This window comes from Erpetoichthys calabaricus, chromosome 3 (assembly GCF_900747795.2).
Source record: "Erpetoichthys calabaricus chromosome 3, fErpCal1.3, whole genome shotgun sequence".
Classification (NCBI taxonomy): Eukaryota; Metazoa; Chordata; class Cladistia; order Polypteriformes; family Polypteridae; genus Erpetoichthys; species Erpetoichthys calabaricus.
Genome location: NC_041396.2, coordinates 94351004 through 94639361, shown reverse-complemented (window position 1 = coordinate 94639361; position 288358 = coordinate 94351004). Strand labels below are relative to the sequence as shown.

At 38.8% G+C, this 288358-nt stretch overlaps 2 protein-coding genes and 1 pseudogene across 8 annotated transcripts in view; 1 reads left to right on the top strand and 2 right to left on the bottom strand.

Moving 5' to 3' along the window:
- Positions 1–20696: 20696 nt before the first annotated feature.
- On the bottom strand, positions 20697–20815 carry LOC114649765 (uncharacterized; annotated as a pseudogene).
- Positions 20816–74829: 54014 nt separating this feature from the next.
- On the top strand, positions 74830–269819 carry LOC114648243 (transcription factor SOX-13-like). Of its 7 annotated transcripts, none has more exons than XM_051924603.1 (15): positions 74830–75158; positions 214507–214678; positions 214887–214949; positions 216018–216123; positions 217582–217668; positions 219574–219746; positions 219864–219932; positions 220462–220573; positions 226540–226616; positions 228057–228198; positions 237903–238009; positions 247919–248009; positions 248237–248407; positions 249133–249349; positions 267432–269819. In XM_051924603.1, the coding sequence occupies exons 2-15, from the start codon at positions 214508–214510 to the stop codon at positions 267715–267717; spliced, it is 1872 nt and encodes a 623-aa protein (XP_051780563.1). In that variant the 5' UTR covers positions 74830–75158; position 214507; the 3' UTR covers positions 267718–269819. The 7 variants fall into 7 exon arrangements, with proteins under 7 accessions (XP_051780563.1, XP_051780565.1, XP_051780564.1 ...); XM_051924605.1 differs by having other exon boundaries at positions 220459–220573; positions 226543–226616; XM_051924604.1 differs by having other exon boundaries at positions 74831–75158; positions 220459–220573; positions 248240–248407.
- A 15121-nt stretch (positions 269820–284940) lies between these two features.
- The window catches only part of etnk2 (ethanolamine kinase 2), a 60049-nt gene continuing 56631 nt past the window's right edge, over positions 284941–288358 (bottom strand). The window contains exon 8 of the mRNA XM_028797162.2: positions 284941–286898. Within this exon, the coding sequence (XP_028652995.1) occupies positions 286826–286898 (73 nt within the window). The 3' untranslated portion in view covers positions 284941–286825. The remainder of the gene's footprint in view (positions 286899–288358) is intronic.

Here is a 288358-nt window from a genome sequence, read left to right as displayed (position 1 = left end):
TTTTTTTTTTTTTTGCAGAATGTATTAAAAAAAAGAAAATTACTTTGTTAAAGTACCTTTGGCAGCGATTCCTGCCTGGAGTGAAGCTTTGCACAATTGGATTTGGTGTTTTTCTGCTATTGTTCTGGGCAGATTCTCTCATGCTGTTAGCTTGGATGGAGACTGTATTTTCAGTTTTCTCCAGGATTGTTTGATTGGGTTCAAGTTCATGTGCACAGAACATTCACAGAGTTGTCTTTGCCTTGTGCTTAGGGTCCTTGTCCTTTTGCAAGGTGAATCTTTGACCCGTTGTGAGGTCCAGAGCATTCTGGAGCAGTGTTTCATTAAGGATATCTCTGCACTTTGTACTGTTCAGCTTTCTTTCAACCCTGTCTAATCTCCATTGCTGAGAAATAACACTACAGCATGATTTCACCACCGTGTTTCACCGTGGGAATGAAATTACATAGATGATGAGTGGAGCCTGGTTTCCTTCAGACCTAACAATCTTTGAGTTGAGGCCGAACAGTTCAATCTTGGTTTCATCAGACTAGATAATCTTTTTTCTCATAGTCTGAGATTCCTTTAAGTGCGTTTGTTGCAAACTCAAAGTGGGCTTTCATGTGTCATCTGGCCATTCTGCCGTAAAGTTCAGGGTAGCGGAGTGTTTCAGTTGTTGTCCTTCTGGAAATTTCTCCAAACTCTACACAGGTTCTCTGGAGTTCAGACAGAGTGACCATTAGGTTCTTGGTTACCTCTCTTACCCTTGCCCTTTACTCTCTTAATTGCTCAGTTTGGCCAGGCAGTTGGCTCTAGGAAGAGTTGTGATTGTTTCAAACTTCATCCATTTCAGAATTATGGAAGTCACTGTGCTCTTGGGAGCCTTCAATGCTGCAAAACCTTTTTATAGGTTTTACCTGATCTGTGCCTCAACACGATCCTGTCTGTAAGCTTGGCAGGAAATTTCTTCAACCTCATGGCTGGGTTTGTGGACTAATTAATAGATAGATAGATGGATAAAAGGCACTATATAATAGATAGATACTTTATTAATTTCAAGGGGAAATTCACATACTTCAGCAGCAGCATACTAATAAAAAACAATATTACATTAAATAGTGATAACAATGCAGGTATACAGACAGACATTAATTAATTAATACACATTGTCAGCTGTGGAACCTTCTATAGATCAATTTCTTTTTTTCCTTTATCGTGTCCAGTCAATTGAACTGACCACAGGTGAACCCTAAACATGGTGCAGAAATATCTCAGCCAAGAATAATGAAACGGGATGCACTTCAGACACATTTCAAGTGTCATAGCAAAGATAGCAAAGGGTCTGAATACTTATGAAAATGTGGTTTTTTTAAATTTTTTTAAACTTTGCCCCCTGTTCGGTTTGCTTGCCAACCCCGTGCCTGCGCTACACACTAGCCTCTTTGCGATTCTGTCACTAGCGTATGGGGATCCGGTTGTACAGTTTAAAAAGATTTTTATTTTCATGGGAATTGTAACATATGCATAATAGAACTATTTTACATTACAGTGAGTAATTAACCATATTAAAAAAGAGTAAAACATAATAATTTGAAAGTAAATTATGTTTCATGTTGCGTTAGAGTTATTTGTTGTGTAATACGATTTTGTTCTGCTTGGCTTTGAAATTAACATGGAAATACTTTTTAAACTTACACTTTTACTGTAAAACTTCAGTAAAAACAATTTTTTGAATTAAATATTTGTCAATATCGCATTGAATTTTGACTCTGTGTTTGGACTTTCATCGTGAAAACTCAACGTATAACTGCCCGTGATTGAATTTCGTTTCTTTCCCTCTATTAAATCTTCTTCTTTTGGCTGCTCCCGTAAGGGGATGCCACAGCGGATCATCTTCTTCCATATCTTTCTGTCCTCTGCATCTTGTACTGTTACACCCATCACCTGCATGTCCTCTCTCACCACATCCATAAACCTTTGCTTAGGCTTTCCTGTTTTCCTCTTCCTTGGCAGCCCTATCCTTAGCATCCTTCTCCCAATATACCCAACATCTCTCCTCTGCACATGTCCAAACCAACGCAATCTCGCCTCTCTGACTTTGTCTCCCAACCGTCCAACTTGAGCCGACCCTCTAATGTACTCATTTCTAATCCTATCCATCCTTGTCACACCCAGTGGAAATCTTAGAGCTGGAGGTAGCAGAGTTAAAGATGCTATCTCCTGCTTTCTGGTCAGTGCCACCGTCTCCAACCCATATAACATACAGTGGTGTGAAAAACTATTTGCCCCCTTCCTGATTTCTTATTCTTTTGCATGTTTGTCACACAAAATGTTTCTGATCATCAAACACATTTAACCATTAGTCAAATATAACACAAGTAAACACAAAATGCAGTTTGTAAATGATGGTTTTTATTATTTAGGGAGAAAAAAAATCCAAACCTACATGGCCCTGTGTGAAAAAGTAATTGCCCCCTTGTTAAAAAATAACCTAACTGTGGTGTATCACACCTGAGTTCAATTTCCGTAGCCACACCTGTTTCAATCAAGAAATCACTTAAATAGGAGCTGCCTGACACAGAGAAGTAGACCAAAGGCACCTCAAAAGCTAGACATCATGCCAAGATCCAAAGAAATTCAGGAACAAATGAGAACAAAAGTAATTGAGATCTATCAGTATGGTAAAGGTTATAAAGCCATTTCTAAAGCTTTGGGACTCCAGCGAACCACAGTGAGAGCCATTATCCACAAATGGCAAAAACATGGAACAGTGGTGAACCTTCCCAGGAGTGGCCGGCTGACCAAAATTACCCCAAGAGCGCAGAGACGACTCATCCGAGAGGTCACAAAAGACCCCAGGACAACGTCTAAAGAACTGCAGGCCTCACTTGCCTCAATTAAGGTCAGTGTTCACGACTCCACCATAAGAAAGAGACTGGGCAAAAACGGCCTGCATGGCAGATTTCCAAGACGCAAACCACTGTTAAGCAAAAAGAACATTAGGGCTCGTCTCAATTTTGCTAAGAAACATCTCAATGATTGCCAAGACTTTTGGGAAAATACCTTGTGGACTGATGAGACAAAAGTTGAACTTTTTGGAAGGCAAATGTCCCGTTACATCTGGCGTAAAAGGAACACAGCATTTCAGAAAAAGAACATCATACCAACAGTAAAATATGGTGGTGGTAGTGTGATGGTCTGGGGTTGTTTTGCTGCTTCAGGACCTGGAAGGCTTACTGTGATAGATGGAACCATGAATTCTACTGTCTACCAAAAAATCCTGAAGGAGAATGTCCGGCCATCTGTTCGTCAACTCAAGCTGAAGCGATCTTGGGTGCTGCAACAGGACAATGACCCAAAACACACCAGCAAATCCACCTCTGAATGGCTGAAGAAAAACAAAATGAAGACTTTGGAGTGGCCTAGTCAAAGTCCTGACCTGAATCCAATTGAGATGCTATGGCATGACCTTAAAAAGGCGGTTCATGCTAGAAAACCCTCAAATAAAGCTGAATTACAATAATTTTGCAAAGATGAGTGGGCCAAAATTCCTCCAGAGCGCTGTAAAAGACTCATTGCAAGTTATCGCAAACGCTTGATTGCAGTTATTGCTGCTAAGGGTGGCCCAACCAGTTATTAGGTTCAGGGGGCAATTACTTTTTCACACAGGGCCATGTAGGTTTGGATTTTTTTTTCTCCCTAAATAATAAAAACCACCATTTACAAACTGCATTTTGTGTTTACTTGTGTTATATTTGACTAATGGTTAAATGTGTTTGATGATCAGAAACATTTTGTGTGACAAACATGCAAAAGAATAAGAAATCAGGAAGGGGGCAAATAGTTTTTCACACCACTGTAGCTGGTCTCACTACAGTCCTGTAGACCTTCCCTTTCACTCTTGCTGATACCCGTCTGTCACAAATTACTCCTCACACTCTTCTCCACCCATTCCACCCTGCATGCACTTTTTTCACCTCTCTTCCACAATCCCCATTACTCTGTTCTGTTCATCCCAAGTATTTAAACTCATCCACCTTCGCCAACTCTACTCCCTGCATCCTCACCATTCCACTGACCTCCCTCTCATTTACAGACATGTATTCTGTCTTGTTCATACTGACCTTCATTCCTCTCCTCTCTAGAGCATATCTCCATCTCTGCAGGGTCTCTTCAACCTGCTCCCTAATATCACTACAGATCACAATGTCATCAGCAAACATCATAGTCCACGGGGACTCCTGTCTAATCTCGTCTGTCAACCTGTCCATCACCATTGCAAATAAAAAAGGGCTCAGAGCCGATCCCTGATGTAATCCCACCTCCAACTTGAATGCATCCGTCACTCCTACCGCAGACCTCACCACTGTCACGCTTCCCTCGTACATATCCTGTACAACTCTTACGTACTTCTCTGCCACTCCCGACTTCTTCATACAATACCACAGCTCCTCTCGAGGCACCCTGTCATATGCTTTCTCCAGGTCCACAAAGACACAATGCAACTCCTTCTGGCCTTCTCTAAACTTCTCCATCAACCTCCTCAGAGCAAACATTGCATCTGTGGTGCTTTTTCTTGGCATGAAACCATACTGCTGCTCACTAATCATCACCTCACTTCTTAACCTAGCTTTCACTACGCTTCCCATAACTTCATGCTGTGGCTCATCAATTTTATTCCCCTATAGTTACTGCAGCCCTGCACATCCCCCTTATTCTTAAATATCGGCACCAGTACACTTCACTCCTCAGGCATCCTCTCACTTTCCAAGATTCCATTAAACAATCTGGTTAAAAACTCCACAGCCATCTCTCCTAAACACCTCCATGCTTCCATAGGTATGTCATCTGGACCAATGGCCTTTCCATTTTTCATCCTCTTCATAGCTGTCCTTGCTTCCTCCTTGCTAATCCGTTGTACTTCCTGAGTCACTACCTCCACATCAACAAACCTCTTCTCTCTCTCGTTCTCTTCATTCTTAAGTCTCTCAAAGTACTCTTTCCATCTGCTCAACACACTCTCCTCGCTTGTGAGTATGTTTCCATCTTTATCCTTTATCACCCTAACCTGCTGCACATCTTTCCCAGCTCGGTCCCTCTGTCTAGCCAATCGGTACAGGTCCTTTTCTCCCTCCTTAGTGTCCAACCTCTCATACAACTCATCATACACCTTTTCTTTAGCCTTCGCCACCCATCTCTTCACCTTGCGCCTTATCTCCTTGTACTCTTGTCTACTTTCTCCATCTCTCTGACTATCCCACTTCTTCTTTGCCATCCTCTTCCTCTGTATATTCTCCTGTATTTCCTCATTCCACCACCAGGTTTTCTTTTCCTCCTTCCTCTTTCCAGATGTCACACCAAGCACCCTTCTTGCTGTCACCCTTACTACATCTGCTGTAGTTTCCCAGCTGTCTTGTAACTCTTCACTGCCACCCAGTGCCTGTCTCACCTCCTCCCTAAACTCAACCTTGCAGTCTTCCTTTTTCAACTTGCACCATTTGATCCTTGGCTCTGCCCTCACTCTCTTCCTCTTCTTGATCTCCATTGTCATCCTACAGACCACCAACCTATGCTGCTTAACTACACTTTTCCCTGCCACCACTTTGCAGCCTTCAATCTCCTTCAGATCAACTCTTCTACATAGGATGTAATCTACCTGTGTGCATCTTCCTCCACTCTTGTACGTAACCCTATGTTCCTCCCTCTTCTTAAAATACATATTCACCACAGCCATGTCCATCCTTTTGGCAAAATCCACTATCCTCTGACCTTCTTCATTCCTCTCCTTGACACCATACCTACCCATCACCTCCTCGTCTGCTCTGTTCCCTTCACCAACATGTCCATTGAAATCCGCTCCAATCACCACTTTCTGTCCCTTGGGTACGCTGTTCATCACTTCATCCAACTCAATCCTAAAATCTTCTTTCTCACACATTGCACACCCAACTTGTGGTGCATATGCACTAACAACATTCATCATCACACCTCCAATTTCCAGCTTCATAATCATTACTCTGCCTGACACTCATCTCACCTCCAAAACACTCTTGACATACTGTTCCTTCAGAATAACTCCTACCCCATTTCTCCTCCCATCCACAATATAATAGAACAATTTGAATCCACCTCCAATCCACCTGGCCTTACTCCCCTTCCATTTAGTCTCTTGCATGCACAATATATCAACCCTCCTTCTCTCCATCATATCTGCTAACTCTCTCCCCTTACCAGTCATACTGCTAACATTCAAAGTTCATACCCTCAGTTCCACTCTCTTTACTTTCCTCCTCTCCTCCTGCCTCCGGACACGTCTCCCCCCCTCTTCTTCTTCAGCCAACAGTAGCCCAATTTCCGCCAGCACCCTGTTGGCTAACAGTACTGGTGGTGGTCGTTGTTAACCCGGGGCTCGACCGATCCGGTATGGATATTTGTATTGTTGTCCGCATACTGATTTGGCAAAATTGTACACCGGATGCCCTTCCTGACGTAACCCTCCTCATTTATCCGGGCTTGGGACCGGCGCAAAGAAACACACTGGTTTGTGCATCCACTGTGGCTGGGTTCTTTTTCTCTATTAAATAAAATGACTATTTCGAATGTTTGGCTCTGAGATTTGTTAATTGTCTTTGCAAAAGCTATTCTAACAGGAAACTGTTAACGTTTTAATACAAATGGCATTTCAAGATCTCCTTTGTTGTGTAATGTTATCCACGGAAGATGTACTACAGTACCTTTATTGGATACATCCTTCTTTCTGCAGTAATTCGTGCGAATGAAGACCGGATGGTGTTAATGGTTGTAGTTATTCTTCGGGATATTGTAAGTTGATGTTTTCATCTTCCGCATGATCAGCACCAATTGTTTCAGCATAGTCTATTGATACGCATTTAACCAATTTGCTGTGTAATCGATCGTCATTTTTGGTGTTAATTCATTTGACTTCATTGTTTCTCAGTGCTAGGATTGCCTGTGCACTCATTTTGTCTGTTGATAGCCCTTTGTGATGAAATTCTTCAATAAAATTTAGACATAATACGTGTTCTTTAATTGGGAACTTAAAGTGAGGAAAACGTTAAAATTTATAAGAGCTGAGAGAGCAAAAACTGTACCAGTCAAAAGCATTCACACGAATGACAGGTGCGATTACCATATGCATAGTTGAAAATGTTTGAGAGGAAGGCATGACTTGAAAAAATCTCTTGGCCAAGGTCTCAACTTGCGCGACTTGAAAAAATCTTCCTAAAAGTCTTGTCTCGAAATCTTCCAAAAAGTCTTATTATTTTATTGTTATGGAGAGATTAATTTGCAAGAATTTTTCGTATCTTGTTTTTGCTTTTTCATTCTGGGATATTGAAGGATGTGATATTAGTACAAGAGTAGAACACAGCAAAATGTGAAAAAGTGAAGGAGTCTAAATTCTTTCTGAATCTATTGTGTGTGTGTGTGTGTGTGTGTGTGTGTGTGTATATATATATATATATATATACACACACACAGAGAGTGAATATAGAAAAGAATCACCACCTTTGAAATATTCCCTTTTTTTTTGCTTTACAGCCTAAAATGAAATCACACACAAAAAATATTTCTTCCCAGCTTTACTTACTCAATGCAGTCTATAACATCCAAGTGAAAGATATCACAGCTACAGTTCAGAAAAATTATAAAAAAATGAATAAAGGATCATCCCCACCAATGTCAATATTTTGTTGAAGCTCCTTTTGCTTTAATGACAGCCTTGAGTTTGTTGGGATACTTCTCTATCAGCTTTGCACATCTAGATTGAGCAGTATTTGCCCACTCTTCTTTACAGAACTGTTCAAGTTCGGTCAAATTGGATGGTGAGTGTTGTTGGACTGCTATCTTCAAATCTTTCCACATATTTTCAATGGGATTTAGGTCTGGGCTCTGACTGGGCCACACAAGGACATTCACTTTTTTCTTCTTCAGCCACTGTGTGGTCAATTTTGCTGTGTGCTTTGGGTTGTTGTCGTGTTGAAATGTGAACATTCTGCCCATCTTCAACTTTCTGGCAGAGGGTAGCAGGTTTTCCTCAAGAATTTGATGGTAATTTGCCGCATCCATTTTTCCTTCTACCCTAACGAGAGCCCCAGGTCCAGCGGCAGAGAACAAACCCCACAGCAGGATGCTGTCACCTCCATGCTTTACTGTAGGTATGGTGTGTTGTGGATGGTGAGCTGCATTACATTTTCACCACTTGTACCTTTTGATATTGAGACCACATAGTTCGATTTTGGTCTCATCTGACCATAAGACCTTTTTCCACTTGGCATCAGAATCTTCAAGGTGCGTTCTGGCAAAGCTCAAACGAGCCTTAATGTGGCCTTTCTTGAGAAGTGGCTTTTTCCTTGTGACCCTCCTGAACAAGCCACAATTGTGGAGCGCTTGTGATATTGTTGTCACATGCACACAATGACCACTCTTTGCCATAAGAACTTGTAACTCCTTCAAAGTGGCCATTGGCCTCTTGGTAGCCTCTCTTACCAGTTTCCTCCTTGCTCTTCCATCCAGTTTGGAGGGATGGCCGGATCCAGGGAGGGTCCTAGTAGTACCAAACACTTGCCACTTCTTTATTATGGACTTTACTGTGCTCCTTGGGATTGATAAAGCCTTTGAGATTTTTTTGTATCCATCTCTTTCCTTATGTCTGTCCACAACTCTATGCCTGAGATCTTTTGAAAGTGGCTTGCCACCCATAGTCAGTTGTTTGCTCTCAGTTGCACTACCAAGCAAGGGAATGCTCCAGGAACAGCTGTTTTTATGACATTACATTTTACACTGATTACAATTGATCACAGGTGGAAGCCCGTAACCATAGCCTGCAATGGAAATGGTGGTTACTTACATCTGATTGAGTTTACAAATACTGTATTGTTCAGGAGGGGGGGTGATCCTTTATTAATCTCAGTATTTCTTGTTTTTTATTTTTTAAAAGTCTTCTGAATTGTAGCTGTGATATCTTTCACTTGGATGTTATAGGTTGCATTGGAGGCTGTAAAGCAAATAAAATGGGGATATTTTGATGGGGGTGATTCTTTTCTATACCCACTATATAAAATATGGAGAGACAAATTATATAAATATGTAAAGACATGTGAAGCACAGAATACAGTGAGTTGTTATTCTCTGCTGCACAATTGTGAGGTGTAGTCGACAATGAGGTAAGCTGTGCATAACAACACTACTGAGACAATGCACTTGGTTGCAGGATGTTGGTAGACAAGGTAACACTTATTTATCAGCTGGGTTTGTGTATATAAAGTAATTTCCAAAATTAGGATGATTAATGAGCATAGGTTTTGGCTGTTTTTGTAAACGATGCAACAACCAACTTTTCTGTGCTGACATTTCTATGAAAACGTTGCTCCAGGTAAATGAATATCAGGGATCTTCCACAGCCTTCTTACCTTGTATTTTCATGACAATGCAAGCAGTGAAGATTATTGAAAGTTCTATGACGGTGATGACTTGTATAGCAGGCCACTCTAAGACTTTGATAGAGTCCGTTTTTGGTGCAGACATTAATTTGCTTGTTGTCTATATAAAGTACTGCAGTTTACAGTGCTTCTCAGACAAAAAAAACTTTATTATGAAAGTCAACAAGCTGTGTTGGCACCTTAATGATAATATAAGAAGGGAATAAAAAAAAAACTTTTTAAAAGTTCTTAGCTGTACATTCATGCATGACTTCTTCTCAGTATTTTCAGGCAGGGATGAAGAAAGTATTCATCCAATGGGACTTAAGAGTCTCTCTGGATCAAATGCAAAGTACCATGGGACAGACATTGCTGGTGTAGCTCATTCTCAACATGAAGCAGTGAGGACCTCAACTCTGAATGGAATAAACAGTGAATTACGCTAAAATGTGTTTAGGTTCTTGGTTTATTTTGCAAATAAGCAAACAGTAGACCCAGAATAAGATTGTGATGCCTAAGTTCAGACTCCAGAAAAAAGTTGAAAAGGATATGCCTCCATATCTACGTGGTAGCACACAGGTTAGTGCTATTGTCTCGGTGTTACATGAGAGCGCGTTCAGATCCTGTCCCAGTTATCATCTCTGTGAAGTTTGCACTCATTTATTATTTCCGTGGGGGTTTCTCTCTCTCCTATCGCGGAAGTTATGTTCCAGACCCATCAGCGATAGGTGAAAATCCACGATAGAAAGACCATATAAATAAATATTTTTTTTATAGTTTAACTTTAAAATATCCCTCTCACATGCTTTAAACACATGTAAACTTATTAAAACACACTTTGTAAACACATATGATATGTGGATGTCGGGCTAAGGATATGAGTAACATCTCTATTATAAAACATTTTAATGATAGATAGATAGATAGATAGATAGATAGATAGATACTTTATTAACCCCAAGGGGACATTCACATACTCCAACAGCAGCAAACTGATACAAAAACAATATTAAATTAAAGAATAATAAAAATGCAGGTAAAAACAGACAATAACTTTGAATAATGTTAACGTTTACCCCACCGGGTGGAATTGAAGAGTCGCATAGTTTGGGGGAGGAACGATCTCCTCAGTCTGTCAGTGGAGCAGGACAGTGACAGCAGTCTGTCTCTGAAGCTGCTCTTCTGTCTGGAGATGACACTGTTTAGTGGATGCAGTGGATTCTCCATAATTGATAGGAGCCGTTGCTCTGCCACAGATGTCAAACTGTCCAGCTCCGTGCCTACCATAGAGCCTGCCTTCCTCACCAGTTTGTCCAGGCGTGAGGCGTCTTCTTTCTTAATGCTGCCTCCCCAGCACACCACGGCATAGAAGAGGGCACTCGCCACAACCGTCTGATAGAACATCTGCAGCATCTTATTGCAGATGTTGAAGGACGCCAGCCTGCTAAGGAAGTATAGTCGGCTCTGTCCTCTCTTGCACAGAGCATCAGGCAATTCATGTAATGTCAGGCAAGACAAGGCAGTGAGACGGAACAGTGAGAACAGCTGCTGTACAGGCTTTTAAATGATTGACTGGAAGAGCGACAAGCATCTTGGCAGAAGCAGCACAAAGTCAGCTTCTCCTTAGCGTGCATTCAGCCCTCCCCAAGCCCTCCATCACAACGCGAAGTGGCAGAAGCCTAGCGCGCCTCCGGGGAGTGTGGGGGGCGGGTTTGAGCGAAGCGATCGAGACCAGATCATCTCGGACAGACACTTTGACGACACGCCCTACTTACAAACAATGTAAAACAAGTTCACTGACATCTAACCTAGCAGTTGTTGGAATGCTTTTGGCAGACAAACGTCAGATGCTCCCAGTTCTTAAAACAATGACAAGCAGAACACGCAGCTTGCCAGCAGTAGCTGCAGAAACCCAGCAGATGATCCGAGCACCTCTCTTTAGCGTACGTTCAGCCCTCACCCCCCCCTCCCCCCCCTTCAGAACGCACAGAGCGACAAGCAGAACAAGCATCTTGGCAGAAGCAGCACAAAGTCCACTTCTGCTTAGCATGCATTCAGCTTCCCCCCCTTCACAAAGCGAGCAGCAGAGATGCGAAGTGGCAAAAGGACAGCTGCTGTACAGGCTTTTAAGTGAAAATGAAAATAATGCATATGTAACAATTCCCATGAAAATAACAATCTCTTTAAATTGTTTATCCGGTAAACTAAACCCGGGGGTGGGCGAGAGAAGCGAGCAGGTGGCAGAGGCCCTAGTATTAATAATAGTATTAATAAATCTGCGATGTATCGGGGGCGTGATAGCTGAACCGCGATATAGCAGGGCTGTATCCTGGTTTTCTTCATTTCTGTCTCCTAGAGCTATGAGGCATCATCCCAGCCACTCTACTACCACAGTAAATCAACATTTTCTTATTTACAGTACAAGCCTTTTTGTGACATTTTGCTGAACTTTGCAGCACTGTAACATTTAATCAGGTGGGTTGGTACCCTGCTGCTCTTGAACTTACAGTCAGTATGAGCATTACTTTGTCGTGACCGGGAGCTGCTTGTCTATCAGTTTGCACTGAAGATGAATAAAGACGTATTGTGTGACTTTTGTGGTCAGAAGGTGTTAAAGGAGCTGAATTTCACACATTTATATACGGAGGAAATGCTTTACCTTGTGAAGTGTGTACTAGTAGACATTGATGTTCAAAACCTAGGATGGTTACAAGGCACCTGAGAAGATCATCAACCAACCATGAGAAACGGGCCAGTAACCATCATTCTTACTGTCAGTAGAGTCATAAAAGAAGAAATCACATTGCAGGTGATGGTGAAGTGATGAAGCTTTGCATAACTAGCTTGGAACTAAAAATACTTTTTCTCTAAGGCAGGGGTCTCCAATCTTTTTTCCCCTGAGAGCTACTTTTATAAAATGAAAATGGCCGAGAGCTACTCATGTTTTCTAACGTTTCTTCTCATAGCTTATTTCAACCCAAACTGAGTAAGCTTGTTTTGCCTGAACATTTACAAAATGTTGGTGTCCACAACTCACATTTTGCATTAAAACATCACAAAATTTTTTTTAGTTCACCTGCAAGTGCATTTTGTATGTCTATGCATTTTCTAGTGTATCTCACACTATTGAATTAAAACATGAACGCTGTCAAAACAAAACAATGCAATTCCAAATACACAGATATGACTTGTTCATTTGTCATTTTGTTCCATGTCACTGTTTCACGTCACAAGAGTATTCACATGTCCAGTTGCATGTGTGATGTGTTTTTTAGTTAGTGAGATGACTGGCACTACATGGAGTCAACAAGACAGACAGGTGTAGGGTGGAGTGGAGCCACTTGTAGGTTCACTCTTATGGAGTCATTTAAATGTTCAGCTGTCAGTCTTGTTCTGAACTTTGATTTCATGACATTCATGTCAGAAAAGGCAGACTCAGAGATACGTAGAGCCAAACAAAGCAGACATTTTCAGAGCTGCTTGGTGAAGATGCTTATAGTTATCTGGCTCTACTAAGCTCCAGAATTGCTGAGAATGCTGTTGAGACTTTCACTGCACATTGTTTTGAAGGTTTAATAATATATAAAATCCAATGTCTCTCTGTATGTGTGTCTGCTTTTCACGAGAGAACTACTTAACGGATTTAGATCAGGTTTTTTTCTATAATTTGCTTGAACATTCTGGTTGACTTTGTGACTTCTCTCATTTCGCTATGTATCATAGTTCGCTTGTGGTACCGATTTATTTGCTCAAATCCAAGAAACACACAGCGGGCTGAGGGGAAGGGGCCTTCCTCACTCACTCGCCATCTTCAGGGCGTGTTCCTTAACTCCGCTTAGCTAACGAACGAGAGAACAATTGAATTCAACTTTGTTTGATATTTAAAATAAAGTGTTACTTAGGTCTTGATGAGTTTGAGTCCAGATATTCTCTTAAGTGTATGTCACATTGACAAGATAGATTGCAATTCAGATTGTGGATCGTGATTTTGTGTTAAAAGGATTGTGATATGATTTTTTGTAAAGATCGCCCACCCCTAATTTGACTAATCAGGTTATCAAATTTATGTAGGATTCATTAACCCTTTGGCAAGCTACTTGGAAAGGGGTTGTGAACTACCGGTAGCTTGCGAGTGACGTGTTGGAGACCCCTGCTCTAAAGGCTTTCAGAAGCTTCTAGGCTATTGATATAGGTGCGTTAATATGCAGGGAAACTCCACTGAATTCAAAATGCCTCTAAAATAACAAAATTTAAAAAAAATGGAGAAATAGTTTGACGATCCTTCAGGTCTTGTTTGTTCATGACAATCACTTGATTTGCTTGTTACTCTGCATCTCCATCCTTGCCCTACAGTCAGAAGCTCTACCCAAACGATACAAATTTTGGCTGCAAAAATTCTGTGTAAGGTTGCTCGACTCACGTTTTGTGATAGGGTGAGACATCTCAGAGGAGATCTAGTGATTCTCTTGATTGAGTGCATCTAGTTGAAGAGGTCCAGTCATGTAGTTATGATGCCTTCTGGAGGAGGGGTGTCTTAGGCATGGCCCACTAGAAGAAATCTCAAAGGCTGACCAGGTCAATGTTGGAGGTAGGTTGCAAATGAGGCGAGAATGGCCTGGTTTACCTTGCTTGGTATGTTGTCATTGTGAAAAAGTGAAGTAAAAGCACTTGTAAAGGTGAAGGGATAAGTGCTTAGGTATTTAGGAAAAAACAAGAACAGTTTAGTGCAAGGTAATTCTAATTGAGAAGACAGGGTGGGCAATATCAGCCCTGTTGAACTAGAGAAGGGAGCAGGCCCGATGGCTGGTGCAGAGGCTCCGTGGTGTGGCTATGCTGGAGTCTGCTGATTTGTAGCGAGTGAAGCGAGCAGCCCCCTAGTAATAAATAAATAAATATAAACACACACACTTTAGTGTGAACACACACCAGAATGCCAAGAAAGAAAGAAAGAAAGAAAGAAAGAAAGAAAAGTTCTGACTTGGCAGTCCCAGTGAGGCATTATGCAGGCGTATTGTGGGTATTATGCATATTATTAGGCATATTATGTGTATTATTAGGAGTATTATGAATATTATTAGGCATATTATGCATATCATTAGGCATATAATGAATAGTATGCATATTATTAGGCGTATTATGCATATTATGTGTATTATTAGGGTATTATGCATATTATGCATATTTTTGGGTGTATTGTGCGTATTATTAGGTGAATTATGCATATTATTAGGCGTATTATGCATAGTATGTGTATTATTAGGGTATTCTGCATATTATGCATATTTTTGGGTGTATTGTGCGTATTATTAGGTGAATTATGCATATTATTAGGCGTATTATGCATAGTATGTGCATTATTAGGTGTATTATGCATATTATTAGGCATATTATGCATATTATTAGGCATATTATGCGTATTATTAGGTGTATTATGTGTATTATTAGGAGTATTATGAATATTATTAGGCATATTATGCATATCATTAGGCGTATAATGAATAGTATGCATATTATTAGGCGTATTATGTGTATTATTAGGCGTTTATGCATATTATGTGTATTATTAGGGTATTATGCATATTTTAGGCGTATTGTGCATATTATTAAGTGTATTGTGCATAGTATGCATATTTTTAGGCGTATTATTAGGTGTATTAGGCGTATTATGCATATTATTAATATGCATATTATTAGGCATATTATGCATATTATGCATATTATTAGGTGTATTATGAATAGTATGCATATTATTAGGCGTAGTATGCGTATTATTAGGCGTATTATGCATATTATGTGTGTTATTAGGTTATTTTGCATATTATTAGGCGTATTATGCATATTATTAGTCATATTATGCATAGTATGTGTATTATTAGGTGTATTATGAATATCTCTCTATTATAAAAAGAAATCCTGTCCCCTGTCCTGATAGTCTACGATACGTGATTTTTCTCGGAAGATAATTTAAAGACCTGCGAGATGAAAGAGACCTGCCACGGTGCGTCTCACAGGAATATAGAACGAGAGTCTTGCAAGACACACCCTACTTACAAGCAATATCAAAAAAAACAAATCAGTAGTGTAAAGGCAGTCATGCAGCACACACAGCTATAGGGCTCTCAGTGCATATAAAGTGTATAAGGTCAATACGGTAGAAATGAAATGAATAGGGTAGAAATGAAACATCGACGATTAAACGAAGAAGAAAGAAAAGCACTGAAAAAAGAGACTCAAATGCGCTGGACAGAAAAAAGAGCAAAAAAGAATAATCGAGGTGCAAATTCAGAAAATAAGGAAAGTAATTATCAGCCCGGAACAAGTGGAATTGAAAAAAAAGCATGTCCAATCCGGCTCTTAAATAAATGACAGTGAGTAAAATGACAAAGTAGAACTTCATAGAGATGTTTACACACGTTGGCGCTAAACACATGCAGAGCAGGTTAGAGACTATGAAACCAGGGAAATTAGAAAGGCTCAAAAAAAAAACAAAAAAAAAAAAACGTTGGCGCTCTACACATGTGGAGAAAGTTAAAGGATATGAAAGTAGGAAAATTAGAAAATATAAAAAAGTAAAGATCGCAGTAGCGCAAACAAACAAACTGCCTCATTTAACTATGCACCAGTCTAACTTTGGTTTTGCACAATAATTACTACACTATTGCACCTTAACACTTAATTCTACTTTATTCATATAATTTTACTTATTTATTATGTTCTTCTATACTGTTATCTTTCGATCTATGACTTTTTGTTAATCTAACTGATATTCTTCTAACTTTGCACAGTTTTTGATAAGCGGATCAGGATGCATTTCACTGCGTGTTGTCCTGTATAACTATGCATGTGACAAATAAAGAATCTTGAGAATTTCAAAAACGGAGTTTACCGCACATGCATTTATTGGTTACTTTGTTAATATATATATATTTATCTGTCTGCTTATTTAAAAACCTAAATTTACCCCAGGAGTCAAAAACGTTCTGTCTAGCCCTTGAACAAAAACCTAGACAAAAGCTGGGGTATCACCTTGGTAACCCCATGTATTTTTGGAACTGTGAGAGGAAAATAGCACGACTTTACAGACAGGAGTCCAATGCAGAACTCTACTTACTTTGTTACTTTGTAAAAAAAAATTATTAAATGCTGATGATGTAGATCGTTTTGTCTATGCTGAAATTCCAAACAAAGAAACCTATCCTGACCTCATTAAAAAGATTCAGCATATTGGGACTCGCAAGATTACAAATATTGTTTTTACAGAAATTCTGAAATAAAAGTGAAACTAATGAAATAGCAGCAATTCAAAGAAAAAACAATCTTAAAAGTGTGTATCCGGAAAACCAAATACGGGGGTTGGCGAGCGAAGCGAGCAGGGGGCAAAGCCCCCTAGTTATGCATATTATTAGGCATATTATGCATATTATGTGTGTTATTAGGCATATGATGAATATTATGTGTATTTTTCGGCATATTATGCATAGTATGTGTATTATTAGGCATATTATGAATATTATGCATATTATTAGGTGTATTACAAATATTATATATATTTTTCTGCGTTTTATGCATATTATGTGTATTATTAGGGGTATTATGCAGGTGTATTGCTGTTGGTATAACTATTACTATTACTATTACTATTACTAGGGCTTTAGCCCCCGATGGACTTCAATAAAAAGGTGAAAAATGTCACATTTCTATTACAATTGGGAATACTTGATCACTTAAACATTTAAAATGAAGCACACATGTTAATATTTTAAATATATGACACAGCTTTTTCTTGTTTATTATTTACCAGTAATGGCGCACTGCATGATAACGTGCAGTGAATATACTTGACTTGAGCATTCCTAGTGTTCATCCTCTTTCTCTGTACATTTACCATTTGTTTGCTCAGAGGTTGATGCATTTGCTGCTTTGTCAGAAGCTCTTCTTTTCTGCACCCTAGTGGGCCGCTTATTCTCTTCTTTCGCATAACTGATTAAATCAGTGTTCATTTTTCACTTAAGCTGGCATTTAAGTCTTCAATCTGCCTTAAGAATGATTTAAGATATGAAGAGGTAGGGGAAGTGACGGCGAAGGTGGTAGGGAATGAGAACGGCGTCCACCACACGGCCACCTTGCTGGCCGCTGCTGAGAGTTGATTCTACAATAAAATAAAATAAAAATAAAAAAGAGGAATAACCTTGGAGGTCAATCCTCACCCTGAAAGTGGATATCAGACGTCACGTAGTATATGTGTACCAAATTTCAGGTCAATAGGGCAAACGGTTTGCGAGCTACAGGTGATTTAAAATCCTGGACAGACAAACGGACAGCCACGGTAGCGTATTATATATAAAGATTTGTACTTCATGAAGTGAACCATTACATTTCTGATGAACACCCCGAATTAAGATGACTTATGCTAATTCAGACATTTTGTTTTTGGTTTGTAGAAGTAAACAACAAAAGGAGAGTATTAATCAGGTATTAAGTTGCTTGAAATTCAATGCTATTGCACAATGTTATGTCTGGCTAAGTTTTTTTTTTTTTTTTCATTTTATATAAAGAGAATAAAAGTCCATTTTATATCACCCTTGAACAAATTTGGGTAACAAAGATATCTCTGAATCATCCCGTTGTTAGCATACTTGTGAATTTTCCCTCTGGGTGGCTTGTATTGTTATATTTGTAACAGTAAATGAGGGAGCGGGCTAACAGGCTGTTACTGATTTGTGGTGTACACAGGGCTGGCGCCACCATTAAGGTGAATTAGTCATTCGCTTAGAGCGCAGAACATGAGGGGGAGAAAATGACTGGTTAGCTACTGAAGAGTCGATTGGCGGACTAATAAGCTTGGCCTAGGGAGCACCAGCACTGGGTGTACAGTATGTAGGTGGAAAAACAGTACAGCAGCAGCGCTGGTGGGAGTTCATTTGGAGACTTAGAAAAGTTTCCCTCAATCTTTTTCCTTTTCATTAGGATTTGTGAAGCCACACACTACCAATCGACTAATCAACCAAGCCACAACGTCTTTAAACTATCAGCGTAAGCTGCGACCTCACTCAATTATGAAGGAAATTGAAAACTTGAACCTGAATCCTGTGTTCTGTAAGATGGTAATGCTGTTAGTGGGCTTCTGTGCCACCTTCCACTAAAGTAGCCAGGATTCACGGGGCCACAAAATGCAAAGCTTCAGAGACTCTGAGCACACACGTCTCAATTTTACTACTTAAATATGACTCTTTTTCTATATATCTGCATAAAAAAAAATATATGCATATAAAAAAAACGTTTACATGTGTGGGGCCTTTTGCTTCTTCTGCAAATAAAACCAAAAAAAAGTCTTCTTGCCTTGGCAGTGGGGCTAGGCTTTGAGCTGAGGAAGTGTGATAAGCATCTCCAGTGGTATGGAGGGATAGGACTTGATGAACCCAAGGATGGGAGACTTTAGGTTAGGTTGGGGGGGGAGAGGAAGAGTTCTGTGGCAGGAACTTTCTTTATCAGAGAGGAAGCTGAACCGGAGAGACCTTCATAGAAGAAGAAAGAGATTCCTAATCTGCTGCCGCAAACGTAGGGTGTGGAAGAGAAGCTGCTTGTGGCTTTTAAAACTGCTTTTGGGTTTCTTGCAATGCAGGCTCCTGGATATTGCACCGCTTTTGCAGTTGTGCTGGGGGCTGCACTTTCTAATAGATTCTCTCTGCTTGAGCCAGGTGGCTGTCTCTTTCAATAAAGCCAGATATTTGGTTCTTTCAGATTACACCCCAGAAAAGTTAACTAAAAGAATGGTAGGCAATGCTTCAGATGAACTTTACAGCACTAGCCTGGTTGTTCTTTGTCTTGTAACACTATGATGGGGCAGTGGCAAAGGAAGGTTGGAATCTGCTGTATCCCAGTAATGGCTTGTCACTCTGCCTTGATACCCAAAAATTAGGTAAATGTTAGGGGGAGAAGGTGGCAGTACTAGTTCTCGCCATGTCAACATGTTATTTGTAGTGTACTTGTAGTAGTTAGTGCTGCTGTCCAGCTTCAGTCCAGCCAAGATTGCTGTTTGAGGCTTTGTGGTTCTACACTGCGGTTCACACTGCTGCTATACACACCCAAAGACCCCTGTTTAGTTCCATGGTCAGTCATTGTCTGTTTGAAGGTTGCGCTTTCCTCTCACATTCTAGACTTTATTGTGCCTCACAGGGCGGTTTAGGTGACACGGTGCTTGGCACTGCTGCCTTACTTCTCCAAAGACCTCCATATGGTCCCAGTCAGGGTCACTTTAAAGACGCTGTCAATGTTCCTCTCCTTTATTGCATTTCACAATGGCAGCACCACTGGATTTGTTTACAGCCTGAGTGGTGGGTTTGCACACCTTTGCCTGGGGAAGCTTTCTCTGGATGTTCTGAGGTCTCCCTCTCATCCCAAACACATGCAGATTAGAGTTGATTGAATAAGCAAGAATCTGTGGTCGAGTATTGGATTATTTCTAGTTTGCATTCTATAATATAAATAAACAAATGACATGAACAACATAAAATAAGGTTCTCAAACTCTCCTAATTTATCCCAGATGCACAGATTTCAAGGCATTAACTGGCACTGGATGGAGTTCCTGTCTATTACAGAATACATACATGATCTTCTCTGTATAAAATTCAGGATTCTGGAGGAGCTGCAGCTTATTCCAAAAAACAATGAATGGAGCCAGACCATTGATGGGACCACCCAAACACATAAAAACCTACACTCACACTCTCCCAGGGCCAGTTAGGAATGGCCAGTCACCCTAACCATCAAGACACTGGGAGAACATGTAAATGCCACACATACAACGATCAGATGAGAATTTCAAACCTAGGAATTTGGATCTGTGTGGCAACACACTCTGCCACCCTTTGAAGAACACAAAAATGTTTTATTCCATCTATAATCCAAACCTGCCTATCCAGGGCAGGGTCGTGGGACAGTTGGAGTCTATCCCAGCAGTTATTGGGCGCAAGAAAAGAACAACACCTGGCCAGGGTGCCAGGTCATTGCAGGGCAAACACACACACACACACATACACATATCAGGGGCCAATTTAACATTTCCAGTCTACCTAACTAGCATGTCTTTGGACTGTGGGAGGAAAGTGAAGCACCCAGAGGAGAGCCACATAGACATGACGAGAACATTGAAACTCCAAGGAACATCCGAGAGTGCTACCACTGCCCCATCATGCTAGATAGATAGATAGATAGATAGAAATATAGAAATATAGATAGATAGATACTTTATTCATTCCCTCAGTGAAATTCAGGAAGCTTACAGCACTCAGTATTTCCAGGCGGTCTCCCATCCAAGTACTAACTGAGCCCAAGCTTGCTTAGCTTCTGAGATCAGACAAGGTCAGGAACATTCAGGGTGGTATGGCTGTCCTATAATGTCTTATTATAATTCTATATTTGTGCAAAGCAACTTACATGCTCAAGATATGTCACAAATATTTACAGTCTGGAGTACAGACAGGGAAAATAACATGTCCACGGTCAAAGAAAGATCTACAAGCAGATATTGAACCAACAGCTTTGAGGTTTAAGGTCAAAGCCCTTTGCTGCTATACCACCCTCTGCGTATAAAGGTTAAATACTCTCACGGCCATTAAAATTGCACAACTGGGAAAAACATGACTTAATGGTATGAAACTTCCAGGATGGAGAGGTCACGGTAAAGCATGAAAATGATCACAAGCGCAGCACATATGCCACTGATGTGTGCGAGTCTCACCTGCTAGACTCTCCCTCAATAGGTATAAAAGAGAACCTCACTGAGAAACTGCTAGCAGTTAGTGTGATCTTATTTGATCGAGGAAGGGAGAATTGTGTGAAAATGAGAAGGTGGATTTTCCTTCTGGAACACTGACGCTTTTTTTTGATGGAATGTGAACACAGTGACAAGAGAGTCGGATCCACCATTGTGCTTTCAGATGATTTGAGGTTCAGTTTACTATACCATATCTGACAGATCCATGTATGGGGGGCACCACAATTCCTTGAGGCATGCATTTTGCACTACTGGATGGGCCTATTACCAGGTGTAATTCCACTCCCATTCTTGCTTCATATGCATTGTTGGTACCTTGACCAGCCATCGATACCTGGCAGAGGTGTTGATGGCTGAGATGAAACCCTTTCTGCAGAGGTTCCCTGGTGTCATTTTCCAACAGGATAATGCTCGACCACATTGGCCTGAAATATCCTACAATTTCTGGATGACCACTGTGTGTCAGTTCTTTCCTGGCCTGCATGTTTACTGGATTTGTCCCCCATTCAGCACATTTGGAGTCATGTTCTCATACAAATATTTACAAGGTGATTGTGATTTATGTATACTGTAAACTAAGTTGCGTAAAAATGTGTGTACACCAGGTTTTATAAATTTGTTTTTTGTGAGTATGCATATTTGTATTTCTGCAAATACTTTCACAGTCAAGTCAACCCAACCTGTCTGCTTATGAGTGGAGTGTTGCAGTGATGGTTCTTCTTCTGGTACTTTCTCCCATCTTCACTCAGATTCTCTGGTTGTTCGTCCCCTCTCTTATCATGGTCCTTACTCAGTTTGACTCGATGGCCAGCTCTAAGAGGAATCATGGTTGCTCCAAATTTCTTCCATTCAAGAATTATGAAGGTAACTGTGATGTTGGGAACCTCCAGTGCTGCAGAAATTTTTTGTAACCTTCCCCAGATCTGTGCATTGACACAATCCTGTCTCTAAGCTCTGAAAGCAATTACTTTGACCTCATGCCTTGGTTTTTGTTCTGATACACATTGTCAGCTGAGGGACCTTCTATAGACAGGTGTGTGACTTTCCTAATCATGTCCAGCCAATTGAGCTGACCACAGGTGGACTCCAAAAAGAAGTAGAAACATCTCAATGATGATCAATAAAATGTAGCTGATTCAAGTGTCATTACAAATGCTCTGAAGATTTGTGTCAATGTGATATTTCGGATTTTTATTCCTAATAAATTTGCAAAAATTTTTAAATTCTTATTTTTACTTCTGCTTACTGTGGGGGATATTAATTTAAATTATTTTTGCGCACTCTGCACCATAGCAAAGTGTAAAAAAGTAAAGGGGTCTTCATTCTTTGAGTCCATTGTATACATCCATCCATCCATCCATTTTCCAACCCGCTGAATCCGAACACAGGGTCACGGGGGTCTGCTGGAGCCAATCCCAGCCAACACAGGGCACAAGGCAGGAAACAATCCTGGGCAAGGTGCCAACCCACTGCAGGACACACACAAACACACCCACACACCACGCACACACTAGGGCCAATTTAGAATCGCCAATCCACCTAACCTGCATGTCTTTGGACTGTGGGAGGAAACCGGAGCGCCCGGAGGAAACCCACGCAGACACGGGGAGAACATGCAAACTCCACGCAGGGAGGACCCGGGAATCGAACCCAGGTCCCCAGACCATTGTATACAATGCCTTGAAAATATTTTCCGTCCTTAAAATTATTTTCAGTTTTTATTGCCTCAGACTATAAACTTATATTAAACTAAGAATTTCTCCAGCTGTTATGCAAAACAAGTACATTATGCAAAATTAAAAGAAACTTTTGTTGGCTTGCACATTACTGCACATCATCCAGGTAACATCATTACCCCTGTAAAATGTAGTGCTGGTGGGAGCGTCATTTCATGGTGGTGCTTTTCCACAGCTGAGAGTGATTGTCAAGTTAGGACTGACAAGAAGATGAAGGTCACACAATACGGACAGATCCTGGAAGATAACCTGTTCCCCTCTGCTAGAAACCTTGCACTAGGAAGGAAATTTGTATTTTGATGGTCAATGACCCAAAGCACACTGCCACAACAACAATGGAGTGGTTTAAAAAGAAGAAAATGAATGCCCTGGAGTGTCCCAGTCAAAGTCCTGACTTTAACTCCATCAGATATCTGTGGTGAAACCTAAAAATTCTTGTCCACCACCGTTCCAGTCTGAACATTTTTACAAGGAGGAATCGACAAATCTTACTCACATCACATTATGCAAAATGAACAGAGCTGTAACCAGTGCTGCAATAGCTGCAAGAAGGGGTTCAACCAGCTGTGGAATAGGGTGGGTAAAAACTTACAAAATGTTGACATTTCAATTTTTTAAATTTCATTTTTTAATGGTTTATACTTTTTTTTTTTTCAGGCAGGACTGTGAAAAAAACAGTTAAATTTACAAATGAAAATTCTCAGTCAAATTGATCGAAATTCACGTGAATCCAAGATGAATTCCAACAAACCACTTCATAACTATAAAATGTTATTTACTAAAAGGCTTATTAGGTATTCAGGACTTTTTTGATTTGTTTTTCAGACTTTTGATGCTCATCTAGTGTTTCGGAGTTTGCTTTTCCATTAATTTTTTTTTTGTTTTGAACTCTACTCATTTTATTAGCCACTGTTTTTACACGTCTCTACTGCTTCAATTTCCAGTCCTTATCTGTAATTTTTGTGATCCTCAGCATGGCAATGCTGCTCACAACAAAACGGATGCCTAGCTACTACTTTACACGATAGTTGTTCTGGGTAGGTAAGTAAATCTGTCCAGCACCACATATACCAGTTGTGGTCTCTAGAGAGTGCTATTGAGCCAAATGGAAATATTGACTGTCAAGGAAAAACAAGTAAAAAGTAAAAATCTGTTCCTCTATGAGAGAGAGATTTACTGGGTCAGTAATCAAGTACGTGTGGTGCCTCCATACCAACAGATACCACATACATTGTACATACTGGCTTACTACTGCTTGGTGTGTATTATTCATATTGCATCTTGCATCACACCTCAGCATACAGTAAATATTCATATAAAGCAAGCTCTGTACATGCAAATGCATTATAAATGTGCACTGAAATGAATGTCAACTTCAGGTCCACATCCCCTGCCCTGTATAATTATTTGGAATTAGCTGTTACCTCTGCAATATATGACTATAGAATCAGCCAGCATTATGTGTACTCTGGGCTTGGCTAGTGTGTATATTTATATTGTATTAGCTGTAGTGAAACAGAACAAACTTTAAAAATCAATTTAAAAAATATGTAATCATTTGTATTGAGAAGAATTTATATTGATAGCTTTCGTATCCAAGGGCCTCTTGATATACAATAGTTTGGTTTTGCTATAAGGGGTGAGAATATAGCTGTGATCTCTTTGCCAAAAATGTAAAAAGTTGGCAAGGTATCTCCGGCCAAGTAGAAGGTAGGTACGCTCTAATGTCAAACGTTGCCACTGTATCTAATTGTGTTCAGCTCTGATGGGAGAGCATCCACCACGTGGGGAGAAGAGCACGTGGCTGTGATATCTCTGGCAATCAGCAGGTACTCTCTAAAACACACGTAGCTCTGATCCCTCTCTCAAAAACGTCAAATGTTATTCTTTAGAAATCTCTAGATGATAATGTCTGAACAAACAGATATCACGAGATAAGTGGAGGCAAGTTATGCTCCAACACGTGGCAAGAGGTAGAATGACTTGAACAGAGGCTGGCGCGTGAATGAGGAGGACCCCATCCGACTCCCTACTCCCAAGGTCCTGCCTCCCCCTCCCCTCGGCTCACAGCCTGTCTCTCGGATTTGTGCAAATCAATTGGTGCTAAAACTGAAATATGATACTTAGCGCAATGAGAGAAGTCATAAAATAAACCGGAATGTTGAAGCAAATTATAGAAAAAAAAAATTTTAATCCGTTAAGTAGTTCTCTTGTAAAAAGTGGACAGACAGACAGACAGACAGACATTGGATTTTATATATATACAAATATGTGTATATATATATATAATATATATATGTGTGTGTGTATATATATATATATATATATATATATATATATATATATATATATATATATACAGTATATATGAGATGCACAGGTTTGTGAGGGTGTTACATGTTTTTGGGTCTGCCTAAAATGTTTACAGGGAAGACTTGATGTGACACACAGATTAATGCAATTCCCATTTCCTTAGAATGGAGGAGGTCTCACCAAAAGACAACTGATGTCACTTCCTGTTTCTCATCATCTATCCCTCCTCTTCCACCTTCATCTGCTATAGACAACGTCAGTCTTGACCAGAACTCCTTCTAGAGTGGAGCTTTCTAAGATGGAACCTACAAAACTTTGTGTTGCACCATGTCACTAGTGACAATTACTACAGGGCATTTTTCCTACTTAATTTTTTTTCCATCCAAAAATATACAGGATTACATGTAGTAACCCCACCCTTTATCTACTCTTTGTGTTTGCTTTTACTACATATATATCCACTCATGTGAAAGGGATACCTTCTAGACTTACCGAAGGTATGTGGTACCACAATGAGATGAGAAAGGACGCTGTCTCTAACAATCTTATCTCCTTTATCCCTCACAGCTCTGAGAAGCCACACCTAGAGGCCAATGGAGCCAGAGAAGCCCCGCCCTTCTAGTCTGACAGATGTTAAAAGGAGACATCAACTGAAAGTGGTGTCTCATTTGGACCTGAGAGTCAGACTGACAGTGATGACTCCAGACCTGAAAATAACAGAGAACGCCTCTAGATGGCAATAAAATGCCATTGCCTGCTTTGTCATGATAGCACCATCATGTGCCTGTTAACTTCATTTTTTTTAATTAAATGGTGTTAAAAAACATGACTGTTAGAAAGATTTGGGGTACCATGGACACAAACCCATTATATTTGGTGGCCAAAAGAAAAATAAAATAAGGAAAAGGTATTGCAGGTCTTTTCAGATGGTAGTCAAGAGTCGGCTGTGCTGCCCTTTAAGAGGACGGCAGACCAGAAGGGGCAAGGCCAGGAGACAACTCAGAAGTGGCGTCACATGGACTGGTGGTCATCTACTCTGTAGAAACAGAAGCGAAGCATTAGGCAACAGTGCCAACCCTCTGCATGGGATGAAATTACAACTAGATGCATCCTCAATATATATATATATACATTCTCTCTCTCTCAAACCCTGTTGAGCATATTCAGAATTAATGTTTCAATTGTGCTGTTGTGCCATCCATTAGAATGTTTTTGCAATACATATAATAAGAATAGGTGTTCCATTTTTGACAATCTGATACCAAATGCAGTACAATCTGACACTGTTAACTAAATAAAGGAAAACTGAAACAGAAATAATATAGGAAATAAAAAAATGAAAGAGGGAATACTAATCTTAAATGAATTCATTAAACATTCTAGTCATCTGCCCTCATTAATGCTGCAAAACTGGAGCAGGAATAAATCTTGTAAATAAATAACCAATTCTATTAACAGTTATAAAGAGGTCATGCTGGCCTCCCGGGACCCAAGTCTGAGACCCCTGTGGTAATACCTGGGTTACTTTCCTCTGTGTGACAGTCAGTGGGCTACAATGGCATTAGTAGTTCCTCTTTCAGTCTAGATTATTTCCCTACCATTTTTTTCTATGTAAAATTTCCTTCATTAGTCAATAGTGTTGGATGTATAGGCCTACACCTTCTGTTGCAATGAAAAATGCAATGTATTTTATTAGCGCATGAAACAAACACCTTAGAATGGAAGTGTTGAAAATGACGCCCCTGGATAGGTGTGTTGGAAATGATGTCATAGGTATTGTGCACTGCAGTTAGACACATATGAATTTACTTCAATTACATGACATTTCTGCACTCAAATGTAAGTGCAAGGTCAACTGTTCACCATTAATTGTGGACTGGGCCAACTAGTATATAAGGAAAAAGAAATTGTATGTAGCACCTTTCTATAGTAAATGCCCAAGGATCTTCCCTTTAAATATCAGCACCCAAGACTGATTCCTGTCTTACACCCAATGAAAGGAACAAAGCAACTTTCAAAATGGATGAACACGTTAATTTTAATACATCTCCACCAATGCTGCTCCCGAGATTGTGCTGATGAGCTTAGCACTGCACGTTCAGCTCATCAACATAAATGTAGCAATTTCTGAAATGCTGAGACAGATTATTTCAGCCAGGAGAAGGACAGATTTGATCGCCCAAACACTAGCCTTAGGAAATTTATCTTTGCAGAAGCTTCCACCAACTTCTACCTGTGACTGCTGGATAAGTGTGTGAAGCAAAGACTGGTCACATAGAGTTGTTTTGAAAAGTTTACCTGCAATGAATGGAGGGAAAATTTCAGGATGTCATGAGCTAATGGCGCGTTGCCACACCCACCTGGATTGGGGACCAAGTGCAGCAGGTGACATCTCAGCACCACACTGGAACAGCGTGAGGTTTTTTTTACGGTGGTTGGAGTGACAATCCTGCCACCATTTTAAGTTTTTCCTTGCAAGTTGGAGGACCTGCTTGCAGGGCTGGATGCAGATTAATGTCATACCCAGAATGAAGCATTTGTAGGTTAAGGGCCTTGCTCAAGAACCAGCAACCTATCCGATTGCTGGCGCAGATCCCTAGCCGAGTGATGTGATGAGCCATGTGCACAACTCTGCAGCTTAACAGAGACATTTGCAGACCATAAAATCCTTCAGTGTTGACCATGGTTAAAGGCGATTCATCACCATGGTAAATATTGACTACTGAAGAAATCTACATGTTTTAATCAGGTTTCTCAGAGAACAAGATCCTGGTTTACATGGCATTTTTGAAAGCTGGTATCTGTGAATAACTGGGTTATTAAAGCACATGTAAAGGCATTCACTGCTTGCTGTTTGTCAATATGAAGTCGATTTATTCAGATGTTGATCCTTCTTCTACATTCCCTTATGTAAAATTACCCACACATCTGTATTACATTGTCATATTTATTGTCTAAGTTTTGCACTGTTGTCCTGGGATGCGTAATTTCATACTACTGGATAATATACCATGGTATGTATATAGATGGTATGACAATGAAGCCCGCTTGACTTGACCTTACATGTGAGATCATGTCCTTAATCCACATAAATGGCTTATTTTTTGTAGATGTCTACAAAGTGTTCTTTTTTTGCTTTCTACTCGCTTATTTTTGCTTAACTTGAATGGACTCTCCCGAACAAGTTTACGTCCTTTGCTGTTTACATTCATTGGGAAACACCAGCATTCAGTAGAGTGGCTGGCAAGAATGATCAAAACTCCCTCATAGAACAACCTCCTTGTTTAGCAACAAGTCAAACAAGTCTTGCTAACCCACTGAGAGCTGTAAATGGGGAATTCATTGGGCAAAATGTTGTTGAAATGTAGCCGTCTGGCCTCTGTGGGGAGCCCTAGCCTCTTTGCCAGCAACAGCCCTCCCTACCAGTCGTCACCAAAGCCACCCTCGCTTACATTTCTCGGCCTGAAGCATCTTTCCTAAATGGCACAGCAGAGTTTCTGTGTGTAATAATACAGAGAATGAAAGGCTGCCTCAGACAAAGGCCTCAAGCACAAATACACACACATCGCCTGTAAGAGGAACAAAGGCAGCGAGGGAGGGGGGAAAAAAAGCAAAAGAAAAACAGAACAAAAGCCCAGTAATGAAATTATAACAATACGGAGAGAGCAGGGGAGGACAATGGCAAAGAACAATTGCATGGAGCCAATGGAAGGCACAGACAATAGACTTAGTGACAGTGGTACAATAGCCTCAGTGTATTCAATTAGACATTATCTCATAGACACTCTGGCAGGTTTGATTGTGAGCGGGTTATTTTCGGCTCTCACTTTGTTAGGGACACTACTGCTGTTTCTTTTTCTACTGCAGAGGAGTAGCCTTTTCATTTTTGCTGTACAGAGCTTGCATGGCCTTGGCAGACAGACGCAGAGAATGAGAAACAAACACTGGCTCTCCTTAAACCCACCGAGCAGGAAACAATACTCAGGACACAGGTGTCTATGCGCCATCTGCTACACAACGTGTACTTGCCTTGGCGCCTACCCTATATGGGGAAATAGAATAAGTAATATTTCAGTTCCTGTCCAACCAAAAACCTAGGCTTAATTAAAGAGAAGACGTCGTGGATTTTAAATATCCCGTGGACCTTAAAAAATTGTGGTTAATGTCTCAGTTACAACACCCATACACCTGGGAATCTCAGTTTTTACATTTAGAACGACCAACGAGTGGTTCAAAGGATCAGTGAAACAGGAATCATCACAACAAAAACAGGAAGACATTCTTCCACGCCAGAGAGATTGCAGATGGAAACAGGAGTGAAAATGGAACTAACTGCCATCTGCTTGTATGGAGGTTGGCTTCTACATTCTCGATACTTAAAAGTCAAATTATGTTCAGTCCAGTCACATTATCTTGACAGTTCTCATGTTCATAGTTTTGTGGTTCTCCTTCTAAAACTATACCGCCAAATAGTAGTAGTAGTAATAGTAGTATTTTACAGAGTATAGCAACATTTTATCTTGCTCTCTGACTCCATGATAAACAAGGATGTACTAAAATAGAAAACATCATTTTAATGAATTTTTCTCCAGCTGTCTGGAGTGTTTTTTTGTTTTTTCTGTCCCCCCTGGCCATCTGACTTTACTCTTTTTCTATGTTAACTAATGTTGTCTTATTTTAATTTCTTATTTTGTCTTTTATTTTTCTTTTCTTCATTATGTAAAGCACTTTGAGCTACTTTTTTGTATGAAAATGTGCTATATAAATAAATGTTGTTGTTGTTGTTGAACAGAAATCCATTCAACTTACCCCATGTATGTCTCGCTCCTGTTTCTCGTATGCTTCCATTCCAGTGCGATTTACAAGGCAACGGTTGCTGCTTTCAAAGATTTCCATCAGAGTGAGAGAACATTTTCACAGTGTAGGGTGGAATCTTTTCTGAGATGCTGGAGTGGTGAAAGGACTAAACGATAATAACGTGAACCAGATTTGTAGACAATGCCTGGCAAGGTCAAAACTGGGAGATCAAAAATATATGGAGAAACCGAAGCACTGCGGCAATCCAAAATCAAAGTCAATGGCAGAGAATAGATCGAAACTGAAACGAATGTAGCACTTAGAAATGAAAGTAACTAACACTAAAGTTTATTTTTCTTAGAGCACGGCCAAGCTAAGGTTATGAAAATGAAGGCTACAACTGAAAAATCATTGAAAAGATGCAGAATGTCTCATGGCCTTAAAAGAGAGAGGAATGTGTGCTGAGATACCTACTGCTCTTTGTCTATTCCCCTATGGTTTTCCCTGTGCTCCCTGCTCCTACCTCATATGCTGGTGAGGTGAACTCTGACAACTGTCCAAACTCCTCCCCCTTTAATCACATGGCAGGAAGTTGGACGGGAAAAAGAAATACAATATAGAGTGTATCTAGAGATCTTTGCTACATCACTTTGCTTTTTAAAGGCATTTGTTCTGGCTTCTTTGATTTAAAGCTTTAGTTTTTTACCTGCTATTTTATTTGACATGCAGATATTTGGCTTTGTGTTGTTTGGTAAACCCTTCCCAGTGCTCTTTATGACCTTTGCCTGCTTTTTTATTGAAAATAATTATTAATAAAATGTATTGTATTTTACATGCTCCCCTGCTTCCTTCTGCTCATGGAGATCTGTAGTCACAAAATGGTGCATTCTGAAGCTGGTGACTGTTCCTAGTTTTTTGGGCCATAAGTGGTATAACTAGCCTGGGTCCAGTACTACTCTCCTTTAAGTGGAGTCAGTGCCTCCAGTGACAAAGGGGCCCTAAGTGGTTGCTTAGCTTGGTTATTCCATAAAAAGTCCATGCTGTTCAGCTTAGCATTTGGGGTAGTCATTGACTTCTTCATTTGTCAACATGCTGAGGTTTTTCCAGAAGCGCAGTTGTCTGGGTGAGTTTCCATTGGGTGCTCTGATTTCCTCCCAAAGTCCAAAGACATGCAGGTTAAGTGACCTGGCATTGCTAATTTGACCATAGTATGTGCTCATCCTATGATGGGCTGGAGACCAATCCAGGGACTGTTTCTGTCCTGTACCCAGTGTTTACTGGGATAGGCTCTAGCTTCCCTGTGATCCTGCCTAGGAGCAGTTATGGACATGGATAAAATACATATTTTACATAGTTTAAAAAATTGGCCAAATAAGCTTTTGTTCGACGCAATAGCATTTCTTACACAAAAGATTGATATGATGTTAGTTTTGGAAGGTCTAAATCTAATTGTAGTTGATGTATGAAAGAAGTATCCAACAGATAGTCAAATTCTATGTCAGAAATGTCTCCCATGTAGAGAGATTTTTGAAAAATAAACACCAATGGTTTATTCATGCGCCACCTAACTTCTCTGGGCACTCTGTGATAAATGCTATCTGGCCCCAGTGGTTTATTAGATTTCACCCTTTTTCATTTTTTCAGTAGATGACACAATTTCCAAATCTCTAAGTACTTCTTATATAGTCCCTGTAACAGTAACTAACTTTTTCATATAAGTAAACTTCAGGAAGAATAGATACCCTTCTATCCTACACCAAAATCTGATCTGTGCACAAAACCTTCTAATTTCTTGAGTTTTACCCGGACCGGCACATGCCATAGCAAGAACTTCAGAGGAGACCACATTGTCAGATTTGGACTTCAGTTTTATACTTAATTGTGTAAGTTTGGATTGCAGATCTTTCAGATCGCCTTTGCATATGTCATTTGTTCCAATATGGGCAATGACAACTGAATCCATGCATGCTCTAATCGAGAGACAGCAAACTGTGAAAGGCTTTTCGCTCCTGAATCAACCTGAGTGTCAATCTCCCTAATATATGAGTTTTCTACTATTACTTCTTCGCTCTTTCTGTGGCCTGGTTTTGAAGTGACCCATTGGGGCTACTTAACCCTTTTTATAATGTCAGGGTTTACAGACACACTGTTCAGCTCCACTAGGTCCTGAAAATGTTTGGACATCTCCAACTCGGGTATCAATGCAGTGAAAAGTCCATATATATATATATAAACTATCCCTAAGGTGGGTGATATTACAAGGGATGAAGGGTTGATTTTATGTACTAATGCCTCTCTCTCAACATCAACAGAATCAAATAAGATAAACAATAACTCACCTGCAATACTTCCGGTCACCCAAAATGGCTTCCATCCAACTCCGAAATCCAGCAATGAAGTCACTTCTGGCTCTCTCGAGATGACGTCACTTCCGGCTCCATCATATGACGCCACTTCTGGCTCCGCCATAATGATGTCACTTCCGGTTCCCAAAATAACACCACTTCCGGCCATCTATGACGACGTCATTTCTGACTCTCTGCATTTGATGTAATTTCCTGTACAAATCATTTCCTGCCATTATTTTCTATAAAAACTCAATATTCTGTCATCAATTGCACTTGTTTTTGATCAATCTGTGCTCATTTTTTGCACTTTGTCTGACGGACATTATATGGGGACATTCCCCAACTCCTTTGTGATTTCTCAAGTCTTCTATATGTATGTATACTGTGTAGACTACAAAATATTGTGTTTTTTTTCCCAAAGCCAGTTATTCTGGTCAGAGAAGTTGCTATATATTTCAGCAGCATATAGAGAAAAGTGGAAGTCTCATCTGATCTGATGATTGTTCATTCCTAAAAAATGGGGGAAAAAAATTAAAAATTATATTCTAATATGTTAAAGAGAGAGAGTTGCAGACCTTTTATTTTGTAACCCATGTGCTAAGTTGATCAGATAATATGTCAGTCTGGGCAGTGAAAGATGAGTATTCTGGGTGTGCCCATAGGCATGATTACAACTCTGATTCACTGTGCCACAAAAATGGAATCCACCTACCCCTTTCAGGGAGTGGATTTTTTGAAAGAAAAGCCAGTAATTTTCTTTACCAAGTTAGGACCATGTTGGGTGTGATCTGAAATTGGGGCTGCAATTCAAAGTACACTGTGAACCTTAGTTAAATACCAGGTGGTTATACATTTATATATAAAAATAAAACGTCTCCTGAAGACTCTCTCTAAACTTCTTGTTAATGCTGAGTCATTTAGAAGCATTGCCCAAACAAGAAGCATACTCTACTTTACAACTGCAATGAAAGAGTTTACCAAAGAGATAAAAAGAGGGGAAGGACTACCTGTTTGTCTTCTTCAAAAATATTCTCACAATACATGTGAAAGTGGTGAGTTGGTTCTGTATAAGTGAAAGAATAATTAGGAAAATTTGCCATAAAAGATATGAACCTCTAACACTAAAGCTGCTATAAGTTTCATTCACAAGATCCTTTCACACTAGGAATTTATTAGTAAATTGTTGGATTGAAGACATGTAGAAACATAAATAAGTTAAAAGTATAAGAACACTAGCAAAATACCCGCGATTCTCAGTGGAGAAGTAGTGTGTTAAAGAAGTTATGAAAAAGAAAAGGAAACATTTTAAAAATAACGTAACATGATTGTCAATGTAATTGTCGTAGGCTTATTTTAGCATTGAGAGTGAATTTGACGATTGTGAAAAGTTTAATTTATGTTTGTAAATGTTGTGTATGAGAAATGCACATTTTTAGGATGTAAGGATGTCTTTTTAAATGACATTTGCAGTTCTGCCCTCGGGCTGTAAAATGACCAAGCTGTCTGCTGAGCTTACTGTTGAGCATGCAACGTACAGTTGGCCATGTGAGAAGCAATCTTGTGTCAAGTCAATGGTGACCTTTTTTAGAATCTGGCCCTCTGACTTATTTATTGTCATAGCGAAGCAGACCCTTACTGGAAATTGGAGGTGTTTGAATTGAAATGGGAGGTCAGAGGGTATGAAAGGGATGCGAGGAATAAATACAGTCTCCCCTGAGCCAGTTCCAGTGAAGACAGTTGCCTCAATGACGTTCTTGTGCAGAGATTTGATTTGAAGCCTGGTGCCGTTACAAAGTTTTAGTGGTTGTAAGTGTCGTAGTAACATAATTGGTGCGCCGACCTTCAAAAGTAAAGTATGCAGAGGCATCCCCAGAAGATTAAGAGTGTGAAAAAACTAAATGAAAAGGCAGGAGTCACCAGCAGGAAGACGTGAAGCAAGGAGAACAATAACAGGCTTGAAGTGGTGGAGTAAAGAAGTAGGGAGCAGTGAGCACAACGAACAGCTGAGGAAAGTAAGGAAGCGAGTGAGGAGGCACATGAGCGCGGGATATCGTTAATGTTTATAGGCAAGGAGTCAACCATGTGATAGGTGCACAGATAGAGGCCGTGCAGAAAAAGGAAGGGGGACCGGGGGCGGCCCTTGTGCGTCTCTGCCGTGAAATAAATCATCTGTTAATGGAAATAAGGAATAAAACCGCCAAATGAGAGGTCAGTTCCGAAAATTCCTTACGGCATAATGGTGAGAACCACAAAGAAGAAGACGTTATTTTTGAAAGTTCGTTATGGGGCACGGAGTGAAATGAAACATACTTAACATTTGTAACAACCAGACGGACACTGGCAGTTCTTAAAACACACACGTTTATTTAAACCCAAGTCCCTCAAGACACAAGTACTGCACCCACACAGTACTTCCATCACCACAATACCCTTACTCGGGCCTTTCCTCTCCTCACTGGAGCTTCGTCCTCCTCCAGCACCCGACTCCATCTCCCCGACTGTAGGAAGGTGGCCCTTTTTATATTCACCCAGATGTGCTCCAGGTGCTTGTTGATGACCTTCCGGCGGCAGTTCCTGGTGTGGCGGAAGTGCCGCACAAGCACTCGGAAGCACTCCGGGTGTCTCTGGAAGGTTCTTCCTCCACCTGCCCAGCTGTGGCGGAAGTGCAGATTTCCCGGGCTCCACGATACTCGGGGTGCCCCCTGGTGGTGGCCACGGGCCCCAAAAGGTTTGAGCCTCCTGGCTCTGTCCCCGTCGTCCCCTCATTATCTAGGGCGGTTTCCCCCCTCGTGGCCCGGGGGATGTATAAACTGCCTCCCGGTCCTTCCAGGCGTCCCGGCTGGGTCTGTCCCCCAGCCTCCTGCCACAATGTATAAATGAGAAGTCTGACAAACAAATAGAAATCATCGCATTGTCCAAGAAATCTGAGAAACAGGTTGGTAACTCAGTAAAGACTTTTGCTGCAAATATGGGGAATGGGAGGTATAAGTCTCCCCTTTGGAAATTTCAACTGAATACCTTTCCAAATGGAATTAATTAACAATTAGGGACCTTCAAAACTCAAGTTGATATTATTTTGGAAAAATGAGGTGAACGGGATTCGTAAGCTTTGTTGAGCCAAATGGCCTTTTCTTGCTAAAATTGTCCTAATGTTCATGTGCACCCCTTCCACACACACACACATATATCCACGCTGTATATGTATATGTATTTCTATGGATAAGAATGCAAGAATTGTACACTTTCTAAAATAACACTGAGAATGCTTTGCCTTTCTCTGAACTTTTGGTTCAGACTGTCCATCCATCCCACAATGCTGTTGATGAGTCAGAGGTATTTTTGGTCGCACTTTAAAAGCAATGGGGGAATCTGAGAATCACTTTTTGGGGCTGCTATCTGTTCATTTAAGAAGCTCTGCCACTAATGCCATACAGAGACAAATTTTGAAGAGCACCAAATGCCCCAATATCAGTTTCACCATTTCGCCACTGTGGTTTTGATGTTGAGCTAATCAGCTTTTGGTCTCTTTGCTTGAAAGAAATGTTCAGTGAGTACATGAGTGTGTGATGAGGTTTGGGAAATGAAGGAGTTGGTGGGGGAAGCTGGTTTTTCAAAAATGCACACAAAAGCAAAATTTCCTAACAAAATAAACTGACATTTGCCTCTTGCTTGAAATAATCTCTGGGTTCTTAACTTTTCAGCACTTTTTAAGATCTGTGGTTTAACTTGGATGGTGTTGATTATTTTAAACTTTCTTTTTTTTTTGAACAGGACACCATCTATTTTTATTTACCACTTCATCAAGAAAGGAGTAAAATGCTGACAAGTTTAAAATTAGTGCATTTATTCATTTCCTTTTGTTTCTTAAGTTTAAGAAATTCTTTGTGTGAGTGAATTTGTATTAAAAGCAAAACAATAAAGCAAAGACAGAACAACTTTGACAAATTTCTTAATTACTTCAAGCCATCATGAAGACTTGGAGCTACACCAAACAAAGTATCACCATCTCCTCTAGGGCAAATGTACACTATGTGATTTTATCCCAAGTTGCAAGCGCCAGAGTAGTTTTTTTCAATTTGCCACAAAAGCAGAAGAAGGTTGATAAGGGTCGTAATGGCGTTGACCTGATCCAACCTGATGGTTTTCCAACATGTCAAAAAAATTTCATTACGGGACTCAAGTCTATAGTCATGCAAGCTGATCCTGTGCTCCAGTTCCCAATGATCCAACAAGAAATGAATACAAGCTGATACATTTGCAAACATCACTGAGAAACGTATGTGGAAGTGTGAGATGGAGGCAATTTGGTCAGGCTGTCACAAGAGAACCATCCACTGTATGATAATTCTTCAGAGAAATATTACAATTTGGATCTTCATAGATGCAATACTGAGGGACATTGAACTGGGGCTACAAGTTCTTGGTATTAATGCAAATTTAAACTTTTAAAAGATTAGCATAAGTAACATAGTCTGCTTCTCATAAGATACAAGCTAATCAGCAAATACTGATCACAAGTTTCTCTACATATAGCAATATAGCATACTGTCAAACCAGAGCTACACTGTAGTATCACATCATTCTTCACAGTATCAAACTGCAGAAGAAGCCATGAATCTCACCAAGCCATCATCCGTGGGATTGTTCAAAAGGTCTTCAATCATTTTGTGAGCTTGTAAAGTCACATAGTAAAATCCTACCTCCAATTGACTCTCAGTACAAATGAGCCATTGAGCGGGAAGGGCATCCAAACTCTCAAGTCGTAACATGTGGAGAAAATGGTCCAGTTTATGGACACTCTTACAGGAGACTATGAGGATTACTGAGAGTTCCAAATGCTCTCAAACATTTCCTTAAACTCATCATGTCATTGTTAAGAATAGGCTGTGAGACCTCCGTAGGCCCATTAGCAACCAAATCTTCTTACAATTATATTGCTATACTTCAGCGATGCGTCAATAGATCTCAGGGAATTCTTGTCAAATCCTTCAGAAGGGTGTATGAGACATTAGTAGGTCATTCATCTCCTTGTCAAATCTTATCTTCTTGTACTTTGGAAGAGTCTATGAGTTGCCAAGGGGGTGGGTGTCCATATGCAACACCAAGCATACATGTGGTTCAAAAGAAACCATGAGACGTGACATAAAGCAAATCTCCCCTTTTTCCTGTGCTTCAGAAGTCACAGTGAGGTATCAGGAGTTCAGTATGTGACCATGACTAAATTATATTTTTTATTCGTGCTTTAGATGAGACTCTTAAGACGTTAGCAAGTCCATATGTAGTATCATACATTTCATTTGTCTCTTTTAGCAGACGATGAAGTGTCTATGTGACACCAGTAGACTGTGAGACAAGTTCGATCCTGTCGGATACTATAAGGGTTACCCAAAAATTTTTGCAACACTTGCTTCAGTCAATATTAACAGGAAACGCCTGCAACTTATTCTGTGGTTACTTTGAAATGCTATCTGTTTCCTAGCACATGCACAGCTGTCCCTCAAAATAGCATCATGCAGTAATGTGTGTTTTAAACAAAGGGCTGTTACTGAATTTGTTGGATATGGAGAAATAATTGGTAATGAACTTTCACAGAGAATTTGAAAATGTAATTCCACTACTTTGGGGCATTCAGAGATGCCATCTGAAGGAAAAGCCCTCAAAAATGGAGTGTCTATTAAAAGGTTTGGAAATGATGGAGAAGTTATTGTAGAAGTGAAGAAGCAACAGTGAATGTATGATTTAGATCAGTTCAAGCTCCTGTTTCTCACTTGCATAATACTATTAAAGCTGATGGAAATTCTGGGGAAAAGTAAGGATTGTTACATCTAAGTATCCTATGAGTATGTTAAAATAATTCTGTAATAAGGTACAAATAGTAAAAAATATGGTACAAAGCTTTATGAGCAACACTTGTACATGTGTCACGGTAATGTAGGCATAATCAAATTATTAAATCACCTTACAAATTCCAACTGCAGAGATATATCTGCAGATGTCTCTTCTGCGTTCGACATGGTCAAACGTCCGGACCTTCCTTGTCATCCTCTCTGACCTTGGCATCACAAAGACTGCCCTCAGGTGCTTTGTGTCTTGACTCTTGAGCAGAACCTACAATGTGTCCTGAGAAGAAGAGATGACAAAGGTGCACCAGGTAAGCATGGGGGTGTCCCAAAGATCACTGCTGGATTCTTTTCTCTTTGCACCTCCTCACTAGACCCCATCCTCCAATCCCATGGTTTATCTTGTCAGTTTTATGCCGATGATACATCGCTGTACTTACTGTTATTGAACTCCAGTCCCGGAAGGCCACGGAGGCTGCAGGTTTTTATTCTAACCATCTTCTTCATTAGTGACCAGTTTTTGCTGCTAATAAGCTTCTTTTGCCTTAGTTTTAATTAACTTAACTCAGGCCCCTTAGTTGTCTATTTTTCCTTAATTAGCAGCCAAACAATAATGAGACACAAAACAAGCTGCCACATGACCAACTCACCTCTGCCCATCACACAATATCTGTAAATAAAGAAGGGTGAAGGTCTCAGTAAGGTTGATCTCTCATGTCACCAAAACATTTTGATAGTGTTCTTAGAAAAAACAGAAAATCAACAGTTTTGGAAATGTCTGCTGTGGTAAAATGAGAGTAGCGATAAGCCATGGAATTAAATAATAAGTTTAATTAACAGCAAGAATTGGCTTCTCATTAAGAGATTGGTTAGAGTGAAATTGGTTGGAGTTTGAAATCCCAGTTTAGCTGGTCATCTGTTGGCTAGTCTCACATCTCATTTCTGTGTGGCTGTCATTTAATGAAGAAACAAATCAATTCAGAGGACTGAATCCTTAAAAACAGGGCTAGTAAAATGGAAAAGAAGTTAATTAGCAGTGAAAACTGGTCACTGATTAGGAAAAGGGTTAGAATGAAAACCTGCAGCCACTGCGGCCCTCCAAGCCCAGAGTTTAACACCCCTGCTCCAAAGGATCACATATTATTAGCTAGAATCTCTGCTTGTCTCACTGATATTGCAACCTGGGTGAAGGATCACCATCTCCAGCTCAATCGGGAAAAGACAAAATTTCCTGTTATCCCAGCTTATCCATCTATTCAGCACATCATCTCTGTTCAGTAGAGATCACTATCAGGTGGGGACTGGATGACCAGCTATCTTTTACTGACCATGTTTCAACTGTCCATCTGGCATGCAGATTTACTCTGTACAACATCCACAAGATCAGACTATACCTGACGGAGTATGCAGCACAACTCCTGGTCCAGGTGTTGTCACATCCGGACTACCGCAGCTCTCTGCTGCCTGGAGTACCGGCATTTGCCACTATACCACAGCAAATGATTCAAAATGCAGGAGCACATCAAGTGTTCAAACAGCTAAGGTGGGCACATGTCACTACTCTTTTTAGGTCACCACATTGGTTCCCTGTTGCATCATACATTAATTTCAAATCGTTGATGCATGCCTACAAAGTAGTCAACAGGTCATCACCTATATATATGGAGTCATCTGTGAGATCTTATGCTCCTTCTCGTCCACTCAGGTCTTCTGATGAACAGCATCTGGTGATGCCACCTCTGTGTTGCATCAAATTTCAATCCTGACTTGGTGGAATGAGCTGCGAATCATCATTCGAAATACTGACTCCCTCACTGTGTTTAAGAAACATTTGAATGCCTTCTTGTTTGATGAATTTCTGTGTAACTAATAATGGCTTTGTTAGGTTTTGTAATGAAGTAAGTGTAACTAGCTGTATTTTATTCAGAGCTCTTCACTTGTGATGATCAATTTTGTAACGTGCCCTGTAACACTTGTTCCCAAACAATACCACAGACTAATGTTTTCTCAGTTATTTTGACCTCTTTTATAAGTCACTTTAGATAATACAATCTGTTAAGCAAATACATGTAAATAAATAAAACAAAAAAGTGGTACTAAAAATATACACTTAGCTTTTTTTTAGGGTCTGGTTCAAGGTCACTTAAAAACAGCTGAAAAGACACCCATGAAACTACTCAGCGTCTAAGTGGGTAATCTGATGATTGGAACAGAAGGCAGAAACAGGCAACAGTGGGATGTCTTCTGTCTGTCTGTAGTTGAAATTCAAGTTCAATAGACCTTTCTCAGATATTATACTTTTCAATGACAATCTTTAGTTTCAGAAGTAACAAATCAAAATACTTGATACTTAACTCCTTCACTTGAGGCAGTAACTCATCTCCCACTCAGAGAGGGCAGCACAGTGAAAACAAAGTAATTGAATCATCACAAAAAAATTAAGGTGCTGTCAAATTCCCCTTTCTCTTGTTTTTATATAAGAAGTATCTTCTGGTCCTCCTTAATCCTCCTCAAACCTTAATAATAGTATACACACAATAATATACAAGTATTCTTGCATTTTTAAAGGGATTTTGCATGTTTAGAATTTATTTCTTGTTTTATGTTTTCAATTGAAATGAAGTAATTCATTTTTATTATCTTGATTTCATTATTTATATGACACAGTGGTACTGTCGCACTTGTGAAGTCATGCAAAGCTACAAAAAATATGGCAGTCATCACACATTCAAGTGGATGCAAAAACAATTTCTTTATTAGTGGTAGCTTCAAAATAAGTAGGGCAGAGAGTCTTGTTTTAATGTTCTGGTTTTGTATTCTTCAACACTCCATCTTTGTCTTGCCCCTTTGGTTTTGGTTGTATTGGTTTAGTTTTGCTTTATGGCATTTTGGCCTTTGCCTTCCATTTTTGACTATGATTATTGTCTCATGTCATCTCTGTCTTTTTGCTCACAATTATCCTCAACATTTTGCTTTTCGTAACATCAATGATCAGGCTGCTATAAAATATGGAATGCTGGCAAATTTCAGGTCTCCTACTTTCTGATTAAAAGTCCAGGTTTTTTTAACACAGTCCTATTTCTGTAGTAAGATACTTTGCTAAAATATCATATTATGGCACTCCCCAGCCTAATTTTCCTCTGTTTACGTTTTCTTTTGTCATGTTGATTCCACTTCCTTCATTATGTTTTTATTTTCAGTATAGGGAATCTTTCATATCTTACTGCAATACTATGTTGTTTACTTTGGGGGACACTAATTCTGTGCATGAGATTACGGATTCTGGATGAATTTTTTCCCACTATTGACTCTTGCTCATCATCTGACTCTGAGATTAGTGCATTGGTTATTGCAACGTTTTTGTAAACATTAAATTCCTTTTGTAAAGTACTTTGGCCCTGACTACATTTCATCTCTGTTATGATATCCAATTTTAATTCTTTTTTGTATAAAATAGCAATTTCTTTTAATCTGTGAAAAGGGATTATATGGTTTTAAGACAAAAGCAATTCAAATATTGTGTTTGATTTTGTGTAGAACTTATTTTGAGAACGTTTATTATTTAATAACATTTTGTTGCTGTATTTTGTCATTTAGGAGCCTCTGTGTTAAGTTTCAGTTTCTGCTGTCTCCATGTAGATCTTGCCCAGAATTCCCCAAAATGTGTTCATTTGTGACGTCAGTCTGATAATGATTCAAAGGTCACCCAGGCATTTCTAGGGTATCCAAACTTAATAGATAAGCCTTATTCACTGCGATAAAAGATCTTTATTTAGTCTTTCTGGTTTTTCAAATCTCTGCTATTGTTTTTGACTCCAACTTTTCCGATTGTGCTCTGACTTTGATGAAAGATCTTCTTGACTTTCGGTTTTGACCTATAGTCCATTTTTTGACTTAAAATTCTTCTGTTCCTTTTCGTTTTCATTCTACTGTCTCTTCCTACTTCAGAACAAAATCAATTCTAGTTCAGAGTCATGGAGTAATGGGTACAAGATGGAAACCAGCCTGTGTGAGAAAGTCAGTCCATTGCAGGTTCGACCACAATTACACACACACACAAATATCATATCTTATACTTTTTGTTTCACTGTAAGTTAATTAAAAACGGTATATATTGTGATAAGAAGAGACATGAGACATGGCAAAGGTTTGGGGCAGCCACCCTTATAATCTGTATCCTGGCTACAAAAAGTAAAAGTTTGAGTGTAAGTCAAGTTTACAAGACAGAGTCCAAAACAGAACTGAATTCCAGAGGAAGGGAGTGAGGCTTTATAGGAAGTCTGGGGGAAGTGATGTCATCCTTGGGGCCGGGGCCGGAAGTGATGTCGTCCTCAGGCCTGGGGCTGGAAGTGATGTCATCCTCGGGGCGGGGACCGGAAGTGGTGTGTCCCGAGTTGAGGCAGTGGCACCTGGTGGGATTTCCCGGGAAAGGTCAGCAGGGAACTTAGAAAGAACATTAGTGCACCCCACCACCCTGGGCAGATGTGTTACCATTATTCTCCAAGCCCTTCAGCTGCCTCCTATTCATACGTGTGTGACAGTATGTTTGTGCATTTGGGCTGATCATACATGTGTATAAAGCAATTATTGTAGACTCACAAACCACTGATATAATGCCTGTTGACCACTTATGGCTACACATATGGAGATCTTTTTGTGGAGACCCTTATGTGACCCTACGTTAAATTTTTTCATGCATGTAAAAGCCTGACTCCAGAGGTTCCATGATTGGTCCAACACATGTCTTGTCATCACTTTGTGTTTCAGTAAAGTCTGTGAGACATGGTGAGGTTCCTGTTGTTCTGACTCTGACTGAATGAGATGGATGCATTTTTTTAATAATGAAAGGCAGGGAGATGATATGTAGAATTTATAACCAGTGACTCTATACCAAACACTTTTTGGTACACATATCAAGCAAGCTTCTGAACACTTTTAGTTAACAAGGGAAAGGATCGCCAACCAACCCCAAAATGATCAAATAGCAAATGTTCAAGAAATGCATGTATCAACCTTTATACTTTAAATTAAAAATATAATATCCCAGATCTCAGCATCACAGTACAAACCAAAAACAAGCTTAGCAGACCCTGCCTCATATTGTATTCAGCACGTTAGTAATTTTAACCCTGTAACTGAGCAAGAAGTCTTAACTTTAATTTCTAAAATGAAGCCCACTACTTGTTCCCCAGATCCAGTGCCAACAAAACTAGTAAAAAGTGCAATGGATGTTCTTGCAGCGCCTATCCTAAACATTATCAGTAGTTATTATTGCATGGCACAGAATCTGATGCACTAAAAGTGTCAGTCATTAAACCATTACTTAAAAAGTCAGACCTAGACCCACACATACTAAATAATCATAGGCCTATTTCAAATCTACCGTTTCTCTCTAAAATACTAGAAAAAGTAGTTGCCAGTCAGCTTCAGTCACACCTTACGCATTATAATTTATTTGAGAAATTCCAGTCTGGCTTCCGCACTGGTCATAGTACTGAAACGGCACTAACAAGGGTTGTAAATGACATTCTGATATCTTCTGATGAAGGAAACTCCACTGTAATTAAGTTGTTGGACTTAAGTGCAGCATTTGACACCACTGACCATTCTATTTTACTGCACAGGCTAGAAAATGATGTTGAGTTTACAGGCACTGTGCTCGCTTGGTTTAGTTCTTATTTAGCAAATCGATTCCAATATGTACAGAAATGTGCTGACAGTACTCCATCATTATACACAGAAGTGAGATATGGTGTCCCGCAGGGCTCAGTACTGGGACCTTTACTGTTTTCACTTTACATGCTTCAACTGGGATCTATCATTAGGAAACATAATGTTAATTTTCACTCATATGCAGGTGACACCCAGTTATACCTTTCATTTAGATCAAATGAAGTTTCTCCAATGTTGTCTTTAATTAGTTGTGTTAGTGAATTAAAGGAGTGGATGAATGAGAACTACTTGTCTTTAAACACAGATAAAACAGAGATGTTAATTGTTGGAGGGAATGACGCTGATCATAACAATAATTTGTCATCATTTAACTCAGTTGGAATCCCCATTAATTTTACTGAATCAGCCCACAATCTAGGAGTTATCTTTGACTCTAGCATGTCATTTAAAGCGCATATTACAAAGTTGTCCAAATCATGTTTCTTCCATCTTAAAAATGTTGGGAAATTAAGGCGCTTTCTAAATAAACAGGATTCTGAGCAATTAATTCATGCATTTATTTCTAGTAGAATTGACAACTGCAATGCGGTGTTCACTGGATGTTCAAACTGTTCTTTATACAGCCTCCAGTTAATCCAAAATGCTGCTGCAAGAATTATTACAAGAACAAGAAAATACGAACATATAACTCCAGTTCTTAAATCCTTACACTGGTCTCCCGGTTAAGTTTAGGGCAGATTTCAAAATCCTCCTTTTAACATATAAAGCATTAAATGGCCAAGGTCCAGCTAACTTGTCTGAACTTATCATGACTTACAAACCAGAGCGCACTTTAAGATCTCAAGAAGCCGGTCTGCTTATGATTCCAAGAATTAATAAAATAATGGTGGGAGGTCGAGCTTTTAGTTACAGGGCACCTAAACTCTGTGAAATGGCCTGTCTGCTGCTATAAGAGATGCCCCTTTGGTCTCAGCTTTTAAATCCCGGCTGAAGACTCACTACTTCAGTTTAGCATATCCTGACTAGAGCTGCTGATTAACTGTACAGACTGCATCTCTGATGTTAGTCATTAACACTAAAACATAAGTAACATGATAGTTATAATTTGATACTAACACTCACCTATTCTGTTTCTCTTCTCGGTACTCAAATGTGGCACTTGGTGCCACAGCCCACCTGCCAAGTTGTTTTGCCTGCCTAAGGTAAAGTCATCCCTGATGGAGGATCACAGGAATCATGGGGTAGAGGGGTCCATTCATCAGATTAGCGCTATTTCAGCTGTGGAATGGCCAAATGGAGGAGGCAGCTTGATGAATGAGGTCTCCAGGACTCTAAACAAATCCAAATCATATTATGTGATATCATCTACTGTTAAATTCTACTCCGTACTTCTAAAATTTTTATTTTTATACTATATAGAGGATTTGTTCTGTTCTGTGTATTGTACTGTATTGTATTGACCCCCTTCTTTTGACACCCACTGCACACCCAACCTACCTGGAAAGGGGTCTCTCTTTGAACTGCCTTTCCCAAGGTTTGTTCCATTTTTTCCCTATAAGGGTTTTTTTTGGGAGTTTTTTCTTGTCTTCTTAGAGAATCAAGGCATTGAGTCTCTGGCATTAAAAAATTAAAGAAACTCTCAGCCATAACACCAAAGCGATCTTGAGCAACACCGCTTATTTACTGGAGCTTCCTTTGAAACTCTATGATATCAGGAATTGAACACAAAAAAGTTGTTCTGTTAGAGGCGGGTCGATAGCATTTTAAAAGGATTAGGAGCAGAAGAAGAGACGCAAACAGAAAATGTAAACTAAGGTCATAACCATCCATCCATCCATCCATCCATCCATCCATCCATCCATCCATTATCCAACCCGCTATATCCTAACTACAGGGTCACAGGGTCTGCTGGAGCCAATCCCAACCAACACAGGGCACAAGGCAGGAAACAAACCCTGGGCAGGGCGCCAGCCCACCGCAGGGCAAGGTCATAACCAGGAGGATCAAAATATAGTCACCAAAACCAGAACATGTAACAAGAACTGCAGTGAAAATTTCACAGGAATAGGATCATTAACCAGGAAAACAATTAAGAAGTGTGGAACAGAGCAACAGGACCCACAAAATGGTGCTGTCCAAAAACAAAACAAAATGGCTTTGAAATAGAGCAAAATACATTTTGCAGCTTTAATTACTTATTAAACTTGAAAACTAATTTCCTATTTGGATTCCTTGCACTAGACAAACCTACATATTGTGAAGTTTAGGGGTGCCAGTGAGCCCCAAACCCTAAACATGAACACCCAAGACAGTCCTGGGTTCAAATAAAGGGTGTTTATTACACAAAGTACCTTGTACAAAGCCAATAACAAGTTGTCTCTCCTCCTATTTCTCCTCTTCTCCTCTCTCTACCACACTGCTCTCCTCCAGTCGAGTATTACCTTCCTTACTCGCAGCTCTGGCTCACCTGAACAAGGCAGTGCAGTCCCTTTTATTGAGGACCTGGCTGTACTTCTGGTGCCAGGGCCTTTGCCTATTGGAAGCACTTCTGGGTCATAGGGAAGGCATGTGCAGGGCTGTGCTTCTGGACTACAATTCCTGACCTTTCCAGGTGGTTTCCAACCGGATACCAATATGCAGGGCCGCTGCCATCTGGCATCATGGGAAACAAACATCCCTTGCCTTCACTTTTGGCTGGGATGTCCATCCATTCACCTGTGGAATCCTGTTTGGGTAAGGCACCTTCTTCTCTCTCGGCCGGGATGTCTGTCAGTCCATTTGGGGCTTCCTGTTCAGGAAAGGAACATTCTCCTGTCTTTGTCAAATGCCCGTCCATCCAGTGTGACACTTGCAATATATAGAAAAAAAATCCATACAAAACATGCCAAAAATCCTTGCAGAAATTAATAACGAATTATATCATAATGTAAAGTTCCTTATTTTCTTGTTTCTCAAAGGTAGATTTTTGTTATTTGGTAAGTATTCACTAAGGTCATTGTGAATTTCATCTTGTTAATTGATTAGAATTATTCAGATTATGTTTATTTAAATGCTATTTTGGTGATGACCTCATGTTGCCTTTTGAGATTCTGTTTTTATCTGGTGTCACACACGTGCGTTTAGGAGACAGCTAAAGTGCTTGAGCAAGTGTAATACTACACCAGACCAGGGGGTGGCAGAGTGTGCTGACTGTCTCTCTCAGTTTCTTGCACACCATTCCCGGGAAATCTCCCCAGGTTCCGGCACCTCTGATGATGTCATTTCCAGCTCCGGCACCTCTGATGATGTCACTTCCAGCTCCGGTGCCTCTGATAATGTCACTTCCGGCTCTGGGGCCTCTGATGACGTCACTTCCAGTTCCGGACTAGATGACATCATTTCCTTCCCCAGCCCTTAAAACCCCCATTTTACCTCCAAATATTCAGTTCTGTTTTGGACTCTGTCTTGTGAACATCTCTAATCAAATATTACAAAACTTTTGCAGCTGGGAAATAATATACGGGTGGATGCCCCAAACCTTTATGATGTCTGAAGTCACATTTTTATCACACTTGTCACTGTGTTGCTGTGTGATTATTTAGCACGTGATGAACATACAATATGACCCATATGACACTTGACATTATGGCAGGAAGACGACGATGCACAGCAGGATGTGTCAGAATTTTGAAATAATATGTAAAGACTGAACTATATAAAATGTTGGTTTATTCTTCTTTTGGGCTAAGCATTTGGCTTTGGTGTTTGGGTGATTTGTTTTAAAGCATATTGATCCTAGCTACTGTATTCCTGTCTCACCCTTTAAACTTGCCAGTATGTCTGCCACTGGCTATTCACCCAATAATGAATACCGTATATACTTGCAGATAAGTCCTCCCGCGGATAAGTCAGGACTTGATTTTACCGTATAATTTCTAGTATTTTATAATGTTGGTCGTATAAGTCGAATGCGGAAAACTCACACTATTGGTCCAAGAGATTATGATATGCTAACGCCCACCTGAAAGAGTAACCGCGGAGCACACTGCGTGTTTTTTCTATGTATTGCACCTACGAGACCACACAGTAATACCCAAACTATTCCAAAGCTACGTTTGCACTGTTTTTAGTTTTTGTATCTCCCACCCTCATACACCTTTATCGTGAGAGCATCCCTTATCTACGATGGAGTGTTCGATCAGAAGAAAATATGAAGCTGGTTTTAATTTAAACATCGTTGAAGTAGTGAAAGAAATTGGTAACTGCGCTGCTGCAACAAAATTCAATGCGTCTGAGAAACTGGTGCGAGATTGGAGGATGCAAGAAGATATAAAAATAAAAATTAAAATGTCACATTTTTGAACAGGTGTATAAGTCAGGTCTGATTTTATGATTGATTTTTTGTGTTTCATGACCTGACTTATACGTGAGTATATACGGTATACCAAAATTGGGAGATGCGAATAATCCCCCACACCAGCTTTTGACTAACAGGAGAAGGTAAACCCCTTATCAGCTCCAATTGAACACCTATAGTGAGACAGTCTTCCAAGTTCCTTGTCTTCCTTTAAAATGTTAGGATCTCTCATTCATCCACTGACACACTATGTCACCCTACCTCTTTTTGTCTCCATGGTCTTCCCACTGAATACACCTCATACCATTTGGACCCCTGTAACATCCTATGCATAACACATCTAGTGCACATGAACCACAACATTATTAATCTCCACTAAACATCTGAATGACATGGATGGAAAAATATAAACATCAAGATGAAACACAGGCCCTGCCCAAACCCTCACACTTTACAGCTTAAAATGGCATAAGAACATCTCTGTTTGGCTGAACCTGGGCCTTTGAGGGAAAGCCTCTAGCACGTAATTCAAAGAATGAGCAAAATGGAGAAGTTTTTTTTTTTTCATTCCTGTGATTTGGCAGGAGTCCATTGAGGCAGACAGGTACAGATTATAGGGTTCCTGATTTGTGCGTGCACATCATTTCAAAAGCTTGGTGCAGCTGTCCCACTTATTAGAAACAAAGATAAGTTTGAAGCCAATTAACACATTGCTGGTGTTGGGGGGAGAGGCTGTGTAAACTGTGGGACGCTTGCAAACATTTTAATTGTTTCTAAATGTATCAAACAAACCTCTTGTGTTAATACACCATGACACATGCTTGCTCACTTGTCAGTATGATAGCCCAGCTGAGATGTTTTATTAGGGTCTATAAATAATGAGGTTTTAGCAGTGAGATTAATGCTGGCTTCTTTATCTTGCTACTTTTTGGTAAGAGTGCCCTAGTGTTTAAAGTGTTGGACAATGGTGTTTCCAGTTCGGATTCTTTCCTCTTTTTATGATAATTTGAGGAATGTGTATGATGTAAGAATGACTGATTGATATATCAGTTAATTAATTACAATTTTTGCCTTTGTCAATTTCAGTAATTAATGACATAATTCAGTTAGCCCCCCGCTTTCTTTACTTTACCTTTCTCCGGTCTCCAGCCGTTAGACTTGTGCCAAGGTATCTGAAGCACACTCGCATTAAGATTCAGAAAAAATGCAATTTATTGATAAACTTAGGGACTATAGAATGTAATAAATAAGACACACTGGAAAACTTCAAGAAGAGTTGGGGAATGATCCTGTATAATGTCCGTCGGACAAATGAAGCAAAATGGATCAAAAACAACAGCATTTGGCAAAATGAAATCGGTACATGGAGTTTATACAGGTATAGGAAAAATGGTTGCAGGAAATGAGTAAGACAGGAAATGACATCCAAACAGATAGACAGAAGTGATGTCATCAGGGCGGAACTGGATTGAGGTCATCACGAAGGGCCGGAAGTGATGTCATCAATGGAGGGCCAGAAGTGACGTCATCATGGAGGGCTGGAAGTCAATGTCAATGTCAATTTATTTATATAGCACATTTAAACAAACATAGTAATGCTGTGGCCAAAGTGCTTTATAAAAATAGAACAAACTAACATAAAACATAAATAGAAATAAAATATATGAACATAAAATAAAATACATAATAAATAGAAGTAATGTTATATACATAAAAAATAGAAGTAATGTAATATAATCACAAAGAGGAAGCCATCAGTATTACTGAAGGTAACTGAATGCAAGTGAGTAGAAATGAGTCTTTAGTCTTGTTTTAAACAGTTCAATTGTAGACGACTCCTTTATATGATGAGGTAAAGAGTTCCACAGGCGAGGTGCGACAGCTGCAAAAGCCCTGTCCCCCTTGGTTTTACACTTGGTACGAGGGACAACCAGAGATAGCTGACCAGAAGATCTAAGCACTCTAGATGGCTGATGTAAAACACACAGTTCAGATAAATAGGCAGGAGCAAGCCCATGTAAAGATTTAAAAACTAGCAGCAGGATTTTAAAATCAATTCGAAAACTGACAGGCAGCCAGTGTAAAGAAGCTAAAATAGGAGAGACAGAGTCATACTTTCATGGCCCCAACCAAAAAGTGAGCAGCAGCATTTTGTACCAACTGTAACCTGTGTATCAAGGATTTGTTAATCCCAGAATACAGCGAGTTGCAGTAATCGAGGCGAGAAAAAATAAACGCATGAGTAATAATAATGAGGAAGTGACCTCATTATGGCGGTGGGCGGAAGTGACGTCATTGATGGCATTCGGAGATGGGATTGTTGGGTAGTAGTCATTTTGAGGAACTGGAAGTATTGTGGGTGAGTTGTGATTTTTCTTCTTTAATTCTGTTGAAGGAGAGAGAGAGGCATTGGTACACACAATCAACCCTTTATCTCTTGTAGTATCACTCACCTTAGGACTTGCTGGCTGCCTCCTAGGTGCAAGTGTATGACAAGAAATATTATAACTGTAAATATATAGACATAGAAAGAGGACACAAGACAGATGAGACAAATATATAACACAGAATAGGCTAGTGGTTTAATGGTTAGTTAGAATTCTAATTTTGAAAAACAGTTTAACAATGCTAAGCTTTCAATGATGATGTCTGATGCTATGTTGCTCTGGATTGAAGTGCAGGTCTCTTCTTGCATGGTAGTGCATCCTTTGTCCGAAGTGTGGTGGAGTTTGCCTTCCTTAGCTCACCATTTGGCTCTTTTCTGTGTCCTCTCTAACTTCATAGGGGAACATCATAGGAACAAGAGTGTAGATGATCAAGTTCCCTTTGTAAAAGAAGAGACCAACAAAGGTAAAGACTTGGGACACCACCCTGGTTACTCTGTATAATTAAAGGTTTTGAAAAAAAAGAAAAAAATCATGCGTAATTGTGAAGATGTCTTCTTCATACATACATTTCAGAATGACCTGCACAAAAATGGCAGATCTTCCATTTATTAGTCCTTCTGGCAATAAATGGCGGGTCCAGACACCGGAATTGACGTCAGTGATGATATAGCCGTCAATCTTCAGGTCTGCAGCAGGTAGGAAGAGAAAAGGCATTAGAACACCATGCTAACTCCTAGTAATTAGCATCACCAAAGCCCACAAGCTGTCTCCTAGGCACACATGCGTGACACCTTCTTAAAGTAATGGCTTCTTCTCAGTCTTCTCAGACTGGGCTCAATCACTGGAACAGAGCTTGACTTGGATGAGTGGATCATATATATAGTTTCGGGCATCCATCTCCAAGGCTCTAGAGTAGAGGAGAGTAGCTTTTGGGTCAATAAAGGTTTGTGAGCTTTATGCTCAACAGACAGTGGGTGGCTTTTCACCCCAGATTGTTAGCTTTCACCTCATGAAGAGAATGGATTGCCAGTTTCCAGCTTCCCCAAAAGAGAGTGGATCATCAGCTTTCACGCCCAAAGATAGAGAAGAGATGAAAGCAACTAGTACTGAAGGAAGGTGTAACCTCTGGTGATTGGATCAAGGTCGCTTCCAGTTGCGGATCCAGTGTCTGCTTATAGGTGTGTTTTTTTGTCCATTACATCCTGCCACAGTTCAGCAAGCAATTACAAGCCTAAAATGAATGTTCATTGGGGTGTTTTTTTCATCTGAAGGTCTTCCAGAGGTGTCAGCTCAACTCTGATTTACACCTTTGTTATCAGATGAAATACAGAGTTGACAACCGGTTCAGCCACTCACTTTAGAGTTTAGTCCACAATGCTGGAGTTTAAATCGGCTGTCTTGTGTGCCACTAAAAGCCCAACAAATTGGGCAATGCACACAATACCAAGCAACCTTCTCTATTTTGGCAATGGCTGTTTCACTGTGTCTGTAGTATACCATCTTTACAGGAAAACATTATTTGTTTAATAGTGTAATTCAATGCCAAAACACAGACTGCAAAATATGACCCCTCCACTTTGGATTCACTGATTGCACTCTGCACTGCTCCTCAATTCGATGTTTCTTCTGCAAACACACCACAGAGGGAAGAGACCTTTTGCCTAAGGACAGCAAGAAGCTCAGCAACTGAGATAGCACTGAAAGCATAGACTCCTTATGTCAAGCCATCTTCCTCAGGGAAGAAGTTAGAAGCCTCAGGCATGGCTGAACTAGAAGTGAGGCAGAGGAGACGGAAGATTTAATCAGGGCAGAAATTAATAGCTTAGCTGGGACCATAATGCCCACCTCAGTAGAAATGGCAGGGAAAAGATGTGAACAAATGATCAGCAAATGATTAGATAACTTGTGGTCAAAAAATTGAAATGAGCTTTAGCCAAAAACTCAAGAGGCAAAGCAAACTTGTACTAGAAAAGCGTGCAAAGATTTTTAATGTAGCTAACACTGTGAAAAGGTTTGAATAATAAATTCAGAATCTCAGATATCAAAAACCCATGTTGCTGTTCTTTATATTGCAGTGGTGATGATGTCACAAGTAGTCACTTCCCGCTGTCACAAGGTGTCAAGAAGATGTTGTTACTATAAACAAGACAGTATCACTAAACAAAATGGCCACTCCTATGAAAATCAAAATGGAGGTGTAACAATAACAAAATATAATGATTAAAAATATTAACCTTTCTTAAGATGAATTCAGAAATGCAAAATGCTATAAGTGCATAAATTAACTCCGCACCTTCCAAAACCTCTAAATCAGGGGTCTCACAGTGAAGACCAAAGAGGTGAAGAATTTTGTGGAGCAAACAGAATGTATTATGACTGATGTTTTTCAGGGTGGCACAGTGGCGCAGTGGTAGCGTTGCTACCTCGCTGTAAGGAGACCAGGGTTTGCATGTTCTCCCCGTGTCGGCGTGGGTTTGCTCCGGTTTCCACCCACAGTCCAAAGACATGCAGGTTAGGTACATTGACGATCCTAAATTGTCCCTAGTGTGTGTGTCCTGTGGTGGGGTGGCACCCTGTGCCCTGGGATTGGTTCCTGCCTCGTGCCCTGTGTTGGCTGGGATTGGCTCCAGCAGACCCTTGTGACCCTGTGTTTAGATTCAGTGGATGGATGGATGGATGGATGGATGGATGGATGTTTTTCATTACATTTTTGAGTGAATGTGAATTTCCCCTTGGGATTAATAAAGTATCTATCTATCTATCTATCTATCTATCTATCTATCTATCTATCTATCTATCTATCTATCTATCTATCTATCTATCTATCTATCTATCTATCTATCTATCTATAATTCCTTAAGTGTTCTGAATAAGGTATAATACCTGTATTCTGGAGTTTTATTACTTGAGGAATTCAATCCTGGTCTTAGTTTTCTACTAGAAGGATTCCTGAAGAGGTGCAATCATTTTCTTAGCATTATTTTTAATGACATTTTGTTTAACTTCAGATGTCCTACCATTTTGTGCAGGTTTCTTGTACAGGTTGCTATGGCGTTGCTATGGGTGATATCTGGGGTTGCTGCTGTTTATGCTATTAGGGGTCAAGGCAATAAAGGTCAGTTCTATACACTTCCTGGTATCTGAGATTGGATACAACCAGTGTTGGTGTGCGGATCTTGCAACAAAAACATTTTCCTGGTTAACGTTTTGAACTTGTCCACAGTTCGATGAGACTTTTGGTAACGATTTTGGCATGAAATCTTGACAATGTTTGCTCTTGTGATTTCTTTTTATTAAAAAAAATAAGAGGTGTTATGAATTTCTTTGAAATGAATGAGAAACTCAGAAATGATTTCTTTTTTGTTTTTAACATGGGACATGGAAATTAGGGTATTAAAGGAGCTGACAGATAGAGAGTCATTTCAACAAACAGGAGTTAGAACATGGAACATCTAATATCTGGTGTGTAAATCCAAAACAAAAAGATAAGAACGCTGTTGAAGAATTGAAGCACAAGTCAAAACCTTACTAGAGTAAATGAAAAAGATCTCTATCCACACTAGCATTTTCACGTGATTTACAAAAGTATTTAAAACAATTGAATATGCATATGACACTATTGCCCACCTATACTGGGCATGTACGCAGCACAGATGTCTTTAACTGGGCATACACTGTGCAATTTTGGCTTTATTTCAAACCCGTTTTGCAATTTTTTGAGTTTTCCAGAACTTCATTGTCCACCATTTCACATGCAGTATGAAAGTGGTTGCATTGCTCAATCGCATCTTACGATTTGACTGTCGCATGATCAAAAGAATTTCTCTCATGTCAGGATTTTCACTCAGCACTCTTGTAGCCAATTATCTGATGTCACCATTTAATATCCTGAAATTCATCATGCAGCGAGTGTGCAGCATACAGATATAGTCTGAACACCTACATAATGGCACGTCAATCGACCCAACATACTTATGCAGTTTGAGCACATATACAACTGCCAACTCTATTGTGCAGTGTGAGCAGTCATTTGACTACAGTTTCTAACAATTACTCAAAATGCAGTTTAGATGCATACAGGTAATCAACACAACAAGCGCCATGGGAAGCAATTCTTATATGCACACTATCTCAGAATATGATATTCTTCCATGAAGGGTAACCAAACAGGGAATGAGATGTTATAATGAGCAGGATCCAATCAGGGAAGAGCCATGAACCATTCAGAGTGGAATAGAGTCTGCGTTTTTAGAAATCTTTCCATTTACCCATTTGCACTGAAACACCATACCGACATTTTTCAAAGTATCTAGCTCTGGAGAGCATTTTCATAAATATTCTATTTAATTGGACGAATACACCAGTGTATTATGGATGATCAGCATAAATGAAGACAAAAATCTGTGTTTTTAAAATGATAACATAGTAGTGTGGATGGGGCCTAAGATTCTTTCATCTGCCAAAATGCGAAGAACAGAGGAAGCTTATTCCAGACTTTGTATAATGAGCACACCACGCCACCATTTTTTGTAAGGCAGACTACTGACGTCATATGTAGTGACACTTTGGTCACATGTAGTGATGACGCTGTCACATGCTAGTAATGGCACTAGTACAACAAACAATAAATTTACCATCACTTCAAAAATACACATAATAGTGATTACCGTGAGACAACACATGAACACAAAATGGCTGATGACCTCATTAAAATACAGTGGAACCTTGGTTCACGACCATAATTCGTTCCAAAACCCGATCCGTAATCCGATTTGGTCGTGAACCGAAGTAATTTCCCCCATAGGATTGTATGTAAATGCAATTAATCCGTTCCAGACCAGACCAGTTTTTAAGCACAAATATAGTTAATTAAACCATAGAATGCACAGCGTAATAGTAAACTAAATGTAAAAACATTGAATAACACTGAGAAAACCTTGAACAACAGAGAAAACTTAACACTGCAAGAGTTCGCGCTATAGCTCTACAAACCGCTCGCTAAAAACACTTTTTTAATGAGTCATAGCACAGGGAAAAAAACGAATATTTGAAAAATCTGTAATTTAATAAACCACCAAGAAAAGTAACATTGCAACAATGCACGCTATGAACCGATCGCTGTAAACAGAAGTGAAAACAAAATCAAGCCCGGTGCATTCTTTAACTGCCTTCTCTGCCTTATGCGTCCAGCCCCCTTTCTCTCTCTCTCTCTCACGCGCCTGTGTGTGTGTGTGTCTCTCTTGCGCGCCTGTGTGTGTCGCACTCTCTCTCGCTCTCGCTCTTGCTCTCTCTCTCTCTTTCTTTGGCTCGCTCACTCGCTGTACAGGGAATGCACCGGGAGAGACTGAACATGTGCGGAAATCATCGAATCGAAACTGAAAAGCCGAAACTGAAAGGGAAACTGGCTTGTTTGTATACCGAGTATGTGGTCGTGAACAGATGCAAAAGTTTGGCAAACTTTTTGGTCATAAACCGATTTGTATGTGTTCCGAGATGTTCGTGAACCGAGGTTCCACTGTAACAATAAAATAAAGAAAAATTTGAAGATCAAAATCTAAATTATGATAATAATGATCAAAAATAAAACCAGATACATTCAAAATGTAGAATGGTGTTCTTATGGCTAGTATCCATTCTGTTCACTGGTGGAATGCCCATTCTAAACATATGAATTTAAGCTGCTGTTGTACATGACATGGCATGGCCATGCTATTTAAGATGGAGTTGTGCATTACCTAACATCCAAGCTTTTAAACTAATAAACAAACTTTTCCCAAATGTAGTTGTAGTTAAGGAAAGGGTATTTTTCATTTTCATATTTGGCTGATACCTTTATCCAAGGTGACTTGCAACATTTGAGATACATTTCTTTTGTTTTTCCAGTTGGAGCACAGGCAAGTGAAGTGACTTGCTCATGACCACACAGTGTAAGTAGCAGCAGTAATCTAGATTCCATCCTGGCCATGACGGTGTGGTGTAGCAGGTCCACAGCTCACGTCAAAAAGGCGTCCGTAATTGTTCCCGGGAGCTGCTAATTGCCACATCTGATCCATGTCCCCATGATAAATAGAAGCACGAGGTGGCTAGGGGAAAGAAATGAAGAAAAAGAGAAGGAACGACAAACGGAGGTTGCTCGAGAAGAAGGCAGGAAGCAGGGAGAGGATAGGCGGTGCGAGAGAGCGAGCGAGTGAGCGCAGGCTCGCAGGCAGCTGGACAGTGAGTCCTAGTGGGGTGTTTGGCTGACACCTAGGGCAGTTGGTAGTGGTCGCTCCCGCTGAGCATTGTGAGGAGTGGGAGTGACTGGAAGAAGGATGGCTCACCGCAGAAGACAGCGAGAGTCCGGAGGCTTGGGAGAATGGAGTGGAACCCGAATCATCATACACAGAAACAAACAGACATTGTTAGAGTTACAAAGGTGAGCTGAAGGATGAGCTTGGTCTAAGGTCATACAGTTTTCTCCAAAGACCAAGAAGATGAGCAGCATCATATAAAATAGCAAGACAATCGCAGAGTGTAATTGGAACATCCAAGGATCAAAAAGGTAAGGAGTCTTCCAGAACAAAGAGCATCATTGGTTGGCACTGCTTGTCACAGAAACACAAGAAGGCAAGGGGACTTTTTCCTGGTCACATATGAAATCAGTTGATGATCTGGGGCCTTTGCCCCTTATTATCACACATCATTCTCTAAAGATCAAGGAGATGGAGATGGAAGGGCATCATATATCAGAAAAAGTAAATCGAGAAGACAAGATGGGAATCTCCTGGTGGCAGATAGTCTCCTCTAGTGCATAAGAAGGTGGGGAGCACTGCCGAGTGTGATTGAGATACTCTGCTGCTTTGCTAATTGAGCCAGGGGTCTTATACGGCTCCCCTCTCCTTTTCTGAACTGCAGTCTTGGCCTTGTGTAAGCCTGTTCTTGAGTTTCAGGGCCACACCTACTTAAGTTTTCTATGGAGTTTTTGAGTTTTGTGGTGCCCAGCAATCATATCAACTATCTCCTGGAGTCTTTATAACTTCATTTGAAGGACACAAATGGAATAAAGAGACTCGTTGAGGGATTTGCTGGGGTTCAGTGACTGAGCTGGGACCATAACACTCAGTGTCACCATAGAACCCCTTGGATATTGTGGTTAATGTCCTAGCTAGGCCTGAACAAAACATTAAACTTCCTCCCTTTTAAAGTATGGAGGGGTAAGTTAGCAGAGATCTGTGTTTGTCATCAAAACATTACAACACCAAAGGCCCTTCACATCATATTTTATACTCTTTTGATATGACAACATCAACTGCATGGAAGATGTTTTTGAAAAAGCTTGTACAAAAGAAACATTAATTCAAACAGCAGGATAGTTTTTAATGCCATCTTGTTTTTCTTCTTCTTTCTTTTAGATGTTGGACTTTAAACTATGATGGTGTACGTTCAGTACCCACCACACCTTCTCTTTGTCTCCCTGAACAAACCACTTAAATGGTCTGTACATAAAAATGCACTCACCGTGCAAAATCTTAGGAACACTATACTAATACTGGGTGGAGAATCCCTTTGTTCTCAAAACAGCCTCAATTATTTGCTGCATGGATTCCAGAAGATGTTAGAAACATTCTTTTAAGATGATTGTTAACATGATGGCATCACGCAATTTAGGCAGATTTGTCAGCTGTGAATCTCCCATTCTACCACATCCCACTAATGTTCTATTGGATTTGTATCTTGTGACTGGGAAGGCTATTGAAGAACACTGAACTCATTGTCATGTTTGTGAAACCAGTTTGGTATGATTTTTATTTTGTAGCATTGTGCATTACCATGCTGGAAGTAATCATTAGAAGATGGTTAAATTGTGGCCATGAGGAGATGTACATGGTCAGCAACAATTCTCACATAGGCTGTGGCATTCAAGTGATGATTGATTGATGCTAACAGGCCCGAAGTGTGCCAAGAAAACATTCCCGACACCATCACACCACAACCTTAGCATGGACTGTTGATTCAAGGCAAGTTGGGTGTATCACTATGTGCCTGCCCGCCCACTAAGGTCCTCTGATTCTGGTAATCTTGTTGTGCCCCTCACTAATCTACACTCCATGGGTGACAGGGCCTTCAGCTGTATAGCACCCAGACTCTGGAATGACCTACCAAAATTAATCAGGTCAGCTGACTCCATGAATACTTTTAAAAAACAACTCAAAACTCATCTGTTCAGGAAGGCTATCAGCTCTACTTGACTTCATTACCTTTCTCTCAGTTTACTTCTCTGTCAAGATGCCAATGTAACCTGTATGTGTGTGCGAGACCATCAATTATGTTGTCTGTTTTTTTTTCAGAATTTACTGTCTTAATCTTCTTTATTTATTTATCTGGTTTGTACAATGCTATATACTGTATATTCTGCCGTTCTTTATTATATTCTGTAAGTGCCTTGAGCATGGGAAAGGCGCTATATAAATAAAATGTATTATTATTATTATTATTATGGATTCAAATGCTGACCATGCCATTTGTGTGCCTCAGCAGAAATCAAGATTCATCAGACCAGTCCTGGTGAGCCTGTAGTGCCCACTACATCCTCATCTTTCTGTTCTTGACTGACAGGTGTGGAACCCAACATGATCTTTTGCTGTTGTAGCCCAACTGCCTCTGGATTCAATGTGCTGTGTATTCTGAGATGCTTTTCTACTCACCACAGTTTTACATTGTGGTTATCTGAGTTACCATAGCCTTTAATTCAGCTCCAACCAGTCTGGGCAACTCTCATTAAAAAGATGATTCCATTCACAGAACTGACCTTTGCTGGATGTTTTTTGTTTTGCACACCATTCTGAGTAAACTCTAAACACCGTTATGCTTGAAAATCCCGGAGCTCATCAGTTACAGATACACTCAAACCAGCCCATGTGGCATCAACAATCATGCCACATTCGAAATCACAGAGATCTCATTTTTTCCTCATTCTGGTGTTTGATGTGAACATGAACTGAAGCTTCTCATCAGTGTCTTCATGATTATATGCATGCTGCTGCTGCCACATGATTTGCTGATTTGATAATTGCACTGATAAGCAGCTGTGCAGGTGTTCCTAATATAGCAATCTACTCAGTGAGTGGTTAAGGCTGTCAATTGCAAAGCCTGAGATTGTGGGATGAAATCCCACTACTGACACCATGGGCAAGTCACTTCACCTGCCTGTGCTCCAGTTGTAGGGAAAAAAAGAAATGTAACTAACTGTCTCTTTCAAATGTTTTACATTGCCTTAGATAGAGGTGTCAGCCAGGTAATAATATGTTTTCAATTTTATATTAAAGAATCTTTTTTCTGTTGATCAGTGTAGAAAAAAAAAATCCACTCAGATGCAGAATTGTATAACAATAAAAATGTGAAAACTTTCACGGGGTGAGCCCCAAACCCCAGACACACCACAATAAACAGTCCCAGGTGTAAAATAAAGGTTTTAATATTCAGAAAATAACTCTTCAGAGGCCACTTTAACAATTTTGGAATAAATACTTTTCCTTTTTTGTATTCTAGATGAGCTTTGCCTTCTGCCTCCCAAGTCTGACTCCCCAGAGAAGGCTTGACAACTCACTTTTATGTCAGACCAGGGAGTACTTCTGGTACTGGGGCATCACCCAATGAAAGCCTCTTGAAGCAGGGAGTCCCTCTCCCTGTAGCACCACCTGGTGGCACCCAAGGACTCCGACAAGTTACTCCATCAGAACTATGACTTCCAGAAATTGCTGTGGGTATCCTTACTGGGTCCACGTCAGCGGAGCACGGCCATCTACTGTACTGGAGGAGAAATTGCCCTGAAGGCACCACCTCTCCCACATTATCCATTAATGTATCCCTTTTTATGGGATGTTGCTTCAGTCCCATCCCAGCTGTGTTATTTCTTCTTTCATAGTGTTCTTCCATTATGGTGTCCTGGCTGGGTAAGGGCCCAACACACCACTCACAATGGAGAAGAAATTTTTCGTGGTTACTTACTACGAAAGATAACATTTTCAAATGTGCTTAAATCCAGTTCACTCCATTGCAGGGCTCACTCATGCATACCCACATGGGGACAATTCAGAATCACCAAACACCTTAACATACATGACTTTGGGATGTGGAAGAACAACTGAACAACTGAAATAACAAGAACATGTAATCAGACAGTAACCAGGCCAGGAACACAGATAAAACAGAGATGTTAATTGTTGGAGGAAATGATGCTGATCACAACAATATTTTGTCATCATTTAACTCAGTTGGAATCCCCATTAATTTTACTGAATCAGCCCACAATCTCGGAGTTATCTTTGACTCTAGCATGTCATTTAAAGCGCACATTACAAAGTTGTCTAAATCATGTTTCCTTTATCTTAAAAATCTTGGGAAATTAAGGCGCTTTCCAAATAAACAGGATTCTGAGAAATTAATTCATGCATTTATCTCTAGTAGGATTAACTACTGCAATGCGGTGTTCACTGGATGTTCAAACTGTTCTTTATACAGCCTCCAGTTAATCCAAAATGCGGCTGCAAGAATTATTACAAGAACAAGAAAATACGAACACATAACTCCAGTTCTTAAATCCTTACACTGGCTCCCGGTTAAGTTTAGGGCAGATTTCAAAATCCTTCTTTTAACATATAAAGCATTAAATGACCAAGGTCCGGCTTACTTGTCTGAACTTATCATGACTTACAAAACAGAGCGCACATTAAGATCTCAAGATGCCGGTCTGCTAATGATTCCAAGAATTAATAAAATAACAGTGGGAGGTCGAGCTTTTAGTTACAGGGCCCTTAAACTGTGTAATGGTCTGCCTGCTACTATAAGAGATGCCCCTTCAGTCTTAGCATTTAAATCCCGGCTGAAGACTCACTACTTCAGTTTAGCATATCCTGACTAGAGCTGATTAACTGTACAGACTGCATCTCTGTTGTTAGTCATTAGCACTAAAACTTAAGTAACATGATAGTTATAATTTGTTACTAACCCTCACCTATTCTGTTTCTCTTCTCGGTACTCAAATGTGGCACTTGGTGCCACGGCCCACCTGCCAAGTTGTTTTGTCCTCACAGGTGGCGCGGTGGTAGTGCTGCTGCTTTGCAGTAAGGAGACTGTGGAAGATTGTGGGTTCGCTTCCCGGTTCCTCCCTGTGTGGATAGCGCTTTGAGTACTGAGAAAAGCGCTATATAAATGTAATGAATTATTATTATTATTATTGCCTGCCTAATGTAAAGTAATCCCTGATGTAGAATTGCAGGAATCGTGGGAAAGAGGGGTCCTTTCATCGGATTGCCTGGCCCAGTGCTGTTTCAGCTGTGGAATGGCCAAATGGAGGAGGCAGCTTGATGGCTGAGGTCTCCAGGACCCTAAACAAATCCAAATCATATTATGGGATATCATCTACTGTTAAATTCTGGTCCGTACTTGTAAAATGTTTATTTTTATACTGTATTGAGTATTTGTACTGTTCTGTGTATTGTATTGTATTGTTTTGACCCCCTTCTTTTTGACACCCACTGCACACCAAACCTACCTGGAAAGGGGTCTCTTTTTTGAACTGCCTTTCCCAAGGTTTCTTCCACTTTTTTCACTACAATGGTTTTTTTGGGAGTTAGAGAGTCGAGGCTGGGGGGGCTGTCAAGAGGCAGGGCCTCTGTGATTTTGGGCTATACAAAAATAAATTGTATTGTATTGTATTGTAACTGAACTAGGGCACCAGAGTTTCAAGGCAGCGGCGGTAGCCACTGCTCCACCCTAACTATGCCAATAATGCTGAATATGAAAGCTGCTATACAAAATAAAGACTGCTTGCCTGAAGGCGTGAAGTGCAATTGACTATGATGTAGAAATGATTTTTCTGTTCTGAATGTCACAAATTCATGCCTCTGCAGGAAAAAAAAAATGAAAAGAGGAAATATGTAATGGACCAACTGACAATGTGAATTGCCTTTAGGCTAAAGGTTGGGATTTAAGGTGTGTGTGCTTGCATAGGGGAGGTGATTAGTAAAAGCTTTGTGGACTTAAGACTTCTGAAGAAAGAAAGAAAGAAAGAAAGAAAGAAAGAAAGAAAGAAAGAAAGAAAGAAAGAAAGAAAGAAAGAAAGAAAGAAAGAAAGAAAGAAAGAAAGAAAGAAAGAAAAGTCTCTATCTAATCCCACAACCCTGGCTGTCTGGCTTCTCTATGGTAACCGGGCACAAAGGCCTGTCTTTTCCTATTGATTGCTAATTGTATTCTTCACAGTTCTTTTGTTAATTGTTGTCTGCCCAGCTCACACTTCCTGCTGGATTTCGACACAAAGGCAGGAACAGAGGGGATTAGAAATGGCACAGCAACGGAGACAGCTTTAACACTCAGCCTCGCGCTGTGAGGGCAAGGAGTAAAAAAAAAAAAAAGTGTTAGAGGAAGCTGACAGAGGCGACCAAAATAACGCAAACAGTTTGGGAAACATGAGCTGCACCTGTGATCATTGTCTTCCAGGAGAGACGCTGCTGTAAGGCAGCTGTGGGCAGTTGTAGAAGAAAACCAATAGACATCCGTGTCATTTTGGGGCTTCCACATATCGCTGGAATGTGGCAGGCAGTGAAGGGACACTAGCAGGGTGTGACAAAAAAGAAATCCAAAGAGGTGCCTGTGGTGAACTGGCACAGGCTAGGCCGGGCGCTGACTGGCAGTAAGTCAAAGGATAACCTTTCTTTCTGTTGGCATGCTGCAACATGCAGCTTAACCGCAGTTTAAAAAAAGTTTTTACTATGTGAGAAAAGTCAGTATTTTTTTTCATTGAAATTTTCTTTCACACTGTGCCTATAAAAAGCACTCCCCTTACTGAAATTTTCACATTTTATTATTATGCAATATTGAATCACAGTGAATTTAATTTGGCTTTTTTGATGAACGTAAAAAGATTCTTGAATGTCAAAGTGAACAAAGATCTTTGCAAAAATGGGATAAATTAATTAAAAATAAAAAATGAAAAATAATCGATCACATAAGTCAAGTAGATGCACCTTTGCAAGCCATAACAGCTTTGTGTATATCTGCACAGGTTTCTATCAACTTTGCACATCTGGACACTGCCAAGTTTTCTCCATCATTCTTTGAAAAACTGATCAAGCTTTCTCAAATTGCATGGAGATCATGAGTGAAGAGCCTTTTCAAGTCCAGCCATAAATTTTCAATTGGATTGAGATTTGGACTCTGACTCAGCCACTCCAAGGACAATAACATTAATTTGTTTAAGCCATTCCTGTGTGGCTTTATGCTTGAGGTCACTGTCTTGATGGAAAGCAGATCTTCTCCTAAGGTGCAGATTTCTTGCAGACTGCATCAGGTTTCCCTCCTGGGTTTCCCTGTGTGTTGCTGTGTTTGTTTTATCCTCTACCCTCAGAAGCTTATCAGAGTCTGCTATAGGTTCATGCTTCACCATGGGGGTGGTGTGTTTTTGATAATATGCAGCGCATATTGCTTATTCTAATGGCCAAAAAGCTCAATTTTATTCTCATCAGACCACAGAACAAGACCTCAGAATCTTTCATATGTTGCCTAGTAGTACTAGGGTGTTGTACCGTGTTAGCCATTATGAATGTAACTAGTGACTAACTAAAAAGATTACAATATGCAAGCTTTCGAAGCAAATCAGGCCCCTTCTTTTTCCTTCTCACTATGTGCTGCCCAGAAAATACTAGCTGGGATATCATGTGCATTTCTTTTTAACAGTGGCTTTCTTTTTCCACTCTCCCATAAAGCAGTGACTGGTGAAACACCCGGGCAACAATTGTTGTCTGCACAGTCTCTTCAGTCTCATCCACTGTAGCTTGTAAATCCTTCAGAACTCTGAAAGCTGTCTTGGTGGCCTCCCACACTAGTCGTCATCTTGCATGATCGCTCAGTTTTTGTGGACAGCCTGCTCTGGGCAGATATATAGCTATGCCATACTGTTTCCATTTCTTAATGATTGATTTAACTGGACTCCAAGGGATATTCAGTGACTTGGATATTTTCTTGTCTCCTTCCCCTGACTTGTGCTTTTCAGACACCTTTTCACAGAGTTGCATGAGCATTCCTTTTGCCTTCATTGTGTAGGTTTGGCCTTGATCCTGACAAACCACAAGTTGGACTTTCAAGATAAGGTACATTTACTGTATACTATAATCAACTCAAACCAACTCTCCATTGAACTAATTCTGTGACTTCTAAAACTAAATGGCTGCACCAGTGAGCATTAGGTATGTCATATCAAAAGAGGTGAAAATTTCTTTTCTTTATTTCACCTCTTTTCACCTCTTTTTTTCAATTTCTTGTGAAAATTGTTTTGTGATTTATATTTGTAATAAATTTGACCACTTTGTAGAGATCTGTTTTCACTTTGACATTACACAATCCTTTTCTGTCAATCAGTGTAAAAAAAACCAAATTAAAACCACTGTGATCCAATTTTTTTGTCATAATAACATCTGAAAACTTCCAAGGGGGTGAATACTTTTTATAGGCACTGTATTTACACTGTGGCATTATCATAGGAATTGACGGCTCATGTAAATAAAGGTCATGTTATTTCCATTTTAATATTGATCTATTATCATCATAAATACTGTCATTAGGCACCGGCCCATTGAAGACCACACTCATGCACACACTCACACCAGGCCATTTTAGATTGTGAAACTAACCTAACATGCATGTGTTTATGGTGTGTGAGGGAAACTCGAATATCACAACCATCTAATTGGGGGAAAACATACAATCTACCCACAGTGACCCACTGGACTCTGGAGTTGTGAGGATGCACCATCATGCCATCCTTATTTTAACAATGAATTGTAAATGATGGTAAGATAATGCTAAAACATTAAGACTGTGCAGCACCATTGAAGGCCTGGCCTTCTAATGGGAAGCCTGTTCCTGGACGGTTGCTCACATTTAGAGATGTTAAGGAATGTCACTTTACAGTCTACTGGAGAGGTCAGTTGTTAGGTGATGTGCAGTCATCTTAGCATGGAAGGTACCATACTACAAAACGACCCTAGGACCCTAATTTTAGGTGTCTGACTTTTTTATTTAATTCCTTTTGAACCAGAAAGGCACATAGCGTCATAGCTCCTCACATTGACAGCTGTGTTATATAGAAGGAGATTTTTTTGCAATGATAGCATCAGTGAAACCATCCCACAGAAGCTATTTGAAGAAACGGAAGCTAAGAATTATTTCAGGTGCAGAAATAAACAACAACTTCTGACTACAATGGTTTGTTTTTAATATTTATTTGTTGCCTTCATGAACTTTCTCAGTTAATACTCCACCTCACTTGGCCTAATATCATTTATATATATATTGTGGCAAGCGGCTGGGGATGCCCGGAAGGACTGGAGGAGGGATTATGCCTCCTCCAGACCACGAAGGAGCGACCACCCTGGTGGCTTTGGGGACCACAGGAACTGAGCTTGGAAACTCAACCCTATAGGGGCCCGTGATCACCACCAGGGGGGCACCCCAATGCCTGGAGAGCCCTGGTCCTCAGCACTTCCGTCACACCCGGAAGTGCTGGGGTGAAGATGACCAGAGATACCTGGAGTGCTTCTGGGTGCGCAGCTGGTACTTCCGCCACACTGGGGAGTGCCGATGGGAGATAATCGGGAGGCACCTGGAGCACATCCGGGTGATTAGAAAAGGGGCCGCCTCCCTCCGTTCAGTGGCTGGAGTCGGGAGTGGAGAAGACAAGCTTGGAGGAGAGGAGTGGAGGCGGATCAGAAGAGAAAGGCATTGTATTGAGGGCCTGGACTTTGGGGTGATTGGTGCTGCGGCACTGGGTTGTGTCTGTGTAAATAGTGTAAATAAACGTGTTGTGGTGCTTGAATCATGTCTACCTGTCTGTGTCCGGGCTGTTCCCCACAATATATATATATATATATATATATATATATATATATATATATATATATATATATATATATATATATATATACACACACAGAGTCATAAGAAAAAGTTTGGGAACCCCCCTCAGCCTGCATAATAATTTACTTTCAACAAAAAAGATAACAGTGGTATGTCTTTCATTTCCTAGGAACATTTGAGTATTGGGGTGATTTTTAGTGAAGCAGTATTTAGTTGTATGAAATTAAATCAAATGTGAAAAACTGGCACTGCAAAAATTTGGGTCCCCTTGTAATTTTGCTGATTTGAATGCATGTAACTGCTCAATACTGATTACTTGCAACACCCAATTGGTTGGATTATTTCGTTAAGCCTTGAACTTCATAGACAGGTGTGTCCAATCATGAGAAAAGGTATGTAAGGTGGTCGATTGTAAGTTGTGCTTCCCTTTTGACTCTCCTTTGAAGAGTGACACCATGGGATCCTCAAAGCAACTCTCAAAAGATCTGAAAACAAAGATTGTTCAGTATCATGGTTTAGGGGAAGGCTACAAAAAGCTAGGGGAGGCTACAAAAAGCTATCGCAGAGGTTTAAACTGTCAGTTTCAACTGTAAGGAATGGAATCAGGAAAAGGAAGGCCACAGGCACAGTTGCTGTTAAACCCAGGTCTGGCAGGCCAAGAAAAATACAGGAGCGGCATATGCTCAGGATTATGAGAATGGTTACAGACAAACCACAGATCACCTCCAAAGACCTGCAGGAACATCTTGCTGCAGATAGTGTATCTGTACATCGTTCTACAATTCAGCGCAATTTGCACAAAGAACATCTGTATGGCAAGGTGATGAGAAAGAAGCCCTTTCTGCACTCACACCACAAACAGAGTCACTTGTTGTATGCAAATGCTCATTTAGACAAGCCAGATTCATTTTGGAACAAAGTGCTTTGGACTGATGAGACAAAAATGGAGTTATTTGGTCATAACAAAAAGCGCTTTGCATGGCAGAAGAAGAACACCGCATTCTAAGAAAAACACCTGCTACCTACTGTCAAATTTGGTGGAGGTTCCATCATGCTGTGGAGCTGTGTGGCTAGTTCAGGGACTGGGGCCGTTGTTAAAGTCGAGGGTCGGATGAATTCAACCCAATATGAACAAATTGCCCAGGATAATGTTCAAGCATCAATCACAAAGTTGAAGTTACACAGGGGTTGGATATTCCAACAAAACAATGACCCAAAACACAGTTCGAAATCTACAAAGGCATTCATGCAGAGGGAGAAATACAATGTTCTGGAATGGCCGTCACAGTCCCCTGACTTGAATATCATCGAAAATCTATGGGATGATTTGAAGCAGGCTGTCCATGCCCGGCAGCCATCAAATTTAACTGAACTGGAGAGATTTTGTATGGAAGAATGGTCAAAAATACCTCCATCCAGAATCCAGACACTCATCAAAGGCTATAGGAGGCGTCTAGAGGCTGTTATATTTGCAAAAGGAGGCTCAACTAAGTATTGATGTAATATCTCTGTTGGGGTGCCCAAATTTATGCACCTATCTAATCTTGTTATGATGCAAATTGCATATTTTCTGTTAATCCAATAAATTTAATGTCACTGTTTAAATACTACTGTTTCCATAAGGCATGTCATATATTAAAAGGAAGTTGGTACTTTGAAAGCTCAGCCAATGATAAACAAAAATCCAAAGAATTAAGAGGGGTTTCCAAACTTATTCATATGACTGTATATATATATATATATATATATATATATATATATATATATGTATATATATATAAGGTACCAACAAATTGTGTTGTTTCCCATCAAAACACTGGCTTTCCCCAGTTATATACTATTCAAATTGCACACATCCTATAAGATATAATTATGTTGATGCAGATGCCATTGTGTCACATATCTTTCAAAGCAAGCTTTCATACAGTATTTCAATTAGTGACACCAGATGTGTTTAAGTTGACATATTGAGCCAGCAGTGGGAAATAAAACTGATGGAATTAATTAAACCTGCACTGTTACCTCTAAATAAAAAGTCTTTCAACATTGTTAAAGACAAACATTTAAAGCCAGATTGATAATATATAATATAATATAATATAATATAATATAATATAATATAATATAATATAATATAATATAAGTAGGCTAAAACTTTTTAAGTGGGTTAAAAAATCGATGGATAAAAAAGGTGACACAGTTTATTGCACTACTGTCTCAAAGCCACAGAGTTATGGGTACAAATGTCTGTCTGGGTTCTCTCCATATACGTTGGTTTTCTTGCACATCACTAAGGTTTTCACAGTAGGTTAAGTGGTAGCTCTGTATTCACTCAGTATGTATTACTGTAGTGTGCCCTACAGTTCCTGCCTTACTTATAGCTGATAATAGCAGAAGAGTCTCCTTACATGGTCACTACAATCATCTATTGGAATATTTGGATATGGAAAAAGTTTGAAAATATGAAATACTTAAATTAAGTGTTACATTCTGTCTACTGGTAGTTTCTGTCTTGTTTCCAAAGCTCCTGAGGTAGGATTCAATGGGTTCCAATAATGACTAAAAGTACAATACAATATAACATATCATTGTTAAATCTGCTTAATCTAATTCAGGTACAATATGGGGCCTGACCATATCCCTGCAGCACCGCATGCAAGGAAGGAAGCAGACATGAACAAGGTACCATCTTACCATAAGGCTCACACACACACATACACTCCCAATCGCCCTGAGGCCAACTTGGAATCATCAGATATTGTAATCTGCACCTGATAATGTGGGAGAAATCTGGAATACCTGGAAGAAAGGCCACATAGACACAAGGAGAACATTCAAACACCACACAGACACTGACCAGATATGGGACTTAAAACCCAGAATGCTGTATCAATGAACTGAAGTGCTAACAAATGCTCTATCATCCCACCAGAATATTGGATAACACTTCAGTTTACGTACTGCAAAAATGCATCTATTACTCATTTACTGTTATGTAACAAGATCTTAACATGCACTTCTTTTGGTCTTCATAACACTAATACAACATCAGTAGGTAGGTCATTCATCTCTCTGTAGTGTAGCATATTGTTGACATGATGATAAAATTACTTAATAAGAAGGATTCATGGGTGTTATACTAAATATGTAATATCAACAGAGCTGCGTCTCAGTTAAGCCACCTCAGAGCACCTCAAAGTGAAGTTTTATTAGAAGGGCACATTGCAGAGATGAATAAACACTTTACTGATACTTTGTAAGTGTTATGAAGACCCAAAGAAGTATATGTTAAAGTCTTACTACATAATATTACATAATAATGGGTAATGGAGTAGTGTCATTTTTGTAGTACCTATAAACTAAAGTGTTACCAAATATCATATCATATCATATCATATCATATCATATCATATCATATCATATCATATCATATCATATCATATGTTTTGCTACCCTAAACTGGAGGATAATAGATGTATTGATAATTCCAGTACCACAAGCCCTGTAATGGTTAATACAGATTCAGAATGGAGCTCTGTGCTTGAATGGAAATATTTTTTATAAACAAGTATGAAAAGTACTATGTAAATGTAAATAATAAAAAAAAAATAATAATAATAATAATTATTATTATTATTATTTAAAATGTTATAATATTACTTGGATGAAATTGCAAATCCTGCAATTAAAAGAGTGTGTCCAGACATTGATCATTTGTTAATAAAAAACATAAGAAAATGGGTTTGTGAGAACAAACCATTCAGTTATTATTTGAAATATTATTTGTTCAATAATACTGAGTTCAACCTTAAGGCCACATGACATTACATGACTTTTCCAGTGATTTTCAGTTGCCGACTTCACTTGCATAAACTTCGCAAGTTAGGGGTAGTTGCACCGCGATACCGTGACCCTCACTTTTGTGGTTTGATATACCAAGCGATTCACCCCAAAACAGTCTGTGAGTCACCCCGACAAAAATAACACAGGTTTCATTTTGTCCTCAGGCTCTGTCACATTAGATGACTTACAGTCAGTGAGGATGTCAAACTTGATGACTGCCTTGCTGATCTCATCACCTGAGTATGTCAGATTAAAGGACTAGCACGACAAATGACCTGACTGTGTAACACGTTTCCAGCATGGTTTCACATTTTCAAAGTATTGTAAGCTCATCCCTTTTTCTGACAGCCAGTAATGTGTTACCTGACAGAGCTGGTGCAATACAAATATTTTCCAGGTACAGCAAATTCAGCCTCAATCGCTGACCTTCTCTTTTTTCCCACTCTGTTGTAAAATACTCAACGTTAGACAGATGATGATGAGTCTCTCTTGTGTTTGCCTGGTCCAAAACACCGACATTGTGACAAACAGAAGAGAGACTCATCGTTCTAATGTTATATACTACAACAGAAAGGAAAAAGGGGGTTGAGGCTACAGCTAAACCTGCCATACCTGCAAAACAATTCCCATGAAAACCAGCTCCATTCACCATGTTAGTGACTGTCAGCACAAGTGTGTTGTGCTATTTTGGAAGTTTGAAACTGAGCTGTAAAGAAATCACTCCGTCGTATACTCAGACCATCTCTGGGGATGAGATCAGCAACTCAGTCATCAAGTTTGACATCCCCTCTGGTTAGAAGTTATATAATGTGACATTGCCATCAGCTTAAGGCTTTGTCACAGTAATCGTCTTTTCCAGTGATTTTCAGTCACAGGTGTTATTTACGTAATCTTAGAGAGGTAGAGGAGCACTCACATAATAGTTGTGTAGTATGACATACTCAGTGACTCAGTCTGACCAGTCTATGATTTGCTTCACTTTGCCTAAAGTTGTAGGGTTGGGCTTTGTGTCCATGAGAGTTGACAATGAAGGAGCACTCAGCCACAAGTTCAATTCATATAATGAAGCCACGGGGAAGGAACAATGCTGTGTTGGGCCTCAGAAACAGAAGAGAGGCATGACTGTCTTATGTTGCACATTTTATATATGTTTATTTTTTATAATGGAAAAAAGGACAAGATTACCAGTGAAGTCGCCAAACCTGGAAATCAGTTTTACGGTGTCAACTTTGTCAGGCAGCACACTATTGACCGTCAGAAAAAGGGGTGACATCGTAATACTTTGGAAATGTGAAACTGTGCTGGAAATTCATCATGGAGTTGTATAATTTTTCATGCTCTTGAATTTCAGATCATGTAATCTGACATCCTCAGGTGACAAGAGCAGAAACTCCAGTCATCAAGTTTGACATACCCACTGGCTAAAAGTTGTGTAATGTGCCACTGGCTTTAGTCTAAATATCCTTAATCAAAACAGCTACAAAACTGTTAAGACCTTATCTGAAATATTGCATTTAATTGTGAATTTCCTATCAAGAGCAGAACATGATGCACATTCAGAGAACAGTTGGTGGACTCATTCACAGGCGGAGGTGTCAAGAGATAATACTAAGAAAGACACAACACACCTACTAAAAGGATAAAATGTTGTGAAGCAAAAGGCAGAAAATTCCAGTTATTATATAAGACAACAATAATCAAAATGCATATGAAGTTATAATTAGAAATTTAAAAAACAATGTTTTGTTGTTTTTTGGATGCAGTTTTGATGCTAAAGTTGTTGGAAAAATAGTGTAAAGTCAGACCATCAAGGAGTTAGATGTCACAACGCAAAGTCATGAGCTGACATCTGTTTTGTTGTTTGAACCTTAGTTTGCTTTTGCGATGATGTGCTTTAAAATCCAAGTAAAGTTCTTTGGCTGGCATCTATTATTAAAGATACTATATAAAATTACACTAAATTAATATAATATGATATCTAACATGCTAAATGGATTTTACTTTACACAGGTTTAAACAAATGACAGAATAAATTAGGGAGAATGGGATGAGGTTGAATTAATCTGAAACTGGACATCCCACTGACAGGCACCTTTCCTATTACTTATGAAAGCAAAAACACACGCGATGAATGCAATATCAGAGTAAAACAAAAAAATCCATAGTTAAGCATTCAGCCAATCAATAGTTAATTAAAAGTAAGGAAGTTAATTGTTCATGCACTGCAATTTACATTCAAAGCAGAAAAAAAAACTCATAGAAAAAAGTAATTGGTTTCTCTATTGGATATTTAAAGCCTATCTGTAATTGAACAAGGGAATATATTATTTTTCAGGTTATATTATTTAGACTCTTTAAACCTATATAAACATATTATATTGTATTATCCATCCATCCATTTTCTAAACCCACTATATCCTGAGAAAGTTCCTGAAGTAGCTGGAACCAGGACCTGGACAGTGCACCAGTATTATATTATATTATATTATATTATATTATATTATATTATATTATATTATATTATATTATATTATATTATATTATATTATATTATATTATATTATATTGATAGAATAGAATAGTCCAGGCTAATGTACAGTTTCCAGTCGTCTTAACCTGCTTACTATTAAGATGTGAAGTACCTGTAGAAACCTTCACAAAGACACAAGTAGACAAGTGGCTGTGGCAGGATCTTAACCCAGACCTCTGGTGTCATATTGCAGGAGTACTAACTCCTATATAAAATAATGTCATATTTTAGTTTATATTCCACAGTAGCTCACAGCCATTAATTGTCAAAACTCCCATTCATCACAGAGTGCACATTTACACTCATTAATGTGAGGTCAGTTTAGACTTGCTAATAAAACTTATATGTATATCCTTGGAGAGACGTTAGGTTAAACGCCAGACAAAAAATGACACAACATAAGTTCCTCTGGAGTTGTAATGCAGCACCACTATAGCCACTGTGCTATCACCTCATTCTTATATATTATATATGATCTGATATATTATCCATCCATCCATTATCCAACCTGCTATATCCTACCTACAGGGTCATGGGGGTCTGCTGGATCCAATCCCAGCCAACACAGGGCGCAAGGCAGGAAACAAACCCCAGGCAGGGCGCCAGCACCACCTCAGGCCGCACACACTCACACACCAAGCACACACTAGGGCCAATTTAGAATCGCCAGTGCACCTAACCTGCTTATCTTTGGACTATGTGGGAGGAAACCGGAGTACCTGGAGGAAACCCACGCAAACACGGGGAGAACATGCAAACTCCACGCAGGCAGGACCTGGGAAGCGAACCTGGGTCTCCTAACTGCAAGGCAGCAGAGCTACCCACTGTGCCACCGTGCCACCCCCTCATATATTATATTATCCATCCATCCATTTTCCAACCCGCTGAATCCAAACACAGGGTCACGGGGGTCTGCTGGAGCCAATCCCAGCCAACACAGGGCACAAGGCAGGAACCAATCCTGGGCAGGGTGCCAACCCACCTATATTATATTATATTATATTATATTATATTATATTATATTATATTATATTATATTATATTATGGACACAGTCGTAGTGCTACTGGCTCACAGTAAGGATACCAGGTTTCACATCCCGAGTCCTTCCAGCGTGGAGTTTGCATATTTTCCCTCTGACGCCGTGGGTTTCCTCCAGCTTCCTCCCAATATCCACAGACATGCAGTTGGCTGAATTGACAACACTAAATTGGTCCCTTTGTCTTTTTGTTGTGCACGTGTTTGTGTTCACCTGTCATGGACTGGTGCACTATAAAATGCTTGTTTCTGCCTTGTGTCCTATGCTGGCTGGGATAAGCCTGAGCCATCCCCCAGACTCTGTTCTGAATTACATTTGTTTAGAAAATGATATGACATATTATAGAGTTCTGGCATATTATGGAGTACACCTCACACTCATACTCTCACACTATTCACACTCACTAGCACTGGGCCAACATACAGTCACCAATAAACCTAACACACATGTCTTTAGGGGAAAAAAGAATACTTGGAGAAAATTCCCGGTACACACCAGGAGAACATGTAAATGCAACACAGACAGTTTACTTGGCTGAAATTTATACCCTGGGTATATTACAAATCTGTTAATCTGTGCATTTAATAAACAGATTTTTCTGTAGTAAAAGATTATGGGGATAATATAATATAATATAATATAATATAATATAATATAATATAATATAATATATTTCCGTGCCATTCAATCCTGTTCTAAGCACTCCACAATATCGTAGCAAATCAGTCTCTTAAAAACATATTACTTGCGTACAGTATTCCAGTTTCAGTTCTCGACAGTTTCCTACTTTTTAGAGACCCTTCAAACTAATGAAACCCAGAGGAGAGCGATCGCTCCGACGAGCGGGCCGCGGAGATGCCCCTTTAAGTCGCTTGTTTACATTTCTGTCGCTTGCCCCTTTAAGGGGAGGTGGACGAAGACGGTCTGGAGAGTCAGCGAGCGAGCTCAAGCTTCACGATCCCGAACGCTTGTTGTGAGTGGCGCATCGCCGGTGACCGCACGCGAAGCTTTCCTACTGGATAATTCACTTTGAACCCATGCGCTAACCAGGAAGCACGAGAAGCTCACTACTTAGAAAGTAAACAGAGGCGGGTGCCATCAACTGTCTGGAGACTCGGGGAAGAGCCGCCTATCAGTGGTTGCAGAGCTCAGGGAAAAAACAAGAGAAGAAGGGAAGGTTGCCAGCTGAAGAAGAAGCAAAGCCGACAAGAGTTGTTTTCCGAGTCGTGGTGAGTGGACAGCGTTGGTTTAAACTTAATCCAAGCGGCAGTTTAGAGTTGCGTTTTGTGCATTCCTACTTTTAATTCCGTAGAAAGTGAAGAAGTAACCAAAAACGACTTATTTCTGGCACTGCCCACGCTTTTCCTTTAGATATTTGTTTTCGTTTTTGCGACTCCACTTTAAACCGGGCGCGCTGGCATTTATTGCGATCACCGGCCCGCGATCACTGGGAACCAGTTTGGCAACGCTGACTGTGTGACTGGGTTTCCCTGGGACCGGAATGTCGCTCTTGAGACTTAAGCGGGTCGCGCGTGCGGGCACTCGCTCACACCTTTCAGTCTCTTACACTCACACACGTGTGATGCTTGTGTGAGGCGATGGTTTCTCATCTGCGCTTGGGCTTTTGCAGTAACCACGTCAGTCAGTGCCGAAACCCGCCTGCCTAGCAGTGTGAAAAGTGCACTTTATAACGACATTACCCTGAAGGTCTGGCACACCTTTTATGAAGGTGAGAGCTAATCATCTGGGATACTAAAAATAATAATATTTTAAACTTTTCATCATAAGTATTTTGTCGTGGTTCTGTATCACTATAGCGCTGAAGTTTCTTTATGTATTTCCTTCCATTGGCACTATGTAAACCATGATCAACTCCAGCTCCTTAAAGCAGCAGTAAGCGAGGCTGCCTAGTGAATTTTCCAAAGACTTTGTAACTTTGGGGTATTTATTTGCCTTTCTAATTTGTAGTCTTAAACAAATTACCACTCACACAAGTAGAAAATACCTTTTTATTGTCATCACCATGTCAAACACTTTTTATGTGAGCAGTCATGCATGATTTAAGAAACCTTTATTTATTTTGTTTTGAGAACAGGTATCGCATGTCACAGAAGTGAACCTATGATGAGATTTTATCCTTGTCATTTTTACCTCTGCTCCTTAATCACAGCCTGTATACATATACTGTGCATATATATATATATATATATATATATATATATATATATATATATATATATATACAGTATAACTTTGGCACAAATCCCTTCTGTTGAATGACCATGTCACGAAGATTGCACACATTGCTCCCCTGTTAACATTAATACTCTTTTATAGATAACCAACCTGATTGGCTTTTTTTCCCAATTTTTCATGTATTACAACAGAACATTCATGATAGGCTTTAATTTGTAATGTAAATAAAAGTGCAGGCCATTTTACTGGTGGTAGCACATCAGTCCTTTCAATGATGCTGGAGAGACCTTGATGTTAGGGGTGGATGTGATTCAGCATATGCTGTCTCTTTGATTCCTGATTAATGTGCTGTCTAGTACTTCATTCACTGGTGGTGCATTGTTCATCATATACTGTAAAAGTATTGTACATCAGATGATACACTCTTGCTCAAGCTCTGGCTTTCCATGCTTTTATATTCTAAACACTGTTTGTAGCTTTCTCATCTTTCAAAGTGCCTGCTTTTATTTTGTCTAGCTTGTCTGGCAACACAGCCAACATGTCAAATATGCTTTGGCTTTGGTGTAGATGGCAATGTCAGCATAACAATGGGCATGTTTATGCTATGGGTAACTCCGGATTGTATATTGCTGAGTAACTCCGGAATGAGTGCTGCTGGATAATCCCAAATTGAATACTGCTGGGTAACCCCGGACTGAGTGCTGCTGGGTAAATCTGGACTCAATGCTGCTGTTGAACTGTAATCTGATGTGCATCCACATCTGGTGGCTTGATTTGTACTTGTGCGTTCTGGCATAGAGCAGGGGTTGATAAAGTGAAGCGTATGCTACATCAGACTACAGCTACAGCAGACATCAGTGAGGATGGATGTTAAGCTGTTGAAGTTTATTGGGTCATTATCTTAACATGTACAGAGTACTGTGAAATTCTTACTCGTATGTAATAATCAGTATGCAACATGTCACCTCTCCCATATTTAGTGAGCATAACAAATTTAAATTGAAACTACTGTTATCTTGGCCACTTTTTCCAGCTATTATATTGAATTTATTCTATTCATTCTTTTCCTAAAGGGGACTGTTTAACATGTATTTGGTCTGTATTATCATATCTCAATTTGTAACCCTTTCTAGCTTTTGTTTTGGGTGTGTTCTGTCTCTGGGCATGTCAGAGGAATGGGACTTTGTGAAGTATGGTCTAGCCTTACTTGGGGGAGGCAAATTGGGGAGGGCTGGTAGAGGTAAAGAGAGCAAGTTACTTATTTTTTTTTTTTTTTTACCTCAACAACGTAAGCACCAACATAATGATAGGTTCCTTAGCCATAATAGCTGGCAATAATATGATACCAAGGTTAAAGCTATTGTATGAAACAATGTACTACTACCTTTATTTGAGATTACAAAATGTCATCAAAAGTTCAGAAACTGTGTTTCTCTGACCAAATGGTGAACTTTGTGAGCTGGAATGTCAAAAGTCTCAATCATGATCTAAAGAGAAAAGAAATATTTTCTCACTTAGCAGGCCTAAATGCCAAGATAGTATTTTTACAGGAAACTCACTTAATAAGTAAGGACCAGTTCTGGTTGCAAAGAGATTAGATTGGCCAAATCTTTCACTCCAGCTATATAAAGAAAAATAGAGGTGTAGGAATCTTAATACATAAAACAATCCCCTATAGTATCAGAGGTAGTATTAGATCCTGAAGGACGATATGTCATGGTGATGAGTAATTGTATTAAATCTGAAATAATTTTGATAAATATCTATGCACCTAATATGGATGATAGAGATTTCATCCAAAATGTACTTGCATCTATTCCTAATGTGAACACTCATAAAATTTATAATGGCTGGAGACTTTAATTGTGTTTTAAATCCAGACGTGAATGGGTCTTCAATTACAGTGGCGATAACATCTAATACTGCAAAAATAATCACACAATTTGTAACGGATCATAACTTATCAGACCCATGGAGATTTTTATTGGGTGGGGTGTTGAATTCTGGTTTGTTAAGTTTGACTTGATTGTATGTAATGTTATTTTTTTGTTGTTTAAATTAGACTTGATCATATGGGGGAAAAAGGAATCTCCTGCCTTCCTTACCTGAAAAATCTTGGAACATATTTGTCATTTACAGACAAACTAAATAAAAAAATGTATATTACACATATTACGTTTTACTTCTTTTTCATTTTTTGCGTAACACTTGTTCTAATCCAATTACTGTGCCTGTCTATGGTTTTTTTTTTTTTTTTTGTTTTGTTTTTTGTTTTTGTTCCTTATTTCGCCTTATGCAATTTCTTGTATTAGGAATTTGGTAGTTTTCGCATACCCCTTGGGGTCAGAGCGCAGGGTCAGCCATTGTACAGCGCCCCTGGAGCAATTACAGGTTAAGGGCCTTGCTCAAGGGCCCAGCAGAGCAGTGGCCTTTTTGGCAGTGACGGGGATTCAAACCGGCAACCTTCGGGATACCAGCGCAGATCCTTAGCCTCAGAGCCACCACTCCGCCACTGGTTTAGACCAGTGGTGAGTAACTCCAATCATAAAGGGTCATAATGGCTACAGGTTTTCATTTTAACCAGTTTCTGAATTAGTGACCAGTTTTTGCAGCTAATTGATTTGCTATTTAAGACACAGACCCTTTAGGGGTGATCATTATTGGTCACGGAGGGCCAGATTGGCTACAGGTTTTTAGTCCAAACCATTTGCTTCATGAGAAGTCATTTATTGCTGATGAAGCACTTATTGCTCAAGTGAAATTCTACTTCATTTTAGTTGTCTTGCTTGTTAAGATTATGAACCCTTAATTATTTATTTTAGCCGTAAACAGCTGTATTAGTTGTTTTTTTAATTGCTCCTCATTAGCAATAAGTTGCAAATGACAAAGAAACCATTTCTCCATTTAGCTTGTTTCCATTTTCACCTATGTGTATTGAACCATTAGGTTTAATAAAATACTTAGAAGGAAACAGAAGACAAAGTGAAGAACTGAAAATTATTCCTCTGCTTTAGGCTTTATATCATTTGGATGATAAGAGAATAATATCCGTGATTTAAGAATGACTTGCCTTTGCGGAGTTAAAATGCTGAAAAGCCATGAAATTAAAGGAGACCTGTTTATTGGCATGGATTGTTTTCTAATTAAGCAACTGGTTTGGAACAAACTTACAGCCCCTGTGGCTTTCCAGGACTGATGTTTATCACCCTTGGTGTAGACGTTTAGTGGTGGCAATCCTTTAACTTGTGGTATTACTACTGACCGCTCCTCTAAATACTTAAAATACAGTTACCATTAATGCACACCCAGCTTATCCTTAAGGTCAGTTCATTTTATGCGATACCAAACATTGCTACAACCGTACATTTGTTGCCAGTCCAGATGACCACACTCGTCAGGAGATCTGTCTGCTCAACCTCTAATTTCTATGTCTGTGTGTTCATCTTGAAAGTGACACATATAGTAAGCTCCAAACAGAAATGTCTGGCTGCTGTAGGAAATAACTGAGATCTGTGGCCAGGACCCTAAGGGCTCCCACACATATCAACTGACATGAATTACATGCAAAACAGATGGTTATCTTTTCGTACAACATTTTCGAGTCTTCTGCACACATTGTATGTACTTGTTTCTCTCGTGTTATGTGCATCCTTTATAGGAGATGTGCAGTTAAAGTGCAAAAGTTTATACGAACACTAAAATATGGTGATGTACAGATTATTGAAAATAACAACACTCTGCATGCACAAATGCATATTTGTGTACATGCAGGATATGATTTTAGGTTTATTTGATGTGAACAGTCTCTAGCATATTAGAAGAATATGGACAGGACAAATCACAGAAAGCCAGAATAATAGCATCAGTTTGAGAAGAGATGACCAATTCTGGAAATAAAATGAGGAATGGAAATACTGTAGCAACTCTATGCGCTTTCTGTGTTCTTTTGATGAATTTGTCTAGCTGTTATTAAAGATAATGCTATGGAGTTATTCATTAGAATATATACAATACTGTCTAAAATGGATAGAAGCTACCGTGCCAGACTGATTTCATGTGAAAGAACCTTTGATCTAAATAATGATTTATCCTAGCTGGATGAAAAGCTACCTCGAAGATATGATGCATATCAGAATCTGTAGTGTAAACTTAAGGCCATGTCACATTGCAAAACATTTTCAGTCACAGTCAAAACCAGCAAGGCAACATTCGGAAGTTTTGTTTTTCCATGGTAACACTTTTTTCCACATTCTTGGATGATCCAGTACGCCATTGCCACCTTTATACAGCTGCTCCAGTGATGTCATGTAAATGCTCTAAGTGGTGGTGCCTATAGCAAAATAAAGATTCATTTTGGGGGGGGAACTGCTGATCATTACAATAATATTGACATCTCCTTCAGTCTTCTCTAGTTTTTCTTTCCCACCAAACCACGTTGGCCTTGTTAAAAGTCTCTGATATCGTATTTGAGCTGTGGCCAAGTTTTTTCAATTGGTCAAAGGGACTTGGATCATCTCATCTGCAATTTAAACCTGCCCTCACCAGAGAGATATTTTCCAAAGTGTTGTCATGCCCATTCGCGGTACCTAGATTCAGTATCAGGAAGTCTTCTTGAGAAGTACATCACTTCTTTCCAGCTATGCTGGTGGCACCAGTCCACTACATCAACTAGCCTATAGTAACTCTTGCTACCTTTCCTGCTCAGAGTCTTAGGCGGTCAAGATGGATGATTTGTTATAGCTCTGGAGAGCTTTCTATGTCTCTGTCTCCCGTGACAAGATACTTGTCCATTCAGTTTTTGAGTTGAGGAGGGTACTCTGTGGTTTTCTGAGTGTTGCCAGGTTTGGCATGTTAATCATTCCCAGGACATTTTTACTTCAGCTACATTTGTAAGTTCTGAGACTTCGGCTGTTGCTCTCACCTTTTTGGAACTTTCACTTCCATGCCCAAGAGTGGCAACTAACAGTACATCGTTTCCATAAAATTGGATTACATAACTTTCACAAACCCCAACATTTCATTTCCGTTAATTCCAGAAGGTGGGTGGTCTCGGGAGCATTTATAGCAAAGCAGGAACAAACTGTGAAAAGGGAGCTAAACCATTGCATGGCCCACTCACTGAATAGCACCTTAGTATGTAATAAAAGTTGCCTGTAGTGTATTCTTGCTGCTATATGAATCAACTAGATGCTGGCTGAACAGAAAACTCTGGGGCTAAAGGTCAGTTTGGCTAAGGTTTCTTCCATAGTGGGTGGGATTAATATTTATCTTTTTAAGTTTAACCTTTTTAGATCTCATATATTTTTACACACGCGCATGTGCGCACACACACACACACATATATATTGTGGCGGGCGGCTGGGGGCTGTGCCTCGGGTGTCCCCTGGACCAAGAAAGGGCAGCCGCGCAGGTTGGTATGGGGGCCACGGGAATGGAGCATGGAAGCTCAACCCTATAGGGGCCCGTGGCCACTGCCAGAGGGTGCCCAGACAACTGAGGAGCCCTGGACTTCAGCACTTCCGCCACACCTGGAAGTGCTGGTGGAAGTATTACCAGGGACACCCGAGTGTCTTCCGGGTGCTCATGCGGCATTTCCGCCACACCAGGAAGTGCCTCAGGAAGCTCATCAGGAGGCACCTGGAGCACGTCCTGGTGGACATAAGAGGCCACCTCCCTCCAGTCATCAGCCGAAGTCGGGTGGAAGAGGACGAAGCTCGGAGGAGAGGCAAGGAGTGGAGGTGAGACGAGACAGGGCGGTGAAGACAGGATTGTTGAAAGGCCCGGACGTAAGGGTGATTGGTGGAAGGACACTGGGTTGTGTGCGGGACTGTATCACTTGTAAATGATGTGTAAATAAATGTGTGTGGTGTTTGCCAGGGCTGGTTTACCACAATATAAATAATATTTCCATTTAGTTTTATCACCTGCTCCATCAGTGTAAACCAGTTTGTGGGTTTTGTAACTTTTTCTGTTGCGCCATATTCTTTCATTCTGTATAATTCTCCTTTTGGTAAAAATAGAAAGGCTGCTTACTTTACATTCAGAGGAAATCGGAGTGTTTTATTTTCATTTAAAACAATCTTGACCACTTCAGTTTTTGCTATTCCAAGCTCTTCAGAATCTGCACAAACTTCCTTTGTTGTCAATAAGAACCTAATGCCTCCTGTCATTGCTCTTTTGAACAACTACTAACCGTAAGGCTGATTACTACATTTATAGGAAATCAGTAGTCACTCTCTTTGTACTGTTTTTTCACCTTAAAGAGAAGCTCACAATTTAATTGGCCTCTAGACTGTTTAACAATTAACCCATTTTCTCTACACTTGAGTGCGATAAAACATTTCTCAGTCATTACAGTAGTGTCAGCACCAGTGTCTTTTTACTCCATTGTTTTGGTAACCACACTGTGCTAGTTTGTCATGTCATGAATGACTTTAGCATGGCAAATCTATTCCCTACAGCCATTCTTTCTGCAGTGCAAGGCACCTACCAGATCTTCCACACTGGCTGCCAAGTAAATCTTTATCTTTCTATGAATCACTCAGCTGCCCCCTTTGCTCCTCTTGCCTGTCTGGCTTCTTTCACTGTGCTGTGCTTGGATCACTTGAGTTACCTGCTACACACTGTAGACTGCCTCCTCCTGCTGAGTGATCTGCTGTGTGAAGCTCATGTCTTGTTGCACCATCTGCGCTGCCTCTTGTTAGGTAAAGTCTGTTATCACATGCGCTCTTTTTAGGCAGCTCTTTATCCCTAATTATCACAACAAATACTTTCGGAATGTGTTCATTCCTCTACATTCTGAAGGTGCGCTTTTCTGACATTTGGAAGAATGTTCCAATGTATGTTTAGGCCTGCTTATTAGGTGTTTGGATGAACATGTTTAGTCAGATATGATGATAGCAAAAATATATTTTGGATGATAATACTAAAAGTTGAACTTGTTCAACCTTTTATCCTAATTTTGAAACAAACGGGTACCTCTCAAAACATTGATGGAATGTCAAAAGTTTAAGGAGACTTTACTAGGTGAATGTATTTATATCAGAGATATGTATACCAATATGCAAAATGACAAAAGTATATCAATTAAATCAATAAACAAGGGAATGTATAGTGAAATACATTTTATAATGTCAGAATTAGAATGGTGAAGAAATCCAGTTTAATGTTGGTGGTATTAACATGGCATGGTCTAGTTGTGGCCTGAGCATTTACATACACATCAGATTATGTGGAAGATGTGTTATTGCACATGTGTTGATTCTCATATTTTTTTTTTGCTGATGCTCTTCAGTTTTCTATTTTAGATGCAGAGCTAAATTTCTAAATGTGCATTAGGGCTAAGGCATTATATGTTTTCTGCCGTGGCTTTCATTCAAAGGACAATTTGGAAACGCAACGGGAGCCAAGAGTGGTGGGACTGCATTGTTAGCTGCTTTGATGACTCCTGGTGGGTGAACGACTTTTGAATGAAACAAACAGCATTCAAATATCTGTGCAGTTGTCTCTTACCACATCCTTGAGTGAAAATTCACTCTGACTGTTTAAACTTGGATTGAGTGGTCAGAATTTAATCGGAATTCAGTAAAAAATATAAAAGCACCCTATAGTCCGCTCCAAAATCATATACAGTGTTGTTGTTGAATGGTTAAACTAAAATCAGAGCGGTGTCAGATATGTGGAAAAAATAGGAATCAGGTCACACAAGTATTTTTATTTATGCTTTTGGACACTTTTTTATCCGGTATTTCTTTTCATTTCCCTTTTACCAGTGTTCTTCTTTTTCTTGTCCTGAACTATTGTTCTTTTCAGTTCGGAATTTCTTTCCGTCATAGTAGGTACATACTTTTTCATTAATTTATTGTGATGACACTCCTATTGCTGTGGTTGAATGTAAAAATGGACAACCTCTGCTGAAGCAGATTGGTTACAGCAAAAAACTGCTCACACCGTGATCTCAAATGGGACTGTTTTGTTCAGTTAGGGAGGTTTATAAAATTTTAGTTTGTGTTCTTTGATGACCGACGTCCAATGTCCTAGCAAGAAGATCCTCCAGGTAAGACACAGGACATCGTTGGGTTCACGTTTCTTGACGTTGATCCTCCAATTAACTTTGTATCACCCAATGTTACTGAGATTGCACAGGTGGTGAACCAGCTGAGGATAGAGAAGGCTGCAGGCATCTGTTATATCCAGGGTGAATTTCTCCATGCTGGTGGTAAGGCTGTCTTCCTGGAAGACAGACATCATCCCAAATGACTGCAAAATAAGATTTGTTGTCCCTGTCTGAAGAGGGAAGGGTGATCACCAGGATTGTGGCAAATGTGAATTTCCCCTTGGGATTAATAAAGTATCTATCTATCTAATAAAACTGCTCTTGGTGCCTGGTAAGGACCTTGCTAGAGTCCTCCTCAATAAGATTCATGATCACCTGCTCCTCAACCAGTGACCAGAGCAGCCTGATTTTATGCCTAAGAAGTCTACCATCGACAGCATCCTGACACAGAGGGTTCTCATCAAGCGCAAATGTGAATATCAGCAGGTTCTTTGCAGCCTTTGTGGATTTTTGTAAAGAGATTCACTTGGTATATCAAGCTGCTCTGTGGGACCTCTTGAGACTTCGCAGGATCCCCCTGAAGTTAGTGGATGTCACAACCAGCCTTTACACTGGTACTCTGAGTGCTGTGCAGAGTGGATTCAGGACCTCTGCGTTTTTCCCTGTTGATTCTGAGGTTCATCAGGTGTGTGTTGAGCAGGGTCATGAGGTTCAATGGCTGTTGGGCATCTGTTGGTTAAGAAAGATTCACTGATCTTGACATTGCTGATGATGCTGTGATCTTTGCTTAGTCAATAGATCTCTGATCAGGGCTCTCGAGAGACCAAGCGAGGACTCGGAGTGTCAGGGCTTGTGAGTGTCCTGGATAGAAACCAAGGCCCAGGCCTTTAATCATCTCTTGGACACAGCCATCAGCAGTGTGTCTGTCTGTGGAGAGAATGTCGACCTCATCGAGAGATTTACTTACCTCAGCAGAGACATTCATATCTCTGGTGACTTCTTATGATGTCAATAGATGGACTGGAAGAGCATGGGGGGCTCATGAGATTGCCAACCAGGATCCCAATGGGTTTTATCGTGTGGTGGGTGCGGCAACGAGCTGTACCAGTGCATGCTCCCCAACCTGAACTTACCTGTTCTTTATCAGTAGTGAGTAAATCTGAAAATTTTCATTTCAAAATAAACACTGCTGCAGAATAAGTATTATACATTTTTATTGGTCAGTTTTTCTTCATATCTATAGGAAAGCATTTATACTTGGGTTTAAGTCCAGCATTATTCCTGTATGTCAAAAATGCTTTGGAATCTTTTACTATCATTAAAGAAAATAATGATAACAATAATATCCACAAAAACAGCCTGGTTGCTTGCAAGAAATGTTTTTGGATGTTTTACACATAGGGTTTAATAAAATAAGTAGCCAGCCAAAGGGACAAATCAAGTAGTATTAATGTTTTTTATGTTTCATCAATCAGTTTCTCACACAAAATTTCTTTTTCCTGTGTCGAATGTTGTAGAAGCTGTACCCTTCTGGATTCTTTTTACAAGTATGAGGCTGAAAGTCAATAGGTGCTACCTAACCTTGACTGATGTTTTTTTTCACTGTAGTCATTGGCACTTTGTGAGCATTTGGACCCCAAACGAATGTGTTTGACAATAAGAAGCAACTGCAGTGTAATTTCATACACAGGCTCAAAATTGCAGACAGGCAACAAAATAAGAGCCAGTCATTAGATGTCCATACACACAGAAACAGAAATGTAGTCTTCAAGGGTTAAGACAAAACTATAACCTTGGGCCAAGTGAAGATGTTAGAAAGATGAGGCATTTAGAAGTTGGAAATTCTGTGTGCTTAATCACTATTCCCCCTGAAAACAGTCCAAAATGTGCTTGTGAAGTGTGGCTACTTCTAATACTTGGGCTGGTATTCTCAAAATGAATTAAATTTGATCAAAGAACAAGAACAAGTGCCTAACTAGAAAAAAAAGCATGAGATATGGAGAACATACAAGGGACATTCAAAAAGTTTCCACGCTTTTTTTAAACTCTGTTTATTAAGAATTTCAAAAACAAATTACATCACTTTCCTGCATAGTCACCTTTGTTTGCGATGCAATGTTCCCAGCGTCATACCAACTTTTTAATTAGTACTCCTCCCACCTTCACTGTTTCCAATGAAAATATAAAAGTGCAGAAACTTTTTGAATGTTCCTTGTACATTAGTGAAGAAAAGCCGCAAAAAGAAACTTGCCACCCCTCCTTCTCCTTTAAAGCATAACTTCTGTGAGCAACCTTCTCATTTATTTGACAAATGGCACTTCAAGCTGAAGAACTCAGATTATTCAGGAGACCTAATTTGTCATGGTCATCAGAGCTTGCTTTCTTTTGATGTTCAAAATTTGTTTATTTGGCCACATTCTGCCATAGAACATTAATTTTGCATTGTTATAGTGCATATAAAAAGTATTCACCCCTTGGTAGTTTCCACATTTTATTATTATACAATATTAAATCAATGTGGATTTAATTTGACATTTTCTGTTGATCAATGTCAAAAAAGCCAAAATGAAAACAGATCTCTTGCAAGTGTTCTAAATGAATTACAAATATAAAACACAAAATAATTGATTGCACTGTGATTGAATGCATAGAAAGATACACAAGGCCTAAAATGCCCCAAAAATGAAAACTTACAAAAGTATTCTCATTTGCTACATCACAGTATTTGCTCATTCACACATATAAAGTAAGTGAATGGAGATCATGAAGGTGTCATAAAAGGAGCATGTCCACCATCATCATTTATTCCTCTAAAGAAATATTAGATGGAAGGAAACATTTGCTAAGTACTTTGTTAATTTTTCTAGACAGATACAAGTATTTGCATAGTTTATTTGAACTACAATAGTGCATTCAGGATTTAAAGAAAGCTATTGTTGAGAAACTAAGAAACAGCAGAGCCCGATACAAAGCAACAAGGATCTGAAGATATGTGCTACTGAATCTTTAACAATACCCAGATAGTGATATAAAAACACTGCTGCCAGATGCTGCCCTTTTCATTCCTGTTCCACTTCTTTTACTTATAGAAGAGGGTTTCATTTTCTGCCATGCATCTGTGACGCAGACTACCCATTTACCTGTCTGGTAGGAATGGTTTCACAGTTATCTCCTTGGGTTAGAGAAGAGTGGCCCTTATACTGTATCTTAGAATATGTCTCTTATCCGGCATTTTAAATAGCTAGTCAAGCCTCAGTCAAAATAAAAAAAAAACAAAAACTTTTATTTGTGAAAAGCATGAATTCAGTTCAGTTCAGTTCATTTTTGTATAGCACTCTTCCTGGAGTGCAGATGCAGTGCTCTGTGACAAGTTTACAAAAATAAACTTTAGTAATTACATACTGAAGACACAGATTTGTTTAAACAGATAGTAAAACAATGTACTCTGAAAGTGATTAACTTGAGCCCAGCAATATCTATCCATTAATTAATTCTTGAAATATGGCCAGTCGACAATGGAGGAGAGGAATACAAAAAAATCCAATCATCAGCATTCCCAGGAGAAACTCAACCTCTGGGGGTACACTGTCGGTTATATCAGAGAAAGTCAAAAACAGAGTTGGACACAGCCACGGTACTGGAGATTTCAGCCAACTGTCTGTCCAACTGTCTTAGACATTTTCCTGTAGAATTGCTGCTGGGCTGTCTAATCTGACCACAGAATCTGTACATTCTGTTGATTCCAATGTTCCCAGTATCTAAGTTCTCTTTTCCAAAGGCAAGTGCCCCAACAGGATACTGGGAAGATAAACAGAATAGAGGAAGGTTTGTTGCAGTTCATAATGATTGTATTACTTACTGTAAACTTTTATACAATGAGCAATAAACAGAGTTTCCGTATGCCCTGAAAATCAAAGGCCCCAATTGGGATATACTAGACTAAAGTAGTGTCCTGCATTTAAATGCTGAGTCTGAAGTGGCATCCATTAAACTGATGTCATATTGTGCATCCCTCTAGTCATGGGGTATGTCTGGTTTTGTGACTCCAGTTGCTGATATCATCACTGGAACATGTCAGTTTATGTTACTGAAAATTGCTGCCCTTATCATATTAAGTGAATGAATGCTGTACTGTCGTGCTCGCACCTTTTTATGATGGCCAATATTGTGATGGAGCTGGTGCCATAAAGAGGGTTACCAGGTTCGTAGGTACAGTGAGTTCAGCAGACGTCTTTGTGCTTTTTTTCATATTCTGTTTTAGTATGTAAAACACAAGACATTAGAAAGACAATCCTTTCTTCTTTTGCCAGGTTCAAAACAAAATACTTTTAATTCCCCATCACTACATTCTATGTATTTTACTTCCAGATAAGCCTTCATTGGTTGACCGCTTTCATGCACACAGAGCCCACCACTACGACTAGAGATACAATCAAACCTGTTTGACTTTGTTGGAGTGAGTCACAGATTGGTTGGAGTGAGTTGCTGGACATGTCACATTAGGTGACAAAACTCTTGTGAGCACACCGCCAGCTGCCTGTGACTCTCTAAGATTATGTAAATTAAGGCTACGGCTGAAAATTGCTAGAACAGTTGCATAATGTGACATGAGCTTTACATAAACAGGCAGATCATTCCAAAGCTTTGAAACCCTGTAACTACAAGCTTGAGCTCACCTTCTTATTTTGTTAATTATTGAAATCTTTAGTAGGCAGACATCTTGAGATCTCGATGCACACTCTGGTTTGAAAGTAATGATAAGTTCAGGTAGGTATGCAGAGCTTTGTCTATTTAAGGCTTTAGATGTAAGAAGCAATGTTTTGAAATCCGCTCTAGGCTTAACTGGAAGCAAGTGTAATGATTTAAGAACTAGAAGTATGTGGTTGTCCTTAATAGTTCTTATAATAATTCTTACTGCAGCATTTTGAAGCAACATAAGCTGCATATTGACCGATCTGAGCAGCATTACAGTAGTCAATCCTACTAGATATAAATATATGAATTTATATCTCGGCATCTTCCATGTTAAGAATCCTGTATTTTTAAAATGGGGAAGAGACCTGTTTTAGTTAGCTTTGTAATGCCTGATTTAGAGACATAGTGATGTTAAAGACAATGCCTTGGGTGTTGATTCAATACAAATAATGGTTAGTCCAACTGACTTAAAAAGTGAGATAATATTGTTGCAGCCTAATCTGCGATCCTGAGGTAGTTTGTCATGTGCTGGGTGCAGCAACATGCTGTATCAGCGCGTCCTCCTAACCACCACCATCACCTACATCATTCCTTCAAATAAGTAATATCTCTATTTTTTTCTGCATTCATAGGCCAGTAGTTCCCATCCATCCACACTTTTGATTTACTTACACAATTAATTAAGGATGATGAAATGTTATTTGGCCTTAAAATAAGATATAGCCAGGTATTGTCTTCATTCAACACTACTACTTGTGTCTTTTATTTCTTAAAAGCAGGGCAAGATTGCCCTGAATTATTGTGAGGTCCCATTAGCAGGAGATGAAATAAAGGTATTTTAAACATCTGGACTGAATTGTCTTTTTGCAGGCAAAAACAAAGAAATTCATTTAGGAAAAATCTATTTCCAGGGCTAAAAAAAGGCAAAACAAAACTGGTCAGGTCAGGTTGGGGAGCATGCACTGGTACAGCATGTTGCTGCACCCACCACACGATGAAACAGCACAAGATCCCAGTTGGCAACCCCCTCAGGCAGACACACTGTCCAGTCCGGAAATGACCATCTACCTGTAAAAGCCAGGTGTTGTGGCAGTCTCCTTGGTCTGGTCCAGCTACTTGGGTCCTCAGCAATGTGGATCCTGCAGCCAGATCACCCTTGGGAAATTGCGCCACATGGCCTTAATGCCGTAACTGATGCTCCCTCACAACGCAGGTAATGTGCCTCATTTGGAACCTGAATGTTGCTGCTGATGTAAGTAAACCTCTTGACTAGGTTGACAGACTCTTCAGACAGACACACTGCTGGTGGCTGTGCCCAAAAGGTCATTAAAATTCTTGATCTTGGTTTTTATCCAGGAGACTTGCAAGCCCAGACACTCAGACTCCTCACTCGGTCTTTCGAAAGCCCCGATCAAAGCCTCCATTGACTTCAAGAAGATCACAGCATCTTTGGCAAAGTCAAGATCAGTGAATCTCTCTTCACCAACAGATGCCCCACAGCCGCTGGACCCCACGACCCTGCCCAACACCCAGTGTATGCAAAAATTGAACAGAGTAGGAGCAAGAACACACCCCTGACAAACCCCAGAATCAACTGGGAAAAACTCACGAGGTTCTGCCTGCACTCTGCTCAGGTACTAGTACTGTTAATGCTGTGCAGAGTGCAAAACAAAACATGAAGTCCAAAAGACAAAACTAAGTTGAAAAATCAACAGCTTCAGATAAGGACTGTTTACTTTAACTAACTAATTTTAGAGTCTTTTTTTTAGAATGTATTTGTGATACACAGAGGAACACCTATAATGCTAGATATAGAAGAAAGTCCACTGATGTGCTGTTTGAATACATGTTAGCAACAGACCTCGCTAGTCAAAACGACATGGTGGTGTTGAACAACAAGCGGACCTCAAAATGGCAGCCAAAACATAATAATAAAATATTTATGCAATGTCAAATATAATAATAATTGCACAAATTCATAAGAATAAGAAAGTACAAATATCATTATGATGTGTTCATTTGTATTAACAGTGTATCAAGCAATGTCAGTAAATTACTTGAAATTTATACTATTTTTTTTTTTCTTTGGAAATTACCAGGGTGGGTGTCCTAGGACACCTCACTCCCACTTTGTTCATACATGCTTCAGTCTGAGCAATTCCTAGGAAAGCCTGCATGTGTGAAAGAGGCTTATGTGATGAGTTTGGTGACTTCCGTCTGACCTAGACAAGCATCCTATCACCATGGTTATCTGCAAACCTTATCGTAGAACAATGCTTATTGTTCTGTGCTTGGATCACTGATGTACAAGGTAAACAATAAAGGAGACAGAGTATAGGATTGAGGGACCTCTGTGTTTGATTGCATGCCAATTGACTTTGACAAACAGCATATGGCTAACTGAATATTGATATGGCCTTTCTTCTGTCAAAGTTTGTCTTTCGCTATGCACACAACATGAATTACAGTGTCTGTCATTGGTTAGAAGAGCACTTTGTACAGACTCTTACATTATTGTTTACCTTGGTGTGTTCAGTTGATCCTATAGGGAAAGTGGGGTTAGTTCATCACTTGGTAATGGTTTCATTCAAAGCGTATGATTTTATTTAAGTCCGCACCAGCCAGGATTGGAGAAAAGCCTTCACATATCTTCACGCTGTGGGATAAAACATGAGTTTAGAATGCAGAAACACAATGCTTGTGTTATTTGAAATGCAAACAAAGAGAAATGAATGTTCAGAGTTCAGAACAGAGGACAATATAACAATAAGACCATAAAACAGAAAGAAGACAGACATGACTGTCAGGTATTTGAACAGTAAACGAATACAATAGGGAAACAAAGCCTACCATTTTCAGTGTAGCTTGCAACAGGCTTAGAAATAGTTGGGATTCCAGGGCTGTCGAGCATGAGAGATGGAAAGAGTTAACTATTTCCAAGCTTTTCACAGACGGCTGTTTATGTCTGTTAATTTTACGGTCTTGAACAACAACAAATTAGCAAAAACAGTACATGCTAATTTATGACATTTTGGAATAAACTAATGCAATGTCTACAAAACTGAAGAGCTGTCTGACTCATGCCAGTTTATCCGATGCTGTCCTGATTATAACTTTGTTCATTTGTAGTATAGGCAACAGAAAAATTAAGCAGAAATAGAATTTACTGCACTTGAGGAGGTTATAATGAAAAAAATCTGATTGTAGATTTCAAGTACTCAAATTTCTAAAAAAATGCCAAGTGTTTCACTTACTGTACTCGTTTGCTCAGTTAATTGAAGAAGTTAATGAACATTTTTGGGAAGAAGTTCTTCTCCATCTTGATTCTTCCTTCCATGTTCTTACCATTACTGGCTTCGTGATTTTCTGTATGACTGAAAATAACTTTCCTCTCGTTTCCAACAATTATGCAATTTTCTTTGAAATGTATTTCTTTATGTTCACTTTTCTCCTGTAACAATCCCCCTAAACTTGAGGTGCGTATGCTACATTGTCAGTTCAATCTTAACTGAAGTTCTTTTTATAACAGTGGACCTAGATTGTTCTGACGTTCACCTCCCAAAGCTTGCAGTCACGTAAAGAAAAAACAAAATGTCAACAATTGCATTGCAATATCCAAAATACAAAAGAGAATGTTAACTGACCATTTATGTACATCCTCCCTAAATAACATACAGAATATTTTACATATTTTCAAACACTGTATAAAGTTTACACATAGTACAAACTGTAAAACGTTACATTTAGCCTCCACACCAATCTGTTTATCCCACCCATATGTACATAAATAAACATAAAAACACTCAATACTAATTTTACCTGCAAAAGATACACCAGTACAGTTTATCCCACATATACAGTTAGGTCCATAAATATTTGGCCAGAGACAACTTTTTTCTAATTTTGGTTCTGTACATTACCACAATGAATTTTAAATGAAACAACTCTGATGCAGTTGAAGTGCAGACTTTCAGCGTTAATTCAGTGGGGTGAACAAAACGATTGCATAAAAATGTGAGGCAACTAAAGCATTTTTTTTTTAACACAATCCCTTCATTTCAGGGACTCAAAAGTAATTGGACAAATTAAATAACTGGAAATAAAATGTTCATTTCTAATACTTGGTTGAAAACCCTTTGCTGGCAATGACAGCCTGAAGTCTTGAACTCATGGACATCACCAGATGCTGGGTTTCCTCCTTTTTAATGCTCTGCCAGGCCTTTACTGCAGCGGCTTTCAGTTGTTGTTTGTTTGTGAGCCTTTCTGTCTGAAGTTTAGTCTTCAACAAGTGAGATGCATGCTCAATTGGGTTAAGATCAGGTGACTGACTTGGCCATTCAAGAATTTTCCACTTCTTTGCATTAATAAACTCCTGAGTTGCTTTGGCTGTATGTTTTGGGTCATTGTCCATCTGTATCATGAAACGCCACCCAATCAATTTGACTGCATTTAGCTGGATTTGAGCAGACAGTATGTCTCTGAACACCTCAGAATTCATTCAGCTGCTTCTGTCCTGTGTCACATCATCAATAAACACTAGTGTCCCAGTGCCACTGGCAGCCATGCACACCCAAGCCATCACACTGCCTCCACCGTGTTTTACAGATGATGTGGTATGCTTTGGATAATGAGCTGTTCCACGCCTTCTCCATACTTTTTTCTTGCCATCATTCTGGTAGAGGTTGATCTTGGTTTCATCTGTCCAAAGAATGTTTTTTCCAGAAGTGTGCTGGCTTTTTAGATGTTCTTTAGCAAAGTCCAATCTAGCTTTTCTATTCTTGAGGCTTATGAGTGGCTTGCACCTTGCAGTGCACCCTCAGTATTTACTTTCATGCAGTCTTCTCTTTATGGTAGACTTGGACATCGATACGCCTACCCCCTGGAGAGTGTTGTTCACTTGGTTGGCTGTTGTGAAGGGGTTTCTCTTCACCATGGAAATTATTCTGCAATCATCCACCACTGTTGTCTTCCGTGGATGTCCAGGTCTTTTTGCGTTGCTGAGTTCACCAGTGCTTGCTTTCTTTCTCAGGATGTACCAAACTGTAGATTTTGCCACTCGTAATATTGTAGCAATTTCACGGATGGGTTTTTTCTGTTTTCGCAGCTTAAGGATGGCTTCTTTCACCTGCATGGAGAGCTCCTTTGTCCGCATGTTGTCTGTTCACAGCAAAATCTTCCACATGCAAGCACCACACCTCAAATCAACTCCAGGCCTTTTATCTGCTTAATTGATAATGACATAACGACGGACTTGCCCACACCTGCCCATGAAATAGCCTTTGAGTCAATTGTCCAATTACTTTTGAGCCCCTGAAATGAAGGGATTGTGTTTAAAAAAAAATGCTTTAGTTGCCTCACATTTTTATGCAATTGTTTTGTTCACCCCACTGAATTAAAGCTGAAAGCATCTGAGTTGTTTCATTTAAAATTCATTGTGGTAATGTACAGAACCAAAATTAGAAAAAAGTTGTCTCTGTCCAAATATTTATGGACCTAACTGTATATACATAAATATGCACAAAACATTCAGTATGCACTTAGCATGCGAAAGACTCATCTGATCAGTTAACCCCACATATATATCCATACATATATGCAAAAAACACTCAATTCAAAAGTTATCTACATGGAACTCCAGGCATAATAATTAAAGATTAAATGGCATATTGTCCAGGTAGAGTTGAGGAGGATGTGGGAAGATGACAAGGTGAAAGCTGCAAAGGAATGATGATAGGAAGATGCCACTATCCCAAAGATGAACAACATTCAAATCTCACCTCTCATTATCAGGTAGCCAGGGTGCAAGGAGAGTCCTAAAAAGGCGTGCAGGTGGCCACTTCACCAACATTGTCCACGACAACAGCATGCATGTTGTTTAAACCTTTTTGGTTCAGCATTGATTGAATTTGTATATTTTATTCTTCCCTTAACAGAAAATGATGCCTGGATGTAGATTGGCCATCCTCTCTCCTTCTCCCCTTTTGAGTTTGAGACAGTCAATATTTGGCGCGTACAGTATGTGTAGCATACTCCAATAAAATTTATGTGGTGGTGCTACACCACAAAGTGTTTGGTTTCAAAACTTCTTGCAACTCTTTGTCTTCAAAATAGTTTGAGACCTAGAGAGATGGCGATCCTGCTGCTATGTAATTTGACAGCCTTTCCTTTGCAATACACGTTATGAAACAGAGTGCCAGGGCCCTGAGCAATTTCTCGCCAGTGTCAGCTTTTAAGGCAATAATTACGTTGTTACTCCTTACCATGACTAAGGCTATGTCCACACTAGTATGTTTTTGTTTAAAAACGCAGGTATTCATCTCCATTTTGACCTTTTGTCCACATCATCTCGATGTTTTTAACTCCTGAAAAACAAGACTTTTGAAAGCACTCTTGAGAGGTTTATATTTCTGAAAATGGAGGCTCAGTGTTATTATGTGAACAGGAGTGAAAAGTCAAGCAAAATGACACCTTTTATTGTCTAACTAAAAAGATTACAATATGAAAGCTTTCGAGGCAACTCAGGCCCCTTCTTCAGGATTACATCTTGCCTGAAGAAGGGGCCTGAGTTGTCTCGAAAGCTTGCATATTGTAATCTTTTTAGTTAGCCAATAAAAGGCGTCATTTTGCTTGACTTTTCACTACATTCATAATGGCTAACACAACACCCTAGTACTATGTGAACAGGAGAAAATGCAGGGTTTTGAAAACAGACTCTAATCATGCTCTGATTGGTTCATCATTATTACATGGTCAATTCCTTGATTAGATTCTGCTCATTACAATATCCCATTCCTTAATTGGCCACCCTTCACAGAAGAAAACCATATTCCAACAAAGTGGACACAGATGAATTGCATTCCATGGGGCTTCTTTTGTTGCTAGAGTTACCGGTCATTAGAGTTTTGCGATAAGTTCCTTGGATGTCAATGTAACTATTCCTTCAAGGAGGACACTTCCTCTTCCTATTTTGTACAATACGTTTATGGTGAATGACTACATCATAAGCATTTTCTGTCTTTTTAGTGTGGGAGGAGGTACAGTATATTTATAAATGATGTGAAAATGCTAGTGTGGATGGACATCTGTTTCATTATAAATGAAAATGTAACCATGTGGACGTAGGCTTAGGGTTGCTATGCATTTCAGTGCAAGCTCCTAGTTTCTCAGAATTGCTGTCATTGTATTTTCTTTATCAGTGATCCTAGTGAATCCTAGTAAAGACAGTTTAGTCCAAAGTGCCAACTTTATATTTTGTTCATTTACTAGTTAAACCAAACTCTTGTGGTATAGTTCTTTTTATGGTAAACTTTCTCATGCATGGGCAATATACATTTGAAATATAGGCGTGAAATAATTATTTCCATTTCTATAAATCAGAAAGATTAATTTCTTATAGACATAATCAAGCTGTTTCATAAACACCTCATGTTTGTCACATTTTGCTTTTGAAGACCCTGTGATTCACTTGCTTTTTCCCAGAAGCATTTTTCCCTGTTTGCCATCTGCCTGCTGGCATCAGCCGTTTGGGGATCATCTGATGCTCCCTCAGAGGTCAACCTTCACTTGCTCCTACACAACTGAGTCGATCTTAAGGCTTAGTATTTGGTATCAAGTGCTTGCTATGAGTTTTTGTGCAGCCTTGTCTGGCTTTGATCTGCGCTTTCGGCCTTCCTGATTATATTTTCACATTGCGTGGTGTCAGCTACGAAACAGCAAAGCATATTGTGCCTCATTTTTTCCTAAAATTGCATTAAGTTCAGTTTCACATACTGGAATTCCTATTGTACACTCTATTTTGTGGCATTTGAGAACCCTACCATTAATGGTGCAACATTATTGTTTTTTAACATGAATGTGCCCGGTGCACATTTGGCTTAAAAGTTTCATTTTTGGATGCTTATTCGCAAACAGAAAGTTGTAACATTTTGCGCATTTGACCTGCCAGTTTTATAATTTCACTCACACAGAAAGAAATTCCAAAGAAACACACTAGTTCTCGATTTGGTAAATTGGCTGATTCAGTTCCTAGTGATGCTAACTCCTGTATTGTTCACACTGGTGATTTACCTTTGGTGATGTGATAAGTGTAAATAAGGCTCGTGCCTTTTGGGGTGGTGGGAAAATCTCCAATCCTTTTTGTGTTCCTTTTCAAAAAATGTGCCAGTTTTGTTTTGAAGGCCCCAACTCATTTTTTGTATAATGAAAAAACAATTTGTCCCAAACATTTTCTGAAGATTCTAACCCAGTGGCCAGTGTGGAGGAATAATGTGACTGATCTCTTACTTTCAGATTCAGAAGTTGTTATTTTTCATCCAAAGCAAGATCTTTCCCATGAGATATTTGCTCCAGATTCAGAATATATTGTGCTAAAAAAAAGTAAAGAAAAGGATGTAGTGAGTCAGATAAAAGCAAATACCTAGGATAGTAAAATTAGAGTTGTGTAGCTGGAGTTACATTAGTTTTGTTCTAATTTGGTTGGTATATAGTTTTAGTGCTTCTGTCCTTTTATCATATTTTTTGCCAGATTGTCAGTAGCTTGACCTTGTTCATGTTAATTGTCAGCCTCAACCACATGTATTCTTCAAACCTGAGTGCAATTGCTTTATTAGCCAACTAAATTTATACATTCAAGGAATTTCACTTGATGCTTACTTGTATTGACACATTAATTGCAGGTATATGAAACAAACTAAAGACATTTTAATTAGAAATTATGATTATAGTTCAAGTACCAAATACCAACAGCACACAATCTTGTATAACTTGATATGAACTTTTAGAAATAGATCAAAGGTTAATAAACCTTTGAGCGGAAATAAAAAGCAGTTTTTATGCTGTGTTGTTTTAACCTTCAGTGCCCTGTGTAGTTTCCCAGAAGGGAGGGCTTGAAAGATGTGATGTCCAGGATGGAAGAGTCAGCAAAAACCTTGCTTGCACACTTCCTGGATCTGGGGTTCTATAGATCTTAGAGTTTGGGCAAGTCTGCTCACCAGAGTATATGTTGAAGCCTGGCCTTGTCCTCAACACTACTTGCACCAAGCCAAACGGTTATTGAGGATGTAAATATGGAGTTAATGACTGCAGGCTTTAACATTCACAAAATAGAAGCGGAAACGAGTTAAATCTACTGTATTCACAGCTCCTTCATTAATTTGAAAGTGCTGTTATTTTCCAAAACACTTAAGAGCTATCTGATGAAGAGAAGCAAAAAAGTTGATTTTATTTAGATTTTTGCTTTACAATGTGGATTGAACTAAAATGCAAAAATTCTAAATTATCTATTAGAGTATGCATTTTTTTTATAAGTCTACACTGAGTGAATTCATTATGTCTGCTTCATTGTTTCCTGAGTGATTGCAATCGACTACACAAATAGACAGTATATGTTTTCAAAAAAAGTTAAACTTGCCTGCTATGATAGGATTGTCGGCAGGTTGATGGTTTCTGTGCAGTAGGCAGCAGGATGCCGAGTTGACCCCCAAATCTGAATTCTGTCTGATGCTGTAAAGTTTAACCTGGCACTGACAACAGAGTAAATGCTCTAATGATTTAATTCCAGCAGGCTTTGTAGAGCAACTCCAAACTGTTTTAATTTTGTTTCATTCTTAAAAGAATGTTTTTTTTTTTTTTCCCAAGTTGAAGTGGCAACAGCATTAATCTGAATGGCAGTTCATTCTTTCTTATGCAATAGAACAAAACATACACACAAACATACAAAATTGCATGTTGTTCTACTGTTCTTTATTTTTTTTTTGATTTTGGTAAAATTCTTCTTTGACATTTTATAGTTTATTAATGCTGTGTATTTGCATTTCCTTTGAATTTTTTTTATTGTGTTATAGGCCATCACAAATATGCAGTTTGATGTTTATATCATTCTTGCGTCATTACTAGCAAGCAGTAGCCTTTTACGTACGTTTTGTATTTCTCACTGTTTTTGTTTTTGTTTCTGAACTTCTGGGTGCCAAATTTCCCCTATACAATAAAAACAAGTAAAGTTTTATCTGTCTATCTATCTATCTATCTGTCTGTCTGTCCACCCACATTTTTTCTAAATACGCTAAACACTGACACTTCTTTAGTACCAGTTTATTAGTAGTGTTATTATTAGTAGCAGTAGTAGGTGCAGAGTAGTCTACAGAGTCGGGTGAAACTCTTACTTATAAGTCCATCAATGCCCAACAAGCCCCTGCTCCACTATCCACATTAGAGTATTTCAAGATTCCAAGCAGTACAGCAGTGACATTGAAAGAATTGACTTGTCAGTAGTAATCTTAAAGATCATTGCTGATTTTCTGTAGGACAAACATAAGTGCTAGGTAGATTCATTCTGGATAAATTCATTTTGGCTATTTGTACTCCAATGTGGCCTAAGACTGAAATATTGATTGCTGTTTCTGGACATGACATTAAACCCGATGTCTTGGTCATACATGCTTCTTGCTGTAATGACGTTACAAAGCATAAAATATATTAGACTTTCACTGTGCAGGTGGAGCCAAAGCTGGAATTATTCTAATGAAGACAGATAGCTTTGTGATATTTGTTGAGATTAAAAGAGCCCATTTTTTTCTAAAACATTTGATTTGTATATTCCCAAATCATCTTACAATATAGTTTATTCACTTTCTTGAAGATAATGCTGCTAGTGTGCCTTGTTTCTATTTGCCGAGGGTTTTTATTGTAATTAACACCCTCAAATATTACATTTTTTAAAAATTCAGTTTAATCATTGCTGGTAAACCAAAGAGTGAGTACAATTGTTTTCCCCGAAAAGAACTGATACTAACTTTTGCATACTATTCTTGTTTTTACATTTAAGTTTCTCTCTCTCTCTCTCTGTATATACAGCATAATATATATATATACATTCACTCACCTACAAACATACCATTTCCCATTTAGTTGAAAATGTAAAATTTGCCAGAACAGTACATCCGGGGCATTAGGTATCTGCTAAGAAAGGACATTTGAATATTTTATTAGGGGTAAAAAAAACTCAAAAAAATTCTTTGATTGATTTGATTGAAATTTGGTGGCATTATAGAAAAACAGAAAAACAGCTAACACTTTTTTTTTTTTTTGTATCGGGCAATGATAATACTGTACCGAGTAGACTATAACAGCAGCTCGGTGCTGACACAAAGCCAGACGGTCAAAGTGTCACATATACGACGTGATTAGCAAATGTGCTGTAAAGCTCGATTCTGGGTACCAACAACTGTGGCTATGAATGAGAGTGTTGCGAAGAGGACACTACAATACATTTACAGGGACAAATAACCCCAAACTTTAAAATGTTCAGCTCATTTCATAGGCCATGTAAATCTCCAGCCTGTAAACTTTATTACTGTTTATAATAAGGTAAAGTAAAACACGATTCAGTATTTGAAGTTTATTGTTTGGCTAAGATTTTTGGGGTAAAGCCATATTCATAAAATTAAAAAAAAGTAGGAGCTTTAAACATACAACTGATGAAAAACACAAAAACAAATGCATGAGTGAACATCATAAAGAAATGAAAATCGTAATTATCTAATCATAATAATAAAAGTAATACTATAGTACTTCATCCCCAAGTTAATACACGACTGGTGATAAACACAAAAACAGATTCTTGAGTAAACAAAGTAAAAACCCACATCAGAAGCTGAGTTTGGTTCATTTGGCTTGATACTGTTGTCTAATAGGTACATAGTACGTAGGTTAGATTTGTAGTTTTTCATTTGACTTTTCATCATTTTTGATGTTGTAATTTTTGTTGGGGTTTATTTTAGTTCTTTTAGTTGCCAACTTTCTTCAAAGTAAACTGTTGTGCCCATACACTAGGCCTGTTTCAGTTCCTATATTTTCATCTAAGCCCTAAAAAACTCAAATTATTATTTAGATTAAAATCCGATTGAAGCTACCATTTTACAAGATGACCTACAGGACAAGTTAGATTTATACCTAAATTTCTCATTATTCCTACTAATTAATAGTTTCAATTATAAAAAATGCAGTTTCCTGTAAAATTATGTTTTGCAATGACTATCAACAGAACACAAGATCAGTCACTATGAAAAGTTACTCATGGCAATTTATATGTAGCATGTTCAACAATAAGGAGCTCCAGGGAACTAATTATATTAGACTCTGACTTTAGAAAACTACAAGTATTGTACACATAAAAGAACTTAGGTAGTTACATAGTACTTCTGATACATCTGATTAACTGATGGCACTACAACTGAGACCCATTATCTTAGGAAATTCCCTGGTAGGTAACAGCTAGATTTTATAAAAAATGCTCTATTGGTGACATCATCATAGCAACTAGCTTTGTAATGAGGGATGCAAATAAATATATTTGTTTTTTCAAAAATGCATTGAAACAAAAACTGAACTTTAGAAGCGTAACCCTAATAATAAAGACTGCTAAATAAAAAAAAATACACATTAAAAACACTATCGCAACTTGTGTTTTCAATAAAGTAGCTGTTTTGAAGGAAGAGTTATAGTTATGTTTCAGAGAATATTGAGCAGAATTGGTGTATTTTTTTTGTATTATTTTAGAACAAATTTATTAATGTGTGAGTATGAGCTATGGGGTGTGTACATAATAATTAAAATTTCCACTGTACTAAACTGGTTATGGTTTTGAAACAAGAAAATTGAAGTCACTTTAGCATCTGGCAGAGTTTTTTTTACTTTTAATAATTAAAAAAGGAATCTGAATATATTCAGATCTATATGCATATGTTCAGATTCATTCCGATTGTTAGCAAGAGAAATTATGAAGGAAAATGGAAAACTGGAGAACCTGTAGAGGGCTTCAGTGCTGTGCACCATATGTCGGGTCCCAACACGTGCCCAATTAATTAAGAAACCATTCAGAAATGCACCTTGCAAGCTGCTATGCACCCAAGATGATGATAAATTCATCACAAATAAAATCATTAGAGCATGTGGGGATTTAGGCAGGTGTATATAAAATGCTGCTTGGCTTTTTCAATATTAATGTTTCATCGCATTTGACATGAAAATACTCACATATCCCAAGTCGAGGGTTTGAACACTGAGCCTGGTTGTTGTCCGTGTGTAGTCTGCACGTTCTGCCCATGTCTGTGTGGGTTTTCCTTCCACACCCGTCAAATATGTCTGCATTAGGTGCCCTGTATGAGTCTGGTGTGCCAACGAGGAGCTGGTGCCCTGTCCACAGGTATTTCATCCTGTGTACCCAATGTTGCCTCAATACTCTAAACTCTCCTGCAGTCCTAAATTTTAAATGGGAGTGTTATGCTATATCATGTTATGCTTTTTGAAATAGCATCAGTCTAACAGCAATTTTAATAAAACACATCCACTGCTCTAGAATTTCATTATATGCATAGGACAAATAATACATTTTTGGATTACCGGATGTTTTAATTTTTAAATGCCATTCAGTTATCTTCCCCTTAGTGGTTGATGTTGAGATATGTGCTGTGCATTAAATATTTAAAATGAAAAATGATAGCATTGAAGTGCTAGCATTGGCCAGTTACACAAAATAAATACCAGTATGCCTCCTTTAACGCCAAACTTTCAAATGCTGGTATTTAACCAGATGTTCCATTAGGACATGCAATAAAATGGCAGATTTTGAGAGCGGAAAAAATAGGGTTTTAACTTCTAAATGTAACTTTAAATATAACTTATATAAAAGTTTAATTTTGGGGTGGTAAGGTGGTGTTGTGGTTAGAGCTTATGTCCTGAGTTCCCAATTTTGAATCCTTGCCCAGCCAGTATCAATGTGGAGTTTCCTTCTACATCCCAAAGACTGAGTTAGGTTAACTGTCAACTGAGGCAGGGTGAGTAAGTGTGAACCTCGATGGTCTGGTTTCCTGCATTCTGCTTGGTGGGTTCAAGACAAAGAAAATGGATGAATTTAGGTTGATACTAAAGAATGCAAGCTTTAGATAGTTTATGCTTGGCCTCCACACAAACTCAAAATGAATTAAATGTAATTTCTAGTGAACATATTTGAACAGAGCTAATTGTCTAAAAGTTACTTTTTTTTTTTTTTTTTTAAAAACTTTGTCTGTAAAGTTGAGAGAGTCATCCAATCCCAATTGTTAGATACATCCTGTTCTTCATCCTGGAGTGAGCAGTTAAATGGTAACCACACAAGCTTGATTTGCAATGTGACAAAATGATTGATAATCTGTGAAGTACAGAATTACTGAATTGTAAAGTGCTGAAGTGAGTGAAATGTGTGAATGCTTGCAACAAACACTCTTTCAGTAGTCAGAATTTGAACAACACACCGATATGATAAAATACTGTAAATAAGTTGAATCAGATTACGACATAAAGGTTACTTCAGAAATTAACATTTTTAAAACAATGTTTTGGATTGTAAGCTGATGGTCCTAGCGACAAAATATTGGACTTCAGTTGGCAAGGCTGCTCACTCAGTCCCTGCCATTTACTCACGGTATAAGCATAGCTGACACTCGCTGATTGCGACCAGTCACAGATGCTTATTCTGTTTCCTTCTCTCCTGGTCCTGAGACTTTTCTCTCTTTTTTTTTTTTATGGAATGTCTTCAGTCTTCTGATGAGAAGGACACCAGGAACTCTGTGACTATTACTGAACTTGACACAGATAGCTCAGTGATATGCAGAGACTGCTTACTTTTCTGTGGAACCTCCTTGTGTGAGAACTTTTGGTTAGAGGAAGAAAAGCCCAGCATGAGGCCAGTTAACTTGCTTAGATTTTTTTTTTTTATATACCTCAAAGATATTAATCTTATCTTCTAAATGGCTTGTGCTGGTGTTTGTTTGTTTTGCAACATGGGGAGCACATATCACGTTGATCTGTGGTTTGCAGAGTTTACTGTAGGTATGATGTAGTTTACACTTCAAAGAGCTCAATTAAATATGGACTTGTATTAAATTTTATACGTGGGCAAAAGGAACATTGCAGAGAAAATGAGAGACACTGAGCTACTGGAAGTATATTATGTAAAACGAAAAAAAAAATTTTGTTACCCTGACATTTGCTAAAAAAATTATTTAATGTAATATATTGTTATTGTACAGCTGTGTTCATTTAATTTAACTCAAACTCAACAATGTTTGTAGGACTATGCATCAGTTTCTTAAATAACTGACATACATTTCTTGAGTGTGACATAAATTTTTTAATGTTGAAACAAAGTTAATAGATATTTATAGCAGTGTTTCTAAACCACGGGGTGACAGGCTGCGGCCGGTGGGTCATGAGTTGCCATTGTTGGGTACGGTAATGAGTTACAGTGGATCACATTTGGTTGGTAAAGGAATATAGTTTGTATTTGACTATCTTAAATTGCAATTTCTTTTTGAATTACTCCAGTCATTTACAAGGGTCTTAATGACACATGTTGATTAACTAACTTTAGTATTTTAGTTTTTTAAATGAATGAAACTGAAGAAATACTCCATTCAAAAATTATACAGGTGGTCATTGACTTACAACCACGTTCGTTTCTGACAGACTAGTTGTAAATCGATCCGGATGTAAGATAAACCAGTGTTTGTACAGTATTGAATCTTGACCATATGTATAGTACTGTACAATAAGTCTTTTGCATAAAGTGGCACATCGTGAGTCAAAACGTAGAGGTTTCGGAGGTTAATTGTATTCAATCGCAGCAGTACATGTGTGGTGAACACCAGTTACAATGAGATAACTGAAAGTCACATGCGATTGAATTTGCTTTCTTTCCTCCCTCATACAGCTTGATCACCTTCATTTTTGTGTCAAGATCAATTGCCTTTTTTCCTGTAATTGTAATTGTACCTGAATGTAGACAAAACTGCTGCAGGTGATAAACTGTGATTGAGATGAATGGCATATGGAACTGGTGTGGTGGAAACTATCATTTGTCCGTGAGACACGGTAGCGGCTGTAAGTCGAACGGTTGTAAGATGCATAAGTCATAAGTCAATGACTACCTGTATTTTTTTTTATATGATATTTAACCCATGTAATTTGTAATGATGGTCGAGAACAATTTTTAATGTCATGTTTTAATGGAGAAAGGAAGTAATGAAGTTTTTGATAGAATGGGTGTCTATGGAGATCAATGCTGGACTGCAGCAAACAATATGAAAAAAATCTCATGTTTTTCATCTCACGTAATGCACAAGTCTAGTTATCCTGTCTTATGCTCACAGTGGGTAAAACATGTTAAAGTATTGTTAAATAAATACTTGTAGAAAATCAGAGCAGTACACACAGGAAACACATTCACACTAGAACAACCTTTTGAATTAAAGACAGGAATCTTGACCAACGAATGGTGGGAAGAGGTGGGTCTTCTAAAGCTCAATCCTGTGTGAACACGTTTCCTCTGTCTTCAGTACTGAGCAAGCATGACTTCACTAGTCTCCAGCTTTCAGAATCCTGTGAGTTATTGACAAAGACTATTATTTGCTTTAGGAATCTAAAAACAATAGTCTTATGTGATTATTGAGTCGAGCCTTACAATACCAATACCAACAGGAGCAGCCCTAGTCCCGTCCCCCCCCCAGTTATTAGAGTTATTAGTAGAAAAGAACAGTTCTCATGAGAGTATTCCATTCAGCCCAGCATAGCTTGTCCATCCTTCACATCTTCAAGAGACCTTGAATGTGCCCATTTCTTCTTGTTGAAAAGTTCATTTTCAAATGAATCCACCATACCTTCCTAATTTTAAAATTTCAGTCATGTCTTCTCTTAATCTCTATAAACTTAAACCGAAAAAGATTCAACTCCTTCAATCCTTCTTAATAGCTCATAATCAGCTGTCCTTGTATCAGCCTAGTTGATCTTCTCTGGACCTTCTCTAGCATTTCTGTGTCCTTTGTAATTTGGAGATTAAAACTGCACCCAGTATGCCAGATGAGGCTTCACAAATGTGGTGTGTGGTTTAAGAATAAGCTAATTTGATTTGTCCTCAACACATCATGCTATTTAATCGAACATTCTATTGGCTTTCTTAAACATTTCTTGTATAGATTTGGAGAGTAAAAACTCCACAATGACGCCTATGTCCTTCTCACAAGCCATACTTTCAAGTTCCAGATCCCTGCATTCTATTTAAACCAAATATTTTTACCAATGTGTAATACCGTACACGTATTCTTCTATTAAATTTTTTTCAACCACAAGGTTGAATTCTGTTCAGGTCCATCTGTAAAGATTCTATAGGCTTTTGGACAGGAATCACCAACTCCGGTCCGGGAGTGCTACCATGTCTGCAGGTTTTCATTTTAATCCTTTTCTTAATCAGAAGCCAGGTTTTGCTGCTAATTAACTCATTTGCCTTAATTTTAATTAACTTGCTACTGAAGCCTTGGACCTTTAATTATTTCTTTTTTCCTTAATTGGCAGCCAAACAATATTGAGATACAAAATGAGCCAGTATCCTGTGTCCATCTTACAATATCTGAAAATAAAGAAAGGTGAAGGTCTCCATAATGATGATCTGCTCAGATCCACAATACATTTTGACAATGCTCTTAGAAAAAAATAAGATGAATAGTTTTACAAATGTCTCCTGTGGCAGAATGAGAGCACTAACAAGCTATGGAATTAAATAACAGGTTTAATTAACAAGAAGAACCGATTTCTAATTAAGAAAATGGTTGGAGTGAAATTGGATGGAATTTGACGCCCCTGGTCATAACTGCTCACTTAACTGGTCATTTGTTGGCCTACTAAATATTTCATTTCTGTTTGGGTGCAGTTTAAGGAAAAAAAAAAAAGCAATTCAGAGGACTGAATCTTAAAAAAACAAATTAATCAAAATGAAGGGAAAATAAGTTAATTAGCTGCAGAAACTGGTCATTAATTAAGAAAAATGTTACAATGAAAATGTGGGCCACAGTACCACTCCAGGACCGAAGTTGGAGCCCTTTGTTTTAGGGTATTCACTAGTCCACTTAGTGTAGTGTCATCTGCAGACTTTACCAGCTGGCTAGTTATATTTTCGTTACGATTTTTATTCAGTAATCTTGACAGAAGGATGCTCATCTCTGCCTTGAAAGCAGACTTATCTATGAGATAATCAAGTGGAGGCATTTCTCCAAATCGTTTGTTCTCTAAGTTATTGCCCATACATTTCCCATTAAAAAGGGATGGACAGGAAATTTTGATGAAATTAGTATAATAATGGTGTGCGAATGGAAAAAATTGTTAATGTAAATATATATATTTTTAGTTAGCGTAGTAAACATCTTTTGAAGTCATTGCCTGGGTATTTATTCCGTTACCATTGCACATATATTGGTTTGTGCTGCTTGCTGTGACGCACTGCAAGGAGATGCTATACCCATGATAGGCCTGCTTATGACTGCTGGCTTTCAGATTCTAACACTTAACTTTTAAAGTTTGTGTTTTTTTTTTTCCTTCAGATGCCCAAAGCTTTTAAAGTTGCCGTATGCTTAAACCTACAGTAGCAGGTTATGCATTAAACCCCCACTGCAATGTGAGCTGGAAACCAAAGTCTTTCTGCAGTTCTAAAGAAATCATACAAAACAGTAGTGGAGGTGTCTTACCAGGCATGTATTTTTTTTTTTTTTTTTTTTTACACTTAATCATTTATGTAACCTCTGTATAATGTCCCACACATTAGTGTGATCAGAGATCTTGGTAATTGTGATCTTGGTTGTACACTACACCACACTAAGCCGTATGAATTCAGAAAGTATAATGCTGGATTTGGTAGTTCCCTGGCATTCAGAAGTTCCTGCTCCATTTCAGTGAACATTGTTCTTAATCACATTGTAAATAAGTAGAATCAATGGCACCTTTTATTTCTATGCAACAATGTGTAAATAGTTCCAGGTATTGTGGTAATTGTTTCCTCTCCACTGTGGATTTAAATTAAAATATCACAGAACTTGGCCACTTTTTAGACCAAATGGACTAAATTTGCTGTATTTTGATCATGCAAAGTTAAAATTATTTTTGCTTTTAAGCATTTTTAGAAAATTTGACACAGATTAGGTTAAAAAATATATTCATGATTGATAGTTTCATTGTAACTGAAAAATGTAGATATATACAATAGAATACGGTGCAAATATTTTTAATATACTGAACATTAGAAAATACTACATAATGTACATGGAACTGAGTGCCTCAAGTTCCTTTTAAATTCTTCTGAAATGTACTTGCATTCAAATATAATTTAAGTATCAATCCAGCATTGCTTGATTTATAACTCTCGGCTTTAATATGTGAATCACAACTTAATTTCTGTAAACATTACCCAAATATCACTATTTAATAATGCCGTGATTAAATAGTAGAGGTACTTTTATCCTTCATATTTGATAACATTTCCCCTATACGTTAGGCCATTTTATGACTATTCTGATAAATGCAGAAAGAGTTGCAGTTTCTAGAAATGGTGTGCTTGTGCAGTTTCCTTAACATTTAAAGGCTATCAACCTTTATAGATAGATAGAACTTTATCCCAGGGGGAAATTTGGCTTTTTACAGAAGCTCTTTAAATAAATAAAATACATAAATATGTAGGTATTAAATATACACACATGCTTTGGTCTGAACAAAGAAGTTAAAAGAAAGAAAACCTCTGACTTGGCAGTGACACTCCTAGTGAGGCATTATGCAGACATATTTCTTTTGAAATAAAGGAACACAATGGGTATTTCTTGACTCACTTCTGTTGGATAATTTGTTGGCTGAAAGTCCTCAGTGTTGGTGTGTCAGAGAGAAGATGTGCAGAATTGTTCATAGTGGCACTCAGTTTTGCTGTCATTCTCTCCTTTGCTACCTCCAAGTGGTCCAGAGTGCTTCTAACTGAACCTTAGCTTGTTAATTCAGTGGGCCTCTCTTGTAGTAATTTTACCAGCCCGGCATACCACAGTGTAGTAAATTGCATCTGGCCATCACAGAATTGTAGATGTGAAGGATGTCACTTACCAGATTAAAGGAATGCAGTCTCCTATGGAATAAGAGCCTGCTCTGCCACTTCTTAAATAGCTCCTTTGTGTTCTGAGTCCAGTCCAACCCGTCATCAATGTGGACCCCAAGTACTTGAAGCACTCCTTGAATAGTGAACAGACATAGAGACTCTTTGTGGTGGAAGCTGATAATCATTTCCTTGGTTTTGCTGATGTTAAGATGGAGGCAATACTTTGAACCAATAAACAAAGTTCTTCACCTGACTCCTATACTCTGTCTCATCCCCTTTATCAATACACCCCATAAATGCAGAATCATCTTTGAATTTCTGCATGTGACATGACCTGGTGTTGTATTTATAGTCTGAGGTGTACAGAGTGAAGAAAAAAGAGACGGGACTGTTCCTTGTGGTGCTCCAGTGTTGCTCACATCCACAACAGAGACACAGTTCTTGAGTCTCACAAACTGCAGTCTGCCTGACAGAAAGTCCATCATCCAGGATACCATAGGCTCATCCACCTACATATCTCTGAGTTTACCCCTTAACAGGGATGGCTGGATGGTATTGAAGATGTTGGAGAAGTCAAAAAGCTTAATCCTTACAGTACTGCCATCTTTTTTTCAGGTGAGAATAAACCATAAGGAGCAGATAGGTAATATCCTAATTTCATAATGTCCTCGCTTTGTGGCAGTACTTATTTTGCCAAAGCCTTAAGCTGGTCCTGTAATAGAAATGAGACCACAACCACCAAACCAATCCTGCTATAAATTCTAGTTTAAATGATTATTAAATGTATCAGATCACGGTCGATATTTTGGAAAAAAAAAAAATCAAGTATTGTTTTGAAGGTTTAGTTTTAAATTAGGAATCTGTACTATAGAAGTAAATCAGTTAAAATATTGTTACTTAAAATTAATTTCTAATACAACAACAATTTATTTCTTGTGTAGCCCAAAATCATACAAGGAATGCCTGAATGGGATTTAATAGGTCCTGTTTTTGACAGCCCTCCAGCCTTGACTCCCTAAGAAGACACAAAATCTAATTAATCTAATGATTAAACATCATTTATCTAAGTTAGCGTGCCTGCTATTTTGTTTTGTTTCCAGGATGCCATTTTCATTTTTTTACAAAATCTTTTATTTTGTCTTTTGTTTTGCTTTCATGAGGGTTGCGATCTTATTTACAGTTTTTCGGGATGATGATGAGTATGTGGGCATTCCCTATAAAAGATGGCAGCACCTGTGCTTTCAAGATTTTAGATAAAAATAAAATCAAAAGTGGTTTTCAATTTTCAGTTTTGGCTGGGGATATTTTGCTTCTACTGCGGTGGGTTGGCACCCTGCCCGGGATTGGTTCCTTTCTTGTGCCCTGTGTTGGCTGGGATTGGCTCCAGCAGACCCCCGTGACCCTGTGTTCGGATTCAGCAGGTTGGAAAATGGATGGATGGATATTTTGCTTCTAGTTTCGATGATTATGGTGAGTTTGTAATCATATTTATTACTCTCACATGCTAAGCTTGACACAGCTAGAAAGATACACACACAACACAGACCCTGTCCACTTAGGAACGGTTTATGAGTGATGTCTGCAATGCATTTCACTCCTGAGTATTCCACATATGGACTCAATGTCTTCAGCATGGACAGTTTAAAGGAGTCGCCGGATATAACTGAGACTTAAATGGTACTTTGATCTTCAAGAGTATCCTAGGCACATGCAGACTCATACACCATTTAGTTATATGCATCTTATCAACCATCAATGTGCTACTTTTACCACACTTTTCATTTTTGGAAATGTCATCCCGATAATCCTGTAGACAAAGAAAAGCAGCAATCACCCCTATACCGGGCATCCTGTATTTACTTTATTACTTCAGTTGCTCTAGATATTAAGACAAAGTTGAGAAATTTTAAAATTAAATAATAAAAAAGAAAATATAAATAGATAAAAAATAGATAGCAAAGTCTGGAAGTATGTAATCTTGGAAAGCCTGCTGAAGATTAATAGCAATGGCGAAAGAGGATGCTCTCCTTTCTGGTTTTTAGATTTAGCAGTCTGGCTGATGCATGGATTTTGTGGCTGCGTTTTGTCCCAAATTACCAAAGTTGTGCAGCTTTTAGTTTGCTTCATAGAACAGTCCAGGTAATACTGTGATGTGCGTTCAAATAATTCATCAGACCAAATATCTTTGTTTTACATGTTTTAGTAAAAATAAAATCCCAAACATTTCACACAAAAATAGAGAAAAAAATTGAAGAAAAGAAAGGAAAAGTTCTTGTTCAAAGAAAGTTCTGTTTAAGGCTTATTTATCTTGATTCATTTATCTCTAAATTTGATCTCACAGTTGTACTTTCAATTGTTCATATCAAAAACAGTAAGCACGTTAAGCACGGCCTGAAAACTGTATGCCAATCTCCTATTTGCAAACTTATCTAATAGTCTATGCTAGCAGTGAGACTATTTCCTAACAGGCTTTATTAACATTCAGTTATACAGGTATAACTAAAAAAGTTATATTTTGTGTTAACTTAAAGGGGGTAAAAGACTTATACCATAATCTAAGTAACTATGAGAAACTGATATTCTGTTGAAATTAGATGTGAATTTAACATTAACACTGTCTTTGTAAGATTGGCTTGTACAGGTTGTGTTTTCCAATTCCTGTTGAAATGGTATCTCTTTCTCTGACCCACCACTGCCTCTGATGCTGCTCTTTCGTCTCTTGGACGGGCTGCTGTTTACATTAAAAATTCACATGGATTTTCTGACCTTGTGGTGTTATGCACGTATGATTGGCTATCTATCCTGGTGATGAGTGACTCTGCCTAAAACTGTCGATTCTTGTACTTTATCTGTGCAATTTCTTGCTATCTCCAGTACTTTTACTATTAAGTTGTAAATTGTCTGATCATTTTAAACAAAGAATACCATAAATTATTTAGATAACAATAACAAATGTATAAATGCATTTGAGTCATAAATGATTGGCTATAAGAAAGAAAGAATGCAGAGGTAGCTAAATTACCATTAAAAGTAACTTAAAATTCATTGCTGACCTTCTGAAGAAAAACTTGTAATTAATGGATGTTTAGCTGGTTTTTAATATAGTGTGTGTATTTCCAAAATTATGTTTTTATCTGTCCTGCACATATGAATTAGGCTTTTTGGCCTTCCTTTTTACTCTTGGACATTTTTTTCAAACCTTTTGATTTTAGTAATAGCCTTTTTTAACTACTGGTAATGACCTTTAAGCATTTATTTTGCAATTATCCTTTAGCCTGGCCCTCTCATTCTGTCATATTTCCAGTATTATTATTCTTTTTTCGTCTTTTGGGGTGTGAACAAGTCAGCTCTGCATGATGATCAGGCTAAAATTAAAATCCAGAACTCTGTAGCTTACAACTGGATCACTGAAGATATGTAACTGAAAAGACCTATTTAAATATGTTTTTGTTTCAGTTTAGTACATAACAAATCACAAGTCCAAATACTTTCTGATGTTTCACAATATATACTTGTTGTTCTGTCCATTTTCATGCAATCTTTGTAATTGTCCCAATTGGTGAATTTTTTTTTTCTTCAGAATTTTGCAGAGGTTGAATTCTTCTAGTGGTCTTTAATGTTCAAATAGAAATCAATTCATTATCACACTTCCGTAAATCTCACTAAATAAAGTTTATTAAGTATGACTGCCTGCAAATATTCTGTCCCTGTAAATAATCTTTTAAAAATGAGCTTTTTAGTGACCAGCACACTGTTAAGTGTAGATCTTGTGTTTCTCATTTTTTCATTGAACAACACCCATCAGAGGGGAAAAAATAACAAATAGTATTTTTTGCTGTTTAGTTCACTTCATTCAGGTTTCTGTTGGTATTATTTTGTTTAGACATTTTAAAGTAATTATTCTTTTCTATTTTTCACTTTGTATCACTTTCTATTCACTTTCCCTGGTCAGAATTTCACTGGCAATATGTCACGAACCAACACACTAGGCTGCTTTATCATCAGCAATATTTTGAAACTCCTCTTTAGGAATTTGTAGACACTTCCAGGAGGAGACAAGAGGGGAATTCCCTCTAATGTGACCTGGGTTTGTCCTGGAAACAGGATAGAGTCAAAATATGAGGAGAAGTCAAAAATATTGATTGTCAAGGAAGAATTACAATCTAAATTTCAAGAGCTGTAAAAATACTGATTTGATCTTCAAAGACAGGCTAGAGTCTAAAAGCTGTGAGAAGTCAAAAATATCGGTCATTAAGGACAGGCTATAGCCTAAATGCTGGGAGAAGTGAAAATATTGATTGTCAAGGAAGAATTACAATTTAAATTTCAAGAGCTGTAAAAATACTGATTATCAAGGACAGGCTAGAGCCTAAATGCAGGGACAAGTCAAAAATATCAATTGTCAAGAACAGGATAGAGTCTAAATACTGGAAGAAGTTGAAAATATTGATCTTTAAAGACAGGCTAGAGTCTAAAAGCTGTGAGAAGTCAAAAATATTGATCATTGAAGACAGGCTAGAATCTAAATGCTGGAAGGAGTAAAATATATTAATCGTCAAGGCAGGCTAGAATGTAAATATTGGGAAATGTCAAAAATATTGACTGTTAAGGATTGGCTACACTGTGAAAACAGGACAGAAATATTGATTGTCATGTACAGGGCAAGCAAAACGTTCTGAAACTAATTTGTTTTAATTTTCACTAATATACTAAGAATGAATTTCCATGTATTTTGTAGTAAATCCAGTCTTTGAATGACAGAAGCTGTACACCACCATCTTTTATAGGTGGAGTGAAATGACATAGTATATCATGTGATTTCCACTTCATATTTCAGGCAATGGGCTTATCCACTCCTAACAATATTGCCACAGCTATGCAATGTTATCATAATGACAGTGACCGTAACAAACAATTCCATTTCCGGAATAGCGTATTTTAAAATTCTTAAAAACAAAATTTGCAAACATAAGATGTATGTTCTAGCCACAACACTAACATTTCTATTCTCAGGTGATTCTGTATCACTGAGCTCCTAACCCTAAACAAAATAACTTGACTTTGAACTTCATCTCATCAGCTTGTGCTTGCAGTTTCATTCTTTGGGTCACAACCCAGATCTTGCGGGCCCACCATCTGCAAGGTGATGGGTGATTGTTAGGCAAAATACCATTTGAGTGAGACAGATCCAGATCTACTGAATCTTATTAATGAAAGCTTATCCCTCCTTATGATAAACATCCAAAACAAATAATCTAATAGATTTGAAGACTTCTGTTTTTTAATTTGACATTTAGTCCTTTTTTTTCATAGTACATATACTTTGAACAAAAATAATCAAATCTTCTCTGTGATAACTCTGTGCCATTTAAATTATCCTAATTTCTGTTTCCCATGCCAGTTTAAAGCAGGAACTATGGGCTACATTTTTATTGCTGAGGCCTGTGGGTTTTGCTGGCTGCTTCGGACTATTGATTCTGGTTCATCTCACACAGCTTTGTCTTGCTGTTTATCAGTGTGCTCACTGCCTTTGATCAGTGTATTGCTTTACTCGATCAATTAATTAAGCAGCCTGTCTCTTTGCCTTCAGAGACCACCCGCGAGGCTTACTGCTGTGACTAGGTATATAAATGCAAAAGTGGTGCTAGCCATGTGTGAATGTCACTGTTGCCTTAATCATTTCAAACAATCATTTTTTTTGTTTGTTTTGTTGGTTGCATACTAGGAAAGATCAGATATTTATCTAATTTCTGAAGAGCTGAGCTGACTGCTGTTAATTCAGTGCATTGTGTTAATTGCTTCTATTTAGATTGTTTAGTTTTTGTGGATTAAAGGTGGGAGAACATGAGCAGAGGGTGGTAAGCTTTTGTATCTAAGTGCAAACAGCAGACCAGGCAGCCACGTCTCCTCCTCTAAAGATTGTTTTACTACCTGAGGCCTTTCACTTTTGTTGTTCCCTAACTTGTTTCTGGGTTATTATAGGAGGATTTACAAAGTGACTCAAATGGAGGTTTCACAATGCCTGACTTAGACAATAGTGATGGTCAGCGGGGAGTGCCTGACCTCTCTCTGCCTTCTGCCAGCTTTCCCTCTCTCTTCCTGTCACCTCTCCTCATTTGGCTCTTCTGGCTCATCAAACGGATGTTCAAGAGAAAAATGCGAGCATGAAGCACAGCATCTTTGGATTTATAAACCTAATCTGCATTTCCACTAAGTCTTAGCTGTCAACGCACTGAAACAATAGGTGGAAATGAAGCCTTTGTGTTTTTTTTTTTTATTTGGAATTTTTATTCTGGACAGGCAGTTTCAGTTCAGCATGTTGAAGTATAAATGCCATGTTGTTTACTTAGAGGTAAAACTTACAAGTTTATTTATAAATTTACCAAAAAAAATGTACAACAATATTGACTCGTTTAGAACTTTTGATCCATCCTTCTCTCCTGAAGATGAAGAGGACAAAATAATCAAAAATAATAATGCAAAATTGTCATATAAATGAAGGAGGGCAGTACACAGAGAGTATCAACAAAGGAGACCCCTGATGCATGTAGGGGGCCATCTATATGGTTCTGAAGCCACACTGTTTCCTCTTAATAGCCAGCTTCATGTTACTCGACTTTTTAGTCAGAGGGAATGTCAAACTTAATGACTGCAGTTTCTGGTTCTTATGGCTTTGAACGTATCAGATTGCATTGCTAGGAATCCAAGGGAATGACAAATTACACAACTTCTTGCAGACTTTTCAGCACAATTTCAAATTTTCAAAGTATTTCGACCTTGCCACATGCTGATGAGCAATTAATGTGATAACCTTACAGGACTGTTGCCTGTATGAGGGCTCTCCGGCTACAAACTTTGCCCCTTTTTCTATTCTGTTGTGGCATGACAAACATGATACCCTGTGAGACAAGCATAACTTCTGTTTACATGGTCCAAAACCACTGTGTTCCTTCTTTGCTCATTATACTTCTTTATGAGAGCCCATTAGTCTTCAGCTCTCACACACATCTGAGCCCACCCTATAACTTAAGACAAAGTCGGGCTTAGTTGCAGACTGAACAGAGTTAAACTATACGACTGGAGGTCATAAAAGTACAGTGCAACTTCTCACAGCTTGTGAAATCCGCTGTCACATTTTGCGACTTCTAGTTGTAGGGTATGTCTGACTTGACCACTGTGGTTGCTTATGTTGTCACTGGACAATGTCAGTTTACGTGACTGAAAATTGCTGGGCATGTCTAATCTACCGACTGACTGCTAAACTTACAGCACTGACATGCTCGGACCTTTTTTGCGCCTGCCAATAGTGTGCTGCCTGATGGAGCTGGTGCTGTATGAAGGGTTAATAGGTACAGCGAGTTCAGTGGAATTCTTGGCCCTTTTTTGTTTCATTTGCCATCTTGTCGTGGCTATATTAGACATGAGACAGATGAGCTTCTGTTTTGTCTTTGATGTCCAAAACACTTGCATTCCTTTCTCCTTGTCACTTTTATTATTTGAATTGTATTTCTGGAAGAGCATTCATTGGTTGTCATCTCTCATGCACACACAGCCCACCACTATGACTAAACACTAAATCAAATGTCTGATTTATGTATTTATTTTTTTTATCATGGAGAGTGACAGAATAGTTGGAGTTCGTCATCTTATGCGACTAGGTTCACGGGTGCACAATACCGACTGCCTCTGGCTCACTAAGATTAAGTAAATGAAGGCTATGTCTGAAAATTGATAGAAAAGTGTCACATGGCCTTTAGATACTGTATATTAAAGAAATCTGTGACTGGAAAGTGTTAGAAAGTGAAGTGTGATGTGGGCTTAACACATCTTTTATTTCTTGGTTTGGTCACCCTTCCTCCCATCAGATCAGTCCTTGGCTACTGCTGAGCTCCCAACTCCAGGCTCAGATGGTCCTTCAAACCCTGGCCTGTCTTCACTTCCACTTCCCGGTGCTGTACTACTAGAGGTCCCAGGTGTTCCTATACCTTCATAGCACCACAGAAACTTACTGGTGAGAGCTTAGCAAGCTGTTCTCCTCAGTATGTCTGATGCATCATAATATATTGTGCTGGCACTATATAGCACCTTCTGGTGGCTTATGGGTATCTTTTGCACCAATTTATCATCCCAGAGTTTTGCATAAGCAGTTCTGTATTTGAATTTGCAACATGCTGGCAATAAAAACTGATGCCTACACAGCAGAAAAAAAAAAGCATGGAAGTATAAAAGTAGTCTCAGTGCATACCTAGATAGATGTTAGACTAAGATATTAATAACAATAACGCAATAAAAATATAACACTAAAATTGCCTCATGCTCCCTCATGCTGAAACTTGAGAATTAAGTGAATGACTGTTGATTCCTGCTAATGCTTTAACAATTTTGCATGCTGTATCGGCCAAATTGTTTAGGCTTGCAGTGCTGTTTCTATTCTTACTTCTAGATTGAGTTCTTTATTGACTTTCAATTACTCTGTCAAATAATTTTCTTAATTGCATAAATATTAAGTGTCTCACACATTTGTTGGTACTGTGCAATTAAACTACAATTAACGCTTTTTTTTTTTTTTTTTAAGTGATTGTCATTCCTTTCTTTGTACTTTGTTATATTTGATAAAATTTCAATAAAGTTTAAGTCATTGAATGCTGAATGACTGCTATCCATATAAAATCTTGTTATTTAAGAATTACATGGCTGACAAAAGACCACTGCTATCCCGTAACTGGGTTGGGGTTTCTGTCACATGACCTTTGTACTGTTTGTGCACATTGGAGATGTATGGGGAAAAAATCACTGCTTACATATATAATGATACATGATAATGCAAGCTATGAAGTTTCAGTGAATATGAAGCCCGTGTTTTGAGAGTATTTTCCCCCTCTGAATCAACAATGTCCATAAACTTAGGCCACGTCCAAACTACCCTGGGATTTTTAAGCACCAAAAACATTTCAAAAATTTTCTCTAGCACCATCTACTTTTGAAAATGCCAGCTCAGTGTTGCAGTATAGATGTGTGAAAACTGAGAGCTTTGAAAATGAAGACCCTAAAGGTGTTGTAATTGGTTTGTGCTTATTATGTGTCCCTTCCCTGATTGGATCCAGCTCATTACATTTTCTCAGATGTTTTGCTTGCCTTATATTTGTGCGTTAATCTCAATAGCTATTCTACTTCATCAGTCCAATCAAACCTATATATAACCTATATATGAACTTATATATATATTATATAAATATTTATATATACGAGAGGGGACCCAAAAATAACCGGAATTTTGTTGTTAGGTTGGTACTTGTAGTACGTGGTTGGGCCGCTAGGGCAATCTAGTTACACTCCTCACAAGTCAGTCTGCCAAGTGCCATCAGTCTGGAAGGTCGTGCTTGTGTTCAGTGAATTTTTTTGTAAAAGTAGGTTGCGCAACAGTGTGAGAAGGAAACGCCCTGATTTGTGGGAGTCGAGCGATTGGTTCTTTCATCATGACAACGCTCCATCTCACACTGCTCTCAGCATTCGCCAATTTTTGGCAAGAAACGGTATGACAACCCTGAACCACCCACCCTACTCACCGGATTTAGCTCCGTGTGATTTCTTTTTGTTTCCTCGGATGAAAAAAGACTTGAAAGGAAGGCGTTTTGCTGACGTCGAAGAGGTAAAACAAGAAACGACCAGAGCATTAATGGGCATTACTTCAGACGAATTTAAAAAATGTTTCAAACAATGGAACAAACGGTTAGATAAGTGTATTTCCGCCAATGAAGAGTACTTTGAAGGAGACTAATTGTAGTTTGTACAGAAAATTAAATTAAACACGTTTTAAAAATATTTCCGGTTATTTTTGGGTCCCCCCTCGTATATATATATATAGATAAAGATAGATACATAGACCCCTCTTAATTCTTTGGATTTTTGTTTATCATTGGCTGAGCTTTCAAAGTAGCAACTTCCTTTTATTATGTGACATGCCTTATGGAAACAGTAGTATTTCAGCAGTGACATTAAGTTTATTGGATTAACAGAAAATATGCAATATGCATCATAACAAAATTAGACAGGTGCATAAATTTGGCCACCCCAACAGAGATATGACATCAATACTTAGTTGAGCCTCCTTTTGCAAATATAACAGCCTCTAGATGCCTCCTATAGTCTTTGAGTGTCCGGATTCTGGATGGAGGTATTATTGACCAATCTTCCATACAAAATCTCTCCAGTACAGTTGAATTTGATGGCTGCTGAGCATGGACAGCCTGCTTCAAATCATCCCATAGATTTTCGATGACATTCAAGTCAGGGGACTGTGATGGCCATTCCAGAACATTGTACTTCTCCCTCTGCATGAATGCCTTTGTAGATTTCGAACTGTGTTTTGGGTCGTTGTCTTGTTGGAATATCCAACCCCTGCGTAACTTCAACTTTCTGACTGATGCTTGAACATTTTCCTGAAGAATTTGTTGATATTGGGTTGAATTCATCCGACCCTCGACTTTAACAAGGGCCCCAGTCACTGAACTAGCCACACAGCTCCACAGCATGATGGAACTTCCACCAAATTTGACAGTAGGTAGCAGGTGTTTTTCTTGGAGTGCGGTATTCTTCTTCCGCCACGCAAAGCGCTTTTTGTTATGACCAAATAACTCAATTTTTGTCTCGTCAGTCCAAAGCACTTTGTTCCAGAATTAATCTGGCTTGTCTAAATGAGCATTTGCATACAACAAGTGACTCTGTTTGTGGCGTGAGTGCAGAAAGGGCTTCTTTCTCGTCACCCTGCCATACAGATGTTCTTTGTGCAAATTGCGCTGAATTGTAAAACGATATACAGATACACCATTTTGCCATTGCTGTTCTTCATTTGTAAAACCCAAGCTGCAAACATCGAGGGTGCCTCCTCATCCTGTTTCTGCTGATGCACGCATGCCCAGTACAGGCAGATGGTTACGTCAGCTGCATTCTTGGTCATTTTAGTGTGGGCAGTGTGTGCAAATGCTAGTGTGGACAGAGATCATTTTCCTTTAAAACACCATTCTTAAATAATAATATTGTAGTGTGGGCATATCCTTAAAGGAATACTCCTCCCAAAAGTTATATTTCTTTTATATGTTACCACATGTATATTACATTGTGACTGGTATTACTTATTAATTTTTTGCACTTTCCTGAGGAATTTTGTTGGACTCCTCCTGACTATTATGAGGTTTCTAAGGTCGAGGAAAACAATTCTAACATTTACTTTGTCCTATCTTGTTTCCGGATTAAGATGTAATTTGTTAACATCCTGTTGCAACATCATTTGTATTTTTGACAGGTGGCCGTCTTGGTGATTTTTACATAAACCCTTCTTGAGGCAACCTTCCAGAAGTCACCAAGAGCGTGCTTGTGTGACATCATTGGCGTAAACCTATAAAAGGTCTTCTTATGTGTCACTTTGATATCCCTGTTTCAATCACAAACTAAAAACTTAATTAGTGCTTCTCAGTGTCCTGACCTTCTTTCTGGCTTACAATTTTAATTCTTGTCTTACAGTATGTTTTTGGCTTGGAGAAAGATCTGTTTGTCTCAATGGTTCTGACCCCAGCAGGTTCTCCATTTTATTCCCATTCGATCTTCTGATATTGAAATAGTAATCATTGTGCTTCGGTAGAACATGATGTAGTGATGGCCAAGAAAAAGTTTTAATTTCATGTTTTCATGCAGAATGAGTGAGTAAAAAAAGTTTATGGTGTAATAGAAGTCAACAGTGACCAGTGCTGTACTTTGGTAAACAACGTGAAAAGTGTCTACGGAAAAATGTAAAAAAAAAAAAAATTCTCATGTTAATTGTGTCGCATAATCCACAAATCTGTTATTCAGTTGTATGCTCTAAATGTGCAAAATGTATGCATTTTTTGCTGAAATAGTATTAATGGTTAATTATGGAAACTCAGCGTACAACATTAGTAGGAAAGGCATTCCCATAATATGGCACTTTTGGGAGTGGGAGAGGCAGATCTTCAATTAAAATATGTTATGCTGTACACTAGTAACTTTTAATATTTTAGCAAAAAATACAACTGGATAACTGACATACAGATTATATGACACGAGTAACTTGAATTTCTTTCTTTTTTTATTTCCATCAATGTTTTTTTTACATTGTTTGACTTTGTACTTTGCTTGTCCCCATTGGGCTCTATTGTATCGTGAACATTTTCCTCTTATTCTGTGTGAAAACATGAGATTAAAAATGATTCTCATCCATCAGTACAAATATGTACTGTAAGATATAAAAAACATCATTTTTGGGTGGAATATGCCTTTAATACCATAAAGAACATGTGATGTCTGCTGAAAGACTTTTTTGTGTTTATCATAAGTGCTCAAAATATAAACTGCTGAATCTACAGCAATAGTCATAATCTGGCATTTAGCTTTATTTTTTTATATTTGAAATACTGTGTTTGGGTCTTTTATAGGTCAAGAAGTATAGTTGTTACATTTATTTTTTCACTGTGCTAAAAACAAATGACTTTCTCCATTAGTGCCATTCTGTTTTGTTATTGGTGCTGCCATTTTGTGCTCTTTGTTGTATCTTTTGTTCGGACGTTGTAAGGCAAGGTCAACAGGAAGTGTACAGTGCATGACACCATGGGCTTGGTTATCCACGTTTGTGAATACAATGTAAAAATCCAAGAGTTATTTTCTTTAATTCTTACTTTGAATCTTAGTTACAGACTATTTTCTTTCCCTTTTGACCATGTTCTCCAACTTATGTTTTGGCTCAATTTGCATATAAATTCTTGATTTTTACTTGCTCCTTTTTTTAACGTTGACTAAGACTTTTGTCTCCCTCTCTGAGCTGTATTACTTGATTCTCGCTTTCCCAGTTTTGACTGTAGTTTATTTTCCCACAAACACCGCCTAATTCCATTTCTCTCTCCATACTGTTGCTTCCTAATATGGTCAGTACAGCAGTATTGTATGATAAAGTTGCATTTTGTACCCAAAAAGTACCCGAAAAACCCACATTTTTGAAATGGTGCATTACCAGAATTTTGGTAATTTCAGTACCAGAAGTAAATGGTAATTTTGAAGCACCTTCTGCTCTTGGTTGTCTTTGTGCAATCTCAACTGCCGACAAACACAACCAAACATATACAGTATATTAATATAAATGTGCTTGAGATGCCAAGGGCAACTAACACCATATATTGATTTGCGGAGTGCATCAAGGAAGCTAGGAACATGATTTTGTGGTTGAGAAGGGAGGCAACAGTGAGATTTTGGGATTTAAGGAGCTTTCTATTATTTGCTGTGACACCGAATTATTGCTGGTACCGAGTTCCAAAAGCTGGTATCCACGCTGAAGTCATAATTTTTCACTGATCCAAGAAAATTGCAGGGTGTCACAGTTTTCTATTATATTTATTACATTTTACATTTATTTGCTTAGCAGATGCCATTGTCCAAAAGTGACTTACAGAATAGGGCAAACATAATCGAGTAAATGTCTGGTGGACTGCTTGGAGAACAAGTTTTACAGGACAAGGTTTCAAATTGATCACCATATGTAAAGAGCTCTGATCAAAGTACAAGTCAGTTGGTGTTGCTCACAATATAGGAAGCTTGGAAAAAAAAACTATCATGGCTACTGATTGTACACAAATACAGAAGCAGATTTTTAAACTATTATAGGGGAGTGGTGTGTGGTATTTTCTTCATGCTAGCCTCCAGCTGAATAACTCCCTAAAAAATTACCTCAGTGTTATAAAAAGTATTTTCATTTCTGAGTTCCTCTTATAGACAACTGTTACAGGAAAGAGTGAGATCCACTTCACTCACATTCATCTCTGTTGCCAATCCCTAGAATTCCATTGGGAGTCCCTCTGTTCAGTGGCTGTCCTGATTAAGCTCTCACTGGTGCCAGTTGGCCATTGACTTCCCCTCAGGAGGTCGAGTGACTGATCTAAATGCTCTAAGGAAGTTACCAAGATTATAGCTGATAGAATGGCTGCTGAATGATTTCAGAGTGGAACTGTAGGAATGGATTAATTTAAATGAATGAAATAAGATGTAAAAACATGGATCAGGGATATCAGGTACAGGAGCAGACGAGAGGGTGGCAAGAGGCACAGAATGGAATAAAATAGGTAAGGGAGAAACAGTGTAGAGAGATGTATGAAGATTTTTACGGAGAAAGAAGGGAGCAAAATCCTAAATGAGATTTGAACTTGGCACTCTCTAATGCAATGAGACAGCAATGCCATCTGGCACTTCACCATCCTTTCCTGTCTTTTATTTTTCACAGCCACATTTCTCTTGATCACAGGGCCACACTGCAAACATAACAATTTACTGTTGTCTAAACTTTCTGTCACTGGCTTTCTTGGTTGTGACAGATTGTCGATAGTCTGTCTTAGAGCAAAATGTCCTTTCAGTATTATTTCTAAAAGAATCATGTGAGCTATCTTTCCAAATAAATAGTACTTACATGTCCAACCAACATACAAGACGTTGCCTGTCTCACACACTTTATTATTATATTGTTCTACTTAGGGGGATTTGAGATTGTCTGTCTGTCATTTTACTTTTCATAGCTCTAAGACTTCCTTGCAGAATACACATTTTTACAACATGAAGACATCCTGGCAATGCTGTTTTGGAAAAAGGTTTCTATATTACATAGTTCAGTTTGTCACCACATTAATATTATTGCATACACAGAAAGTTGTGCATTTTAAGTACTTACAAAGATCATAGAATGGAGAAATAGTTTATTTAACTGAGATTATTTAGGTGGAATCAATTATATTTTGTCGTAGCTTATTAAGCAGAAGGCATGACAGATTTATCAGCCCCACTGCCTCTCAGGACCAGTGTTGGTTCTGAATTGTGAGGAATTTTCACATTTTCTGGGTGGATATATTTTGTAATGCTCCACTTTTCCTCACTTAACTCAAATACGTGTGTATTACATTAACTGGTGACTTAAAATTTGTCCACTAAGACTGCCTATGGATGTGTGCAAGAGTGTACTCTGTGGGTGACTTGCATTTGCATAATGCTCCAGGATTCAGCCTCCACGGCCCTTAACCTGAGTTAAACACTGTAAATTCAAAAATAGGTAGATGATTGAATAATTCAGTGTTGATAAAAATGTATTGTTTTTTTTATATCATTCTCCACAGATAACAACTGTACACAAATGGATGATTTTAAAGAGTATTTTATTCACTTGACAAATTCTTCTTCACTGATTAAGTTCAATTAAAATGATGGACAGCAGTATTACTAGCAACTAAATAACATTTACAATTTTAACATAAAATAAATATTGTCAGTTTATTAGCTTTAGCAGAAACAGGAACATAGGGAAAAATTCACCCCCACTAACAGCGTTGTATACATTTTCAACAGCTATAATTGAGTAAAAAGTACAGATTCCTGAAAAGTTTCTGAATTAAAAGTAAAATTTGCCCACTGCCTTAATTAACTCTTAGCACGTGAATTGTATTACTGTTACCAAAGTATGAGCCAAGTAACTGCAACTTGAAGCAGTGAAATTCAGTCTGAGCGTGTATTTTAATGATTGTATGCTAATTCGGTGACAAATAGAAGAGACGTAATGTAATGTAACATGAACACCTAACTACAATGCATTTAAATGGAAAACATTATTAAGTGCTACCTGGCCCCAAAAATGACTCGTGCTTTTGTTCAAATAACACTGAACTGCATGAAATTTGACAGAATAAATTTGTTAACTCAACTATACTTCCTTAGAAGGCTGGCGTCTGTCAACATCTGCAATAAGATGCTGCAGATGTTCTATCAGACGGTTGTGGTGAGCGCCCTCTTCTACGTGGTGGTGTGCTGGTGAGTCAGCATAAAGAAGAGGGACGCCTCATGCCTGGACAAACTGGTGAGGAAGGCAGGCTCTATTGTAGGCACGGAGCTGGACAGTTTGACATCCATGGCAGAGCGATGAGCGCTGAGCAGGCTCCTGTCAATAATGGAGAATCCACTGCATCCACTAAACAGTATCATCTCCAGACAGAGGAGCAGCTTCAACGACAGACTGCTGTCACTGTCCTGCTCCACTGACAGAAAATGGAGATCGTTCCTCCCCCACACTATGCGACTCTTCAATTCCACTCGGGGGAGGGGGTTTGGGGGGGGGGGGTGTTATACGTTACAATTATACAGTTATATGTCTGTTATACCTGCATTTTTATCACTCTTTAATTTAATATTGTTTTTTTTTCAATATGCTGCTGCTGGAGTATGTGAATTTCCCCTTGGGATTAATAAAGTATCTATCGATGGATCAGCAGCAATTGTCATCAGAACAAATCCTAACAGTATTAAATAAAGTGCTTCATCTAGTCTTCAGCACTTCTGGTTCAAAGCATTCAAAGGAATGGCTTTTAGGTTTTCCTTGGACCTTTCCAAATATCCCACGATCTGCTTGGAAGCTAGGAGGCCCAGGATAATGTGGGAAGACATGTGAGCAACACACATGTGACAAGTGAGTGTAGCACAGAATGTAAATGCACAAGTACATCTCACTGCAACATACATATCAGACCTGTTCTCCAGGCTGCCATGAGAACAGGGTCTGAACAGAGCAGAATATGGTATGGAAATAAATAACACTGGAATTACGCATCACTGACACTGGGATCCACCAGTTTGGAGGCTACCAGGAGGACAGTGATCAACTCTGCTTCAGCTTTGTGAATGACAGAGACTGAAACTGCGCTGTAGCATCTAGACCCACCCTGGTTGGAGGCAGCCATGAGAACAGCGTCTGAACTTGGCATCAGCTCTGTGAATAAATGTGACTAAGACAGAGACTGCACCTCACTATCATCCAGCTCCTCCCCCAAACATCCAAACCCATCCTGTTTTGGAGGCTGCCAAGAAGATAGTGTCTGAACTTGGCATCAGTTCTGTGAATGACTGAGACTATATCGCACTAACTTCTACCCCCACCCCAACACCCAGCCCTGTCCTGTTCTGTGAACTGCAGGAAGGTGTATTTAATGATTTTGTACATGACCCAGTGTAAAATCAGTGGTTCACATTTGAAAACTTGCACAGAATCTTTATGTACACACATAGTATGTAGCCTGTATTTTAAATAATTGATTGAGCAAAGTATTGTGCCTATTTGTGTAGCCTGTCTCTGGATATAGTCTAACAGGATTTTTTCTTCATTACTATACATCACTGCCCACTGACTTCTGTACATCATGTTGCAGTGTAACTGCAAGAATGTCATAATTCCTAAGCAATCCATAATGTTTAAAAGCAGTGTGTTGAAAGTGCATGACGTGCAATCATAAAAGGTCATTTATTTTCAAAACAATGCCAACCATTTTTGCTAGTTTTAAAGTATGCAGTGAGACAAGACCGTTAAATGAATTCTCCACCCATGAACAATATTTTGTTTTAATTTTACTAACACCATGTGGTTTCAAGTGATTTTTAATCTCATGTTTTCATGCCGAAAGAGAAAATATAGTTTATCATATAATGCAGCCTATTGGTGACCAATGCTAGACAACAGCAAACAGTCAGAAAAACATTGTTGGGGAAAAAAAAAAAGGAATTCTCACGATACTCATGTCACATAATCCATATATCTGTTATCCAGTCAAATGCTTAAAATGTTCAAAATGTGTATTTTTTTTTTTTTTTGCTAAAATATTATTAACATTTAGCACCAGAAAAAGCAGCATGCTATTTAAATAGTTCAACACATTTCCACGATTCTGTGCTTTTGAATTGAATGCAGGACTTTTGACCAATGAATGAGGGGGAGAGGTAGGTCTTCAGTTCAGGCGCTTATTCGGATCTGTGTTTGCGCATTCATTCCTTGTTCATAAGAGTGTTTTTTTGGGAGTGGTTTATAATAAACATATTTTAGTAAAAATACATGTTTGGGATGTTGTGGGAAAAAGAATAGATGTCTTTGCATATAAATTATGTGATATGAGTAACGTGAGATTTTTCCATGGGCTTTTTACCGTTGCAGCCATTGAATAATAAACTTTCTTACTTCCTTTCTGAATGAAAACATGAGATTAAAACATTTCCTTAGCTGTCACTATAAAGCACATAGGGCAAGTAGCACTTAAACAAAGTATCATTTTTGGGTGGAGTATTCCATTAAAGTGTGTGGCAGATTGCTGGGGTTCTTACCTGGCCGGGATGCCTGGAGGGACCGGAAAGGGACTTAAATAGCATCTGGGTCATGAGGGGGCAGCCGCACTGGACTAGGAGATGACCACGGGAGAAGAGTAAAGAGGATTTAACTCATTGGGACCCGTGGCCACTGCCAGGGTGCGCCTCAAGCCTCATGGGACCAGGAGATCTGTCACTTCCGCCACACCAGGCAAGATGGCAGATGAACCTGCCAGGGACGCCCGGAGTGCTTCAGGTGTAAAGGGCAGCACTTCTGCCACACCAGGAAGTGCTGTCGGAAGGTCGTCACCAGCCACCTGGAGCACATCCGGGCAGGAATAAACGGCACCACCTTCCTACAGTCTGGGAGCCAGAGTCAGGAGTGGGAGTAGGACAAAGCTCCCAGGAGGATACAGGCGGCCAAGGACTGAGAGAAAGAGAGAGAAGCCTTATTGTGGTGATTATTGCTGTGTGCATTGTGTGTGTTGTTCGGGACTGTGAACCTGAGTTTATTTATGATTAATATACGTGGGCAATTTATAAAGATGTGGTTTCCAACTGGTGGTGTCCGGGCAAATATCACAAGTGTTATGGTTTAGTTGTGTATACTGGATAATTTTAAGTTAGGTAGCGAGTGCTCACCAGTTTTCCATCTTGGTGGTTTCAAATCCATTTGATCCAATTCAGGGCCGCATGGGTGGTAGCCTATCAAGGCAGCATTGTGTGCATTGTATGGGCAGGACCCCAAATCACAGTTTTTTCTCTAAAAAAAATTGCTCGCATAGCAGTTGAAAATTATTATGTATTTAGCTAATGTTTGAATCCCATGTGATTTACCTTGATTTTACCATTTTTCAGGGTTAAACTGTGACATATGTTAACTGAACCAGCAGTACACCACACGGCTCAATTAAAAGAAAAAAATGAGTAAAATATTAAAAACAATCATTATGGTGCTTTCTTTATGTATGGTGATGTTTAGAAAAAAAATTGTTGTACAATGAGTTTTGTGCCCAATCACTCCTTTTCCTTATGTAGGTGCTTTTCATTATACAATTAAATACAGCCAGGGCCTGATCTGGCAGCTTTGGGGCACTGAGATGGAAATCCATCCATACGTACACTGACACCAATTTTCTAATCACTCATGTTTTTGGAATGAAGGAGAACACTCAAATATCAACAGAAAACTCACATGGACATTGACAGAACATCCATGCCCGGCAAAGAGCTGTGAATCAGACCATGATTCTTATTCTTTTGTTATTTTTTTTAAATATAGCAGAACACGATTATCCGAGGTAATGTGGACCAATGTCACCTCAGATAGCTAAAACTTTAGTGCCAATGCTGTGCAGAGATGGTGGGCTCTGATACAGACGAGAGAGAGATCAGCTGACATCAACTAGAAAAGTGCACTGATCACAGTGATCAGAGACGGGGCTCTGCATGGCTGTCGTATGGAACGCTCCAATTAGCTTAGACCACAAAGTGCACACCTCTGAGCCAGAGACCATGGTTTTACAGCTCACCACAGCACACGTGTTTGAAATTACATGCTTTGTGGTGTGAGACTACTGCAGTTCAATTGACTATAATGGTGGGATTTGCCCTGCGGATCAGTGGAGTGTAGTGACGCATTGCAGAGAAAATGGGGGCTGACACAGATAGAGATCAGCAGGCATCACAAGGGAAGTGTACTGGCCACATTGGTCAGAGTTAGGCTGTGTGTGGCTGATGGATAGAACTCTTCATTTAGCTCACCCTGCAAATCACTTGCCTCTAAGCTATAGAACATGGGTTTGTAGTTCCCACCTGAAGTTCAAAACAGTGGTTTGAAATGTATAAACACAAAAATCATAAATAAGCAAAACAACAGTACAGCATGTTTACACACGGCCAGTGCTGGTGACACAACGACAATGTCTGAGGGAGAAGTGAGTGAGTCATGCCCACATTCCCACAGTCAACAGCTCCTCAATCACTCGCTCTGTACCATCCTGTTTAAAAGAATTTACAACAAAGCTTTTATGAATTCTAAGAAAATTTAGTATATTACACTTACAGGTTTGTTTCGGATTATAAATTGGTAAATCGAGGTACTGATAATTGGGGTTCAACTATGTGAACAATTGTGACTGGGTTACCAAATTAGGATGAATTTTCCAGGACAGAAAAGACAGAAAAAAGCAGTGCAAAGTTCCACACCAGATATCCAGGAATAAACAGCAACTCAGATAGTAGAAAGAGAAGACCCGTACGTGCCATTGTGGAGGCACTAAGGTGAAGTACATTCTGTATGAATTTAGCGTGTCCTGGGAGAGCGTAATACCTGTATATGCAAGAGAAAGAGAGTAAGAGAATGGGTGGAAACATGCAGTGCAACTCATGATAAATGAGAACAGGCAAGCCAGGAGTGGTCAGGGTTGCCTAACTGTCTGATGTAAGTGAGAATTAGGCAACACCTCATGCCTGATAAATGGCTTGCAGTCCCAGAAGGGAAACTGTGGGATTGTGCAGTTCTAACTAAGAAATCAGCAGTTAGAGAGCTGCCTTGCAGATCCAGGACACTAAGGGCAACTGAAACTGAGGAGTGCAGAAACACCAGAAGTCACCAAGAGAGCTCTGTTATTTTTTCCACAGAGAAAATTAAGAGTTGGCCCTTATCCTTGAATTAATTTTGGGGTTTTGCCAAAGGTGACCCCACAATGGGATTTAAAGTTAACTCACAGCCAAAGTGATGAAGAGAGTTTGTGGCAAAGACCCAGCTAACAGGAGACACAAAGGTCAGGGTCTACAGAGAAAGACTGAGACAAAGAGAGTTGTGTAGTACTGTGTGGTGGGAAAGCAGACCAGCCAAGTGATAGACAGTGGTTCAGAGGCCCTTTGGCCCATCCAGAAAGGCTGTGCCTTTGTTGCATTACCTCTGTCTGTTTCTGTTGTCCCAGTGTTCACTCACTTGAATGTTTTTATTTAATTAAGGCATTTTTTTGTTTCTTTGTCTCTTATACGTTTGTCTGAGTGTGGAGGGCTTCCATGAGATGGCCCATTCTTGTGTACTTGTCCACAATATTTTGTGCTACTATTTAGTCTGCAGCTGACCAACATCTTCCTCTGGGTGTTACTCTGCCTTCATCTCATTGATAATCTCTGGCCCTACTGACCCCAATCACCAAAATCCAAGACCGCAACTGTTTATCTATAATAATAAAAGGCAAAGCCCTCACTGACTGACTCACTCACTCACTGACTGACTCACTCATCACTAATTCTCCAACTTCCCGTGTAGGTGGAAGGCTGAAATTTGGCATGCTCATTCCTTACAGCTTACTTACAAAAGTTAGGCAGGTTTCATTTCGAAATTCAAAGCGTAATGGTCATAACTGGAACATATTTTTTGTCCATACACTGTAATGGAGGAGGCGGAGTCACGTATCGCGTCATCACGCCTCCTACGTAATCACGTGAACTAAAAACAAGGAAGACATTTACAGCACGAGTCACACGCGGGAACGCTTACTGTGTAAGCATACATATTAACACATGTGCAATTAAACGTGTGCATTTACGGGGTGATTTCTCAGGCTTAAAAGCTCACCTTTTATCAAACGCGGGAACAAAGGTAACTGACGTTGTTCACTGTCTTTTAATACTGTGTAACCATACATATTAACACATGTCCAATTAAACGTGTGCATTTACGGGGTGATTTCTCAGGCTTAAAAGCTTGCCTTTTACTAAAAAGGTAAATGCAAAACTATTTTCAATCAGTTTATTGAAACGCTCCCGTTAAGGATTGCAATAACATATTCGCGAGATAAAAGAACGAAGTAGGGGGAAATGGAGGAACAGCCGCAAACAGCGAAGAGCAAAAAATTAATTAAACAATTGAGAACGGAGCGAGTTAAGCATACAAGCATGTTCATAAGGGAAACAAAGCACGGTGTAAAACGTAAGTTTAAATTAAGTTTATAGAAACGCTCCCGCTGCGGATTGCAATAACATATTCGCGAGATAAAAGTTTAATGAGAAGACACGAGGTATAAACGAACCACACGCCGTGGCGCAACGTTAGGGGCAACAGTTTCAACCATTCTATGATCTGCTTCTCGCAACTGAAAGACGGCACATGGCGGATGTTAGCCGACCTGCTGACCGCAACGTTAGGGGCTTCAACTATGGCGCTGACGCCACATCTCAGTGCCAACACTTTGCAGACTGTACTTAAAAGACACGCCCTCCTCACTGGACAGTTAAAAACACCAATCAAACTAACGATGACATCAAGTATTACCCAATCAAAAGTAGGAAAGGAGGCATCTTCATAAAATGCGTGTGGGATGATTTGCATGAGACGCTGCTTTAAAAAAAAAATGATAAAAAAAATACGGGATAAATCACGTCCAGTATTGATTCAAAACGGGACGCGCAATTTCATTCTCAAACGCGGCACGATTCCGTATTTTAAAGGACGGGTGGCAACCCTACAGTGCCAGGTAACCACCCATACAATCACATTGTGATTCAGACTAGGAATGCAATGAATGTAATTACCCCGATCTACATACAAGGCGAAAGTCTTGCAACATTCAAAGATGATGGTTTGGGATAAGTACACCATACAACATAAAAGAGCTTATGAAGCCTTGAACCGAAAAAAGCAAGATCTCAGAGATCGTAAAAAAAAAAATAGGAGGTAATGTCGTTTTACTCGCTGTAGATTTTAGTCAAACATTACCAGTTATTCCACGAGGGAGACCAGCAGATGAACTCAACGCGTGTTTAAAATCCATACTTCTCCCACGCTCGGTTATATGTCGCGTGTTCTCGGGTAGGTGCACCAAAAAATGTATACATTTAAGCATGTAATGGGCAAACAAAAAATGAGGTATACCCGAAGGCACTGCAGTAGTACTTAATGTAACTTTACTTCTTAAATGTTAATGTTTTACTGTTTAATAATTTATACGCTTCTTATATGTTGTTCAAATTCTTTTATCAAAATACCACTGACAGCGCAATGCACGATAACATCGAGTGAATACACCATACGCATCCGCCCACGGCTGCCCTGCTGTGCGCAGATAGGAGTTGATTCTACAATAAAATAAAATAAAGATAAAAAGACTAAAACAATCATCACCCATAAAGCGTGTGTGTGTGTATATATGTGTATATATATATGTTGATATGTGGATGTGTATATGTATATATATATATGTATATATATGTTTATATGTGTGTGTGTGTATTTTATATATATAAAACACAGCAACACTCATAACAATGACAACACAATTACATTGACAATCATGTTACGTTATTTTTAAAATGTTTCCTTTTTTTTTCATAACCTCTTTAACACACTACTTCTCCGCTGCGAAGCGCGGGTATTTTGCTAGTCTATACTAATAAAAGGCAAAGCCCTCACTGACTCACTCATCACTAATTCTCCAACTTCCCGTGTAGGTAGAAGGCTGAAATTTGGCAGGCTCATTCCTTACAGCTTACTTACAAAAGTTAAGCTGGTTTCATTTTGAAATTCTACACGTAACGGTCGACAACGTCCGCCATGTTAAACTTTCTTATTTATGGTCCCATCTTCATGAAATTTGGTAGGCGGCTTCCCTGCGCTAACCAAAACCTATGTACGTACTTATTTCGGTGGTATGACGCCACTGTCAGCCGCCATATTGAACTTTCCAACGGTCTTTGTTACTTATGGGCCCATCTTCAAGAAATTTGGTACGCGGGTTCCCAACGCTAACTGAATCCTACTTACGTACATATATACGTCCATAGCCTGCAGCTCGGTCGCCGTGTGAGGCGGTGTTGGGTCCACCATCTCCACGCCTCCCACGTAGTTGGCTGCCTGCCATCCGTTGCTCCGGTCTCTTCATTCCCTTCCTTGCTTCGCCACGGTATTCACGTCTCCCTGCTGATAACTTCAGCCTTTTTATTTAATCCACGGCTTCACTGCTGTTTTATTGTTTGTTTATTACGATTATAGTTATTGTGTAGGTATTTTAGACTTAGTTTACATTGTTCAGGTATCCATTTCCTTTATCGTTCCAACCGTACCCCCATTAACATGTCTATCGAGGTGATCACCATCAATCAAAGAACTGTCACTTGCCGAGTGGTTTCCATGCCCGGAGATGGCGACTGCCTTTTCCATTCTCTGTGTTACATATTGCACGGCCATATCAGGCTCACTCTTGATATCCGGAGGAACATTGTGTCTTATGTATTGAATGACTGGGGCAGGTTCAAGGTGTGGACTGATGACGGTACAGGAGATAATTATACTACACAGGAGCACTATAAGAGTGAAATGCTTAAGCCCTTCACCTATGGTTCTGCATGTGAGTTGATGGCTGCCGCTGAATTGTTTGGTTGTCGCTTTCAAGTGTACCGAAATATCCAAATATTTTACACCTTTGATCAACCGCCAATACCTCTTAAACATTTTAGATTCTCAGGTGACAATTTGAGTAGTGGACACTTTGATGTTTATGAATGTTTAAACTTTCAAAAGCTGGATGCGAAGTTATCGATGAAACCCATTTCAATTCAAACGCCTCCAATTTCCAGTAAGGCTCTGCTTCACAATGACAATTAATAAGTCTCAGGGACAGACCCTACAAAAGGTTGGCATTGATTTGAGGCAAGATTGCTTTTCACATGGCCAACTATACATTGCATGCTCAAGAGTAAGCTCAGCGCACAGCTTGGTCATATTACAACCGGAGGGCCGAACTGACAATGTGGTATACAAAGAGATCCTTAACAAATAATTATTGGTATATTTTCCCTCAGTTTAAAAAGGTTTACTTTTCCTCTTAACAAAAATTTTACAGCAGTACTTCACTGCGGAGAAGCGCGGGTATTTTGCTAGTTTATATTATAAGGGAGAGTTCTAAAATACCACTTTAAGATCCCTAACTGCTGTAACATTGAGACACAAAGCTACTTCATCTTTTTCATATAGTATGTTTCTCTACCTGCCTTTCATGTCATAATCTCTGCTTTTATTTGTGCTTTTCCCAATTCATTTGTTATCTGGAAATCTGGCTTAAGGTGGGGTAGAAGATTTAGATCTTTATGCAACCTGTCTTTCATTATCTGGTATGCAGTCCTATTCTGTAGGTCTCATTGTATTTAAATCATGCTTAAAAACTCACCTTTATGCTCATGTTATTGCGTCCATCATATACCATATTTTTCGCTCCATAAGACGCATCTGACCATAAGACACACCTAGGTTTAGAGGAGGAAAACAAGAAAAAAAATATTGTGAAGCAAATGGTGTACTAATATATTTAATAAAATATAGCAGAATATTTCAACCATGTAAAGTCAACAGCGGTATTAAGAACCATCATCACGGTCATTAACAAATGAGGAGAGACTTTAATGTTCAAGCACTCTTCTAGTTTTCTGGAAACCCCAAGAACTCCTCATCGCTAGTGTCCGAATTTATGAAGCTCAGTTGCTCACAATCACTGATATCACTTTCTTCACTATCTTCATATATGATACTGCCTTCAGTTCCATCTAAGGCATTGCTAATGGCAGCTTCCACCTGCAGCTATAGACTCTTCATTATGTGAGTGACTCTTCACGTTAGTGTTTAGATCTGGATGATGCATGTGCCCAGAACATTAACATTGATATGTTACTTACATAAAAGCCAGATTGAATGTTATTTACCTTGATTTATTTACCTACTTCCTACAGTGTAAAGTCACAAGTAGAATGCAGAGCTTCCTGTGTTTAATCGACACAGGCATGCTCAAAAAAATACATGTGTAATGCCACAAAAAGTGCCTGCTGACACAATGGTACGAGAATGCAGTTAGACTTCTTTTTTGGGCACATACACCGTCCAGATCTAAACACTAGCGTGGAGAGTCGCTCGTGTACTGAAGTGTCTATAGCTGCAGGTGGAAGCTGCCATCGCTATACTTTGTATATAAGGGCCAGATCAAATGTTATTTACCTATTTACCTTGATTTATTTACTTACTTCACACACTATAAAGTCACAAGTAGACTGCAGAGCTTCCCATGTACATATACAAGGCGACGGCAAAAGTGCGATGTGCATTCTTTCTCCGATGTAGAACCCTCGTCATCATCTGAGTCAGGTCAGGTAATGCACATCACGGTCGGTGACACAATATTTTCTCCATAAGATGCACAGACATTTCCACCCTTCTTTTGGGGAAAAAAAGTGCGTCTTATGGAGCGAAAAATATGGTAATTTGTCTAGTTCAAAGACTAAAGAATAAAAAAGACCAGGAGGTGAACAGACCCTTTAAAGGCTACGTCATGTTACATGACTTCTCCTGTGATTTTAGTTGTAGCTTTCATTTTCATAATAATGAGTTGGAGCAGTTGGCGGTGTGCTCCCGTGGAGCCAGTAACACAATGCAACATCCTCCATGACTCACTCCAGGTAATCTATAACTCACTCAGATAAAATTAAACCTTTATGATTTTGTGCTAAATCGTATGGGCAAGCTCTGTGTGCATGAGCACTGTCAGCCAATTAATGCTCATCCAGAAGTACAATGCATAGAATGTAGTGACTAAGGAATAAGGAACATGCATGTGTTGAACCCGATGTCTCATGTTTTACATACTAAAACAGAATGGGAAAAAAAGAGAAAACGGCTGAGACTGTGGCTGACCTTGTCTGTTCACCTTTGGTACAGCACTGGCTCCACCAGCCAGCATGTTCTAGGCTGTCACAAAAAGAACCGAATAGGACTGTGCTAGAAGGTCGTCACTCAGTTGGTAAATTAGTCCTGCCCAGCAATTTTCAGTCACGTAAGCTGACATGGGCCAATGATAAGATCAACAACTGCAGTGATGGCCGTTATTTTCAGTTATTTAAATGTCTAAATTGACATGGGGCGGTCACAAGATCAGGGACTGTGGTTGGCAAATCTGACATACCTCATGACTAGAAATACATAATGTGACATCAGCTTAAGGAAAAATCAACAGGAGAATCTATAAACAGAACACAAAGTCTAATGATACTTGTGTCAATCCAAAATGCTAACTGTGATTCAAAAGCTGGAATAAAAATGTAACTGCATGTAACTAAGTAAGTAAGTATCCTTTTCATAACTAAACTAGAGTCGCTTTAAGATTTGCTGCTGATTTTTTGTTATTTACCCAAAAACTTGGATATTGAAAGGGGTATGACATAATGTGTCTCATAACACTTTAGTCATTTGACAGCATCCGGCATGCCAATGAAAATAATGTGAAACAGAAAGGCATAATGATATTATTTACAGAGTTAAGTTAATAATTAATAGGAACATCAGGAATATCCTAGAGTTGTATTTTAATAAATCGCAATGATTGTAATAGTTGCATTTTAAGTGATTAACTGCTGTCTAATTTGAATCATCTGTACTGATCCTAATTCCGCATTGTTATTTCATACCATCCATCTACTCCCATTTATAATCAGTTCATGATTTCTGATGTAGACACTCCAAAGTTTTTTTGCTTGCAGTTTGATATTGTTATTTTTAACTTTAAACTTGTGTTGGATTTATTAACTTCCAACTGTTGTGACACTCTGCCAAGCATGCTAAATAAAATAAAGTCTGATTGAGTTCTGATTAGCTGGGTGTGAACTTCAGTTACACATTTTGAAAGCAAGACATTTGACAGAATTAACCAGCCTAGGTCTGAAGTGTTATTCTCTCTTACAGATCACATGGTAGATTATTTCTTTTCCACAGTTTATGTTAGAGTATGTCAATAACTGTTATCATTTATTTGTTTATTTTCCTCAATTTACCTTAGAGTATATTAGCCTTTATTATCCTTTACCCAATCAGCACTCCAGAAGTATGTGCACAACGACTTTTAGTTTCCATTTTACAGTATAGTCCTTCATTTTCTTATTTAAGAATATTATGTTAGAAGTCTTGCCTCTCACCCAGTTTTCTTGAGAGATCTTTATATTTTAATTAGCCCTGTCAGCCCATTGTGCTTTTCAGTTGCAGGTGCCAGAGTGATCTGGAAGTGATTTACACCTGGGCACTTTATTGTGCCAAGTTTAGTGAATACACCTGGTTATAAGCATTCTTTGTTAATTTTTAAAACCTGCATTAGATGAATTTTTCCTTCCGTTGCAGAGCATGCAGAATTGGGGTTCAATACTGAAGATTAGGGAGTTTGGATTCCCATCAATAATGCCTATTCGACACCATTCTCAAGGAGACTGCATTTAATTTATGTGTTGTTATGTGTTTTTAAACTAAACAATTTCTTTTTAAATCTAGAGAAAAGCCAAGCAAAATGACACCTTTTATTGGCTAACTAACAAGATTACAATATGCAAGCTTTCGAGGCAACTCGGGCCCCTTCTTCAGGCAAGATGTAATCTTTTAAATAATTTTTAAATCTACAAATGTTCACACTTACTGGCTACAGACAAGTAGACAGCTTTAATTTTACATAGAACTATCTGAAGTAACCAGGGTTGCGTGGGTGTATTTGTAGAATGGGTTAGGCTCAGGCTCAGGTTCAGGTTACTTTATTTGTACCCATATGTAGATTTAGTTTTTAGTAGACGGGTCCAGATGGTCACACATTTCACAAACAATGCAACCAATTGACATACACAATAAAAGTACTCAAAGTTCCAATCCACTAAAAACAAAACAAACAAATAAATAAATACAACCGGCTTGCGTTAAGGAAGGATAGCAAAGGTTTGTGTGTTTTTTAAATGGTGACCCTGTTGTTATTGCTGGCTATCCACTCTGTCAACCACACTGCCTTTCTATCAATGTCTCTGCCCTTGTGAGTCGAGAATTTGTTCGTTCTGGGTCCAATTGGATTACAGAATTGTGGTGACCCCTTGCTGGGGTGTAACCATGAACACTCTCATGTCTGACTTGTACTATTAGTTCAAGGTGGACAGTTTGTAGTACTTCAATTATGAAGAAAGGGTGACAAAGCATGAGATAAAGAACAACTCTTTCCTTTTTGTTACACTGCACTTCCATCACACCTCTGCAAAAGCTAAAATGTTGCGATCTTCCATTCAGCACTTTTCGCTCAGTAATTAAGAACCTGAAGCTTCACCTTATTGCCCAGACACTACCCTCAAATGGATGACCTAACTGAGCAGTAATCACCCTGAAAGTCTTTCAGAGTTTAGTGGAAATGAATGGAGTAAATGGGCAACAGTCAATAATAGCAAGAGCTCTGCATACTGTGGTCTGGATGGAAGAGGGGCAAGAAAGAAGCTATTAGGCAAAAAGAAAAATCTGAATGTCTATATTGTGATGGCCATAGTAAGCCAGTTCAATTTTTTCTTGTGGTCTGATCAGACCATACTTGATCTTTTTTAGGGACAATTTAAAGCACAAACCTAACTTTGTTCATTTCCCACAGAAACAATATATAGTGACAGCAACCCTTTTCGTTTGCAGGATTTAGATGTATTAAACTAGTCCTTCAACTCTTTTTCCCTTGTTATAGCTGAAGGAAAATAATTGGAGAACAGTACCAGAAAATATTGCAAGATGACTTCTTTCACTTTTCAAAAATAAAGATTTGAAGTTTAAAAAAAGATACATTTTCTGTAGCGCAATGATGCCAGACTCGGAACCAAAGCTGCATATCATTGACTCAAGAGCAAAAAGCTTCACATCCTTTGTAAGATCCACTCAAAGTGGCAACCAAAACCCATTCGGAAAACTGTGGCATGATTTGAAAATGTCAGTCCATAAGCATTGTCTCTGTTAATGCAGTTAGAAACTGCTTGACCACCACTTGTGCAACTGCAAAGAGGCTCGCCACGTAATGTGTCTGTCTCCCAATGGATGATGTGGGGAACTTTTTAAAACTGGCCGCTGACTTGGCTGTGTGCTCACTGTCTGTCATCTCACTTGTGTTGGAAGTCTGTCTACACTTTAAATCTGAGAAGAGAGTGAATACTGGATGACATCAGTGTCATTGCATGTGTGCTGGGTTTTTGTGTGTGCTGAAGAGAGCGCTCCCGCTTGGAAAACTTTAAGACAACAATAAAGCTGATTTTGCCAGATATACAGTATATACAGTATATATTAGTTCTGGGCAGTGATTAATTGCAAAGAATCACATTGTTATGTGCAAAATTCAATAGTGAACTCAAAAGTAGTGTATTGCGTGTATTTGGTTTGGAAACACTTTAAACAAATAAGGTGCTTTTTAACAGCAGTATTCCCTTTACATAGTAGCAGTTAAAATATTTCTTGTAAATCTCAACTGAAACAATAATGTAATCAAATCAAATATAAAACCAAAGCTATTTGCCACTGCCAGGGCATTAATGTTTTATCTAGTTTGTTGTAGAAAAACAAGTTACCCTCAGAGTCCAGAGCCACGATCCTATTATAACAGGCACCTTCCGAGCAACAGCAAGCTAACATTTCTAAATCTATTTTCTTTTTATATCTGAACAGACACCAGCAGAAACATTTTCTTTTATCAGGGAGCAGCATACACAGTCAAAGTTCAGTAGCAACTCTTTGAGGGCTAATATTTTTTCCAAAAAAACTCTTGTTTTCTGAAAATCACTTAAAGCAATGGTTTCACATATAGATCAATATTAAACGTCTGTTGCTGCCTGTTGTGCCTGCTGTGGGTGCCTGTTCGCAGTTTGTGGCAGCAGCCGCTGCATGGAGGGCAGCCCGATGGCCAGCAAGAATGCAAGGTGGGCTGGCTGCCTGGCTGTCTTTTTTGAGACAGGTGCGCGGGGGTGGTAGTTGCAGTGAGACGCAATATTGTTTGTGCCTCCTGTCATCGTAAGTGACTGTCCTCCTAGGTGATCATTGCCATAGGTGCATCAGCTACATGAACGTGCTCAGTAACACAATCAGCTGATGGCGGTACCTCACTTTCATTTTTGATCTACAGTACATCTCCTGATCACTTGCATCAAAATCGGAGTCTATAGCAATAATACGAAAGAAGTCATCCACGGATTATTTTGCTTTGAGCATTCACTCTGGTATCACTCCACATGCCATTTTAGAAGCTGTTTGTTCTTTGCTACTCATGCACGTGCAGGGAATCAAGGTCAAATCAACAAAGCTAACTTTCTTTCTAGCAAAAGCGTATTGAAAAACATTGTAACAAGATCACTGATCTCTATTGATTGCTAGCGAGACTGAGGCTTTCAAAACAATAATAATAACAAAAACTGCGGTGACATGCGATAAAAAATAATTGTCGGCGTTAATTAATATGTTAACTCAATAATAATGCATTAACTTGCCCAGCCCTAAAATAGTGGAAACTAGGGATGCCAACACAGGCAGACAGAGACATGAGTTCCAGCACAGCACACATTTATTTACAAAAGAGGAAGCACGTCTCCCTCTCTCCCCGCAACAGCATAGTATACAGAGCACCAAATATGCAGCAGCAGCAGCAGCAGCAGCTCATCCACCAGCTCCTCCTCCTTCCGACTCTGGCTCATCGAATGGAGTCATCAAATGTCTCCTCTTATGTTGGCCCTGGGAGTGTTCCAGGTGGCTCATTAATCAGGCCTGGAATCACTCCCAGGTGTGGTGAAAACCCAATGTAGGGCTCAGCAATTTCCCCTGGTGGCCCCCATGGAACCCAACTAGGTTTCACCAAACTCCAATTCCCATTGTGTCCTGAGGAAATCCATATCTGCCACAGCTGCCCAGGAGGGTGGCCCTCTAGTGTCCAAGGGGAGGTAGTGTCTTGTAGATGTTCTCTCCCTCGGTTCTTCCATCCAGCTGGTGTCCCAGCCGTGTAATTGCAGTGGCTGCTTGTCACAATATATATACTGAGTGCATGTGTGTATGTGTATGTATGTATGTATAATATATATATATATATATATATATATATATATATATATATATATATATATAATAATATATATACTATTGCCGATAGATGGCAGCACTTGCCCTGCATTCGTTTTATTACAAGATATTTCGAACAATTCTTTTGTCTTGCATTGTTTTCCTGCATTGCATTAAAAGTTGCATAGTTAGATCTGGGCCACCCTATATATATATTACTGTCAAATAATGCAGAGTACGCGACACATGTTTCGCCCTCATTTGGGCTCATCAGGCATACACACTCTACTGCTCCCCTCTCGGGGAATCGAACCTTGGACTTCAGCGTCAGAGATGAAGCCCCTTTACACTGCGCCACGGTGCGCGGTTCGTTTATTTGATAGCCTGTAGGTCTGGAGTAATTACATTCATTGCATTCGTAGACTGAGTCTCAACGACCTGAAGAAAAAAGTATGGAGAAGGCGTGGAACAGCTCATTATCCAAAGCATACCACATCATCTGTAAAACTCGGTGGAGGCAGTGTGATGGCTTGGGCGTGCATGGCTGCCAGTGGCACTGGGACACTAGTGTTTATTGATGATGTGACACAGGACAGAAGCAGCCGAATGAATTCTGAGGTGTTCAGAGACATACTGTCTGCTCATATCCAGCTAAATGCAGTCAAATTGATTGGGCAGCGTTTCATGATACCGATGGACAATGACCCAAAACATATAGCCAAAGCAACCCAGGAGTTTATTAAAGCAAAGAAGTGGAAAATTCTTGAATGGCCAAGTCAGTCACCTGATGTTAACCCAAATGAGCATGCATTTCACTTGTTGAAGACTAGACTTCAGACAGAAAGGCCCACAAACAAACAGAAACTGAAAGCCGCTGCAATAAAGGCCTGGCAGAGCATTAAAAAGAAGGAAACCCAGCATCTGGTGATGTCCATGAGTTCAAGACTTCAGGCTGTCATTGCCAGCAAAGGGTTTTCAACCAAGTATTAGAAATGAACATTTTATTTCCAGTTATTTAATTTGTCCAATTACTTTTGAGCCCCTGAAATGAAGGGATTGTGTTAAAAAATGCTTTAGTTGCCTCACATTTTTATGCAATCGTTTTGTTCACCCCACTGAATTAAAGCTGAAAGTCTGCACTTCAACTGCATCTGAGTTGTTTCATTTAAAATTCATTGTGGTAATGTACAGAACCAAAATTAGAAAAAAGTTGTCTCTGTCCAAATATTTATGGACCTAACTGTATGTGTGTGTGTGTGTGTATGTATAGCTGCAGGATCCCCATATTGTGAAATGACCGGATAGTACTCAATCAGTTTCAGCACAACAATTTGGACTGAAGACACATTACTTTAGCATGGCCTTATCTTTGTAGTGCTGCTGATCACAATGTTCCCTCAGCTGATAAAAGACAAAAAAAGAAAATTGCTTGTTTTGAATGTTTCATCCCAACAATAAGTTGATATGCCTGTGGTATTGTTAAAAACCAATCAGTTCCTAAAATTATTCCGTTATTAACATATCTTGTTTTATAACATAGCTGGTTTTGACCAACAAAGTGTCTTTCTGGAAACAACTGCACTGCAACACAATATTGTATATCTGTTATTTATTTTTCTTAAATAAATGTAAAGCAGTCATCAGTCCCACCAGTTACTGAACCTTTCTTCTTGTCTTCTCTGTGCCTGCTGTGGCGCAAGATGCCATATCCTAGCTACTGTTCCTAATCATAGAATGTCACAGGTGACTGATCTACCAGCAGTCTGCCATATTATACAACAGTTATGGACTTCAACATGTGCTGAATAAGTATTACTGTTATTATTATTATTTTAGATTTCCCTGACTCTTTAATGCAAAGTAGCACACAGGATCAGAATGCAGCATGACTGTTTAGATACTATATATATATTTTTAATTTTAGAACATGTGGGTTAAGTGACTGGCAGAGGGTCAAATGATAAGTGAAAGACAAGAATCAAACAACAGTCCTGTCTCAAGTATGAGATGTTTTACAAACAAGACAAGGCCATTTAGTCCATTTGGTTAGCTGCTGCTAAAGTTGTTCCAACACCTCATCCAGATACTCTTTAAAAGTTGTCAAAGTGTCTACTTCATTTTCATGACTTGGTAGGGTGCCCGGAGAGTGAGAGACACTCAGCTGTCCAAGGTCAGTCGAACTCTGATATAGCTTTTGTCAAAGGACCTGACAGATTTACTTTGTTCAGGAACACCATAAATATAGTTTTTATTGTATACTCTGAAATTGTCAACTGGCCAGATCTTCTATTAGCTTGATTTCTATTACATTTTAGCAACACTTTCAAGCTGCCTTAACTATTGTTGTTCTTTTAAACAGACCAATGGTATAGATGGCAAGGGCACTGGACCTCTGTACTTCTGATTCAGTGTGACAAGAGGGCAGGATTAAGTGGGTCTGAAGGATGGAATGCATATAAAAGCAGCAGAAGTTGGTTTGGTCCTCTGTTTCATAATAAACTTATTAAATAACTCATTGTGAATAACACATACAAAGTATATTTGTGTTAATGGGCAAAAAATTCAATAATAACTTTAATAAGAGTAAAATGTATATGTATTGCCCTACAAAAGGATCCCTTCATTTTACTGAGGAACACATTCTTCACTGTAATTTTATTCTCACAATATTTTTATTTCAAAGCATTGAAACTCAGTTATTAAATTACTTTTCCTTGTATTTCATATATGGAGGAAGTGTGATTTTTTTTTTTTTTTTTTACATAAAACTGACTTTGACTTTACAAAAAAAAAAAAACACATTTTCTTATTCCTAAAGCATGTTTTAAGCATTTTTGGAAAATGAGTGGACGTGGTGTCCGTGTGTCGGTAAAATTTTGAAGAGAAACAATGTAACGTGAGTACGAATGGACCGTTTCTTTTGAAATTTTTTGGACAACTTGAGCTTGTTATTCTTATGTGCTGATTAGATTTTGGGTGAATCCCAGCTATTCATTTTTGAGTTTACATTCTTAAAGCCACTGGAAAGAAGTTCACAAAATTAGACAAACACGTTTAGGATTTTGGGAAAAAAAATGGCTTCTGTGACTTTGAAGTTCAATCCAAAGCTCAAACTTTGAGCTTTTAAAGATCAAAATTTTCAAATGTAATAGACACAGCAGATAAACTTTAAAATTAAAGAAGAAACATCTATAAGATTTTATGCCTGTATTAGATTGCCATCAGTCTGTTTGTGGCAGGCACTTAATGACTTTAGAAGCCTAAGTTTGCAGAGGTACAAACATTTGACCTCCACCAGTGAAGCATTAAAATAATTGCCAAATTTTCTGACTCGAAACACCTCAGTTAAGGGGTCATTATTCTAGTTGTGAATCTGAAGGAGCATTACCAAAGAAGACAGAGGTAAAATAATATAAATACATAAATTAGGAAAAAGTGTGCAATACGTCTTGAAGTCCCTCTGTGGGCTCAGCTATCAGGCAGTGGAAGCCATGTCTAACCACCTATCTAGATGTTGCCTTGAAAATGTTATCTTTCAAAACTCTGTGCACAAACAAAGAGACGTATAAGAGAAGCCACAAAGTGGTCAAGAATTACTTTGAAATAACTGCAGTGTTCAATAGCTGAGACCGGAGTAAAACTGCACCAGTCAACCATATCAAAAGCTCTGCATAATTCTAGCCTATATGTGAGTGTGGCATTAGAAAGCCATTACTCAAAATGAGCCATGTGAAAGCACAGCTGGAGTTTGCCTAAAAGCATGAGCATGACCCAATTGCAATGTGGGAAAGGGTTTTGTGGTTGGATGAAACCAAGATAGAGCATTTTGGCCAAAGTTCAAAAAGATGCGTGTGGTGCAAATGTAACAATGCAGACACCTCAGAAAAACACCACACCTACAGTAATGGTGGCAGCATTAGGGTACGGGGCCGGGAATATCCTGTAATTGCCCTGATGTATGACCGACTGAGAATCTTTGGCACTATTTAAAAATTGCAATGTGTAAGAGTCATCCCACTAATATGAACAGCATGCAGAATCTGCCTGTAAGACTGAGCCAAAATTACTCCTGAACAGCACGCAGAGCTGGTACCTGTTACAGTGTGGGGATTGAATAATTATGCTAAAACATTTTTTTGTCGTCTTCGGATTATTTTCTAAAATAAAACAATTTTACAATTTAAAAAATGAGAACATTGTAGAAAATGAGAAAATTATATTAGTGGGAAACTCTATCTTTTTTTTCAGCATAATTTATACAGTACAAAACATTAATGTCCCATTATGTTTGTTCTTTGCATTTTCAAAATGATATACTTTGTCAGTATGTGAAGAAATTCTCGCCAAGTACTTTGCACGTGGTGTTTTTGTAATGTTTTTTTGGTCTACCTCATGTCACAAAGTCTTTTAAACTCATATTTCTTTTTCAACTGAAATTTTAGCAAAAGTTATTATAGCATTCATTATCTAATTATATATTTTTTTTGTATTTCCTGCCCTGCGAAGAAGTAGAAAAAAAAAAAAGTGGGTTAATCTTAACATCTCTTTTGGTTTATTGTAAGTGCTGATAATGTGGAATAAAGTGGTGTAAAGATTTTGGATTTGATTAAAAAAGTTAACGATCAGCCCCACTCCACTACCTCCTGTCACCCCTCCCCAGCTCATGCAGTTTACCGGATGTTTAAGGCAGCAGCAGTGCATTAATAGTACCTGATGTGATGATACTACACAAGCAAACAGAGGAGAAGAAAAAAAACAACAACCACCCCAAAAAATAGACTTCATCTTATTGTTGAGGAGACAGCATCTCATTCTTCCCTGTTGTTATTGGGTAAGCTGAAAGCAGCAGCTATTAATTGTTTCTGTGGATATAGTGATTGCAAAAAAAAATCTGCAAGAAAAGCAGTTTATTAACTAATGCATTTACTCAAATATAGTGTAAACATTAGCTCTTCTAATTTTAACCTTATACATTTAAGAGGAAAATACAGTGTATTTCTGTGTGTGTGTGTGTGTGTATGTTTGTGTCAGTATGTATTTGTATTTAGGTCACACACACTTTTACATTTTTTGTACATATTCATATGTTTAAGTGTATGTGTTTATGTTAAAAAAAAAAAAAAAAAAAAAATATATATATATATACACGCTCACACAATATGTATATATGTATGCATATGTATCTACATATATTTAAGTCTATGTGACTGTGTATGTATATTTATATATATATATATATATTATATACATAGATATATAGATACATATATATAGATAGATTGCTAGTATTACTTATATATTATATCTATCTGAGTGTTAAACAATTTCTTGTAAAACAACTTTAAGATTTACAAGTAGTAAACCCATATTTATACGTATGCATATAGGTATGTGTGTGTTTATACTTTATGTTTATATGTATATTTATGTCTGTCGGTCTGTCTGTCTGTCTGTCTGTCTGTCTGTCTGTCTGTCTCATATATATATTACATATATGAGATACATAATATATATATGTGTGTGTATTATATGTGATTGATAAACAAAAACAGGATTAATTCTGGTGAATCTTAAAGTTGTTTTGCAAGATATTTTTTAAAACTCCACTAGTACTTCTTACTTGTGAAAGGAAAAATAAACTGAAAATAGTAACTTGAAATAAAAAATTACTGTTGCTGCCTGTTTAAAATAGTAACAATTATTAAAGACTTTATTAGCATTTCTTGCTTTCAAATATGTCACGATTCCATTCTAATTAAGCTGTAATGTAAAATAGAGACCTGAAGTATACTTCCTAAGTATTTTGTACTCACAGAACTGAGTGTTTCTTGTTGTTTGTGCCTTTTCTTCAGCATTAAACTGTAGTTTTTTAGTGAAAGCCCATCAATAAAATACCACCTGTAAAGTCTGTAAGGTCTGAAATGTTTATGTCCAATGATATTTTTTATTTAATGTAAAGTAATATATTTGAAGAGGTCACCATCAGGTATTTTTTTAAATTTTTTATTTCTAAGGAGTGCTTCTTTTTTCCTTGATTAACTTTTGAAGAACAAGACAACCCATACACATAATAAAGATTGAAAGTTAAAAAAATACAGTTGATAATTAGAAAGTGAAATACTGCCTACAGAAACCTTTGTTTTGCCTGTGTGAATTCAGTTTGAAGATTTGTTTAATTTCTATACATTTCTTTAGTACTAGGGTGTTGTACCGTGTTAGCCATTATGAATGTAGAGAAAAGCCAAGCAAAATGACACCTTTTATTGGCTAACTAGAAAGATTACAATATGCAAGCTTTCGAGGCAACTCAGGCCCCTTCTTCAGGCCCTGAAGAAGGGGCCTGAGTTGCCTCGAAAGCTTGCATATTGTAATCTTTCTAGTTAGCCAATAAAAGGTGTCATTTTGCTTGGCTTTTCTATACATTTCTTGAAATATGCTTCCTCTGATTGAATATTTGCCAAATTCTAAAGTCTATGTATTTTGTAAGACATTTTCAAATCCTGTTATATTCAGGTTTTTTTAATATTTGATATTTTTTTTTTGCAATTTGCTTATGCAACAAAAATCATTTTGTTAATATGTGCATGTGCATTTAACATATAGTATTTACTAGCTTAATACTTAGAGCCTTTATTGTTAAATAATTATACAGGATACATACAATTCGAATAATTTATTTTGTTTTTTAGATGTATTTTTTCACGTCACATGGTAATCTGTTGTTAAGAAAAGTGCATGTTTTTATTTGGTTTCACTCATATTTAAACAATATAAAAAGGAACACGCTTCATTTTAGAGTGGGTAATTAATTTGCTTTATTTTTTGTTCATTTATATAATTTCATCAAGGCACCAATCTATATAGTAATTTATACCCCGTCTTTTCAAGTGAGTAAACCAGATCTGAATCAATCATTATTGCAATATGAATAAAAAAATGCCATAAAATAGTTGATATCGGATACAGCACTGACGCAGAGGAGCACATTTGAACACTGCATTAGTCCACGAGAAGAAGAGGCAACAGTGACTGACTAAGTGAAAGCAATAATGTAGTGTGTGGATGGGAATGTCCGTAATTAGAAATAAGTCGACAAAACTAACTTGGCTGTAATTTTATCATCACATACAAGGAAATAAATTAACAAAACTTACTTAGACACAGGTTTTCAATATAAAAAGAAAAGGAAAGATAAATATAAGAAACCCTAACATGCATACCTAGATTAAACATACTGTACATGTATACATATGCAATTACATGGACTAAAAAACTTTACACCCATCTATACAGTGGCACTTAAGAATCTTTCAAGTCAGTGATAGTCGTGTATTCCAGTTACCTGTTCTCATTAAACAGCCTTATTGGCACAACTGATCTTTTATATCTAAATGTTTTTATTCGACATTGTAAGAATTGAATATTAAGTCTGAGTTTTGATAAAGACAAAAATAATTACTTAAGAAATGGTAATGTTTTCCTTATTTGCACCACAAATGTTATTGCACACATTAGAATATACCCACCTTTCTGCTTTGCCTTTTAGAGGCCATTTGAACTTGCAACCTACAGCTTTCTGTGCTGGATTTTCAATATTTAGCAACAGGATAGACCTCAAGCACTCCCGCCCAAGTGATTTAGCGTGAGCAATCAACCTGACAACATGCCTTTACACTGTGATAGGAATCCATTGTGAACAAGACAGAGCTGTGCAAGAGACACACAGGCTGCACGACAGACCAGATTACATTCTGGGGTTGTTTTACTGTCCTATTACTCCTACAAACCTTTAAATGTGACTTAGAATGTTACTTTCCTTTTATTACACACCCTGCTGTTTAATAAGATATTAAATAAGATAAGTAATTTTTATTAGGCATTCTACAAATGATTATATTTTTCAAATGTACCCCTTGTACCAGTGGATTTTATAAAAAAAAACTGGGTGTATATGGGTCTGTAGGAATTCATTATTATTCCAAATAATTTAGTCCAGTTGACACATTACTAGCAAATATACTTTAATATTTACTGTAAGCAAATATACATAACTTAATTGCAAATGTTTATATTTTTCAATTCTTAGAAATGATCAATCATATTCAGTATTTCTAAATTGGTAGAATATTAATTTAGTGCACTCCTATGGTATTTTGTCCTTGGTTTCCTCTCACGTCTTATGTTAATTACTCATTAGAGTGAGTCTGTCCCAAGTGATGGATCCTGGGGAGGTTTCCTACTTTGTGCCTGAGGATGCCAGGAGAGATTCTACTCCCCCTAAACCTTAACTGGATTAAGCATGGTCGAAAAAATAGATGAAGACATGTATACAATTTTCCGACATTCTAACTAATTGCATTGCTATGTAGTTTGTATGGTACTAGGAAAGTTTCATTTACTTAAAAAGTATCTTTAGGGCCAGTGGTTTGTAACAGTATATAATGAGAGTTTCTCTGTTTACACATACAGTATCATACTTTACTGTAAGTGCTCTGAATTTAACAGAGAAATGTTTAACATTTTATTGTATCTGCTACTAATATGACATTACATGCTACTTATTAATTTCGTTTCACTTCCTTTCGCTTTGCCTGAATAGAAATGAATGTACAATGGCACAATTGCTTACTTTTAGCACTATTATTTTTTTTTTTGTACAACTCTTTATCCACTTTCTAAATCACACCAGGTCTTGTACTCTAATGTGATAAGCCCCCACTGTGCAGGGTCAAATATCTTGCAAGCATTTGCTGCTGGAATTTTCACTTCGCCAGTTGAAAGCGATTTCATCGTTTGCAGGGCATGTTACGGCCTTTGTCTTGAAGTAACGGGTTATTGTAGTCTTCCGTTTTATGTCTTATAATTTTCCATCGGTGTACATTCTGTACACCACATTAACTCAAAATCAAAGTCAAATAGACATGAAGGGTTTCAAACAAAGAAGCAGCCCCAGGGTGTTGTTTTGTTTTTTGCGTATGGCAACAGTGAGTGTACTGTAGAACAAAAAGAAATGTGACTAGGATGGACATGACAGGATATAAAAATATGTTTTGGTTTTTTGGAATTAAAGTACGGTTGGGACGTTTTCTAGCTCAGGTCACAACTTCTTAAGCTGTAATTATGACTTGTAGCTTTCTTGGTATAGAAGTAATATGAAATAAAGTTGTTAAAAAAGCAGGAACCAAGCCTGTCATTTTTATTTCCTTTAAATTCACATACATGTTGTTTTTGTTTTTCTTTAACATATGAATGTAGTGAAAAGTCAAGCAAAATGACACCTTTTATTGGCTAACTAAAAGATTACAATATGCAAGCATTTGAGGCAACTCAGGCAAACTCAACTCAATCAAATAAAATTCCATCTTGCCTGAAGAAGGGGCCTGAGTTGTCGCGAAAGCTTGCATATTGTAATCTTTTTAGTTAGCCAATAAAAGGTGTCATTTTGCTTGACTTTTCACTACATTCATAATGGCTAACACGGTACAACACCCTAGTACTACTTTAACATATGAGAAATGTTAGTAAAGATACTGCTTTGCACATTTGCATATATTCTGCTAATGATATCATAATTTTTTAGTTTGCTGTGGCACAAAATAAATCAATATTCAGTTATACATATATTTTTATATTATGTACAAATATGAATATTTAAAAACCAAATATTTCCAGTACATGAAGAGGTTGCAACCTTAATTTAAGGGTGTTTGAGATTCATAAAATGTACATCATAACAAATTTGTGAAATCCACTTAATGATTCCAAGAAAATAACAAAGTGTATCACTATTCTGTGTCTCGGAACTCCAGGATTTAACCTGCTTCCCTGGTCGTGGTCTGTCCTGGAGTCTGCATGGCCTCTGTGGGATCCTGATACGCCCGATGTACTCTTATTTTCCTTATAAATTCTAACATGTTTGCATTTGATTGATTGGCCTTTTGTGAATAGGTGTGTGTGCGATGAACTGGAGATCTGTGTCCAGTGCTGCTGGGGTTGGCTGTAACTTACTAAAACCCCATAACTGATAAGGAAGGTTTGGCGAAGATAGATTTGGTAAAATTTGTAATATTTGTTCTTCTTAAATATAAATTTAATTGACAAACCTCAACAAAGCGTGTTTTGGACAAGGGTCGTGTCTCGTTATTGCTGCCTGCCTTGTGTCCATTGCTGCCAGGATAGGTTTTGGCACTTCACAGTTCTATAGTGAATGAAGTGGACTGAGAATGGATGTCTACATTTCTTACTCTTTAAGGCAAATTTGTATTTCCGCAACTCTATATCTGACCTTGAATTCAGGTAAGTGAGTTTTGACAGTGGATTAATGGGCAGGCATTGTGTGCTTTTATAGGAACAATATTTTTATAAATCAGCCTTCTGTGGTTATGCACTTAATAATTTGATTCTGCTTTGAGTTGACACTGCTGGAATAGACAATATTATTGTAGAAACCCACTAAAGATGAATTTTGCATAAATGATAGGAAGTTTTTTTTCATACCGAGAACTAAAGATATATTGTATACGTTAACAGTGAGTTTTGTAGAGACCTTCAAAGCTGAACTGGATGTTATTTTTGGTGGAAGTAGGTGAATGAAATGGGAAGATTTGATGGACTGAATGGCCTGTTCTTATCAAACTTTATTCATGGCAACAAACGCATGACCTTTTACTTCAGTTGCATGTGAATGCATTGTAGGATTTTTACCACACACTTAACTAATTGGACCCTCAAGATATTTATGGTTTTTGAAAATGCTAATCATGCACTCACCCATACAAAAGTTGGGTTGTTTTTATGCATGTAAATGTTTGCTTTCTTGTGATATTACATGCAATGGGTCCTCCTCCATAAGCTTTAGAAAGTGGGGTTTAAGATCAAAATGTTTTTTTTAAATTACCATGACCTATCTTAATTTGGAATTTCTTACATGCGGTCATTTAAAACTTAATTGGTATCACATGATTTTAGAATTTTATTTTTGCTTTTTTAACCATCTAGATTTTTCATAGCCCCTGAGCTAATATAAAAAACTTGGATTATTTGCATCAGTTTAGGAAAAGACTTTTTCTAAATATGGAGATGCTTGCTTTTATAATGCAATTATAATTTATTAATATGAAACAATAAGGCAAGCTGCTATTGGTCATAAATTGCTTTACTTGGATTCTACAAGGTTTTAGGCTTCAAATTAAGGGATGGTATGTCACCCATAGCCCCTTCACCTTTTTGTGCTTCAGAGGAGACCATGCCATTTCTAGTGGTTTCGGTCCCATCTCAACCGGTACACCACTGCATGACTTGGGAGGTATTTTAACTCCTTGGGTTTCAATGGCTACTGGGATACCAGCATGCTCCAGTTATCCTCCGGAGTCCCCCTTGTGTAAACTGGGGGTTTAAAGAGACTGGGTGACACCAGGTTGATCCTCCCCAAGCTCAGCACTGAATGTCTTTAACCCATCCTAGGCTTAGACACATTTTATAGAGTACATCTCACGTGGTAGCTGCAAATCGGTGTTCTCTTTGAGATGTTGTAATGTGTTATTTCAAAACTATATCATGTTTCAAAATACTCATGGCAAAGATATGTGTGCTAAATTGATTGGTAGCACTGGCCTGTCTTTGAGCTGATGTTGGCTCTTCATGGTCTTCAAGATGAATTCACAAAATGGTAGGGTGATTGTAAAGTTGGTCTAGGATGTAACTCAGTTTATTCCAGATTGGCTTGTGTTTCCATTAAGCTTTGTAATAATGCAAGCATATGTTTTTCTGTAATGCGAAATCATAAATAGGATCATTTTTCAAAGTTGAATGAAATCATGAGATTAAATCTGTCTGAAATTCACAAGCTGTTAAAAGAATGAGACCCTCTTACTCATGGCTAGAGAATGATGTGTGAAATCTGTTTATTAGTTGCTTCTATTTTTGTTTTTGCTGTGAAAATTAGGTGGCTAATTCTGAGAGATCATTGTTAGTGTTTAGGGCTTTTATTTAATTTTGTATCATTCTACTCCTTAAAAAAGTTTGCATTAAACAGGACAGGTGCATATGTTTTTTGATTGCTGCCCGGTTTCTTTCCGTTTTCTTTTTTTCTTTTCTCAAGGTTATTGAAGTTAAAAGATTACCCAGATGTGAAACAGTAATTTTGAGTGGAAATGCAAGCCATAATCTTAGATTTGATATAGTGACCTGACCTGTGATGTGTTGATTACTGCAAAAATAAAACTCTCTCTTAAATAGAGTTCTCACACAAATACTGAAGCTTGGGTTTCAGCACTGTTTTGGTTCAGAACTGTATTCACTGCCGCCCACTCTCAAGATGGATTATCAAAAGAAAAAACCCTGGAGAACCATTTCATGTCACTGAAGTGGTTGATGGTAGAGAAGGAACAATGTTACTTAATTTTAATGAGCTCTATTTGTCCGCTGGATAATGATCAATTTGCACAGTATTTGGAAGAGTCTGCTTGCAGGTGCTTCATAGACATAAGAGCAGGCTGTCTCTTTTGATATTGCATTTATGCCCAATTTGAATGTAGAGTGTACTATATATATATATATATATATATATATATATATATATATATATATATAAAATAAAATAAAATCTTTTTTAACTTTATATTTTTTTAACTTTAGGTCAGCATCACATCTTCTTTGCAGTGTATAGCCATTCATATCTGTGCACAAACTGCATCTTTTTACTAAATTTATTTTGTATTCTTCATATTCACTCCTGCTTGAATAATTCTTTGCTAGGTTGGTAGTTGGTAAATTAATTCAGCATACCCTCAATTCGAGTAAGCAAGTTGGATTGAAAAAAGTGTTGACTGGTAAAGTCACTTACACCAAATTTAGTCAACATTCATGTACTTTTATTGTTTATTTCACTGTGTTTAGATGTTTTGTGTGCATATTTTTAACTTATTTGGATAACTTTTTAACATGTTGCTGTTTTGCCAGCATTGATTATGCACAGTGTAGTTTGTGAACCTTAACTGTGTGCGTAATCTCCGGCTCAATCTGATCTAGTTTATATATATATATATATATTTTTAGAATATATCTTAGTGTAATGACTACCAAGTAAGATTTATCTGCTGGAGCATGGTGTGTGTCTCCTAGAAATGAAGCTTCGGGCAGGGGAGTCTTCTTTTTGTTTTCTATGACGTTTACCTGAGGTTTTTCGGTGAAAAATTGGGTTATCATCTCGGTGGCCAATGTGTTGATTTGTAGCCCTTAAGTTATCCTTATATTTGTGAGTGATGTTAAGCGTGGTATGGAATGGACTGGGACCCCAACAAAGTGAGTATTTGTGTTTTCTTTGTATCCATTTTCTTCCCATTCAAGCAGGTACAATATATATTCTTTGATATGCTCTCTTCTAATCGGAGGCCTAAAACCTTTTAAAATGCTGGTTAAGTATTGTATTACTAAAAATGACATGCTTTGTAATATGTAACAATATAGAAATGAGCACGCCAACTGTACTTTTTAAAAAACTATGGATTGAAAATAAGCTTGTGTGTGTGTATGTCAAGTATGCTTAACAGATTAGCACTATTTTTATAAAGTTTTTTTTTAAAAATATTTTCTAAACCTTGTCTCAGCAAAAATTTGTTTTGAGTTTAAACAAAAGCTTCTGTTTTCTCATTATACTGCAGTAGTCATCATTTTACTATTACAATTTGTACTTTATAAAATGCATTTTTAGAAGAAATTCCAAGATAGGGCCCAAAGGAAAGGCTATTTATTTAGTTATGAGTTTAGCTAAAAACCCTTACTTTCCTGATAATAAAAATATCAATTTAAGAAAAATATCTAATTAATTTTCTTTAATTGGTTCAATTATTTATACTGTGATTTTCCTGAACTGGAATTATTACCAGTTTTGTTTGCAACATACAAAGTTTCCGAAGCGTGTATGTATGATGGTCATTGCCATCTGGTGCTGTACATTAAATTTGTTTCACAAAAGCCTTTATTTTCACCTATACAATTAATGAATAGTTGAGAACTTTAAAAATCCTGCCTTAACCACTTTGACGCATCTTCCTCATTCCTGCTATCCCGTTTCTTGTAATGAGGGATTAGCCACGGCAGTGCTTTGAAGCTGTATACTAACATTCTAGAAGCCAATGAATGCAGTCCAGAGGTGAGTATGTAACACATTTAGTGATGGTTATACATGAATATCTGATTCAATAGTCATAAAGCTTTGTAAAAAAAATGTTATTTCTGTGTAGTTATTTGCATGATTTATTGTGTGCTTAAATATGTGATTGAAAAATTGCCGGTCATTTTCAGGTTTGCCGGCATATCTCTTTGCTATGCTCTATTGAGTTGCACAATTTTCCTTTACAAGAGCGTATTCATTACTGACATATTCTTGTAATCATAACTAAACTGGCAGATCAGCAGATGTTAATCTTTTCAAAAACAATTAAAAAAATGGAAATATCCTTTTTTATCTCAATTCGAACAACTGACACAGTTAGCCATCAGCATCAATATTTAAACATGCTGCTCTGCAGATTGAGGGTGGGTTTGAAGTGTTGATAAGTGGATGATCAATCAATACTAAGTATTTTGAATTTTAAATACACAGTTGTAAACTTGCCTGCTCATAGTGTCTTTTGAAAGAATTTTACCTTTGCACTTGTTGCCAAGCTGTATGTATATTTTTAAAGGCACTGGCTTATACGCTTATTGCCTGCAACACCCCTGAATTATCTGTGAGCAGTTCTGGAAAGCAAGAGGAAAAGAATGGAGAGTAGAATGTGAGGCAAAATTACAGAATGCATCCTGCAACTTTGTTTGTACAGTTAGAAATTAATTAAAATAGCTCTATGATTGAAAGCCTCAGGTCCTAGCCTGCAATTCTCAGACGCTGCAGTGAACTGGCAGCCAGAATGTGTTACTCAGCACAGCTTTATAGAAGTATAAATATGTTTAATAGAGCAGCACAGTGGCTCAGTGCTTAGTGTTGATACTTTAAACTCTAAACACCTGGGTTTGAATTGTGTTTCAGAAGCACTCTTTTTGTGTGCATATTTTCTCCCAAAGAAATCATAACCAGATCTGGGAGCATTGGCGCTCATTTCTGATGTGCTGCCATTTGCGATTTTGTCCTGTTTATTTGTTCACTTTCCTTGGTTTGTGCAAAATCACAAATTGCTTTGCCATAAATTTTGTAAACAATGCAACATCATAAGGCACTATATTTATTGAAGAACTTAATCTTGTGTACTTTGTTTCTTGAAAATAAGGAAACACACTGCTAGTTTATGGCAAGTCAAGAGGCAAAAAGAGGCATGATTTAGATTTAGGATTTGGGGAATGAGAAAGTACCTCTAGGTGGGTGAAATTACAAATGAAAAATGTAATGCATAGTGTGTGTGTGTGTGGGGGGGGGGGGTCAAGTAGAATTAGTGTTTGGTGGCGTAAAGAATAGAGGAAGATGTTTGAATTTGCAGGAAAGAATAACAAAAAAATGTTTCTTATACAAGAAGAACCAATAAACTCTTTCTTTTCTTCAATTTCCACGAAATGGTCAATTTTTCTTTTAGTGGGAGAAAAGGAATTTTAGAGAAAAGGAGTGGGCAAAATTAATAGAATGACAAATATTTTTTTGGAAGGGTGAAGAACATACTAGCAGTTCTCTTCTAAACCCAGGTGTTTTGTGTCACAGGTAGATGAAAGTATGAAAAGAATGGGGAAACTCTGGGAACTGTAGAGATTTGCCTGTATGAAACACAGTGGGAATGGAGTGCATCGGATTGTACAAAGTTTCGATGTATAAAGAATTAGGAAACTCTGGTGTATTAAACATCAGGTTTAGGGTAGTAGTAGCAGTATAGTAGGTGACCATGGTGTTCAGTTAGCATTGTAGAGCATTAGAAAGGTTTAGACAAGATCAGACCATTCAGCCCAACAGTCCTATCCACCTATTTTCTCCAAAATAACAGCAAGTCTAGTTTTGAAAGTCCACTACTTGGTAGCTTATTCCATGTGCCTGTGGTTCTCAGTTTGAACAAAAATACTTCCTAATGTTTGTGTAGAGAAAAGCCAAGCAAAATGACACCTTTTATTGGCTAACTAAAAAGATTACAATGTGCAAGCTTTTGAGGCAACTCAGGCCCCTTCTTCAGGCAAGATGTAATCATTACATCTTGCCTGAAGAAGGGGCCCCGAGTTGCCTCGAAAGCTTGCATATTGTAATCTTTTAGTTAGCCAATAAAAGGTGTCATTTTGCTTGGCTTTTCTCTACATTCATAATGGCTAACACGGTACAACACCCTAGTACTAATGTTTGTGTGAAATTTACCCTTAGTATATTTAGTATTTAATGTATCCCTGTGGTCTGTCTACTCAATAAGCTTTGCAATCCTATAAACTGCTAATGAAATAAGTTATTACTCTTTCTTGTACTTTTCCTGCTTATTATTATTATGTTACATTGCTTGCTTTTCCTTTTATATATGCTTTTTTGCTTTTGTTTACAATGTTATGCTGTCAGTAATTTTTTTTATTTTTTTATATTGAAGAAACACTGCATTGGGGGGTGCAGTGAGGGATTTTGGTGATCCTAGTTAAACACCAATTGGGTTTTTGTACCAAAACAGTATTAATCTTTAAACTGCAAAAAGTGTTGCCGCATACTGGCATTTCGAAACCCCACAACCGCTGAACCCAGGCCACACTGGAGCACCATAACCACTGACCTGCTTAATCCTGGGATTTTCGAATTGCAGCCCTCCATTACCATCCCTCCTCAAAACATCTACAGTATCTGCAGGCTCCATCGCCACATGGAGATGAGCTGCGAAGACCTCAGTTAACTGCTGCATTCATCTCCGTTGATGTTTATCGCAGATTTTTGGCAGGGCCTGAGTGTGGATTTTTGAGTTGAATGATTCTTTAATACAGGTGAAGTATAAAATTATTATTTGTGTTGCGATTGACTTGTGTTGTCATGTTTGTAGGTATTTTGTTGCTGTTGAGATTGTGAGACTGCACGGTGAGCACTTCCACAGTGCAGTTCTGAGCATTGAACCTCATCCATCTGTTTGGCCAACACTCCCTGCCGGACTCAACTGTTGTCACTTAAACAGAGTGCAGTGAAATCCTTACATGCTTTGAAATACTTGGCTTCACCTTATTTAACAGAAAACACAAATCAGCTTATCTGATATAATCCTTATTCTTATTTCCATATCACTTGTTCAGTTATATTCACAGTTCTCGATAGCTTGTGAAAAAACCCTGAGAAAAACCTCAGGGTAGTTAGCATAGTAAAGCACAAAATATAGTGCTTTGAAGATTAACCTAAATGTATGGGAGACAAAGAAACATTTTTTTTTTGTAAGAACTATCTAAGAGCATGTCACTTAAGTGTAGAGAGAAAGATGGAATTTAAGCTTTTTTAGAACACTTGATTTAGCGAGACAAAAAAAAAAGCCCAGGGTTTTGTTACCTGACTTGTCCATCCCTTTTAAAGAGGTTTGGTTATCTCTCTGTCAGATTAATATAGAAAGATTTACTATAACTGATGTCCACTTGCATGTGATTTAGACTTTATCTGTTCCTCACAGAGTTGTCAGAATTTACAGATTTGCTGGTTATGGAGTTTGTTTTACAATTAGACTTTGGTCCTAGAAATTTGATTCTGTTCATCTGGACAAAGTTTTTAAGTGGGAGAAATATTTCGAGACTTATCCAAGTCTCTTCCTCAGTCTCAATTGACTGCAGGTTTCCCCAACCTTATAAACAGTACCTTTGCTTAATCACAGAGACTAGCACTATTGACAAAGAGCCAGTTGATCAGTGATATGCAAATTGTCCACTGATTAGTAGACGTGTGAACCATTCATAGAGGATTGAGGAATGGCTGCAATCACAGCATTGTAAGATGGCGACAGATGTACCCTTAGGCCCCCTCCTCTGTTCAGAGATGGTCGTTCCTTTTTCACATAAATGGCCTCCTTGATTCCTCTCTCAAACCAGTGCTCCTCCCTGTCCAGGATGTGCACCTCTTCATCTTTAAAGGAGTGACCACTATCCTGTAGATGTAAATAGACTGCGGAGTCCTGGCCTGACGAGGAAGCTCTTCTGTGTTATGACATGCGCTTAGCCAGTGGCTGCTTGGTTTCCCCGATGTACAATTCACGGCTCTCCTCCTGGCACTTAACTGCGTAAACTATGTTACTCTGTTTGTGCCGTGGGACCCGATCCTTGGGATGGACCAATCTTTGGCGTAGCGTGTTTTGGGGTTTGAAAGCCACTGAGACCCGGTGTTTCGAGATTAGACTTTGGCATTTTCTGTTGTATCCAGAAATCTTGAGTTGCCTGAAGAGGTTTGGTAAGGGATGGGTGGATGGATTTCTATAGTAGTACTTAAATCTTAGACACTCCAAAAACAATACCAAGTAGGGTCCGTTTATGAAAGATCTCAACTTCAATTAGAAGCCTCTGCAGTTGTTCAACAGTCTCACCACTTTGCTTTGTTTTAAATACGCTTTCCCTCAGCTTCCCCCAGGTAAGCTTACATGAGAGTTTATCAGATGCTTCTCTGTTTGTGAACGTCTTTGGGGATTTGGAGCACACTGATGAAGATATCATGAAAAATCTGTTATTTAGTAGGGAGACAATGGCGTTACGGCTGTTAAAGTAGGACACGGCCTTTGTCTGGAGACATCTAGCTTGTTTTTTATTGTGACGATTTTAGTAAACCTTTATTTGTGTTTCATCTCACTGTGACCAGTTTATTTCACACAATAATCGGTTAGAAAACAAAATGTTCCATAAACAAGGTTAGCAATACCTGCATACATTTTAAGTAAAATGCATAGAAAATATTGAGTTACATTCTGGCATTACATTTTGTAATAGAATGCTTTTTTATGGGTGTATATATAACAACTATATATTTTTTTATCATTTATTTAAATCAAAATGCATTATCTTATGTGCAATGCTGCACATCCTCTGTCTGATACACTGAAACTGAGTACTTTTAGCCAATGAATTACGCAGCAGAAGTGTGTCAAGAAACAATACTTGGGCTCCTTTACACCAACAGCAATACATCTGCATAATGCCTGACTGTGACTGGGACTGCCAAGTCTTTCTTTTTAAAATTGTATTCCTTTTCAACGATTCTAGTGCGTTTTCAAATCATAGTATGTGTGTGTATATACTTATTTATCTATCTATTAATGTATTTAAAGAGTTTTTGTAAAAAGCCAAATATGCTCCTTGGGATAAATAAAGATCTATCTATCCATCTATCTATCCATCTGTCCATCTATCCATCCATCCATCCTCAGGTGGACAGTGACACAGTCTTCATAATTGTGGCTGTGTGTACCACTACAATGGAATTGAAATGAAGCAATAATTATGTGATTGAAGTGTAGAATTTCAGCTTTAATTTAAGGGGTATACCAAAAATATCGTTTGAGCCATTTAGGAATGACAGCTGTTTTTATACATGGTCCCTCTATTTTCATGGTATCAAAAGTATTTGGACTTTTAACTGACAAGCTGCTCCATAGCCAGGTGTAAGTAGGTCCCTCATTATTTCATTAACTATTAAGCAGGTAGAAGGTCTGGAGTTCTAAGTATGGAATTTGCACTTGGAAGCTGTCACTGTGAATTCTAAATATGAGGTCCAAAGAGCTGTCCATGCAAGTAAAAACAGGCCATAATTAGGCTGAGAAAACAAATTCTTTAGAGGGATAGCAGAAACGCAAAAAGTAGTCAAATTAACCATTTGCAACATTCTTTAAAGGAAGGAACACACTATGTGAAGTTGGCAATACCTGAATGTCTGGAAAACCACAGAAGACAACTGTTCTGGTTGATTGCAGAATTCTTTCCTTCGTGAAGAAAAACCCATTCACAAGATTTAGCCCAAACCAAGAATACTCTAATCTCTGGGAGGAGCACACATCATTGCCAAAGTCTACAATCAAGAGATGACTTCATGAAGACGCAGGGTTTACTACAAGGTGTAAACGACTAGTAAACCTCAAGTATAAGAAGGACACATTAGACTTTGCCAGAAAACATTTTTAAAAGCCTGTCCAGTTCTGAAACAATTTTCTTTGGACAAAGGAAACTAAGATCAATGTGTACCAGAATGATGGAAAGAGAAGAGTATAGAGTAGAAAAAGAATGGCTCATGATCTGTAGTATACCACATTATCTGTAAAACATGGTGGAGGCAGTGTTATTGCATGGGGATTCCTGACTGCCAATGGAAGTGGGTCACTGGTGTTCATTGATGATATGACAGTTAGCAGAAGTAGCAGGATGAATTCTCAAGTGTATAGGGCTATACTATCTACTCAGATTCTGCCAAATGTCGTACAGACGAACAATCAGTCAAAACAAAACTGACAGCAAACCAAGTATTTTTCATTGCAAAGTAGTGGAATTTTTTTCAATGGCCAAGTCAATCAACTGACCTCAGCCCAAATGGACATGCATTTCACTTGCTGAAGACAGAACTGATGGCAGAAAATCCAATGAACGAACAGCACCTGAACACAGCTGCAGTAAAGGCCTGGCAAAGTATCACTAGGGTGGAAAGCCAGCACTTAGAAATGGAAAATCTCTTCAAGACTTCAGGCAGTTATTGACTGTAAAGTATTTTCAACCAAATATTGAAAATGGTCATTCTATTTATGATTACGTTTTTTTGTCCAAATACTTTTCAGCTCCTGAAAATAGGAGGCCCATGTTTAACAAATGTCTGTCATTCCTAAATAGCTCAAATGATATTTTGGGTAAACCAGTTAAATTAAAGCTGAAAGTCTACACTTCAATCACATAATGATTGTTTTATTTCAAATCATTATTATGCCGTACAGAGTCATAATTGTAAAAATTGTGTCACTGTCCAAATACTTATGGAATTGACTGTATCTATTTATTTGTCTGTCGATCTATTAAATACTGTGTTCATCCAGTATTATGAAAAATCGATATACCACATTCGTCTGCAGTTTTCTCTTTCTTTTCATGTGTTTCATCTACAGCTTTCTGTCTGACTTGAATCTGCCATAATATGTAAGCAGATGCATTAGAGCTTGAATTGTGGATAGCTTTGACCTGACAACCTGTGTGGTGAATTTAAGATACCCCGTCATTTTATTATCGGCTCAATCCATGAGATCTTCGATATCACTCATGGAGAGCAGTATTTTTTTTATTGTTTCTTATTTTCAGTCAATAAGGTATAGCATCCAATACACAGTTTGTACAAACTGGTTTGTTTTTGTTGTTTTATCGAACAGCTAGAAATTGCTTTCATTTACTGATTTTTAACATCATTTTCTGCTTTGCAGTAGTAAACAGGACAGGTTCTTCCATCTATTTACTATGATGCCTAGATATTACTTTTATTACATTAGAGGGAAACCTATCTGGAGAAGTTAACTGTTATGTTATTGCATTGAGACTGAGATACCAACCATATTTTGGTTGTTTAATCATTACGATGCCCCATTAGGTGGGTTTAAATTTCACTGTTCAAAATCATTCAATTGCACAAAAAGCAGAAACCTTGTTTATTATCCAGTGCAACAGTTTCTATGTTTGCAATAATTTAGGCCTGTTTACTCCTAATACAACTAAATAATAATAATAAATAATTTAGTCTATAAATACATAGCTAAAGTCAATTGTTAAATGAAGATGTTAGCTTTATTAATTGGAACAGAGTATTAGGTTGCATTGTGTATTTTGAGTTGTTTAAGTTACCATGAATCTGTCCACATTAATAAAATGGATAAGTGTCTATCCATCTGGTTGCTATGTCTCTGTCATTCCAATAGCTGGTGCATCACAAACATTAACACTGCTTTTACAAATCCTATACCAAATGGCACTTAACAGAGGCAAAAACAGAGGGTGCATCACAAATATTTGTAGTAATGCATTTTATTACTGCAAAAGTTTGTAATGCGCCATCTGTTGGAATGAGAAATACAATGAATTTTATTACTACATGCATTACAAAATACATTTCAATAGATGGTGCATTGTGAATGTTAACGTGGAGTTCTGTGTTGATTTACTTAGATTTCAACCTGTCTTAGCCGGGTAGTATTACAGCTAGTATAAATATGAAATGGTAATGACTGTCCACCTGTCACATGATTGCTTATGAGCTAATGGAACTAGTTATGGAAATTTAAAAAAATTTAGATAACAACAAACTGGTGGACACTTTACTGATGGGCAGAAATGTTTGTTCTAATTAAAGCTCAGTACCAGCAAGCCCATTTATATTGATAATCCTCCAGGACATGGTACATATGTGTTCAGAAATCATAATAAACTAAGTTCTTAGGCTTGAAAACAATAGACAGATTTTAATGTTGTTTATACCTAGCCTTTTTGTAGACATTATATTTTAGGAGCAAATGTCTGCATGTTTCACTAGAGTACTGCATCTCGTAATTTAGCTTTAATTTAGACTCTATTGTAGGCCCGGAGCTGGACAGTTTGACATCTGTGGCAGAGCGATGGGCGCTCAGCAGGCTCCTATCAATTATGGAGAATCCACTGCATCCACTAAACAGTATCATCTCCAGACAGAGGAGCAGCTTCAGCAACAGACTGCTGTCAATGTCCTGCTCCACTGACAGACTGAGGAGATCGTTCCTCCCCCACACTATGCACTATTCAATACCACCTGGCGGGGTAAACGTTAACATTATTCAAAGTTATTGTCTGTCTGTATACCTGCATTGTTATCACTCTTTAATATTTTCTTTATTAGCATGCTGCTGCTGGAGTATGTGAATTTCCCCTTGGGATTAATAAAGTATCCATCCATCCATCCATCCATCCATCCATCCATCCATCCATCCATCCGTCCATCCATCCATCTTGTTGTTCTTTACCCTTTAAAGTAATTTGGCGACTTGTGTGAAGAATGACGCTCTGAAGTAGTTGAAACCTTTATTCAGTGTGTACTGTATTATTCAAATGCCACCTGTGATATTAGTGATAGTAACACATTTCTGAAAATTACATGACATGACATCTACAAAGGCTTTATTTGTTCACACTGGATGAGTAACCATAAACCTATGTGCTAACACTTATGAACTCACAGCAACAAAATACTGTTAAAATCTGTATAGCACGTTGAGGTCTTTAGAAGCCCCACATGCATTTTGGCAATGACCTATAAACAGCAGCTGTCAGCTTGATGGGTTCTTGGTATTCTAACTGAGTCAGGCAGAGGTAGGCATTGTGTGATGCCAGGAGGTTTCCAGGTTAGGCTGTCAGTTAGTCTGTGCTGCCACATTTTTCTTTTTTTTTTTTAAAACATATTTCAATGCAAACTATGCTTCTAGTGTGTGGAAACCACAGTCAGGTCAAGAAGTACTTTGAAAAATAAATGATTAAACCAAGTCCAGCCACACAGATGGGCCATATAGCCAAGCTTGATCTACGCTATTGGCATTTGGCACCTTGTGGGATGCAGTTTGAGAGCTACCATATTGCGACAGGGCACTGAGCAGTGCAACGAGTGTAAGGACATTGTTCATTCAACTAGACATGCACCAAGCACATGAGAATATCTGTGCAATTTTTTTTTTAACCCGTTATAGCCAATAATGGCAAATCTCAGTAATGCAGGTTTTTAATTCAACTGTAAGGTAAGCAGAGTTATACATTTCAGTAGTGTGTACTCTGATAGGTGCTACTGAACTTAAACATTTAGAAAATATGGATGAAACACACTATGAAATTGGCAACTGCTTCCTGCATTCCACATCACGCAGTGCCCAAGAGAAGATGAAAAAATTAGGAAACTGCTGGCCAAAGAGAATTTATCTTTCTAAATCTCTGAACCATTTTTACCCCAACAAAGTAAGAAGAAACAAAAGAAAAGCATTTTGCGGCATATTACAGTGACTTGGAATTTACTAATATCTGAGCTCTGTTTTGTTGGTAAGTATCTGCAGCGCTTGACATGGGTCTAGTAATTGCAGATTGAGATTTACAACAATAAGCATTAAACACCAATCCTGCTCCATCTTCTCTGGCTCCCTGTGTCTTGCAGGACTGAATATAAAATTCTGTTACTAACCTACGAAGCTTTAATGGCCTTGCACCGGACTACATCAGACACCTCCTCCATTAATGTGCTCCTGCCCGCCCACTGAAGTTCCACCGATTCTGACCACCATGTTGTGCCTCACACTAACCTGCGTGCTATGAGTGACAGCGCCTTCAGAATTAGAAACAACCTCCCTAAATTAATGAGATCAGCCGACCCAGTCCATTATTTTAATAAACAACTTAAAACTCATTTGTTCTGGAAGGCATTTAACTTACTCTGTTATTCTTAAATCTCCTTTTAGTTTACTCTCTTTGTCCAGATATCCAGGATGATTTGCACATATATCACAAATTTTGTTATTTATTCAGGGTTTTCTTGCCGCATTTTATATTTTTATTCTGGTTTATTGTCTTATTGTAATTCAAAGCTTTGTGTTTCCTGTATTTATGTTAATTTAGTGTTTTATACGGATATTATTTGTATCAAGTGTTGTTCATTTTGAAATTGTGTATAACACTCTGAGCACTGGAAATTTGCTAAATGAATTAAACATATTATTTTAATTATTATTATATTAAGAAAACTGCAGACTGTTTTGTGGTTTGCTCTGTAGGTGGAGTGTAATGTCTGTTGCCTACAGGTTAACTTTTGATTGGCATTAAACTAGGCCCCACACAAAGAACACTTGTTAAAGCCCCCAAATGTTTCTTTTCCTTGATGGACGAGCTGAATGTAGGTGGTGAGCAGGTTTGAAGTCCCCCACATATCTCAAAAAATAAAAAAAGCCGCAAACTGTGCTGATTTCTTCCATTCATTCAAATTACTTGTGCTCTTGGAGATGCTGAACCGCGGAAAATAAACATGAACCACACAAGGGTGGTATTGAAGGGGGACGGGGAGCCCCCCCCCCCTTTTGCCATTTACATGTTTTTCATTTTACTCAGTGCCAAAGTCTAGATAGGAAATTATAACTTTTTAAAATCAAGATTATTGAAGTGACTGAAATTTCCTCTTTAAATAATGCAGATCCGGAGAACTGGATGTTGCAAATGATAATAATGATAATAACAGAAAAAAACGTTTTGACTAAACAACCTAGTCAGCCTATCCATATACAGTATAGATCACAGACTGCAGCTTGGTGTGCTAAACTGAAAGGAGCTTGTATGAGAATTATTTAGCATAATTTTGTTTCTTTGAAGCTATCTCCACGATTGCTTTCAAATCCATGCTTAAAGCCAGTCTTTCCTCTGTTGCTTTATAAAAATGGAAACTCCTGTTTGACCCGTGTCACTAATGAATTACTCACTCAGCTTTTGATTCCTATCCAGATGCCTGTTGTCATAATTATAGATGTTACACAGTGGAGCAGTGCTTGGAGCTTTTGCCTCCTAGCATCAGACAGGGTTCAGATCCCGGCCCAGGGACTGTTTGTTCTAAAATAAGTGAATTACAAATTGCTACTGCTTGTGGTTTATAGTTTGTTTCTTGGTTCAGAATCAAGTCAACATGGATGCTGAAAACCACAAAATCAAGTATTCTGCTGTCATTGAATTTCTGTTACAAAGCTACAATACGATACAGCTGATTTTTTTGTATAGCGCTCTTAACTGAGTGCAAGTTCAGAATGCCAAGAACAATTATCAGTTAAAATACAAGTAGAGATTATGTTAATTACTAAATATGGAACTGGTACACATTTATTAAAACACATAGAAAACAAGGCAGACTCTGAATAAACATAAATGGAAACCAACAATATTTGTCCATTATTTAATTGATGAACTATGGCTAGTTGACAATGCAGGACATTAAATCTGTAAAAGAGAAAGTCAAAGCCAAAGTCACAGTCTTGGAGACCTAAGTGAAATGGCCACCTACCTGCTCCTGAGTTTTCTATAGTAGAATCAGTATAGCCACCCAATCTATTGAGAATTTTTCCATCTCATGATTCCAATGCTCTTTTATCTAAGATGAATTTTACATATTCAGGACAGTGGCCTGGCAGTAGAGCTTGGCACCAAGAGCCACATTCAGATACCAAGAAGAGAAGCAGAATAGAGGAGGGTTAGCAATGGTTTAAAATATTGTGATACTTATATTTCTGTACAAATGACTAACAAACAGAAATATGTATTAGATTAATTCATACCTAGTCATTGTCTACCAGGATCAGACACCTTCATTTGCCATTGTGAAGACAATGACTGCAGAATTCTTTCATGACAGAGGTGTCTCTTGAATATGACCCAGGGTCTGATCAGCCTTTATTCTTAACTGAAAGAAGAAAATGTTGAGTGTATTGTAATGGAGATTCAAAATGTGATGGTATGTGAGATAGATCTGTCAGATGAATCCATTCTTTTAAATCATGAGCAAGGTTTGTGGCTTCTGATTCCTGAAATGAAGTATTGACGTATCTGAAATTCCAAAGAGAATCTCTAATACACACTGGGAGAAAGTTAAGAAGCACTAAACATCTAGGGATGGCACTTGGATACATCACTCTGACTTTGAGTCCAAACCGTCACTGAAACATTTACCCAACACAAAAGCAATTCATTTTCCAAATCAGTGCTCCAGATCATTGTGCACAATCATTTGTGGTGATGAGGTTGTAGTCCATATTGATTGCAGTCCTCATAACTAGTCAATATTATGATTTACAAAAAGTATCGACCATGTTGCTTACGCTTAATGACAATAGACTCACTCACACTGTATAGGTTTGCAAAGTCTGCTGTGAAAAATTGTGGCTCTGAAGAGATGGTAAATCCACCCAGTTCTCCAAACCTGGCCTTGCGTGACTGCCACCAGATCCAATTATGAAACTATGCCTCAGTAGGACTCAACATGCCAGTGATGCATGATGACATGCAAGCAACAAAAAGAGTGGTAACATAAACAAGGAAAAAACATTTTATTTCAGTGGCATAGAAGATCTTTGTGAATGTCATAACAAGTGTATTAGTATTGAAAGTGACTGTGTGTTCAACCCTGCCATGGGCTGGCAACCTCTCCAGGTGTTGGTCCTGCCTTGCACCCTGTGATCAGTCCATCAACCCTGTCTTGGATAAGTGGGTTAAGAAAACTGATGGATGGATAATTGATGACTTTTACTGGTATTTATCATATTAGGTCAGGCTCAGAACCATTTGATCACACCTCACATATAACACACGTGCCTTAGAAGGGTATTATTAAAGATCTTGACCATTTTGCAATGTAACTTCTACTTCCTCCATTTTGGCAAAAAGTGCGGGACCATAAGTTCTTGCTTAACTATGTTCAGGTAGAATTTTTATCCTTTGCATATAAGGCTACCAAACACTCGCCTGACTACTGCTTAATGCCACCTAAGGAATATTCTAATATAAATTGTGTGAAGTTATGGTTTAATGTATGGATTTGCGTTGATTTTCTTTTGTTTAAACTGTACTGCTGTCTCTAATTTTTAAGAGACATGCAAATAAGAATTTCATTGTACATACAACAATGAACTTGAATTTTACTTTTAAAGGAGATTGATAGTTGTTATGAAGGCAACTTATAAATTTAGGATAAGTTTTTAGAAATATTTTTATAGTTAATGTGGAACACTGGCAGATTAAATGGTTTGCTCAGGGCCACACAGTTAGATTGAAGTAGAAAGTGAACTAACAACTTTGGGGTTTTAAACCCAGTGCCATATTCACTACACTAAACTGAACTGATAGACAAAACGGTTTAATTCAGCAAATTATTAAACATGAATGCTGAAGATTAAAAAGCTTCAATGACTTGTTTTATGTAAAATGGGGTAAATCAATTCTGTTTTCATCATTAACTCTATGCAGTTTTTTACATTAAAATATATCCAGTACAGAAAAAATGGATGTGTACATGCTTTGTATGAATTTTATAAATGGTAATAGTTTTCTGCTAAACTACTTACTTTGTGTAAACTCTAATTTTCCTGTATTTGATTTTTTTAATGGCATAGTAGTTCATACTGTTACATCACAGCTCTGGGATATAACTTTCATTTGCCATGTTGCCACCATCCAGTTCAAATGGGTGTCCTCCAGGAACGCTGGTTTCTCCACCTATCCCTTCCAAATTATGCAAATTACAAGTTAATTGTGCTTCACTCACTCAGAATATGGAACCAATGTAGGAAGTATTTTAAGATAGAGAAGCTTTTATCTGTGGCATCTCTGCATGAGAACCACCTTTTTCCACCCTCTCAAATGTACACAGTTTTTAATGTCTGGAAAACATTCAGGATTAAATCACTTAGAGATCTGTACATAGACAATGTCTTTGAATCCTATGAACAATTACACTCCAAAATGAACTTTCCAGCAACACATTTCTGTCACTACGTTCAAATTTGAAACTTTGTTAAACAAAACCTGCCCAATTTTCCACACCTCCTACCTACCTCTATTCTGGAAAAAATTTTGATCAGTCTTGAGGACTCGGACAGCATCTCTGCAATATATAAAAACATTTTAAATTCCCTCCCTTTCAAAGATCCAAGAGTACAATGGGAAAATGATCACTCAATCAACATGTCAGAAAAGGAGTGGAAAGTAGCAATGTACAGAATTACTTGAGCTCCATATGCGCAAAGTATACAATTATTCAACTTAAAGTTATATATTGAGCACATCTGTCCAAAATGTTTCCAGGGCAAGATCTAACCTGCAAACGTTGCAATCGAGCTCCAGCCTCACTGGGCACCAAATTAACATCATTCTAGACCAAAATTTTTAAATGCCTTTCAGACAGCCTTGGTGTCACAATCCCTCCTAACCCATTTACAGCTGTGTTTGGTGTACTTCCAGAAGGGCTAAAGGTGGAGAAAGACAAACAAAATGTAATTGCCTTTACTACACTATTGGCACATAGGATTCAACCAATTGAGTAAGATAAGTCTAACTCACGGTTTTAAGTCAGTGGGTAACTGATGCTATATATTATCTAAAATTGGAAAAAATCTAATTCTCACTTAGAAGATCTGTACAAAACTTTTTCCAAACCTGGCAGGATCTAATTAATAATATTTTAGAATAAGCATTTAAATTGAGAAAGCGGAATCTCTCCCCTCTTTTTTTTATTCTATTTATTTTGATTAATTTATTAATTTAGCCATTTGGCCTAGCTCCCATTCTCATGGATAGGAGCTGATTTATTTTGCAACTAGTTTTGTTAAACTTGACTTGCTTGTATGGAATATTATTTGATTTTAATAAAATCAATAAAATGTTTAAAAAAAAATGACAAGTTAATAGTCAACCCCGGAATTAGCCTACTGAGTTGCTGTCATTTTGGTCTCCTCTTTGCTGCCGTGATAGACTTCAGCTCGCTAGACTGCCAGGCATGTCCTGCTCTGACAGAGTAAATCTGTTGTGCAGAAAAGGCTATGTGTGGACTTAACCTAGGTCTTCAAAGTTTGGGATTTCATTTTGGGACAGCTTAGCTTTTGTCATGCTAAATGAGAGTGTTGGGTGGAATGGCCTTCTCTCATTTGACACATTTTTTATTTTCTTTGACGTTGAAATGGTACCAACATCCATCCATCCATCCATTTTCCAACCCGCTGAATCCGAACACAGGGTCACGGGGGTCTGCTGGAGCCAATCCCAGCCAACACAGGGCACAAGGCAGGAAACAATCCTGGGCAGGGTGCCAACCCACCGCAGGATGGTACCAACATGATTTTCTGTAATTTTGTTCTTTGCAAATGTTGGATGTACTGTTACTGTGGAATTGATTATCATCTTCCATTTAACTGCATACAGTTTTTGCCAGAATAATTAATATTGTGCTATTTTCTTTTTCTATTCTGTCTATCTGTTTAATGTGTGGTATTTTACTCATTGTTTGTTATTTGATTATATTAGTCTTTGGGAGACTTGCAAGTAAGAATTTAATTATACTGCATGTTCATGACATTGAACTTGTTCTTTGGTCTTCAGGGTATCTTTAAAGAGTTTATTACTCATAACGTACAATATCTGGCTGTTAAAGCAGACCTTGAAAGATAGTTTTTGTTATGCTTGCCCTATTATTCTAAAGAAAAGTATTTTACATTTATGTAAGAGCATATTTTAAAGCATTTTTTTATGTTAAGACAAAGTTAAGAAGCTATTACTTTACTGTTTAAGAAAGTTGAACAATGGCTCCCTGGCTAGCTCTTGTTCTGCATCAGCTTTTAGGATAACGAGTCTATCCTGTTTATATCCCAAATTTGCAAGCAGGCACCCGACTGGTCAAATTTTGCAAGATGAAAACAAGTGGAGCCTTCCAAGAGTGAAAACATGCAGATTTTAGGAAGTCAAGTCAACTTCCTTTGGCCAAATACCAGCTATTGGTTATGCACAATTTCCATTCCCCCACCCATATACAAATATGTAGTTTGTTGAAAGACATTTTCTGGGTAGAACAAAGCTTCCGTTGTGGCAAATTGATGACCATTGTCATTAGAGAGAGCATTTTACCTCATTAGATTCTACCCATATTTCACAGCCTATGGTAAGGTGGTGGTGTTGACTTCTGTGCAACATTTTCAGGTAACTTCCTGCTTTGTGCCTCTTGTTGTCACAATGGACTTAGGGTCTCCATAGTTTGAAATTGGACAGTGGCATTTTTAAAAAATGCAGAGTGTTTTCTGAATGTTTCATAGGTTGTAACGTGGCTGGGAAAGCAGACTGGGGTAAGCAGGCAAAGGGCTGGAATACCACCCCTTTTCATTATAACAAAAATCAAAAGAAAATATGGCTACTGTCAGCCTATTAATTACTAGTGGGAGCAACGGAGTTGGAGCCTCTGTCATTCTTGTATGCGAGTCAAATACTGATGCCACCTTCCCTGGGAGGTCCCTTGTTAATAATGTCAAAGCTGGAAGGGGTGGGGTGTTCTCAAAGCATTGTGGGTATTATCCTTGAGCAGCCTTTCAATGCTATAGGGCAAAGAGAAGATGCTGTTAGTGTCTGCACCCCCTCTTTTTCCAAGGTGGAACTGCTTACCTCTTCAAAGCCGAGAAGGTTGTCTCCTGATGCACATGCGCACCAAGGTGTTATAGAATTATTAATCTAACAGGTATTTGTTAACCTTTAATGCATCCAATTCTTGGAGAAGGGCAGAAGCCAGGCCTGGATAGTGTGTTTTAGAATGCTGCAAATACAGTGCATCCAGAAAGTATTCACATCACTTTTTCCACATTTTGTTATGTTACAGCCTTATTCCAAAATGGATTAAATTCATTTTTTTCCTCAGAATTCTACACACAACACCCCATAATGACAATGTGAAAAAAGTTTACTTGAGGTTTTTGCAAATTTATTAAAAATAAGAAAACTGAGAAATCACATGTACAGTACATAAGTATTCACAGTCTTTGCTCAATACTTTGTCGATGCACCTTTGACAGCAATTACAGCCTCAAGTCATTTTGAGTATGATGCCACAAGCTTGGCACAACTATCCTTGGCCAGTTTCACCCATTCCTCTTTGTAGCACCTCTCAAGCTCCATCAGGCTGGATGGGAAGCCTCGGTGCGCAGCCATTTTAAGATCTCTCCAGAGATGTTCAATCGGATTCAAGTCTGGGCTCTGGCTGGGCCACTCAAGGACATTCACAGAGTTGTCCTGAAGCCACTCCTTTGATATCTTGGCTGTGTGCTTAGGGTCATTGTCCTGCTGAAAGATGAACCGTCGCCCCAGTCTGAGGTCAAGAGCGCTCTGGAGCAGGTTTTCATCCAGGATGCCTCTGCACATTGCTGCAGTCATCTTTCCTTTTATTCTGACTAGTCTCCCAGTCCCTGCCGCTTAAAAACATTCCCACAGCATGATGCTGCCACCACCATGCTTCACTGTAGGGATGGTATTGGCCTGGTGATGAGCGGTGCCTGGTTTCCTCCAAACGGGACACCTGGACTTCACACCATATGGTTCAATTTTTGTCTCATCAGACCAGAGAATTTTCTTTCTCATGGTCTGAGAGTCCTTCAGGTGCCTTTTGGCAAACTCCAGGCGGGCTGCCATGTGCCTTTTACTAAGGAGTGGCTTCTGTCTGGCCACTCTACCATACAGGCCTGATTAGTGGATTGCTGCAGAGATGGTTGTCCTTCTGGAAGGTTCTCCTCTCTCCACAGAGGACCTCTGGAGCTCTGACAAAGTGACCATCAAGTTCTTAGTCACCTCCCTGACTAAGGCCCTCCTCCCCTGATCGTTTAGTTTTGATGGCCAGCCAGCTCTAGGAAGAGTCCTGGTGGTTTCGAACTTCTTCCACTTACAGATGATGGAGGCCACTGTGCTCATTGGGACCTTCAAAGCAGCAGAAATTCTTCTGTAACCTTCCCCAGATTTGTGCCTCGAGACAATCCTGTCTCGGAGGTCTACAGACAATTCCTTTGACTTCATGCTTGGTTTGTGCTCTGACATGAACTGTCAACAGTGGGACCTTATATAGACAGGTGTGTGCCTTTCCAAATCATGTCCAATCAACTGAATTTACCACAGGTGGACTCCAATTAAGCTGCAGAAACATCTCAAGGATGATCAGGGGAAACAGGATGCACCTGAGCTCAATTTTGAGCTTCATGGCAAAGGCTGTGAATACTTATGTACATGTGCTTTCTCAATTTTTTTATTTTTAATAAATTTGCAAAAATCTCAAGTAAATGTTTTTCACGTTGTCACTGTGGGGTGTTGTGAGTAGAATTCTGAGGAAAAAAATGAATTTAATCCATTTTGGAATAAGGCTGTAACATAACAAAATGTGGAAAAAATGATGGGCTGTGAATACTTTCCGGATGCACTGTATAGTGTCTCGACTATGCCCACTCAGTGACAGAGGGCAAATTCGAGATGCTGATTAACCAGACAGCTCATCTTTAAAACTGTGGTGTGAATAGGATCCTCTGAAGGAGACCACTACATACAAATGAGCCCAAGTGATGTGAGCAGACGGTACTACCTGCTGCAGTACCTTATCATACGCTGGTCAGTATCATTAAATAATTTCTGTTTAAACTTGATCTTTTTGTGAGAATGGCACAAGTCTCACTTTTAATTTGAATACTGAAGTGGATTATGCTTATTAGTCCAGTGATTTAACAAAAACAGACTGCTAGGCATGGATGGCTGGGAGAAAAAATATACAGTAAATAGACATAAAAAAGTTTGCATTATGTAAAAGATGTTGCTTTTTACGTCAGGTACTTCATTGTTTATGAAACCCCTGTTTATGTTTCAGAGAGCAGGGCACACTGCAGATTCACTTCCGTTTTTCTTTACTGGTGCACTACTGTACCACAAGATGACTTGATCTGCACAGGGCCATGGAGAGGCTCCTTCTGTTAAAGCCTAACTGAAGGGAGGACTTTCTGATTGCACTTCTGTGCTTGCTAACCTTAGAATACACCGTTAAGCAATTATTATTATTTTTTTAATTAGAAGTAATATTGCAGCATTAAGTTAATTGCATTGTATCGCTTGAATGTCATTATGTAGACTTCTCAGGGCTTTAATTTGATAATTATTATCAGGGCTCATAACCAGAAAATATGTTTTATGCTGTAATTTGAATTTTGTTGATAGCGTGCTGTTACAGTTTTTAGGGAGTGGATTATTGTGTGTGCTCACCTTTGTGCACAGACACAGGATACTTCCAGCACACAAATCTCCAAACGCTTGATCCCCTCCTGATCTTCACAGTATGGCGGGTCCCTATTCTACTATATCAAGCAGCTTGCAGCATTTCAGAGTCTCTGCTGCGGCGAGCTCCCTTGAAGACGGTGAATAATTGAAAAATTGTTTCTGCTCGAAAATGAAAATCACAAGGAATAATAAGAGTTATGAAAATGGTTTTCTTCTGTAATGACTGAATTACAGTACGGGGTGCTTAATTCTCCCTTTTTCAAAGTACTAAAGCACTTTACTTTGGCAATCTGGCCCTAATTCTCCATTCACAATACCCTTCTGTTCTCATCGAACATGGGCTCTAATTATGCAGCTCTAATAAGGTTTAACTATTGTACTTTAAACCCCCTTCCATTACGAGCACAATACTGGGACCAGCAGGCTCCATTAAGTACCTGTTGCGCTCTCGTTTGCCCCGCACAATGCATAGGCCCGGTCACCATGGAGACAAACAGCTGCAGCGCTGTTTTTCTAAAACCTTCCATTTTACTCAAGTCCAATTGTGTGAGTGGTGCTGGCGTGGGGGCGAGCCAGGCTGCTTGCTTTGTCGTAAATCCTCACCGATTTCACTCATCTTCTCTAGTAGAAAAAAAAAAATATGTGCACTAACACACACACACTTTGAATTGTGTACAAGGAGAGAGGCTGCACTCATTAATGTACAAATGCTTGATGGTCTCTTCTACACAGGATTGTTTGAGATGCTGTAAGCTATATTGATCTTTCTAGCACCCCCATTAACTTGTATGCGACTCTCGTTGGGTTCATATACACCTTTTTTTATTTACTTTGTTCTTCTTGTTGGAGACAGGATTAGGCTGAAGAATGAAAATGAAGAATGAGGGGTCAGCTGTTATAGACGAAACATCAGATCAATGAAGTTAAAATAAGAGAACAGACAAAGACGTTAAGGTCCGATTCCGTATTTGATACATACTGGGGATTAAATCATTTTGGCTAAATTTGGTTCTGCATTAGAATTAGCCCCAGAAAGCATTCTTGTGTTCTAATAAATAACAAGAAACTTTGCATGAATTCCTCCACTAATGTTAAAATATTAATAATAAAGGGTATGACAGGTTCCTTTGTAAAGCATTACTTGAAATCGAAGCAAATGGAGGATTAGATTTCCTGAGGGTTATGCAGATAAGGAGTAGCTCGTCTGGATTAGAACTTGAATCCTTTAGTTTTAAAACATCAATGTTGCCCGGTACCATGCTCTACCGAGGTCCCATCAGTAGCATTGGTTCATTGTAGTTTTCATTGTCGGATAAACTTCAACACTCTGCTGTGCATAAGCAGTTAATAGAAAGATTGGTGAAGCTTTGGTGCCCAGTTTTACTCTGGAACCTGGAAAAGATCTTACACACAATTGAAAGAGAACAATTGATCATTTTTATAACACTATTAATTGCATGATAGGTCCATCAAATAACTCACTTACTGTGTTCATAGTTCCAAGGATTTGGTGTCCATTCCCATAGCATCAAGCACAAGGCACTAATCTACCTTGGATGGGGTGCCAAGTTTTGGTGGCCACTTAACCTAACAGACATGTTCAAGTTTCAGTTCAGCTTTATTAGTATTTATTAGACATGGGAGGAAAAGTCTTCAGAATCACAGCCGTGATAGGAGTTTGCAAGTTCTGTGTGTGTGTGTGTGTGTGTTTAGGGTCCGTTCATGTGTAAATCGAATGAGAGTCGAATAAGAACATTTTTATAATAAACTTGACACACAAATGTTGTGCTTTATGATTCTGTACAGCACACGGGCAATAAGTCAATAAGTCATATGCAGTTATTGGGTGAGAGCTCAATTCCATAGTCATACTCGCCACCAAATTACTAAGTGTCTAGGCTAGAAGTAGTCAAAAAGAATCAAATGGCGAAAGCAATAAAACATGTTAAACAATTACACTGCAAAGTCCTAGCTGAGGATGGCATTGATAAAGGTCTGCTGTGTATTGAATACTTTTTGAATTGTTCTTGTTGGGTGTTTTTAATTCTCTTTAGTTTTAAGTGGGACAAGATCTCATTTCACCAGTGTACTATAGTTGGTGGTTTAAGATTAATCTAATAGGGCAATATAACATTGTATGTTATAGGGATCCGTATAGATCAGTCTTGATTTGATATCCAAAATAGGTGTTACTAAGTCCTGAATATGATGACCCTGCATGCCTGCTAATCTTTATTACACTTCTTTAAAATAGGAATTGTTGGGGTGAACCATGTTTCAGTGGTTGGTGTTGCAGCCTCACAATTCTAGATGCTTACGTTCAAATCCTAGTTTGGTTCCCAGTCCACATCACTATGTTTTTGTTTAAAGATGCAGACTTTAGTTCCCGTTTTCACATTTCATCCATACTCCGCTGGCGTTTTCAATTTCCCAGAAACAAAGACTTCTGAAAATGCACTCCATTGTGGTAAATTTGTGACAATGCAGCCTTTGTACTTTGGTGCAGATGGGTGAAAATACAGTTTTTTGGAAACGCAAATTTTTATTGCATTTCTGCGGTGGGCTGATGCCCTGCCCAGGGTTTGTTTCAAGCCTTGCGCCCTGTGATGGCTGGGATTGACTCCAGAAGACCCCCGTGGCCCTATAGTTAGGATATAGCGGGTTGGATGATGGATGGATGGATTCTGATTTATTTGTACTTATTATGTGGCCCATCCCTGATTGGATTGTGCTTGTTATAACATCTTATTCCTTGATTGGTCTCTCTTCATGGAAAATAAAAACATATTCCAACTTAGCGGACATAGAACAGTTGCTTTCCATGGTGTTTGTTGTACTGCCAGCATCCGAATTGCGTTTTGCAACAGTTTGAATGCTGCATATATGCCAAGTATAGGCGAATGTCTACATCATATGTGTTTTCAATTATTTTAGTGTGGATGGAGATACTTTTGTAAACAATGTACAAATGCTAGTGTGTATGGAGATCACTTACTGTACATTTAAAAATGCAGTTTTTAAAGAAAATGTAATGTGGACATAGCTAAAGTAAGTTTGCAGTCTTACCATGTTGGTATGACATTTTTCCAACTAGTTTAATTGGTGCCTCTGTTTAGACATAGTGACAAGGAGTGTGGAGTGGTATGCTTTTTCACCTGATGAGTAATGCCACCAGCATATGCTGCGCAGGGTCGTCTTACCAGCATCATAGGCCCCCAGGCAAAGTAGTGCACTTGGGCCCCTGTTTTGATAGCAAAACAGAAACATTGTGGGCTCCTATGCTCCTGGGACCCTCGACCAGTGCCCATTGTGCCCATACATTAAGACGGCCCTCATGGTGTGACTCCCAGTTAATGGAAAAAGTGGGTTCAGAAAGTGGAAGGGCAAATTCCAGCATCGTTTTAGAACATGATTGCATTGTTGTATCATCACTGCCTATTTTATTTCATATTCTTTCAAAGTGTCTTGGAGAGAAGTGCCATTTAAAAGAAATGTGGGGGTGACATATTCAGACATGAACCTGGGCCACTGAATGTCAGCTTTTTTTACACAAACGGCAGGTTTGTGTTCTGTTCAACTGAACATCGCATCTGCATGTTCAGGGATGTAATGGAGAGCAACAAACCTAAAGGTAGGCTTTAACTATTTGTGTCATGTTTTCCCACCACATTTTATCATGAAAGACAGACAGCCTACTGTGAAAGGAATGCAGGCAATGCTAAGCAGTGCCATATTTTTCAAACAATGCTGTGATCACATCAGAATTACAAGTAATACAGTATTTACATTTTGAATTTTAACATAATATTTACACATTTGGCCAACACCTTTATCCAAAGTAACTTAACAACATTTGAGATAGAATTGGTTACGTTTCTTCACACAGTGTCAGTGGCAGGATTTGAACCCACAACCTCAGGGTTTGAAGTCCAAAGCTTTAACTACTGTTGCTCACTGCCTAATATAAATGTAACTGACATGCTTATAGCTGTGCAGAGTTTTTTTTGAGCATTTTTATCCTGACAGAATTGGGGAGGCGGTTCTGGGCAGGTTGTTAGCCAATCACAGGATTCTGAAGTATATTTAAAGCATTATCTATCTATCCATCCATCCATCCATCCTGCATTTTTTCCGTTTCTTTTCAAGTGTTACGTCTGCAGTTTTCTGTCTGACTTGATAACATGTAAGCAGGTATTCATTTCAACCTCAATTGTAGATAGCTTGACACCTGAAACCCTTTGTGGTGAATTTAAGATACCCCGTCATTTTCCACTCTGCCCACTCCATGACATCTTCGATATCACTCATGGAGAGCAGTGTACTAACTTTTGATGTACTTAGTTAATCATAACGTAACAAAAAAAAAGAAAAAAGTGTGATTTTTTTATTTTTTTTTATTTTTTTTTATAACATGGCATTACTGATGACGAAAGTGCTTAATCGACAAAAGCTCATCGTCCTTGCCAATAGAAATTGTACAATGATTTGCTTTACTTTCTTTCTACTTTTATTTTCATTTTATTTCATATTACTTTTTTAAAAAAAACAATGAGCCAATGAGCAGCATGGTAATTGTTGTTCGGCTCTGTGCATGTTTTCCGTGGGTCTACTTGGGGTTTCTGCCAGTATTCCTGCTCCCTCTCATATCTCCTAAATGCCTTGTGTGGGTTTAACAGGCAACTCTAAATTGGCATAGTGAACCTGAGTGTGAGCTTGTGTCCTGCCTTGGACTGGCATCTTATCCAGTTCTGCTTCTTGCCTGGCACCTAATTGTGTTCTCTTAGTTTCTGAATTTTATTAAATGGGATTAATGATGGGTGGGCTTTCTACTGTCAGGGGGCCCCTGAGGCATGGTTTCTTTCAAAACTCCACAACCGCCAACTGTTCTAAGTTGACTTGGGATACAGAAGTAAAAGAAATGAATTCATAGAGCCTGTGCCTCCTTTTCTTTGCATATGAAGGAAATCTTTTCTTAATGTCAATATGTTAGACAAAACAAAAATGAAAAAAATAAAAACCTTCAGCCTTGCCAAAAATAAAAAGAAGAGAAACCTGGTAAAAGGCAGGTTTTATTTTCTCAATGTTGTCACATGTTCAGTGACCTTTCACTTGAAGGGAGCCTTATAAAATATGACAGAAATGCCTGCTGGTGCAAACCTGACGTGGACAAGGTGGTGAGTTTTGTTCCCTGTATGTAAATTTAGAAGACAAGGGGGGAAACTGGAACCGTCTCTTATAGAATACCAGGAAACAAAAAGCTTTATATATTTTAGTTGTCCTTATCTTGCTGATTTTTCAGATATGTAGTTTTGCATGCTTACAATAATCATTACTCGTTTGTTTTTGAGAGATTTGTAAACTTTTTTTTTTTATAAAGGGTTGCTTTGTTGGTATATCCATCCATTTTCTAACCTTCTAACCTTCATGGCCATGTGGTTCTCAGGCCTGTGCTGGCAGCATTGACAACAGGACAGAAGCCAAGACAGTCCCGGATTTGGCATCCTCATAATTACAGTTTAAGTTTCTAAATTAATCCTTTTGGTGTATTTGTTAGACCATCCACAGATCAGAGGAGAATGTGCAGACTCCACACTGGATTTGTCTGGGCTGAGATTTGAATCCTAGACTCTGGAACTTTAACACAGCAATGCTAAATGCTGCACCACCATGCAGCCAACTGCCACTGATTTACCCTAAGACAATAACAGACATGGAAACTACATAGCTGGAGAGAAAAAAAGCTGGCGATAATGATGGACGGATAAAGGAGGCATGCAAGACATTTATTTAGATAAGCTGAATTCTACATGAAAGCACAGAAGTGATAAATGAAAGCTCCAGACTCGTGAGAGTTTTAAATTGGTTAATGTTACTTTCTTTACATACTTTATACTCTAGGAATGTTGTGTGTGTGTGAGTGTAAAATTATATGTGACAATAATGGTTGCATAAAAAAATCTACTCTCTATATATAAAATCCTAAGCCTAAAAATGCAACGATTTTGTGCAACGATTTTATTTGACTGTTTATGTCACATTCTTTGTCAGGCTTTAAATCAGGCTTATTTTAAAACCTACATATATGTTTGGTATCATTCTTTTCAGAATTTACCGAACTTTAATGTGATGTTGTTAGATTTTCAGATTCTAATTCAGTTTTTAAATTCTAAACTAAAAAATATCAAAAACTCACGTCCTGCCAAAAGATTTAATCACGCCCAGTGCCGGAAATAAAAGACAAAGAGTAGGACGGCTGCTGTACAGGCTTTTAAATGTTCGAAGCGCCGTGCAAGATGCGGTGATCATCCAGCAGCTGATCGAGCAAAGAGGAGGTCAGTTGTATCACTGTTTAAGAGGGGGTTTCGGAGGAGCGACCGCATCTCCTTGGGGTGCGTTCAGCCCCCCTCTTCACAACACAAGCAGCAGAGACGCAAAGGACGGAGGGGTTGGTGAGCAAAGTGAGCTGGGAGGAACCCCCTAATATATACACACACACTCACACACAATAGGTTTATACGATTATTATTGTTGCATACATCATATAAAATATACACATAATGTGCCTTACAAAAGTATTTAGACATTAAGTCCTATGGCCTATTCTGTTATTTTCATGAATAACAAAGCCACACTATGGTTTTGTTTGCTGTAATATTTTTATTTCAAACCAATGAAAGTCAAATTTATTTATTTTTTTCTTTTCTTAATGTGTCATTAATTTGTTTTGGAAAAAAAACATTTCAACAAGAAAACATGGAAATCTGCTGTTCGCACAAGTATTGCATCCCACACTTTAATATTTTGTGATTCCACTCATATATATTTTTTAATGGATGGCAGGGGTAAACCAGGAGGGTGGCAGAAGATGCCTGTACAGAACTGGGCATGCTGGCATCTCGGCAGGGTCAGACTGAAGAACAGTATCTGGCTGGGAGGCCAGTGTGTTAGAAGGATAGGGGTTGATAGCTTGTAGTCCTGACAGGGTTCCCCTAAAACGCTGGATGGCAGTATCCCTGGGTCAGGATTCCCTCACCTGCAGGGAATGCTGGGACCTTTAGTCCCTTGGGGCAGCCCTGCCGGATGATCCCTACTCTATGGTATTTTGATTGACGCAATTGGCTATGACGTAATACTGGAAGTACTCCTGGGTCCAAGATAAAAGAAGCCTCTCGACCTCACCCTGGAGGGTTGGAGTCGGGTGGAAGATGACAAAGCTTCCCTGGAGGAGTGGAAAGAGAAAGAGAGAGAAGAAATTGTGACACAGTGAGATAAGTGAGTGATGTCACAATTTCTCAAAAATGAGCCATTCAATCCATGTGAAATTTGGTACAGTGGTAAAATGCAAAAATCCTACTCATTCTAAGGAAAATAAATAAATAATAAAATAAATAAATAAATGTGTTTGTATAGAGCGGCATGATGGTGCAGTGGGTAGCACTGCTGCCTCACAGTTAGGAGACTTGGGTTTGCTTCCCGGGTCCTCCCTGTGTGGAGTTTGCATGTTCTTCCCATGTCTGCGTGGGTTTCCTCCGGGTGCTCCGGTTTCCTCCCACAGTCTAAAGACATTCAGGTTAGGTGCATTGGCGATTCTAAATTTTCCCTAGAGCGTGTGTGTGTGTGTGTGTGTGTGCCCTGTGGTGGGCTGGCACCCTGCCCGGGTTTTGTTTCCTGCCTTGCGCCCTGTGTTGGCTGGGATTGGCTCCAGCAGACCCCCGTGACTCTGTAGTTAGGATATAGCGGGTTGGATAATGGATGGATGGATGTGTTTGTATAGCACAGTGGATTTAATTTGACTTTTTTTGGCAATAAAGTCTTTCTGTTAAATAATGTCAAAGTGAAAACATATCTCTCAAAATTGATCTAAATTAATTACAAACAAAACACACAAAATAGTTGACTGCATAAGTACTCCCTCCCCTTCAAGTCAGTATTTGGTAGATGCCTGCTTTGGCAGCCATGACACCCTTGTGCACTGGTCTCTATCAGTTTTGCACGTCTAAACACTGCCAGTTTTTCTCCATTTCTCCACTGCTCGGTTTCATGGGAATTTTGTGACTGAACAGCCTTTTTCAAGTCAACTCTCAACTGGATTGGGACCTGGGTTCTGAATCTACCACCCCAGGACATGAACATTGTTTTTTAAGACATACAGTACCTTTATAGTTTTGGCTTTATGCTTGGGGTCTTGCTAGAAAACAAATATTCTCCCAGGGTGCAGGTGTCTTGTGGACTGCATCAGGCTTTCTTTAAAATGTACTCATGTTTTGCTTCATTCATTTTACCTTATACCCTCACAAGTCTTGCAGGGGCTGCAGAGAAACATCCCCACAGCATGATGCTGGCATCTACTTGCTTTGCGAAGAAAATGGTGCATTTTTGATAATGTGCAGTGTTGAGCTTATGCTAAGCATGACATTTATTCTGATGGCCAAAAAAGCCAGACCATAATACCCTCTTCTACTTGACTTTAGAGTCTCCTGTGTGCTTTCTGGCAGCCTGTAGCTGAGATGTGCGTTTTTTACTTTTTTTTTTTTTTTTTTTTGCCACTTTCACATAAAGCTGTGACTGGTGTAGCACCCAGTCAAAAATTCTTTTTTGCGCAGTCTTTCCAATATCAGTTAATGTAACTTGTAACTCCTTTAGTATTATCATGGGTGTCTTGGTGGCCTTTCTCATTAATCTTCTTCTTGAACAATCACTCTGTTTTTGTGGACGGCCTGCTGTAGGCAGATGTAAAGCTATGTTGTACTCTTTTCATGTCTTAATGATTAATTTCAACTGAACTGCAAGGGGATCACTGTCTGTAAAGTTCATGTGTTCTTCTTGTGTGTGGGGCCACAATTTCAATATTGATATTTTCTTGTCTGAATCCCCTTGTGCTTTTTAGTCACCTTTTCGTGAAATTGCTTGGAGTGTTCCTTTGTCTTCATTGTGTAGGTTAGGCCACGATACTGACACACCCCAAGTTGGACCTTCCAGAGAAAGGTGCAATTTTAATGGAAGCCCGTTGACTACAGGCAAGTGATCTTCACTGAACTAATTCTGTGACTTCTAAAACCATCTGGCTGCACCAGTGAGGATTTAGGTTCTTCATATTAAAAGGGGTGAATACTTACATGATCAATTATTTTGTGTTTTATGTATGTAATTAATTCACAGAGATCCGTTTTCACTTTGACATTAAGGAGCCATTCTCTTTTTATCATTGTCAAAAAAAGCAAATTAAATCCACTGTGATTCAAAGTTGTATAACAATAAAATGTGAAAACTTCCAAGGGGTGAATACATTTTTTTAGGCACAGTGTGCATGTATGAATGTATGTATTAATATAAATTCAAAAGGTTCACGAATAACCAGTAGGATTTTAAACATGATTAATTAAGAATAAGGTAAAGGGGTTTACCATTAAGACTCTGAAATAATGGTAGCTGAAAAATGAGTGAAAAAAGTGAAAAACACTTTCAGTGTTTTGACAGTATTTAATCTACTTCATGATGTTGAAAAAAATTAACATTGTGGGTGATTCCAATCTTTTCAATGCTATTATTTGTGTGTATATATGAACAAGGGTTAACTTGGCGTGATGGTGGACTAAGTGCAGGAGAAGACAGACATCAAGCGGTTTCATCTCCATCATATACTGCATTGTTATCACTCTTTAATTTAATATTTTCTTTATCAGTATGCTGTTGCTGGAGTATATTAATCCCAAGGGGAAATTCACAAAGTGTCTGTCTGTCTGTCTATTCCAGTTGAGCCCATGTCACTGCTCTTCACCTGATTGTGGAGCTGTCTTTACTCTTAAAGTGTGGCTCAACACCCATCTGACTGGCAAGTGGTTCTGGGTCAGCCCTGACTCTTAGGAGGCATGTACTGTAGTTGTCCTCCTAAAGGACCTTGGGTGCATATCCGCAATCTCCAGGAGGACTAATTGCTAGCCCAATGCCCTTCTCCAGCATCCTTTAACATCCTTTTTGGATGATATCTTTTCTTCCTTCCAGGTAGGGATTCAGACCCCATTTCTCAAGAAGGCAGTGTATCCCCAAATCCTGGAATCCTACAAACACCACACACACACACACACATTTTTATTTGGGCTAGCATTAATCTTTTGATGATCATCTACCCCTTACAAAATACCATGAAGGGAGCAGAATTTCAATTTCACAGCTTTATATAGACAGATTCATGTCTTGAAGCTTCAGAAAATCGGGTTTAAATTCCAGCCTTGTCATTATCTGTGTAAAGTTTACGTGTTCTGCCTTTGTCTGTGTGGAGTTTTCTCTGGGTACTTCATCTTCTCTTCTGCATCTTCATCACTGAGGCGTTCATATCTGTGAGTGTTACGATGATTAGTTCTGGGTTTGCTCCTTATGTTACTGGGTCAGCCTCTGGCCCGTTATAATTTTTTATTTTTTTAATAAAATTTTAATGAATTTATTAAAATAAAAAAACAAGTCAAATTTTACAAAACTAGGTTTGAATCAAATCAACCCCCACCCTTGAGAAAGAGAGCCAGGCTAACAGAGTAAAATGTTTATAGTAGGAAAATAAGTAAATAAATAAACAAATAAATAAATAAATAAATAGAATAAAAAATACTATAATAATGATAGTGATTTCCCAGTGGTGCAGTTTCTATTGCTGTGTCACAACTCTAGCTGATGGATTTCACTGTCTATAAAGTTCACATACTTCCCTTGTAGTATGGGGTCTCAATTTCAATACCACAGCTCTAGTGTGTATGTGTGTGTGTGTGTGTGTGTGTGTGTGTGCCCTGCAGTGGGCTGGCGCCCTGCCTGGGGTTTGTTTCCTGCCTTGTGCCCTGTGTTGGCTGGGATTGTCTCCAGCAGACCCCCGTGACCCTGTAGTTAGGATATAGCGGGTTGAATAATGAATGGATGGATGGAGCTATATATAGTGAAGGTAATGAGTAGATATAAGATTTTTATAAATATTTTGTCATGACATCTTTTCAAATGCAGTGACTGTGTTAACCCTAAAATTACGCCTGTTTTCTTTTTAATCCTTCAAAGAGCTCTATCCATCCTTCTAATACGTCATCTTGAACCCCCTTAATGACGACCTGTGCTGTATACAATGAAGATCTTCTGATTCTGCTTTTCCTTTATCCCAAAATCTTGCTTCATAATTGATGGGAATGCTAATTACAGCTTTCTTTCTCTCTCAATATTCAGTGTCACTTTTTCTTTGTAGTATTCCTGCCTTTAATCTTTCATTTTTATTTCCTGTTTTTTTTTCTTCTCGTATGTGTGTATTCAATTCTTCCATATCTAGTGTTTTGATAGTGCTAATTACACCATAAAGCACTTTTACGACAGTGTTCAGTATAAAATGTCTTTTAGTTCACTGTGATCCACACTTCATTAGAAATGGTTTGCTGCCACTAACCTGTTCTGTCAGCTCCTGTCAGGTGTTTTCTTTCTTTTGTCAAATGTGCACTTGGAACTCATGTGATGTCCGCTTGAAATTCCCAGAGAGATGTGACGATGACCTTGGTCATCGCTGTTCTCTGGTTGCAGTCAAAGGGTTTGCTGCCCCCAGCTAGTGAACCCATGGTGCGTGAAACGGTTTGCTCATGGATTTAAAAAGAGACACCAGCCTTCTGTCAGGCATTTACAGCAAGGTCAGTCACCAGTATCCATCAGCCCAGGTGGTGCCCGTCTCTTCTACCATTGCCATGGAGTGCCTTGGCTGTCAGATAATGAGTGACACAGCCTAGCAGCAGGACGCATGTGCTGTTCTTTCCACTGTGAAATAAGCCGCAGGTGGCATCCACACAAGTTTCTTTCTATTTAAGTATTTAGTGTATGTGTTTTTTAAAGCAGTAATTCCATTGGAAATGAATATGTACCTTTTTTTTTTCTTTGGGTGAAATAATAATAAATTATTTTTAGTGTTGTACATTTCCTTTAGTTTACTATGGCAGTAAATATCTCACAATTGTTGATCTTTAGGTTGTGTCTTTATCTTATCAAGTATACAGCATTTGCTGACTACTCTGTTTTTGCATTTGGAGAAGACAGATTCAAGCTTTGAGGCTTCAGAAAACCGGGTTTGAATTCCAACCTGGTCATCATCTGTGCAAGGTTTACATGTTCTATCTTTGTCTGTGTGGGGTCTTTTTTTTTTCCTGGGTACTCCAGCTTCCCTTCTGCATCTCAAAAAGGTGTAGGTCATCACTGAGATGTTCATATTTGTGGTTAGTTCTGGGTTTGCACATTATGTGGCTTGGACTGGCTTTGGTCCCAGTGATGATAATTATAGCAGTTTCCCAGTGATGCAGTATCTAATGGCTCTAGGATTCAAATCCTGACCAGGTCACTGTCTACAACATCAACAACATTTATTTATATAGCAAATTTTCATACAAATAATGCAACTTAAAGTGCTTTACATGATGAAGAAAGAGAAAACAGACAAAATAAATATGAATTAAAATAAGGGAACACTAATTAACATAGAATAAAAGTAAGGTCTGATGGCCAGGGAGGACAGAAAAAACAAAAAACTCCAGACGGCTGGAGAAAAAAATAAAATCTGCAGGGGTTCCAGGCCACGAGACCACCCAGCTACCCTGTAGGCATTCTACCTAACATAAAGTCTATAAAGTTAACATGTTTTCCTTGTGTTTGTGTGGGTTTTACTCTGGGTATTCTGGTATGTGAATGTATCCCGCAATGAAGCGGCTCTCTTCCAGGCTGGTTTCTGCCCAGCACCAGATGCTATAGGGATCGTCTCTGGTACCCCAGTGAAACCCACAAATGAATTAGGGAAGTTTCTAAAATGAATGCATAATTGGATGATAACTTTATAGGCAATTCCACTTTCCATTGCCAGAGTCCTGGTACCAAATCCTTCCCTAGTCACTGACTATGTGGAGTTTATACATTCTTCTGTGTCAATATGTTTTTTTCCAGTTTTTCTTCCACAACTTAAAGATGCATTTGTTTAATTTGTGACTCTAAAATGACCCCATATGAGAGAAAGAGAAAGCGAGAGTGGGTGTACATAAGCGTAGCCTGTGGAAGACAGCCACTAAGTCCAGGGTTAGTTTCTGTGTTTAGCTGATGCTGCCGATAACGGTATTTTCAATATCAAATCTCTTCTATAGGTAAGGCAGTCACTCCTTGTAACTTTTAGTACCTTATTTAGAGCAAAGAGGAAACTTTTCCAAATTTCCTCCTCACTGATCTGCATTGTCCTTCTGTAATCTCTTGGCACAGACATCATACCATCTACGCTAGAACATGTCTGTTTAAATGAAATTGCATACCTGCACTGACCATGACTTCCCTGCTGCCCTAATCCTACACAAAATACAATTCATTCACTGCCTTTGGACCTAAGCTGCCGACCGATGTCATGAATGTTTCTAAAACCAACCTGCTGCTTTTTTCCTTTTATAATACACTTTTACATCTTTTGTATTGTGGCACGTATTTGCTTGTTGTTGCTTTTGTTGATGTCATAATTAAACAGTAGATTATTATGTGCCTTGGGCTGGTTTTGAAATTCTATCTTCTCTTTTATTTTGTTTTTATTCATATTGCATTCAGAGTGTCCTTGAGCTCTGGAAATGTGCTGTACTACAAAGTATTGAATTCTTACTATTTAACCATAAGTTGCCATTTCTGCTGAGAAAACCAATATTTTGTCTAGGCTTCTTTTATATTACTGTTGCAATGTTTCTTTCTGATTTCCATATTTATATTTTTTCAAATCTTTCCTTCTCATTCTTATTAAAAGGTAAAGGTTCAACAGTTGATTGAAAACTTCTTCCAGTCCTTGTTTAAGGGGTTTCATCCATTGAGATGTAGTGGAAGTCTCTTTTTGTCACTGTGCACTTCAGATATTATATACATCCATCCATTTTCCAACCTGCTGAATCCGAACATAGGGTCACAGGGGTCTGCTGGAGCCAGTCCCAGGCAACACAGGGCACAAGCAGGAACCAGTCCCGGGCAGGGTGCCAACCCACCGCAGGACACACACAAACACACCCACACACCAAGCACACACTAGGGCCAATTTAGAATCGCCAGTCCACCTAACCTGCATGTCTTTGGGAGGAAACCGGAGCACCTGGAGGAAACCCATGCAGACACGGGGAGAACATGCAAACTCCATGCAGGGAGGACCCGGGACGCGAACCCGGGTCTCCTAACTGCGAGGCAGCAGTGCTACCACTGCGCCACCGTGCCACCCATATATTATATACAGTACATAAATAAACTACATACTTTGCTGACATAAATTCATTTATGGTAATAAAGAGTCTCCTGTGACATTCTGCCCAGGCTTGGTTCTTGCTCTGCACCCAGTGCTACCCCCTGATTGCTCTAATCTTTAAGTAGTATCTGGTTGAGACATTGGGACAACTTAGCTATTAGCTGAACAGATGAGCTTGATGGATAGAATGGTCTCCTCTCGTTTGTCAGATTTCTTTTGTTCTGATGTTGTTATGATTGGATTAAGTGGGTTGTTTGGATATTGCATTTGCCAACTTTTTAAGTGTATAATTTTTAAACATCCCCAGCATGGTGGCACTGCTGACTTTCAGCTTAAAAGACCCGAGTTCAGATTCCTGAGGAGATACTGCCAGCGTGCTGTTTTCACTGTTTGTGCTTTCTTTTCACATCTCAATGAAACGTGTGTGTGTGTGTGTATGTGTGTATATAAGATGAATTCACATCTTTAGAGTGTGAGTGAGAATGCTCTGCAATGGATTTGTGCCCCTTTTAGGGTTGGTTCCTACCTCATGCTGAGTGCCACTGAGATAGACATTACCTGAAAAATAGAAAAGCAGCCTAGAAAAGGGACCTTTTAGATTTTAAACTTGATGTAAACAAAACTTCTGATTAATTATTCTTGTTTCTGCCAGCTTGCTTAGAATTAAAAGGGTTTACTTCTCTTTTTTAAGTAGATGTTTCTTCTGACCCCATTCTACCCTTACTTATCTTAGGTCTCTTCATTTACCACACCCTGGTCTTATCTTTATTGTCACAGTCAGGATTGGCCGCCTCGTTCTTATTTTTCTTTTTCCTAAAACCTTTCATTCAGGATTTGTCCTTTCATTTCTACTCTGCATCTTCTTGGTTTACGCTGCACATTTCATCGTGTCCTACTTTAGTTAGTCTATCAGTACCTACACGCTTCTTTCTACGTAATCCGTAACTCTCTTAAATTTGTTGCTTTCGTGTAGTACTAAAATCTTTGTTCATTTTTCCGATGCAGTTCTCTTCTGCAGTCATTTTTAATTTATTTTTTTAATCGCCCTCCTCCAGTAAGTAGTTCATCGTCTCTGTTCATTTTATTGTTCCCGCGAGGAAATAACAAGCTCTTTTCAGGATCGTTGGCACCCTGCTCTTCTACTCTGGTTGTGGTTTTTATTGTTGTTGGTATTTGTTTCCAGAGGCCAGCCCTCCCTGGCTGGCTCGGGTACAGTAGCCAGCTTTGTTGCACGTTTCATGCAAATACAGTGATTGTGGAGCAGCTGTTTGTTGCTTTATCCACTCCACATGTATATCCTGAGCTCAGAGGACTGGATGAAGAGCTGGCAGCAACTCTGGAAAGTGAGAGTGACAATTAGAAAGGAAAGGAGAGCGAGAGAGAGAGAAGTATTTTCATATTGGATTCTGTAGCACATGCAGTGCTCATTAGGTTCCTGATGTAAGGACGGCCATTCCTTTTCTGAGAGTGGAGGCCCAAATCTCCAGAAGTTTGACCAAAGAGCAGGTAAAGTGAGAGGATTGCGGAAATTTCCTTTGCTTAGTCTGTTAATCTTGTGTTTTCTCTTTTAGATTCTGACTGACTCTGGGGTTTTACTAAATTAGTCTTTTCATCTTTTTCCATAGTTAGTAGAATGACACACATTTTAATTTGCCAGTGTCCAGCTTTAATGATATTAAGTGGATGGATATTGTTACATTTTTTTTCATGCTCGAGGACCTCCTTTGGTCTTATCTGGAAGATTAAATGTGCCATTGAATGTTCCCCTTTGTTCTTGTTTTTCATTTTTCCTTTCAAAACATTGGCAGGACAAACTCGGGCACTTCATGTCCGTGCTTAGTATGAATACCTGCCACCCTGTCCTGTACGTCATGTTCATCTTCATATTGCTGCTTCCATTCTCTCTGTTGGAGTCAGGCTATCAAAACTGAAGTTTATAGTTTCTATTCATGTCACCTGTCAACTGTTTTGTGATAGGTTACTGCAGTTCTAAACTGAAAAGGTCCACAGCTTAACTGAGAAAGCTGTTTATTGCATTCTTGTTTGTTAACAGCCTGCCATACAGACTCAGTGCTTCTGTGCCACCCAAGGCCGAATTCCTGGAACAGAGCAAAGGAAGGCAACGTAAACAGATCAGATCACTTGCAGCAAATGCTGCGAAATTTTCGGAAAGTGTAACAAAATAAAAACAACACATTCATAGACCATTTTTCGAGCCTACATTGTCTTCATCTATTGGCCGCTTTCCAGTTTTGTGAATGAAACTCCACTCCTTCTACAGCTGTCTATGAGAGGGGTGGGTCACCCCCACTTCTGTCACTTTAGAAAACAGCTGAAAGGAAACAAGGATTTGCTCCTTCTACCGAATGTACCAGTTCTGGTCAGCAAAACTGGAGGGGATCACAATTTTGTGGGCAGCATACCCCAAAGCTTTTGGGTTTTTCAAATTTATCCAACAGAAGGAAGAAGCAAATTGACAAGGAGCAGTATGCATCCTACAATTGATAAGATCAAGGCAACGATCACTTTCATACTTCAGCTTGCTCTTCTTTTTGGAGGCAAAGTTGTGTCCAAGTCCCTGTGTAGTGCCATGAAATGTCATACACTAGCTTCTTGATGCCCTAGTCTTGTTGCTTCTTAATAAATAATCATTTCCACTTGTTTCTGCCAGTTATTTGCTATCTAGTAGTCCTTGACCACTTTCTATTCTGTTTTTCTAGTCTTCTTATTTATAGTTTTACTTTAGCGTGATGTGAGCGGATCTGCCAGGGTGTATCATTTGGGCACAGCAGTTTATTTTTGTTACCTTTGGCCATTATACTTCCTTCCTCTGTTTCAAGCTCTGTTGCAGTTGGAGGTGTGATTACGTCTCCAAAGGCTGTGAGAGAAATTCCACAAGTGTGCACTTTCTGAGAGTTGTAGTGTCGCTCTGTTTCTCTCTCTCTCTTTATTTTTGTGGTCATCTTTAGTCCTTAGAGCTCATCATAGCATAGAATAAACAACCACAAGAATGTATTTTAGAAACCAGTCATACCTGAATTGACTTGGCAGTATTCATTTAAATATCACAGATAAGATTGGGCCTGATAATTGTTCTGAATAAAGCTTATAAATAAAAAAAAAAAAATAGAAAAAAAAGTGTTCTGCAAACTTTGAGAGTGGGTAGTGTGGTAATGCAGTGGTTAACCATTTTGTCTCAACACTCCAGAATTTTAGTTTGGAATCCCAGCTGTCTCCACTACCTGTATGGAGTTTCCACATTCTGCCAGTCTCAGTGTGCCTTTTCCTCAAAATGAGGTATTTGCTTCGGGTTGATTGGCTTCTCTAAAATGACTCCTTATTGTTATGTTTTCCAAAGAAAGAGGGACAAACTAGAAATAATGGAGGTGACCAACAGGAGAATGTCAGAAAACTAGAAACCGAGTTGATGCTGAGTATTCAACCCAATGGGTGTGAGATGGCATTTCAAGGGGTGCAACAAAGAGGAAGGCTATACCACGATTCGCCAAAATCGAGTGAAGTGCATTGTCCTGCCTTATTGTGGTGCAATCGATGTCTTGCAGTGTGCCATCATTTGTAGGTCATTTATTAGTTAGCACTATGAATGGGTGTTCTCACAGATTCTTTGCTGTGGCTGAACGTTCATAAAGGCGATTAACTTTTTTTAAGAGAATGAAATTTGGACATTGCAATGATCTGTAGAGAAGGGTGAGGTCTAGTATTGATTTCTGTGCAAGCCCTGATCATGTAGTGTCACTCATTTCGAAGTTTGATTGACATTTTTTGCTGTGTGGGGAGGGCTGGTTATGTTCTTTGCTGAATTGGATGCAACACCTGCTTGCTTACACTCAGCCCGTCTCTCCTGCTGGGAGTCCTGGCAGCAGCACAGCAATTTTAACTTTGTGGTGCATCTGTTTTTGAACTGCAGTGCAGGTGTTATCAGGGGACAAAGCTCGTTGACTGTGTGCCATTTCTTCACAGTGCTTGATGCTTTCGCAGGATAAAGCAATCCCTGTATTGTTTTAAACAGGCACCAAAGATGGCTCCTGAAAAAATATTAAATTTTTTTTTTATATTTTAAATATTAAATATTATTATTAAAATATTAAATAGAAAACAAAGTTTAATCCAAAATCTGATGCAGAAATTGACTTTTGCATCCATCTAAAACCTATATACTGATGTATAATGTAATAAGAGATAATAGATTAATTTAAAACCAGCATAAATCATAATATGTACAAGTGAGTGTAGGTGTGCACATGTGCCCTGTGATACACGGGCACCCCATCCAGAGTTGTTTTACCGGGATAGACTTCAGCCTCTTACCCTCTGAACTAGATTGAGTAGGTTCAATAGTAGAACATTTTACTTGCTGCAAAGTGTTAGAGCTTTTTCGGTTTAACTTTCTAGACAGAGTGTAATGGAATTTTTTTTTTTTTTAACATTTAATAAGTGTAATATTAATTTGTTAATGTAATGTTTAATATTATATTAATTTAAAAAATATGTTTAATATTATACGTGTTATCCATTTTATGAACATAATGTAATATTTTGTTATAGTATGTGTGCTTTTGTGATGCGTTCACATCAAATCGATGGCATTAGCTTAACTTTGATAAGGATAGAAGTAAAGAAGAGAATCTTTAACTAACTTATAGGGACTTTCAAAGATGCATGTGTCTAGTTATCGTGAGGCAGCATGGCATGTAGCATTACTGTTCCAAGCGCAGTCTCTGTCTGTGTGTGTTTGTGTGTTTTCTCAGTGTCCATTTAAATTTCATTTAGGTTCTCCTGGTAGGTACTGTTAGGATGCTTAACTCTTTTAATGTTGCCATTTGTTGGGCCGTATGTGAGTGTGCTCTGTGGTGGATTTATGTCTGGTGTTGTCTGCATAGTCTATGGGATTGTACTGGGATTAGTTAAATGGATGGACCACTTTAGATAATTTAAGTCATTTGCTTGGAATTTCACTGTGAAGGCAGTAATGTCGACCAGCAACCTTACAAACTAACATTTACTAGGAAACATGTAGACCTCTGGCCTTCCCAAGATTAAGGTATCAACTCGAGCAGTTTGTGAGTACTAGCATGTTGCAGTGCTGCATGTGCTTGACATGTAATTGGCTTTTGCAATTTTCTTCATGCTCAGCAGATGTCACTGCCATTCCTTTTTGCTGTCTCACTTTGTCAATCAATTTGCCGTAAGAAAGATGTGAATTCCAACGACTTTGCCGAGGATATCGCTAGCTGCATTTATATATATACTGTCTATATAAAGCCAAATACCAATGACTCACTCATCACGAAATCTCCCGAACCATGAGGGCTTGGGACTTGAAACTTGGTTTGTAGGTTACTCTCGGCCCATAGGTGCTCGCTAAGAAACAGTTTTAAAAATTTCGTGGTCCAAGCGCGTTCTGTCTATATGTCTGTCCGCTTTGGACAAGAGAATTACTCAACAGATTTAGATCTGGTTGTTTTCTTTAATTTGCTTAAACTTTCCGGTTGATTTTGCAACTTCTCTCATCATCAAGTACCATAATTTGCTTGTGGCACCGATGTATTTATGCAAATCCAAGAAGGTGGCTGTGGGCTGAGAGCAGGGGGTGGGGCCTTCCTCATTCACTCGCCAGCCTCTGTTCAAGTTGGTCTACATCTTGCCACATGTTGGAGTGCACCTTGCCTCCACTTAGCTAGCAATACCTGTTTGTTCAGCAGACATTATTATCTACAGATTGTTAAGGAGTAACATTTGACGTTTTTGAAAGAGAGATCAGAGCTCCATGTGTTTTAGAGATATCACGGCCATGTGCTTTCTCTCCCCACTTGGGGAACGCTCTCCCTTCAAAGCTGAACATGATCAGATACAGTGGCAAAGTCTATTGATTTTGAAAGTTTGTCCTGTTTCATGGATGAAGCCATGGGGTACAGCTAGTATATATATATATATCTATTATATTTTAAAAAATTTTGGGTCGAGATGTGATCTTCTTGGAAGACACTGACATCCTGCGAGACAAAGCAGTGAGACAAAAGGACAGCTGCTGTATAAGCTTTTAAATGATCGACACGCAGCGCGACAAGCAGAACACGCTGTTCGGCAGCAGCAAACCAGTAGCTGATGTCCGCATCTCCTTAGTGTGCGTTCAGCCCCTCCTTCACAACGCGAGCGGCAGAGACCTGAATTAGCCAGCACGTAGGAGGAGGGGATGGGTGATCAAAGCGAGCAGGTGGCAAAGCCCCCTACTGTGTGTGTGTGTGCATATATTTATATATATATATAATATATTCATTGCATTTGTAGACTGAGTCTCGAAGACCTGAATTGTGTGGGTGGTTACCTACCAGGTAACACTTGTAGTTGGTCTGCTATTTTCCAAACATCCACTACGGTGCCCTCTTTCAGTTGCGAGAAGCAGATCATGGAATGCTTGCATAGTTTTACTGTCAAATAAAGCAAAGAGTATGCGACACGTGTTTCACCCTCATTTGGGCTCATCAGGCGTACACACTCTACTGCTTAAAGGCTGTCAAGTAAAAATGAACCATGTGCCGTGGCGCAGTGCAAAGGGGCTTCGTCTCTGACACTGACATCCGAGGTTCGATTCCCCGAGAGGGAAGCAGTAGAGTGTGTACGCCTGATGAGCCCAAATGAGGGTAAAACACGTTTCGCGTACTCTTTGCTTTATTTGACAGTAAAACTATGCAAGCATTCCATGATCTGCTTCTCGCAACTGAAAGAGGGCACCGTAGCGGATGTTTGGAAAATAGCAGACCAACTACAAGTGTTACCTGGTAGGTAACCACCCACACAATTCAGGTCATCGAGACTCAGTCTACGAATGCAATGAATGTAATTACTCCGGACCTACAGGCTGTCAAATAAAAATGAACCACACGCCGTGGTGCAGTGTAAAGGGGCTTCGTCTCTGACGCTGACGTCCGACGAGGTTCGATTCCCCGAGAGGGAAGCAGTAGAGTGTGTATGCCTGATGAGCCCAAATGAGGGCAAAACATGTGCCGCGTACTCTTTGCTTTATTTGACAGTAAAACTAAGCAATATATATATATATATATATATATATATATATATATATATATATATATATATAATATAGACAGAGAGAGGGAGAGAGAGAGATTTGTTTCTTGTATTCATTGTAAGCCTAGTGCTTTAGTTATTCAGTTTGTAATTAAATGAGTAATGCAGGCTCTTGCTTAAAGTGGTGCATATCCTTTTAAGAATTTGTTCTGGAAATTTCAAACCATCTCTGTTCAGGAGGTACTGGGACCAGAATGAAATTAAATACTGTAATGGAGAACACAAAATTTCAATGTGGCTTATTCATTAAGCTAACAGTTGTTATTTGGGAATAATAATCCATCACTCATTTGTCTGGATTGCTTTGTACTCCACTTGGTCTCATAGATTTAGAATCTATCAATCTAGCACTGGATTGAAAGCAGGAACTAACCATAGATGGTAGCCCAGTCCATCATAAGACAAAACCAGAAACAACACTCACTCATCAGGCAGATTCATAGCTGCCAGCTCATCTGAAATATCCCATCTTTTTTAATGTGGGAGGACACTAGAATACCCACATAACATCCATGCAGACAACAGCAGAACATGTAATCCGTGCAAATGTTGAAAGCAGGCTGGCTGTCCAGCACAGGTGTGACAAGACAGCAACATTTTAAACAAGTTTAAGTTAAACAGGATTTACCATGCATGATGAGGAAAAGGCTCAGTGGCCATTTCATTTGGGTTATGGTTTATCCCAAAGCCCAAAGAGATGATGTTTCCATTTTTTGCCCCTCAGTATGAAGTCGAGTCAAGGCTAATATGAAGCTGTGTTTTTGACTGAATGGTCTTCCTTCACTTGTCTTATTTTTTTACTTCTTAATATACTCCGTTATTAGCAGTGATGGTGGTGGACTTATTGTGTTTAAATGACATCAGCAGCTATATTTCTGTTTCTGCATTCATTTTTTAGTTTTGGTTTTGGAGGTCCACTTTGTTGCTGGCTTTCGCTGTGGCAGCTTTGTTAGTGAACAGCAGATTTGTTTCTTTCTCGTGCACCCCCTTGCTTTATAAGCCATGCCAGTTTTCTTTCCTAACCTGAGCACCTTTTTACATTTTTTTTTAGTGCTCAGTTAGCCTGGGTGGTGGTTATAAATGTTTATTCACAGAAGTTTATTTTGCCATTTGGACATAATTGCTGAAATCTGCTTGTTAAAATTGTTTGAAATGAGAGTCTCAATCCAATCAACAAACATCACATCCTGACAAGTAGCAGCTTGTTCTTTGTCACTCCCAAGCACATCTCAACAGTTTAATAGTCATGTATGAATGCCTAACAGAAAAATATTAGTAACTTGGTGAGCTCCACCTGTCCATCCCTTTACTTACCAGCTTTTGTCATTACAGGATTTTACGGAGTCAGAGCCAGCCTTTGCAGTTTTAAGTTTAAGGCAGAAACAAACCTTGTCCATCACAGAACAGATTTCCACATTTTGCTCATATTAGGCCATAATATTTGTACTAGTGCTGCATTCCATTTGAAGTGGGAATTCGGAATTTCCAAGTTCCTATTTGCAATTTTCAGTTGCAATGCCCCCTTAAGTTAGATTTTCAACTCAGAAACTTAGGGCTGGTGTGTCAAGTCCAGGTTTGTCGAGCTTCAAATCATGACATCTACCCAAAATGGTGACATACACTGTGAACTGTAGTGAAAGCTGTTGTGTTATTCTGTTTTTTAACACTTCTGTCTATTTGTGTCTCTATAAATCAGTTGTACACACAGTACTGTCCAACGTTTTATCTCTGGACATGTCGCTAATGCTGCATAATGTGTTGTTATCAATTGCTGTTTATTCTAATGGACCAAGCACAACAAAGGTCTTCCTGGAAAAATCCATTTTGGGTGAGACATCATTCCCAACTCTGATTTCCAAGGTAAATGGAATGCAGCATAATTAACCTAACATGCATGTCCTTATCATGAGGGATAAAACCAAAGTAGCTAAAGATGGCTAATTTGTATGAGTGGAGAATTCACCAGCTCTTCATAGACCATGCCCTGGAGCAGTGAGGCTGTGCTACTAACCACTTGTCCTCATGCCATCATGTTAATGAACTCTTGTGAATCAAAGTAACGACTAATGTGTAGCTTTGTAAGGTTTCACATTAAAGGAAAAGTTTGATATTTTTCAAGTCAAACTTATTTCCTCACATTCATTTTACATATATTATATATTTGCTATATAAAATTGTGCCTTAAATGGAAGCATTTTTATAAATTTTAAAATTACTTTGTCTGTTTTTAAAGTTTACATTGGGGCTTTGTGGAACCCAGCATCAGTGTGTGATAGAAAAAGCCTTAAAACTTACTATATACATCCATTTTTTTAAGCCAGAAATGTTATCAAGTATTGTATTGTGTCTTCAGATTACACACATATTACAAAATGGTGTAACCATGTCATCCTAACAAGGGAAAAGGCAAACCATTGTTGTGGGATTTAGCCATTTTAAAAGGAGACTGGCTGTGAGTCTCATGCCTTTGCCAACCTACCCGTTCATCTTACCCTGCGGTACCCTTGCTCACTCTGCTCTGTAGACAGCTAGACAATAACAATGGGAAAAAAAGAATCACATTTCTGATCTCATGTTGTCTTTCAATATATGGAAGATACTGCCTGCTCTGGCTGGATTGATATTCACGTGTGTGCTTCACTGAGCATGAGCAGCAGGCAATGAAGTAACAAGAACTGGACGTTCTAGGCATACACCCAGTCTTGAAATGGAGGATGCCAGTATGGCGTATCTGTGCATACTGATCCACTTAAAGTCCTGCATACAGCTGTACATCCATCCATCTTCCTAACACTCTTATCCAGGGTAGGGTTGTGATTCAGCTGCAGTCTATCTCAGTAAGCATCTGACACAAGGTAGGAACAATACCTGGAAAGTCCATTGCAGGTTGAAAATACACACACACACACACACACATACACACACACATACACAAGGGCCAAATTAACAATGCCAATTCTCCAAAATGTAATCAGGCTGAAGTTTAGTGAATATATAGGCAGAGGTGAGGTGAGGTTGGGAGCATGTGTTAATTACAGTGTGTTGCAATCTGAGTTTAGCTGTGCAACAGGTGACACCTCAGCACCACACTGAACTTTGAGATTTTTTGCAGTGGCTGGAGTGCCAATTCTGCCACCAAACTCCCGAGTTTTCCCTGTAAGTTGGAGGACCTGCTTGTAGAGCTGGATGCAGATTAACATCATACTCAGGACAGAGCAGTTGCAGGTTAAGGGTCTTGCTCATGGGTCCCAATGGAGTAGAGTCACTTCTGGTGTTTTACGGGATTCGACTAGGATGTCATTCCTACCTCACATAGCCAGGTTCTACATGGAGTCTGCAGATTGGTGTTTACAGATTGAGTGACATCGTGGTCAGTGAATTTTTACACTCAAAAACATAGTGTTCAATTCTTTTATTATTATATCATAAGTAACAGTAACTCATCATGCGTTAAAAAATGGCAATGGGTTTGTGGCACTTCAATATGCTCTGTCGTACACTCTGCCTTTTTTCAGAGGTTATTTGATCATGTGCAAGACATGACAAGGTAAAAGTAGTTTGGTGCTATAAAAAAAATCAAAGCTTTTTATTAAAAATGCAATGCAGTGTAATCAGGTCGGACTTGTTGTTATTTGTATAAACTACAATGAAACTCCTCTTTTCAGTATGCTACAACTCATTGTGCATCTCACTTTGTGCCCTATGTAAAATAAGTGCAGATTGTAATGAGGGGGTTTGTCATTACATTGTCATAACTCCTCGGCTGTTGCAAGACACATATCCTTACCTTCAGAAAACAGGACCAAAAAACTAATAAAATAATTACTTCTAATTTCCTTCCATTTACACTAGGCTGCCTTATAAACGCAGAAGGCACATTTTCTTGAATTGAAACCTTTGCTACTTTAAAGTGGACATATTTGGTAACTTTTAAATCTTTTTCTAACATGTATGGATGCTGGGTTCAATAGAGCCCCATTGTAAGCTTCAGGGACAGACACAGTGTTTTTCAAATTTATAAAGAATGCTTCACTTTAGAACACTATTTTATGTGACAAATTAATATATGCCATGATTGTGAAGAAATAACCTTGACTTGAAAAATGCCAGTTATCCTTTAATTAATTCTAAAAATCAAAACCATAAAGCAAGTCACCTAATTATACCTGACATCGAGTTTCATGGAGTGATTGATGAACATATTGATTTCAGTGAAAGCATGTGAACCTCTGATAACAAAGCTGAGCAGCCTGGCTTGTTTCTTTTGTTAAAAACAAGCCTCAGAAACACAAAGCAAATACATCTCTAAAAATCCTTTCACATGAGTTATATTTCCATCCATCCATCCATTATCCAACCCGCTATATCCTAACTACAGGGTCACGGGGGTCTGAGAGTTATATATATATATATATATATTGTAGTAAAAAATCAGGCAGCAGACAGAAAAAGGTTTTGGGATGGCCACCCCGTATACTGAAAAAAGAGAAACACGTCTTTACTTAGCAGAGTTCACAACTGAATTGACTTAACAGGTTGAGTCTTCTCTATAAATATGGTGGATAGGAGGAAGAGGTGGAGTCAGGGCGTCTGGAACAGGAACTGATGTAGCTGGGTACCGGAAATGATGTCATCAGGGTTTGCCAGAAGTGATGTCAACAGTGGGTGGACCTGTGGTGATGTCATTGAGACTCCGGGCCTTCGGCTGAACTGCAGAGGAACAGGAGGAGTGAGGATCAGGTGAAAGCGACAACCCCTGGTCTGGCTGACGAATAACACTACCTGAGCCTGTCAACTGTCCCCCTTGTGCATGTGTGTGACTATATATATTACCATTGCACATACGAAACTAGAATATTGTAGGAGAAATATGAGTAAGAGAGCAATGCTGACTACCACATATCTTACATTGTCGGAAAAGGAGCGAGCACTCAGTACTTTGTAAAGGGAAACTGTCCTCACACGTTGGCACAGAGTCATTGAGTTTGTCTTCCCCTGTGATTTCTAGTTGTGTAATCTGACATCTTCAGGCAAAGAGATTGGCAAGTACAGTCGTCATCTTTGACATCTCTTCCTATTAGAAGTCATGTAATGTCACATCAGCTTTACTTGGAACAAAATTTGAGTGAATGTGATGCATGTGCCACGTGCTTCACCTAAGACGGCATCCAAGACTCCTCAATCTCTAGAAACAAAAGGTTCGTAGGTTGCATAAAATCAAACATTTGCATCTCAAAAGTAACTTTGCTATTTAAGTATAAGTTTGCATAAGTCACACGCAACATAATGTAGGGTCTAAATGTGCAACATGTATATATAGATCAGATCTTACCAAAATCTCAAGTTGTACTGGAAACAGGTGGGCAGTGTAAAACCATTATAACTTCCATTGATGGTTCCAAACTATTATATTTCATTTATTCTGAGTATGTGAAATCACACCAAAAAGTACAGCGTGTGATTGTTTTTATGAGATGCTCTCCCTTCAAACTTTCATTAAGTAACTCAAGTTCTCAAGATTCACCTGCACCTTGCTCTTCAATCATCACCGATGTGAGAAAACAAGAAGCTGTCAAATGCCTGCTCTGCCTTTTTAGTGGGTGGAGGGTGGGTGCTGTTAGTCTTGTCAGGGTGTGAAGGCTGCAAAGCCAAAAATATCCCCCCTGTTCCTTCCTGGCACAGGTGCCAGTCGGCTGCTGCTGCTGTTATTTTATTTTTAAACCCATTGTGGCAGGCACGACATGCCAGCTGCCAGAGCATGAAACTGAAAAGAAAAGTCAGATAGCATCGGGGGTCGCGACCTTGGCAGGAAAGGGTGGTCATGCCTGGAGCGGTACAGGGGGTACCGTCTGGCCACTAAGAATAGCAGGATGCTGTCTTTGTTGGTAGTGGGGGGGGGGGGGTTTGTCTGGGAAAGAGTAGTTAGCGCTCATACGGTCAACTTGTGCAGGGAGAGCTGGCCACACGCAATCAACATTGCTTCATTTGTGTCCACAAGGTGTCGGCAAACCTGTCTTGTTGAACATTGTATTTAAAAGAATGACATAAATGCCAGATGCTTTGAAAATACACCAGGGAATACAATGCAATCATATTTTCATTAACAGAGAATCTTTCAGTCTGACAGTCTGTTGTTTTTTGACAATTTGATATTTTCCGGCATGCCTTGAAAAAGTCCTACGTAAAGCAAGCAGCATTTGGAATGAGGAAACCAGCTCAGGTGCCTCAGGGAACTAGGTCAGCCACTGACTTGCCTCCAGTCAGTCATTGTTTAACTGCAATTTGGTTTAAAACAAAACACAAAAACAGTTCATCTATGCTTTGTTATTCCTTTTTTTTCTTTGTAATCTGCTGTATCAGCCCAGTTTGTTTGTCATGCATTTTATCCTTCCTCTTCCTCTTTTAGTGGGAGATGCTGGCATTCTGTAATCTGGTATGGTATTGTTCTCTTGACACGCTTCCTGAGTTTTATTGCTTTTGTCTGTCTCGAGACCTATTGTTCCCATTTCCTTTGTTCCTCTTCAGTTACAAAGCATTCTTTTCCCCTCCTTTTTCCATTAAGGTCTCTCGTTTGTTTGTTTGTTTTATGTTCTTGAAATCTGCAATGGAGAGAAATAAGGCCGACTGGCTGCTGTGTTCATGCTTTATCAGGACTGGAAAATCCAGTGCCGTTAAAAACGGCTGCGGCAACGCGTCGGGTCTTATGTAGAAGTATGTTTAGTGCAGAGTGCCACCTGGTGGAAAGCGCTATAATTATAAGACCTTTTCAATGTGGTCAGTTAAGCAAACTGGATCTATCCAGCAAGTGTTTCTCAACATGAAGCTGTGATTTCAAAATTTGTATTCCATTATGGTGTCTCGTACAGGGCAGACGCTCCCTGAAAACTAGACGGCTTGTTTATCACAAGCCTAATGCTAGCCTACAAATACAGTGCCCTTCATAATGTTTGGGACAAAGACACATTTTTCCTTGATTTACCCCTCTGCTTCATAGTTTAAATTACAAATTAAACAATTCAGACGTGATTAAAGTGCACACTTAAGGGTATTTGCATACATTTTGGTCACACCACGTAGAGATGACACTTTTTATACATGGTCCCCCTATTTCAAGGACAATTGGCGTCACAGATGTTTGTGAATGCTCAGGTGTGTTTCATTACTTCATTAATGCAGGCATAAGATGCACACTGTAGGCTTGACTCTACCCTTTGGAGTTTATAGTTGGCATTGTTCAACATGAGATCAAGAGCTGTAGCAATGAAAGTCAAAGAAGCCATTTTGAGGCTGAAAAACAAGAATAAAACCATTAGAGACATCTGTAAAGGTTTAGGATTACCCAAATCAACTGAAATATTATTAAGAAGAAAGAACGCACTGGTGAGTTCAGTAATTGTAAAGAGACTGGTAGGCCAAGAAAGACATCCACTGTTGAAGACAGAAGAATCTGCACTATGGTAAAGTAAAAGCCTGTCCGACCAATCAGAAACCGCCTTCAGGAGGCAGATGTGTATGTGTCAGAGACTAGTATCCTCAGAAATCTAAACTGCAAAATAACTAGTTACCCTCAAAAACAGGATGGCCAGATTGCATTTTGCAAAAAAGTACTTAAAAGGGCCTGCAGAATTCTGGAAAAAGGTCATGTGGACAGATGAGCCAAAGATGGTAAGAGAAAAAGTGTGGCGACGTAAAGGAACTGTCCAAGATCCAAAGCATACTGCCTCATCTGTTAAACATGCTGCTGGGGTTTATTATGGTTTGGGCATGTAAGGCTGCCACAGGTACTGGCACACTTATCTTCATCGATGATGTAACTGCTGACAAGCAGTTGCATGATACATTCTGAGGTTTATAGAAACACGTTATCTGCTTAAGTTCCAATAAATGCCTCCAAACACATTGGAAGGCTCTTTATCCTGCAACAATATATTGACCAAAAAACATACTGCTAAGGCAACACAGGAGTTTTTCAAACCTAAAAAATGGAAAATTCTTGAATGGCCAAGCCAGTCACATGATTTAAGTCCAGTTGAACGTGCCTTCCATATGCTGAAGAGAAAACCTAAAGGGACAAGCCCCCTAAAACAAGCAGGAGCTGAAGATGGCTGCATTAGAAGCTCGGCAAAGCATCACCAGAGAAGATACTCCACACCTGATGATGGCTATAAATCACAGACTTCAAGCAGTTATTGCAAGGAAGGGATAAGCAAAAAAGTACTAAATATGGCTGCTTTAATATACAGTATGTGCCATTGCTATGTACCGAAGAATTTTGGTGCACTGAAATGGGGGGAGGAGTATGCAGTAAAAGTGTTATTATTTCTACATGTTGTGACTGAAATGTATTCAAACGCCCTTAAATTATAGTCTGTAATGTGCATTTTAATCACTTCTGAATTTTTTGATTTGTAACTTTAAACTGGGAAGCAGAAGGGTAAATCAAGGGAAATTGTGTCTTTGTCCCAAACATTATGGAGGACACGCACCTCAAAGCAGACAATGAAGGAGAAAAACTACACTTGGTTTAGCTCTGAATGCTGATTCAACTCCTTCAAACTTCTTATTGTGTGTGTAACTCACAGTCTTTAGAGTCTTTCCTTTACTCCTCATCTTCATCTTCTTCCTCCTCCAGACCATCCTTCCCACAGTACATCAGGTTTTGGACTATCACAAGTTGTTTTATCCCAGCTGTGATTGAATTTGGGTTCCCCGGCTTTCTTTATAACATAGGCAAGTGGAAGCGCCGATCAGATACTCAGCCCATGTTTTGAAACGGTCATTATTGTTAACAAAGGAGTACTGAAACAGTATGCCCTTTCTGATTCCAGCCTCCTGTAGTCACTTTAAAATGTGTTACAGTTACACTGGAAAGCAGTGAAAAGTAATGGGATGACCAGTAGAAGAGTCATAAAAACAAGCCAGGGGTCATTACCAGAAGACTAATTTAGAATGTGTTAAACCCAAAATTGTATCTCAAAGAACCATAGTCAAAATACTAATGCTGAAGTCAGGAACTGAACGATCGTAGAGAATAATAAAAAATCAAGTAGCACATAGATTTCTTTCTTTTTTTTTATAGGAATCTGCAAAACTCGGATAAAAATAGGTCCAATACACTAATCTTTATACTATTGCGTAGATAATATAATTTGTATGACTTCGGGGACCATGCTCCATGGCAACAAAAACAACCAAAATGATTAGGAGCTGTTTTAAAATAAATAATAATGTGAAAATTAATAGAAAATAACAAAAAAGGAAAATATGATTCTGGAATAAGAATCATGGTAACACACAAGAGGAACATTGATTTTATTCTAACAGCAAGTCACATAGATTGCGCTAAGAAAAATACTTCATTTGCTAGCGAATTAAAAATTTAGGAATGTAAAAGTATATAAACATAGTGGAGCAGTGGTTAGCTCTAACTCTAGGGTCCTGGTCTCTGTGTTTATAGAGTATTAGCACTGGTTAAAGTACAAAAAAATGAATAGGTGATCCTCTGGGTAGTTCAGCTTCTTTAGCTAACAGGGGGTCTCCCTTGTACATATACAGTTAGGTCCATAAATATTTGGACAGAGACAATTTGTTCCTAATTTTGGTTCTGTACATTACCACAATGAATTTTAAATGAAACAACTCCGATGCAGTTGAAGTGCAGACTTTCAGCTTTAATTCAGTGGGGTGAACAAAACGATTGCATAAAAATGTGAGGCAACTCACATTTTTTTAACACAATCCCTTCATTTCAGGGTCTCAAAAGTAATTGGACAATTGACTCAAAGGCTATTTCATGGGCAGGTGTGGGCAAGTCCGTCGTTATGTCATTATCAATTAAGCAGATAAAAGGCCTGGAGTTGATTTGAGGTTTGGTGCTTGCATATGGAAGATTTTGCTGTTAACAGACAACATGCGGTCAAAGAAGCTCTCCATGCAGGTGAAAGAAGCCATCCTTAAGCTGCAAAAACAGAAAAAAACCCATCTGAGCTGTACGAAGGGTTATCAGGTAGGGCAAATTCAGCCACAATCTTGGTCTTTTCTTTTTCTCATTCTGTGTGATATGTAAAACACAAGATGTCAGACAGAGGAGCTTCTCTTCAGTTTGTGAGGACCAAAGCCCCTGTGTTCCACTTTCCTTGTCGCTGTATTTTATGAATTGTATTTCTGGATGAGCACTCATTGAATGTAAGCTGTCATGCACACTGAGTCCACCCCTACAACTAAAGACAAAATGAAACAGGTCTGAGTAATGAACTAGTTGGAGTGAGGTTTCAGGCATGTTACATTAAGTGACTGGTTTAACGGGAGCATTCCGTCGACTGCTTCCAATTTGCTAAGATTATGTAAATGAAGACTATGACTGAAAATTGCTTGAAAAGTTGTGTAATGTAACATGGCCTTTAGATAGATAGATAGATAGATAGATAGATAGATAGATACTTTATTAATCCCAAGGGGAAATTCACAAACTCCAGCAGCAGCAGCATACCGATAAAAAACAATAAAATAAAGAGTAATAAAAATGCAGGTATAACAGACAATAACTTTGTATAATGTTAACGTTTAAACCCCCCCAACCTGGGTGGAATTGAAGAGTCGCATAGTGTGGGGGGAGGAATGATCTCCTCAGTCTGACAGTGGAGCAGGACATGACTGCAGTCTGTCGCTGAAGCTGCTCTTCTGTCTGGAGATGATACTGTTCAGTGGATGCAGTGGATTCTCCATGATTGACAGGAGCCTGCTGAGCGCCCGTCACTCTGCCACGGATGTTAAACTGTCCAGCTCCATGCCTACAATAGAGCCTGCCTTCCTCACCAGTTTGTCCAGTCGTGAGGCGTCTTTCCTCTTTATGCTGTCTCCCCACCACACCACCGCGTAGAAGAGGGTATCAGTCTGATAGAACATCTGCAGCATCTTATTGCAGATGTTGAAGGACACCAGCCTTCTAAGGAAGTATAGTCGGCTCTGTCCTCTCTCGCACAGAGTATCAGTATTGGCAGTCCAGTCCAATTTATCATCCAGCTGCACTCCCAGGTATTTATAGGTCTGATGACTCTGATTTGTCCCTTGGATAAATGAGTGGGCCATATACATGTCTTAAAGCCCACCCGGAATTGTTTTTTTGGTTTTCACAGTGCACTCCTAAGAGGTGAAGCCAGAAATTGCAAAGCCTGAAAAAAAATAGGTGGGCATGTCATAATTCTAAAAAAGTTTTTCATTGAAAACACATTATGAATATAGCGAATTATCTCTTATCAATTAGTATGAATAAGCTGCCAAAAATTTATAAAATTAGCACAATTTTATACTAGAGAAATTAACAGCAACAGATTTATATATGAAGAATGTAGATATTATACCAACAGCTGCAGACATAACTATTGGGTGTAAGAGAGATGGACGACAGCAGTAAAGAGTTGGGGTACCAGCCTGGTCACCCTGTATAATTTGTTTTGGAAGAATAATGAAAATAAAGGTAATTATTGTGGAGTTGTCTTTGTAGATGTGAGTTCACAACAGAACTGTCCCAAGATGGCAGAGTTTCCAGTTTTGGGTCCTTCCACTAGGAAGAGGCACCTCCTGGTGGATGTAAACCGGATGTGACATCAGAGGTGTTATAGCCATCAACCATCCTGCCTGCACAGGGAGGAAAAGAGAAAGGAATTAGGACACAGTGTCAACCCCTGGAGAGGCAGTAGAATTACAGTAGCTGGAACCGTCTAGTTGTCCCCTATGTGCACGCACGTGACGCAGGCTACAACCACATCCATGAAGTAACAGAAACAGCTTACAGAAACTGTACAATTGCAGCATACATCATTGAATACAGCAACAAAAACAGACGCACATTTTGTAGAATTAAGTCTATCATTGGTTTAGATTAGATTAGACTTTATTTGTCTCCATGGGGAAATGAACATTTTACAGGGATTCCCGGAACAAAACACACTTAAAACGTCTGGCTTGGATATCAGAGAGCTGCTGCTGTCATTGGCAGGCTTGTTGGTGGTAGTAAATTGAGGTCAGACCAGCTCAGATTGTACCACAGGTTTATACTTTTAAGTCATTAATATTTGCATAGAGCAGGTTCAGCTTGCAGTGTCCATGAATGCCTAATAGAGAATTGATTCCTTGATTGAAGTCACCAGCATTAAGAATGATTCATCATTACGATATTGGTACAGAGTGAATCATTTCTGTGTGCATGAGTCCACCAGGATGTTGTAACTTACTTTTCTGGGCAGTGGCATGGACTTAATTCAGTCCGCATTTCAATGTCTTGATCATAGATTTTAGTTTTAATTCTACTCTGCTCCCTTTTTCACCTTTGCACATTCATAAAAATCTCTAGTCCCCCTCCTGCATTTTCTGCTTAGTCTGATGAGTGTAGTTTAATGTAGTTATCGAAGTCAAGTAATTTTACCAACATTCCACCAAAAGAACACACACAAAATAGTTGTGCAAAACTTATCAGTAGTCTAGGATCAACATAAAGCCAGGTCTGCTTTTGAAAACTCACAAGTAGCCGTGCAACCCAATGCTAGCAACAATAGTAGAAGATGAGAAACTCTTCAGGCTTCTCATTGAATGGCATCTGACAGTTTACATGATGAGTTAGAGACAATATTACTTACTGTTCAATATTGAGATGATCTCATCATAATCAAGCGATTCACATAACCCACGTTCAATATTAAATGATTTTAGCAAACAGTAAGCATTGTAGATCTTAGCCATGTTTTCACCCTATTTGTAGTGGAGAACATTTTCTCAACACTACAGGAGGTCATTGGGAGAGTGATGATAACCCAGTCAAACTTGCTGATATTAGAAATGCATCTTCAGAACAGAGTACCTCCACAAGGGATGACATACCCATTTCCTTATTCATTTTTTGTTTCAGCTGCTGAAAAAATACTGAGAATTCTGCTTCACTAACAAATATACTATAATAATCACATGCATGTTTTCAGTGAATTTCTGTTTCCAAAAGTGGCTGAACTAGGTAAGAAGGATACAGAATACACATAGGTGTCGTTGTGAAAACGGACAGTCAGCTCCATCTAAAATGTTATTCCATAGCTGTCTCAAATCATTTTTGCTTTGGGTAGTTGTAGGTTTTCTGAGTGTGCCTGTAACAAAGGAACACAAAGTTTTGTTGAAAGCTTCCTCTCATGGGAAATGCACCTTTAGTTGATCCCATTTTTTCCATTTGGTCTACATCTCGTTTCAGTACTTTATTAAAGTAGTTTTCACGTGCTTTCCCTAAAATGTCTGAAATTATCTTTCAGGTAATTCTGTGTGTAACGGATACAGATGGTGACTGAAGTCTTTCGGTTGCATTTCAATAAAAGACTTCACACAACTGACGTGGTACAGAAAACCAAATTTAAACACTGAGAGTTTCAATGTACATACAAAACACCGGGAAATGTATGCTTCAGGATCACTTGCACTTCTCCTTTATTCCACAACATTACTGAAGGTCAGTCAAAATGAAATGACACGCACAGTGAAAAGTCCAGATTTGCTGTCCCTAACACATGCTGTCAACTGCTATTTTGTGTATATCCACATACCCAATAGCTCTTTCTTTAATAATTCCTCCTTGAATATAGCAAATGCACACATCCACTAGCTGTCTTTTTGAAACAATTTTACATTCATCAGTAATAATAACATAACAGTTATTAGGACGTACACGTAAATCTTGTTTATTTTTCGGAGGAGCAGTGAAGAAGCAGACTCAAGCAAATTGCTTTGTATATCAGACCTCATCTTTCTGCATTTCTTGGCAGTTTGTCAAGGTGATTCTTAATTTCAGGATTATACTTAGCCAGCAATTTAAACCATTCCAAAACATTTCCATCATTTAGAGCCTCATCAGTTTCTAAGTGCCCACGCAACGGGATATTTTGTTTGGCACAGAACATTACAATGTCAAGAACTACTTTAATATGCTCACAGTTTCTTTCTACAAAAGATACATTTGCGTTATCTCTGTTTAGTTGATTAAAATTGCGTCTTTTCATGATTTTTATGCATGTACCTGTACACCTCACATGTTGCTTGTGCATTTATATTCTGTTTACTAACCTGGTGCTTAAAATAGGCTCAGATGAGATGCTCACAATCTCTGAATCCATCTGTCATAAATGTAATTTGCTCACTACTGTGTAGCACATACTAGAAAACACTGCATGTCTAACTGTGATGTATAAAAGCCAGTTATACCAGCTTGAGAAAAAACTGTGTAATTTTTCCGAATATTATTCTAACAGGAAATTTTGCCAGCTGTGGTGGAGTGGCTTGCTCATCCAATCCTGACAAATCGAATGGCGGATTTGAACTAACTGCTTTTTGTGAAGATTCACATTGAGTTTACGATGTTTCTGTCGATGAGGACTCAGACTCGGACTCACTTTTTTCCAGTACCTTAAACTCATGATACATGGTACGGCTTTCTTCAGTCAAAGTTAGGTTTCTTTATGAGGAATTTAATTGTGATTTCCTTTGCAATTAATGGCTGGTTTTTTAAATTCATGAGAATAGAATTTTGTTTGGTGTAAATATGACAAACTGAAATTAATCCAAAGCATTGAAAGCAGACTCCCAAACAAGCCTGCGTTCGTTTCAACTCCAACTTTGAACTTTATTGCCAGGCCACATAGTTACCAGGAGTTTCACTTGATATTACATACAGTGTGTGTGTGTGTATTTATATATATATATATATATATATATATATATATATATACACACAATGCATGACATCATCTCAACATTATGTACAGTAGTAGGGAATCAACGGGCAGGAATAAAACAATAACACCTACAGCGTGACTTTACTAGCCCTTTCCAGAATTGTTCACCTACGTGCTTTCAGTATTCACTTGTCATAAACTGCAACGTCTAATCATTTAAGCAGGTACAAAATAGTCTCATGATCTGGGTAGCTTCAGTCCTAGCAACCAATACTTCTAGGATAGGCTTCAGCTCCAGAGTGACACTGAAATGGACAAAACAGCTTTGGTTTATTCTTAATTCATTATTCATTTTCAATCAGTCATGAGTTGTCACCTCTAATTTCTAATGACTCAAAATAGTTGCTCTAGTTAGTGCGACTAAGAGGCTCTGTAAAGAATTATCAATGCAGTGGGTGTTCTCTCATTTCTCTGCATTATCCACTTCATATGGGAATATGGATACTCTAAGGAAACATGTTTTCTGTACACTTTGTGGTTTTTGGTTAGAAAAAGCCTTCTTGTGGTGCTACAAAACATGTCTGACTGACAGTGGTGAAAAGTGCCTGTTGTGCGGTCTGGACTCATTCCCAGAACACTAAGCTGATTGACTGCATCAACATTTGGTAAGGTGGAGTAGTAATTATGATGATGCACATACTCTAAACATGGCAGTACTCTTGCACATTGTGAGCGATCCAACAATTTGTTGACAATTTTTTTCCGTCTAAAATATTTTTCTAGTCTGTGTTTACAGGGGTCTGAGCTCATCCTGATAGCACTGGGTTCAAGGAAGCAATCACGTTTGGACAGGAAGTCAGTGCATTGCAGGTCACATTCACATTGTCTTATGAGCTGTAGGACTCGCAAAACCCAAAAAGCAGGCCACAACTTCAATATAATACCTGAAAATCAAAGGAAGACTTTAAAGCTCAATGTTGGCCTGGCCTTGAAACCCAAGAACAGGCTTTGTGTCATACAAACCCAAAAAAGTGCCAATGCCTAAAAATGAAAAAGGGGAATCATAAAAATTCCATGCCCAAATAATAGAATCATCCTTGTTTTAATAATAATAAATAATTCAGTTTTGGAAAAGGCAAAATACAAATAAGGTTCCTCAAAGAGACAATCCCATGCCCAAATAATTGAATTGTCCTTGTTATAGTAATAGTAAATAATTTAGATTTGGAAAGACAAAATACAAAAAAGGTTCTTTAAAGAGACAATTCAATAAAGAAAAAGATCAATAAGAGAAACCAAAGTGCAAAAGTCTTTAAAAACCAGAGAATCTAAAAAACAGTAAATCAAGAACAGGAACCTATGACATCCAAATCCAAAATCAATATTCAAAATCCTAGAGAGAGTGAGACGGCCTTGTGGTGTCCCAGGCAACTGAGGGTGCTACTGCAACTGTTGTCTTTGGAGGCTCTACCCCCTTTGGCTCAATATTCAAAAGGCAAGGATGCTTTGTTGTTCATGTACTTGTGTGGCATTCCACATTTGTTTCTGTTTACATTATGCTTATCTTTTAATTTTTTAATTTAGGAAGCTATGATGTATGATATCTGCAAAATACCTGCCTCTCTTTCATATACTCCCAGGTTATTCTCAGTTCTGGCTTGTGTTTTCTACAGAGATGATGTGTCCTTACCATGAAACCTTTGGAAAAGATCTTTTCAACTAGTTGGTTATTACTGTTTTTTATCATCTTAACTTGGCGGTAACCCTGAGCGTGTCTCAGACTCAGTATTCTATGTAAAAATGTGTTCAAGTATAAGCATTGCAAGGTTTCACATTACTAAAGGATAAGTTTGGTATTTTTTTAGTCAAAGTTATTTCTTCAAAAACATATGCATTTGCCATGTGAAATTGTGCTCTCAAGTTCAGTGTTTTCTATAAATTTAAAAAACTATCTTGCCTGCCCTGATGTTTTATAATGAAAGCTATTGGGCACAGACCACCTCCAGAAAATAAAAGCTTAAGAACTTAACAAACATGTTCATTTTTCAAGCCAAGAATATAGTGAGTATTGACCCACATCTTGAGATTACATATGAATTGTAAAATATCATATACATATAATTTTCAACAAAAAAAATACCAATATTATGAGTTTCATTATATTAAAAGAAGACCAACTGTGCCTGCTCCTTCAGCTCTTGTCTTCCTGTTTATTTCCAGATCCCTTTTGTTGTCACAAACATGCAGCGGAAACATGAAAGGTATGTTTTCTTATATCAAAAGTTTTGCCACTTTAAAGTGGATATATTTGGTAAGTTTTTAGGCTTACCAAATAACACAATTTCCCAGGGTAACTGCAAAGAAATGTGAAGAAATAACTTTGACTTGAAAAATACCAAACGTATCCGTTAAACCCAAGCCTTTCTCAGATTAGGCTAATGCTCAAGACTGTATTCTGTTACCTTCTAGTTATGGATATACTATGAGTTTCGCCGCATTGTGGTAGCTCATGAGTATTCTTGAGGGGGGTGGAGCTTTCAGTTAAAGCACACAGGCATGTAATTGAGAAGCTGTAAAGCCACTTTTAAAACAAACTGAACCTGAACCACCAGTTGAATCAAGTGGTAGTGATGACGATGTGAATTGGTCATCAGACATTGACATGGATTGCGAAACTGATACACACTGCACTATATGACCAAACTGCCATGATATGCCTGGTCACTTAAGGTGTGTAACACTGCAGCAGGGTGCAGTATCTGTGTGGCAAAAAGGTGACATGATTATGATCAAGTGGAAGGACAAGAAAGACATTAGCCCAATAAGCACTATTCACAATACAGCAACTGTCAATGTTTGTGTTAGGGGAAATATGTAAGTCGCTGTAAGTCTTGATCTGTGTGCCTACAGTAACACAGTGGGCATGTCCATCATGCAGACCAGGTACTAACATTCTGCCCTGTTATGTACAAACAACTGAAAAATTATTATAAGAATATTGCACAAAGAGACATGCTTGTGCTGTCCTAGTTGCAACATCGGGCTGCGCATTGGTGACTGTTTCAAAACATATCATGTGTAGAATATCTGTATCCGTACAGAAGTGGACACCTGGCATACCTTTTCTACTGTATTTATGTTGACGTTTTGATATTTGCATGATTCTGTTAAACACATAATAATGTTTTATCTTGTTGAAAAAAAAAATCTACATTTTTGACTCATTATTCCAGAGGTAAATATAAGGCTAAGAAGGCTACAATATACATATTTGATTTAGGGTGGCACAGTGCTGCCCTCATGGCCCTGTCTCCGAGTTGCAAATCTGAGGCCCATCACTGTCTGTGTGGCGCTTGCTTGGTTTCCCTGTGTATGAGTACTTTTTTTGCATACTCAGGTGTTTTTTCCATAATTCAAAAATGAGCAGGTTGGGTTAACTAGTGATGCTAAGTTGTATGACTATAAATGTGTGCATGAGCAAGCAGGCAGTGGACTGGCATCCAGTCTAAGGCAGTGGACTGGCATCCAGTCTAAAGTTGGTACCTGCCTTGCATTAAATTAACTTGCTTATGATAAGAGAGAAGTGGACTTTTTACTAAAGGGAATTCAACTTGAGGAGAAAAGACTCTGGAATGAAAAGAAAGAACTCAAATCTGTGCCAATGAGCTACTTTATACTTCATCAGGGCATGGATTTGTGAAGAGGGCACTTCCTGCCATCATAGTTACGTATATAGCAGACTAAAAGCAGTGCACATTACAGAATGAACAAGATAAGTTGATGCCAGAAGTCTACATAGTGAAATGATTATTGTTCTAGGAACTTATTAATAATTTAATGTCTTCTTTTTTATTTTGCTTCTGTCACTCACAGGATGTGTGATTCAGCCCCCGTCCACTTGTGTCTCCAAGGTGCTGGGGATGTAACAATGGTAGGAACTGGAGTGAAGCTGGAGGAGAATGAAGGAGAAACGGGCAGAGTTCCAAATCAAATGACTGGGCAGGTTTCTCCATGTAGAACACCCTGTTCGACACATACACCTCAGGTGAGTTCTTTTATTCTGTCAGTCCCTTTGAACCTTAAAGAAAATCCAACTGCAGCCAAACAAGCAGTTGCTTCCCGTCACTTTAATGCTGTTGTTTCACACCTATGATATCTATTTGTGTCTTTATCTACTGCTTTATATAGCTTCTTTCTATTTACAAATAGTTCATCCTGTTCAATTGCATTCAGTTTAAATTGTTTTTGTGTAGTTCTTTTCACTGAGTGCAAACTTGGAGAGCAGAAAAAAGTTCAGTGGTGAAATGCAATTACAGGTGGAGTAAAGATCACTTTATTCAAGATCAGAATAAAGCATAACTGCTGAAAGAGTGACAGCAGGCAGCTTTGTTCTTAGCTTATTACATTTAAGATTTGTGATGCATAGCAATGTGCGGACCAATTCGTATAAAATTGAATTTGCAGTGAAACTTTACAAAAACATTCAAGAAACAAAATGAAATGGTGCTTTGCCACATTAGCACATACATTTTAATCTAATCTGCAACTTTTCCTCCATGTACAAAATCATGGCAAAATTTATTCTACTGAAGATTGTGAAAAGGAGGAAACAGATAGAGCGGACATAACTGTAAGTATTATGGAGGTGCTTCTCCACACTGGTAAAATCCATTGGCCTGGGTATGTGGCCACGAATGGGCCTCCAGTAGGATCCTGGCTTGGATCAGCTTACATTGTTGGAGAAAATGAGTGCAGCTGATAGATAGATAGATAGATGTTACCTCTGAATCTAAATGAGTGGTGCAAGGTAGAACTGGCAGTTTGAATGTCTAGGCAGGCAATGCATGAGGTTGATGAAAATACGTGGAGGCACATGGAAAAAGCTATAGAAGGTTGGGTCAGCTGTGGAAGGAGACAGTGAATTTGGCTGCAGAATAACCCTTAGGGTACACTGTTAAAAAAAAATTAAAACCCCTCCAAAAACCAAAATTTGTAATTTTTAGGTTTCATAAATGAAATTGCATGCAAAACAAATTTTAGGGATAGTTTTATAAATCTAATGTAAAATGGAAATCTGCTGTTTCATTTATCACTATTGGTATATGTTGGAAATGTTCTTTATCAATGCTCAATGCCTAATTTTATTCTCAGTGGCTTTTGGCACCCCAGACTGTTTTTACGATTACTCCGAGAAATTAAGTCACTTTACTCCTCTTCAATGTTTCCTGCCATGAATAACTGATTTAATATGAATTAGGTTTTCATGTTAAAAGTTACAGGTTTTTCAGGTAAAAAAATTATGAAATGGTTTTAATTTAAAAAATAAATTATATATTTTTGGCTATGTTCTTATTTTAAATTATATTTTTGTCTTATTTTTTTAGGAAAGTTCACCCACCAGGGAAAAGGTGAATGGATCTAGCTCACTGAGTCCTGAAATATCCCAAAAGCATCACGAGAGGCTTGAATTCAACAGAAACATCCATGAGGGTGAGTGGCACATTTAAGGTATACGTCAAAATATTTTTTCACCATTTCCTAAGAAACATGACTTTTTGAATTAAGCAAAAATGAGAAAAATGTGTCCACTACAAAGCTGAGAATATTTGTTAATATTGATTATCTTCTTGGCATTACACAAATATCAGCAATTTTTGTGTCAAATTGTTTTACAAAAGTATAATTTATTTCTGTGGGACTCCCAATATTTTTAAAGCTTTCCGATCGCTTACTTCACTTCATTTTTTTCTTAGTTATGTGGCAACCTTGCATGCCTAGGACTGGGATTATTTGTAGCTGGTTTCATCAATGGTGCAGTTGCAATTATACTCTGATGTGACTGCTGCTCTCATTTTACGATATGTTTTTATTATATTTGACTAAATAAATGACAAAACATTTAGCCTTATGTGTATGAAACAGTAAACCAATGAGGAACTACAACAGAGACATTAAAGATAGAGAGAGAAAAAAAGACAGTATTTGAGAAACAGGCAGAGTAAAGTGTACAGTTTGTACTGTTGGTGAGATTCAGGTCAACTTGTGATTGGTAGAAAATGTAACCAATGCCTACTGAAGATTAACGCCTTTGCTGCAGGTCATAGTGGGAAAACTCCATGTCTATTGGCATGTCCGTTTTGTCACATAACAAATTTGTTTATTGGTTTTATTAACTGCAACAGCACTTTGCTTAGCATTGACTGCAATCTCACTGTGTATGTTATGACTGCAGTTTCCCCCCAGGCAAAAACAAGCTAGGGAGTAGGCCAGAAACCTTACCCAGCAGAGGTAACCATAACTTCAGCCTGGCACCCAAGGCAACCTGCTGGCTTTATTTGGAACAGGCTCAAAATTGAGGAGCTAGCAAAATAACTTTAAATATCTCAAAATGAAGTTTTAGAATGTTTAATTCCTTATCAAGGTATGCTACTGTACTTAACATTAAAAAATAATTCATCAAAAAAATTTGATGTACATAAGAAGAGGTAAAAGACATACACAACCACAAAAAAAACCCCTCTGTAATCATTTGTTAAAATCCACAAATGTAATACTGGGGAGGTTTGGGAGTTAAGAAATACTGCTATTAGTTGTGTCTTATATAAGATCACGGTCTGTGTGTGATGTGTGACGTTTGCCTGTTCTACCTATGTCAGTGTGCATTTTCTTTTTAGTGCTCAAGTTTTCCTCCCACATCACGAACACATACAGGTTAGGTTAACTGACAGCTCTAAGCTGGCACTGTATAGGTGAGTGTGTGCGTGTGTGCGTGTGTGTGCGTGTGTGTGTGTGTGTGTATGCATGCTCTGCAGATGATTGGTGCCCCATCCAGGATGGATTCCCAGCTTATGCCTTCTGCTGCCTAGATAGGCAGGTACGGAAATGAATGGTTGCATAGGGAGTTATTTTACACACTAGATTAACTGATACTTTCTCTTTGCTTCACAGTCATGCCAACCATTGAGAAACTACTGAACAGTGACTGGAAAGATAAACTATTGGGAAAAGGATCTGTTAACAGCAAGGAGCTCAAAGGTGAGAGCACAGATGGAATATCTTACTTGAATCACTTGAGTGAACAGAAAGATGTTGGCAATATGCAGTTTGGTTATTCTGGCACATATGGGCGACTGCTTTTATCATGAAATCTCTTTCTCAAACCTCAGCTCCATAAACAAAAAGACCTAAGACACATTTTCAAAACTGCTATGCTGACTTTGTTATCTAGTCAAAAGAATGGGGTCTATCAAATTGTTTTTTTTTTACTTTTTATTATGTTATTATATACTGGGTGGCACAGTAGTGCAATTGGTTAATTGTGCTGCCTGACAACTAGAACATCCTGGATTCACAAGTGGAATTTTCATGTTCTTCGTGGTTTTTGTGGGTTTTTCTCTCACGTCTTTTCATCCTGAAGATGTGCAGGTTAGGTTAATTGACAAATCACAGACTGGCCCTGTGTAGGGGTTTGTGTAGCATAAGACGGCCCAGTCATAAACTGACCCTTTGTCTTGGGTTGGCTTTTGACTTGTGCCCAGTTTTGCTAGGATGGGCTGCTACCTAGAACTGAATTAAGAAGATTTGAGAATGTATTGGAATTTTATTATTTATTTGGAAAATGTCAAATGTACAAGATTAGGATATCGTTCATTTGATTAGATGTGCTTTTTATAATTTTTAAATAATATATGGCCCAGTTAAATAACTTGTACAGTATCCTTGGCCATTCTATACCGCCCCAAAATACACAAGACGTAAACCTTGTGCTTGGTCATACAAGCATTTCATTTTACTGTGTACACCATATGTGACAGTAAATCTGAGATAAAGTGATTCTCAGTTCACAATATCAATCAATGCGTTAAACGCTTTTTGAAATTAAAAAAAAAAAAAAACACACACACCACAAATTAACTGATGGAGCCAAGTTACGATTGAACAGAATGAAGTGTGATTTTTTTTTTTCCAATAGCTGAAGAAGATTCTGTTTTTCAGAATGTGATAAGGATGGTGCTTTTGAGTGAGTAAAAGTAATTAATGTTCATAGACATGCATTCAAACCTGCCATATATGAATCAGTACTAATTTTATGTTTTGATGCTAATGGAAAGTTGGGATTTTTTTTCAGTTTTTAGCTTTAAATGATTCAGCTTTAAATCACCTTTGTAACAGTAATGAATACTGCAATTAGTGGTGTCCTTTAATATAGAGATCTGCTGCAATCTCTTTCAGCCAACTCCACCAAAGGACCCCCGCCCCCCACCACCACCACCACCACTGCCTCTTTGGACCCCCAATAGTAAATGCTTTCTACGTTCCCTGCTGTTTATATTTCACTTTTTTTTTTCACCTGTTGTTTTCTGTACAAAATTTAAATCATTCAATTCATTATATGGGCTGTGTAAATATGTAGCCTGTAAACGTCATATGTGTTTGTAATACGTTAAACACAATTCATTGTTAGAACCTTATTGTCTGGCTAAAGAAGGTTGAACATACAACTGATGAAAAAAGGTAATGAAATGCTTGAGTGAACAATGTCAAAATATAAACATCTGATAATGATAATAATATATACTCAAAATTCACCTTATTCCTATTAATTACCAGTTTCAATTGAAAATAATTCACTTTCCTGTAAAATTCTGTTTCACAGTGACGATCAACAAAATCCAAGTCAGTAGGAAAAACAGGAATTGGTCTACGGCAGAAATGCCTCACTCATGGGCAATTGCATGTAGCATATTCAGCAGTAAGCATTTCAAGTGAACTGATAATATTAGCCAATATAAAAAATAATACAATTACTGTATAAAGAAAGGTACTTAGTTAGTTACATACTACTTATCTAATCTAATCTAAGTAATGTCCTGGATGAAGCTGGGTAACACAGCTAATCATGTTAAAAAATGACACTGATATATTTTTTATGGCTATTAGGAACTCCAGAAAGTCTGGCAGAGAAGGAACTCCAGCTTCTTGTGATGATCAACCAGTTGTCCAATTTGAGGGAGCAGCTCCTCTGTGCTCACTCCGAACAAAGAAACATGGCAGCCATGTTGTTTGAGAAGCAGCAGCAGCAAATGGAGCTGGCCAGGCAGCAGCAAGAACAGGTGCAACAGTGGGGCGATGGCATGTGGAAGTTCTAAGTGTTTTTGATTTGAACAGCCCATTACAGGGCTCAGTTTACGAGCCTTTTCAGGCTACTCATCCCAGTGTTCCTATTTCAGATTGCCAAGCAGCAGCAGCAACTAATTCAACAACAACATAAAATTAACCTCCTTCAACAACAAATTCAGGTAAGAGGAGTAGGGGAACAATTATGTCAGAACTTGCCGTACCTGTCTGATATGGCATTGTTTGATTTGAGCTCATTTCTAAATAAAGATAATGTTTTCTTGGCACCACACATTTCCACTCCAGTGTTTCCACCATCTTAATTAGTTTATTGGGTCATTTTGTCACAGAGTACAGTCAAATTCTTTCATGCATGTGCCAATCAACATGCAATATTTTGCCATTCTCTGGCATTGTGATTTGTAAGTATAATTACCTTTAATCTTAGAATGCATTTCTACCACCTTTTATGGGCTAAATTTACCTCCAAAAATAAAAACATACAGCAATGCACCAGAAATCATGGGGTGAAAAGGACGAACCAAGTGAAGTAGAAGGACAGATGTCTATGGCTCATAGTTATGTCTAGTGTTCACTGATGAACAGAATTTTTCAAGGTAGACCAATAAAGAAAGTTGTGTCCTGAAAAAATGATCTGTTATTGTGTTTGCTTCTCTCTTTGAGACTTAATATTCTGATTTGTTACAGCAGGTGAACATGCCCTATGTCATGATACCAGCCTTCCATCCCAATGCTCAGCCTCTTCCCGTCCCTCCTGATGCGCAGATAGGACTGCCAATTCAGCCCATTCCTTGTAAACCAGGTAAGAGGTGTTTCTTTAGCCCTCAATATTCTGACAAATTCCATTCGTCTCTTCTGTTAGCGTTGAGTTACATTAAAACAGATCAGCACTAATGCATTACATGAAGGAGTTCACAAATTCACTGGCTTACTGTCCATAGCGGTCACACTACTTTGTTTTATGATGAGAGTCGATAGAGAACAAAACATGTGCATTTGTCCTGCAGGAAGACCGCAGCATGCAAATGTGGTAAGCCGCTTTTTTTTTTTTTTTTTTTTTTGTGAGAGTAGTAATTTAAAAACAAGTACACAAAATGAGAGTCAATTGTCCACTGAAACTCAAAAGGTCTTTTATAAGATTTATTTTAATTTTGCCAGGCGGCAGCCGTGATGCAAATTAGGATTTGAATATGGTAAAAGCCAAAGCTCTTCTTTGTTTGAGAAAGCAAGGTTTTTGAGGAACTGCGCAGCTTGATCCAGCTCCACATTATGCTCGGCTCTTGTTATTGCCTATCTAACGTGGAGACGAAGGCACTTTGTGAGATTAAGTGAAAAAAGCGTAAAGCACAGACTCATCGGCAATTAAGTCTTTTACGCACATAATTGAATTTGCTGTTTTTTTGTTATCTAATTTATGCAAAGCCCTGATGTCAGTGTATCTATGTATGGTTACATTTTGGGTGCAATGTTTGCAGAATGGTTCCCTTTCAGTATGAATCGCTTGCTTCTTCCCATTGCTACAGGGTTAAGTTTACATGGCCCAGACTTGGGTGGGACTGATATGAAAATTGGATGGATCATGTAGAAAAAAAATGACTCAAAAGATTGTATGTAAAAACAGAAAGTTGTATGGAAATTTAAAAATTCTAATTCAGCATATCAACATCATAACAAAACAAGGAAATCATAGCAAAGTATTAAAAACAAATACCTAAAGAAGTAGTAGTAGTAATAGTAATAGTGGTAGTATTGTCATGTGTGCAAGGTACTGTGATGCGTGAGTCACTGTCTTGCATCCAAGGGTAGACGCTGAGTCCAAAGGCTTCAAAAAAACCAACTTTATTTCAATTAAAACAGGAACAGTCTGGGTCTTTATTCAAACAGGAGCTACCACTTTAGTACACACAGACACCGCAAACAAGCAGTGACTAGACCAAGTTAGTGGCCGTGTTAGACTGTTCCCTGCATCAGCTATTGGGCGACAGGCGTATTACGTGACGAGGCTGTGAACCTGCGGTTGCATCGATGACTGACAAGTTAACCCTAACCGCGTTAACAGAGTTTCAGCGCACTGTGCAGATGGGGGTTTGTAAGGGTCTCCTAAATCTCAAAAAAAACCCATAAAAGTTGTTGTTCAGTGTATCAACATTAGGATAAAACAAGGAAATCATAGCAAAGTATTAAAAACAAGGGCCTAAAGAAGTGCAAGTAGTAATAGTGATAGAATTGTCATGTGTACAAGATACGCTGAAATATTTTGTTGCATGTCTGACCAACATGCAACACAACCTCACTCTCCGATGGCAAGATTGTTGTCTAGTGTTAGAACTTCAGTGATAGCGCAAACCTTGATTTTGGCTGTTCTTGGCATCCTTGTTAACTTGGTTTAAACACAAAAAAAATGCCAATTTTTTATAAACTACCCAGCAGCCATATTTTTGTAAAATTAGATGCATTCTTCTGAAAAGTAATTTAAGTAGAAGAAAACTTTGCCCCTGAGAAAGCTACTCAAGTACAAGTATTAAAGTGTACTTAAGTATCAAAATTAAAAGTAAATATAAAGTCTTTCTCTGTGTTATATACTGTGTATATATATATATATATATATATATATATATATATATATATATATAGTCAGAAAAAGTACTTACAAGACTAAAACAGTTCAGCCACCTTCTTTTTTGTGTGTGAATCATATTGAAATCGCTGAAGTATGAGCCACGACACTTTAGCTTGAAGCCATGATATTCAGCGTGAGAAGACAACTTAATGATTGTATTCTAATTCACCGGGCACGTTGTTAATAGGAAAGGATGCACAGGCTTCTCCCCTTTAAGAAGGAGCTAATCCGTTCCTGAAAAACCACTTCATGAAATGAATTTTCAAAAGCTAATTACAAGTAATTTTAAATAGAAAACATTTTTAAGCATTCCATGGCTCCAAATATGGCCCAGATTTTTGTTCGCATAACACAAACTACATAAAAATTGATGGAATTAGTTTAATAAGAATATTAGTCATTAAAATTTAAATTCTGTTGTCTGAATAATAATAATACTGCCTAGCTAGAACCGGCCCTGGGTAGACGTAAGTAACACACATGACAAAGTGAGGGAACCGTATCACGTGATGCACAAACATCCTCTCTGTTGTCTGCAGATCAAGCTCTACCTTGTCTGACAGGCCTCCATGAAGACACTTTCTGAACACAGTGTCAGCACAGAGAAGAGCTGAGACTGGGTCTGCGGGTCACCTACATCCACCCCCATCCTTTAGCACAGACTGCATCAAGATGTACTTGGGATGACTGCATAGATGATCAGGTGTTAGCACCAGTGGCACACATTTGATTTTTCATATACACAAACTTTCATTAACCCAGTTGTTCGCAAAGCAGGGCAAGCCCTTATTTTAGATAACTGACAAAGCAAGGCATTGTACATACTTTATTTGCATAGCCTATTTGTTTCCTGGTTTAATTATTGCAGTAACGAATGTGTCTAGCAAAATATATTGGAGTACAAACACCCATTTGCATATGAAAATATAGTGAAGTAGAAGTAAAAAGAGTAGGCAGAAAACTTTATACTCAAGTGAAGTAGACATTTTCCAAACAAACTCAAGTACAGTAAGTATTTCTACTTTGTTACTATACAACACTGAAATCTACACTATAACCACAAATGCTGAATGCTTGTGATTCACATATTTTAGATCATGGGAGATAATCTTTGGCTGCTTATAAAATCAGCACTATAAAATGTTCCTGTGAAGTTCTGCTTATAAATCATCTATTGGGCAAATTGACGATCTCAACTATCCATGTTGCTTTGTGCAAAACTAAGTCTGTCAAGGCAGCACTGAGCATAAAGTTAAAACCAACTCTGGATGGGTTTGTTCTTCTGAATTGAAATGCCCAGGGTGGTGAACAGTTAGAGTATTTTGGCAATTGAAATGTTTGATGACAGCAAGCTACATTTCTAGGAAAAATACATTTATAGCAAAGGTACACCTGATTGTGCAAAAACATTACTAAAAACACTTACTGTATAAAACATATGTGAACTGTAAATGAGAGGTGGGTAATGAGAGGACCAAAGTGGCTTTAGGGTTTTGATCCAACTAGCTCCTTAACTTGAGAACAATACTTTTGGTTTGTCCATCCATCCATCCATCCTCTTCCACTTATCCGAGGTCGGGTTGCAGGGGCAGCAGCTTGAGCAGAGATGCACAGACTTCCCTCTCCCCGGCCACTTCTCCTAGCTCTTCCGGGAGAATCCCAAGGCGTTCCCAGGTTAGCCAAGAGACATAGTCCGTCCAGCGTGTCCTGGGTCTTCCCCTGGGCCTCCTCCTGGTTAGACGTGCCCGGAACACCTCACCAGGGAGGCGTCCAGGAGGAATCCTGATCAGATGTCCGAGCCACCTCATCTGACTCCTCTCGATGAAGAGGAGCAGCGGCTCTACTCTGAGCCCCTCCCGGATGACTGAGCTTCTCACCCTATCTTTAAGGGAGAGCCCAGACACCCTGCGGAGGAAACTCATTTCAGCCGCTTGTATTCGCGATCTCGTTCTTTCGGTCACAACCCATAGCTCATGACCATAGGTAAGGGTAGCAACATAGATTGACTGGTAAATTGAGAGCTTCGCCTTGCGACTCAGCTCCTTTTTCACCACGACAGACCGATGCAGAGCCTGTTGATCTCATGCTCCATTCTTCCCTCACTCGTGAACAAGACCCCGAGATACTTGAACTCCTCCACTTGGGGCAGGATCTCGCTACCAACCCTGAGAGGGCACTCCACCCTTTTCCGGCTGAGGACCATGGTCTTGGATTTGGAGGTGTTGATTCCCATCCCAGCTGCTTCACACTCGGCTGCGAACCAATCCAGAGAGAGCTGAAGATCACGGCCTGATGAAGCAAACAGGACAACATCATCTGCAAAAAGCAGTGACCCAATCCTGAGTCCACCCAACCGGACCCCCTCAACGCCCTGGCTGCGCCTAGAAATTCTGTCCATAAAAGTTATGAACAGAATCGGTGACAAAGGGCAGCCCTGGTGGAGTCCAACTCTCACTGGAAACGGGTTCGACTTACTGCCGGCAATGCGGACCAAGCTCTGGCACCGATTGTACAGGGACCAAACAGCCCTTATCAGGGGGTCCGGTACCCCATACTCTCGGAGTAACCCCCACAGGATTCCCCAAGGGACACGGTTGAATGTCTTTTACAGGTCCACAAAACACAGGTAGACTGGTTGGGCAAATTCACATGCACCCTCCAGGACCCTGCTAAGGGTGTAGAGCTGGTCCACTGTTCCGTGACCAGGACGAAAACCACACTGTTCCTCCTGAATCAAAGGCTCGACTATCCGATGGACCCTCCTCTCCAGGACCCCCAAATAGACTTTTCCAGGGAGGCTGAGGAGTGTGATCCCTCTGTAGTTGGAACACACCCTCCGGTCCCCTTTTTTAAAGAGGGGGACCACCACCCCGGTCTGCCAATCCAGAGGCACTGTCCCTGATGTCCATGCGATGTTGCAGAGGCGTGTCAACCAAGACAGTCCTACAACATCCAGAGCCTTGAGGAACTCCGGTCGTATCTCATCCACCCCTGGGGCCCTGCCACCAAGGAGTTTTTTGACCACTTCGGTGACCTCAGTCCCAGAGATGGGGGAGCCCACCTCTGAGTCCCCAGGCTCTGCTTCCTCATTGGAAGGCATGTTGGTTTGTCAAACATGCTATTTTATTAAATGCTCTTTTGGTTTGTGGAACATGTCATTCTATTAAATTTTCTACTGTTTACTCATTATCATTCTGCTCTACCAAAATTTCTCCCATACATACATTTTATTATTCTTAAAATCAACAAAACAGACTGGTGGAATTAAAAGCTCCAAGTCCCTTAACTTTTTGTTGGCATAGTTGTAAATCATGTAGCTTTACAGAACCAGCATGCTTGGCTTGAATCCCAAACCTAGCCATTATCTGTTGTCACAATAATAAGACAAAAAGAGTCACAATAAGGTTTGGGTTTTCCACCCCTTATATTGAAGTGGTTTGCAAACAAGGTAAAGCAACAAATTTCACTGAGTTCAAAACAGAACTGGTGCATAGGTGGAAAAATGACAGTTTTAAAGGGAAGCAGAAGAAATTATGTCGTCGGGGCCGGAAGTGGCATCCTTGGGGCCATGCAGAATTTCTCAAGAGTGGTCTGCAGGAGAAAAAGAAAGGGTTAATGCACTCCTCCCTCCCTCCTCTGGTCCAACATGAAATTTCCGTCATTCAAGACCTTTAGCTGCCTCTCATGCGGACGTGTGTGACACTGTATAGAGTCTCCGTATGTCTGTGTGTTGGCACTATGGTTTTCCTCTCAAATCTCAAAGATGAATGAGTTGCATTACTTAGTAATGGGAACCAACACTCCATACAGGGCTGATGGTTGACTTCTTGCTTATGTTAGCCGTGCAAGTCTGACTTTGATTAAATGGGGGGATATGAGAGTTGGGGGTGGTTGAGAATGTTATATTATGCATGTTACGTTGATTTGCATTTAATTGTTGCTCTGGTAAATATATAAAAATGTTTTTTAATCATAATATTTACCAGTTGTTACAAGAGTTTATAATCAAAATGCTCGTAAATTGCATTGTTCCTTGCATTTCTCCTCCTACTGACTTCATTTCACTTGACCCCTTTTCATTTGTGGCAGAGTTTCCTACTGTTGAGCTCTGCATCCTTTCCTAATGATGCCTCCCTTCTGTTGTCCAGTAGATTATCCCATCCAGATGCTTCCCAATCCCCACTCTGTTCCTGTGAAGAGGTCAAATGGACCCGTCCACATGCAGGTACTGTATATATTTTGGCTTAAATTGGGTTGCAGGGTTTACAATTTGACTGTTTGATTTGTCCAGTAAGATAGGGAGTTCTGCAAAGATATGGGAATTACTGGATTGTTTTTTCTTGGTAGTGTAATATATATTGCTCTACTTTCCCCTATTGTATTATTAAGATGTAGCCTTTATCAGAATGCCTCTAACCTCACACACTTACCACTGTTTATAAGGTATTATAGTATATAACTTATCCCCACCTTCCCTTCTATATCTATAGGCAATTAGGTGTAGTAAAAAGACAAGCAGGAGTTAAGCTACACATAAAATAATGTATTATTGATAATAGTCATAAATAATAACAATATGCAATGTACATTTGAATATTAGCAACCATACAATCTGATTAAATGGTGATGTGTAGTTCAGGCGGCACACAGACTTGTAGTTACTTAAAATGTCCCTAGTTAAAGCATCATTCAGCTTTCTTCAGAACAGGCTGCATTGCCTGCCTCAATATGGCTGCCAAGTTGTGCTCTCCATCCTTTGTTCTTCATCATCAGAGGTTAGTAAAAGAGAGATATTTCTTCATCATATGTTGGTTAGTAAGAGAGATAGAATGTGGTTGAGCAAGCAGATTTATAGATTCTCTGTCCAACCCCTAGAGCCAATAGGACATCATGGTACTTAAACGCTTCTGATCCAAGCCAATTCCAAACAGCCATACTTCAGACCAATGGGGGAATACAACATCTTAAAACCTGCATCTCCCAAAACCTATATGGCAGCTTGGCTTCCTTGCGGGGGTTGAAAGACTTTAGCAGAGAATGACTCGCCCAACTGGTTTAAAGCACACCCCCCCAACTCTGTCGTAAAATTCAAAGAGACCCATTCCTAAAAAATTTGTAAACATGAATGCTTCTTACTAATGTAACAGTGAATTACATTGCTTTGCCTAAATTACAAATAAAGACATACAAAATATTTATCAAGTTATATGCAAAATCTTATATCACAACACTGGATTCAAATAGACACTGGGAAAAGACACTATAGGACGTTCAATTGTCAAAATCATGGCAAAACAGTAATGTTGTGGAGTTAAGTAATGTGTCCACATAAACCTGAGTAAATGCGGACTACTGACAACAGGGCTGAGAGCTGGAAGAACAAGTGCTGCTCTCTCTCTAGTGTCAAACATGAGTGTATGAGTTCTCGTCTTGAACAGTAGCTCTGAATTAGTTTTGGGGTATCTTCATTTCATTCACTCTGTGACCCAGTGCATTTGTCTTCACTGGTTTTGAAATTCCTACATATAACTGTGTGTATTAGAATAAAAACATTTATTTAGATATTACTTTTCCTGTTTGGTTGCCAGTTTTGAACTAATGAGCATGTAATGAAGTTAAAAATTTCGATTATCATCTGAATATATTTATACTTCACTAAATCCAGGAGGCCTCTCAACCACTTAACCTTACGTCCAAACAAAAAGGCCTAGAGCCACGGAAATCCTCCAGCCCCCAATGCCTGGATGTGGGCTTCGGACAATCGTTGGATCTTCAAAACAGCCCTCCCAGACCAAGCCTTCCGCTGGGTAAGTGAAAGAATCCCAAGTGTCATTGCACATTATTGTGTTTTAACATTCAGATGAAGACAAAAATGACCATGGTTAAGCATATTCAAATAGATCATTCATTGGGTTTATTGGTTTAGAACATATGCAATGACTAAGCAGCACTCGCTGCAAAAGCATTTATCCATCCATAAATTACTCATTAATTAGGAAATTGTAGATAGAATTGATTATTACTTATTGGGTTGATGCATTTATCCAACATATGAAATACAATTGGTTACATTCCTTTTGTCTTCCCTATTAGAGGCAGGTCAAGTTACTTGCACATGGCCACACAGTGTCAATAGCAGGATTTGAACCCACAACCTCAGGGCTTGAAGTCCATAGCCTTAACTATTCAGCCACACTGCCTGCCTAGATATAGAGTACTTTATTTTATTACTAGCTGTACCCGGCCACGCGTTGCTGTGGCTCAGTCTGGTTAAATGGAAAAGAAAGAAAAGAGAAAGCGCACGTTTCTAATATGTTTAATTTCACAATGCTTGTGGGTATACAGTATTTTTTGTTGTTCCATTGTCTGTGCAGAATGTTAGACTGAATAATATTGTTAAGTTCGTAGACGTCTTTGTTTTTGGCCGCAAGAATAGCTTGTTCACTCAGCCAATTGTGATTGAATATGGGAAATACTTTTTCAACCAATTTTTCTTTTGACGTCACTAAATTGCAGAAGTTATGAGGCAATGAAATTCATCCTGAGGTCAGATCAACCGGCACCTTTCCGTTCCCAATTTCCAGATTTCTCCAACCCCGTTATTGACAGTTTGTATTATTTGATCGTAAATGCCTTTTTGCTGAAGCGTTAGCTTAGGAATATTTGATTGCACATACGACAAAGATCACCCGTGTTGTAATTTTGTTCACGACGTAATTCTACATCGAATGAAGCAGCAGCAGATCGATTCGGTGATGGCATTCCCAATTGATTGAGAACTTTGTTCGCGATTTCTAAGCACAAATCTTCAATCTTTATCAACGCTTAGTTGTAGATTTCTGCTGTGAAATCCATGTTTATATTTGAATTTTACTTGCGTATTCGACGGAAAATATCTTCAGCCATGTGCGATTTATATTTCTCCCATAACTGTGATTGGACGTGAAGGAGAGCAGGCGGTCAATATGATTGCAAACAATGCACGAATTTGATTTGGATGTGATGTGTTGCACGTGTCATTAATGTATACATCCCAGTGTCTGTCGTTCTTCAATAAATTCAGAGCTTGACATGTACTGCGGAAAGTGGCATGTGTAACGCCGTTAACAATTCTCAATTGCTGGAAAGATGTTGGACCGGGCACATTTACCAACAGCATGCGAAGAAAGAAGCATTCATCTTGATTGGGATGCACAGTATACAGTCTGCCTATCATAGTTTCTTTGAATATGGCAGGTTGTCCATCGACTCGCTCTCCTCGTTTGCGTCGTTCAAATGATTTTCTACTCGCATTCCATGTGTAATATGTAGGCACTTCCGAATACAGCAGTGTTTTTGCAAACGCATCATTTTGACATAACGTGAAGAAAGCAGTTAACGTTGTAGCCGGTGGATTCAGGGCTATTTGTTGCACATTTGCAGCTGTGAAATAAACGCGTTGTCCATTTTCTAGATGTACTGCTAAGTGAACAACAGCTGGACTTCGTTCATGTATGGGAAATGAAAGAATTCGCCATACAGCTTCATTGCTGCTTATGTATCTTCCAGCCTAATACTGTGCGATTTCATCGATATGTATGACCGCATTCCTATCACGCCAAAAACTGACATGTCGCTGCCTTTATTCACGTACTTACAAATGTTTTTGATCGATTTAACGGAGTTACAGTATTCCACATTTATGTGCGCTTAACAATGTAATCGAAAACATTGAAATGGAATCGTAAAATTGGAAATTTGGAAATTGTAAATGGATCATAAATCGGAAACATTGAAATGGAATCGTAAAATATTTAGTATAGTGTGTGTTGCTTTTACGTCCAACAGATGGTGCTGTTTTTCAAAAAAAGCATGTTTTTACCTGTCACACGTGTGACATGTATATAATATAGGTATATAAAAACACGCGCGTATTCAAATGCAATGTTGTGTCAAAGTTTCAAAGCAATCGGTGAAGAACTTTCGGAGATTTAAGGTTTCGAACAAACGAACATTTACATTTTTCTTTATATAGATAACAAAAAATGACAGACCCCTTTAAATTCACACCAAAATTACCTAAAAGAAAAACTTCTGACTTGACTAAGGATAAAATAAATAGTCACAGTGAGGCATTATAAAGGTGTATTGTCATAGGTATAAAGGAGCCCCAGTAGCATTTCCTGACAAATTTCTACTGAATAATTAATTGGCTAAAAGTATTCAATGTTAGGGTTCGTTTATACAGTGATCCCTCGCTATATCGCGCTTCGCCTTTCGCGGCTTCACTCCATCGCGGATTTTATATGTAAGCATATTTAAATATATATCGCGGATTTTTCACTGCTTCGCGGGTTTCTGCGGACAATGGGTCTTTTAATTTCTGGTACATGCTTCCTCAGTTGGTTTGCCCAGTTGATTTCATACAAGGGACGCTATTTGGCAGATGGCTGAGAAGCTACCCAACTTACTTTCTCTCTCTCTCTCTCTCTTGCGCTGACGCAGGGGGGTGTGAGCAGGGGGGCTGTTCGCACACCTAGACGATAGGGACGTTGATACCTTCTGTGTGCAGCTGCTTCCTGAAGGACATGCTGCACGGTGCTTCGCATACTTAAAAGCTCAAAGGGCACGTATTGATTTTTGACTTAGTTTTTGTCTGGCTCTCTCTCTCTCCCTGCTCCTGACGGAGGGGGTGTGAGCTGCCGCCTTCAACAGCTTTGTACCGATGTCGTAAAGCAAAATGGCGACATACAATGTGAATGTGAATTTCCCCTTGGGATTAATAAAGTATCTATCTATCTATCCATCCATCCATCCATCCATCCATGGTGCTTTTATATTTAAGCGTCGCATATTCCCCAACATAATAACACAATACCATCTGCTGTGCCGTCTTTTTTTTTTTTTTTTTTTTGCGCCTTCACAACAGCATCCGAATGTAAGGCTGTGTATTTGAGCCACAGAGAAAAAAATTCAGGGCATGGTGAAAAGATCTATTTTGTGATTAAAGTGGAAATTTTAGCTTTAATCTCAAAATGTCCACTTTAACCTAGTAGTTTACTTTATCATTAAAGCAGACTGTTGTAAACGTCATCTTAAAACCAACCCAGTTTTTAATCACCACGTGCTTTTGGGGCTTCCTTCTGAACTGACAGCAACAATAGATCGCCACACACAGAACACATTACATTTATGATATTCCAGCTCTCTGCACATTTAGAATCCTTAGATTTATACTTCATATCATTTTCATGATGAAATGCATTAAAGTATGTATGTTACATTTTACAAAAAAGTCATTAACTTCATTTAAAAAATGAATACTGATAATAATTACACATGTTGTGATGGCACAGTCTGCCTCGCATGTAGTCATGTCCCTGGTGGACCCTGAATAGAGTTTGCATGTTTTCCTGGTGGGTTTCCACAGTGTGCTCTGGTTTCCTTCCAAAGACATGAAGTTTTAGGGATTTGGTGACGCTAAAATGACACTAGTGTATGTGTGTGTGTGTGTGCTTGTGTTCACCTTGTGATGAGCTGATGCCCCGTCCAGGGATTGATGGATGTAATCATTAAACATCCTTTTCAGTGATATTGTGGCAATTCACAATACAGCGAAGCCGAACGTTTTCTCACCATGATGATATCTTGCACTGCCACCTGGTTCCTGATTTGTGTAAAGTACACGTGCAAGTATAAACAGTAAAACGCTTCTGTAGCAGTAGCATCCTCTGGAGCATGTGTCGCATTGCATGAAGTATAAACCTGGCCTTATTGTCTCACCTCGAGGATGTGCAGCATTGTTCATAATGACCCGTAGGCAGCACTTTACCTCATGGTCTGTGTGTGGATAACTATGTCTTATATAAGTGACAGGAACATTGTGCTGTAAAACTGAGGTTCTGACTGTCTGGTCATAAAAAATCCATAGTATGGCTGTTAACACTACAGCCTGTTTATGTGGCCCATAATCATCACTTCTTTACTGGCTAACTATCTCTCTCACCCCTTCACCACCTGATGGCTAATGTGTGATGAGTGTACTGGCACAAGAATGGCTTCTGTTGCAATATCCAGGTGGATGCTGCACACTGGTGGTGGTTGAAGTGGCTTCCTACTGTCCCCCATTGTAAAGCACCTCTAGTACATAACAACTACATAAATGTAATTTATTATTATTACCTCCAGAAAGGTTGAGAAAGCGTCCCACAAATGAGCCTGCTTGTTAATTCAGTGGGCCTCTCTTAAAATGATATTACCAGCCAGGCACACAATAGCGTAGAATTTATTTCTAGAATTACTTCTAGTTTCCTTTTGCTATCACAAGGATACCTCATAAATACGAATGTAATATTTTCTTACAACAAAACCTTTGCCGCTCCAAAGTGGACATATTTGGTAAGTGTTAAGGCTTTTTCATTCGCCTGTGAACCTGTGTATCCATTAGTCCCACTGAAAGCTATACAAACAGATGTGGTATTTTTTGTTTAACACTTCATAATGCAATTTTATGTGGCAAATTAATATTTGTGTAAAAATTGTGAAGAAATAACTTCAACTTGCAAAATACCAAATTATCCTTTAAAGGGTTTGTCTCCTAAGACAAAAAGACTCTGCTCTGTCTTTCCTTATATAGTTCCTCTCTAAATATGAGACCAGTTCAGCCTGTCATTGATGTGGACCCCCAAGTTCTTATGGCAGTGCAAATCTCTACATCCACTCCCTCAACATAGAGCCGCTTTGGTGCAGCGAAAGTCAATCAGTTCTGTAGCAGTATAGTGCTGCTTATATTAAATTAAAAATTCTGCAATCAAAACAATTATCCTGGCACTATATAACATTTATCCTAGAGAAGTTAGTGAGTATTCAAATATGTGTATAAGTCATTGATGTGTATCTTTCAAAAACAGCTGCTTAGTAAGCTGGCATATCTCCTACAGACTGGAACCTAGAAAATGTTAAATAATTACTTAAGAAGTCTAATCTAAATAATTATAGGCATGTTAGCTTAATACAGATCACAGGTAAATTAATGGAGTTAATTTTTCAGGAAAATATTGAGTGACACATGTGAAGAAGAGGCGCATCAGCATGGGTTTAGTTGGGGAGTGTAGTGTTTCTGCAACAAAAGGATACAATAAGAGAGATGCATATGATGGTTTTCATTTTCAGAAGGCTTTCGATAAGGTCTCACATGAGAAGCTTGGGATCAAACTAAGTACTTGAAATTTCAAAGCATAGTCGGTAGAAGATTTTAACTTGACTTTAGCACTGAGAGCAAAGGGTTGTGCTGCAAGAAACAGTTTTTGAATTAGAGGTATTAAAATTGCTGCTCCTCAGCAACCAGTCCTGGGGCCCCTAATTTTTTAATATACAGTATATAAACAATCTAAATGGGAATATAAATAGCAAGCTTGTTACGTTTACAGATGATACTAAACTAGGAAAAAAACGGAAGATCACCAAGAATTAACCAGATCATTACAGAAAGAGCAGGGCAGAATCCAGGCTTAAGCAAGTGTAATTTAATATTAGAAAATGCGAAGTGTTACACATGAAAAGTAAAAATGTTAGATTTCAATACACAGTAGGAGGTGTAAAACTGAACAGAAGCCATTAGGAGAGCTAAGAAAATGTTAGGTTATATAGCACAATGAGTGGAGTAGAAGTCAAAGTAGGTTATGCTTGAGCTTTATGACACACTGGTGAGGCCTCATCTGGTGTACTGTATGCAATTTTGGTTCCCATTCTGTGTGGAAAAGAACCAAGGCAGATTCCAGAACTTCGAGGCATGAGTTATAAGAAAGGAGTTTAAGCAAATGGAGATTGAAAGGTTACATGCTTGAGATGTAACCGTCACCTTATCGTGGTGGAGGGGTTTGCGTGTCCCAATGATCCTAGGAGCTCTGTTGTCCGGGGCTTTATGCCCCTGGTAGGGCCACCCAAGGCAAACTGGTCCTAGGTGAGGGATGAGACAAAGAGCGGTTAACCAAACCTCCTATGAAGAAAAACAATTTTGGACGGCGTTTTCCCTTGCCCGGACGCGGGTCACCGGGGCCCCACTCTGGAGCCAGGCCTGGAGGTGGGGCTCGATGGCGAGCGCCTGGTGGCCGGGCCTGCACCCATGGGGCTCGGCCGGGCACAGCCCAAAGAGGCAACGTGGGTCCCCCTTCCCATGGGCTCACCACCTATGGGAGGGGCCAAGGAGGTCGGGTGCAGTGTGAGTTGGGTGGTGGCCGAAGGCGGGGACCTTGGCGGTCCGATCCTCGGCTACAGAAACTGGCTCTTGGGACGTGGAATGTCACCTCTCTGAAGGGGAAGGAGCCTGAGCTAGTGCGCGAAGTTGAGAGGTTCCGGCTAGATATAGTCGGACTCACCTCGACGCACAGCTTGGACTCTGGAACCAATCTCCTTGAGAGGGGCTGGACTCTCTACCACTCTGGAGTTGCCCCCGGTGAGAGGCACCGAGCAGGTGTGGGTATACTTATTGCCCCCCAACTTGGAGCCTGTACATTGGGGTTTACCCCGGTGGACGAGAGGGTAGCCTCCCTTCGCCTTCGGGTGGGGGGACGGGTCCTAACTGTTGTTTGTGCGTATGCACCGAACAGCAGTTCGGAGTACCCACCCTTTTTGGAGTCCCTGGAGGGGGTGCTAGAGGGCATACCTTCTGGGGACTCCCTCGTTCTGCTGGGAGACTTCAATGCTCACGTGGGCAATGACAGTGAGACCTGGAAGGGCGTGATTGGGAGGAATGGCCCCCCTGATCTGAACCCGAGCGGTGTTTTGTTATTGGACTTCTGTGCTCGTCACGGATTGTCCATAACGAACACCATGTTCAAGCATAGGGGTGTTCATATGTGCACTTGGCACCAGGACACCCTAGGCCTCAGTTCGATGATCGACTTTGTGGTCGTGTCGTCGGACTTGCGGCCACATGTCTTGGACACTCGGGTGAAGAGAGGGGCGGAGCTGTCAACTGATCACCACCTGGTGGTGAGTTGGCTTCGATGGTGGGGGAGGATGCCGGTCAGGCGTGGTAGGCCCAAACGTGTTGTGAGGGTCTGCTGGGAACGTCTGGCAGAGCCCCCTGTCAGAAGTAGCTTCAACTCCCACCTCCGGCAGAACTTCGACCACATCCCGAGGGAGGTGGGGGACATTGAGTCCGAATGGGCCATGTTCCGTGCCTCTATTGTTGAGGCAGCTGACCGGAGCTGTGGCCGTAAGGTGGTCGGTGCCTGTCGTGGCGGCAATCCCCGAACCCGCTGGTGGACACCGGCGGTGAAGGATGCCGTCAAGCTGAAGAAGGAGTCCTACAGGACCCTTTTGTCCTGTGGGACCCCGGAGGCAGCTGATAGGTACCGGCAGGCCAAGCGGAATGCGGCTTTGGTGGTTGCTGAGGCAAAAACTCGGGCGTGGGAGGAGTTTGGGGAGGCCATGGAGAATGACTTTCGGACGGCTTCGAGGAGATTCTGGTCCACCATCCGGCGTCTCAGGAAGGGGAAGCAGTGCAGTGTCAACACTGTATATGGTGGGGATGGTGCGCTGCTGACCTCGACTCGGGACGTTGTGGGTCGGTGGGGGGAATACTTCGAAGACCTCCTCAATCCCATTAACATGCCTTCCAATGAGGAAGCAGAGCCTGGGGACTCAGAGGTGGGCTCCCCCATCTCTGGGACTGAGGTCACCGAGGTGGTCAAAAAACTCCTTGGTGGCAGGGCCCCGGGGGTGGATGAGATACGCCCGGAGTTCCTCAAGGCTCTGGATGTTGTAGGACTGTCTTGGCTGACACGCCTCTGCAACATCGCATGGACATCAGGGACAGTGCCTCTGGATTGGCAGACCGGGGTGGTGGTCCCCCTCTTTAAGAAGGGGGATCGGAGGGTGTGTTCCAACTACAGAGGGATCACACTCCTCAGCCTCCCTGGAAAAGTCTATTCAGGGGTCCTGGAGAGGAGGGTCCGTCGGATAGTCGAGCCTCGGATTCAGGAGGAACAGTGTGGTTTTCGTCCTGGTCGCGGAACAGTGGACCAGCTCTATACCCTTAGCAGGGTCCTGGAGGGTGCATGGGAGTTTGCCCAACCAGTCTACATGTGTTTTGTGGACTTAGAAAAGGCATTCGACCGTGTCCCTCGGGGAACCCTGTGGGGGGTACTCCGAGAGTATGGGGTACCGGCCCCCCTGATAAAGGGCTGTTCAGTCCCTGTACGATCGGTGCCAGAGCTTGGTCCGCATTGCCGGCAGTAAGTCGAACCCGTTTCCAGTGAGAGTTGGACTCCGCCAGGGCTGCCCTTTGTCACCGATTCTGTTCATAACTTTTATGGACAGAATTTCTAGGCGCAGCCAGGGTGTTGAGGGGGTCCGGTTTGGTGGGCTCAGGATTGGGTCACTGCTTTTTGCAGATGATGTTGTCCTGTTTGCTTCATCAGGCCGTGATCTTCAGCTCTCTCTGGATCGGTTCGCAGCCGAGTGTGAAGCGGCTGGGATGAGAATCAGCACCTCCAAATCCGAGACCATGGTCCTCAGCCGGAAAAGGGTGGAGTGCCCTCTCAGGGTTGGTAGCGAGATCCTGCCCCAAGTGGAGGAGTTCAAGTATCTCGGGGTCTTGTTCACGAGTGAGGGAAGAATGGAGCATGAGATCGACAGGCGGATCGGTGCGGCATCCGCAGTAATGCGGGCATTGCATCGGTCTGTCGTGGTGAAAAAGGAGCTGAGCCGCAAGGCGAAGCTCTCAATTTACCAGTCGATCTATGTTCCTACCCTCACCTATGGTCATGAGCTATGGGTAGTGACCGAAAGAACGAGATCGCGAATACAAGCGGCTGAAATGAGTTTCCTCCGCAGGGTGTCTGGGCTTTCCCTTAAAGATAGGGTGAGAAGCTCAGTCATCCGGGAGGGGCTCAGAGTAGAGCCGCTGCTCCTCCGCATCGAGAGGAGTCAGATGAGGTGGCTCGGGCATCTGATCAGGATGCCTCCTGGACGCCTCCCTGGTGAGGTGTTCCGGGCACGTCCAACCGGGAGGAGGCCCCGGGGAAGACCCAGGACACGCTGGAGGGACTATGTCTCTCGATTGGCCTGGGAACGCCTTGGGATTCTCCCAGAAGAGCTAGAAGAAGTGGCCAGGGAGAGGGAAGTCTGGGCATCTCTGCTCAAGCTGCTGCCCCCGCGACCCGACCTCGGATAAGCGGGAGACAATGGATGGATGGATGGATGGATGCTTGAGATGTTTTTACTTTATCATTATGGGTTATTCGATGTAGATTGATGGGCAAAAATGGCAAATTTATCCATTTATAAATTAAAGTGTGCAGAAGGCATCTGAGTACTTTCTAAATCTGATGTAAATAAAAATTTATGGAGACAGCTGATTATGTAAAAAACCTTGGATAAGGACATCGACTAGATATAAAATATAAAAGACTGATTTAGCAAAAAAAATCTCAAGTTAATATATAAATGTTGTGAAAGGAACAGCATTTTCTGAGGGTTTATTAACACATTTTAGATGCCCTGCTTATACTTCTTGTTTTCACAGGATTTCTTGGTGAAGGAGATGCCGTGACAAAGGCTATTCATGATGCCAGACAACTGCTACGTAGCCATGGGATTGATGGACATGACAGGGATAGCTCTGACCGAAAGGTAAAATCTACTGAAACGAAGCCTGACCTCTGAATTGCTTCCATGAGTTTTTATAAAAACACTAGTCATTTAGCCCGTTACAATAACGGGCGCTAGAACAGTAGTGCATAAACATTAGTAGGAACAGTCTATATTAAATGGCAAGGAACTTTGACCTCATTCTTTTTGTTGGTCATATTTTTCTTCCTTTCAGCCTTTCTTTTGTTGATGTTTACTTGCTGAGCTGACCGTTCTTCGTGGGCTGCCGCCGTGTATTGTGTGTCTTTAATTTTCTTTAACAGTAATACTGTCTTGTACGTCCGCTGGCTTGTATGTCCGTAATATACCTTTAATTTTCTCTGGCAGTAATACAGGCGTGCGCGTCGGTAATATGCCTTTAATCTCCTCTGACAGTAATATTGGCTTGTATGTGGCTGTAATATGCGTCACTGTATTGTGTGCCTTTAATTTCCTCTCGCAGTAATACTGGTTTGTATTTCCGTAAAACGCCTCTAACTTTCTATGACAGTAATGTCGCTCATCGCACCATGCCCCGCGCATGCGCACTTCACCAGAAGACACACACACACGGACACCTGGACGCACAAAGGGATTTTATTAAAGAGGATAAGAACCCTAGAAGCAACTGTTATGGTTCAAGAAAAAAGAATCATAAGATCATTAACAACATTTTTTATTTGCTCGGATATGCTCTATCATCCTCTGGAATTCACTAGTCCAACTCTCTGTCACTTGTCTGTAAAGATTAGTTAACAAACCAATGTTATAGCAAATTCCCCATGCTTTCGTGGTTCTTATTATGTGATTAGCACTGGTTGGGTTTCATCAAGACAGTTTTTTTGTTGTTCTTATAAAAACATACCAGAGAAGAGAGTAAAGCTACAACTGCTGAAAGAGCTGCATGCTTGACAGCTGAGCGGACGTCTTTATCCTGAGTAATGCTGTGTTACAACTGTTTGCACAAATTCTTTACAGAGGGAGCACAATCAGGTTAGGTCAGTTGCTCAGGATGACATAGTGAGTCTTGGAGGGAATTTTATGGGCAGTCTTGGGGTTTAGGTACCAGTGCCTTAACTGCTCCACCAAACCCAAATAGCAGAAGATTTTTAGCTCTGTGTATCTCTGGTTTATGAGCAAAGCACACTTCCACTGTGCTACACTGTACCACATATCAATGAACTAATTGATCATCTTGAATCCATTAGTGCTGACGTGTCAACAGAGGCATTTTAAGGAGAAAATGTACAGTAGTATAATGGAGTCCTGAGCAAATTATGACCGACCATATTATACAAGGATTAAAGGAGTATGTTGCCTAAAGATTTTTGACTGAGCACATTATGCATGGATTAAGGGTGTTCTGTGCCTAAAGTGTTTTGACCGATCATATTATACAAGGATTAGGGGTATTTGATGTCTAAAGACTTTGATCCTAACTCTGGAGGCAGCTAAGGGAAAAGGGTAGATATAGCATTAGCATATAATGAGAGGAATGGGTGACTGTAGCCACCCTCCTTCACCATGTGCCAGTTGTGCTGGTCTTCAGTAATACTGAACATTGCTAAATTTCTATATTTGATGCTGAATTAGACAGCCCTCTATCTTTCAAAGCATACATTAATAACATTATCCGGTCTACATATTTTCACCTTCATAGTATAAGCCATCTTCATCTATTTCTTACATCTAATAGTACTGCTATCCTTGTACATGCTTTGGTAACATCTCACATTGATTACTGAAATTCTATACTGGATGGTCTTCCTCACAAGCTTTAGCATAAGCTCCAGCTGATTCAGAATTCTGCTGCTCATTATTATTACCTGAACCACCATAACAATGTGAACTCCACTGGGTTCCTGTTAAATATCGCATTGATTTCAAGATTTTGCTGTTAACATTTAAAGCTCTTCTTAATCTGGCACCCCAGTATCTCTCAGATGTATTCCACATTTATACACGTGCTTGCACTCTTAGATCTTCTTATTCAGACCTCCTTGTTACACTCTCTGCTCGCTTATCTAACATGGGCTTTAGATCTTTAGCTTCATTGCTCTTTGTCTTTGGAACTCCCTCCCTCAAGATATCTGCAGCATTGATTCACTTCCCAATTTCAAATGCAGACTTAAAACTTATCTTTTTAGACTTACCCACTTCCCTGATTTTGCTCCTTGGCTATATGGTTTTTACCCTTTTATTATTACATTGACGTAATGATACTTTATTTTAAATGTTTTTATTATATTGTTTTACTTTTGTAAGGTGTACTTAGGGGCTATGAAAGGCACCTTTAAATAAAATGAATTATTGTTATTATTATGTTTGTGTATGGGCCTACTGTGATAGAAACTACATTAAATCGTTCGATTATTTTATATGCAGTGTTATTAATAATTAGAATGTGTATTTCATGATGTAGTCTGTTTGGGGATGTCGTTAAATATTTTTGACATACGCTGATTTTTCTAAAGATAAAGTAATTTCAGACTAAAGCCAAAGCAGCAGCCAGTATGCAAGTGGTCTAAACATACTGACAGTGATCAGTAGCCTTAAGACTGGCAGCTGAAGGCAGTTGCAAGCACCTCTTTCAGTGGACCTTGGCTTTTCTACCCTGACAGCCAAACTGTGTAGTAGGCCGCCGCAGCAAGCCTTTGGCCTGGCAAAGACTTTGCAGTATAAAGCCATTTACTATGTTAGAATTTTCATGTCAAAACTAAATGCATTCCAACATGTTAACTACATTGCAGTGCAATGCATATATATGCACATGATGGGTTTTCATTTTGACATGTGATTTTCGTGTCAGTTTAAAATGCAATCCAAAACTGTATTGTATTTTAATTCATGTCTATAGATTGCATATGTTAACTAAAAGCAAAGTTAATGTACTGCATTTTGCTTAGTGGCTGCTCTAAGTGTAAAGCAATTTGATTCAAGAGCATGCGTTACTTAAGCCAAAACTGAATATACTAGTAATGAAATGATTACAGTGTCAAAAGATGGGGCGGCAGGCATCAACAGTTGGGGTAGGAGGTGTTCCATTCACAAATGTGTACACCCAGTGCTAAAGATGGCTAACATGGAGTCGATAAGGCAATGCATGTGATCCATTGTCTCATTGAAGAGTTGGAAGCTGAAGTTCCATTCTCTTCCATATCAGCTGGTTGGTGGGAAGGACTGGTAAATCAGAAGCAGCAACAGGAGAAGAATTTCCAACTACTACAGTAACATCCTTAGAACACAATCGAAGAGCTAATGTCCTGAGGAGCTGTAGCACATGATTATGTACATCCATACACTATTATCCTCCCAAATATGCTTGAGGAAGACAGTACTTGCTACCATATTCGTCGAGACTATCAGAAGAAGAATGAAACCATATGATATAAGACGGTGATTCCCAACATGGGGCGCACTCCCCACTGGGGGGCAATTTGATTTTTTAGGCGGGGCAATTCAAGAATTTAGGTACGTTAAACAATCTATAAAATGAAAACACAGAAATTCACTGTTAAAAATGATAGAAAAAGATAAACAATTTTTATTTTTATTTTTACAGAGACATTTATATAAACATAGAAGGGATGGTGAAGAACCCTTTAATTTATGATTGTACAACCGGCTTGGGTTTTTCTACTTAGAAATCGTTTTTACCATTAAAATAATATGAATTGCAAGAATGATTATAAAATTTTGCAATATAGCAAAAATATAAAATGATCGAAATATTACAGAAAAAGCTGTCATTAAAGTTATTTTATATTTATGAATATAATGTCTCTTATTATATGTTTTCAAAAGTGTATTTGCTGTATTTTCATATTACTTCATATTAAGTATTTTTTCTTTAACAATTTCTTAGTGATTTCTTTGTCAGTACTTCAACTATCCTTTCCCTCTTTTGTTTCCATGTTCTTTGGAAGCTTGTTTTAGACCAAATTAATGACATTATGGGCTTCCTCCATGCGAGTAGGAGTTCACTTTTTGAATAGGTAATAATAAGAATAAGGTATATGTTACAGTGGGGGACATTATGATTTTATAGAGGCCTAGGTGGGGCATGGCCAAAAAAAGGTTGGGAACCACTGATATAAGGTAATACATTATTTAGACAACTAAACATAACAGTAAACTTTAGCAACAAGACCTAAAACATACCTGTCACTGTTTCAGTTAATCACTCCAAATTGATGAAACTTATGCTTTCTGCCACAGGTCAGAACATTGTTACCTCAGTTGTTGATACTCCTTGCTCCAACTTTTGATGCTGATTGGTCATTTGATTACATTCAGTTTTGGCATGATTAATGAGCACTCTTGAATTGAAATGCAATACACTTGGAGCAGCCGCTAAGTGAAAAGCATTATACTTGTTTTACTTTTAGTTATCATACACAATATATGGACAGGAATTAAAATACAACATGCTTTTTTATTGCATTTTAAAGTAAAATTCCATGCCATATTAAAAAGCAATCAATCATTTGGTTGAAGTTTTTAACTATGACACGATAAAACTGTGCCAAAATGTGTATATGCATGGCATTATGAAATGCATGTTGGATTGCATTTCATTTTGTCACAAATAATCTTTCATAATTTAAAGGTGAGTATGATCTTTGTAGGTAGTTGAAGTTTTTCAGATCAGAACAATTTCACACCATCAGAGATGTAGCATGCAAAACCTTTGTCCAGGACATTGTGTGGTCCAATGATTTAAGGAATTAATTATAAACAAAAAGCTGCCAGTTCAATTCTTACAGTTGGCATACTGTGTCATCCTAAGTAAGTTCCTGAGTAAGTGCCAGCACTCCAAATGAAAAATATAGATATTTGAAAAATGGTAATCATAACCTTATACTTGTAAGGCACCTTGCTGCGATGCCCATTGCAATAAGAAACTGTATATATATGAATAAAGTTTTTTTGTTTGCTAGAGTCTCTTAATAGTCTCACGTTACAGTGTAACACAAACAAAGCCTCTGTTAAGGTCTTGTTACACAGCAGTAACTGACACACCATAGGTAGCTCCAGTATTAAGGCGTTGTCATCAGTGCTTTGCAAGACTGGCTAAAACTAAACATCATGCTTGTTAAGTCATGCTGTACAGAAGTAACTGACTACTAGATACTACTAGTGTTATCCATTTGTTATACAAAGTGAATCGCCACCACAGCATGAGTGATGTTTCCATTCATAGAAACATAAAATCAATTGTACTATTCGTTTGAAGCTGGAAAGTCATTTTGTATTAGATAATTGTTATGTATGAGCTTTAGTAAAACTGAACTGGTATGGCTAAGGTAATTCATTACCTTCCAGCAAGCCACCTGCTTGTGCTCTAGCTGTACAAACTTGTTACCATTTTGCTAACGAAAAAAAGTGCCTTGGGAAGATTAAAAGGTGCTATATAAATCGACGCCTTTTGCCCTTATTAATGAATATTGTAATCAACAAGCAGAGACAGTAAGAAATATTTGGGTACCCAAAGGCAAGCCCTGTATAATTGAAATCTCAAAAAGATTAAAAAAAAAAAAAAAAAAAAAAAAAGCGCAAGTAAGAGCATTAAGATGTGTCGTTTCAGACAGCAGTTCTTCCAACCGTGAAATATTTCTGCAGGAAGAGGTAGGTCCAGGTGGACAGACAACCATAAGTGGTGTCAGCGGTGTAAAAGCCATCAATTTCCGGTCAGCAGAAGGAGGAACAGAGAAGGTGTTATCACAGAACACCATCCCCTGGTGCCATCACCAGAGCCCTTCACTGTCCCCTATGCATATACATATGACTTTATATATCTGCCTGTTTAGTAAAATGCTGAAATGGCATGTAATTCCAGAAACAGTATGCAAGATGTGATGCTGAAGTTATTACATTGCTTAAAATGTTTGAATTTGATTATTTTTCTGTTCTGCTCTTTGGGTTAATTGTGGTTTGATCATTCATTCTGAATCGCATGACCTTATGACTTGTGATGTCATGGCTGTAGGCAAATAAAAGATGGTGGCACAGCGCTCTGGTTATCCCAGCATTATGATAATTCTAGTGACTTGCTGTTGCTTTGTTACTTAAATTTTTTATTTCTGACCCTTGCTTTTTATATTTAGGCCACAGCTTTTCACTTAACATCTTACTCTAGATCTCCTGGTTGCCCTTTTGTGTTGCCCTTTTCAGGACACGCTTTTGCCAACTTTTCTTTTAAGGAAAAGCCATCTTGTGAGGCATAAAAGTGCATCTGTTCCCTATAGTGTCAACGATGAGTGTGCAGCCTTAGATGTTGGGGAAGGAACCCTCATGTATGTGTATTATGATCACTGGACATGTGACCAGAATTATTAATTAGCTTGTAAAAAAAATGGGCAATGACAAGGCTGCTCAAAAACATAAATTAGTTAGGGATCTAACCAAGGTCAAAGTCAGAAAATAGACAGGACCAAATAACCAAAACTAATAGGGAAAGCAAACACAAGTGTTGTAAATGGCACAATGTTGAAAGCCAAACACTAAAACTGCACACTAAGGCTTATTTATAAAAGAAGATAAGTATTGCTAAGATTTAGAAATGTTTGAGGGATACTGAACCTACTGCATGGTGCAATGTTTATTGCCATAAATGCCAGTGATGCCACTAATTGCCTCTCCCGCGTCAGTGTGAACAGAAAGTAACAACAGATGGACAACATGACATCAAGTAAATAAATAAGACAAGATGGTAATGAAAAATAATATTCTTAAAATGGAAATGAAAGTTAAAAACTAATGTCAAAAATGAAATCCCCACTAGTGATGAGCAAACTCCATGGTAATTACTTTGCCTCGAGTTCAGACGAAATTACAGAAGTGTTCACAAATATCGCCAAACTCAGCAAAATGCATTGAAGTCAATGGGGAAGGATTAAAGATGATTGCACCATTATAATCTAGTCAGGTCAGCTAAAGTGGTCCTGAGGGCTAGGGAAATGTGTGCAAACTATATAGGACAGATTATTGTGGCCAGAAAGGTGACCTCAGCTGTGCAGCATCAGTACCAACCATTGCACCACTGTGCCTCCGTGAGATCAAAGAAGAAAGATCACAGTCAGAAAAGTGCAATCATATATTTCATCAAAACAAAGCGGAAATGCCGAAATCATAGTCGAAAGTCAGAAAAAATACATAGGTCTTTTAAAGGCAGAAAATTCAAAGTGCTGTGTCATGATTGAAGCCACGCTCTGGCTTGGTCTGTTTTTTGAAGTTGCGTTGAAGAATCTCCAAACTGTCTGTGCTAAAGCTTTGCCCTTTTTTCTTCTTTCGTTATTATTATTTTTATTTCATAGAGTCTCCATTGTTTGGGAGGGGGGGCATCAGGCTCCTTCAAGGTTTGTTTTTTCTCTCCACATGGCTAATTATGCATGCATAGGGCACGTGCCTCCTTCTCTTATATTGACATGGAACCTGTAGATCAACCTGCACATTTGGCAACAAGCAGAGATAACTCGTTATTTATGCTGCATGCTTCATAAAAATAAAATTTTGAGATCTTGCATTACTTACTTATCCATTTTTACTGCTAACTAAGTCTCACAGATTCTGTAATGCAAATGATCAACATTATACACCTGGGGGGCGGTTCCATACAATGTTGGCTGTAAATCATTATGGGGCACTGGGAAAAAAATGTTTTCCTAAACCAGTCGAATTATCAGTTAATAATTTGATGAACAAGGGGGAATGCAAACGCAGCACATTCGCTGCAAATAATGCTTTGGCAAAATTTGCCAAGCAACATTAATCCCCACGTACAAACAGCCTAACACTAAGGCTTGCTTGTAAAAGAAATTAGCTATCGGTAAGATTTAGACATGTTTTGGGATATTCACCAATAAATACTGAACCTGCTGCACACAGTGATATTTACACTGGAAATACAACAACAATACAACAATATGAACAGGACTGTAGTAACACATGGCCAATGTGGCATCAACTAACAGATCAAACAAGACAGTAATGAAAAACAAACCCATGAAATTGACAATAAAAATAAATGTAAAAAAAAAGAAATCCTCAAAAACCCCAAAACCAAACCAAAACACATGTAGTGGCTAAATACTACAATGTGGAAATGCAGAATATATTTATGAGTGGAGAATATCTTTACATTTCTTTGGATTTTATCAATAACCCCTTTCCACCCACAATGAGAGAACAATGAGCTGAGATTAAATGGCAGTAATCTCAAAATTTTGAATTAGAAGATGGAGAACAAAGCCGATATAGCAGGGAGGCAGAAATTCCAATTATAAACCTAATTACCAGAAATATATAAAACAGAAGGCTAAATGGATTAGCTGCCCCTTCTAATGTTAGGAGTTGTTAAGAGCAGCTTTATAGGTGTTTTCGTTTTTTTACGTTATGATTTCCTGCACATGTTTCTGTTTTTTTTCTGAAGAACCCAACAGCAGCTCTTGTCATTATTATTACGGTTTTATAAATGAGGCTATCAGTAACTCAGTTTAGATTAGATTAGATTTTAAATTCTATAACATTGAATCAAGCCTCATTGTATTTTGGGTCCCACACCCAAGGCCATCACCGTAAAATGGTGAGGCTTATGACCAATCAGAGCTAGGTCGTCTGCAGCTTTGTGTTCCTAGTGGGGTCTCCCGTAGCGAACAAGTTTGGACTGAAAGGTCAGACAAGGAATGGTTCACAATTACCCTCATTATGGTACAAATTAAAAAATAGTGTACTCTGCCTGGGATAGGTTTATCTGGGGTCAGGCCCAGGGGTGCTGTTCATTGATGAGCTCCAGGTGGTTGGGCAAGGCAGGCTCGACTCAAAATGTTGATGTGGAGACGTCTTGTAGGCTCACAACCTACAAGTCATGGGTGAGTGTCAGGTGCTGTGCTGGTTTAGTCTCAGGCATAGGCTGCAAAGACCTTCATGGACTAGACCCTGGTAATGGAGATATTGTCATCAAGTTTTACTCTTTGCCACATCTGATGGTGACCTTCGTTACAAACTCAAGAGATTTGCAGTCGAGTGTGAAGGAGCTGGGGTGAGGATCAGCACCTCTAAGTCTGAGGTCATGGTTCCCTCTTAGAAGTGATTGGAGTGATCTCTCCATGTAAGGAGGGAACAGCTGTCCTTAGTGGGGGAGTTCAATTACCTCTGGATCTTGTTCACGAGTGATGGAAAAAGGAAACGTGAGATTGGCAAGTGGATTGGAGTGGCAGCAGCTGTTCTGCGGGTGTGCTGTACCAGTGAGTGGTAGTGAAGCAGATGCAAAGTCTAAAAACAAAATTTTTGATTCAATGGTCTATCTAAGTCCCTGTCCTCACTTATGGTCATGTGCTGTGCGTAATGACCGAAAGGATGAGGATATGAGTTCTTGATAGGGTGGCAGGGCTAACACTCTATGATAGGCTGAGAAGCTTAATGGTTTGGAACAGCCTTAGAGTAGAATTGATGCTCCTCCAGACCAAAGGAGCTAGTTGAGGTGGTTTTGTCATTTCATAAACATTCCCCTTGGGCAGCTTATCCTAGTGCTGTTCTGGGTACATCCTACTGGGTAGAGACAATGTGGCATTCCCAAAGGGAATCCTTACGCTGAAGGGATTAAATCTCTTGACTGACTTGAGAATGTCTGGGAATATTCCAGGAAAAATTGGAATCTGTAGCTGGAGACAGGGAAGTCTGGGCTGACCTACTTGACTTGGCTTGCTGAGATAAGATGTAATTTGGGTGACAGCATGGTGCAGTAGTACTGACTGATCACTGTGTATGTGGAGTTTCTACATTCTCCTCTTGTGGGTTTAGGTGTTGCTCATTTTGGATGTATGCATATGTGTCAGGCGTGTGATATCTGTGTGATAGGGTAAGTCAAATTGTTATTTTAACATGTTACTGCAACGTTTTGATCAATTTCAGGAGGATATAAGAGGAGAACTTCTTCGTTCAAGAGAGCGGACAGAAGATGGGCACCCCCGACAAGAAGACAACAACAGTAGTGACTCTGAAGGTTGGTGCAGGGATGGACAGGGATATATTGATTGGGACACACCCCTGGTGTCCTGATGGTGGTACTTCTTAATTTTAATTCTGTGTATTTCTGAAACTTACAGTCTTTAACACAGACATTTACTGTATAAATGTAGGCTATAATGAAAATCTCAGCATCAAGGAAAGAGTGGATGAGGCAGTGAATGATTGCCAAGCATAGCTTTTAATGGTTCTTTGGTCTCTCAGCAGGTGGACTCTCGGGCATGGGGTCAAGAGGCTTTCCGGATTCCAGACCACCATCTGCTGAGCATATCAAGCGGCCTATGAATGCCTTTATGGTGTGGGCTAAAGATGAACGACGTCGCATTTTACAGGCCTTCCCAGACATGCACAATTCTAGCATCAGCAAGATACTAGGTGAGCTAGGACAATTTATTCTTCAACTACATCCTTGTATAATAATGATGTAAGTCCTTATGGACAATTTTCAATTGCTTTGAGGTTTTATACTTTATTGAAAGCCTTTGGTGGCAGAGAAAGAGAGTGCCTGTAACAAACAGCAGCAACGTTGCAAAGTTTATTTTAGCTGTTGCACCTGCTGCTCTTTCATGATCTCCTGGGGACCCAGGGAGATGACACCAGCTGAATGCAGACTCAAGTCGCCTGTGCTGTCACTACTACTGTTCTTCATCCTGCATAGCTACTGCTTTGCCAACAATGAAGGAAGAATGAATTGTTATCGGACTGTATCACATACCATATCTGACGTCAGGATTAATGTAGGTCAAGTTGAAGTATTTAACAATTGTTAGTGAGTGGAGCAGAAGGAAATGTATGTATTAGGTGCTCTTATTTGCAGACTTGCTTATTATATGAAAATTCCTTACAGTATGTTTATGTTCCTTTGCATTACATATGTTGTTAGATTGTTTTTAAATTCGATTTAAGTGGTTGAGCACCTGCTGAAATCAGAATGACCCTCACTGACTATGATGTGCTGTCATGCTAAATAAATTCACAAGTGAAGTGATGTACAAATGCTTCTGCTTTCCTATAATTTCTGCAAGTTAAAAGGTCCTTTAAAGTGGCTTGCTGAACAAGTTGTTCTCATTTTCTCTTACTTACATTAACTTGATTTTCAGGGTCTCGCTGGAAGGCAATGTCAAATCAGGAGAAGCAGCCGTACTATGAGGAGCAGGCACGACTGAGCAGGCAGCACCTGGAACGCTACCCCGATTACAAGTACAAGCCCCGTCCCAAACGCACCTGCATTGTGGAGGGTCGGCGGCTGCGGGTTGGCGAATACAAGGCAATGATGAAAAACCGTCGTCAGGAAGCTCGTTCCAGCTTCAGTGGCAGGTGGGCTTTTCAGTTCAAAGTGCTTTCAGTTCTGACGGAGCATATTTCTGTTCTGTCAGGTTACATGTGCTTAGGAAACAGTGCTCTCTAACCAAATGCTTTGAGTGAAATTTTCAGAGAAAGTTTTCACTTATTTTAGAAGTTAGAAAAGCCTTCTTATATTAACATCATAAGAGCAAATCCATCTACTCCTTGTTTGCTGCTATATAATGCATAAACGTTAAAAAAATAAGCCAAACACTTTTTAGTCGAGGTGAAAACTTACTCAGTCAATAATTGAAAAAGTTAATACAGGATTCCCCTTTTATACAATTTTACATGCTTGTTTTTGATGCTCACAACTGCTGCCCTGTGAGCTTGCATGTGTGCAGTCTGACTATGTGCAGTTTAGGGCTGTCAAATTATACAAAATTGAAAGTTTTTATACTCATGTTAAAAATAAGTAAATATTTAAATATATTTCAAACATAGGTTAAAAGTTCTAAGTGCTACTATATGTTTGTGTCTTTTCATGCTCCATTGTAATTAACATTTTTGCTTTTTTTTTTGCTCATGGTGCATCTGCAAAGCAAGCAGCACTTAACGACTCATGCACTGACATAGGCTTCACTTTGAAAATGTTCCCTTCACAAAATGGGATTTTCTGTGCACAGAAAGTGGCATTATCAAAGAGAAAAGTGGGACCAAGACATTTACATGCCTGTAGTGCATATATGAAACCCATTCAAAATCGCACTTGATTACTTAAACATGTTAAATGCACTTGTTTCTTTAGTCCTCTGCACCTTGTCCTCTCGTCCAGCCATTTACTCTGCTATGTGCCTTTCTGGTCCTTGAGTGCAAAATATGTAAAACAAGTCAGTGCCCATCCATATTTTTTTAATGTAAGCTGAAGCATGGTGAGTCAATTTGTGTTTCACAAATGGAGTTACTGAATATACTAAATGTTGCATTGTAATAATCTTTAAGTATTTCCTTCTCAATATACTATTGATTTGCAAAAACATTCATTAAAAACAAAATCAAAATTCTGCTATTTAGTAAAAATTTAAAACAAATCACAAGAAATGAAGGTTATAGTTAAAAAAAAAAAAAAAAAAAAACTTGTGGAAGGTAATTTAAGTGTGCAGAATAGCTCTGTAGAGTGGGGATCTGGTCAAGTGCTGTGGCAGGTGTTAAGTGGTTAAAGAATATCATAAAGGGGATTCTTTTACCCCTTTATAGATTCAGCAGAACTATAACACATGTAACCTTAAATATTTATTTTTCATTACATATTTGTTTTAGGAATCATGTGTCAACTAGCACCCTCCAGAAGACATGCATCAGCTGACATAGCTAAGCAGGGAATAATGCCACATGAGGCAAGGTGCATTTTTGCTACCTTTTAACTGCAAAGCCCTGTATAACAGATTTATCATTACTAGGCATGGAAATGATACTCTTAATTCACATATATTACGTATTGCTATACGGACTTCACAATAAAGTACATTCTCTGAACAATGGACATAAACAAAATTACTTTTGGAAAAAATATAAAACAATAAAAGAAGAATAGTTTAAAGCAGCAAAAAGAAAAATATGAATTAATAACAATTCAACTGTTTAATGTGAATATTTGTCCCACACACTTGTCTGAACACTTTTGTTCGTTTCAAACTCCGTCCTGCCAACTAAAAACTGCGGGGTAAACTTATGAGGCTCTTAACAGACATCAGTTGTAAGCGACACCTTAAACAGATTCCAGAAATTCACAAAATTTTATAAAATTGTATTATCAGAATATATACAATGTGATATGTATGTGCACCAACCTGTCATAAACACTGAGAGGAGGAGTGCAAACAACATGTAGAGAATAATCTAGAAATAATAATGAAAATAATAATCTTCAAATTAGCATAGAAGACTAGACACAAACACAGCAAAGTCAGATTTACCAGGACTGTAAATGTGGTCTATAAATGCACTGTTAAAGATGAATTTAATTCAGAGTATAAGCGTCTCTCAAATAGGCTTACATTAAAACTCCACCAATCCCATCCTATGTTGTTTAGCACCTCCAGTGACTTGATGATTGTATTCTTCACATTTACTCCTGCTCCTGTCATGTTGAAAAAGTTCTCTATAGCTAGAAAAACTGAAGTTCTCCATTTATTGCATAAAAACATTGCATTATTTGCATTCATTAACAACAATATGTGCAGAGGGATCAGAGGTAAATATAAGAAAGCATTATTGTTTCATTGCATTTTTAATGGTATTAGGCTAGATGCAGAGAACAGAAAGTTATGGAAGAAGATGATCCGCTGTGGCAACCCCTAACGGGAGCAGCCGAAAGAAGAAGAAGGCTAATCAGTTTAGTTATAGAGCCCACATATTATTTACATAGTTACAGTTTATGGGTCTGCAATGTTTAAAAAAAAATTCTAATGCCGCTACTACCATTATCGTAAGTCATTGCACACATTCATGGGTTAAATACTAAGGTACCCGAAAACTTTTTAAGTCCATATACAGGGGGTCCTCGGGTTACGACACAGTTCCGTTCCTACAACAGTGATGTAACCCGAATTTTGGTGTAAGTCGAAACACACCCTAGCCTAAGTCACTTACCTATCCTAACACATTTGCAAAATCATAATCTAGAACATAAAAACACAACTAAGCCACAGAAAAAGGAAAAGGACATACATAAACTGTACTATACACTGTGCTGTAGTAACAGAAAAAATCAGTGTAAAAAAAAATCCTTACCTTTTATTCCTTCTCACGTCTCAATTTTTTAAGTTTTTATGGGAGTGAGCGAAACGAAACGTCATATGTCGAGACGTTGTAACCCGAGGACCCCCTGTATTTAATTTGTTTTTACTCATGACACAAATTAAGTTTTTAAAAGAAATGCAAAATACAAAAAAACGGTTTCTATGTGTCTTACATAATCTCAAACCTCAAAAGTGTAATTTTGTGAGAGACGCATTTGGCAGACACAATTTCTTTGAAAACATCTTTGAGCACTGGCCATCATGTGCTGACTAGTTTGCAGATGTCCTGGGCTGTAAAGACTTTGAAACTAGTATGTAGCTGCTATACTTGTTTAGAAGGCTGCAGCTGTCTGATGAATTCATTTTTATTAATTTTGCAGATTTGGGGTAGATTTCAGGAAAATGAACACCAATACCATGGACTGACATGTGACTTTGAAATACACATACAACATTTTAATTCTCTTTAATTCTTGCCATGTGTTGAGGTGCTGCAAAATACGTTATGCCAAATTTAAAAATAAAATATTTCTTACCATTTTTAAAAGAAGTGTATAGATAAGGCACTGAATGTATGTGTAATTCTTAAGGTTCATACCTAACATTTTCGTATTGTAAAGGCTTGCATTAAAATGTCGCACTGACTAAAGTTCCACCTGAGATGATCGCCTCATTGCCTTATCCATGCACCAGCCGTGTAGCTAACTAGGCTTTCCTGACACTGACAATTCCCTTTAAAAAGGTGATTTTTAAGACTGCTATAATAACAAAAAAAAATCATAAACATGGCAGTTATTTCCTATTATGTTTAACACGAGCAGAAACCAGTTTCTGTTTTGTTACAATGAATGCTTAACCACTTTAATGCAAAAAAACAGCAAATCAGGGATCTCTGGTTCAAGAGTTAAACGGGCCAAATTAAGGAGCAAACAACATGTTTAGGGAGTGGGAGAAGTGTTTAAAATCTGTTGTTAGTACACCTGTTCACCAAAAAGCAGAGCAGTGCGGTAGAAAAATCTGTCAGTTTTATCAATAAAAAAATTTTAAAAATGCTGATCATGGAATTGTTTTGCAAAAAGTCATATTGCAGTATAGCATGTCTGGTGTAACATGATGCCAAGATTAATGCAAGGTAAAATAAAATAACACTTAAATGTCAGCATTTGCCTTTAAATAAGACTTTCTTCATATAGGTTCAAATTACATCTGAAGAGTGGTGTTCGGCTTGCCCTAGTGCAGGTTTCTGCACAGTATGCAGATTTGCTACCACATCTTAAAGAAGCACATTTTAGGTTCATCGGTGATGTATGTGTGAGTTAGCAGTGTGATCGATGGGTGCTTTGTTCTGGTTCCTGCCCTGTGCCTGATGCAGCAGGGATTTAAGAATGTTATGCTTTTGATGTTAATGCAAACAAACTTAACAGCCACAGACTAAGTGACCTCATGTACAAACAAAAAAGTTCAGTTTTTAATTTATGTTCAGAGCCACAGTGGCACCAGATGCCTCCTTGCTCAGACTGTAAACAAATTAAACAAAGTGCAGTCAGATTTCTGTAAATGTCCTTATGGCAAGTTCTTATAGTATTAAGACAGCACCAGTATGACATCATTAGACATTAAATCTATTTCCATGAAGGACTTTTCATATCAAATGAAATTTTGTGTAGCCTAATGGTATTTATAACTGTTTCCTTATAGCTCTTTTACACAATAACTGTATGCAAAATTTGAAACAGTTCAAAGAATGCAAATTAAAGCACACCAAACAAAGCAAACACATTTCATTTTAGTTCTGTGTTCTTAAACACAGAGAAGCGAGTACAAAAAATCATAATGGAAACATGACCTACTGGTACTGTTGTAGCCTGTTGATTCATTACACTAATTGGGTATCTGACTGGTCTAACATGAGGCTAATTAGGATGAAAGTGAATGACACTGAAGTAGCTGCTCCATTTTGCCATTTGCACTTTTGTCTGCACTGCTCGTCGCTACTTGTCAGTATATAGATACAGTTACTGGAGAAAACTTTGCTTGAGAAAGTAATTGAAAAAGGAAATTGTAAAAAAAATGTGCCTAAAATTATGAGAAAAAATATAAATTTCTAAATTTCGTCTAAATGTAAACGTACATTTTCTGAACATAGAAGACAAAGGCCAGTGAATTAGATCAGTTCAAATTAAGAGTGACTTGTTGATTTGTAAAGAAATCTGCAGTCATAGGAGCCATGCCAGGACTGAACTTGAGAACCACTGAGTACTGCAGGTTCCAATTTATCCCGTATTATTGAAAGAAGAAACACATAAATTATAAAAAAAAAAACAGATGTAAATTATCTGTTGTGATAGCTGAGCACAAATTCACATATAATACAGTCCACTTTAAAATCTGTTGATTCTTAATAAATGCATCAATGTTATGAACACAGGAATGTCAAGTATCAGAAAATGACCAGAAGGTGGAATAAATGAACGGGAACAGAGGGAATCGTTTGTTTTTTTTTTTATACATGCGAAAGTCAGTAAACTAAAAGAAGCCATTGGAACCAAACATCAAAGCCAAAATTTAAAACCAAAATCATAGTCAAAAGTAACATTGCAATGTCATCCAAAATGTGCACCCAACCCAACCATGTGCTGAAAAACATCACCCTTGGCTTATATTCGAGTCAGGTCCCTCTGCCCTCCGGTATACAAACAAGCCAGTTTCCCTTTCGGTTTGTGCGCACTGATTTCCGCACGTTCAGTCTCTCCCTGTGCATTCCCTGTGCAGCAAGTGAGAGAGACACACACACACACGCACGCGCGCGCGAGAGAGAGATACCATATTGTTTTTGTTGACCCTCTTCTCCACTTACAGAGCTAGTTTACTGTTTTTCTTTGAAATAAATACTCAAAAACATTTAACCTACTGATGCCTCAATTAATGGGCAGCCCGGTGGCGCAGTGGTAGCGCTGCTGCCTCGCAGTTAGGAGACCCGGGTTCACTTCCCGGGTCCTCCCTGCATGGAGTTTGCATGTTCTCCCCGTATCTGCGTGGGTTTCCTCCGGGCGCTCCGGTTTCCTCCCACAGTCCGAAGACATGCAGGTTAGGTGGATTGGCGATTCTAAACTTGACCTAGTGTGTGCTTGGTGTGTGTTTGTGTGTGTCCTGCGGTGGGTTGGCACCCTGCCCGGGATTGGTTCCTGCCTCGTGCCCTGTGTTGGCTGGGATTGGCTCCAGCAGACCCCCGTGACCCTGTGTTCGGATTCAGCGGGTTGGAAAATGGATGGATGGATGCCTCAATTAATATACAGTAATTTTATTGGTATTTATTTTGATTATTGAAAGTTACCAGTAGCTGCTGCATTTCCCACCCTAGACTTATACTCGAGTCAATAAGTTTTTCAAGCTTTTGTAGGTAAAATTAGGTACCTCGGCTTATATTCGGGTCGGCTTATACTCAAGTATATAAAAATAATCCTTAAATCTTATGCACCAAAAAATTAACTAAGCATGAAAGAAAATAGTGAAAACAAGAATTTATAATCAAAAGTAAACAGGAATCTTTAAACATGAAAAGAGGCAAAACACCGGGTTTGCCTAAAAGGCAACTCTAGCAACCAAATCCATATTCTAAAAAAAACAAAAAGTATTTATTGAAACAAAGAATCAAAATACCAGAAATCCACACAAGTATTTACAAATGAAATGCCCTCAAATCTCTCCTCACATGGACATCTACAGGGCAGAAGATGGTCCTCCAGTTGTATGTCATGGTGGCCCTGCCCCTTGCAACTTAATCTTAAGGGGACAGGGCACATAACTAAACACTTTAACAAAATAAAAAAATATAACAAACAAATCAATATTAACAAAAATTACAAAAAGAGGATATAATATATAACATTAATAAAAAATTATACATTTTTTAGAGGATATAATATATAAAAATAATGGTTCAAAAACAGAAATAGCAAAATAAAGGAGAATATACTTAATCCCAGTGTTTAGACCTTGGCCGAAACATAATAAATATGCCTAAAAGTGAGACAAACAGAGTCCTGAGATGCCTTAAACTCACATTTGTTATAGTTATGGTATGGAAATAATCCATTTTTTAACAGGAAGGGAGATCCAAGAAGCTGTGCATGGCATGTTGATGGTACAATTTGGTAGAGCATTGACACTCTTGAGAGTGATCAAGTGCTACCACGTCAAATGAATTTAAATCCAAAATACTATGCAAGAAGTAATATTTTTTCCAGATCTTCAGCATTTACACTATGACTAAATTAGGATGAAATGGCATTTTATCCATATTTGATTTTAACATTGAAACATTTCTGTTTTGCTTTCTTTTGGAAACTGTGTTCTGCAAAATATTCTAAATCTGCACAGACCTGTTAAGAATCATTTTTCACTTATTTATTGTCAATCTAAATAGCACTGAAAGAGTAAATATCTCCACTTTCAAATTTTCTAACATTATTTGATGATAGTGCCAGTTCAAGCATGCTGATCTGAGCGCAGTTTAATATCAAGGTCTGCTTGGCCATTCCAACTGATGTCCTATGTTGTTGATGAGCCAAAGAGTAGCTGTCACTTCTGGACCTAATGAGGAATATATATCCAACTAAAGACAAAGTAGATTAAAAATAGATCTATCCATTAAAATTACTTAAGCAATATAATCTCTACAGAGCTTTGTACATGGTGGTCATGACACAGAGGAGAACAGGGTGAATATGATACTAGTCTCAGATTACTTAAATCCATGGCGATAGAACTGCATGGACATGGGCTTTCTTAAGGTCAAGGATTACTATCAGAAAGTCCAGTTCTTTAATACAAAAGGGTATGTTTAGCTTGGTCCAAACGTAAGGTAAAAAGTGATATTCCATCAATAGCCAGGCAGAATACTTAATGATAGTTGACAACATTAAGAAAATATTTCTGCTGGAAATAAAAATATGCAATATCAAATATTCAATCCTTCTACACCTAATGATAAAAATAAATAATTACATTCAAGAATTAGATATAATAAACATGTACAGTATCTAATGTATCAAGCATCATGTCTGGTTCCCAGAGATGACACTTTACTGTTCTCACTTAGCATACAGGTTTCACTTTGATACGGACTATGGTAGAAATGCTTTAATGCACTTTGTAGTCGACTTCAGGAACTGCTAGTTGCTACTGGAAATTATTGGGATGCCAGCCAGGTCCCCCCTGTTTAATTCCAAGCAACATGCTGTATTTCTTTTAAAACAAACAAAAATTAGGACAGCTATGCGTACCAACATAAAGGTTTCAAAAGAGGATTGCTGTCAGGCTATAGGTAACCAGGAAGGAACTCCATCCTGTGTTGGGTTCGGTGCAAGACTTAACACCTTCTCCTGTCAGTGTCGGGACCGTAAGGGGCATAATCAGTTGCCCTCACTGGGCATCTTCTCTGTGCTGCAGTTGAAACAAGAGAAGAAAATGTTAGCATCAGCTCCCGCTCTCAACCTGAAGTGGTATTGCATACTTCTGATGAGTGCAGGGAGTGGTACACAGACGTGCATATGTGACAACCTACGTCTGTAAGCAACACTTCATGTACTTGTATTTTTTTAGTTTCCTTGTCAACACAACATTAAAGAATACTCCCCAAAAATGATCAATGTTTATCTGTTTCCTACCCTCATGTTGTTTATAGTTATGGCCAGGAAAAATTTTTAATCTCGTGTTTTTATGGAGAATGGAGATAATAAACTTCCTGACATAATAGGCCATATTTATGGGACCAATGCTGAGCAAAAAGCAAATGATATTAAAACATCCATAAAAGAAAATCTGCTTACTTGTTTTGCATAATCCATATTATCCAGTCGTATTCTTGCAATGTCCCAAACGCATGTACTTTTGTTAAAATATTGTTAAATAAACCATTTCCAGAAAATCCTCTAGTTAATGTTTGGATGAGTTCCAGCTTTTGACATAAAGACTTTCCTCTTCCCTCATTCACTGGTTGTTAAATCACAATTCCATCATCTGCAGTTCTTTAAAATAAATGTTGTAGAGATTATAGCATAATGTTAGTTCACTGTTGTAAATTTGCCATAATGTTCCCTTGTGACTTTTCCTAGAGTATAAAACACTACAAATCCCCACCCATATTGGAAAGCTGTCATAAAGAATAAAATATAATCTGTTTTCAGGTGATATGCACTAGTGCACACTGTATGAGTCCTAGGTTTGTCTGCTATAGATCATGACAATGGCACAGAGGTGCAGTCATAGCACTAGTGACCCACCTATTCACTCTGTGTGTAGAAACATGTCTGGGTGGAATTTCTGTGAAAATCCCAAGTATGTACAGGTTAGGTTGATTGGCGACTGCACATTGCCCTACTGTTAGTGAATGTGAATAAGTGAGTGCATGTGTGACTATGCCCTATGAAAGACTGGTGTCACATCCAGTCCCCTCTCCCAGTGCTGCCAGCAATAACCAGGTTCAGAAAATGGATGTGTGTTGTTTATTACTCTTGCTACATTAATTATAGGTTGTTTAATGTTATTCTAAATCTATTGTGAATCTCCAAGTTAGATAGCAGTAGAGAACACAAGCCCATATGCACAATAATTTTATTTGCATAGTAGAGTTTACAAAAGGTCCTGGTATTCATTTAGTTTAAGCTGAAATTAAAAAAATATATTAATATGTATGCATGTCTATATGTGTGTGTGTGTGTGTGCTGATCCGCTGTGGCAACCCCTAATGTGAGCAACCGAAAGAAGAAGAAGATACAGTGATCCCTCGCTATATAACGCTTCGACTTTCGCGGCTTCACTCCATTACGGATTTTAAATGTAAGCATATCTAAACATATATCACGGATTTTTTGCTGGTTTGAGGATTTCTGCGGACAATGGGTCTTTTCATTTCTGGTACATGCTTTCTCAGTTGGTTTGCCCAGTTGATTTCATACAAGGGACGCTATTGGCAGATGGCTGAGAAGTACCCAACCAGAGCATGTATTATGTATTAAATAAAACTCCTCAATGATATACGATATGCTTCCCACACGGTGCTTTGCATACTTGAAAGCCCGAACAGCATGTATTGATTTTTGATTGTTTGCTTTTCTCTGTCTCTCTTACCCTCTCTGACATTCTCTGCTCCTGACTGAGGGGCTGTTCGCACACTGGCCTAGAGGATATGGACGCTCCTCTAAAAAATGCTGAAAGACTACCTTCACATTGCTCCCTTCCTTGCAGCTGCTTTGTCCGGCGGTGCTTCGCATACTTAAAAGCCCGAACAGCCCTATTGATTTTTGATTGTTTGCTTTTCTCTCTCTCTGTCTCTCTCTCTCTCTCTGACATTCTCTGCCCCTGAAGTGCACTCCTTTGAAGATGAAGATATGTTTGCATTCTTTTAATTGTGAGACGGAACTGTCATCTCTGTCTTGTCATGGAGCACAGCTTAAACTTTTGACTAAAGGGTGTTATTTCATTTCTAGAGGGCTCTGATAATGTTAAAAAATACATTTAGAAGGCCATAAACAGGTTTTCTATGCTCTTAACTGCGAAAATATTCAATTTATAAATAAAGAATCCTACTTTGCGGAAATTCATTTATCGCAATAGAGTCTGGAACGGATTAACCATGATAAACAAGGGTTTACTGTATATATACATACACTAGGGGGCTGTGCCCCCTACTCACTTTGCTCGACCTCCCCACAACCCCCACCCCCGGGGGTGCGCTTCACGCTAGCCACTTCGCGTCTCTGCTGCTCCCGCTATGTTGGGGGTGGGGACTGAACACACGCTAAGGAGGTGCGGACGAATCAGCTGCTGGCTTGCTGCTAGCTACTGCTGAGCTGCGTGATCTGCATGTTGCGCTGTGCGTCAATCATTTAAAAGCCTGTATAGTAGCTGTCTTTTTGTCTCACTTCCTTGTTTTGCGGGATGTTAAAGTGTCTCGAGAAATTGTTTGTGAGTAGGACGTGACATGCAAGTAGTCTCACTGGACTTCAAAGTGTCTCTCCGAGATGATCACGTCTCGACCCAAGATTTTTTTTATATAATAGATAGATATACATGTATATGTATGTATGTATGTGTGTGTGTATATATATATATATATATGGTGCTGCAGTCTGATGTGTTCTCTCTTCCTTCCTTGACAGAAGATTGATAGCCATTTCACCACTGATGCCCCTTCCGTTATCCATACTCATGGATTCCAGGCTGGAAGGGGCGAGTCCAGATGTCCAGCAGTTCTGCTATCTTGAGTTCAGTTCAGTTCTGAGCTCCCGTCTGAAAGGACGTTATCTGCAACTTGTTGCATGTTTTTCATTACTTTCTTATTTCAATATTTGTGGGATCACCAGGGTGGTGCCCCAACAATTTAACGTTGTTTTGTCTCCTCATTGTAATATATTTTATAAGAGAACAGATAGAACACGATAAAGAGTTGAGGTACCATCCTGGTAACCCCATATAATTGAGTGAATGAAAAACAAAAGTAAGCATGTAGTAATTGCAGAGATGTGTTTTTTAGACATAAGTTCATAATAGAACTGATTTAAGATGTGAATCATCCGATTTTGAGGACTAACACCGGAAGCGACCTCAATGGTGGTATCAATTTTCCAGTCTGTAAAGGAATGAAGAAAAAAGAGACATTATTTCACAGCACCAGCCCCTGAAGTGACAGGTTATTGCCATTACCAAATCCCTTAAGCTGTCCCTTATGTGCACACAAAAATGTATGTGTGTAATGGCCTGCAAGGGGTGTACCAACTCCCCAAACCCGACACAGACAGACACAGTCACATGTTTCAGCACAACACAGGCTTTTATTTGGCTGTGGGAAACTCTTCCCAATCGTTTCCCACCTGCAGACAGTTATAAAGCACAACTAATAACAGCCCACCGCATTTTCTTTTCTTCTTATCTTCTCTCCATCTTTCACTCTGTCCTTCTGCCTCCACTCCTCCTTCAGCAAGCTTCGTCCCTATTCCTCCTGACTCTGGCTCCTGGAGCAGTGACAGCGGGCTTCTTTTATCCAGCACCTGGGAGTACTTCTGGTGGTCTATTAGCATGGTCTGGAAGCACTTCTGGGTGAGGCAGAAGACCAATTCACAGTCTCTGCAGCACCTCCTGGTGGCACCCACAGAACCCCAGAGGGGTGTGCCGAAGTCCAACTCCCATGGATCCCTGTGGGGAACCCAAGCACCGCTGCAATCCAGAGGGACTGCCGTCTAGCACTCTGGGGGATGTAGTGCCCTGAACATGTTCTCTCCCCCGGTCTTTCCACTGTGAAGGTATCCCAGCCATCCACCACAGTGTATATATTCAATCGTGATAAGATTGAGCACGCTGTGTAATCTTAGCTTGTAGCTCCTTTCAGATAATGCCTTAACTTCAAAACCTTTGGTGTTAAATTAACACTTAAGGGTGTTCCCATATGTATACTTTTTCATATATATACCTTTAAGGGTTACTTTAACACTATAAGATCCTTTTAAACCCTGATTTACTGTAGCATTGAAGCCTCCTGTAGGAAGCATAGATTTTCTAAAATTAGGTTTCATCCTCAATTCCCGTAACCCGACTCCAGCCTTCCTGGCTCTTTTTATGTGTTGCCTTTTTATTTATGTTCACTTTTCCAAACATAATAAATAAACAGCTGACTTGTCTCCATTTAGTTTAAGAGCGTTATTGTCATGCTACACACACTTGCTTCTGTACATTTATAAACCGAGAATCAGTTGAACATCACCCACCACTCAAAGTTCAAATGCACTGCAGTCGAAGCCTTATGGCCATCTGTAGCAGAAGGAAGTCGTTTCACACACAGAATGTGTCAAGTGCACCAGTGTAATACGACAATCTGTTACCTGAGGCCGAACTTTGGTAATCATATAAAGTAAATTTAACTAAATATGTGCACTGCACTTTTACTTATTAACTTGCCCAATACTCATAATGTTTTAAATTATAAATGATATTAATGTTTTCAAATTGTGAGCTCTTTTGTTGTGTTTTGTTCATTTTACTTTACTGGATAATTGTTGACAATAAGACCATTTAGACAGGGTTTGATCTGTTTTATTCACTTTATGAAACAACATTAAAATAACTTTGATACAAAACAATACAGATTGGTGTCACACTGCATGACCCTTTTTATGATTTTCAGCCTTCATTTTGATAACCTTAATAAAATCACAGCATCGCAGTTCACTCCCATTACTAACAGTTGTGTAATATGACGTCCCCAGCAACTCGGTCTTAGTGCTCTCAATAGCCCCTACAAGTCTCCAAATCATGCTACTATGAAATCAGATTGGTTGAATTTTATTGTAGTAGGTCTCAAGTTGTAGGGGTGAGCCCTTGTGTGTATCTGAGAGAGTTTTCAGCTGATGAGAGCTAAAGCATAAAATTAGTGAAGAAAAATGATTGTTTCAAGAAATATAAGTGGTGTCAGAATAATGAGGCAAAGCTGTTATGAAAGTTTGTGGCAGCCACCCGTATAGTGTGCCCTGGCTGCAAAAGGTATTAAATAATTGTGATATGTTCACAGTCGGAGTCCAAAACAGAACTGAAGTCTTAGAGCTAAGATGGCGGCTTTAAAGGCTGGTTAAGGAAATGACGTCATCTTTAGGTCTGGAACCAGAAGTGACATCATCACCTGGCAGGATATCCCGAGAGTGGTCTGCAAGGAATCAAGAGAGATAGTCAGTGCACCCCACCTCCCCTGGTCTGTCGTGGAATTACCATTACTTGGGCCCTTTAGCTGTCTCCTACTTGCACGTTTGTAACAGTGGCTTGGATTATGCAAATGTGACTCCTCGAATTTTGAAGCCATTACATTCTATTAGTTGTTTCTCATACTACAGGCTACAGCAACTTTCTGCTTGTTCTTCGTGTTTGTTAATTTTGTGTACTTTTCTTATTTTGGTGTGCTTCATTGGCATTGGCTGTCAAAATGAGGCAAATCGGCAGTACTTTTTCAGCATAATATGAGGGTAAATCAAAAAGTAAAGGCAGTTTGAAAATGACACAGTAACTGCAATAGATAGGAGCTGGCACAATACAGCACATTTGTGATGGCTTATGAGCAGTTCAAACACGCACAACACATCGCTCTCTCGGTAGTCTAGTTGAAGTCAAGGTCAAATGAACATGGACGCCTTCTATAGGATTGCACCATGTTTGATATTTCATATAGTTTGTATGTTTTGAGTATTTGCAACAGTTATTTTCAGTTGTTAATATATTACTAATTAATATTAAATATTGTTTACAAACACTACAATGGGAGTGGCATCTCTTTCAAGATTGGTTCCCTATTTGTGTCGAATGCTGCTTGAATAGGCTTTGGCATCTGTGACACTGAATTGGATTAAGTTATTAGAGGATATTGTTTTTTTAAATAAATGTGTAGTACTAGGGTGTTGTACCGTGTTAGCCATTATGAATGTAGAGAAAAGCCAAGCAAAATGACACCTTTTATTGGCTAACTAAAAAGATTACAATATGCAAGCTTTCGAGGCAACTCAGGCCCCTTCTTCAGGCAAGATGTAATCAAGATGTGATTACATCTTGCCTGAAGAAGGGGCCTGAGTTGCCTCGAAAGCTTGCATAAATAAATGTGTAAAGTTTAGTGATATTAGCAATATGTTCTTTGTAATGGTCTTGCTTCTCCTCAAAGGGCAAGTAAAATGCAATTTTTGTATTTTGCCATGTTCATGTGCTATGGGACAGACAACTGGCAGTTCTCACTTTGAAGGGCTGTTTAGGTGAAACTTCCCACTGGGACAATTTATAGAGAACAGTGCACCCCGAATTAGCAAAGTTGTGACAGAAAGTTGACTTTTCATCTCATTTTCTCACTTAAAAAATAATAACTGGGTCTTCCAGAAAAGGTATGTATTTGGAGCAGTCATGGAAAAAAAATCTTATGGCTTTTAGTGTAGACCAAGTAGTAAATCAACAGTGGCTTTACAGTTGTTCCAAAATAACATCTAGAAATGTACAGAAATGGAATGAATATGAATAAATATGAAAGCAGCATTTTTTATGATTAACATTTTTGACCAAGAATGTGCTAGTGTAACAATTATAAACATGTAATATAAAGTATATTTAGGGGGGTTAAGGGGATCTTTTATTCAGTAAAATTGTTTCATTTATTATTCTTTAGTGAAGATAATTTTATTGTGCTCTTTGAAGTTGTGAACCTTAGCTGAAGCTGGATAGTTTATTGTTGGTGTATCCACCATAAAGAATATTGGTGAACAGGTTATTTCTCCCATTTTTTTATTCTTTATTTGGGTCAGAACTGAATTTAATTTCAAAGAGCAGAACAGTTGTTGTCGCCTTGTTATCAGATTGCAGTGATTACTGTTTTTCTTATCACGTTTACACAGTGGTATCATTTTCCCCTTGCAAACTTTACCATTCATTTATGGAAGATTATCCATGTCAAACTGAAATGCAATCCAATGTATTAACTACATTGCAATGCAATGAAGCTGCGTGTAGTAAATTTAATATTGGCACGGTTTTATTGTGTCAAATTGAAAAACATGTCAACCACATATTGTTCGCTTTTCACTATGGCACACAGTTTTCTTGTCAGTTTAAAATACAATGCAGAAGCGTATTGCAATTTAATTCATGTCCATAGATCATGAATCGTAACAAAAATCAAAGCAAATGTATCGCATTTCACTTGGCGGCTCCTCTGAGTGCATTGCTTTTCAATTCATGAGCAGGCATTAATCAAACTAAAACTGAATGTAATGAAATGACCAATCAGCACTAATGGGTAGGGCAATGGTTGTCAGCAGTTGGGGTAAAAGGCATTCCACTTCTAAACATTCCTATGTTCTGGCAGCAAGTACAAATTTCATTAACATGCAGTGATTAGCCGAAACGGTTAATGTTTTAGGTCTCACTGGGAACATTTGCTCTTATATTAAGATGTTTAAAAGATATGTTATGCTTGCCTTATATCATATTGTGTCACGAAATACTGTCTTTGGTCAGTGTCCACTAGTAGTTCATAGCCGGATGGTGCTCAAGGTACCCCAAAACCCAGATAAAGTACAAAATGTCTTGAAAGTAAAGTCCCCAATGTTTATTGCAAAAAAAAATGATAAACCAGTATTGGTGGAAGAGATAAGGGACAAAATCCACAACAACAAAAGTTACAAAAAAATATATATCTATATAACAGTCCAGCAGAACAAAAATAGTCGTATCCAACAAACAGGAAGAATTCAATAAATTACTGAAAAAAATTGTGTATGGTACTAATAGGCAAGGGCTCATAAAATGTTCGTAGTCCAAAGCTGCCAAAAAAAATAAAACGTAGAAGAACTGTTCCAATGGCTCTGTAGAAGCCAAAACCTACCTCTCCGCAAGTGCTGAGGTTCTCCCCAAAATCTGGGAGACTTAGCTGGCTTAAAAAGGTTGGAGAAATACCTTTAAGACAACCTTGAGCATGGGGAAAACTGAACCTATGTAATACGCAGAATAGCGACACCTATCCTCACAACCCCCCTTAGTAATGGCACTGAGCCTTTTAACTATTTCCTACCCAGTCACTTAAAGGCAATGGGCTTGTACCATTCAGACAGAAGGGGAGGAACACCGCTTTATCCATACTTTATTCCTACATATATACCATCTTACATACATTTCACACATCCCCAGGGATTACATCTAAATTATTAAATGACAATAAGACATAATATACATGAGCGAATCAAGTAAAACTATTACCATACCGATACTGCAGTTGCTTTCCCCCTTTCCCGTTTCGTGTTTCCCGAATGTTGCCGAAATCAGCTGCTTGCCGGTGTTCTAACGAAACATCCTACCCATCGAAATGATCTACTCACTGATACTACGCATGCGCAGACCAAAATTACACAACTTTTCTACCTAGTGTTGACGTTTGAGGTAAGTGTTACTGTATTTCAGTAATATGTATGCTTTTCTTAGCCTTACTACATTAATGCATTTATTACAGTTTACTGCATAGGTATTTACTGTCAACATTTTATAAGTTGTATATTTTGCATGTGTGACTTTTAATCTTGTACAGCCCATTGTATCCATGCACGAGTAATGACCGTCTTGTGAAATCTTTGAATTGGGCTGTGTCTCTTTCGGGCATTAAATGGTGCATATAGAATAAATTGAGAAATGATAACATTTCCATAAATAAACTACGGTAGGATACTTCGACAAAGTAGGACAAATTGTCAGAACACCGGCTTTTAGCAGCATAAAGGGAGTACGCAGCCACGCGTGCGTAGAATGAAAACTGCTCGTCAACTGACCACTAACGCGGCTAGTCCGCTTAAAAAAAGAGGTCTCCACCAAGCCGGTAAGTGAAGGCATTATCTAACATTAAAAAAAAAAATCTGATATTTATCGGAATGATGTGTCAACATTAAGTGTCTTAGGGGGAATCTTCACTTTACAAACCTTTCAGCACTGCACCTGTCAACTCTTAACCATACTTATTAAATAGCAGCTGCTGCTGGTTCTTCCAGCTCTCCTCACCGATAAAAGTCCCAGTGACGGTTCTACTACCATCACATATTGTTCCATTCTTCTGTTAGTCATGACTGATACGTCAAGAAGGATAGTCAGTACTGTCATATTTAGTCATCACCTTGGGCAATGGTGTATATGATCATATGCTGCAGCTCTTTGGGATTTTAGCTCTTGAAAGCATTCAAAGTATGTTACCGTAGCAGTTGGAAATTCTTCTGTTGATGCTTCTTTTACACCTACAATGGAGGAGACTGAAACGGTCATTTACATCACCATCTTCAACCTCTTCACTGAGACGGTGGTTCCCCAGCCTTAACTCCCTGTTAGTCATCTTTAGCACCGGGTGAATACACTCATCATTGAAATGTCTCTTACCCAATTGTTGATGCCCCTTGCCCCAGCTTTTGGGGCTGATTGGTCATTTGAGTACATTCAGTTTTGGAATTATTAACGTGTGCTCTTGATTTCACAATTCAGTACACTCGAAGCAGCCGCCAAGTGAAATGCAGTGTGTCTGCTTTGCTTTTAATTAAAACACGCAACCTATGGACAGGAGTTAAAATGCAGTACGTTTTTGTTTATTTTGTTGAAATGTTTTTAATTACGACTCAATAAAACTGGCAAAGTGAAGTCATTTTAGTGTAAAGAATCTTCTATATTTGTTTCAAATTTACATTATGTAATTTTTTTTTACTTCAAATGATGATTCCATTGATTCAGTCTATGAGTAACATATTGAATTCCTTTCTTTTTTGTAGCCAATCAGAACAGCTCCATTATTCCACCCCGGAATCAGTCCAATACCAAGGTCAGCTGTCCGTCCCCATCAACTCCTTGCCAATGCATCCATCTATTCTGGAGCGTTACCTTCCACGTGTCCTCGACTCACACAACCAGAACCCAGAGGCAGTAGGAGGAGAGGCTGATGGGAGAGGCCAAGGTAGCCATGACCCTTCCTCATCTAAAAGACACCCGTACAGCGAGGGCGAAGAAAGTGACACGGAAGACCGAAGTGAAGGGGAACTTGTAGTCCTCACAGACTGAGGGCCAAGGAAAGAAATGACGTTTGTCAAAAGAGAGACTGAGCCGAGAGGGAGGGTGCTCAAGATTTGGATCTTGTTTTTAAATAAGAAAGTCTTCCAAGTGTGCGTTCTTACTGGCCATGTATATAGACGCTTTGAGAAATCGAGAAAGTTTTCAAGCAGCAGACTGCACAGTGGGCTTCAGAACTGGGATCTCGAAGTTAACTTTATATGAAAACTGTAATGACTATCGAGTAAATGGGGCTTTTGTTCAGTAATTGCCAAAATGCCACTGTAGAGAGAGAAGCTCACAAGTTGTTGTAACTTGTCTTTCAGTTTCAAAATTATTGCCCACTTTGTTGTTTGGCACTTTTATTTCTTGGCTACATTTCATGTTACTGGCACACTTTCTGTTTTGAAACAAGATTTCGAATGCTTGAGTAGGTCATTAAACTTCAACTACTATTGCAAATGGACTGGATTCTGGGAAATGGGGCATTTGCAAGAAAGTTTTGTCTTTCTTAATTTACTTAACATATTTATTATTTAGTAACAAATAATGTTATCTTAATTTCTGTGGGTTTTTGGTAAAACTTCCTATATCTTAAGGCCTGTGTTTTGCTATTATTGAAAAGAAAAAAATATCCTGCGAGATCTTTTGAATGGTTGACAATGCAACTGTTTCCAACAAAGACTGAAGTCCCATTTAAGGTTAATGTGGCTTTCCTGCATCCAGCACGGGAAATACACGTGTGCAGAACTTTGATGGGATGTTCCACTGTACCTGCACCTCACTAGTCCACACCACTGTCCAAATTTTCAGTCAAGCTGCAGTTTTCACATCTTGCACATTTTCTATTCATTGGGCGCTTCGCTTAAATTGGCTGTTGAAAAAGATCTGAATGGTCACGCGAAAAACACCCACAGCCAATATCTGAAATTAATTTCCAAATAGTTCAATGATTTGTTTGAGATTAAAAAAAAAAAAGCTTCGTGAAAGAATGAAACGTTTAAAGCAATTTTACAAAATGTCTGAACATTAAAAGCACTGCTGCTGACTATTCCTGTAATAAATATCAAAATGCACAACAGCTTTTCTGGAAAAATACAGCACTGAAACTGAACTCCTTAGTTTCTCATGCAAACCAAGGAGACATCAATCTGATTTATTTTAATTGAAAAGATTTTTTTAAGAAAAGATGATCAATATTACCTCATTAGGTGAACCTTTTAAGCAAAAAAGATTAAAATACAGGGATCTGTGTGTAAGAAAATCAATTTGTTTATACATACAAGCTGAAATTTTACAAAACTGACGAAGGATGTAAACCTCCAAGAATGTCTTTTGTTGTTGTGTACAGAAGCAGTGTTTTATCTTGCATTTTTAACTGGTATAAATAAAAATATTTTCTACTCTTCTAAGCACTACTAACAGCACCAACCATCATAAAAATGAACATTGTACAAAAGCTGCGGTAGCTGTACCGTTGGCAGTTTGCGTTAAGGATGTAATTTTACTCTTGTTATAACGACCAACAGCATGATGGGAAACTAATGTATGTTCTGCTATAAGGGCATCGTGAAGCATTACCAGGTTATATAAATTGCGTAAATAACAGGAAGGCCTCAGTAGTTACACAGTTGGTTGCGTAGTATCTTGAAAATAATAATTTCATCATCTGTGCTAGATTCTTACCTTTAGACACATCAGATAGAAATCATTTGTGAAGCTTGTAACAAATTTGATTTTTGTACTTTCTTTGAGTCACTGTGCTCATCTAGAAATGTTTTTTTTTACTCAGATCTTGAGCTCATTCTGCAGCAAGTTTAACAGTAGAAAGGCCTTACCCACCATCTTTGTTTTTAAGAATTGAACTGAACTACCAAGTGTTTTGAGAGATAAGGGGACAGATTAGTGTTAATGACACGTCCGGTGCAAGCCCTTGAATTTGATTCTGTCGCTCACAGACCATGACATAGTTAGTTACCACTCCTACCTCACGTTAATAAAGTGTCATTCATTTATAGTCTTTTCTAAAGAAATGTTATTCTTCACTCAGTTTATTGTTAGATGTCTGTGAGTTTGCAGCATCCCCTAATAATAACCTGAGGAAAATAATCTTTGAAAAAAAGCAACAAAGTGGCTGGCAATTTCACACTCAGTTCTGGGGCGCCTCTCTTTACAGTTCCTCTTTACTTTCTTTGGAGGTGCCACCTTTTATTACCAAGATATTAATGATCGACACACACACGACCCTGTAATCGACTGGCATCCCATCCAACATTTCCACAACTGACTGGTGAATGGCAGTTACCTAATTATAAATGAAAGTGACTGAATTTGGTGTTGATGAAAAATTGTCATTGCTCGTGTTTTAATATGAATCTTCATAAGAGAAAAGCTACAGACTGTTCCCCTTGAATTGATTATAACAAAACAAAAAAAAAAATAAAAACCTTTAGTTAAATGTGGTGGGAGAGCACAGTTTCTCAGTTTGAATTGCATGTGATATCTAGACGGTGAAAAATGCTGGAAAATTATATACCGGGAATGGTATTTAAATTTTTTGTTTGGCAAAAAAAAAACACATGGTTCAACTATGTAACTCTTCTTGTAAATATAGATATAGAATTTATTTTGTTTAAAAGACTCTTTATAATTTAAGATGTATATTTCATGTTCTTATTTACATGTGTTATGTGTTTTATTTTTTGACGCGATTAAAGAGAACCCCACTCTTTCCTGTCTGATTTCTTTCTTTTTTTAATGTTGCTAATTAAAAATGCAATGATTGAAAATCAGGCGGGAGTCATCTGAGTGTACTCGGAAAAATGAAATTGTAAAATTCAATTGAGAAAACGAATGAACAAATCCATAGTGACCGTTAAAGATATCTCAGTGCAGCATCTGTCGCCCTCTGCAGGCTGTTTGCAGTATTACAGCCTCACTCTCTATAACAAATCGGCTTAAGACACAAGTTTGCATTAGATTCCAGCTGCGGACGTCCTGAGCTCCACTTCATTGAGTAGATTGTCACTTTATACATACATTATACATCGGTGATAATGCCTGGTTATGCTAAAGGGTTGGTGGAAGGCTATCTGACTCCAGTCAAGTAAACCAAGTGACAAAAACCTGCAATTCAATTGGATGTTCAACGGAGCTGCGGAAGTCTGGAGCTGGACCCATCATCAATTTTTTTGTCAAGCAGTAAATATCAAACGACAAATTTAGCCATAATAGACCTCTTCTAAAATATTAGTTGCATTTCTCTAATGATGCTGTTTAGAAACTAAACAAGGTAAGGTGAGTCTCAGCCATTGCTTTTCATTTTTGCCATTGCTTTTCATTTCTGTCATTGCTTGGGGTAGGTCCCAGCTTCCATCACCCTGCCCTGGGTGAGCAGGTTAAGAAAATGGATGACTGGATTAAAGTTGAAGTGTTGTGGCTTTAAACCATAAGGTGGTCAGGCCGCTAATATCTCCCCACTCAGTATGTGACCCTAAACGTAAAGTGGGAAACCTATACTGCATATATGAATAATTCTTTCAGGTCTATTACACGTCTAGTACCATGGGATGATGTTCACAATAGAAAGATAATACAATGTAATATCTGTGGACCAGATCTGCTCAGGCTGTGGAGTCATGCGGATAGGTCTGCCATAAATGGAGAATGGTCATAGCTTGGAGGATAAGGGTGCTTATAGAAAACACTTACCTGTTAAGACAGAAGTAGCTAGGAAGTACTTCTCCGCCACTAAAATTCATCCATCTTGACATGAGGTTATATGGGGAGTTTTACTTCAAGTTTGAACCATTTTATAGTGATGAACATTAGAACAATCTAGACGAGAACAGGCCATTCAGCCCAACAAAGCTCGCCAGTCCTATCCACTCTTCCAAAAAAACATCGTCGAGCTTTGAAAGTCCCTAAAGTCTTACTGTCTACCACACTACTTGGTGGCTTATTCCAAGTGTCTATTGCTCTTTGCGTAAAGAAAAACTTCCTAATGCTTGGGTGAAATTTACCCTTAATAAGTTTCCAACTGTGTTCCAGTGGTCTTGATGAACTCATTTTAAAATAACAGTCTCGATCCACTGTTCTAATTCCCTTCATAATTTAAAACACTTCATTCATGTCTCCTCTTAAAATGAAAAGGCTCAGCTCTTTTAATCTTCATAATTCAACCCCTGTAGCCCTAGAATCAACCTACTCGCTCTTCTCTTGACCTTTTCTAGCACCGCTATTTCCTTTTTGTAGCCTGGAGACACAAAAACCTCCACACAGTACTCCAGATGAGGCCTCACCAGTGGGTTATAAAGGTTGAGCAGAACCTCTTTGGACTTGTACTCTACGCATCAGGGCGCTATATAACCTAACATTCTGTTTGACTTCTAAATGGCTTCTGAACACTGTCTGAACATGAGGCATCTGTTGTAGCAGATGCCACATAAGAGTTGTCTTTGCTATTCCTGTCTCCACTTTATTGTTTATTTGTCTGACTGTACTGACTTGCCCCAAAACGGAGGTAAGGTAAGGAAGAAGAGGTACTGTGGACTGGCCAATTGCAAGAGCAGGATGTTGGATAAAAGGGACAGGAAGTCACTTGCATGGAGGGACCTTCAAAGACAGCAAGAACTTTTACGGCCAAGAAAGTACCATCTACCTGCGACGGGAGCCTGTATTGCATCATCCACAGAGGAATGTCTGTTCTCTGGTGTGGCGAATATTGAAGAGCTGGTAGGACTGAAACATGTTTTTCATCTGGGTAGCTTCCCCATCTTCCATATGTCTTTGAATTGAGCTTCATTTGTTTTTTTGGATTGACCTTGCAGATCATCAGGATTGATATATTGGACTGCTGCTGTTGTTTTTTTGTTGTTCATGGTGTTACATGCTTATCTTATGTTTGTAAAATGTTAATTTGTGCATCATTTTTGTATTTTGTTTGATTTCTACTTAATATAGTAATAATAATAATGGTAAGTTTTATTTATGTAGCGCCTTTCATACACTCAAGGACACTTTATAATTCAATAAACACATTAACAAGACAATAGAAATTTCATACAAGAAAATGAATAATTCTCATTGAAGAGATGTGTTTTTAACAGGAGTTTGAAATGAATAATAGAAAATTAGCAACCATCTTGATCTGGCCAGTTGTATGTGGGCTGAGGGAGACTTCAGATCAGCATGGAAAGGAGAGTGAGACTCAGGTGGGACTGCTAAATAACCAACTGTCCTCTTAAGAGCCACTTCCTGCCAATGTTGTCTGAGTACTAGGCCATTTTTTCTGTTTCTCACTCCCATAGAAAACACTGAATCACAAAGGATTTCACTTGGCTTTTCAAAAACTCATCAGCAGAAAATCCACAAAGAGATCTAAATTAATTGCAAAACAAAATGAATCGCAGAAGTGTTCACCCCCTTTAATACAACACACCTAAATCATCAGTTGCTTTCTGAAGTCCCAGAATAACTTCAATGGAGATTAGCTGTCTGTAGTCAAGGGGCTTCAGTTGATTGTAATAAAAATGCTCTTCCATCTTGAAGGGCCAACTCGTGAGTCAGTGTGGTGGTCTAACCTACACAATGAAGACAAAAGAACACTCCAAGAAACTTGGTGTAGAGGTGGTTAAAAAAAACACAAGTCAGGGGATGGAGACAAGATACCTGTAATTAACCAAATACTTTACTTACCATACCTGCCTCTGTAGTAAGAAGTGGTCCTTAGACTTGGAGTTTATCTCCTCCAGGCTCTTTAAGACAGCAAACCTCCTTGTGACAGCATGTATGGATGTGCCACACTGGAGTAGTTGGATTAACTGTGTAACCTGAATCGGCTGTAGGTATCCTTATGTGACTAGTAGTGACAAGCAAAACACAAAACTAGAGAAGAATCAGTCAGGAATGATAAGGAGAAAGCGACTGTCTGTGGCCACCACCTGTATATCCATTCCCCTTTTTGGGAGATGTCTTGCTGTTGCCCCTCCAGTGCACCAGTTGTCACTTTCATTTGCACCACAGCAGATGAAGTTGATTCACAGTCACTTATGCTTCCTAATTGGTGTGATTGATATCCCTGAAGGTTATTTAAATGCTAATTCAATGTTAATTGTTTTGAGCAGTACAGTAGAACCCCGCAAAGTCGCGGTTCAGGGTTCACGGACTCAGTCGTTCGCAGATTTTTCCTTAGAACCTAACTATTAATTGTTAGTGGAAAGTGCAATTTTTTATAGCTTTTTTTGTGGCAATACTGTGCTGTAGAGAAAACAGGAAGCAACCGCTGAGGGAAATGCAGTTTAGGATGGTGAAAGTAGCCAATCCGAGAGCGTTATTCGCTTCTCCTTGCTGCTGATTGACTGCTGCCCTGTGACGCGTCTCCAGCTGAGTGTCCTTGTGTTTTCCATTTTGTTATTGTATTCATTTTGTTATTCTTAAACGCACAAGATGTCGCCGAAACGCCCTGCACCTTCTAAGGCTTCTGGCTCTGAGCTAAGCACCACAGGAAGTTTAAAACACTCCAGGAGAAGGTTGAACTACTATATTTGCTCAAGGAACTAAAAAGTTATGCTGCAGTAGCGCGCCACTATGGCATTAATGAAAGCACCACACGCTACATAAAGAAGAACAAAGCAGCGATCTGGAGTACCGTATCTGTAAGTTTCTGTGATAGTGCCGAAAAGGTAATGATCGCAAGGAATAAAAATATCGTCAGGATGAAATCTGCCTTGGCATTGTGGATCACCGACTGCAGGAAGAAGAACATCCCCTTGGACGGTAACATAATCCGGGAGAAAGCACGGAAATTGTACCAGCAGTTCGCTACAGGAGACAATGTAGCAAATTCCCATCACAATGTTCCTGAAACCTATAAAGAAAAGCCAGCACGAAACCCCACCAGAAGAAGACCCATCCAAAGATACGACTCCTCCTGAAGTGCCTGAAGAAGAGGAGCCACCTGAGGAGTTTTAAATCCTCTGCATCGTACTGCACAGCTACTTCATCATCATCATCAATATCATTCATCATTGGTGAGTACCCATACATTTTATTGTATTTTAATTAAATGAAATTATGTATTTACATATAACAAAGAAAATGCACTTGCATGAATTACAGTACGTATAGCGGTAACATCGGTATTTCACATTCTTGCACCGCGGGAGACATAGCAGTACAGTATTGTACAATATATGGGTCTACCTTTACATTCTGTTTTTAGGTAATGTATTAAGGTAATTTTTTTAGGCAATGTATTACTGTATTAAGCTGAGTTTGCAACGAAATTAAAGTGCTTTGGGGGCATACTGTATTTAGGGTTTAAACTATAAAAATAGGCATTTAAAAGGCATTTTTTCACAATCTGCAGGTGCTCTAGGAACGTAACCCCCGTGAATTTTGGGGGTGTACTGTATACATCAAGGCTACTGAGTCACACACATTTTAAAAAACAGAATAACACAATTTATTAATAAACTCAAGAATTATAGAAGATGTTGAAATATAAGACTCAACACAGACAGACAAACATATAACATATAGGCTGGCTTTTTACTGGTATTTACAGTTCTACTTTACCTTGGCACAGATAGTTTTTTGATATCAAATATTTATGGGTGATATGTGATGTTGTGTGGTGGAAGCAATAATTATTGCTTCGTTGTTGATCCGGGTTCAAGTGGATGATAATTCATGCATTGGAGTTAACGCTTTTCTCTTTGCTTCATGATCCCTTGTCCATGGTATGCTTTGCCTTCCTCGTTCACCTTCTGCTTTCTTCCCTGCCACTTCACAGAGAAAAGCATCAGTCTTTCTGGCAGAAGACTTCCGATTCTGAAGTTCTCTTCTTGAAGTAATGGGTGCTCCTCAGCAGACAGGGCTCATTGCTTTGCTTGGCCCACTGGAACTCAGCTTTCATGCCGGCAAAATGGCACCGTTCCAGCTCTCCAGGGAGAGAGCAGCTCACAGCTTGTTAGTTTCTGACAAAAATTTTAGAATGTCATTTTGGAAAACGTGCACAGAGTGGGCTTGGGCTGAAACCCAGAGTACTTTCAGAATCCCTCTGGGGGATTTCATTGAGTGTGTGATTCCTGAACTTCTTTTAACTTGCCATTCTGTACCAAACCTGTAAGGTGCAACTAAACTTTCTAAAGGAAGGTTGAACCCTCTCCTGTTTCAATTAAAGTTACAAAATCAGTGTCTTCTAATAGGAGAGTTATTCTGACCACCTTAGTTGTCATCCCTTAAATTATAGGTCTTTGTTCTTCCTTAAATCCATTTCACGCCTTCTGGCTCAAGTAGTCTGCAGAGGGGCCTCTGGAAAGAGGTTACTGCAATTCTGGTTTACACCTGTGTTTCTGGATGAAGTCCAGGCTTGTGATGATGCTCCATGCTACCCATTCCATCCAGGATCCTTTTGAACCTGGGTAACTGAGATGAGCCTGGCAGATGAGGACAATACATTTCAAACAAGGGGTTGGTGTAAAAGTGCTAAAGGGTTTTTATTAAAATCCAAACAAAAAAGTTTTCAAAATAAATAGTGCAGTGGGTCATAAAGTTCTCAAATAAATAATCCAATAAAACAGTGTTTGCGGAGATTAAAATCCAGTATAAATAAATATCCATAAAAGATGAGGTTAAAACATGGCAGGGATCTTCTCCAAAAATTCCAGTCCCTGATGCTTCACTTTAAAACTGATGTTTCCCCGGCTTACCCTACTCTGGTCTCGCAGCATGGTGAGACGTCATCCAACAGGTGCAGACAACCTTCTGATCTGCTCTCTGTCCCTGCCAACCATCCCATCATGATCCACAGAGTGCCACCGAGCCTCCTCCCCTTCGACTCCTGCTGCATCCCCTGGCCTTGCTGGGAAGTCCTCTGGAGTATTTTTGGTTGTTCCTGCTCCCTGGCTGCTCAGCAAGAGTAACTTTCAACCCTCTTGAACGCTGGTCACACTCTCCTGTTCTAGGGCTCACATTTCTATTCACCTGCTTCCTCCCATCGCACCTGCTCTCACTCACTCCTGCCCTTCTCTTTTGTCCTTTCACCTCTACTCTCTTGAACCTCTTTCTTTTTGTCTGTTTTTCTCCACCCTCTCTGCCATACAGGCTCCCAATATGCAACTAATGGGGCACAAGTGTGAGGCACATGGACTGATCCTCACGCTTACCCATTCATAGTCAACCAGCCAGTCGCCTCCATCATCTCCAGAGCGGAGCGCAATCGTGCACACCTGCCCCCAGATTGAAGTCTGCATGTTAAGGGCTACGATTATTTATTTAAAATGGTCCTGAAGCCACAAAACATATATCACAAGGCTGATCCTGGTACAAGCTGGAGTTCAGTCACTTAATTTGAAGTGCAAGTGGGGAAGGGCAAAGCTGAATGCCTGCATCCCTGTTAAATCTACTTTCTTAACATGGTGTGCCACTAAAACCTTGAAGAATGGGCAATGCCTATTTTGTCTTACACATTACATTCGTTCAACTGATCTAAAAATGTTTTGCTGCTGATTTTCACATCAGCAAATACTAATGGATTCCACTGCTTTTCGATCGTTGCAATGTCCTGATGAAACCTGCTACTGACTGTACCAATGATTAGAAATTGCCTTAGTCAATGGGTGGGCCTCTCTGTCTTAAATTGGTCGACAGGTAGAAAATTCTTTGTTAGTTGTGGTAATTATACTTCAAAGACACATGATATTCTGTATACTGTTCCTCAAGGCTCTATCCTGGGTCCGCTGCTCTTTTCGATTTACATGCTTCCACTAGGTCAGATTATCTCAGGGCATAATGTGAGCAACCACAGCTATGCTGATGACACACAACTATATTTATCAATAGCACCTGATGACCCTGACTCTGTTGATTCACAGACACAATGTCAGTTACTTGTGTTTCTGAATGGATGAGTAGTAATTTTCTTAAACTAAATAAGGAGAAATTGTAAATCTTAGTGATTGGCAAAAATGGACATAATGAGAGTATTAGAAATAAAGTTGATGCATTAGGATTAAAAGTTAAGACAGCGGTAAAGAATTTAGGGGTAACTGTTGACTCTGACCTAAATTTTAAATCACACATTAATCCGATTACTAGGACAGCATTTTTTCACTTAAGAAATATAGCAAAAATTAGACCTCTTATAACTTTGCAAGATGCTGAACAATTAGTTCACGCTTTTGTTTTCAGTCGACTAGATTACTGTAACGCACTCCTCTCAGGACTACCCAAAAAAGACATCAATCGATTGCAACAAGTGCAGAATGCAGCTGCTAGAATCTTAACTCGGAAAAGAAAATCCGAGCACATCACCTCAGTTTTGGTGGCATTACATTGGTTACCTATGCCATTTAGAACTGACTTTAAAATACTGCTTATGGTTTACAAAGCCTTACATAATCTCGCTCCACCTTATATTCCAGAATGTCTTTCACCTTACACTCCAAATCGTAACCTTAGATCTTCAAATGAGTGTCTGCTTATAATTCCAAGAGCTAAACATGTAATGCAGGACAGATACATATCTAAATTTGGAATTAATAGGAAATTTAAAAAAACTCGACATTGGATTAATAAAGATTTAAAAAAGAAGTTGCAAAGGAAGAAAACTGCTTTATAAGGCATATAAGACTAATGACTGCAAAGTGAATCGTAGAGCGTATGAGAACATGAGAGCAACCATTAAGAAGGATATCAGGGAGGCTAAAAGACAGTTGGAGAGGAATATAGCAGATAAGGTGAAAGGAGACCCTAAGAGATTCTTTCAGTATTTTAGTAGTAAATGAACAGTCAATGAGGAGGTCAAGTGCATCAGAAATAGTAAAGGTAATTAAAAGATACAGACAATGAAATGACAGATGCTCTAAACTTACATTTTTCTGAGGTGTGCAAGTGAGCAAGTGGATAAACTCCCAGAGTTAAACGCGCCTACTACGGAAGTACTGAGGGATTCGGAAATTGTAGAGGGAGAAGTACTGCTCAGATTCAATAGGCTGAATCAAACAAATCACCAGGACCAGATAATATTTACCCTCGAGTTCTAAAGGAGGCTAGCAAGTACATATATAAACCCTTGATACATATTGTTAAGAAGTCACTGCGCACTGGGGAGATTCTGAAGGACTAGAAAATGGCAAATATTATCCCATTGTATAAAAAGGGTGACAGGGCAGATCCAAGCAACTATAAGCCAGTAAGCTTAACATGCATCACAGGAAAATTAATGGAAGGAATTATTAAGGATAAGATTGAGCAGCACCTGGCAAGGACAGGAGTTATTAGGAACAGTCAGCATTTTTTGTTATGACCAAATAACTCAATTTTTGTCTCATCAGTCCAAAGCACTTTGTTCCAAAATGAATCTGGCTTGTCTAAATGAGCATTTGCATACAACAAGCGACTCTGTTTGTGGTGTGAGTGCAGGAAGGGCTTCTTTCTCATCACCCTGCCATACAGATGTTCTTTGTGCAAATTACGCTGAATTGTAGAACAATGTACAGATACACCATCTGCAGCAAGATATTCTTGCAGGTCTTTGGAGGTGATCTGTGGGTTGTCTGTAACTATTCTCACAACCCTGCGCATATGCTGCTCCTGTATTTTTCTTGGCCTGCCAGACCTGGGTTTAACAGCAACTGTGCCTGTGGCCTTCCATTTCCTGATCACATTCCTTACAGTTGAAACTGACAGTTTAAACCTCTGAAATAACTTTTTGTAGCCTTCTCCTAAACCAGGATACTGAACAATCTTTGTTTTCAGATATTTTGAGAGTTGCTTTGAGGATCCCATGCTGTCTCCCTTCAGAGGAGAGTCAAAGGGAAGCGCAACTTGCAATTGACCAACTTAAATACCTTTTCTCATGATTGGACACACCTGTCTATGAAGTTCAAGGCTTAACGAGCTAATCCAACCAATTTGGTGTTGCAAGTAATCGGTATTGAGCAGTTACATGCATTTAAATCAGCAAAATTACAAGGGGACCCACATTTTTGCACAGCCAGTTTTTCACATTTGATTTAATTTCATACAACTAAATACTGCTTCACTAAAAATCTTTGTTTGGAAAAACCCCAATACTCAGGAAATTAGGAAATGAAAGACATACCGCTGTTATCTTTTTTGTTGAAAGTAGAGTAAATTATTATGCAGGCTGAGAGGGGTTCCCAAAATTTTTCATATGACTGTATATATATATATATATATATATATATATATATATATATATATATATACACAGTGGGGAATATAAGTTTTGAATGTGTCAACATTTTTGTCAGTAAATATATTACTAATGGGGCTATTAACATGAAATTTACACAAGATGTCCGTAATAACCCAAGTAATCCACTCATACAAAGAAATCAAAAAATAGCAAGTCCATAAATTATGTGGAATGACACAGGGAAAAAATATTGAACACATGAAGAAAAGGAGGTGTAAAAAGGCATGGAAAGCCAAGAAACAAACTGAATTCTGTCAGTATTTAGAAAGCAATCCTGTCCTCTATCAGTGCAAATTAATGTCAGCTGGTTTAGTCCTACTTGATGGCCTATAAAAAAGGTTTTTCATTACCAAGGTGTCACATGATGGGTAAAAAAGCAAAATGCTCTCTCAAGACCTTTGTGACCTTATTGTTGCAAAACATACTGATGGCATTGGTTACAGACGTATTTCTAAACTTCTGAATGTTCCAGTGAGCACCGTTAGGGCCATAATCCGGAATTGGAAAGAACATCATTTCACCATAAACCAGCCATGACCAGGTGGTCCTTGCAAGATTTCTGTCTAAAGAATAATCAGAAGAGTTGCCCAAGAGCCAAGGACCACTCGCGGAGAGCTTCAGACAGACCTGGAATTAGCAGGTACAGTTGTTTCAAAGAAAACAATAAATGGTACACTCAACCACCATGGCCTCTATGCACGTTGAAGCTTGTTTAATGTTTGCTGCACAACATTTGGACAAGCCAAAGAAATACTCAGAGAATATAGTCTGGTACGGATGAGACCAAAATTGAACTCTTTGGATGTCATTGCACACACCATGTTTGGAGGAGAAATGGCACTGTACATCACCCCAAAAACACCACACCAACAGTGTATTGAAGGATGAATGGAGAAATGTACCAGGACATTTCAGCAAGACAATGATGCGAAACACACAGCCAAGGAAACTCTCAATTGGTTTCAGAGAAAGAAAATAAAGCTGTTAAAATGGCCCAATCATCCCATCTTAAATCCAATTGAAAATCTATGGAAAGAACTGAAGATCAGAGTTCATAGGAGAGACCCTCAGAACCTTCAAGATTTGAAGACAGTTTGTGTGGAAGAATGGGCTAAAATCACACCTGAGCAATGCATGTGACTAGTTTCTCCATACAGGAGCTATCTTGAAGCTGTCATTACCAACAAAGACTTTTCTACTAAGTATTAAATTAATTTCAGTAAGCGTGTTCATTACTTATTCCCTGTGTCATTCCACTTTATTACACAGTTTAATTAATGGACTTATTTGTTTCGATTTTTTGTATGTGTGGATTACATTTGGTGAAAATTTCATGTCAATAGCCCCATTAGAAATATATTTACTGTGAAAAATGTTGATCATTCAATACTTATTTTCCCCATTGTGTGTGTGTGTAAGGATGTGCTGCTTTCTGCAAGGTCCTTTGGACATCTGCTGAGAGTGCATTCAAGGAATGCTTTATCAGAACAAAGGCTACAGGATGGTGTTTTGCTCTTTCCCCATAAATAGTGGATTACTGGACGGGGTAGACCATCATATACAGCCATGATCAGAAAGCAGGCATGGTGATATTCTGCCCTTCAGAATATTTTCCCATGTAACCTTGCACTGCAATGCAGATTCCCATCCCAACCAAACTCCTGCATTCTCAGACCCACCACCTTCCTAGCTCTCTCTCTCTCTCTCTCCATGCACACTTGTACTTCATCCTGGATCAGATCACAACTCTCCTTGCCCTGGGCTTTCTCAATTTGCCTCCTGGGGACATAGCCCAGTCCAGGCATTCAAATGTGTATTGTATATTACTTCTTTACTGAGTGTTCATGACATGCCTAATAGATAGGAAATATAAAACCACACAATAACATAGAGGTCTTTCTTCTTTACATCTGAGAATAACATAAGCTAATGTGTGCCTCTAGTGAGGTTCTGTAAGGAAGAATTACAGCGCCTGGGGTGAAAGACCTTCTTAAACGTAATGCAGCCTGTGGTTTCTCCAGCTGTTATATAAGTAATATAGTTTGGAGTATATGCTCCCACATAACAAAGAACCGAAGGTTTAGGGTCAGCGTCTTCTTATATTACAAGAATTTGATGTGGTTTTAGTTTAACTTCAAAATCCAGGAATATGCTCTTCCTACTAAAATGTTCTAGTCAGGGGAGGTTTCATTACAACATCACTTTAGATACTCTTCTTTGGCAGCATCCACAACTTCAGGATTTTTCTTTTCCATGGTTCCTATCAAATGTGGCCCAGTATGCATTCCTCTGTTGTAGTGAAAAATGGGCAATTGGGTCTGCCAGCAAACTTGTGGTATATTCAGCCTGAGAATCCAGGAGTATCATTTCTTTAACATACTTGAGAGCATAGACCTACTCTCATTACGGTTTGTACACTTCATTCATACAAGAGCCTCAGTGTTATTGGCCACTGCCTGTACAATATAACGTGTGGGGGTTCACATTGAGGGAGCAAAAGTTTCAATCCTAAATTTGTTCTTCTCTCTTGTTAAATGAATCTTAGCCTGAAGAGGTCTATTAATTTTTTACATTTAAGATGTCTCACTTAAAGATTTACCAATGTGGTTACTTGTCCTAGTGTGTACATACAGTACTGTGCAAAAGTTTTAGGCAGGTGTGAAAAAATGCTATAAACAAAGAATGCTTTCAGAAATATAATGATCGCATTTTGTAAATTGATAACAATAAACAAAGTGAGCAAACAAAAGAAAAATCTAAATCAAATCAATATTTGGTGTTACTACCTTTTGCCTTCAAACCAGCATCAATTCTTATAGGTACACTTGCACAAAGTCAGGGATTTTGTAGGATTATAGTCAGGTGTATGATCAACCAATTATACCAAACAGGTGCTAATGATCATCAGTGTCACACGTAGGTTGAAACACAGTCATTAACTGAAACAGAAACAGCTGTGTAGGAGGCTTAAAACTGGGTGAGGAACAGCCAAACTCTGCTACCAAGGTGAGGTTGTGGAAAACCGTTTCATGTCATGGCAAGATTGAGCACAGCAACAAGACACAAGGTAGTTACACTGCATCAGCAAGGTCTCTCCCAGACAAAGATTTCAAAGCAGACTGGGGTTTCAAGATGTGCTGTTCAAGCTCTTTTGAAGAAGCACAAAGAAACGGGCAACATTGAGAATCGTAGATGCAGTTGTCGGCTAAGGAAACTTAGTGCAGCAGATGAAAGACACATCAAGCTTATTACCCTTCGAAATTGGAAGATGTTCAGCAGTGCCATCAGCTCAGAACTTGCAGAAACCAGTGGGACCCAGGTACACCCATCTACTGGCCAGAAGTGGTCTTCATGGAAGAGTTGCAGCCAAAAAGCCATACCTCCGACGTGGAAACAAGGCCAAGCGACTCAAGTGCTCTGGCCTGATGAGTCAAAATTTGAAATATTTGGCTGTAGCAGAAGGCAGTTTGTTTGTCGAAGGGCTGGAGAACGGTACAATAATGAGTGTCTGCAGACAACAGGTGAAGCATGGTGGAGGTTCCTTGAACATTTGGGGCTGCATTTCTGCAAATGGAGTTGGAGATTTGGTCAGGATTAACGGTGTTCTCAATGCTGAGAAATACAGGCAGATACTTATCCATCATGCAATACCATCAGGGAGGCGTATGATTGGCCCCAAATTTATTCTGCAACAGGACGACCACCCCAAACATACAGCCAACGTCATTAAGAACTATCTTCAGCTCTAAGTACCATGATGTTCCAAAAATGAAGGATGGATTAAAAGCCAGAAGTCTGTATGACCATCAGCATCAAGTGACTCCGTGAGAACCCGAACTACAAAGAGGACTATTTCATTTATGTTAGGTAGAATGCCCAGAGGGGACTGGGCGGTCTCGTGGCCTGGAACCCCTACAGATTTTATTTTTTTCTCCAGCTTTCTGGAGTTTTTTTTTTTTTTTTTTTTTTTTTTTCTGTCCACGCTGGCCATCGGACCTTACTCCTTTTCTATGTTAACTAATGTTGTCTTATTTTGTCTTTTATTTTTCTTTATTATGTAAAGCACTTTGAGCTACGTTTTGTATGAAAATGTGCTATATAAATAAATGTTGTTGTTGTTGTTGTAAAGAACAGGAAGTCCTGCAAGTGATGGTATGGCCCCCACAGAGCCCTGATCTCAACATCATCGAGTGTGTCTGGGATTATATGAAGAGACAGAAGGATGTGAGGAAGCCTACATCCACAGAAGATCTGTGGTTAGTTCTCCAAGATGTTTGGAACAACCTGCCAGCCGAGTTCCTTTAAAAACTGTGCAAGTGTACCTAGAAGAATTGATGCTGTTTTGAAGGCAAAGGGTGGTCACACCAAATATTGGTTTGATTTAGATTTCTCTTTTGTTCATTCACTGCATTTTGTCGATTTATTTTCATCAATGATTAACACTTCAATTTTTGAAAGCATTCTTTGTTTACAGCATCTTTTCACACCTGCCTAAAACTTTTGCACAGTACTGTATAAACACAGGGAACTCCAGTTTCTACTTTACATCTTGCCTGACGAAGGGTCCCAAGTTGCCTTGAAAGCTGGCATACTGTAATCTTTTTAGTTAGCCAATAAAAGGGGTCATTTTGCTCAAATTCTCACTACATTCATAATCAATTCTATTAATTGAAACCTTAGTCAACTCATAATTGCTGTGAGGAGTATGCATGTTTTGGGCATTTTTTTCTCCCCTGGTTTTGGGGTCAAAATACATGTTGACTTCCAATCCTTCACTGGCCCTGACATCTGGAAGTTTAGATAAACTAGAAAGTGTGTCCTGCAATGGACTGGGCTAGTATTCTATTCAGAATTGGCTCCTGAACTGCAACCACAGCCCGAATTCACTGTGACTTCCATCTGGAAAAAAATAGTTTATAATTGGGATGGGCATATTAAACATTATAAAAATGAATGAGACAGATATCAATGAAATGAGTAAAAGGTAAAAAAAAAGAACAAAAAGAACGCAGTGTTCTGGTAACACATTTATTTACACATTCTCTCAAGTAAGCAAATAATTAGGAACAATTCTTTGACAACTCCTGCTTTCACTTTCACTTTGCATACACAGTGATGCTTGAAAGATTGTAATCCTGACTGCTGTCAGTCAGCAGTGTAAATAGAGGATTCAACAGAGGAATATAAAGAAAGTCACTGTAGGTTAACCGTTAGGCCACATCTGCCGACAGACACGTCAACAGCTTTACAGACTGACACCATACAGGAAATAGGAAACTGCACATTTCACAGAATGCCCACTCACCATGGCGGCTCCAGCTCTCTGCTGCAGCACAGACCAGGTTGTTTTTGAAAGCACAGCAGGTTTGTTTTCTAATAAAATTTGCTTTAACTTCAATCATTACCCCAAAATTGAATACAATTAAAAACAACTAAATGCACCAATAATAAATAAAATCACAGTTTTTTTTGTATGTACATTTTTCTTAGGTCTAGAACATTCACAAAGCAATTCCTTCTTTTTGTTAGAATTGGGACTTCTTTGCAAGGTTATTTTAAGAAGGCAGATCTGACCTGCAGTGTGATTAAAAAAAAGTAATGACAGTAATTTTAAGAAAATGTTTTCATTAAGAAATGTTGTTGCCTGCTTGACTTGTTGAAATGCTCAACCTCACCGTTATGAGTGCGGACTGAATCTTGAGGGGGGAAAATGACACAAACAATTCCCTATTTAAAACCTTCATGTGCAAAGTGATGCTTAGTAGAACCATACACCCGAAAATTTACAATTAATATGAAAGTAGTTTTTGGAGAGAAAAAAGTACATTTTGACCATACCTGTTAAACATAACACTGTATGCTAAAATTACTGATGAAATATCAGGTTAGACAATGAATGAATGTACAAATAAGTGGGATGTAGCTCCCGGTGTCTCACAACCCTGCTATGGGTTAGGATGATGGATGAATAATTGATCAAGATGCATTTTAACCATTCACAGTACTGGTCCAGTACATATTTCTAATGGTTCAAATTAAATTCTGCTCGGGTAGTAAAACTAACAACCTCTTTTCAAACTGGAGAGCAATTTGTAATGTGGCTGTAGATAAAACTGCACTCTACACAATGCTAGTTGACACTTCTTCTTGAAGTATTAAAGCCTGACAAAATAGAAATATAACAAGGTGTTTTCATCTTGTATGATCAATACTCCTTAATAATACAGGTATAAAAAGAACAGAGGTAACAGATCACAGCTCAAGTCAGTTGCTGGGAACTCAAAACCTCCTCCAAATCCTAACCACCAGCTGACACTCCTATTGATCCCATCTATTGTTTTCTTTTAAGAAGAGAGATTTGTGAAACAGCAAAGGCCACCATCACCATAACAAAATGTGGAAGAGAGAAAGCTTTGACTGCTCCTGCAATAACACATCCAATTAAAAACAAAGAAAAAAAGGAAAAAGCAACTGAGATCAAGGAAGCCTTTCTTTTGGGGATATACTGTACGACATTTGATGTATATCAGTATGGCATAAGGGAATGTTCCTTGGCTGCGGAATGGAGGAAAACACATAAAATGCTAGCTTACTGCCATTGCAAAACAAAGCAGAGATGTCAGTAACCAGACGTTTCACTGAACTGAACACATTTTCTTTAACAAAGACAGACTGGAACTTGTAGAAGCTGCCTCACCCAGATCAAGTTTTCATGTTTTTCAAAATTCCGGGAACAATATTTCTTTCAGATGCCCCAATTTGTAATTAAAGTCTCAGATGAAAAGTGCTGTTGCTTCTTGGTATGAAATTGTCCAAGGCGCAAAATATATATATATATATATAAATAAAAAATATATTTATATTATTTATTTATACTTAAATAAGTAAGCATCATCATTCTGGAATGTCCAGCTGCATCAGTTGTGGCTTCATTTTAAAGTACTGGTTAAATCTCAGTACTGCATACCTGCAAGGAAGATGGGAAAAAAAAAAAAAATAAAAAAATTAGTATGGGTAGACTGCCCTCTAGTGGCAGCATTGAATAAACAAAGTTGCAAACCACAACAAAATTATGATTACATGCTGTGTTGGGATTAACCACAACAAAATTATGATTATATGCTGTGTTGGGATTTTCAAAATGTTTACCATTATTATATTCATTGCACCATACAAGTAGTTTAAATAATTTATGAAGGGTCCTACAATGGGCCCTTATAAGGCAGACGTCAAGGACAAACTGTGGCTTTTGATTTAGCAACTTTGATATTTACAGTTCTGTTGCTGAGGTCCTCCTATTGCTGCGAGTGGCCAGAAGACGAATGAGCAAAATAGACACTCATTCTGCCTACAACACACCTCATAAGGCAACAAAGCCCACCACTCTCCCTCTACTAGAAAGGATGGCGAGATACGCAAATTGCAGATACATTTATTTCCTCACAACACATACAACACTCTGTCTCAGCCATTCAAAGTTTAAGATCTGCTGCAATTAAAGAGTCTTGAATTTCAGTTTTGCCCCCATTCATCAAGAGATTTCCAAAGATACATTTCTGTTTTTACAATAAACTGAAGAGAGATCAGAATAATTCTTTGTCCATAGCACAAGAAGTCACGAATATGCGGCACTTTCAGGATGTGTTCAATACAATTAACTAACTGCTTATTTTATTGTGTCAAAATGTATTTCCCTTAGATTCAAAAGCACTAAATAGGTTAAAGAATCAAATATTTTCATTCTGCTAAAACACAACTTGAAATGCTGTATTGTAGCCAATTCCTCACATTTTGCAGCTTTCTCACCTCCTGTTTTCTTGAGTGTGTTTGCACGAGCTTTACTTTTGGGGATTTTCTGCCCAGTGTTACTCTTTGATTTTCCCACAATTTGTCAAGCTGCCCTGAAGTCAATCCAGCAGATCCAATAACCAACTTTTGTGTGTAGCTCTTGCTATGAACCAGCTATTCCACTGATTTGCTCCCATGCAACCATATTCCAAATTCCAAAAGAGTTTTGAACTTCCTCAAGGAGGTTCTGTGTGTATTCCAAATCCTTAAAATGGAATTTTGGGTATATCTGGAAGGTTTAAAACAATAGAATCTTTATACCTCTTCAGAAATCAGTGTATACTCAGTTCTGTATAAGAGGATTATACAAAGAGCTCCTTGGTGTTCATAGTAGAGCCTTAGCACTGACATGCACGACATTTGGAGTACACACAAATGATAACGAAAAAACAATAGAGTTTTGCCGTATTGATTTTTTCTGACAGTGATCTTCAAGCAAGTACTGTGTCTTCAATACAGTACATGAAACTATTGATGGAAATAAAAAAAACCAAAGCTAAACAGCCGGTAGCTCCATTTTTGTAACTGGCTTCATCCATTCACAAGGCACAGTTGTAAGTAGATAAAGCCTATCCTGAT

Excerpts from the sequence above, each read along its gene's own strand:
- LOC114648243 (XM_028797156.2), top strand. The coding sequence starts at position 214,508 with ATGTGTGATTCAGCCCCCGTCCACTTGTGTCTCCAAGGTGCTGGGGAT. Across the intron at positions 214,679-214,886 it reads GTTCGACACATACACCTCAG|TTCTTTTCACTGAGTGCAAA; the intron begins GTGAGTTCTTTT and ends GTTTTTGTGTAG. Across the intron at positions 219,933-220,458 it reads TCCTTCAACAACAAATTCAG|CAGGTGAACATGCCCTATGT; the intron begins GTAAGAGGAGTA and ends GATTTGTTACAG.